The following is a 288,358-nucleotide window of genomic DNA, read 5'->3' as shown; positions in this document are numbered from 1 at the left end:
ATTGCACAGAGATGATGTTGAAAAAGCGAGCAGACCTTGGGCCATTAGAGCTCAATTCTTGGCAGAAAGTGATCTGCTTATCAATTAAAATTGGAAATGCAAATCCTCACTGCTTCTAATTGTCATGGTAACAAAGAAAAACGTACCCCAAAAGATAATAGTGTTGACCACCAAATTCATTCTTATGAAACCATACCTAATTCGATATTTATAAGATTAGTATTGTCTATTACAATAGAAACCTGCTGGTTGTAATGGCTAATAATTTATATGTATTTTCCTTTGCCACAAGCCATAAGTAAAATGTGATGTTCTTCTGTCTCTACCACATGTTTACACGAATCCATTTACTATTATTATCATTTGTGTAATGTAATAATGTCCTCCCTATGATGTTCTTTAAATTTTACAAATAAAATGGTATTTGGACCACTTTCAATGAAGGACAACCAGAAAATCCAAACTCGTTAGAGAAAAAGGAGAAGGGAGGAAAAAAGAAAAAGACTCTCATGATTAAGTTTTCACATCTTTTCTAAATTTCATTGCTATTTCCAGTTCACATCGACTCAGTTCCAATTATGTGCCTTACTCTGTGCTTAGACTTATAGTGGAATCAAAGAAACCAAAACAAGGGATTGGCAGGAAGAAAGAGATGTAAAAATGACTATAATAAAAGACCAACCAGGATGAGTAAGAACAAGGCACTTGCAGGATGTTGTCAGAATACAGAGGTAGAAGAGAATATTTTAGATTTACAATGGTGACCGCATTCCTGGAAAAAGAATTGGAGTCTGCTTATGGAATGAAATTTTGATATGCAGGAGAGAGGGGGCCAGAGTCTCCCCACCAAGGGAAGAGAATGCATGGAATTGCACTTGAATTCAGGCAATGAGTTGGAAGTTTCTAGTTTCTGGGACAGACAAAAAGGGGAGAGAAGTCTGAAGAGTTAGGTTTGGCATATTTTTGAGGCTCTTTTGTTGATGGGATAGGTGGTGAAAGTTGTCACAAACTCAGCTCTTTAGGCACATGTTTTTCACAATGGCTATCCTAATTTACATACCTGCTGAAGAATTCCCTTTCTCCACCTCCTCACCAGCAGTCATTTTCTGTATTTTTGATACTAGCCATTTTAACTGGAGGAAGATTATATCACACTGTGATTTGAATTTGCATTTCCCTGATGATTAATAATGCTGATAATGCTTTGTTTTTTTATATATTTATTGGTCATTTGTATATACACTTTTGAGAAATGTCTCCTTAGATCATTCACTCATTTTTAATCCATTTTTTCTTTTGTTTGTTTGTTTTTTGTTTGCTGTTTGTTTGAGTACCTTATGTATTCTGAAAGTTAATCCCTTGTCAGTTTGCAAACATTTCCTGCCATACTGAATAGCCTCTTTACTCTGCTGATTTTGTGTACTTTATTGTACAGAAAATTTTAGTTTGGTTTAATCCCATTTGTCAATTTTTGCTTTTGTTGCCTGTGCTTTTGAAGTTATAGTTTTTTTCTTTTTTATTTGCTCTAATTAGTTATACATGACAATAGAATGCATTTTGACATGTCCTACATAAATGGAGTATAACCTCTTATTCTTCTGGTTGTACATAGTGTAGAATTACTCTGGTCATTTAATCATAAATGCACAGATATGAAGTTATATATGCACATATTTTAAAGTTATATCTTTTAAAATATCTTTGCCCAGACCAAAGTTCTAAAGCATTTCCCCTATGTTTTCTTGTATGTTTCAGATCTTTTCATGTGAGTCTTTGATCCATTTTGAGTTACTTTTGCATATTGTGAGAGATCTGGATCTAGTTCCTTTCTTCCACATATGGATACCTGTGGTGAGCCGTTTCTGTGACTGTGGCCGCCATTACAAGATGGCGCTGATAAGCGCCATGGCCTGTGATAAACAACTCCTTATTTTGGGAGAGTTGGCACGTCGCTGTAAAACACCCTATGAGAAAGGTCCACGTGGCAGTTGTGCATTGGGGTTTGATGTGCTTTATCAAGGCTGGGGCGCTCGGGTGAGGAGGTAGTAGTAGTAGTAGTAGGAGGAGGAGGAGGAGAAGCTTCCAGAGACACATAAGTAAAGGCCTGAATAAACTGCTGAAAGAAGAATCCTGTGTCGTGTCCTCCTTGCTGGCGAGGGGTCGCGGCAGATACCCAGGTTTTCCAGCACCATTCTTTGAAGAGGCTCTCCTTTTACCAATGTTACTTGCTGCCTTTGGTGAAAATCAGTTGACTGTAAATACATGGATTTACTTCTGGGCTGTATGTTTTGTTCCATTGTCTACATGTCTATTTTCAGGCCAGTACCATGCTGTTTTGGTTACTGGGTTTTTTAAAATTTTTTAATTTTTTTGGTAGTTGGCAATGGATAGAATGCCTTTATTTTGTTTATTTTTATATGATGATAAGGATCAAACCCAGTGCCTCACATTTGCTAGGCAAGCACTCTGCCACTGAGCTGCAGCCCGAGCCCAGGTTACTGTATCTTTGTACTGTTGTGGAGCCAGGTATTGTGATGCCTACAGCTTTGTTCTTGCTCAAGATTGTTTGGGCTATTCAAGGTCTTTTGTGATTCTATATTAATTTTATGATTATTTTTCCAAGTTATATGAAACATGTCATAGGTATCTTGATGGGAATTGCATGCAGTCTCTAAATTTGTTTTGGGCAGTATAAGCATTTTCACAAAATTAATTCTACCAATCCATAAATATAGAATATATTTCCTTTGTGTGCATCCTCTTCAATTTCTTTCATCCATTATAATTTTCATTGTAAGATCATTAACTTTCTTGATTAAATTTTTTCCTAGGTATTTTATTTGTTGATATTATGAAGAAGACTGCTTCCTTGATTTCTTTCTCAGCAATTAGTGTATAAAAATGTTATTAAATTTTGTACATTGACTTTGTATTCTGCAATCTTATTAAATTTGCTTATCTGTTCCTACAATTTTTTGGTGGGGGGGGCTGTTGAATTTTATTGAATGCTTTTTCTACCTCTGTTGAGATAGTCATATGTTTTTTATTCTTCATTCTGTTGATATGAATTGAATATATTAAACCATGCTCTTATTCCTGCAATAAACTCCACTGAAGCTTGGTGCATAATTATTTGTATGTACTTTTGGATTCAGTTTTGCTAGCATGTTATTGAGAATTTTTGCATCTATGTTCATTGAGGACATTGGTCTGTAGTTTTTGCTGTTGTTGTCATTTTGTGTCTTTGTCTGATCTGGTCAGAGTATTGCTGGCCTTATAAAATGAGTTTGAAAGGGTTCTCTTTATTACTAGGAAATAGATTGAGAAGCTTTGACAGCTTTTTCTTTAAAAGTTTGGCAAAATTTAGCAGTGAAACCATTCTATACTGTGCTTACTTTGTTGAGAGATTTTTGTATTACTGATTGAAACTTGTTACTTGCTAGTGATCTGGTCAGCTTTTTTTTTAATGTCCTCATGACTCAGTTTTGCAGATTATATAAATGTGTCTATTTCCTCAAAGTTTTCAAATTTGTAGGCATACAGCTGTTCATGAAAGGACATGAGATTCTTTTCTATTTCTGTGGTTTCAGTTGTAGTGTCTCATTTTCATCTCTGATTTTGAGTCTTCCCATCTTCCTTCTTTTTAATTTTTCCCTCTGAGTTAGTCTAGTTAAATGTTCTTCAACTTTATCTTTAAAAAATTGTTTCATTATCTTTCATACTCGTTTACAGCTCTATCATATTTATTTCTGTTCTAATCTTTGTTATTTATTTATTAATTTTGTATTTACATTTTTCATGCTATTCTAATTGCTTGTGTTGTATCATTGTTTATTTAAAGTCCTTCTTTTTTTATTATTTGTTGTGGGTACTTACTGCTATAAACTTTCCTCTTAGAGCTGTTCTTGCTGTATCCTACATATTTTGGTAAGTTGTGTTTTCATTTTCATTAGTTTCCAAAAACGTTTCAAATTTTCTTTTGGTTTCTTCATTGCCCCATTGGTCAGTTCAAAAATCAAGTTGTTAAATCCACATATTTGTAAACTTTCTATGATCCTATTATTGTTGGTTTCTGGTTGTTTTCTGTTGTGGTCAGAGAAGATACTATAATATCATTTTTTTTTTAATTTGCTGAGACTTGTTTTTAGTCCAATATATGGTGTGTCCTAGAAAATGTTTCATAGTACTGATAAGAAGGATGTATATTCTCTAATTATTGGATGAAATGTTCTATAAATGTCTTCTAGGGCCATATGAACCCTAGAGTAGTTTGACTCCATTTTTTTGTTGTTGTTGTTGATATTTCATCTGAATTATCTGTCTATTGCTGAATGGGGAGTGCTAAACAAAATCCCCAACTATTATCATATTAGAGTTTGTCTCTCCTTTTTAGAACTATTGCTTGCTTCATGTAATTGAGTTCCCAGCTTTGTGTGCATATATATGTACAACTGTTATTTTTTCTTATTGAATTGATATTTTCATCATTACATAAAATATTTTGTCATTATTTTCTCTCTTTAAAAGTCTTTGAATTAAAATCCATTTTATTTGATATAAGTAGAGCTTCACCTGCTCACTTTGGGTTCCCATTTACACATTCTATCTTTTTCCATCCCTTTCATTCTATGTGCATCTTTAATGGTAAACTGAGTTTCCTTTGGGCATGATATTTTGGAGCTTTCTTTTTCTTTTTTTTTTTTGCTTGCTTTTTTATTTTCATTCATTCAACCAGTTTATATATTTTTTTAAAAGAGAGAGAGAGAGAAAGAGAGAGAGAGAGAGAGAGAGAGAGAGAGAGAGAGAGAGAGAGAGAGAGAGAGAGAGAGAGAGAAGAGAGAGAGAGAGAGAGAGAGAGAGAGAGAGAGAGAGAGAGAGAGAGAGAGAGAGAGAGAGGAGAATTTTAACATTTATTTTTTAGTTTTTTGGCAGACACAACATTTTTGATCGTGATGCTGAGGATCGAACCCAGGCCGCACACATGCCAAGTGAGAGCGCTACTGCTTGAGCCACATCCCCAGCCCAGTTTATATCTTTTAACTGGGGAATATAATCAATTTAAATTCAAAGTCATTATTGATAAGTGAAACACAAACCTGACATTCTTTTACATCGTATCTAGTTGTTTTGTTAATTCTTTGTTTCTTTCTTTCTTCCTCTATTGTTCTTCTTTGTGGTTTGGTGTCTTTCTGTGTAGATAGGAATTAATAGATGAAGTGTTATAGGGGACTTCAGAGAATGTTGCTTAAAAGAGCTGCTCAAATAGGAAAGATCATTTTCAGCAGTACTTCACAATTCTCTATGTAACTCAACAAGGAGGTGATGTTTGGAAATCTGAGATATCTAGATGATATTGATACCTATATTATATTGATATCCCTGTGACATTGATATCTAGATGATACTGATGAATGACAGCCAGATATTAGAATGGTGAGGCAGAAATATAGGTGCTTGATCTCTGAGAATTCAATAGTGTCATTATAGCAGCTCAAGGATGCCCACCTCCAGATAAAAACATAAATAAAAGACAACTTCTCTCCTGTTTTTGATGTTGTTATCTGTAGCTTAATTAATCTTAACCAATATACCTGGCTTAAAGAATATAGCAAACAGGTTAGTTAATGGAAAAGAATATTGGATTTATATTCACAAAACACAAGTTCCTGTTGCAGGTTTCCCTGACAACTATTATCACTTAGATCTGGGAAAGAAATTTAATCTTCTTGAGAAGCTGTTATCTTTCATTTTTAAATTTGAGAAAATAGTACATTCTTATAAAGCTGTGATAATTAGGTGTAAAACTGCCTATGAAAATGTGTTATAAACTTGGGTATTGGTAGCAATTATAAATTCTTAGAGGAGAAGTCTATGCATAAAATATGAAGTCTTTGATTCTGCTGGCCTCTTTAAACATTTATAGAAAGCAATCAATCAGTGTCTCAGCATACAATTGACAATTAGAGACCACCTACTATGTGCAATTTAGTATTGGATGCTCTGGTACAAATAAATAAACCATGATACCAGCCACAAATCACTTCTATATAAATGGAAGGGGAAATTTTTAAATAAATTATAACCCAGTCATAAATTACTTCTGTTTATCCTCAAAAATAAACTAAATAATGCAAGTGACAAAAAGTAATTGTTTTCTTTTCACCACAAATGTGTATCTGGTAGCCTTCCTTGCTCTTCACATTAATGAGAAGAGACTGAAAGTCTCCTGAATACTTTGAGAGTAGTTTTATGCAGAAAAGATTTCAAACCACATTTTAGAGTAAATTTGGCTAAATTTCAACCCCAGGCTCCTCTATAGCAAGGATAAAATATTTTGTTGATAATACTTAGAAAAAGGAAACTAGAGATTAACCCAAAGGAAGTAAGATGGATGGCAAAGCTATTTTTGCATTACTTTCTTACAAGAAATAAAATTAGAAGACAAGGGAGAAATAGTACCAAAACTTTAGACCTGCGCTTCTGCGTTTGTGGGGAATAAAAGGATAGGTTGAAAATTTTCTAACAGTGTGATAATCATTAGTAGTATTTATGATTAATTCTACATTTCCATCTTCTGCAATCTAGTATAATGTGCTTTGTAGAAGGGCAATGAGGTCTGAGAAGACTATGTGTGTCACTATTGAGCTGATTTCAATTATTGTTACCAGACCCCCCATAACACTTTCACTCAGCCACTATCATCACCAATGTTCAGAATGATGATTGTGTCATCAGACTAAATTCTGGAGAGTGGGGAAAAGCACAAAATTCCAGATGACCCATGATTTACATACAGAATAAGCAAGAAATACATTGTGATTTTTCTCCATCACTGAGATTTTTTTTTATTCCTTTCTTACTGCAACATAATCTAGCTTTTGATCTGTGTGATATTAGAAAGTTTGCCATACTGTGCCATGGAAAAGCCATAGTAAAACTAGGGCTTTAAACTATGTACTTAAGATGGAGTTATAAGAGACATACATAACTGGATGACCATAGAAATTTGTTCTACTACTTATGTAAAGTTAAAAGTTCAATAGAAAAAATATAGTAGGAGATAATAATGTGACACCTTTTGACTTCTCAGAGATATGGAGCATATGGAAGTTGTAGCCTATGCTGAGAAAATGGTGAGGCTACAATTTAATACTAAATTTCAGAATTGAAGGTAGAAGTGGTGAGAAATGCCAAAGCCAAGAAGGCTGGAAAAGTTGAGTGCTAGAAGCATGGGAAAATTATGTGATTTTTATATGGATTTAGTGTGGAACTGAGATGTCTAATTTGAAATTATATTAAGTAAGTTTGTAAAGCATGCAAATGCAACTCTCCCCTTTTTCCTACAAAATCCTCACTGCATCTTCCAAAGTAAATACTATTTCCATGAAACCTTAGAAACCACGATAGGTTTAGCTGAAACATTGGGTCTCACTTACAAATAGTTGTAGGGTAAAACTATTAGGTTACCAGAGAGTCAAGGAAGAATTGATGAACAAAACACCTTTTCTTCTATTTCAAGCATTCAAGTTAGTCTGTGTTCCAAGAATCAAAATGAAGCTGCAAAAATGAGTCAACAGACTTATAACTAAAAAGTGATCAAAGCTATGGGAGAATTTATTTATTTAACATTTTAACCTTTTTTATTTGTTATTTATAGATATATATGACAGTAGAGTGCATTTTGACATGTTATACATACATGGAGTATAACTTATTCTAATGAGGATCCCATTCTTGTGGTTGTACATTATGTGGAGTTACACTGGTTGTGAATTCATATATGAACGTAGAAAAGTTATGTCCAATTAATTCCACTGTTTTTCCTATTCTCATCCCCCTCCCTTCCCTTGTCTAATCCAATGCACTTCACTCCCAACCCACACATTATTGTATGTTAGTATCTCCATGTCAGCAAGAACATTTGGCCTTTGGGTTTTAGGGATTGAGTTTTTTCACTTAGCATGATAGCCTCCAGTTCCAGCAAATGCCATAATTTCACTCTTCTTTATGGCTAAGTAATATTTATGGGAGAATTTATGACAATTATTTTATACAGTTTTCAAATACATTTTTTTAAAAAATGGGTTGTTCTTTTGAAGTCAATAATATTTTTTAAAATACACAAGTTTGGGGCTGGGATTGTGGCTCAGCAGTAGAGCGCTCGCCTAGCACTGGCGGGACCCCGGTTCAATTCTCAGCACCACATAAAAAATAAAGGCATTGTGTTATGTCCATCTACAAAAAAAGATTCATATTCTCTCTCTCTCTCTCTCTCTCTCTCTCTCTCTCTCTCTCTCTCTCTCTTAAAAAAAGATTGTAGGTGTGGAAATTAGAATTCCTTATATAGATAGATAGATAGATAAAAATAGATTTAGAATTCCTATATATATATATATATATATATATATAAAATTAGGAAAATCATATGTATATATATATATATATATATACATATGATTCTCCTAATTAATTTTATTCTACAGCATGTTAAGGGAACATTATTCTCAGGAAGATATTTGGGATTAAAATAATTTTAAAAAAAACTGAAAAGTACACACATACATGTATCTCTTCTTTTCATTAAATATATATATATATATATTTTATATATGGCAAAAAATATATATACAAGAATGAACTTGCTCTTAATAAGAACTCTCACAAACAAAAGAGGGCCCCAAACCAGTGGCCAATAATGGTAAGGAGGGCAGCAAGATAGGAGAACACTTCACTTCTACCATCTCTCTCATTTAATTAGAGTGTCCCCACTTTTTATATTAAATATTAGAATTCTAGATAAATGTTCATAATTTTTAAGTAAAATATTTAAATTTTTAGTTCCTTTGGGAAAGCTTAAATACATCTCTAGGTAATCTCTTTATTTAAAAATCATAATCAACAATATCTAACCCAATTCCAAATTTAAAATACTTTCAGTCTTTTCTCTTCTGAATTATTTCCCTGGTTAGCTCCTTTCATACTGTTTTTTCCAATCAGTTCTACTTCTCACGAATCTCCCTTCATTGTACTCTAAAGCCAACTGCAGCTTTGCCACATTGACCCCTTGTGCTTAGAACATCTGGCATTTATTTTCACTTCTGTATCTTTCTCTCTTATATACTGATGGGGTTTCATTTCAAATTTTGTTTTTAGTTTGTTATTCTAAGCTTTGTATTCTCCACCATTGGTTAAAAACACCCTGACTCCTCCAACCTTGGGAGAGACCTATAAATTTGTCAAAATCAAGTACCATGACTTCAATTGCCCATCTTCAACTACAGAAACAAACAAATTAAATATTATCTTAAAAGTAAAAATTAACTACCAGTCAGTATTTGTGTGTATTGTGTTCCAAATCAGAGCTCCAAGAAGGTATTCTATTCTATTTCAAATACAAATAATTCAAATATAAACATTAAAATATAAACAATTCCCATTTTTATGATATCTCTGCCAAGGAGAAGTAGTAGTCTCTTTCCAGAAAGGATCACATATTACAAATCATCTAGGAGGGCAGGCCAACTTGTCTCCCAATTTTTATTTCCTCAGTCAAGCAGAAGCTACAGTGTGGGATGAGAACGAAGAGGACCATGTATCCTATGTAAGAGTGCTATACTGATCACTTGTTTATGCAAATTTCTTTTGCCTTTAGGAGGCTCATGCCCAGTCTTCTATACACCACTGTCATTGAGTAATGGATGGCTGCTGTATGTGCCCAAATATGGCCTCGCGGAATAGAGCACACTCAGTGTAAGATGAGTAGTTCTATTTCCTGGTCATTTGTCCTGTGTTGGAGTTTATTGATCATTAACCTGTACACATTTGTCTTCTTGGGTATTTTGCATATTATTCTCACCAGGTCCAATAAGTTGAATGTCTTTAGCAGACAAGTGGAATGTGCTGTGGAAACGTGACATGGTCAAAATCCCCATGGACTGACTTGGGTTAGAGAACTAGAAAGTGAACGTAAAGGTGAATAGATTGTGAAAAAAGATAATGTTGGCTCCTTCATGTGAAAGACAATTGATTTTATAATCTTGAAGTACTGAGATTTAAAAGAATCATTCTTCATTTCAAGTATTTGCTCTGAGTTGCTAAAGGTTTTGTTGATTTGCTTCAGTCCAGTGTCCGTATTTGATAAAGCTGGTCTGATGGAATCACTATCTGATCTGTGAGATATTCCAATGTCACTAAGAACTATCTAGTTTTTCAATAATGCAAAAGGGAATTGAATGAGCCGAAAGGAATAACAAAAGAAAGGAATAACACATTAGTTTCCAAGAAATGCTGTAACCAAGCACAACAAATTGGGCTAAAAGTAGAAATTTACCACATTACAGTTCTATAGACCTGAAGCTCAAACTCAAGAAGCCATTAGGGCCCTGGTTCTCCAAAGCCTAAGAAAACATCTTCCTTGCCTCTTCTCAAGCACCTAGTGGTGGTCTCTGTCCTTGACTTTTCTTAACTGGCAGTTGTGCCACACCAGTGGCTACTTGCATTGTCACAAGTTGTTCTTCGTCTGAGTTTCTGTGTCTGAACATGGTATTTTTTTCTCTCTGCATCTCTTTCTTCTCATAGCAACACTAGTTGTGTTAGGTTTGGGTTCCATCTTACACCAATCTGATTTTACCTTAAATTAGCTAATTGTATCTAAAATGACCCTATTTCCCAAATAAGGTCATTCTGAGATACTGGGACTTAAAACATCAACATATATTTTGGAGGGATGCAAGTTAAACAATAGCACCACCCTCACATCTTTTCAAGACTTTCACATTGATACTTATTCCTTCAATTCCTTCAAAGTTTCCATATTGGGTTTGAGAAAAAGGATAGTTTCAAAGACAGAATATACTCTTTTTTTTGTTTTTTTGGCGGGGGGCAGGGAGAGTACCAGGGATTGAACCCAGAGGTGCTTAAACACTAAGTCACATCCCCAGCTCTTTTAAAACATATTTTATTTAGAGACATGGTCTCACTAAGTTGGTTAGTCCTCACTAATTTGCTGAAGCTGGCTTTGAACTCACAATCCTCCTGCCTCAGTCTTCCAAGCCTCTGGGATTACAGATGGGTGCCACTGCACCCAGCCATACTTCCTTTTTATTTTAATAGCTTTGACTTTATTGATCAGGAAGCAGATAATTAGGATTCTGCTACTTACAGTTTATGTGTATACCAACTATGCATTCAGAGATAACAAAAATAACCTCAGTGTGCATTTGCAAACTCACAAAATCTGTTTTGATGTGGACTCAGCTTGAAGTTTCATTTAACTTCTGACTACACACCCTAAGTCCCATATCTGATTTATCTCATGTTGATACACTAGTTCCAGAGCCAATGCCTAAGCAATTGCTCTTTCCTAATGGACACTACTTGGTAAATTGCTGTAGGACTTTCTGGGGAAGGCCATAGTGAAACTGCGTATTACAAACTTATGGCAATTATCTTTTAATTAAAATGTGCACAGATAAGCTGATCTAGAATTGCAACAGGTCTGAGTAGTGGGTGAGAAGCAATAGTCATTAGAGTGATAGCAATCCGTATTAAGTATACACAGACCAGTTTTTGTTTTAATTTGTACACAAATTTGCAGGGCAGCAGTATTCTCTATCTTAAGCCATTGCCATTTATTCCTAATTATCAGAATATTTTTATTATCCCTCTGGACTTGATTTTTAAAAAAATATTTAGTTGATTTTATTTTTTAAATATATGACAGTGGAATGTGTTACAATTCTTATTAAACATAGAGCACAATTTTTTATATGTATGTATATAACATATGTTCACACCAAATCATGTCTTCATACATGTACTTTGGATAATGTCTATCACATTCCACCAACATTGCTAACCTCCTTCCCCCACCCTTTCCCTCCCATCCCTCTGCCCTATCTAGAGTTCGTCTATTTCTCACATTCTCCCCATCCCTACCCATGATATAAAGTGTCTAGACTTGATTTCTGTTACAGAAGTTATGTTTACATAACTCCAGGACTATCATTTGCCCTCTATCTACCAGGAACAGTAGAGGGTAGGGACTAAGAGAAAAGAGATGGGGATTCATACAAGAGATAGGGCAGGAATTTGAGAGAAATTGAAAGAGAGTGAGAGATCAAGATAGCAAGAAATTGACATCTATGATTGAAGGGCTGGTAAGTCTGAAATCTGTAGGGCAGGCTTGCAGATAGAAATTCTCAGGCAAGAGGCAACTCTGCATTCCTCAGTTGGGATTTCTCCTTCCCCCACAGATTCCTTAATTTTGCCTTTAAATTTTTCAACAGATTGGACAAGGCTTGCCCTGATTACCAAGGATAATCTTAATGAGCTATAGTTGTTAGTTCATCTGAAAAAAAAATACTTTCACATCCACACCAAGATTAGTGTTTAACTAGATAACTATTAGTCACATGACACTATTACAGTCTTCTTTCTTGGATCCATCAACTCTATATCAAATACGTCAGAACACTTAAATGACAGCACTTCCTATCTTGATGCTGGTCTATCAGGGATGACTTCTGCAGAACTCTATGGTAATGGGATTCTTCTCTTCTCCATGATTTTCTGGGGACTGTGCTCTCTGGGTCTTCTCATAGACATAGTTATGGGTTTTTTGAGTATTTTGCAGAAAATAAATCTGTTTCATTATTTCTGACTCCATAAATACTTGTATTGCTCTTTCTACAATGCAAATATTGGAAGGTTTACATCTTCCATAAAAGACAATCTTGAGTCAGAAGATTTTCATTTGCTAGAGCTGGCACACTAAACAACACATCTCTGGAGAAGGTACACACACACTGGTAAATTTTACCAAGTCCAATGGTTTGGTCCTTCTTCCCAAACTTAGGACTTCAGGACTCCATTCTCACATGTTATTTTTAGTTTTTTTTTTTAAAGAAGGAATAAAATATTAAAATTTTTTACTGTCAACTATCCCATCTCATATAAGATTTTGGTTTTATGTTCCCTGGGCACATTGAGATCTGGTTATAGATCAAGAAACAATGACCTAAATTTAGAGGCAGGATCACAAAGTTGGTTACTGATTGCAGGGTAACCACTTTACAGGAGGACTCACAGAATCTTCAAACAAAGAACAAACCAGCCTCAAGAGCCAGCTGGCTGCTTCTGCTAGCATGGGAGGATTAATGCTATTTAAAAAAATATTAATGCACACTTTTTATTATATTAAAATCAGGCAACTGTTTGACAATACAAAGTCTTGCCTTAGCTTTTTCACTACTGTGACTTAAAGATGTACCAGAACAATTTTAAAGGAGGAAAGGTTTATTTGGAGGCTCATGGTTTCAGAGCTCTAGCCCATAGGAGGACGGCTCCAGTCCTTGGGGCTCGAAGTGAGGCTGAACATTATCGCAGGAGAAGGTGGCAGAGGGAAGCAGCTCACAATATGGTGATCAGAAAGCAAGAGAGAGAGACTCCACTTGCCAGATACAAATATATACTCTAAGGCCACACCTCAATTCCCACCTCTTTCAGCTTCACCCTACCACTTTAATTACCACTCAGTTAATCCCTGTCAGGGGATTAAGTCTATGATTGTGTTAAGACTGTTACAACCCAATCATTTCTCCTCTAAACCTTCTTGCATTGTCTCACATATGAGCTTTTGGGGAATACCCCTCATCCAAACCACAACAAGGCTACTTAGGGAATACTGTTATACTTTACTTACAGGATGTTAAATCCTTAGAACTAAGGTTTTCCTGGAAAAAGATTAATGGGAACATGGATTGCTTTTCAGACTTAATAGTAGCTGCTTCAAAAGGTAGTTTTATACACAAATACTAAATAACCCTCAGAACATCGTGAATTGCCTTTGTCTCAGTACGCATCCACATTTCAGCATTTAGTGGTCCTGAACAGGAAGTGGGAAGATGCATCAGTGTGCCAGGAGGCTAGGCCCGTTTATTCTGGGATAGGCTGTGCACACCAGGCTCCTCCTCAGTCCTTACTGAGCATGTGGGAAGCAGTGGCACTAAAACCCAGAGTCTTTGCCAAGTCCAGGTTCCTCTGGTTTCAGTCGTTAGATTTCACACTAGACCCACACAGTTGGCAGAAGCAATCCAATGAAATTCCATTCATGCCTTTTCACTGTCTAAAAGCAAAGTTGTTACAAGAAGAGGAAATAATCCAGAGGGACCCTGTGTACTTACAAGTACTTACATGTGGCCTCTCTCCAGATCTAGCCAGCAGGGACTCTGAGTTCTGGCAGGTCTGTGTAACCCTGGTGACTGCCCTGTTCACCTTGTGAAAACCTGAGCCCAAGAGGCATCAGGGGAGGGTGACTGAGTGGCAGAGCCCAGGGCCTAATACTCATTTCCAAGTCTGGTGCAGAGTAAACATATGGGTTTCCAAAATTAACGGAAAGAGATCAGAGACTTTCCCAACCTTACCTGATGGCTTCTAGCCAAAGCAAGGAAGGGTGATATAAAATTGTAGGACAAGGGATTTGAGCAGGAGGGAAAACACCACACCCCTTGATAAAGGTGGGGGAGAAGAGAGATGGGAAAACCCTGAATTTCTCACTGAAGGCCATTTTCAGAGAAGGCAGAGGTTACCAATTTATACTTCAGCCAAGGATAGGAGTGGAAAAGAATAGGGCATGATGATGGCTTGGAAGGGGTATCATTTAGGACTTAACAGAGAAACCAGGCTGTAGGCAAAGCACTCCCCACACCCAGCAGTAGTCCCCACGTTGTGACATGAAACCTTTACTATAGCAAGTCTCCCACTGGAGGGCTGTCCCAGGGCTGGTGCAGGCAAGATAGTTGTAGGAGAAGACAGAATCCCCAGGCCAAGCAATCAGCAGCCAGGTGATTGTGTAATGTGTCTTTTCACAGATGAGTTAGATGTGCCCCAATGGTCATGATGGGAATCAACTTAAATAGACTTTCTTGATCACAGAAGTTTAACTACATGGACAATGGTTACACTTGGCAGGATGATTTGTAAAAGCACAACTTACATATTTCAAATGGACAAAAAAATTGGTATCATTTACAGTATCTTAAGATAAATTGCCTTTGAAAAGGAGTTTCCTTTCTAGTACTTTGAGATCTACAAGATGTATCTAGAAAATTTACTATGGTGGAAAATGAAGACTGTTTAAATGGAACGGGGATGAGGGCCTGTGGTTTTACTTTTTGATTAATTACTGTACCACTGTCCTTCCAGGAGTTTCATATTTTCTTCAGACATCATTAAGCACTGCAGCTCTTGCAGAACAACTTTGATGCTATGTGAATTCTGCCATTTTGCTAGTACTGATACGGATTCTGGGTCCACTGCTCCATTAGAATTATTAACTCTATTCATATTAATTTTTGTTATGAATCTTACAAAGAGAGGTATTTTAAGGCTGTATATTTTGTTTTCATAAATTTTTCTTGGAGGCCTAATTATTGTCCCTGTCCATCCTGTGTTACGTCTTTGTCATCTTCTATACCACAGCTAATGTGCCATCTCCTACTCCTTTCCGGCCTTCTTTGAATTCTTCCAACAGTCAGAAGTTGCCAGGGACCTTTATTCCCAAACCCGTGGTGGCTGCCATCTTGTATTGCTGTCCGATTAATGAGGTTTAGAAAACCAGAGAAATCAAAATCTTTTGAATCCACCTAAGTATGTTCACTTCAACTGTGAGAACCCATATCTTTGCACAATTATTACATAAGGGACCTAATAAGGATAAACATCATTTATATGATGTTTCACAAACTTACATGATCGGACTTTGCCTTTGAATTTTATCTGTATCATCTTAGTACAAAAACATTTTAGAGCAATCATAAAAACACCTGATCCTTTATAATACCTCAAGCTAAGAATTTAAAACTTTGATTTCATTGCTCTCTGTATCTCTCCCTCCTTTTTTATCCTCCTTTTCCTCAACTCCTCCTCTTCCTCTTCTCTCTCCCTCATCTCACCTACTTTCTCCCTCACTTCATTCTTCTTCCTTTCTTTCCTCTTTTTATTTCCTTCTTCCTTTCTCCCCTTTCCACTTATTCTCTCCCTCATCATCACCCATTTTCTTCTCTTTTATTTGTTCCCCTTCCTTCCTTTCCCCCTCCTCTTTCTTTTATATCAATTATAAATACAAGCTACCATTGTGAGTATTTCTCTCTGTCCTTGTAAAGACTGATTTTAGAAACTACCATTTTAACAATACCCAGCCTTTATTTCAGCTGAAAATGTATGCTAATTTAAGACTTTCTTTGGTCATTTTGTATCATTTACTTTGTGTATTCCATTTTCTTGTGGAACTAAATCACTACTGTCTTTAGTCCAAACCATGTCAGACAATTCCAGATGCTCAGTCTTAAAAAGTGTAAACTTCTTGCTCCAAATATTTTATGACTATTAGAAACAGAAACCATTACCTATATGCAGAAGAAAAAAATTAATCTAGATAATTAGATGGTAATAAAATCATAGAAAGTCCTTAAAGTACATGTTTTAGGTTTAGATTATAGAAATTATTTCTAGATATTTACAGGACGGACTTAGAAGACCCTTTTTCACTGGAGATCAGTACTAGAATTAAGTTCAAAAATACCCTGCAGCTTCAGCAGCCAGAAACAAGAAACCATTATGAAAACTGGCTCTTAACACTGTAAGGAAGAGATTGGAAGTTGGAATATCACTTTAGGAAAACTTTATTTTTCCACAAACTCTGGCTGTCTTAATGGATCTTAATTAAGATCTTCCAGATCTTAATGGAAGTCCATCTAATGAGTGAAATTACCATAAATAATTTGTTAAAAGGAGCTCTGGGAAGTAGAGATTTAAACTTTTAAATCTTACAGAAAGGCGATAGATTGGGGGTTGAGTGAATCATTCCACAATTTTTATCAAAAGTAAAATTTATGATGTGTAGACTTGCCTCATGAAGTTATTCTGCTAAGGACTTGTCTTGTTTGTTGTGATGCCTATGTGGGACTGTTGTGCAATTGATGTCCTACAATTTTTCATATAAGTTATGGGACGCCTGGCCTTCAGTCTGATAGTGTTCCAATTCGATCTGTGCTCAGCAAGTATAGGGCAGCAGATTGGAGAAAGGACTGCTGCTCTTCTTCAGAGCACTGAGGTCATCCTCAGAAGCTTTGCTGCTATATATAGCTCTGAGAAGTGATTAGCCAAGATAGGCTTCCATTTTGCATAAGTAGGAATATTGTCCTTAGATCTTGCACATTGACTACCTCAATATATAACAATCCTTGCAGGATATGAAGATAGTTTTCAGACTTTGAAGACCTCTGCATTAGTAGAGCGATAAAACAGCCTTCTGGAGGGAAAAGCATCTTAACTTACAGCATTTTGTTTTTGGAATTGAAATTCTCTCTGCCTGGCCAATTTTTAGGTATCAACAGGATACCACTGAAAATGGAAGTGGAATGCACAAGCAACTCTTGGGAATCATCAGGAGTATGCTGTTCACTAGTCCTCTGGGTCTCTAGTACAGTGGAGGATATGTTCATTTAACCACAGCTTTGCCTCACCCTGGTGGATGAGTTGTATAGGTATACCCCCTGAGAGTAGCCCTGAACAGAAAGGATTGGGAAGCTAGGAGGTGCTTTATCTAGTCTTTTGTCTTCTTATGAAAAGAAATAAAGGGTGTGTGTCAGTCGGGGATTCCTAAACTGGATAATTGGGCATATTTAGAAAGCTGGTAAGTATATAACTGATTATTAGTCTAGAACCATGATTCTTTCTCAGAACCTGTATCAGTTTGTTACTGATATTCATGAGCATGATTATCTGATTTATGTCTCTCCATGTTAGATTCATGAGTCTGAACCCTATATGCTTTTGCTCATTGTTGTATTCTTAAGACATGGTAATTTTATGCAGAATAACAGATAGTGGGAATTTTAAAATAAATATCGATCAATGAATGAACAAATAATATTGCATACCAATTTATTGATTCAACTCCATGCCCATACATTGCTCACAGATATTTCTGGGTTATATCATTGTGAAATAACTAAATTATCCTTCTTCTTTGTGATCAATATTTAAATGTAGATGCACATTCAACTTGCTTTCTTAAATAGGTAAATATATGCCATTTAAATCTTCCTTACAAGTCATATGCTTTTGTATCCCTCTACTTTGGGTATTGTACAATCAAATTCTAAATGCAAAGAAATATACCTTAGATCTCAATAAAATAATATTTCTGCCTTCTATTTATTATAAAGGCTTTCATATTATTCACATCTAAGAACAGTAAACCCTCCAAAATGGGACACATGAATCATACTGAGCTTATTATTATTAAAATGAATCAGAAGTTTTTGTGTAATTCTTCAGCTGTAGAAAGAAACAGAGATGCCTCCCAGTGAGATACTGAACTTGAGATGAAATCTTCTACTTTGATGACTTTATGTCCCATTCTTAATCAACCTGCTCATTTCATATCTACAACTAAGATCAATTGTTCATTCAAATACATAAAACCGCATTCTCTGAAGTCCTCCTTGCCTATCTAATATTGTTATAATATGTAGAGGTCTGTGAATTTCTTCAAGGGAGATGGAAAGGAAATATAACAAAATGATATCTGAAAATTAATTTCAAAAATATGTAGTAAAAAAAGTCAAAAGTCATAAAGAACAAAGAGCTGCTGCTGATTTTTTAAAAATTTCAACTTCATCATTTCATCATGATGTGAAGATTCTAGGTAAAATTCCTCCAAGTATTTTTGGAAAAAGAAATTAACCTTATAAACTAAATTCAAGCAATGATTCAGTTTGTTGACTCAACAATATTTCTTTTGGTAATGTCCCCTACCAAAGACAACAGCAATTGATTAAGAACTTTTAGATTGTAGAAAAATTTATGGTAAACAGGTAAATTTACAAAAGGGTTAGCCTCAGAGGAAGACTAAGTTAACTTAGTCTAGATCTATACTGGATGAGAGTAATAGTATTAGATGAGGGGCTAAATTATTTCATTTATAAATGTCTCTCCTATACTAAAATCTACACACACACACACACACACACACACACACACACACACACACACATACTATTTTAGTCAGTTTTTGCATGGCTGTGACAAAAATACACAGCAAGAAGAACTTAAAGGAAGAAAGGTTATTGGGGCCTACAGTTTCAAAAGTGTCAGTTAATAGAGGTCATCTCCATTTTTCTGGGTCCAGGTTGAGTTAGCATATAATGGGGAAGGGTCCAGAAGAGGAAAGATGCTTATCTCTGATAGGGTCACTAAGCAGACAGAAGAAGGAGAAAGAGGCTGCAGAGAAAATGAACACTTCTATGACATACCTTCAGTGGCTCACCTCTCCCAGCCATGCACCACCTGCCTATAGTTACCCCACAATCGGTCCATTGAAACTAAAATCGCATGAATAGATTAGAGCTCTCATCATCTAACAATTTCACCCCTGAACATCCTTGCATTAAAAAAACTTTTGGGGGACAGCTCATTTCCAAACCATAATAATATTCCCCTGGTCCCCAAAAGCTCACGTCTGCCTCACAAAGCAAATGTATTCAGTTCATATCCAGGAAAACCAAGAGTCTTAACAATTTTAGCATTGCCCAAGTTCAAAGTCTTCTCTAGGACCCAAGGCAAACTCTTGGCTGTGAGCCCCTATAAATACCAAAAAAACAAATTACATATGTCCAATATACAGTGTCACAGAATAAAGATTCTCATTTCAAAATTGAGGCATAGTGGCATAGAAAGAAGGAACAGGCCAAAGCACATTTAAAGCCCAGTCAGGCAAACAGTCCCATAACTCTACCTGTAACCCTGTGTATAGCATCTATGACACATGGTGAGATGTCATTTCCAAATGGATTGGATAATTCCACCTCTTTTGCCTTTTTTGTTGCAGTGCATAGGGCTCTCTTTTAACCTGGTTTTCTCCACAAGCAGCAGACAGTCCATGTTACTCTAAATTCCTGGGGTCTCCATTCCAGCTTTGGCATCACCTTCACAGCTTCATGTATTTCCTTCTCAGGTGCAGTCTGCAGGAACTTCAACCTGCTACACTTTGTCTGGCCTCCAGGCCTTCCTCTGAAATCTTGATGAAAGCCTCCATGACCCTTAATTCAAGCATCTTGCATTTCTATAGAGCCATCATCATGTGGATAACACCAAGATCTGCTACCATCTTGTGCAATAACTGAGACCCCCAGAATCACAACTGCAGCAGCCTCTGCATGCCTTCACAGCTTCCTTACAGCCCCTGTATCATGGCCTCTTTTCAAAGGAATTTTCTCTTCTGTACCCTGGAGCCTGTATTGGGTGTTGTTTTATAAATTCTGAGATGTCCTTGGGACATCTTTCCTATTGTATCTGTGCAAAGTAGTTAGTATCTCCTTAGGAGCTATAATCTCTTACAAACACACTTTCCTTGGCCCCAGTTTTATATGCATTTTCCTAATAAAACTTCAAGTTTTAAAAATTTTTTAGCTGTTTTCTACTCCCAATTCTTGCAAAAAACCTGGCTAAAGCTTCCAGCAATGTTCATGCCACTAGCTAATGATGTGCTGCCTTGAAATTTCTTCTGCCAGATTAATTAATTTATACCTTTTTAATTAGCCTTGAAGTCTCAGGACATTGGCAAAATATAGCCAAGTTCTTTACCATAATATAAATTGAGTTACCACTATTCTAATTCCCAACAGAGTCCTCATTTTCCTCTGAAACCTCATGAGATCTGTCTTTACTCTCCACAGTCCTTCCAGCATTCTGGTCTTCTGAGCTCCCACTAGAATCCTCCTTGAAACTCTACTTATAGCATTCTAAAGCTTTTCTAATTTGCATCTCTAAACTTTTCAAAATTCCTCCTGTAAACCACCTCCAAAATCTTTTGATCCACCTGGTCAGGTTAGTCACAGAAACAACCTCACTTCTTGTTATCAATTTCTGTTTGAGTCAGCTTTTACATTGCTGGGACAACAATACCCAAGAAGAGCAACTTAGAGGAGTACAAGTTTATTTAGGACTCGGTTTCAAGGTCTCATCCACAGGTGAACAACTCCATTTCCCTGGACCCCAAATGAGTCAGCACATCATGGGGGAACGCCCAGCAAAGGAAAGCTACTAAGCTCCCCATGGTGAAATCAGGAAGCAGACCAAAGAACGGGGAAGAAACCACAGGGAAAATGTGTCCTTTCAGGGCATACCTGCATTGACCTTCTTCCTTTAGCCATGCCTACAATGGCCTACAATGGCCACTCAATCAGTCCACTCAACCTGAATAGGTTACAACCCCCACAATCATTTTACCTCTGAATATTTCTGTACTAACAGGAACTTTTTGGGGGACACTTCATATCCAAAATGTAACATAGACATACACCCAGGCACATACATACAAATACAAAAATGATTGATGTTTCAGTCAATGGACTGTGTACTAATATGACTTCAATTATACCATAAAGTTACCTGATTATCTACAATACATGACGTCAATTTATAAGCTTCATAAAGTTTTTTGATGCCTAAGACTCCCATTTTACACATGAGGAAACTGCTAACTTCAGCCTCCTATCACCACATTGATGGCATCTCAGATTGATGACATGATTTGTTCAGGGCTGTAAAACAATATGTAGTTACAATAGTACAGCCACAGACTAGATCTCTTGCTTCTAACATTTTAGGTACAATTTTTCTGCTCTCCTCCGCTGAAAGTTACCCTATGATCCCTTGGGATATGCTTAACTTTCTATGCTTTCAGAAAATAAATACAGTTAAAATATGGTTTGTCTCTACTACTGCAGAAAAAACATTCTTGTTTTTCAATTGCATATTAGGAATTTAGAATGAGGCAAACATGTAATTTTTTACATTTCATTATACTAAAAAATTCTTTCACTGTACAGCAATTTGAAGGAGAGGAGACTAGCAAGAAAGTATAAAATACCAAGTAGAACTAAGTCCAGAGGTAAGAAATGTTTATATTGAAAAATTTCTATAGAACTTCCCTTTGTTTTGGAAACTTCTGAAAGAGCAATTTAGAGAGTTGATCACTAAGATAAAAGATGCTCTTTAAATACACTTTTAAAAATATAGTGCACTGAGAATTAAATCACCAGGCAGCTCCAAACTATAGGGCAAATGAAACTACAAATTACATTTATAGGACACATTTCATCTGGAAGAATCCCAGAGCACTTTATAAATGGATTAGAAAGTGTACATCTAGGAATCAGCTCACCCACAACTGAAATACCGCTGCCTCTGGGGCCTCTCTTGTCAGTGTTTTAGCAAAAAACAGCCATGTGGCCCTCAGACAGGTGCAAAGAGTGCCCAGCCCTAACCACCCACATGTCAGCCCGACTCAGTGACAAGGATTTGTGTATTATAGGCCCAGGTCTTGAAATGAGAATTTCTAGAAAATTACATTGGAACTAGCCATTCACAAAATTATGGTGTTTTTCTCTCATATCATAGTGAATAGAGTATGGACTTTGGATTTAGATGATACTTGGGGGGAAAAAAAAACAGTTTGGCCATTTATTAGTTATGTGACCTTGGGTGAGTTGTTTAACTTCACAAAGTTCATTTCCTTGTAAGTATTTATTTTTGTAGCAAATGAGATGATATAAAACCTTAGCCTGGTGCTTGGGAAATTGCCAAGTGTTAATAAATATTTGTTTTCCTCTTTTGCTACAAATTAGAAAAATTATTCTTTGTTTAATTTTTTATACCTTTATTCTATTTATTTATTTTTATGTGGTGCTGAGAATTGAACCCAGGGCTTCACACATGCTAGGCGAATGCTCTACCACTACCACTGAGCCACAAGCCCAGCCCCTATTCTTTGTTTTTAACTGTTAGTATGTATATATCTGAATTTGTTTCCCTCACCACCATTTTTGTACAGTCAGCTCTCCATATCATATGAGTCCCACATCCACAGATTCAACCTTAGATTGAAAATTGTTTTTAAAAAACTTTCAATTGTACTAAACCTTTAGAGGATGTTTTTCTAGTCATTAGTCCCTAAACAAAGCATTTATTTTGTATTAGTTATTACTAGTAGTCTAGTAATGATTTAAAAGTTAATGGTAGGTTGTACATTGTTTATATGCAAATCCTATGCTATTTTCTGTAAGGGAAATGAGCATACTTGTATTTTGGTATCTTCTGGAAATCCCAGAACCAATCCTCTATGGACACTGAGGAAAAACTGTCCCTAAATTTGCTTTCTTATTCGTATTTATGTTCCTTGCTGCCAATATATATATATATATATATATATATATATATATATATATATATATATTCTTCCTCTCTCTATATGTATGTATGTGTATGTTTATATATAAAACATCTGTATACCAATATATTATTTTACTACATATGATTATATATTTACATATATATGCATAAGTAAAGGGAGGGAAGGTTTCCATTTGTTCTCTTTTCCTACCCTGACCTTTGGTAGAGAAAGGCCTGAGCACAATGTAGGGAGTATGACATTACAAAGAGAAAGGAGAGTTCTTCTAGAGTGTCAGGTAGGGAGTCCGAGCCTAAGAATAGAGATGCTTATAGTAAATAGGTGCACATAAATGGGTAGATGCTCATAGGTTGGTACATGTGGCAGGGTAGTGGCAGTCTTAAGAGGGTTTTATCAATTGCTTCAATTTTCTCATTGAAATGGAAGCAAAATAATCAGCTAGGTGTGAAGGTGTGACTGGAGGTTTGGGAGGTTTGAGGAGAGAGAACAGTATGAATGACTCCTACAGGAAATAGACTAATGTTCTAGGGAGAAAAGGCAGGAATTCTTGCTGGTGTTAAAGGTCCTCTTGAGATTTGTGATTATTTTTTAAAAGTGAGACTATTTAGCATGTTTGCATTCTCTTTTTCTCACATTCAGTGATATGGCTGTACACATGAAGTAGCAGAAAATTTGAATTAGCCAGTGTTTAATTGTGTTTAGTAATGCCAAGAGTAGTGACAATGAGACAGGGGCAACAGAAAGTGGAGCATCCAATGAAGGAATCACAATGGTTGTCTTAAAATTGAAGCTGTGAAATGAGGGAAAAGAACATCAACATGGTGAGGAAGAATAACAAGGAGGTAGATCACTACATTGGAGGTTGTTTTAGTCAGCTTTTTCACCGCTGTGACTAAAAGATCTGACGAGAACAATTTTAGAGGAGGAAAAGTTTATTTGGGGGCTTAGTTTCAGAGGTTTCATTCCACATACAGCCAGCTCCATTCCTCAGGGCTTGAGGTAAGGCAGAAGATCATGGCAGTGAGGGTTGAGGAATCAGGAGTAATTCTCATACATTGCTTCACACATGAGCTTTTGGGGAACACCAAAATCTAAACAATAACAGAGGTACTGATAAGGTTGAGGAATCAGGAGTAAGAGTGTGGTAGAGAGAAACTCAGGACATCATGCCACAAAGGGGAGGGGGGAGAGAGAGAGAGAGAGAGAGAGAGAGAGAGAGAGAGAGAGAGAGAGAGAGAGAGAGAGAGAGAGACTCTCACCAAATACAAGTATAAACCCCCAAAGTCATACCCCCACCCTACCTATCACATCTACTTGCTTTCATTTACCACCTAATCCCTATTGGGGGGTTAATATACTGATTGTTTAAGACTCTCGTAAGCCAATAATTTCATGTCTAAATTTTCATGTGTTGCTTCACACGTGAGTTTTGGGGGACACCAAAATCTAAACCATAACAGAGGTACTGATAGGGTTGAGGAATCAGGAGTAAGGAATCTAGAGTAGATGACCTGAAGGATAAGAGATAATGGTTGGAGAACTCACTATGAGACAAGTGAAAGTTACAGTTGCTAGCAATGACAAGATCTCGGATGTGACTCTAGGAGAGGGTAATTGAAGTAGAACATAAAACAAGATGGAGTCAAGAGGATCAAAGTACTAAGGAGGCCATTATATTTTGTAAGAATCACATACTTATATATCAAATTCACTAAGATTTATAAAAATAATAGTGTGGGAGTTGATTTTATTAATTCTGGGCTTACCATATAAAGGAAATGAACCATGACAATAGAGGACAGTAGGGTATTCACCCAAGACATGAGATTCAGAGTTCGTGGGATCTACTTGATTTCTGTTGATAGACTTAAAGGAAACTAGGGAAAGAATTATGAATAGGATATTATGCCACCAACCAGAGATGAAAGTATTCTGGAATGCATTCTTGTCAACTTTTGAATAGTTATCCATATGAAAGAGAGAATATAGAATCAGTATTTATTCAATATCTGTGTGTCTGTATCCCTCTTCTGTGGGTCTGTTTCCCTCTTTACCTTGAAGAAATCAAAGCATCAAATGATGATCCTAGGAAAACAGGTGGAGTGATGAGCTGGACAAGGAGATGAGAAGAAATCTACTTTCTTCCTCAGGGGGTCAATCATGGAACCTCCAGAAAGTTTCAGTCACATCCAAACATACTATATCTCCACACCTAAGAAATATAATATGAAGTCAATTAGAGCCCATGTGTTGTGGGAATTTGGAAAGTGTCTCTCTGGTTATATGCATTGAAGGTATTTTTCCCAGTCTGCAATTGTTTATCCTGTTCTATGTAATCAAATTTATGAGTTTTATCTGTCGGAGAAAACTGCCATTTCTCCTGCCCAAATGACCCCCACAGAAGTAGAGACTGTCCAGGCCAGTGTACAGCACTGTGGAGAACAACTGGTCAAGAAACAAAGTCATTTTTCAATTCCACCAGTAATAAAATTGGTTCTTTGATCTCCAGTTTATAATAGCTCTGAAAGTGGGAAGGAAAACCAGAGGAGTTGTGTATGTGTTTATCTCTACCCTCCATACACATCCTTTATTCTTTATGTTTTCTGGCTTCAATGTCTTGTTCCAAAAGGTCATCTCTACAACAAAGTAATATATTTTCTTGCAATGTGTTATAGCAAGGTGTCATCCTCCTTGCTCAAGTTACTACTCTAGCTCTAATTTGGGATTGTATGAAATCACAACTTAAATTTACATTTTTCTTTTTTTTTTTAATATTTATTTTTAGTTCTCAGCGGACACAACATCTTTGTTGGTATGTGGTGCTGAGGATCGAACCCGGGCCGCGCGCATGCCAGGCGAGCACGCTACGCTACCGCTTGAGCCACATCCCCAGCCCCAAATTTACATTTTTCAACATGCTAAGTTTGTTATTCCAAAACCTTTTATTGAATAGTCTAGATTTTCTCTTCTAATTTAATATTATAATGTATATAGTCCAGATAAAAAGGTAAATTCATCCTGTTTTTGGAGCAACAAATTAAATTATTATGAATCAGAATTATAGAATTCTTACTTTCTAGACATTCTTATGGAAGTTTATATTCTACTAATTGTTTGGGGCCTAATTTGAATTATTGCAGATTTGTTTTTCTGAAAGAAGACTTGCCTGAATCATTTTTTACTTCTTTTAGAGGTGTATATATTGAAAGCATTTCTTTCATCACTTCAAAAATATTTTCTTTGTACATAATATTCCGTGTGTGTGTGTGTGTGTGTGTGTGTGTGTGTAAGTAGGGGATAAAGAGCAAGGTAGTTACCAGTAAAATTTTCTCTAGATATTATTGTTTATGTACTATGGTATAGTTTTCCTAATTTTTCTCTTAGAGTTTGTTGAAGCTCTTAGATCAGTGTCTGGAATTTTCATCAAATTTCCAAATGTTCAAGCAATATTTATTCAAATGTTTATTCTATGCCCTCTCACCTGTCCTCATGATCATGTCTATATTAATGTTAGAATACTTGATATTAAACTAAAGGGCAATGATTCTTATTTTTTTAAACTATCTGCTTCATTTGGATTTGTTATTGACATATCTTCAAATACCGTGTTTAATTTGCTGTAAGTCAATGCACCAAAAATTTCACTTTAGATGTTGTATTTCTTATCTCTAGAAGGTACATTTGGTTCTTTTATTTCTAATGGCTAACATTCCTCTACTTTTATTAATATTTTCTATTATTACAATACACACAGAGAGATTCTTATGATTGCTATTATAATATACTTTCATATTTATTCTATCATCTGAGGCATTTCTACGTCTGTTTCCCTTAACCGATTTTCCTCCTAGCTACGAATTTTGTTTTCTTGCTTCTTGGTATATCTGGCAATTTTGAAAGTATGTTGAATATTATGATGATTATTTTATTGATGGTCTGGATTTTATTGTCTAACTTTAAAGAGTTTCTTTGAACAGGAATTAAACTATTATACGGATTAATTCACTGATTGGTTTAAGACTTTTGCAACCCAATCATTTCTCATCCTTTCAACCCACAACCTTGCCAACATTTATTCTTGCTTGCATTCTTGATAATTGTCAAGATTATTATTATTATTATTATTATGGATTGAGATGAAATCTTAGTTTTGATTTGCATTTCTCTAATTGCTAGAGATGTTGAAAATATTTTTATATATTTGTTGATCAATTGTATTTCTTCTTCTGTGAATTATCTGTTCAGTTCCTTAGCCCATTTATTGATTGTTTTTTTTTCTTTTTGGTGTTAAATTTTTAAGTTCTTTATCCATTCAAATGTTTATACATTCTCCTTAATGCTTGCTATACTTATGTTCTTGTTGTGTTTGAATTTCATAAAGTTTATATATGCAATGAGGGGTTTTTTTTTCTGTAGAAAGGATGAATGGTCCAAATTGTGGAAATTAATATTTCCGACAGAATTTATAGGGGTATTACTGGTCATCAACCACTTTTGAAGAACTGATTGATTTAAAAGTTCTAGAACTCTAGGGTATTAGAATTTCAAGATCTAAACAAGCAGGATATTTATAACTAAGCTCGTCAGACTTTCATGGGATACTTGTTGTCTATCTAACATCCGGATAGGGATGTGTAAGCTTCCTTTTTAATTCCTGTATTTATCCACAGACTTTTTTCTAATGTGCCTTTTGCAGATATTGTAGCCCTTTGAGACCTAGTTTTATGCAAGAATTTGCTTTATCTCCTACTTCGCTTACATGAGCCCATGGCCTATTGATGCTCTTTGCATGAGCTTTATAAAACAAGCCTTTCCATGATTCAGAACAATAAAAGCCCCTTGGGCAGTCACAACATAAGTTCACATTTATTACTCTAGTTTCTAGTTCACTGTTTGTTTCTTGTATCTTGAGATTTTCATTTCTTTCCTGCAAGCTCTGTTATGAATTCAAATGAATTTTATTTTATTGTGACCACCATCTCTACTTACTTTAAAGAGAAAATATTTTGGTATCATAGGCAGATATATCATCTAACTAGAAATTCTGCATTATTTTCTAAAGAATCAAAAATGGACATTATTTCTCTCATGTATCACATATAAATGAGATTCACAATGATCAAAAAAATATTCCAACTCTTAATTATCCTATTATTACCAATTTAATTTAATATTTGGAGGAAAAATTTATTCTATTTTTTATTAATAAATATTTTATGAAGTGAAACACAGTTGATGTTGATTAAAATATCTTTTAAAGGAAGTGTTTTCTGCTCAGTTTTCGAATATCATTGTGCAAATTAAAGAGTGATAATTTAATTCCAAGGGTAAAAACAGAGTTTTGTAAACTCAGCTTTATATCAGAAATATTTTACTGTGATGAGAATAATTTGAAATTGTGACTCACTATAATCTAGGGTTTCCATGTGTGAGTGGAAATAAGCCTTAACCCTATTCTAATAACATCCTGAGACCCTCATGCTCTAAAAATTCCTATGTCTCACCAAGTGTACAATATTGCTGACCACCATTCAAGCAGTGGAATTTGGAAATGAAAACCAAAAAATACAAAACACACATAAGAAACATGGTATTTTTATTTAGAGTATGCAACTAGTACTTTTGGTATTGTCACTGCATGTATAAATTGCCAGTTGGCTCCACTTAGTTTTTTTTAAGAGAGAGAGAGGGAGAGTATTTTTTTTAATATTTATTTTTTAGTTAACAGACACAACATCTTTGTTGGTATGTGGTGCTGAGGATTGAAACCGGACCACATGCATGCCAGACGAGTGCACTACCGCTTGAGCCACATCCTCAGCCCAACACTTAGATTTAAAAGATGTAGAAATTTTGAATTTTTATCCTACTTAATTGGAATTAAATATCTGCTTACTGGTTGTATTCATTTTAGTTTATTTCAATTGAAGATGAGTTTAAGCTCATCTTCAAACATTCTGACTTCTACTTTAAAACTATTTCAGAAATCTTACTGCTATTTTTAACTGCTAAATAGTGTTTGAATTTTTATTTATAATTTCCAAAATAATCTTTTTTTCTCAAGTATATTATAAATGTATTGGGATCAAATACCCCCAAATAAATATCCTTATCAATTCTACCACCATGTCTAGTATAGCATCTAATACCTTGATACTCTCTACATGTTAACTGATTTTATGGTCTTTATTTGAGACCCATTTTCCACAATTACCAATTCCGTACTTGCTTCCCAGTTAATTTAGTCATCCATTCTTTCATCATACACTTTCTAAGAACCCTAGATATATGATTATCAAGAGGCTATTTCATGCATGTCTCACCTGAACACTTTCCTTGTGGTCATATCCATCTATAATATTCCCCAAATCACTAAAAATTCACCTGAGAATCATTATAATACCAGAAATCCACATTTATTGACACAATTTGACCAAGACAGTAAAATCTACTACTGTAAAATTTCAAATCTATTTTGGGGATAGGGCATACTGATATAGTAAAACTTTTAGACCAGGGGCTGGGGTTGTGGCTCAGCAGTAGAGTGCTTGCCTAACATATATGAGGCACCAGGTTTTATCTTTAGCACTATATATAAATAAGTAAAATAAAGGTATTGTGTCCACCTACAACTAAAAAAATTTTTTTAAAAAAAATTAGACCAGAGTACGTGTGTGTGTGTGTGTGTGTGTGTGTGTATGTATGTTTGATGACACTGGAGAGCAACTTAAAAACTGAGTAATCATACTTGAATAAAAGGTATCAGTTTAACTGGTTTGAGGACTCACACAGTAAGGCTGCCAGGGGAAAAAATTTCAGAGAGAAATGAGACATGAAGACAGAGGATGAAAATTCATTTATAATTTTTTCTCAAGTTATTGACTCTTAAATCACAAAAACAAGAAAGCTTTTATAAAACAAAGAAGATGCCAGCAATTACTGGTTAAAGAGCTGAGATTTAGGATTATGCGGGGAATAGATAGGCCCAGTAAATAATAGGCATATGTTTGAAGCCCTGAAAGACCATATTTGAAGACTAAGAGTAAAACCAATAGGCCAGACCTAACAAAGACTAAAGCTATCATTCAAAAGAATAAATGGTTCACCCATATCAATACACATTTTTAAAAAATATTTTAATGCTTCTTCTTTGAGAAAGGATATATTACCAAAAGCCTTCATAATTTATCTACAATGTCTGACATCCAATCAGAAATTATAAGGTAAGCAACACACACGCACAAGGTCAAGATGACAACAGGTTACAGGAAGACCCATATAGACTTTTCAGGTATTTATATTTTCAAAAGAGAATTTTAAAATGAATGCAGTTTATATGCTCAAGAAAGTAATGGCATATATTTTGCTTCAGGAAATACCTAGGATCTTTAAAAGCCATTCAAAGAGAAATTCAATTTTAAAACAGCAAAATTTAAGTCTTAATTACTCAAAAGTTATACAGAATGTGTATGTAATGTCTACATTATCATTGTAACTACCAAGAGAACAATGAATAAGTATGTTACTAAGTTTATAATGAAGGAAGAAATAGAATAATAAAAGGCTTATTTTATGCAAAGAAAGACAAGAAGAAGAAAGAAAACACAAACAAAAATAAATGAACACAAACTGCAAAACAGTGGACTTAAACATAAATATATGAGTGATTGACAATCACCTATACTAAATATTCTAAATAAAATACAAAGATCAGCATGCTGGCTAGTAAGGTAACTATTAAGTAAACATACTTTAAGTATGTGGAGAAAGAAGAATTGAAAAAAGTGTCAAAAAGGCATATCACAAATACATGACTCAAAGAACAGTAATTTGACTAATTTAAGAAAGATAAGTTTTTCTTTTGATCTTTCCATATTATTTATTGGTGCATTATAATTGTATATAATGATGAGATTTGTTGTTACATGTTTGTTCAATATAGCAATATAATCTGGTTAATATAACAATATAATCCATCACTTTTTTTTTTTTTTTTGGTTAGGCAGATTAGGCAGATATTGCCAGGAAGTTCTTAGACTGAGCACTTAGACAATTCTTGGACTGGACACTGTAAAGAAGAGCATTAAAAATACTTTTGTATAGAAGTGTGAATGAAGATTTATTCTATCCAAAATTTATGTTGAAATTGAATCCCCTTTGTGAGGCATTAAAAGGGTAGACACAATCTAGCTACAGTGTTTAGAGGTGGGATTTTGGAGAGTGATTAGGATTAGATAGAACTATCAGGGTAGACTACCCATTATTGATGTTGGTGACTTAATAAAAGAGAAAGAGACCAAAAGACAGATGCACATAACCCTCCTGTTTCTTGCATATAATTCCCAGCCCTACCATGGTACTCTGCTAGGAAGAAGGCTATCACTAGATGTAGCCCTTGACCTTGTCTCTTCAGAACTGTAAGCCAAAATTAACCATTCTGTTGTATTGTGTTAATCAGCAGCAGAAAATGGACTAAGACAGTCTGGGACACCAAATAGACACTCAAGGAATTAAAAATGGAAAGAAGCAACAGATTTTCCAAAATGACCTTGTCCTATTTTCTATGTTTTTCCTTGAAACTAGTCCTACTGTCATCTCAAACCCCCAATGATAGAAAATATTTTATAGACCCATATCTCACCTTCCAAGTTCTGTAAGTTTTATTTATTAATGCTAATCTAATATGTTAAATCTGCCAAATGTGCCTGTTGAAATTAAAATGTGATCAAGCAGTGACTATTTGGTGCTGCATTTTTTTTCTCCTTTAAATATCTTTATTCTCCTCCAGAGCTTTGTTTCATCTGTTTCTTGTATTCCCCTGCCCCCTTCCTCTCTGTGCAGTTGTCTCCCTGTCTTTTGCTTCCATTTCCTCTGATTTACACCCTTTTTGAGGAACTGTCACTGGCTCAGCATCTAGTGATTGATAATAATGTCCTGTTCTTGCACTGTAATTGCTGCGTCAAGACAGCAGGCGCAGCAGGCTGCCACAGTTTTAACACTGACTAAAGAGCAGATTTGCTGTGTGCTGATTAATTGGGGGAGGGGGTGCCTCAAATGAGGAAGCAACTATTTCTCTAAAAAAAATCTCCTTTCCTCACTTAGAGACAGAATCACCAGCCATACACCAAAAACATTCACTCACAGTGGTCAAAGCAATTTATCAGTCAATATATTATTAGTTTCTTTTGAATCATCTTCTTAGAACTTTTCAAGATAACTTTGATTTAGTTTTTGCCAAGTTCTTTATTAAATAAAGTAAGGACAGTTCTACTATTTTTCCTTATACATAAGAAAACAGAGGTCACAGTTCAATTATCTTACTTGCAGTCTCTGTAAGAAATTATTAATGAAAGAACTAGAATTGTGGAATGTTTTTCTATTAACCCAATTTCATGTTATGTATTCCTTACATATGACTGCATAGAGTTAAAGTCAATATTGATAAAGAGAGAAGAACATCATTCTAAATAATTTCTAATAGTAATAATATAAAAGCTTGTCAATAAAGAGTCTTGTGTGGATTTTGTTGGACTAATGGACACACTTTATCCTATGAGGCAATGAGTCTCTAAAGCAGATGTTTTAGCTGGAGCAATTGCCTTTGGCGGTCTCAACAGTAGATGTTGCACATGCAAAAATGAGGCAAGGCAATGTAACTGTCATCATCTTACGCTAAGTTTGAGCTAAAGTTTGAACACTCTCTGATACCATTTGAATAATAGGTGGTCAGATTAAGTATTTTAAATTAAGGGAAACTTAATTGTATATAAACGTACATTAAAACATTTGAACCTTTGGCTGGTCTTACAATATGTCAAGAATATATTCTTGATTTCAATTTACATAACTAAATAAAAATATTGTGAGTGTTTTGAACTCCCTTTATACTTGCAAAAGATGTTAGGAAATGACCAAGAAGACAAACAGCTCTTAGAAATCCAGGCCATCTTGGTATGGAATTCACATGGTGTGCATACCTCTGAAGATTAAGAGGACAAAGCAATGAGGTCAGGAGGAGGAACAGGATGACCTCTTCAGGACCTTTCCAGGTCTATCCAACTACAAAGAAATCTCATTGAGCAATGTCCCAAATAAGTTCACACTTGATGCCATGGACTTTAAAGGTTTCCTCAAGTGAGTAGGTTTTATAGTCTATCTTGTGAGTTCTTAAGAGAATGCTTTTAAAGCCCTCAGCAGTTGCTAATCTCCAGGTTTCCAGACTTTAGCACTGAGGGATTTATAGCAAATTCACTGCCTTGGTGGAAATAAAAGGTCACTCTTCTTGCTCAAAACTAAACCAGTAAGTGCTTAAAGTTAATCTACCTAATAACCTGCCAAAGTCAGCAATGTGGTGAGTTGAAAGTTGGATCAGAAGTCTCCAGAAATTCTGCCTTAAATTGTGTTGCTTTGACAATTTCTGCATTGCGTAAGCTCAATCAAAAGTATACTCTTCCATTTGTGTATGATGTATCAAAGTGCTTTCTACTGTCATGTATAACTAATTAGAACAAAAAAATGTATACTCTCATCTAAAAAGATTTGCTCATAGTGTTTCTGAATTATTACTTGTAGAGGTCCTGCAAATCAGATTTAGGTATGTGTGTCTTATTAGGTTAGCCCCACCAGTCTTTTAGTGGAAGGGAAATAGAAGGTTTTATTGTCTTCACAGTCATGAGCAACAGATTATTTATGGACAACATATTTACCATGTAGATATATTTTTAAAGCATCTACAGAAAAATGTTAGTTAAAATGTAGTATGTTGTATAAGGGCCTGTCTTGTGTGATTCAAAGGCAATTTTGGCAGCCACTAATCTGATTTTTCTGAGTGTATACTTTACCTGTGACTTCTTGTGATGGTGAACTTCATAGTAGAAGGATATTACAGACTAATGATTTCCAAGGTTATGGGTATAAAATGTTAGAGGCCAGAAACTTTCTGGAGACATTTCCCATGAGACAGATTTTAGAACATTCCTTCAGAACTTGCATAAGAGAATTATATATGGAAGGACTGTAATAAGGGAAATTGGGGGAGATGAATCTGAAAATAATGAGTTCTGGTTCTTGATCATTATTTTTAAAAAATGTAATGAATTTAAGAATACTTTATTTTCTAAAATTAAGACATAATAGTTGTACATTTTTATAGATACATTATAGTAGTTTAATACATCTTTATAATGTATGATAATCAAACCAGAGAAATAAGCATTTTTTTAAAACATGAGTCATGTTGATTTGTTGGGAGTTTTGTACTCTTCTAGTCATTTGGAAAAGTATCATAGGTTGTTTTTAACCTATGTTTACCTTAAAGGAATAAAGAAGAATTAGAGCTTATTTCCCCACTCTGTGCTTTGCTGCTCCCTGTTGAATCTCTTCCCATCCCACCTCCCTTCCTAGTCTCTAGTGACCACTACTTCATTCCTTTTTTCCTACAAGATTGACTCTACAAACGAGTGAGAACATTATATTTGTCTCTCGGTATCTGGATTATTTCACTTAACATAACAAGATCCAATTCCATCCATGTTGCTGTAAATGGCAAGGTTTTGTCTTTTTAAGGTTGAATAATATTTATTGTTCTCATATTACCACATTTTCTTTATCCATTCACCCACTGAAGGACTTCTGGGTTAATTTCATGTTTTATTTATTGTTAACAGTGCTGTGATAAATATGGGAATGTTTAGAATCATTTTGGTGTAGTGATTTTATTTCCTTTGGACCTACCCCTAGTAGTGGAATTGTTTGATCATATGGTAGTTCTCTTTGTATGTTTTTTTTTTTAGGAATATTCTTTCTTCCTTTCTGTTTTCCTTAATAATTATACCAATTTACATTCCCACTGTTAAAATATAGAAGATCACTTTTCTCCACATCCTTACCAGCATTTACTTTTGTCTTTCTGATGACAGCCTACATGGGTGATATGATATCTCATTATGGTTTTGAGTTGCATCTCCCTCATGATCAGTGAGATCAAGAATTTTTTCATGCATTTGTTGACAACCTGTATGTCTTCTGAGAAGTGTCCATTTTGTTATGCAGCCCACTTTAAAATTGCACTCTTTATTTTTTATGTATACATTCAGTGTTTTGAGTTGGATTTCAATCTCTTTTTGGATGAATAGTTTGCAAATATTTTCTCAAATTCTGTAGGTTGTCTCAATTCAGTTGATTATTTTGCAGTGTACAATCTTAATCTTCTTATTTTGATATAATCATTTGTCTATTTTTACTTGTTCGTCCATGCCTTTGGGGTCCTATCTAAAAATAATTGCCAACACCAATGTCTTGAAGTGTTTCTCTTTGTTTTCTTATAGTAAGTTCATAGTTTCAAGTTTAACATTTATGTCTATCATTCATTTTGAGCTGATTTTTTTTTGCATATTGGAATCTTCTGCATATGCATATCCAGTTTTAACAGTACGCTTTATTGAAGAGATTCTCTTTTCTCTACCATATTATCTTTGCTTTAGTCAAAAAACAGTTGGCTGTATGAACATGTATTTATTTTGGGGTTCTATTGGTCTATGTGCTATGTGTCTGAATATTTTTTCCTCTTTTTCTTTTGTTAGTACATGCTGTTTTAATATTATAGCTTTGTACTCTATATTGAATTCAGGTATTGTAAGGCCTCCAGCATTGTCTTTGTTGGTTTTAACTTTTGTGATTTTGTTTAAGATCACTTTGATAATTTTCATTCTTTTGTGGTTCCATATCAATTTCAGGATTCTTTTTTCTATTTATATGAAGAAAATTGTTGGTATTTGGATCAGAATTTCATTGAATCCATAGATTGCTTTGGGTATAATAGTCAATTTAATTGTTGATTCTTTTGATTCATGAGTATGGGATAATTTTCGCTTGTGTATGTGTATGTGTCTGCTATAATTCTTTTTATCAGCATTTTATAATTTTCATTATAGAGAAAGTCTCTTCTTTGGTAAAATTTATTCCTAAATATATTTTTGTAGCTATTGTTAATGAAAACACTTTCCTGATTTTTTCAGTATGTTAATTGTTATATAAAAATACTATAGTCTTTTGTTAATTGTGCATACTACAGCTTTACTGAATTCATTTATAGGTTCTAAGAGATTTGGTAGAGTCTTTAGGGTTTTCTACTGATATAATCAAATTATATGTAAACATGGTTAATTAAATTTATTCCTTTCCAATTTGGATGCTGTTTATTTCTTCCTCTTACTGATTCCTAATACTGTATTAAATAAGAGTGGTGAAAGTGGACATCCTTGCCTTGTTCCTGATCTTAGAAGAAATGCTTTCAGCTTTTGCCCTGTCAGCATGATAGTGTCTGTGGACTGTTCATGTAGCCTTTAATATTTTAAAGTATTTTCCTTCTGTACCAATTTGTTTGGATTTTTTTCATCATGAAGGGATACTGATTCTTATCAAATACCATTTCTGCATCTATTAAAATGGCCATATAGTCTTTATTTTTTGCTTTGTTGATGTGTTGTATTGTGCCCATTGATTTATGTATGTTGACCTTTCCTGCATCCTGGAATAGATTCCACTTGATCCTGGTGTATGATCTTCTTCATGTGCTATTCAATTTTGTATGTTGGTATGCAGAATTTTTGCATCCATGATCATAAGAGGCATGGGTCAGTAGTTGATTTTTTTGTTGTATTTTTGCTTAGTCTATAGGTTCAAGAATTTGTGGATTTCTTCTAGATATCCTACTTTTATAGCATCTAATTGTTCAGAATAGTTTCTTATAATCCTTTGTATTTCTGTGATTTCAGTTTTAATGTCTCCTTATTCATCTCTGATTTTATTTATTTGGGTCTTCTGTCTGCTGTTTAGTCTAACTAAATGTTTGTGAATTTTGTTTATTCTTTCAAAAACTAATTCTTTCTTTCATTGATCTTTTGTATTATTTAGTTTTATTTTTTTATTTTTGCTATGCTCTTCAGTCTTTGCTCCCTACAACTAATCTGGGGTTTGGTTCTTGCTTTTCTACGTCTTTGAGGTACATTATTATTTATTTGAGATCTTTCTGTTTTTATGATGTGTGCCTTTATTGCTATGAACTGCCCTCTCAGTGTGCTTTTGCTGTATCACACAGATTTTGGTATGGTGTGTTGTCTTTTTCATTGTTTCCTAGAAACATTTAAGTTTATCTTTTAATTTCCTCAACTAACCATTGGTCCCTGAGGACATGTTTAATTTTCATGTATTTATATACTTTTACTACTTCTTGTTGTTTATTTGTAGTTTTATTCATTGTGGTCTGAAAAGATATATAATATGATTTTCGTTTTTAAAAAATTTATTAAGATTTGATTTGTGTCCTAACATGATCTATCCTGGACAATGTTCCAGTTACTGATGAAAAGAATGTGTATCCTGCAGCTGTTGGATAAAATGTTCTTTAAATGTTATTAAGTCCATTTACTCTATAGCATGGTTCAACTCAGATGCTTTTTGTTGATTTTTCTGTCTGGATGATCTATCCATTGAGAAAAGTGAGGTATTGATGTTCCTTATTACAACTATTACTTCTACTACAACTTTATAGATTTATTTCTCCCTTTATATCTAAGAATATTTTCTTTATACTTTTGTAGGGTCCCATGATGAGTATAAATATAATTGTTACTTCTTCTTGCTGAGTTCTATCAATGTACAATAACATTTTAAAAATCTCTTTTTATAAACTTTTATTTTAAGCCTGCTTTATCTGATATAAATATAGCTACTCTTTCTCTATTTTGGTTTTGGTTTCCAAATATATCTTTTTCCAACCTGTCATTTTTTGTTAATGTGTGTCTTTACCATTCAAGTGAAAATCTTGTAGATGCAATGCATGTAAGTGGATTAATCTCCTCCTCCCCTTTTTTTTTTCCATTTAGCCAATCTATCTTTTTGATTGGTGAATACTTACATTCAGGATTGTTATTCATAGGTATAAACTTCTGTTTGTCATTTTATTACTTGGATTCTGCCTATATATATATATATATATATATATATATATATATATACACATATATATATTTATGTGTGTGTTTCTGTGTATGTGTATATATACACACACACAGAAACACACATATAGTTTTATTCTTTGTGGTCTGAAAAGATACACAGAATATATATATATGTGTGTATGTGTCTTATTTTTTATTTTTGCAATTTGGCAGTTTTCCATCATGCTAAAATTTGATTTTCTCCTCTTTTCTTTTGTGTATGTGTTCTTTGTGTGTAGATTCATGTACTTTCATGATGGTAGTTATTATCCTTTCATTTCTAGTGTAAGACTCCTGTATATATTTCTTGTAGGGATGGTCTGATGGTGATGAATCCCCTCAGTTTCTGCTTATCAGGAAAAGAGGGATTTCTTTAGGTTTGAAGGGTAATTTTGTTGGATATAGCATTAGTGTTTGGCAGTATTTTTTTTTCAGTATTTTGAATATACCACCCCAGATACTTGTGACCTGTAAGGTTTCTGCTAGGAAACTTACTGTAAGTCTTGTAGGCATTCCCATTTATATGATTTAACCTCTTTTCCTCTTTTCTTACAGTTCTTAGAGTTCTGTCTTATATTTTTGACGCTTGGGCTATAATATGTCTTGCTAAAATTTTGTTTTGGTTGAATCTTACGGGATCCTTTGAACTTTTTATATGTGGATGTCTATATTTTTTTTTTGAAGACTTCAGAAATTTTCACCTATTTCTTAATGAAATAGGTTTGCAATGACTTTCTCCCTTTCTTCACCTTCTGGAATTCCCATAAGGCAAAGCTGCTTGCTTAAGGGTGTCCTTTAAGTCCTATAGGTTTCTTCATTCTTTTAAGTTCTTTATTTTTTAAATTTTTATTGTTGGTTGTTCAAAACATTACATAGTTCTTAACATATCATATTTCACACATTTGATTCAAGTGGGTTATGAACTCCCATTTTTACCCCAAATACAGTTGCAGAATCACATCATTTACACTTCCATTGATTTACATATTGATATACTCATGTCTGTTGTATTCTGCTACCTTTCCTATCCTCTACTATCCCTCCTCCCCTCCCATCTTCTCTCTCTACCCCATCTACTGTAATTCATTTCTCCTTCTTGTTTTTTTTCCCTTTCCCCTCACTTCCTCTTGTATGTAATTTTGTAAAACAATGAAGGTCTCCTTCCATTTCCATGCAATTACCCTTCTCTCTCCCTTTCCTTTCCACCTCTCGTCCCTGTTTAATGTTAATGTTCTTCTCATGCTCTTCCTCCCTACTCTGTTCTTAGTTGCTCTCCTTATATCAAAGAAGACATTTGTCATTTGTTTTTTAGGGATTGGCTAGCTTCACTTAGCAATCTGCTCTAATGCCATCCATTTCCCTGCAAATTCCATAATTTTGTCATTTTTTAATGCAGAGTAATACTCCATTGTGTATAAATGCCACATTTTTTAATCCATTCATCTCTTGAAGGGCATCTGGGTTGGTTCCACAGTCTTGCTATTGTGAATTGTGCTGCTATGAACATTGATGTAGCAGTGTCCCTGTAGTATGCTCTTTTTAGGTCTTTAGGGAATAGACCGAGAAGGGGCATAGCTGGGTCAAATGGTGGTTCCATTCCCAGCTTTCCAAGAAATCTCCATACTGCTTTCCAAATTGGCTGCACCAATTTGCAGTCCCACCAGCAATGTGCAAGTGTACCCTTTTCCCCACATCCTCGCCAGCACTTCTTGTTGTTTGACTTCATAATGGCTGCCAATCTTACTGGAGTGAGATGGTATCTTAGGGTGGTTTTGATTTGCATTTCTCTAACTGCTAGAGATGGTGAGCATTTTTTCATGTACTTGTTGATTGATTGTCTGCCCTCCTCTGAGAAGTGTCTGTTCAGGTCCTTGGCTCATTTGTTGATTGGGTTATTTTGTTTTTTATTGTTTAATTTTTTGAGTTCTTAGTATACTCTGGATATTAGGGCTCTATCTGAAGTGTGAGGAGTAAAAATTTGTTCCCAGGATGTAGGCTCCCTATTTACCTCTCTTATTGTTTCTCTTGCTGAGAAAAAACTTTTTAGTTTGAGTAAGTCCCATTTGTTTATTCTTGTATTTAACTCTTGTGCTATGCGTGTCCTATTAAGGAATTTGGTGCCCGACCCCACAATATGTATATCAGAGCCAACTTTTTCTTCTATCAGACGCAGTATCTCTGATTTGATATCAAGCTCCTTGATCCATTTTGAGTTAAATTTTGTGCATGTCGAGAGAAAGGGATTTAGTTTCACTTTGTTGCATATGGATTTCCAGTTTTCCCCGCACCATTTGTTGAAGATGCTGTCCTTCCTCCATTGCATGCTTTTAGCCCCTTTATCAAATATAAGAAAGTTATAATTTTGTGGATTAGTCTCTGTGCCCTCTATTCTGTACCATTGGTTCACCCGCCTGTTTTGGTACCAGTACCATGCCGTTTTTGTTACTATTGCTCTGTAGTATAGTTTGAAATCTGGTATTGCTATACCGCCAGATTTACACTTCCTGCTTAGAATTGCTTTTGCTATTCTGGGTCTTTTGTTTTTCCATATGAATTTCATGATTGCTTTATCTATTTCTACAAGAAATGCTGTTTGAATTTTGATTGGCATTGCATTAAACCTGTAGAGAACTTTTGGTAATATCGCCATTTTGATGATGTTAGTTCTGCCTATCCATGAACAGGGTATATTTTTCCATCTTCTAAGATCTTCTTCTATTTCTCTCTTTAGGGTTCTATAGATTTCATTGTATAAGTCTTTTACCTCTTTTGTTAGGTTGATTCCCAAGTATTTTTTTTTTTTTGAGGATATGGTGAATGGAGTGGTTGTCCTCATTTCCATTTCAGAAGATTTATCGCTGATATACAGGAATGCCTTTGATTTATGCGTGTTGATTTTATATCCTGCCACTTTGCTGAATTCATTTATTAGCTCTAGTAGTTTCTTTATAGACCCTTTTGGGTCTGCTAGGTATAGAATCATGTCATCTGCAAATAGTGATAATTTAAGTTCTTCTTTTCCTATTTTTATGCCTTTAATTTCTTTTGTCTGTCTAATTGCTCTGGCCAGTGTTTCGAGAACTATGTTGAACAGAAGTGGTGAGATCGGGCATCCCTGTCTTGTTCCAGATTTTAGAGGGAATGCCTTCAATTTTTCTCTGTTCAGAATGATGCTAGCCTGAGGCTTAGCATAGATAGCTTTTACAATATTGAGGTATGTTCCTGTTATCCCTAGTTTTTCTAGAGTTTTGAACATAAAGGGATGATGTACTTTGTCGAATGCTTTTTCTGTATCTATTGAGATGATCATATGATTCTTATCTTTAAATCTATTGATGTGGTGAATAACATTTATTGATTTCCGTATATTGAACCAGCCTTACATCCCAGGGATGAATCCTACTTGATCATGATGCACGATCTTTTTGATATGTTTCTGTATCCGATTTGCCAGAATTTTATTGAGGATTTTTGCATCTAGGTTCATTAGAGATTTTGGTCTGTAGTTTTCTTTCTTTGAAGTGCCTTTGTCTGGTTGAGGAATCAGGGTGATGTTGTCCTTGTAGAATGAATTTGGAAATCCTCCCTCTTTTTCTATTTCCTGAAATAGCTTGAAAAGTATTGGTATTAGTTCTTCTTTAAAGGTTTTGTAAAACTCTGCTGTATACCCATCCAGTACTGGGCTTTTCTTAGTTGGTAGTCTTTTGATGGCTTCTTCTATTTCCTTAATTGATATTGGTCTTTTTAGGTTGTGTATATCCTCCTGACTCAATCTGGGAAGATCATATGACTTAAGAAATTTATCGATGCCTTCACTATTTTCTATTTTATTGGAGTATAAGGATTCAAAATAATTTCTAATTATTTTCTGTATTTCTAAAGTGTCTGTTGTGATATTGCCTTTTTCATCCCATATGCTAGTAATTTGAGTTCTCTCTCTTCTTCTCTTTGTTAGCATGGCTAAGGGTCTGTCAATCTTATTTTATTTTTCAAAAAACCACCTTTTAGTTTTGTCAATTTTTTCAATTTTTTTTTTGGTTTGGATTTCATTGATTTCAGCTCTGATTTTAATCATTTCTTGCCTTCTACTACTTTTGCTGTTGTTTTGCTCTTCTTTTTCTAGGATTTTGAGATGAAGTGTGAGATAATTTATTTGTTGGTTTTTTCTTTTTTTAAGGAATGAACTCCAAGCAATGAGTTTTCCTCTTAGAATTGCTTTCATTGTGTCTTATAGATTCCAATATGTGTTTTCACTTATCTCTAAGAATTTTTTAATTTCCTCCTTGATGTCTTCTATAACCCATTGATCATTCAGTAATCTATTGTTCATTCTCCAAGTGATGCATGATTTTTTCCTTCCTTCTTTTATCATTGATTTCCGGCTTCATTCCATTATGATCAGATAGGATGCATGGTATTATCTCTACTCCTTTATAATTTCTAAGAGTTGCCCTGTGACATAATATATGATCTATTTTTGAGAAGGATCCATGTGCTGCTGAGAAAACAGTGTAACTCCTTGATGTTGGGTGGTATATTCTATATATGTCAATTAAGTCTAGGTTATTAATTGTATTATTGAGTTCTATAGTTTCTTTATTCAACTTTTGTTTGGAAGATCTGTCCAGTGGTGAGAGAGGTGTGTTGAAGTCTCCTATAATTATTGTATGTTGGTCTATTAGATTCTTGAACTTGAGAACAGTTTGTTTGATGAACATAGCTGCACCATTGTTTGGGACATATATATTTATGATTGTTATGTCTTGTTGGTGTATGGTTCCCTTAAGCAGTATGTAGTGTCCCTCTTTATCCTTTTTGATTAACTTTGGCTTGAAATCTATTTTATTTGATATGAGTATAGACACTCCTACTTGTTTCCGAAGTCCATATGAGTGATATGATTTTTCCCAACCTATCACCTTTAGTCTATGTATGTCTTTTCCTATCAAATGCATCTCCTGTAGGCAGCATATTGTTGGACCTTTTTTTGTTTTTTTGATCCATTCGACTAGCCTGTGTCTCTTAATTGGTGAGTTTAAACCATTAACATTTAGGGTTATTATTGAGATATGGATTGTTCTTCCAGCCATATTTGTTTATTTATGTTACTTAACATGGTTTGTTTTTCATCTTTGATTATTTTTTCCCTTTACTACTTCCCGCTGTTGGTTTTCATTTTTATTTTCCATTTCCTCTTCCTGTAATGTTTTGCCGAGGATGTTTTGAAGGGATGGTTTTCTAGCTGCAAATTCTTTTAACTTTTGTTTATCGTGGAAGGTTTTAATTTCTTCTTCCATCCTGAAGCTTAATTTTGCCGGATACACAATTCTTGGTTGGAACCCATTTTCTTTCAGCATTTAAAATATGTTGTTCCAGGATCTTCTAGCTTTCAGAGTCTGTGTTGAACGACCAGCTGTTATCCTGATTGGTTTACCCCTAAATGTAATCTGCTTCCTTTCTCTTGCAGCTTTTAAAATTCTCCCCTTATTCTGTATGTTGGGCATCTTCATTATAATGTGTCTAGGTGTGGATCTCTTATGATTTTGCACATCATTCAGCGTCCTGTAGGCTTCTAGGATTTGGGATTCTGTCTCATTCTTCAAGTCTGGCAAGTTTTCTCATATTATTTCGTTGAATAGATAGCTCATTCCTTTGGTTTGGATCTCTATACCTTCCTGTATCCCAATGACTCTTAAGTTTGGTCTCTTTATGTTATCCCATATTTCTTGGATGTTCTGCTCATGGTTTCTTAACAGTCTTGCTGAGCTGTCTATATTCTTTTCAAGTTGAAATATTTTGTCTTCATTGTCTGATGTTCTATTTTCTAAGTGTTCTACTATGCTGGTAGTACTCTCATTTGAGTTTTTAATTTGGTTTATTGCTTCTTGCATTTATAGGATTTCTGTTTGTTTGTTTTTTATAACCTCTATCTCCCTGTATAGTTGATCTTTTGCTTCTTGGATTTGTTTATGTAATTCATTGTCGAAGTGATCTTTCATGTCTGATTTTGCTGTCTAATGTCTTCCTTGAGACTCCAGATCATCTGAAGCATCTATGTCCTGAATTCTTTATCTGACATTCCATCTGCTGCAGATATTACCTCTTCTAAAGTTGAGTTGACCTGCATTGCTTGTGGTCCTTTCTTTCCTTGTCTTTTCATACTGCTCATGTTTCTTTTTGCTTTGTGAAACTGTTGTGTTATTGAATTTTCCCTCTATATATTTATATTGCTCTTGTATAGTTGCAAAGTCTCCCTTTTGTAGAGAAAGACAATGTTAAAAGTTCTCAATATCAATAGTACACCATCTAAGCACACATTTTCCTTATTACTACATTTATAGCTAGACTCTATATCTACAAATGTTGGTTTCGATTATTGTTTACGAATATAGTCATTAGTTTCATGAAAGGCATACCATTTCTGGTAGCTTGAAGAAAACTGAATTTCAGGTGTAGGATGTTATGTTTATGGGGAAAAAAGTGAGGGTATGGGGTTAATCTAACTTAGTAACTTTGGAGAGCTCTAACCAATAGATGGGTAATTTATGGAAGAATGTATAAATTCAAATTCCTATCTGTATTTATAAGATTACCCTACTTATGAATAGTAAAATTTATGGGGTTGCTAGTGTGATAGAGGGAGTAAGAGGGAGGAAAACAAATAACAAAGAAAGGAAGAGAAAACTGATAGTGGGCAAAAGAAAATACGAGAAAAAAGAAAAGAAATAAAAAGGGGGAAGGGAGGTGGGGCATATGCAATTCTATAGTATATTATTCTGGTGATTCAGTTGTTAAAGACCTTTTTCGTGCACAATTTTTGGTTTCACATATGTTAAGGTTGCGAAGACCCGAGGGGAAAGGGTAGAGTTGACTGGGTGAATGGATGAAAAGAGAGAGAGAAGAGAGAGAAAAAAAAAAGAAAAAAAATGTCTCATAGAACTCTGTTTTCATTTCTTCCAGTTGGTGGCGTTGTCTATTCCTGGCTTGAGTCTCTGGGTTCAGGATGGTGGTGGTAGTCATTGTGAGAGGACTTGAGCTTCCACCTGTGGCCTCTCTACTCTTATTCTCTGAGATGTAAACCAGGTGCCTGATCCACTGCAGAACTGCACTGGTAGCCACGCCAGCCAACCGGTTGATGGGTTTTAAGGGTTGGTGGGATTTTCCAGGATGAGTTCCATCAGTTTTTCTCATAAGGTGTTTGATGAGGTGGGGTGTTGGGGAAATCTTATGTTTGTCAAGAGCTCGGTCAGGTGACCGCAGGGGCGGGCAGCAGGGCCCCTCCTCCAGTTGGAGTGGTCTGTCTACCACACTGGCAGGAGGCTGGGCTCCTCCAACTGGGGAGGTCTGTCTACTGCACAGGCGGGCTGCTGAGCCCCTTCTCCGGGTCACTGAGCCCCTTCTCCCTTTTAAGTTCTTTAAAAATTAAAATGATTTTGTATATAACTAGATTAATTCAAAAGAACTTGACTTGAAGTTCAGAAACCCTTTCTTCTGCTTGTTCTAATGTATTATGGAAATTCTCTACTGTATTTTTTTATTGCATTCATTGATGTTCCACGGTTTCATTTCTTTTGTGTAATTTTTTTTAGTAGTACATGTATTAGTTTTTTTATCGCTGTGCCCAAAATACCTGATGAGAACAACTTAAAGAAGGGAAAGTTTGTTCTGAGCTCATCATTTCAGGGATTCAGTTCATAGTTTGCTGACTTCATTACTCTGGGTCAAAGTAAGGCAGAACATCATGGCAGATGAGATGGTGGAGGGAAGGGCTCTGTTCATGGCAGCCTGGAAGCAAAGGCAGCGAAAGAAGAAGGGGTCAAAGGAAGATTTATCCTTCCCAGGTACACTGCAGCAACTCACCATCTTGCCCTCGCTGCCTATAGTTACCACCTGGTTAGTGCATTCAAACTAGGAGGGACTGATTATTTAACAACTCTCATAATTTAATCATTTTGCCTTTGAATATTCCTGTGTTAACACAAGAGCTTTTGGGGAACACCTTATATCTAGACAATAATAGTGCATGACAATCAAAATGTATTAGTTTTTGTTGCTGTAACCAAAATACTCAAAAAGAATAACTTGAGGATATAAAGTTTATTTTGACTCATTGTTCCAGAAGTTTAGTTCATGGTTAGCCAAGTCCATTGCTCTAGGCCCAAGGTAAGGCAGAACAACTTGACAGAAGGGTGTTGTGGAGAAGCACTGCACCATTCATGGCAGCCAATAAGCAGAGAGAATAAAAGGGGAAGGGACTACAGGGAAGATGAACCTTGCAGGGACCCTTGCCTCACCTGCCTATAGTGACCAACCAGTCAGTCTATTCAAACTGGGCTGGGCTGATTAAGCTATAGCTCTCACAATCTAATAATTTCACCTCTGAATAGTCCTTAAATAACATAGGAGCATTGGGCCCCTCACACAGCAACCACACACATAAATAATCATGAGATTTATTATGATATATTCATGATATATGAATATATCATGAATATATCATAATAAATGTGATATATTCACATTCATAATGCATAAATTTGTCTATTTCTTATTTTATGATTCTTTCACTTAGGCAAATTCCTCATTTTTTTCTGAATTCCTTTTATTATTTATTTGTATTCTTTATCTATATTTTCTTGCATCTCACTGATTTCCTTAGGACCATTATTTTAAATTATTTCCCCAGGCATTTCATAGGTGGGCTTCAAGTTGATAACTATTTGTGGAGATTTATTTTTCTCTTTTTTTTCTCCTTTTCAAGAATCATGTTTCCTTTCAATTTTTTTTTTTGTGTGTGTGTTCTTACACTGATGTCTGTACACCCAGTATAACATGCATTTCCTCTAACTTTCTGAAGTAGTTTTTATAGAAGTTTTGTTTTTTGTTTGCTTTTAGAAAGATATAGGATGTCATTTGGATAGGTGCTTTGAATTTGATTATAGGGAGCTCAGAAGTGTTGTCTCTTTGTGAGTTATTCATCTTGATTGATGTCAGCAGTGTCTATGGGTTCCTCAGTAGGGTAGACAACAACAGTACATGAAGGTAGTTGTATGACTTTGCAATAATCATAGGCTTCTAGAGGTACACATCTTTAAGTCCTCAACATGGAGCCTTTATGCACTGGGACTTAGAGCAGAAGCTACCACAGTCTTGGAGTTATAATGTGGAAAGGACTGTCCCCAGGACCGTCAGGGCAAGTTCAAGTGATATCAAGGGTTATGGTACAAACATCCATGGTCCCTGAGCCTTAGGACATAAAGGAGACCTTCCCCATATCTCTCAGGATAAACAATGAATGGAGAGATGCCTGGGATTATGACACCAAAACCCACACAGTTCTGGAGCCTTTTGTGGTTCTTTGTGATAAGCCCACATGGTACCAAGGCTTGTGATACCAGTAACCATGGTCTTGACGTTTAGGAACACAGAGATTGTGGTTATAGCCCTGTTAGCTGCTTTCATAGAGCTGTGGGACCTGGTGGTAGCATCTTTAGGTCCCAAGGGACAGGCTCGTTGGCTTTCATGATCTCTTTGCTAATTTCTAGAGTTCTCCTTCATTCACTATCATAAGTCCCCTTTGATACTGGAAGCTCTGGTACAAAATTCATAGTCTATGTAGGAGATGATACCTGACTCTTCCAGAGCTTGGGATAGTGGTATCCACACTCCTGCAGTTGTAAGATATTAGCAAGCTTTCCTAGCTTCTGCGTGTTGAGTAGTGGTGGGGCTTGTGGCTTTGGTATCTATCTGGGGTCCTAGAGCTGCAGGACATGCATGGTAATGTCTCTAGCTAGCACAGGGAAACCTGTGATAGAGACTAGTCTTGTGGAATTGGTTGTTATAGTTCGGGAGCTGAAGAACATGGATCATTTCTTTCCCTGCCTCTAGGAACATTCTTGAGTTTACTGCAGGAAACAGCTGCAGTCCCAAGGCTAAGTGCTAGGAAATAGATCTTCCCTATTCCCTGGTAGCCATGTGCTAGAAACTCCCAGAAGCAGTTACAACCTTTGCCAACTTTTGATGGATATGCACAGATGAAACCAGAACCTTTTAACAAAGGCTACCAGAGTCCCAAGGTTGTGGATTGGGGAAGAGACTTTTCCTAGTTCCTATGAGGCAAGTATAGGTGTTGGTAGGTGTTGAAGTCACTGGTAGCCAAATTTATGGAATTGCAGGGCTCAGAGCTTTCTCAATTCTAGATGTATAGCAGCTAATGAAGCTGGGAATATACAAAAGTGGCTATAGTCACAGAGTTGTAGGTTGGGAAGGAAACTTTCTCTCCTTCTCAGGGGCAAGCACAGGTGGGATTTGGGCTTGTGGTTCTGACAGCCACTGTTACTGAGGCTGCAGGATTCTGAAGGGGCTGTCTTCTGCCCACTGAGACAAGCACTGACCCAAGGCTTCTGGGAAGGTCAAGGGTCTGGCCCCCAAGCCATGGTGGCACGTTACAGTGATAGTTATGGTAGCTTTAGTTCCAGGACTTGGGGACGTACAAAATGAGTGCCTTCTTTGGAGCAGAGAAGTTGTTTTAGACCAGGGGGCTCTACAAACTGGATTTAAAGCCTGTAAGTACTGTGTAACTCTCCTGCAGTTAGGACTGCAGGTTTGTTGCCATGGTGGGGGATTTTGACACTCTCTTACAGGTTGAAGTTACAAATTGCTTTGCTCATTTCTCTAGGTTGCCTCTCTGACTCTCCAATGCTCGTTGGCTTTCATGATCTCTTTGCTAATTTCTAGAGTTCTCCTTCATTCACTGTCCTTGAAATATGTTTCTCCTTTGTAGCCCTGGCTCCTCTCTTGGGCAGAGTCACACACAGGGAACCTCTGTTCAGCCATCATGGCTCCCACATTAAAAATACATTCTTTAAAAATATACAGAGCATTGGTGAAGGAGTTTAATGTCTTTAAAACTCAATTGTGGATTTTTACAAGCTTTTGAGGCTTGTTATTAGTCCTTTCTAGGTAAAGTAATTTAAGCATCTGTCATGTCAAACCTGAGGATGCTAGAGTTTAATTTAGCAAAAGACATAAAATTAACAAAAGCCCTCAGTACTGCTAAATCTGTGCTGTAATTTGGCACTTTTTAATGTAGTGTTTTATCCAATGTCCTGACCATTCTCTTAAGGCAAATAAATAACTCTCTTTGATATCTGAACTGACTTTAATCAATAGTGGAGGGTTTGATTACTTTGAATTTTCCAGGTGGAATGAAATTGTGTGATCTTTAAGGGGAAATAAGTGCTCTTGATGCCATCTTCAACTCCAAACAAATTTAATTGAATGAGTTAATATCACAGAGGATTGGCAAGTCCTGGACTGAAGTGGTGGTGGTCCTTTGAGATGAGAGCAAGAATACTGGTCTCTTTAAGATGTGAAGTGATGATGAGAGGTCTAAGTGTCCTTACATGTCATTAATGTGAAAAGCAAAGTGTATTCAGGCAGATTTTGCTGTGTCCTTACCATGATAAGTTTATAGCCTCTTAGAGATTAATAGTGTGGCTGCCAGAAGTGCTCCTGTGCTTCTACCTCAAAGCTACACAAATGAAACAGATGTTTTTTGATTTAACCTGTGAGAATACTTATTTGTTCCCCATCTCTATTTATTAGCTTTTCACTGAATCAAGCAATTAGACCACTTTTATTTTGATGAGAAACGGTAAACTGTAATGTAAGGTTTTTATTTTTTTTCTTTCCCACTTTCTAATAAACACAGTAAATTAAAATTTGAAAGTAGGTATTTATACTCATTGAAAATGGCTAGCTGAAAAGACCGATAGTGCTAAGCCACTTTAGAATGCAAATTGTTGAAATCATCCACACTCTCAATTTGCTGATCACTTGGCACAATTTGCAGTGTGTAGAATCCCTCCATGATTCTGGTTTATTTTATGGGACACAGCTGATCAGTTGTAATGGTTTGGACTTGGAAAAAGGCCTCTAAAGGCCATGTTATGGAGGTGGAGCCTATTTGGAGGAAATAAGTTCCTGGGGGTCTGACCTAAGGTATATCTTTTCCTGGTCCCTTTCTCAAGATCCCTCTCCTTCTCTCTGCTTCCTGACCAGATGAGTAGTTCTATGCCACCACACACTCGCTACCATGATGATCTTTCATGCCAAAGGCCCAGAGAGATGGGGTCAGATGACCATGGACAGAAACCTCTGGACCTGAGCAAAGTGTGTCTTTCCTCCTTTAAGTTGATTTTTCTCCTGGATTCTGTTGTGGTAACCAAAAGCTAACTGATACAACAATCAACAAAGCATTCTTAGGAAAAAAAAAAAAACACTGGTTGATTTGTAAACATATATTTATTTTTCAAGTTCACATCTGCTTCAGTATGCAATAATGGTAACAGGTGGTCCCTCACTGTAAATTTTCCTTTTTGCCCACGAAAGGATACTAAGATCTTATGTGATTCTTTTTAGGTCAAATTTTCATATCTAATCCATGGGCTGAGACTAATTGATAGATTATAAATCTAGCTTTTGTCAATTTTTAGATGATCCAGGGAAAGATACTGATGTTCTCTGCTTTATAAATTTTCTCTGTGTGAAAGAGCAAATAGAAAATGTAATGTACTTACTTCACAGGAGTTTTGAGATATATAACTTTGAAAACAAAATATAAAACTTCCCTGAGCCCAAAGTGTTGTATAAATGTTTAATTATGTTAGCACTGATTAAAATGCCCAGTAGAGATACATTAGTCTTGCTCTCAAATTATTCTCCCTTCTTTTGCAGGAAATTCCAGATAAATAGACATTGCACATTTGCACTTGATTAAACATTTATACGAATAAATGCCTTGGTACTTCTGTTTTTGAATAGTCTAGGGCCTAGGAACCTGTGGTTAAGTTTAATTTTCTGCAAAAATCCTTGCATCTTACATTGGAATGGTTCTTTAGGGAAACTGGTTTCTTTTGAGAGTAATTTCAGGACAGTCATTGATGTTTAAGGTAGGTCGCTGCCAGCTGTTTTATTTCATGCCCCACATATTTACTTCACAAACAAGCTAACCAACAAGGTGTGAATAGTTTGCCAAGGGAGAAGAAATGTCTGTAGTGAAGGTAGAGTGGGGATGAGCTGGCCCCTGCACTCCTGGCTGACAGAAGACAGGGGCTCTGCTGGGGAGACAGTGATAGGAATTAGGCAGAATTTGCAGCTTGAGGGCTAAAAGAAATGAGCTTGCCAGGGAAGCACATTCCTGGGGAAATAAAACAGATCTGCCCAGGTCACGGCATCTTCCCAGAGAAGACCCTCCAGTCACTTTCTGACTTTGAGAAGCTAAGGAAACCACTAAAATCCATTTGAAATGAAATGTTCAGTTTTTAAAAAATAATCAGTGTATTGAACATTTGGGAACCAGTCGTGCCAACACAGAATATTGATGTTTGTCCTTTAACTGCTGCTTTAATCTGCGGATTTTTGGTCTGCTCTTTCAGCTTAGCCTGTCTGCTGTCCCCAGTATCTGGCAGGATTCAACCTCACAGGTGAAGAACAGAGGACAAACAGGACTCACCTTTGGATCCTCCTCACTCTGCTTCTTCAGGCTTAGGATGGGTCAAGAGGAGTTTAAGACAGGAGCACTAGTCTTTTGACTTCATAGGTGCTGGTGTGGTGTACCTTTTTTAAAAAAAATAACTTTATCTATCTATCATCTATTTATTTATTTATTTTTATGTGGTGCTGAGGATCCAACCCAGGGCTTTGCACATACGAGGCGAGCGCTCTGCCACTGAGTCATAACCCCGGTCCTCAACATTTTTTTTTAAATGATACTATTTGAATTTATTAGAGTGTTACAGTCATACCAAATTTTATGAAAGTTTCTTCGTTCATAAACATACATGAAAACTATATTTCTATTCATTGACTATATTCTGAAGTATCGTTTCCTTAAAAGATAGTTTTGATAAATTTTATTTTTATTTTTTATTTGTTCTGATTAGTTATACATGACAGCAGAAGCATTTTGGTTCACGGTACAGAAATGGAGCACAACTTTTCATTTCTCTGGTTGTACACGATGTAGCGTCACACCATATGTGCAGTCACATGTACCTAGGGTAATGGTGTCCATCTCATTCCACTATCTTTCCTACCCCATGCCCCTCCGCTTTGTCCAATCAAAGATCCTTCATTCTTTCCATGCTCCTCCCATTAAGAATGAGCACCCACTGGTCAGAGAGAACATTTGGCCTTTGGTTTTTAGGATTGGCGTATTTGCTTAGCATGATATTCTCCAATTCCATCCATTAATGCAAATGCCATAATTTTATTCTCTTCTAATGCTGAGTAATATTCCATTGTGTAGATATACCAGAGTTTCTTTATCCATTCATTTATTGAAGGACACCTAAGTTGTTTCCACAGTTTAGCTATTGTGAATTGAGCTGCTATGAACATTGATGTGGCTGCGTCAATATAACATGCTGATTTTAAGTCCTTTAGGTATAGACCAAGGAGTGGGATAGCTGGGTCAAATGGTGGTTCCATTCCAAGTTTCATAAGGCATCTTCATAACTGCTTTCCAGAGTGGTCACCAATTTGCAATCCCACCAGCAATGTGAGTGTACCTTTTTCCCCACATCTTCACCAACATTTATTGTTGCTTGTATTCTTGATAGCTGCCATTATGACTGGAGTGAGATGGTATCTTAAAGAGTAGTTTTGATTTGCATTTCTCTAATTGCTAGAGAAGTTGAACACTTTTTATATATTTGTTGACTGTGTATCTTCTCCTGAAAAGTGTCTGTTCAGTTGCTTAGTCCATTTATTGATTGGGTTATTTATTTTTTTGGTGTTAAATTCATTTGAGTTTTTTTTAATATCCTAGAGATTAATGCTTTATCTGATGTATGTGTAGTAAAGATGTTTTCCCACTCTGTTGGCTCTTTCTTCATGTGGTGCATCTTGATTTCCTATTCCACCTCTGTCAAGAGTGTGTCACTGAGCTCAGGCATGTCTTCTTTGGGAAGCCATTCACTGGGTCACTGTGGGACAGATCTCGTGTCCACTGGCTTGACTCCCTAGAGCCTGGTCCAGCAGTATGCACCCCAAAGGACATGGATTACTGTGCCTGCCAGGGGCTTCATTGGAACATATTGAGATGGCTCGGAGTTTGGCCACCTCCAGTGGCCTGCGTGTCCGTGGGAATGTGATGGGCTTGCTCTTCTAGGGGTGAGATGCCTCTCAGCTGACTTACTATACCTCCTCTCTTCATTTTTTTTTTCTGTGCAAAAATACTCACAGATCGACACTCAGTCCACTACCTGTATCTGTTCAGTGGAACTGTATGTTGTTGCCTCTCTTGGAGCTGTCACCATATGGACAGGGAGAGGTGGCTCAATCCACGACATTCTCATTCTTTACTCTCTCAGGCCCAGCCAGTGTCTCCTTCTCACCGGTGTGGCAGATGTGTGGAGACAGGGTCCTGAGGATGTGTGTTGGGGGTTCTCAGAATGAGGCAGCACTAAGCTCTCACATGCTGTCTTCAGCTTTGGGGTTTTCGCTTCCTTTCAGGAATGAAGGCAAAGTCCTCTTTAGCATCCTGCTGCATTTGGTATGAACTAGGTTTTAAACTCAAGAACAGCTCATTTGGAACCTACTGTTTTGGGGTCCCACCAGCTCTACATCTCTGATCTGCAGTTCCATTGTGTGTGTGTGGAGCCCTGAACAGGAGCTGAGCATGCCCCCTTATCCTTGAGTGTCGTGGCTGTGGAACTGGCATTGCAAGCAGTGCGAAGCAAGTGGGCCTTACCTTCCCTGGGCAAGGAAGTGCAGCTCTGGGCTTGGGCGTCACTCAGTGGGACTGTGCTGCACCCCGCTGTTTGTTGTAGCACCATCCCTTGCCTCATTTGGGTGAAATACTCTATCGAATGTCTTCCCCTAATAAATGCAGGGGTTCAGGGTGCACTCTCTCTCTTGTCTCCCTTGCCTCCCTTGCTCCACTTGCCCTCCAGCGTGAGAGCTGCTTCTGAGGTCTCAGAGCCATCTCTGACCCCCAAAAAAGCTATTTTGTGTTTGTGTGGTCTTTTCGAAGATAGCCCAATTCATGCAAAGTGACCCTGAATCTATCGCCCTTTCGGGATGTGGGTGATATTCTGTTGCATTGGGCTTTGAATAGCAAGCACAGGATGAGTATGTGGTGGTGATAAAGGCTCAGGACACACAGCTTATTACCTTTTTAGATTTCAGATATCCCCAGTTTAACCAGAATAATTACTTCCCACTGATGTCTTAAGGCTGCCAGGATGGACCCTTGCTGTGTGAACTAAGAAGACAAATCAGACCTGCTTCATTTTGTTGTCTATTCTGGGGCTTCTGAGAGATGGATAGTAACTTAAATTCCCTGAATGGGGCAAACAGTAATGACAGCTGTCATTTATTGTGCATTTCTTATGTACCAGTCACTGCTTTTAGTTTTTTTCAATCTGTAACTCATGCATCAAGTCCTTTTATCAAATCTTTACTAAAGATGTGGTTGCTATTCCAATTTTACAAATGAAGCACCCAAAGCACACAAGGGTATAACAGTTTTCTAAGGTCACAGAGCTTGAAAGAGATAGAGATTGATCATAGGCAGTCTGGCTCCAGAACCTACACTTTTAAATACTATTTTCCTGTCATGGGAATTTGTGAGTAGTAACCTTTTGATTAGATATGTTTTGTCATAACCTCCTTATGAAGAAACATTCTTTTATAGTCTCAAGTGACTAAAAACAGGTTGAACTCTATCAAAATAAGTTTTTAAATCTCCTAATTTTTATGTTGTAAATCTAATATTTTTCAGTTATTAAATAATTTTTGGTCCCCACCTAAAGAATAAAAACAAAGGCATCTAGGGTGATCACATTTAGCAAGTGCTTTTATACATCTTCTAGTCTATGTGTGAAGCAAGAGATCAAAGCAAAGATATTTTCCACAGAGGTAGCAAGCGGCTGAGCTGGGACTAGAACTCAGGACTGTTTCCACTATTGGCTGCTCAAATGTGCAACTGTTCGTATTTTTGAAGTATTTCATTGTGTTCCCTGCAGGGCTCTGTATGAGAGTGGGACATAGACATAACATCGGCATCCTTCCTCTCCTGAAGTTCAGGCTTGCTGAGGCCAAAGGTGGAGTAATTGGAAACCACATGGTTAGTGTCATAAGATTGGTGCCGTGTAAGACATAAAAGGTGGCAAACTCCACTGGGCTTGTAGGGTAAGAGAAAATGTTTCACTGATACAATACTTGAACTGGATTTTGAAGAATGAGTTAGCCAGTCTGGATGAAGGGACAGAGCTAATTTAGGACTATTACATGCAGACATGGGATACACTTTGGCAACTGTAAGCTAAGCAGAAGTAAAGAGGAACTGTGGAAGGAGAGGTGGCAGATGTGGAATCCCTACCAGAGAGCCACCAGGGATTTCACCTACAGGTGTGACCTTGGATTTGAACTTCAGAAGCTTCATTCTGTCATTCCCTAGAGCCACAGAAAGCAATCAGAGGGCATTTAAAATATAAGGGAGTTATCATTTACAGCCCAAAGAGGATAGGCAGTAGGGATGAAAACCCTGCAAAAATAGGTAAGAATAATTTTCCAGGTTTCCTTTGAAAATGAACAAAAGCACATAGAAGCATGGACGTTAGATTTCTTTTAGCCTTGCCATCAGATTGTCATTTGATGCAACAATTCCTGTTAGGCACATCCCAATTCTTCTGTGTTGAGAAGTCATTGTTATTTCCATGGTTGCTTGTCTCTGGCCTCCAACCAGGGACTCCTGCTCCTGTCTCTCGGGTCCTGAGTGGCCTGCCCAGTCTCACCTCCAAGCCCACAGCCCTTCTCTCCCATCCTCAGGCTCACTACCTCTGCCCTCTGCCCAAATAACAATGTTTTATCATGTGTGCTGTTCCTCATTGAGAAGCTTTACCTCGTCACCTTTTTTTTTTTTTAAACAACAAACTTTGCTCATTATTTAGGCTGATAAAATACTGAACAGTCAGTGACTTTATAGTCTCCATAGAGAATTTGTCATCCAGATTTTCCTCTCCGGGTTCTAAAAGAAGCATGATTGTTGACAGTATTGAATGCTTCAATAGCAAGCTCCTTCTTCACAGTAAGGGGCCAATAATTTATTCTTAAGCACTTAGCATAAACACGCAATTCCAGTACAATATGGTGACTTTCACACAGCATTCATTTTACTCGAATTATTCCTTGTGTATCTTCCATTTCAGTGTCTGTTTCAAGAGAATAATTACTATTAGTATGTCTGACTTTGCAAGTCCTATCTAATTGAAAAATATTCTATGGTTCTTGATATAAAATAAATTAGCATTTAAAAAATCTGTTCCCCCACCATCAGTATTTTTCCAATGATTAGAAATGTTAGGTTTTTAAAGAGAGGATATAACTGTTGATTGGGAATTGTCAATTATCTAGTATTTCATCTCAAAGAACTTCGGCCTTTCCCAAATATGGTTTTTATTACTGGGAACTTTAATATAACCTTCATTTGAGTTCTTGGTATGAGGGAAGTTTATCTATTAGATTTCCTTAAAGTTACATGGTCTTGGTATTTAATAACTAAACCATCTAGGATAGACACCTCACACCCCTTTGTCTAGCTAGCTATTAAATGTCTTTTTCTGAATATGAAGCATAATCACAATGTATAAATGCTCTGAAATACTTGCATTCATTTGAAAAATAAAATACCAACTCAACATTTTGTTAACGTTCATTTTATAAAATACCTTAAAAGAACAGAAAAAGTCCTCGATGGTACAAAATAACCAGAATTGAAAAAGAATGAATAAAATATAAATTAATCAAACACATAACTATTTTGCCACATTGGACAAGTTTTTTTTTAAAAGGCATTAAAAAACAACAATATGGTCATGGGGAAGAAAACACTTCACTCTCTTGCCATCTTCTTCTGGAAACTCTCATTAGAAACATAAAATTCCAGGTTATCAGGCAGTACTTGTGTTATTTAAAACAAACGGTAATTTGCTTCCAAGTGGATGAGTTTGAAATGTTTTTTTTGAAACCAGATTAGATAATTCAGTGCAAATTAAAGCTTCAAGTTGAAAATGTAAGAGGAAAAAATATGTCCAGGAAATGCTTCTGGAACTGAAAAATTTAAAAGTTCACACACCAAAAACAACTTGCAAAGGTGTCTTCATAATGTGAAATACCAAGTTAACAAATGAGCCCTTTGAGGTTACAATTGGGGCTCCATCATTAAGACTATTTGCAATGTAGGCAGAGAAACAGACGGGGCAGAGCTAAAGGTCTTGTCGCTGCATTCATGGAAGGAATTCTAAGTTGAGCATAAAATGCTTTGATTCAATTCTAGAAAATTTGGCTGTGATTATCAGATATCTAGGGGAACACAAACCCAAAACAGATTATGGAGATAAATGTACTGAAATATTATGATAAATTGTTCTACCCCAGAAATGTCAGGATTTTAAAGAAAGGATATTTGGTTGTGGGGGTTAATATTGGTCATGATTTTGTTGTAATCTCATGAATAATAAATATTGGCTTAAAGAATAATATTACCAAATCTTAAGAATTGGGAGAAAGGTTTAACTTACTGGATTACAGTGAAAGAAGGTTGGGAATGTTTCCTATTAACAGGATGTCACTATATATAATAAAAAATCTGGTTTAATTTTCTCCTCAAAAATTCTTTATGAGCATGACATCATAGGCAACATGTAGCTATGAGTTTTCACCATAGTGTGACAGTTTCCCTTATTCCATTTGATATAAATTTTTGATTTATTTTACTTAATGAAAAAACTAATGGCTGCTACTGAGTACAAGATGCATAGAGATTTTGATGGAGATTAGAAAACTATAAAAGTCCCCTTCCAAAAAAATTTTCAAGTCCAAATTTACTATATCATTCTTTTCTTTTTAATTTCTCACTGAAAATTTTCATTATTACTTGAAAACTGAATGAGAATGTACTGTTTCCTAATGTTCTTATTTTACTTCATTCTCTAAAACATTATCACAAAAAAAGTGGCAACTTTTGGCTTTTCGACTTAACCTATCATTGGTAAGTCATAAAAAGCCCAAAATATACAGTGCTATTCCAATGTGACATCAAAAACTGAAAAAACAAGTTAAAACTCATAACATGGAGTTCACAAAGCAAAAGAGAATTGTCAATGCTATTCTAAAAGTGTAAAAAAATGGTACTTATTTACTCAAAGGAACAGCATCTAAGGCAAATTTAAAAATCCCCCTTTAGGGACATAACCAGCTTAGTCCTATCTGAAGAAATTCATACAAGAGTACAAACTATGCATGGCCTGTGAGTCCTCAAGAAAGCCAGACTGTAAAGAAAGGGTGTGTGTCACTTTGCAAAGGAATTTGTGAGTTCCCCGCCCTGGGTCAACTTGCCTGTCTGCACAAGTCTTGTACAACATTAGTTTCATCAGACCTAGCTGATGTCCTATCATGTCCTGAGGAGAGTCTCACTCTCTGATGCATTTTTTTTTTTTTTTTACAACACAAAAGTGATGGGTGAAGTTAAGAATGGAGTGGTAGAAAAATGCAGAAACCCACAATTTGTCCATAGTTAGAAAACTTTCTGTGGGTTCAGGCATTTTATATAGGGAGAGTTTTGTCTGTCTCATTTCTTCCCTAACTTCTCATTAGGAATGGGGGAAAAAAAAAAAAAACTATTGGAAAATCCTGAGGCTATAATGGAAACCTTCCAGGTTTTGTCCATCAGAGACTTCTGCCATCAAAAATGCATATAAAAAACAACCCATTACATTGGAATCAGCCTGTGAGAGTTTGTGCTTAAAAACACAGTGCCTACAATCGGCACATTGTAGATGCTCAATAAATATTTATAGATCTATTAAAAGTAATAACATGGTTTCTGAAGAAACTTATTTTGCAAAAAAGGCAAAAATTAATTTCTTTTACCTGACTGATTGAAGCAATGTGGAACAATGATCGCATCTACAAATCAAATATGAACCCGAATTTGGAAAGAGAAATTTACTAAGAATTTTGCAAAAACATTGCCACAGTAGCATTGGAACTTAACAGTGCACCAAAGATTTAATAATCTCATTGCAGTGTGAAGTGGATCCCATGGCTGTTCGAAACCAGGGTCTGATCGCACAAATAGGAAATGAAATCTGTTCCACTTTGGAAAAGATATATCCATGATTTTATTTTTAGTTTAATATATTTTGGGGAGATGGCCTCCTGAAAGTAATGCAGGGCTAAGTATCAGGGGACCTCATTATATTACTTCAGTATGGCATTGTCTTGTGCAAGTGTATGTCTCTCACATCTGCAGTAGTTGCTTTCTCATGTTTTTTGATTTTTACAGCATTGTGGAACCCTGGGATGACAGAGACAGAACATGTGGAAAATTAAAGGTTACAAAACCTACCAAGAGAATCTCCTCTATATTACGTAAAAAACCCTTAGAAAAGGCAGTTAATTGACAAATATATGCTTTATACATTCAGGTTTTTTCCCATCTGTCAACAGTGATGGTTTCCAAAGAAAAGACTCAGTAGTGAAGACCATACACAGTTTGTTTTTCTTTTTTGCATTAGTTTGATATGTTGAAAATCAGAACCTTTAAAGCATCTTGTAAATGAGAGAAATGGAACTGGACCTAGGGGCTGGGCTTGGGGCATGGATGGCAGAGACCAAAATGAAGAGGTGCTTTAGCTGCTGACATGGACAGCAAGAGTTGATGGGAAATGTTACAGCAGACCTGACCACTCTACAAAGGGTCCGTCAAGAACACAGTACAGGTATCAAAAACAAACACAAACTTCAACTTCGTCAACTTGTAAACAAGGAAAAGCATTTCACAGATTCAAAGTTCATGGGAAGTAAACGTCTTTAAATTATTTTTGTCAGTTCAACCCTGATTTAAAAGTATGGCTAGCAAAAACAAGGAAGCCGCAGAATCAACATCCTGAGCAAGTAACAGACTTCTGTGAAGCTGCACTCTGGCCTCCCTCCCGAGATGCTTTCCCTCTTGAATTCCATCTCAATCCTCTTTCCATACTCCTGGAATATTTGTCAACTTCTTTCCGCTGTGGTATCTACAGTTCTGGCTGCTATAGATTTAGACGTGGGGAGACTGGAGGAGGAAAGGCAAATTCTCGGAGGATGCTACGGGCCACTTCAACATTATTCTGGGCTATCTCTAAGGCTCTCTTCACCTCTTCAAAGGCATAACCCTCTCCCATGAGTTTTGCAATTTTTGCATCGACATTTTCCAATGCTGCCTCAGGCCCATGGGGTTTTCTGTGGTGAATTTCTGGTGCAGTCTTGCGGGGTCGTGGTTTAGGGGGTCTGGCTGGTGCTTGTGAACCATCTGTGTAGATTTTAAAGAGAGAGACCATTGAAACAGATAAAAATGAAGATATTAAAACATAATGGTGTTATTTTAAGTAGAATAATATAATTTTCCACCATCTTTACAAACTTTTACCCTTCCATTTCATTGTGAGATAGGTAATATTATTCCCATTTTGAACATTAGAGAAGTTGTGGAAGAATATGTATTTGTAGTTCGAGAAATTTATGCATTCAATTTTAGATTTCACATTTTATTTTTCAAATCATATGAAATAAGAGGTACAGAAGGAAACTACTGTCCAAAAGAGGAAGGTTTTACTTTATTTAGCTGTACAATTTATCTTTCTGAACCCTGGCACAGGCTGTGGCTAATGGTCCCCAGAGGAAGAGTCTGGGGAGGTTTCTACCAAAAGAAACTCTCATACATACACATGAGGAACACCCCCCAAACGTCCTCTATCCCACCTGTGTCACAGCAGAGAAACTCAAGACACTTTTTGTATGGTCTCTTCCTGCCTCATTTTTCAGGTCTATAATTCTATGCTTTACTGAGGCTAGAGAAAAAAAATTAAAAGAACAGAGCAAAGGCTTTGACTGTATTAATCAACAGGTTGAACAGAATTAAGCATGACACTGTGCTCAACAATTTATCCAGATTCCCATGTAGCAGGATGTGTGTGAGAAAAAGAAAAGCTAGATTAAACATCAGGAGTGGAGAAATGGATTCTAGATCAGTTTCCCAATGATAGTAGTTTCTCAAAGTGAAATCAATGAGATTGGTGCCCATGAATGAACAGTGTCCTTAAGAGAAAATTAATTCCAGGCCTCCTCCCCATGCAGATCCCAGGGCACGGCCTAGCTAACTGGACAGGGTATGTTCATCCCTATAGCTATATTCTGTACAGTATTTAAAAAGCCTATGTTACCAAAATGCAAAAGGATTAAATAAGAAGTCAAATTTATGCCATCAAACAGCTATACATTTCTAGACAAGTTTGTAGACAAGACTTTATTTAACAGCTGGCATTTGCAGCTGTTAAATAAACAAATCCAAGGACAAGAAGCAAAAGTGAAGTGGCTCCAAGCCAAATGCCTCAGGCACAAAATGTCCCCTCTGGCTCCTGCTCTCTGCCTTGCTACCTATTCCAGTGGCTTCAGAAGGTACTGTACACTGACTGATATTTCCAATAATAATCAATTTAAGTCATAAAAATTGACTAGACACATTATTTCATATTTTCTTTTTAAATAAAGACATGGATGATATTTTTTTCCATGAAAAGGTAACCAAAAAACCAAAAATTATCCCATTCACAATTCTGGCAATATCAGCATTACCTACATAAAAATAGAAGCACCAGGATTAACATATTTGTTTCTACATGAAATTAGATAATAGCCTTATTTTTAATTTTTTGCTTCGAGGATAGTATCTAGTTTTAAAAAATATCAGAACTATAGGAAATGTATTTTAAAGTCTGCTTATATACAAGAACATGCAATTCCTTGATCTCACTAAAATCTATATGGTTTTGCCTCTGTAATTAAACATCTGAAATCATTATGGTCTGTTAAATTGCATTTTTAGTAGGTTTTGTGATTCCATTCATTTTTCTATTAAATATTTTCATTACCAGGCAGAGATGAACAACAAATTATACTTTGGTTTTAATCATGTTAAAAAATGCTTATAAATTCTAGTAAGTTTTCCTTTAATCAACCATCATGAAATTCATATGTTGAAATCATTTGTTCTGAGGTACTTTTGAGGAAAGAAAAGCATCTAGACTTAAACACAAGTCATAAATACCTTGTATCCTGCTGGTAATTTTCTAAGAGATCTCTAATACTACTATTTTGATTTTGTACAAATTACTGAGAGGCACACACATGTCATGCATGTTTAAAAGAAATAGTTAACATTCAACTGAAGTGAGAAAGATACTGTGGCAGCTAGAGACACAACTAATAGCATAATTGGCAACTGTTAAGAATTATGACTTTGTTTGATAAACATGTGTATCTCTGATCTTGGCAGATAACACTGAAAAAGAACTTATCAGCCAGACCAAGAAAAGCAAGAACCTGAGAGGAGGAGGTGGCCGACTAGAGGAGCCCAGCACTGGTATCCTCCACAAAGAACCAAAGTGATTCATGTATCGCTGCATTCTGAGGCAAGTGACTGTGGAAGAATGCTGGAAAGCAGCAAGAAAGAGGCTGGAATATTGTTATTCAGAGAGCTGGGGCAAAACCTTAGTAAGAAACACAAAATATGCTGGCATCTGCAGCCTCAGCTCCACGCCCATGGGAGGAGGAGTCTCCCATTTGTAGAGATAAGGGTAAAAGCAACAGTCCTAGCAATCCTGGCTACTGGAAAGGTTCACATTCCTCACAGGCCTGTAACTCACTTAGATAAGTAACCTAAAATCTGCAAGGTAGCTAGCTTTGCCTTCAAAAAAGTTCTTACATCATTTCCTGGTGACCCACTGGGTGCTGTAACCAAGAGACATTTGAGAAGGGAGCTATTTTCTGGGTTTGAACTGCTTAAGGAGTCAGAAACCTTGTGCAGTCCCATTTCCAGATTTTCCAAAGACATTTCACTGCAGTGGCTTGGAGAACAGCTGCCTTGCAAACCCAATTTAACTCTGAGTGACTGTGACCCATGCCTGCTTGGTGCCCTGCAGGGGATTGGTGTTGAGACAGAGGGAATGGAGTGCACCATGCTTGGGATTAGGGTGCTTGCCGCAACTCTTAGATCAAGAATGAGGCCACACATGTGTGAACTTAAGACAGTGCCAGGACTAAAGGCAGGTACAGTGTGTCCTTCCCCCTGTGCTGAGCGTTCTGTTGCCTGTTGATGATGGGGCAGGAAGCTAACACTGGGATTCCCTCTGCTGCTGCCCCCACAAAGGCATGCTGGGGGGGGCCTGAACAACTCTACTGCTTCAGCTTTTGCCCCACCCAGGGGTGCCAAGTGCAATTTTGCTCCTCTCTGGTTGAGGTTACACTCTTAGCCTGGGGTACTACCACAGCAAGAGCAGCGAAGAATACCACAGTTCGGCTGCCACCCTACCTATGCAGCCACCTTCTGTCTGTATACCATATCTGACCATGCATGGCTGTCAGGACTGCTTGTGAGCACCAGAGAGGGGATGTTGCAGTTGCCACCACCACTTCTCCCTGTGCAGCATCTAGGTCCCCACCACTGACTGGTAGAAGACAGTGTTAGAGGCTTCTCTTATTATAGGGACAGCCATTCAGTGATCAGCCCACACCCATTATTTTCTACACCATACGTGCCTGAGCTGCTAGAATGTCCCCACTTTTTTGTGGTCTGTGGTGACAATGAGTCTCTCCAACTCCAATATGGCACACCCTGCCCAAACTCACTAATCACTGCCAATGAAACCACAGGGAGATTAGATTAGGGTGTCAAACTAGAAACAAAGCCAACACTGCATATCAAACGAATCCCAAGACCCACCTTCATGAGAAAACCACTTACTAAGAAGATTCTGTAGAAGTGATAGAGGTGATAGTTGTACATCTGGTAGATCAGATATCTCTATCAATGCAGGAACACAAAAAATTTGAAAACACAGGTAATATGTCTCCAAAAGAACATAATAACTCTTTAGTAACAGATTCCAAATCTGTTATGAATGAAATGCCTGAGAAAAAAATTTTTAAAAATGATTGTAAAAATGCCGAAAGAGATCCAAGAGAATAGATAAATAATTAAGTAAGGAAGGTTGTGCAGAGATATGAATGAGGAACCGAGGAAAGAAATAGAGATTCTGTAAAAGAACCAAATAGAAATCTTGGAAATGAAGATTTCATTAGAAATCTTACTAGAGAATTTCAACAATAGACTAGATCAAGCAAAAGAAAGAATATCAAAACTTAAAGACTTTTTTTATTTTGAAGTATACCATTAAGATGATGTGGGTTATATATCCATTCAAAATCACTTTGGGACATTATTAAATAAACAAACATTAGCATTTTTCTGGAATACTCAAAGGTAATAAGAAAAATGTTAAGAGCCTAGAAAACTTATTCAATGAAATAACTGTAGAAAACTTCCCTAATGTTGGGAAAGATATTAATGTTCATATCCAGATGAACCCAAACAGACACGACTAGAAGAGATCTTTACCAGAGCATATTATAGTCCATCAAGTACAAGACAAAGAAATTAACATCTCCAAGAGCAAAATGTCAAATCACATTTAAAGGCATTCCATTAGACTAATAGCAAATTTCTTGACAGAAACCTCGCAGGCCAGGAGGGAATGGAGTGACATACTCCATGTTCTGAAAGAAAGTAATTAATAACCACAATTACTATACCCAGTAAGGTACCTTCAAAAATAGAGAAATAAAGATATACCAAGATAAGCAAAAACTGAGGGAAATCATGACCAGCAGACCAGCCTTACCAAAGACATTGAAGGGAGTTCTACACCCAGAAGTGGAAGAAAGATAACTACCATAATGAGAATATGTGACAGTATACATCCCTGTAGAAGATAGATCAGAGAAGAGAATCAAACATTATCAATACAATAAGTCATCAAACACAAAGAATATTCAAAATAACCAGAACATCAACAAAATGATTAGAATAAGTATCTACTTATCAATAACCTTGAATATAAACATGTTAAAATTTCCAATTAAAAGATACAGATTGTCCAAATAGATAAATTAGTCAACAGTATGTTGCCTAGAAGAAAATCACTTCACAATAAAGACATAGATACATAGACTGAAAATGAAAGGATGGAAAGAGTATTCTAAGCAAATGGAAATCTAAACTGAGCAAGAATGGCTATATTTACATATGACAAAATGACTTTTAAGACAAAAACTGCAAAAAGGTCACTATATAATGATCAAAGGATCAATTCAGCAAGAAAATTTAATAACTGTAAATCTATATGCACCCGATATTGAAGTAACCAACTTTATAAAACAAATACTATTTAATTTAAAGGGAAAGAAATGTTCCAAAACAATGGTAGGGGATTTAAACACCCCACATTCATCAACAGGAATATCACCAGAAAAATATCAACAAATAAGGAGTTATACTACAGATTAAATGGACTTAGACATTTACAGATTTATTGCATTCTATCCAATAGCTGAGAAACACATTCTTTTTAACAGCACATGGAACTTTAGATCTCAAAACAAGTTGAACAAATTAAAAAAAATGAAATCATATCCTGTATCTTTCCTGATCACAATGGAATAAAACTAGTAGTCAACAACAAAAGAAATTTTAGATAGTATAACAAATGAGTGGAGACTGAACAAAAGTCTTCTGAATGAATGCTGGGGTCATCAATGAAATCACAGGGAAATTTAAAAATTTCTCAAATGAAAATGGAAACATACTAAAACTTGTTTGATGCAGTAAAAGTGGTATTGTTAGGGAAGTGTATAGTAATGAGCACTTGCATCAAAAAATTTCAAATAAACAACTTAACATAATACACAACTTAATGTATCTCTTAAGGTTTTGAAAAAGCAAAACAAACCCAAACTCAAATTCAGAAGGAAACAATAAATATCAAAACCAATGTAAACAAAATAGAGACTAAACAAGCAATAATAAAGACAAATAAAACAATTGGTTCTTTGAAAACAAACAAAATCAACAAACTTTTAGCTGGAATAATCAAGAAAGATGAGAGAGGATCCAAATAAATCAAATTAGAGACAAAAACAAGACATTACATCAACCAAAACTACAGAAATGCAAAGACTCATCAGGGATTATTATGAAAAACTAAGCTTACAAACTGGAAAAATCTAGAAGAAATGGACAAATGTCTGGATATAGATGACCCACAAAAACTGACATGAAGACATAAAAATATGAATAGGTAATAACAAATAATGAGACTGAATAGGTAACAAAAAGTTCAACAAAGAAAAGCCCAGAGCCAAACTTTAAATGAGAAGTACTGATATCAATTTTCCCCAAACTATTGCAAAGAACTGAAATGGAGGGAACCCTTCCAAACTCATTCTTTAAAGCCATAAATCCATTACCTTAACCAAACAAGGACACAAGGAAGAACACAGACCAATATCTCAGAAGAACAAAGATGTAAAAATTGTTAACAAAGGCCTATCAAATTGAATTCAATAGCATGTCAGAACGTCATTCACCAAGAGTAAGCTGTTTTCATCCTAGGGATGCAAGAATGGTTCAACACATGCAAATCAACAAACAATATATCACATCAATAGAATAAAGGATTAAAATCATGATTATTACAACAGATGCAGAAAAAGCATCTGATAAAACTTGGCATCCTATCATGAGAAAAGCCCCAAACAAATTAGGGATGGAAAAACTGTTTATCAACAAAATAAAGGCTCTCTATGACAAACCTACAGCCAACCTCATCCTGAAAAGAGAAAAGCTGAAAACACTAATTTCCTCTAACATTAGGAGCAAGACATGTATATCCATTCTCACCACTCTTATTCAGTATAATACTAAAGGTTTTAGTCAGAGTAATTAGGCAAGACAAAGAAATAAAAGACATAAAAGAGGAACGGAAGAAGTAAAATTATCCTTTTTTGTGTGGGACACCATTACAGACACAGAAAAACCTAAAAAGACTATTAGAACTTATAAACAAATTCAGTAAAGTAATAGGATACAAATGTCAACATACAAAACCCTTTTTGTTTTTCTATATATCAACAATCAATTTGATGAAATCAAAATAGCTTTAAAAAAATACGTAGGGTATTTAAAAAAAATACCTAGGGGGTAAACTTAACCAAGTAAATAGAAGACCTCTACAATGAAAATTACAAAAAAATGAGCACACACACACAGGAAAAACCTCACATGTTCATAGACTTGAAGAATTAATATTGTTAAAATGTCCATACTATCCAAACCAATCTATAGTTTCAAAGCAATCCATACCAAAACATTAATGACATTCTTCATAGAACTAGAAAAAAACAATCCTAAAATTTATATGGAAATACAAAAATCCCTGAGCAGCCAAAGCAATCTTGAACAAAAAAGACAAAGCTGGAGGCATCACTCTTGACTTCAAGTCATACTGAGATCCACAGGAAGCAAAACAGCAAGATTTTGGCATAAAAAACACACACACAGACCCATGGAATAGAAAAGCAATCAAAGAAATAAACCTATGCCTCTAGAGCCAACGAACTGACACAAGCACAAAAACATATGTTAGAGAAAGGAGAGGCTCAACAAATGGAGAGGACTGAAACTTGACCCGTTTCTTATCATATACAAAAACCAACTCAAAAATTCTGAAACTACTGGGAAGAAAAAATATAGGGGAACAACTTCAAGACAGGGAATAATTTTCTGAATGGGACTCCAGTGCATAAGAAACCAATTCAAAAACTAACAAATGGGCTGACACCAAACTAAAAAGCTTTTGCATAGCAGAAGAAACAACAAAGTAGAGTCAACCTACAGGATGGGAATATCTGTCAACTAGTTATCCAATAAAGGATTAACATAAAAAGCATAAATATAAACATAAAAAAACTAATAATAAAAATGAACGAATGATCTGAGTGGCTACTTCTCAAAAGAAGAAATACAAATGGCCACCAAGTATATTAAAAATATTTGGTATTATTAGCCATCAGAGAAATCCAAATCAGAACTATGATGAGATATATGTCACTCCAGTTAGATGGAAAATTATCAAACAACAAACAAAAACAACAGGAGAGGAGATTGTAGAAAATGAACTTTTCAATACCACTGGTGAGAGGAGATTGTAGAAAATGAACTTTTCAATACCACTGGTGAGAATGCAAACTAGTACAGCCAGTATGGAGAATAGTATGGAGGTTCCTCAAAAAACTAAAAATAGAACTCTCATGATCAAGTTGTCCCACTCCTGGGTATATAGTCAAAGTAAATGGAATCAGCATACCAAAGAGACACCAACAGACCCATGTTTATGGCAGTACTATTCACAATAGCTAAGATATGGAATTAGCCTAGGTACCCAGCAACAGATGAATGGATAAAGAAACTATTACCCCCCCCACACACACACACAATTTGAGTATTATTCATCCATAAAGAAGAATGAAAATCTGTCATTTGCAGCAAAATGAATGGAACTGGAAGGTACTGTTAAATGAAATAAGTCAAACCGAAAGACAAGTACTTCACATTCATTCACATGTGAAAACAACAAAAAAGATCTTAAGTAAAATAGGGATAACTAGGATCAGGAAAGGGTGGGGATGAGGCGAAACAGGATGTTGAATTTGATCAGTACACTGCACATATGGAAATGTCACAATGAACCCCATTAATATATATAGAGAACCTGTCTATATGGCTGTTCATGATGATAGTATTTTTGAACTCCAATGAAAATGACAGCATATCAAAATAAGTTCGAGAAAAGTTAGGGCCAAAGGATACAAAGAGTACATCTTCCTGGAGTACTCAAAGATGTGAGGACATTAATATGCTTTAGTTACTGAAATGCAAATGTACCAAGGAGTGAAGTGTAGGGCTTGCATGAATTTTTGTAATAAAACAGACTTGGAAGCCATTTCTTGCAGGCAGCTGTCTACTTTTAGCTAACACTTGTATTGTTCACAGTTAACACTTGTTTGGGGGAAGAAAGGTTTGAAAAGCCCTGGTTTAAGAGTAAACCTTGGTTCAGTTTTCATTGTTTGAACATTTGGAAAAGCAAAGAGAAAAGCTTTGAATGATACAGGAAATAGACTAATGTAAAACATGGCTGGAATACTACCTAGAATGATTTTTCTAGGTCATGCATACTAGATAGGAGCAGCATGATCCTCAAAGAACTAAAAATTGGTTCTTGTAGGATGAACAAAAAACAATCACAGGTGATAAAATGGTGTGTGACCCTCCAAAGCATCCATAGCACATGGAGATCAAGCATGTCAGTGGCACTGAACTTTATTTGTTATGGGGGCAGGGAATAATCAGGAAAAACAAATTTCCACATATTCCTCTTACGCAGACTGTGGTGTAAAAAAAAAAAAAAGTCAGTCCCACTTGTGGGTATCTACATAATCTACAGATAGGAGTCAATGGAACTTCCACTTCAGTGGTGTTCTTATTTCTTCCTTCATTATCTAAACTTTGCCCTGTCCCCGTATTTTGAAAGATGTGTCTAAGAAGCAAATGCTACTATATTGACTAATTACATTTTTCATTTTCTACTTGTTATACTAAGTCCTGTTTAGTCATAACTATCAACCCAGTTTCTGTATTTCTAGACAAAAGCCAAGGTATTTAATGTCTTAAGCTTTCTTCCATAAAAAGTTAGGGTTTCTGTTAGACTTTTAAAATACTACAGTAGTGTTTGACAGCACATAAAAATGATAAACTATTATACAATAATTTAAATGACATTTATTAAAAAATTAATGATGTGGTAAGATATTTATGATACTATGTTAAATGTAATCGAGATAGAATTGCCATATTGAGTATGATCTTAACTATGTAAAAATGTGCATGAACAGAACATTAGAAAAGAGTGCTCCAAAATAGAAATAATGCTGCTTATTGATGATAGGGTTATAAGTGATTATTTTTTCCTACTGATTTTTTTATAATTCCATTTTATGTCCCAATGTACATGTACTACTTTCATTTCATTCATAAAATGACCACCAAAATGAAATAGACTCAGATCCCATCTCTGTTAGTTTTATAGATCTGAGCTGCTCACAGTGACAGATTTTGCTAATGTTAAAAGTACTGGAAGCACGTAGGCTTTTTTAAGGTCATGTGAAAATGACCAGAATCCAGGTTTTGAAATCACTGTATAGTTCTATCCCCTGTGTGAAGTGAAGCTATGATTTCCAGTTGAGATTTTTGCAAAGATGACTGCAAAATATTGTGGTAATATAAAATTTACATTACATCCTTCAGTTTTCTTTTAATCTAGTAAAGGAAATATAGTATTAAAATTAATTCCTTTTATAATGAGATCTTCTATGAGATATATTTGTCAATGAGATATTTCACTGGTTACAAACATAATTAATACATGTTGCATAAAATTCTAACATCATTTTCAAGTGAAACATTGAACTTCCTTGTAAATACTAATGCTATGAAAAATCGTCAAGGTTATTTGGTTCAGCACAAGAACTATAGATTTTTTAAAGAATTCAAACTCTAGCAAAATATAATTATAAGCAAAAGGCAAACTAAACATTTTGTAAAAAGTTCAACAGAGATATTATAGATATGGCTATATGTTACATGGATGAATAACATACCCATGTAAAAGTAGCAAAAAATTTGCCCCATATATATTATATGAGAATTTAATACTGGTTAGTTAAGTATATCATAAACATAATCAGAATAAGATTTATGTGATTAAATATAAATAGTTAACTTTAAAAATCTTGAAGAAAATTATAAAATATTTTCTCTGGGAAGAATAAAACATTTGGAAGGCTCTTTTGTACATGTAGACATGCATGTTTGTGCACACATTTAGATAAGACAGATATTTTTATATTAATGAAACTATATTTTGGAATTCTTTAGAAATATTCTTCACAGAAACATATCCATAAATAAGTTATTAAGAATTATTTAGCTACCTATAAAAGATAATCAAAATTGAATTTATAAAGTGCAATAATCACACCAGAATTCTCATTTTAAGAGACTTTGGTAAAAACAGATTAGTTACTACAAGGTAAGGCAACTGGAATCCTGAAAGCACATAGCATCCTCTCATCCAGTCTCAGGTTGTGAATGGAAAGACTTAATTCAGAGAGCCAGCACAAGCTCCGTGCTTGTGTGAAATGTATCAGTGGACAGCCAGATAGCCCAGTGAGCTGTATGTGTGTGCAAATACAAGTTGGAAATCAAGTTTTTAAATTTTCTTTTGTGTTTGTGAAGACAGTTTATAGAGCATATTGAAATATTTGTTGTTATAGCTATATGAGGCCCTCAGAGTAATCATCAGTACTATTTTTATTGCTTAGGCAAAAACTAGATCAGGCTTCTTCTAAATGGCTATGTGGGGATATTTCAGCAAGGTTTTTGTTACTCAAAAGTTCCTCCTGAAATTCTTTGTGTAATGCTAATTGGGTTTTGTATCTCTGGGAATCATACATGTGAGTGCTGTTTTTCTGGGCTCCACAACACTCATATAATATAAAGAAAATAGTAAAGTAACTATGAAAATAACACTGTGGCCACAATTCTTTCCATAACTTGAGTATGTTTTTTTTCAATCCAGAGTTGGTGGTGTTGAAAATCTCATTTTAAATCAGTCGTGATAATTTTCTCAAAATTGTATCTTAATGTTATTTCCTTAAAGGATTTGCTTTTTCTTTTTTATGATATCATCTCTCTTTGATTTTAATGACTTATTATCAAATCTATCATTTTGAATAGAACTATAGGCCTCGCATGGATATACCTGAAACCTGAGAAACTAAAATAAACTGGTAAGAGAACATGAAAGGTTAGTAACATTTTCTATGTTATCCTGAATTATATGCAAAAGTTAAAACATGGAAAACTATAGAGGGAATTCTGCATACCTCATGTATCATCATCTACCCACTCATATATGTACCCATCTATCCATCCATGCATCCATTCGTCCTTCAGTTATCTACCCATCACCTATCTATACACCCAAGAAACATGTGCTAGGCATGCTTTTGGATATCTGGGGCTACAGCAGTGCTATGGACTGAATGTTCATGTCCACTGAAGTCTTTATGGTGATTATGTAATAAAGGTAGAGCCTCCCTGCAAGGAATTAATGTCCCCTTAAGAGACCCCAGAGCATTCCTTTGCTGTTACAAGGACACAGGGAAAAATGATCACGTATATAAGAGGAAGAACGCCCTTTCCAGACCCCAAACACCAGTACCTTGATTTTGGACTTCCCAGTCTCCAGAAATGTGAGAAATGAGTTTGATTTTTAAGCTACCTTCATATACAGTATTCAGGTATAGTAGCTCCAGCTAAGGCAAGCAACAGACCAAATAACATGCCTATCTTCAAAATGTACTTTAGCAGAGAAGATAAATAGGCAAGCATGGTAAAGAATAATGCAACTTCAGGTAGTGACAGGTACTATGAAGCAAAAGGAGACATAGAGCAACTACAGAATATGGGGGTGCTACTGGGATACAATAGACAGGGAAGGCCTCCTAGGAGGCAAAGCAGCAGGGCTTTGTTACTGATGGTATGAGTATAATCTGTATTCTCCAAGATGGAATATACTGGAACTTCATGGTTAACAGTGGAACACTGCACAGGAGCTATAAAACAAACTATGAGAACTAACAGCTTATAGAATAATACTGCTTGGTGCTAGTATTAATTCTAAAGAGAATTCTGCCTTAATGGATAAATGAGAGAACATGGCATTTCAATGTACAAAGAGATTTTCCCCCACTTCCCTGATCTGATAAGGCAAAACAAAAGTTAAAGAATGAATGAATCTTGAATTGAAGAAAGTGGCTTTACTGAGTGATCAAAGACGATATTAAGTCTGATTTTTCTCTTTTCCCCCGAGGCTGTACTGTGAGCATTCCTTTCATAATGCAAGCTTTATAAGCAAAACGCAAGGTGATAAGAATAAAATACTTTTTTGGACAGGCAGTGCTCATTAAATTATATAAGTAAAAGAAAGGCACTCTGAAAAGCAAAAAGCACCATATAAACTTAAGGTATTGTTATTACGATTAGCCAACCCACCTGAAGATGAAGGAAGCTGATCATAGTCCTGTGATGTTCTGTTGGATTTGACAGTTTCTCCTGGTAATCTCCTTGCGGGAGGCAAAGGAACTTGGCCACTTGCTGGATCCAAAAAGGGATCTTAGAAGTAAAGATAATTTTGAAATTAGAAGGATGATCTCTATCAACTGGCTGAAGAAAAATAACCAAAAAATTTCTATAAAGACTACAGCTTATTAAAAAAAAAAAAACCAGAAAACTAATCCCATGACTAATAGTAACCATTTTCTACTCTGCCTGCACATTTTCTACTTTATATATCACTTGCTCAAATATGTCATCCCATTTGTTTCTGGATAATAAAGGATCAATTTTTTTTTTACACTTTGCAGATCTCTTAGTTAATTGTAAAATTGTTGATGCAAACTGCTTCTGATTTTTAATTTCTATCCCAATCTGTCCTTTACAATGAATGAAAGTTGTTCAAAAGAACAAGTAGAAGAAAATTGGGTTATAAAATTGCCTTTAACAATATTTTCAAATCACTTAATCTTTCTAAGCATTAGGTAGACAAAATCTATAAAAGTGACCGAAATTTGAAATCTGTGGGGATTAAATGAATTCACGTACGTAATTCTTCTGTACTTATACATATCAGGTGCTTTTATTAACAATGGTATATTGGACATCCTACGCTCAAAATCAGTATTGTTAGTTGGTTCACTGAACAGTAAGTCCAATTGTGAAAAAACAATATGCCATTGATAACATTTTTAAATATGGATTAAGATTTGCTTTTTTTTAATTAAAAAAACACACAATCAGAGACAGGGCATCTAAATTGTGAAAAATATAAATTGTAGATTCTGTAAAGATTATTATTATTCCTTCTGACTACATTTAGTAGTTGGAATGAAAGGGAGAAAGAGATTTTCAGTACTGTTATATTAAATCATTAAAATATAAATTTAGTTTTATATGAACTTTGATCCTTAGAACTGACTCCTATTTCCAGTAATCTTTGGCTCACTAATAATTTACCTGGCTACCACATACAACTCAGATTCCTCTTACATTATCTTTTTCTGTTGGCAGTATCACCAAAGGACCACAGGTTCCTCTGAGGGCAGGGATCCTGTCTTATGCATGCTGTTTAAATTATATCCCCTAACTCGGAGAACATCTACTTGGCAAATATTTGTCTTAATATTTTCTTTTAATTACAAAAAATAAATCCACACAGATTTGGAGTTTCATAAATCAAACAGTAAAACTTGAATTGCTAACATAAAACAAAATTATAAATATTAAGAGTAAATTCTATTTTGTTAACTTTGAGTTTGACATTAATAATATATAGAAATATGACTATTCAAAAAGGAAATACATGCTTAGATCAGCTCTCTGTATAGTAAGTTGTGACTAGACAATGTAAGTCAGGATTCAAAGCCATTAATTTATTAAAACCCTTTTTGGGATAAAAAATTATCACTGGCTTTGCTGGGAACATTTTGACTTTAAGAAGGTTACTTTGCTTGCTTTCATTGATTTCAAGATTAAAATAATTTCCAGATTTTGAGCTTTCAATATTGAGTCAGTGGTTGAGCCACACTAATTCTGCCAAAACATTTTAGGAAGGAATGAGAAGATGAACTGAAATCCATGTGATAAATGTTGATATTCTGGTTGTTATAGAAACCCAAACATGGGGTTTCTGAATAAATTTGGAAATATCCCAAATATTTAGATTTAAATAGTCAATAAAATGTACTTTAAGTTCTTGTACACTCTGAATGCTGCTGATAAAACATAAGTCAGGGGAAAGATTATATTTTACAGTACATACAACTGCTTATTTCCTTACGGGTAGTTTATAATTTTATCTGATACAATTTTATGTTACATATGATGGACTTATGTTATTTCTAGTTATCTGAGACTAGTAAGTAAAATCTGGATATAATTCAGCACCACAAATAGATGATTAAAACATAGCTACACTATGCTGCTCTATTAATTTTACTTAAAAAGGAACTAGATGCAAAAAAAGTTACCAAAAATAGCAAAAATACTTATGATTCAGTTCTGAATCACCACTCTGTTCTGTCTTGCTTCACACCAAGCTTGCTGTTGGTTAGGTACGGGGTAAATAGGGTTCCGGTTGGGAAGTTACAAAGCTGGAAGCGTTCAGGCTTCAAGTGGAAGGACACTATATACACCACAATCACTACACAGTCTAACAGCTACTAGCTGTGCTCTGATAAGGACATTGTGAAAAGCAATAAAGCTTTTCTAAAACAAATTCTTCAAAAAGTAACTAAAGTCATATCTAATATTTCAAATTTAGGATTAAAACATACAAATTAAAAGTCCCATAGCCAATGTATTGTTTATATGATAATGTGTTTGATTCTCATTGTACGTATTCATTTATCAATCTATTGTAAAAAGTAAAGTTCTTCTGTTTGTGATTTTTATAGCATGGTAATACAAATTGAAAACTTAATATTTGGAGATTATAAAAAATTAAAGAAAAAATGGGAGAAAAAGGTTTGGTAACTAAGGAAAGAGTGTGCATGAATCAAAATTATGTTGTGTAAGAATATTTAACAACATTAATGATGCTCATAACATTAAGAAGTTTATAAGTAGAATATACAATGAAATAAATTTGATATAAATATGAATTTACACATGCATGGGCCAAAAAAAAAATGGAAGAAAACCTATCAATGATTCTTTGAGAGAATACAAGATGAAACTTTTTTTTTTTTCCCTATCTGAAACACTTCCAAATATTTACTGAAGAGTAGAAAAAGAACCAAAAACTGAACAGTTAAAACAACAGAACATTCCCTTTGTGCCTGTCCATAATCTGGAAGATTTATCAGTTAACTCCCAAATTTTGAAAGAATATAACCAATGTAGAATCTAATTATTGGGAGGAACCTGATGAACCATTTAGTTAAAACAAAGTTCTTCCTCTTGCTGCCCTCACTCTTCATCTCATGTTCTCAAAATCTCCAAAATGTAGTGATCTGGCCACTGAAATCCTTTATTATTTGTGAAACCACAGCCCCTGAGCTATCATAATTCTGGATAATTTAGAAGACGACTTCTTATGATGAATGAAAATTTCATTGTCAACACTTCTTACTTGTGAGGTGAAATGAAAGAAATATAATCCTTCTTTAACAGATACTGTAATTGCAGACAATTCTAATATATACTCAAGGTCTGGGTTAAACAGTCTTAGTTCCTTCAAGGCACTATAGTTTCCAGGGGTGGTATGAATTTCTTTTGTGGTCCTGATGGCAGTTCTTTGGAAATTCTCTAGCACAGTGTTTCTAAAACATGAACCTGCACCAGAAAATGCCAAAGGGCTTGTGAAAACACATATCGCTGGGTATTACTCCTAGAGTTTCTGATTTAGTAAAAGTCCTAAATTTTCATTTTAAAGCAATTTCCCAGGAGATGCAGATGCTGCTGATCTGGAAACCATGGTCTTGAGATTTCGCCCTTCTATTCCTTTAACCTGTCAACATCTGAATGCAGTGGTCTCCACATAGGGTGAATGCCATGAAGATCTGCTCCTCTGACTTGAATTCTGTCAGTGCAATCCCCAAATGTCATGAGTTTCCCTGGGCAGCTACCTATAATAGTGCTTCATAAAAGTTATAATAGTTAACAATACCCCCAGATCCTTTCAGTAACTATTGCTAAGGATCCAATTGTTTTTTTTTTGTTTTTTTTTGTATTTTACCTATGTAACTACATTTAAGTCCAAATAGAAAAACAAAACCTTCAATAAAATCAACTTTGCTTGCTTTCAGAGTTAAATTGTGACTTAAAAAAGACTAAATGAAGGACTTCCAAAAAGATTCCAGAGGAGAAAGTAAAAGAGAGGGGTGTAAGGCCTTCTGAATATATTGTATACTTTACACACTGCACAAACACTGGGTAAAGGGTATGAGCAAGACTTAACAACTGGCCTTGTCTTACTCCTCAAGCACAGGGCTCTGGCATAAAGTGGCAGGAGGGGCACCTATTACAACCCACCAGCACAAAGGAATACTTTTCAACCATACAGAAGAAAGTACATACATTCTAGCAGGAGCCTGGGGTTTGGATACAGAACATTGTGAGGCTTTTGTTGAAGACTCTAGGCTTTGTTAAGGTATGACTGGCCTGTCCAGAATAGATGGCTCATGTACAGCAGGGGGGCATTACTACTTTGCCAAAAGAAATCTTGTATGTCTAAAATAGGAAACAGATAAAAGAAGAACCAGAGTCACTCCCCTGCGTGGCTTCCCCTCCCTGATCCTGAGGGAGTCATGAGGTGCCACTGGAGAAACAACTGGAATCAGAATTGCAAACTCTAGATAAGGCTGGAAAGCTGGACTCAAGTCCACTGTGCAGGGCATGCTGAACAAGGAAATGAGCTCAATTAGGAGTTTAATGTATCACAAGAAAACTCAACCTCTTTTTCTAAGGCATCCCATGCCTTTAATTAGGGAAAACTATTTTCTCAAGGAAATCAAATCTCAATAATTCTTAAAAACCATTTATCTTTATATTGAACCATGACTACATAAATTGAGCAGTGAAAACGACAGCAGTAACATTTACCTAGGGTTAAAGATTGGCAATAACACCTTTGTCGACCTTTTATGATTCTAAAACTACGGACTTGAGCTTTAGTTCCACAGAGTATTTTTTCACTATGCTCAATTCTTAGGTGTGGATCTGCTGTTAAGACTCTCCCACTATATTTTTTTGTTAGTACAATTCCTTAAATATTTTGAAAAACACTCAAATGTTTATTAGCCAAAAGAAACATTTATGTTCTGTGATTCTGTGTAAAATAACAAAAATCCCCTTGGAAAAGGAGAATTGATACATGTGGCTTTATATTGAATAAAAATAACCATCACCATGGAGTTCATGAAAGATATAGTACAGACTAAAAATCTGTCATGTTAATGATATAAAAGGTTGAAAAAGGAAAAGAAGTTTCAATATTTTTCTGAGAATTACGAATATCAGGATATGTTAGTATTCTTGGGAATAGATTCAGAATACTTCCATATAAGATGGGGACAAGAATATTGAAAGGCTCAAGTGATACCATCACCCTATCCCCATGTGAGCCTCACGCTGTGTTAGGCACAGCTGCTGCTGAGTTCTCAGGCAGCCGAGCAAATGCAAAACAGGCACATATACAAATGTTTTATGTAACTTTCATTTTATTAAATACAGGTGATATTTTCAATTTGAAGTATTTTGTGTATTTATTTATTTATTTTTAAATAATACTTTGGTACCAGGGATTGAATCCAGGGGCACTTAACCACTGAGCCACATCCCCAGTCCTTTTTATTTTGAGGCAGGGACTTGCTAAATTGCCTAGGGCCTCGCTAAGCTGCTAAAGCTGGCTTTGAACTTGTAATCTTCTTCCTTTAGCCTCCCAAGTTGCCACCATGCCTGGCTGAAGTACTAATTTATTTTAGTGATTAATCTTGAAACGTGGTTTATGAAGATTTTATATAAATGACAATGAACATTGTAATTAGAACAAAGAATTAAAATATTTAACAATTAATTCTTCTGATACAGGAAAAAGTACATTTTACCAAGTAATGTAAAATGTTCTTTTCTAGTTTCTGAAAAGCTTTACAGTAAAAGAAACCACATTGAACTTCATTCACTGGGGCTTAAGTCACATCCAGAAAAGGTGATTGGTATGTTGTAGGAACCTAGCCAGATTATGCAGAATTAACTTAGTTACATGAATGCTTAACTAAGATTTAGAATGACATTTTAAAAAATAATTATAAAGTTCATATATTAAAATAAAAATATTTGAATAAGTGTAAGTGAAAAAAAGCAGCAACATGTTTCAGTGTTTTACTTAACTACAGGAATAAATGACTAACCAGTCATCCATATTTTCTGCTTGGACCAGAGTGGTTAGAACACTTGCTTTTTAGGAGCATCCACTGAATCTATAAGCTCCACGAGGACAGGAGGCATCTATCACAGTGGATGACTCAATATTTACTAATGAAAAATGAAACAGAATTATTCTGGAAAAATAAACCACTTTCCCATTGAGGTATGCAAGAGTAACCAAAGAATAAACTGAGAACTTTTTAAAAACTTTCCATGATCTATCTAATTCTTATGTTTTGAATAAAATCATCACATTAAGGAATATCTTGTAAAATTTTAAAACTCCTAAGGGGGAAAAAGCATTATGCTGGGAATAGGCAGAACTTATTTTCAGCCCCTGAACATGAGCTGAATCACTAAGTCATTCTAATGTTTTTTTTTGTTTTTTGTTTTGTTTTTGTTTGGTACTGGGGATTGAACCCAAGGGGACTTTACTCCTGAATTATCTCCCCAGTTCTTTTTATTTTTTATTTTGAGACAGGGTCTCAAAAAGTTGCAGAGGCTGGTCTCAAACTTGCAATGCTCTTGCCTCAGCATTCCAAGTTGCTGGAAATACAGGCATATGCCACCATGCCATGTCTTTTGTAACCCCCAAATAAATAAAGGTATTATTTGTATTGGATGAACTCTATAGCACTATTTCTAAATTCTATGACACCTTGTTGTTCCTCCCATCTTTGTACTTTTTTTGGCATTGAATCAACTGATAAAACCATTCCATTGCTACTTTTACCACCAAGGAGTTTTTTTGCTTGGGTAGTAGACACTTAGGAATCAATAACACAATACGTATTTGATAGTATGATCTTAGAAATATTTTTGCTTTAAGTCAGAAGTTTCCTTTGGCTTTTTTCCCTCTTACCTGAAGGAAGAAGAAAAAGGTCCTGTCCTGAGGATGGCCGGCTACTGGAGCCAGGAGGTTTTGAATGCTCAATGAGACTATGCCTCGCAGGAGGTGGAGGAGGTGGGAGGGATGGAGGGAGGGCATCAAAAGCATCTTCACCTGCATTTGAAGAAAGGTCAATATCAACAGCAGAACTTCATTAATCAAAACACAGTGTCAAGCAAAAGCAAAGATTGATTTTCTCTTGCTGTTTATAAAGAACTTCACTTGCAAGGTTTATCCAGCAGTTCACCGACTTTGATAATGGGATCTAATTATTTTGTGGGAGTGTTTGGAAACAGATACACACATTCAAATACACCCATGCAAACTTTTCCAACCTCCCAGGTCTTTCTATTACAAGCAATACTGTAGGTTATAAAACAGCTCATGATTATTTTGTAAGCTTTGTAGTGTTAGGAAAGTGGAACTTGGAACTAAAAATTATTATCAATCACACCATCAAAACAATTCTATGCAACAAAAACAATTTACAACCTTTAATTAGAAAATCATACCATGCACATAAAATTTAATGCCACAGATTAGGTTATTTCATAAACTTTGTTCCAATGGATTTTAATTAATTTCAACTAATATTCCAAATATTTGATTAACTGCTGTAATATACAGAAAATGCAGCTAGAAGAGAGAATCGTAATATTTTTAATTTAACTGCTATCTCTAAAGAACAGTTAAATATGGATCTCCCTTTTAAGGTCTGAAGGATTACTTACATCTTTTTAAGTTGTCAGTTTTAAGAAGTATAGAATATTACAATGTGGTTTTATTTCTACTTATTTTTCCCTATCACACCTTACTACTCTACTTATATTCCCCTTATTTTCAATCTTCAAGAAAATTGAATTGTACTATACAGTGTTTCTAAAGCTACCTCAAATACTTTCTAAGATAGGGTACATATATATATATATATACAGCTTCCAATAATAAAATTCATAGGTATTTATGTTGAATGACTTAAAAATAAAGACATTTTTTTAAAAGTTTTACCATTCACTGAGTCTGCCTTGAAAAATTATTCAGAATATTTTCTTAGATCATCAAAAATGGGCACAGTGGCACATGCTAGCAACTTGGGAGGCTGAGGCAGAAGAATCACAAGTTCAAAGCCAGCCTCGGCAACTGAGTGAGGCCTTAAGCAAAATAAAGAAATAGAAAGGACTAGAAATGTGGCTTAGTGGTTAAGCGCATCTGGGTTCAATCCCTAGTACCAAATAAATAAATTTATTTAAAGGTATGGGAGAGACAGCATTGTTACTGCAGTCTTTAGCAGTGACACCGTCATATTCAAATTCTTTTTCAACTACTAAATACAACATACCATACTAGGCAAACTGAGTGATATGAAGATTAAAAGTATAAGCCTCTTGTCTCAAGGAGTTTAGATTCCACAAAAGGAGGTAAAAAATGTTCAAAATGGCATGATTCACAGGTAAAAATGGTTTGTCCGGTAAGAGAGATATATGTACTAGAAGGAGACAAAAATGCAGACTAGTGGCACTCAGTGAAGTGCTGAAGGACAGGAAACATGCAATATCAGAGGGCTCAAAAACATTTATTCATGAAATTCAAAGATGGGCTCTTCTAAGCAGAGTGAATAAGAGGAACAAAGAATGAAAAGCCCAAAAAAGCTAGAGGGAGGCTCAGGTCAAAAGACGGGTCGCAGCACCTGCGTTCTCTAATAAGGCAGCAATTGTCCTCATATGGCTATTTAATTTTAAATTAACAAAATTCAGTTACACAATCTCAAACATGCTCATATATAGACCCCTTAAATCTCCACAGAAAGTTCTACTGGACAGTGCTGATCTAGGTCATGAAGACTGGGGTCAAGTGTCAAAAACAGTGTATAGGAAGAAGTAGAAGGAAGAAAAAAAATATAGGTAAAAAAGTTAGGAGGCTCTAGTAATGACTATGGGTGAGAATGAAGCCCTGAACTACAGAGGGAACAGGAATAAAAGACAATGCCACTGTTTGAAAACACTGTTTAATGACATTCCAGAGAAAAGAGAAGGTTCCTTTCATATTTCTGGTGGCCTAACAGTCATTTCAGAGGATCTTATTATTGTTTATGTTATGGTGAAACTTGTTATTTTGAATCTGTAATGTCATCCTCTAAAATTAGGGTGAAAAACTTCCTCCCTCTAATTAAAGAAATTACTGCTAATTTCAACATACACACACACCTTGGTGCACCTCCACCTATATTCACACAGATACACTCTAGTGTGTTTCCTTATAATTTGACACAAAGAAATTAAAATTCCTTATGTTGTACTTGTAATAGTTAGAATAAAACAGATTTATTCTTAGTTTTCTACAAATACATAATTTCCCATAATTTTATTAGTGTAAGTGGGACTGATCATTTCATACTAAAATAAAGATAAGTACACTTGAAGAAAATATCAACATTTCAAATCATCACTTAAAAGTACTAGAACACAAGGACATAAAGGGCAAATAATGCTCTTTTGTTTTTAGCCTGTATTTAGGAGAAAGACCTAGAGATAAAACACTGTTCATGGCCAGCTCTTATATCATCTCTTTCCTTTTTTATTTTTTTTTTAAGTTTTAAAAGAACTACATAGTAGGATCTAGTTCTGAAAAAATCCAGACTTATTGCTTTGCTCTGATTACAAAAGCGATGCATTATTATAGAAAATTCACATACAAAAAATTTTAAATGTTATCACCTGGAATTTCACAATTTAACTTAAAACCATCTTCTATTCTATTACTTTACTCATCTGAATGAAGTAATGGTCACATGAACTTGGGAGCTACCATCACCTAGAGAACCCATTCAGGCTAATTTCAGGCTAGTTCACAACCCAATGAGTCTGCATTAGGTTGAACTCTGAATTCTAATAATGCAGACATGGGGAGAAAAGGTGGGAGGGGTCGTTTAAAATTTTTTTAAAGTTTCAACCTAATGGAGGGATGAGAAGATCATAATCAGAGGGCGTCCTGTTGAGTGAAGAACCATGCTTTGGATTGTCCCGAGTTGGAGGCCTGGCAGGTGGTAATGGCACTGGATCAGAGGCTGACTCAAAAACATCTCCTAGAGGATAACACAAAACCTTAATGTATTTTCAGTACAGTAAGGGAATGGAATTTTGCCTTTAAATTCTGACTATTAAGGTATAGATTGCAAAGTAGAATGTATTCTATACATACCCTTTAAATATATGCCTAAGTCAGGGATGTTTGATTTCTTCACCTCTGAAGATGTACCATGTGTTCCATTCAGGATACAATGGCCATTATCACAAGACCTAAAGCAGAGATAGGAGGACAAAATTATATAAGGATTTCAGAGTTCCTTTAAAAATCACTGGGGTCTGGTAGAGGGAACTAGTACTCCTGTTCATATAAAGTTTGAAACAAAATATATTGTCTTTTCTGGAAAAAGCATCAATGTTGGTATATACAGCCCACAAAAGATGGACAATTATTAAACTTGCAGTAATTCCATTAAAATTCCAAATGTATATTCAAAGACCTAAAGCCTAATACTACTTCACTACTGTTGTGAACACAGCTCTGGCTCTCTGTTGCTGTGGAAAAATGACTTAAGTGTTGAGTACACAGCAAGTAATTTTAATCTGAGTGTACGTAAAAGTTAATAATCACTACAAAAGATTGTCTGTGGTTGGTATTGATACTTTCGAAATCATACTAAGAACACAATGGGTAAAACTGAGCCATGGGAAGACAATAGTGAAAAGAGAAGGAGGGTCTTTTGTCTTCAGCATCTAGCTGTGTAACAATCTTCTAACAAAGAGCTACAGAAAGCAAAGTTTACATTTTACTTTCCATTGAATTACTCTGAATTCTTAGAGCAAAGTAAAAGTACATACATAATGGAGGAGATAGTGGGTATTTGAATAGATATTGCAAGAGTGCTTCATCTGAAATTCATTTCTATTCTCTCTGGTGGCCACTTCTCTTTAAGGAGCCAGATATGGTTCATTTAAAAATAGTTATCATGTATTGAATCTTCATAATAATGATGGATTTTTACTGAAACTGAACTGAATTATTCATTTACTATTTCACTTTTTCCACATATTGACAATTTTCTTCTCCTGATGTTCCAAAGTGGGGAAACACAGAGGGAGAGGAAGTGTTAAGTTTAAAGAGTGCTTTGGAGAGGACATAAGAAGAAGCTTCATCTATCAGCTTTCAAGAAGAAATTAGATAAAGAATTCACTCCAATTAAGTTTAGGAATTATCAGCATTTATTACTTCTCTATAACAAAAGAAAGATGGTAATGATGGTTATAATTCAAATTTATTTTCATGATTTGGGAGGCCTGCCACCAAAATATCATTCACTATGATGTGACAATTAAAATTTAACATCTTAAAATTATACTCCTCACTACTTCAGCCATGAAAAAAAATAAGACTCTCAAGAAGAACAAAAAAATTTATCCTATTTCAGTTTTTAAAAAATTACTGCTCATTTGTAAGAGCTAAAGGAACTGAAAATTGTGACAATTTATATGTGATGAGAAGGAATAACTTTTTTCTCTATCAGCAGACACTTGGTCCTTTTGATATAACAAATCGCCTCCCAGCTACTTCTTTGTCTTCTCAATGATTATTATTTTTTCAACAACTGTCTTAAACACCAGCAATTAGCAAGAAGTACACTGATTCTTGCTTTGAAAAATGAAGCCCTGGAATGCAGAGTGTTACTAAGCCTGGTTAATAATTCTGCAGAGTGCTGATAATTCTAACCAGCATCACTTAAGACAGAACTTTGGTTAATGAAGATTTGCTTCTCTTACCCTTTTATTTCATTATCTATTTCAGTAAGATATTTGAAGAAAGGCATTAAAACACTGCTAAGTCTTTCCATCTGAAAAGAAGGAAATACTCCACTCATACATGCTTTCAGAGGATTGGCTTGACCTCAAAGGAAATGACACACTAAGTGATGATGGCCCAGAGGGCTAGTGTCCAACTGCTCTCCCACCCTGTCAGTCAGGAGATACCAGCAGCATCTGAGCTCTATTCTGTGTGCCCAGCAGTTTCAGAAATGGTCCACATGGGAAATTGGAGCTTAGAGAGGTCATTTTGAAGATGAGATTGGATCACTGATTATCATTACATATAATATATAACCACATCTAATTAGTTTTTAGAGGGCAACAAAACAGTCCATTACATTTAGTTTTCTCCTTAAAAGCAATACAAAAAATACTATATAGAAAGAGGAAGCTTTGAGCAGGAAATCAGGAATTTTTAACCCCAAATATCTGATTCAACTATATAAAAACAAACCCCACAAATGATAATGCTTATGCAGAAGTTAGATGATGCAAAGTTTCCCATATGCTTACCGAATGGAAGGTTTTACATTATGACAATGAGATGGTTGTGAATTTGGGGGAACAGGATGAGATGAAGGAATCTTGTATTCATCATCATCTTCCTCTCCTAGTTCTCTTGTTTTCTCTGTAAGAGAATTTGCTAACGGACCAGTACACCTACCAAGGGGGAAAAAAATGAACCTAGTTTAAGCATAATACATGTTTGAAACAGAAAGCCTGATATGATATATCAAATCAAAGAAGCTACTAGGTCACTTACATTCATTTTTCAATTACAGGGTAACATCAGGGGAGTTGTTCATATACTAAATACAAATCGAAAGGTTTTCAACAGTTGGTTAAGACTTTCTTGACAAGATTATAAAATTCTCAGACTTAATAATTTTAAATGGCACAATGAGAAAAAAAACAATAATCTATCAAATAAAAGAAAAGATCTTGGAGTTAGAAGAGAAAACACACACAATATTCAAACCAAAGCTATTAAAATATCAACATTTTTTCCCAGTTTAACTTAAATGATTAAACTAAGATGACAAAAATATGCATGTCATATTTTTTTATATATTAATGTAGTCTCCACAGAAGAGTCAAACTTTTTGTCTCTTGCGAATATTACCTATAGTTGAAGAAAATCCTTTAGTTCAATGAAACTAAACTGCAAGGTGAAGTGATAATCCAAGTTATTAGTTTTATTTAAACTACCACCAACAACTAAGAACTGAAAATGAATGGAATAATTAGAACCAGATAAGAGAACTTGTTATGGCTCTGAAGCACATTATTAGCTTAATTTCCTGGGCTAAATAAAAGAGAATTAAAGTCATTAAAATAAGTACCTAATACTAAAAGAAAATTTCAAGCATTTTACTTATCCATTTGGGTAAACAAAATAAAACAAATGCAAAAAACAAAAAGTATTATTTTTCATAATTATTGCTAACGGAATTTAATTTAACCCATTTTGGTTCCACGGAAAAAAATACTTGAGGGAGAAAAGCACAAAACCAACCTTGCCAATTACAAGACAATGGAAATACATATGGATACAAAACTTTTTTGTTGATCATCATGGACATCATGATGAAATCTCTTCCAAGAAAGAGAGGAAGGAGAAGAAGGAGGGAAAGAAAGCTAAAGAAAGAATGAACCAAAATATTCCCAAACAAGAGACCGCAATTTTGCAGCACCTTCTGTAGAGGGAGCAAGAGGCCTTTGGTATACAAAACTATCAAGCCTAAGATGGATTTTTTCATTTTGATTTCTTCTTACCCCTAGGTTAACTATCCCTTGTCTGAAATGCCCAGAAACAGAAGTATTCTAAGAATTTTTTAAAAAAATTTTGAAATATTTGCAAAAACTTTGGCAGCTGAATATTCCTAACATATGCACAAAAAGTTGTGCACATTGGAGCATTTCAGATTTTCTCTTTAGTGGTAGTTAGAATAGAAAAACAATTTGGTGGGGAGTGGGTGGTTCTTTCTGCCCATTACAGGAAGATATTTTGAAAGACCTAAAGGTTTCAAGTTTCAACCATATAGTTAAATCTCTATGAAGTTCAAAGAAAAATCTTTCCTAAGATTTTTCAAAAGTTTATTTTTACCCCTTTGAAGAATTTTCAATATGATATTTGCATTTTCGTTTGTTAGAGCTATGTTAGAATTCAAATGACAGTAATTGGAGAGATGAAAGTACAGTGTTACAGTGTTGGAAGGTCTGCTGTCACAGCCCAGAGCACATACTAAGAACCTCAAGAATCAGCTAAGGGTTACACCGACTATGATTTACTTCCAAGGTTAAACCTTGAAGGTAGGTAGGTATGTGGGCTATAGAATAGTAATGGCATTAGAGCAGGGTTTTAAAACTTTACTTTTACGTAAGCACTTGTGCACATAGACATCAATTTAGCTGTCTCAGGTACCAGAATAGGTTCTATTACAAAATGAAATGAGTACTATCTAAATCTTTTCCATGTCCTCACATACTTTCATTCATAATGGATCATTTTTTCCCCTATGGTACAAAAGCATGCACTGCACAAAGGAAAAGGAAATATTTTGACCAACTATTCAACAACCACATCAATGTCAGTAATGTTCTAATATCTGTAGGTTACTTCCAAAGATTCAATAGCTTACAAAGAAGCATTTCATTTTGAGTCAATGGACAATTTTTAAAATAACATCTGTTTTGGCTAATGTTATATGTTATCTTTAATGACAAAGAATTCTGTGTATGTAAATTTCATCTACTCTTTTGTTGTGCTGCAAATCAATTGATTAAGCATTTCTGGAAAAAAAACTCATCTAATATTCTACTGAATAATAACAACTTACTAGTAAAATTTCCTAGTTATGGATTGATAACTTAAATATGGATTTTGGTGAATTATATTTAGAAATGTAAAAAACATGTCAAGTGGAACTTGTACCTAAATATGACAAAATGTTTTTTTCTCATTTATTACCATTTTAATAAAGTTTTAAAGTTTCAGATTTTGCTGTTCAATATAAAATCCTTCTACAATTATAATACTCTGCTTGAATCAAAAACGAGCTAATTAATTAGAATATCAATCCAGCACACTTTTTCATTACTTTAAATTTTTTAAAGAATGTTCTGGGACTGGGGTTGCGGTTCAGTGTTAGAGTGCTTGCCTAGCACATGGGAGAGGCACTGGGTTCAATCCTCAACACCACACAAAAAATAAAATAAAGGTATAAAATATATTTAAAAAATGTTCTGAAAGGGAAAAATGAAAGCAGTTTCTATTGCAAATGGAAATAGAAGACAAAGGTAAAAAGTGTAAAGAACTTTGTTTCTCTGAAATATCAAACATAAAGTCCATGTAAAAACTTTATTTGTGGGCTAGGATTGTGGCTCAGTGTTACAGTGCTTGCTTAATATGTGTGAGGCATTGGGTTAGATTCTCAGCACCAAATAAAAAAATGAAATTAAGAAAACTACCCTATTTGTAATTGCAGGTGGAACTTTTTCCCCATTCAATAACTCAAAAAAGTAGGCTCAATTTTTCTTGCAAATAAATAATTGGTAAAACAATTAGATTTATAATTATTCACTATTTCCTCATATATATATTTCTTTGGCAGGATAAAAGAATTCTAGCTTATGGAACATACGAAAATTTCAGTTTTTGATTTAGCTAATGAAAAATTTTAAGGACAAATCAAATTTGGCTGGTTCCAACTTAAAGGGACCAACTAAAGCATGCTGCCATTTACATCTGTTATTGCACTAATTTTATATTATCATCATACATTGCTCCTGTGTTCTGTTATGGTTGCTCTCATTCCTGAGTTAAGATTCTGCCACGCATAGGGACATACTCTCTAAAACATGCAAAACCATCTTCCCTGCAACCTGTACATTTATTGAATTCATCATTGCGTATTAGTTATTGAAGCCTTCTCCTAACATGTTCATTGTCTACATATGCACATTGGAATACACCGAGAAACATGAATGCTCAGGAGATATTTTATAATGTTGTACTTAATCAGAAACTTTTACATTTCAAAACTAAAGACTCACAAATGCATTCCTCCAGGGCATTTTATACTCATTTTCATATTCCAGGATTGAAGCATATAGTCTGAGGGGTCAACTTCTCTATCAGCTTTAATCCTTGTAATTTATATCCCTTACCAAGTAGTTTTCTTTCCTAAATTGAGTAATTTCTGACACTTCAATTACTCCTTAGCTTTCCCAAAAAAATAAATAAGCATAAACATCCATTTTATTATGTATATGTGAAACTCCTGTTACACTGACCCTTAAATTCAATGATTTCTTTAAACCTCAATTAATCTTTCCACAATGTGTATTTAATACATGACCATTCATTGATGCTGTGTTTTCTAAAGACTAAACTATGTTACTCTTATATTTCTGTCTTGAATTACAAAACATTTTAGGGCTTTTGGGTCCACTAAAGATTTGAATGGTATGCTTGTACCTGAGCAGTTACAAGCTTTTTAGACAAAAATAATGAATTGCTAATAGAGAAATGAGCAAGCCAGTAAGCAATAAAAGATCAATCATTTGTAGAAACATTTTGCAGTTCAGAAATTGTGATACTGTTTTGCTTGTTTTCTACACACATGAATCTCTTTTAATAATATTTAAAAGTAAAGTAATAAATTATTTTTTAATTAAAACAGAATCTTAAGGACTTGTCATAAACATTATTCTACATTTCTTGTGCTACAGTATTTCAAACCAAACAAGGAACATACCTAACTCAGGGAGATCATAACCCAGAGAAGAGGGAAAAAAAAGACAGCAATAACTGAAATGATTATTGCATGATTGCCACATATAAATCATTTCCCCAAAAATATTAAAATGAGTTAAATATATATGCTATGTTTGAAGGTTCTTTCATGACATTGAGAAAAGTCAGTGTGATATACTTTCAGATAAGCTTTAATTATAAGCAATTTAACTGACTAGAAACTAGAAAAACAGATCTGAAGTCACTTTGAACTTGTGTTCTGTCCTGTGTCAACACCTGTGTCAACACCTGACGTGAATACTCTGGCAGCTGGCTCCCTTGCTTTTTAGGTGTTTCTATTTAAATGTTACCTTTTCAGAAGGGTTTTTTCTTAGGACCTCACTGAGAGTAAGAACTCTCTGTCATTATTTACCTTTCTGGGCTGATTTTTCCTCCTAAGAGTCACTAGCTGACAAGATACAATATAGTTATTTGTTTACTTTCTGTTCTCCTTAATGAGACCATAAATTCCAAAGAGGATTTTATTTTATCTTGTTCTTGCTGAATCTCCAACTGCTTGCTGAACAGCAACGAGATGAAAATGGAATATTGACACAAAATGTGGATTCAGTATTCATGGATCCTAAAACATAGGTACCTTATCTGTTTATAAAAAAGCATAACAATAATCAATAATAACATCTCTTTTTTTAAAAAAAAATAAGCCAAATATAATACTGATTCATAGATATTTGAAAACCTATGATAATCATTCCAGAATATTAAAGGTCCACACTTCTAAATGACAAGATACAAGAAAAATAATTCTTATAAAGAAATTATATTCCTTAGCACTCTAGAACATTATCTTAACTAGAAGTAAAAACTCTACTTCAATCTGCCAATAAATAATGCCCAGAGTTTCATTTAGTTTAATTTAAATAATCAAATATTTCAACATAAATATAAATTAGTAAATACATAATATGAAAAGCAAAGTAAAAATAATTCATATAAGATTTTTATTCCTCCTCTAAAAAATAAATATTATCCATATTTAAAGTATTTACCTAAACTTCATATTTATAGCTCTGTCAATGATGTTAATTAAATAGAAACCATCATGAAAAACCATTATTTCAAAAAATTAAGAATACCTATAAAACAATTATAATTTCTGCCCACTTTTACAACTTCATATGTTTATTTAACAAATACACTTCAATAAATATAAAACAGGGTAGTATAGATTAAAAGCTAAATGCTAGCTTTGATATTCTGGAATTTAATCTTGAGATTGTCAACATGTGGGATAACTGTAAGATTTTGCTTTAGTCTGAGTTTGAAAAACACATTAACATAGCAATGGGTACTTGAATGTCCAACATCCCCATTTCCGTAAATGAGATTTTGCTAAGACTTTTTTTCTCTGTGACCCTCCAGAACCAAGGGTATATTATCATTGTACTCTGGCTGTAGACTCTAATGAAGCCAAAGCAGACAAATAATGATGATAATGATCATATCCAATGTTATAATAATATTAATAATAATATTATCAATAGTTATTAATACAATTTATACTGGCTTCAGGAAAGGGTTGTGATCAACCAAGTATAAATGAACATTCATGTTCTAAAATTTCTATATAATTAGTACCATAAATAAACTTTAAAAAATATATTGTGTAGAACCTAAGAGGTGGCCCCTTAAAAGGATTTGAGAGATTATTTAAGATAAACTGATCCTCTGATTAATCAGATGGAAAAAGTAAGGTCCAGAGAAGTTTACCTTCTTCACAGAAAGACAAATACTTTATACTACAGCAAAGTCCACAAACCAGTCTGATTTTATTCTACTATTCACTTCAGAATTCCATGCTGGTTTCATAATAAATAGTGCATAAACAATTAAGAAAAATGCTTATAATTATACTAATGTTTGTGGCAAAGAAGGGCATGAAATTATCTCTACAATACTATCTAACTGGTGTTAAAAATGTCTACATTTAAAATTGTCCAAATGATAACTTTGGACATTGATATATATGGTATACATATGTGCTGTTTCTTTCATATAATTTACATACTTCCTATAATGAACAACTGCCACCTATGGAATCAAAAACAAAAAGAAGATGAAAAAATAAGTGTGCCATTAAAATCTAACACACTTATTACTAATATGGCTAATTTGCAGCATGCAAAATAAAAAACTAATGTGCTGTTAAATATGCATTATTAAAATATTTCTCTAGGTAAAACAATTGAATTGTTTTTGAGGAAAACATCAAGAGTAAATGGGAAGAAAGCATAATGAGATGGCTGATCTGACAAACTAAAGTATTAGAAAAATATCAGTAAAATATAGTATACTCTGATTTTTCTACTTTTGATTTACTTACAGGAGAAGCAGGTACAATATTAAGTACTAATGAAGCAAACTACAACCTCTACCTGTTATCACACTTGGCAATATGAATTTAATAAGCAATGTGAAAGTCTAATTGAAGATTTCATTTCTCTCATTTTCTGAAGTTGTTTACATTAACAGAGAAAACTAAGTTTAGATGTTTTATTATATAAAATATACATAGATTTCATTTGGGATTAGAATACCATCACATGTATGCACCAGTTTTTCAGTTCCCTGCACATAACATGTGTAGTTGTTTCTGCTACCATGTCTGATGAATACGTGGCACCTCCAAGGAAAGTCTCCACTGAAAAATGATCCAATTAGTTGTGTCCCACTGTCCCCTGAATGCTCTCAAGTTTACACTCATGATTTCCCTCATATACTACCTTATCCAATTGTGTCATTCCTCATTACTCTGGACATGACTGTACCCTCTAGGAAACATCTTTGACTTACACAGCCTACAAGAGATTCTCCTTCAAAATCCCTGAAACTAACAAGTTGTATTACTTCATTTAGTGACGAATTTTCTCTAGTGATTTCATATACTTAATAAATTATTTTCTAAAGTAGAATGTAAATTTCTTCGGGGCTGAGATTTAGCTTATCCTTCTTTTCCTATATGTAGTGGGAGTTCAGTGACTACAGAGTAAGGAGCTAAGAAGCTAAGATTTTCAATTAGAAATGAGGGCTTCAGAAGACAAAATTAATATCAATCAATCAACAATTGAGAATTCTCCAGGGAAGAATTGGAGAATACAGACAAGGGTTTGGACTTCAAAACTTTATTATCTTTTTAAAATTAGAAAACAAAATAGTAGAACATACGATGAAATGTACAGAACTAAACAAAAGAGTACAAATCAGTCTTAATCATTAAACAGAAGTAGTCACAGAAGTTTTCATCAAGAAATAGAGCTTAAGACAAGGACATTAAGGATGAAGTTTCTAAAAAGATAGAGAATAAGAGGGAACAAATAGAAAACTCATGAAACCAGAAAAAAAATCATACAGACATAATTACAGGGCAAATGTTAGGAATTGCTGGAAAAGTTTTTAGTTGGATAAAATTCTGTTGCATCTTACATATCAGAAGAATATATGGATAGCTTGAGAGAAATGAGGGAGAAGCAGTGGTGGTTCTGAAGTGGGAAAGAGATCTGATGTAAGCATAATTAAATGACATTAGCTACAGTGAACAGAGCAGGAGAAAGAGAGCTAGATGCTTGACTTTAACCTGGGGTCATATCACTCAAATCACTCAAGTGTTAAGTGTACCTCTATATCTCCGTTTCAAATGAGACTCCCAGATTAACTCATTTTCTAGCTTTAAATCCACTGATGCTAATTCTGTGACCACATGAGATGATCAGATAGAAGGCTCTTTCAGAGTCCAGCCAGACAAAGGCAGGAATAGGAAGATTAGTTGAATACAAAAAAACTCCAAAAGAATAATCAGCAGGACTTAGGGAATGAATAGATTTGAGAAACAGGGAACTTGGAGGAAATGGAGACTATTTTCTGATGTCAAACTGTAGAATAGGGATAAAATGTGATGCCTCTGAGGAAGAGAGAGAAACTGAAAGACAGCTCCCTATACTGCCCTACCCTCTTCTTGAATACAGGATATACTTAGCTTTCTGGCCCCATTTTCCTATGCACAATCTCAAGAGATTAGATAAACCTTTAGAAGATGAGACTCAGTTGCCAGCTTAGAAATGGGAAGAATCTTGTTTTCTGGTACTTGAGTTTATAACTATAACTGGATTATTTTTCCATTATTGATTCCTATTTGTTGTGTCATTTCTGCATTGAGAACCTCAAAACCACAATTATCCTGTCTTTATATGCATGGACAAATGATCTCCAAATTAAATAAAACTCACTTTATGCTAGGGAGAAGGGTAGTAACTGGAGGAGGAGGAGAAAGCCGAGGTGGAACATCATATTCTTCACTTCCAAGGTGACCATTGGAAAAGACCTGAAAAAAAATCAGATGGTTTCAACTACTGAAGGAATTTAAAACAAGAGTATATCTTAGAATTTAGGAAGATTTATATCATGTCCAATATTTTTAAACTTATGAAATATAATAGTGTATTTAGATATACTAATAGTGTAATCAATAGCATCACAGTGATGTTTCACCACTACCCAAAGCAGTAGCAGGTTAGATTTAAAGAGAGAGAGAAAAAGAGAAAAAGCATAATTGAGAGGGACTATTATGTGATTTTCAGTTTGTGAGTACAAGCCACGATTGTTAACTTGCTCATGGCTTCCATGGAGAGCCAGGAAGTCATTACTCCAGTTAGAAAATTCTGATGTCCAGGTTTCTCCCGTACACATTACAGGAAGTGTCAGTACAACTGCTCTTTGTTACTCTGACAACTTGAAATCAGGGCAACTTTTAAGTTGCCTTTTACAGGAGAAAATAATTTGGCAAACACATTATCACAAGAAAAGATTAAATATATTTTAAGATTTGAAAGTAATAACTAGATTTTTATCATGTGTCTCTTTTGTAAACTCATATAAAAAAGGCAGACTAATGGTGGGGCAAAAAGGATATAATATAACTTGAACAGTTAAAGGTAATTCAATCGAGGATCACTTAACTTTTTCCTCTGTCATACTTCTAAAATAGTGTTGAAGCTTTAAAATTCAAAATTGAAAAATCCATACCCTTACTTATCAACTAAAAATAAGAAAGAAAACAAGTTAAATGAACACATTTTAAATTAATCAGTGTTTGCATTTCAAAAACTATAAAATCTAACGTTATAGCATTAAAGTTTTTCACTCTAAAAACCAGGCCCTAGTCTTTAGTTCCTATTTCTGTTTTTTGAAATCTCCCTCATTAGATATATCAGTATATACTATACTGATAGCAAAATATATCAATTTAAATAATGTGATTTTATCATGAAAGTTTTGACTATATGCCAAATAACAGAACATGGCAAAGTTTTCTGAAGTTTAATAGAAGAAATTTTCTAACAGATATTTATCATTACATAGTTCAATGAGATCCTTTACCATAAAAATGCCTTTTAACTGATAAATACATATATCAAATCACAAATACTCACTATAATAATGGGCTTTTGAAGTCATTCTTAATTGGAGCTCTTTGCAAGCTTCCAGAGTAAATATAATGCTAAGATTTCTACAATCAAATCTCTTTGCTTCTGTCACAAATACATTTAAAATGAATCCTGGAAAATGTGGATTGTACATGCAATAATCTGTACTTTCAGAGCAAAGTATCTAACATGTATACACATAATAAAATTTCAGTCACAATCAAATAAAAAGGACATAGAAAATGATAGTTTGTGATATTAGAGCTAATTTAACAATAAACCAATCATAATTTTATAATCAAAACACTGAGAACATACCTGAAACAAAATCTAATACATTCAATCATCTATTGATATTAAAAATGCTTTCATTGTGTGCATTATGTAAATGACAGAATAAATGTATTAATCAGAGCTTGCAAAATATTTTTATGTATTCCCATTAAATTTCATAAAGAGAACTCAAACAGGCAGTGAAATGTATCAATGATAGAACCACAAAGTACAGTTAATGAAGTAATTCTTTCTTTGTGAAGGCAATAAATTGAGGAAATTAATTTTGTGAAATAATCAGTTAATATACTTTAAAGTGTAAATAGCACATTCATTTAATTACTTTAAAGATACTGTTATTGATATACAGTGACTAAAAAATTTCTCTTGACTCTGAAATGTCACAGTGCCTTTTCTGAAACATTCATTTAGTGCTTGGCATCTAATGATATTTTGCTTATTCTTTATATATTTATGTTTTATGGCCAAGAATTCACACTATACTGAAAAAAGACTCTTAAATTTATTTTACAGCACATTTCTTTAGGTGCTTTACACAGAGTAGGGATTAAATGAACACTGACTAGATTGGCTTAACTGACCTTATTAATAGAAGAACTAACCAATGAAATGGCTTTCCTCTGGTGCAGCTAGAAGATCACTGAATTACTGAAACACTCTTGGAAAATCTATGTAATTTGTTTAATGGCTCAGCTTCCTATAAATTCCTTCTAAAATATGTACCAAATTCCTCCTAATCAATAAACCGAGATTACATAAAGGTCTGAATGTATAGTAGTAAAGTGAAGTTCATAATTCCATTCATCTAAAGTGATCACACACATTTTTTGATAGTGGTTGGAGAGCAAAATGTAGCACTACATCATTCTGAAATCCATGAACCTACCTCATTCATCTCATTAAATCAGGCATAGCTACCACTACCTGAGGGAGGTGTAGTACATCACAAGTTCCTGGAGTTAAACATAAATATTTTATGTTTTTTAGAATTCTGAAAAACTGTTTGCTAATAGTAAATAAACAAACAATCATTTATCAAATCTGCGCAGTAATGGTATCACAAGGAAACGTCATTGCCTCATCTAAGGAAATATCTTTTGTCTGTCTTCTTAGCGTACTGTCCCAAATATACCAAAATTCCACTGGAAATACTAATGACTTAAATGCTTGGCATTCATAATACTGATCCTATCATTCTTCTGCCAAAACAACTTTAAAAGCCCTTTCCTGCCTACAGAATTAAGTTGACTTCATGTAGAATTCAAGACCTCCACATGATTCAACCTACATAGCCATAGTTTTGTATCACCTGCCTCTTCTCTGTATGCCCTATGCTCCACATAAATCCACCTCATATCACTACACGTATTTTTCCACCTCTGTGTATTCCTTCCTGTCATGCCTACAAAAAAAAAAAAAAAAAAAGCTCCAGTCTTTAAATGTTCATAGCCAGTGACCCTCTTGAATGTAGCTTTCTTTATTTCTCTTTCTATGCTGCCTTTCTGAATTTCATGTTTCCTTTTATGGATACTTCCCATATGCCTTACCACTTCACTTAATCACATACCTGTTTTGTCCTCACTAGAATATGCTTCATTCATCTTTGTATTCCCCATAGTGTTTGGAACATCCTAAGTACCTAAATAGCTGAATCAAGTTGAAGGAATAAGAATACATTACTGAAAGTTTAGGTTTGTAGAAGAACTACAGTCTAGGTCAATAATATATTATAAATCTATATTATCCTACATTCATATTTTTCATGTTTCTAGGTATCATATAATCCTAATTTTGACATTCAAAATGTTTTTTTATGACTCAGATACTGTCCAAAACAGAAGGTTAAAACATTTGGGACCCTGAAGATAAGTGTAATCAGAGGACTTATATTTTGAAAGATGGCATTTGACATTTACAGATAAGTTAAAGGTCATTCATTAACACATGCCTCTTCATCAAAAGTACAAAAAGCCACAATCTCAAAAGGGAGTGATCATATGATGCACTTATCTGCGCAACATCTTCAAAAGATTATTATACATAAGGTTGGTCATCTTTAGAACAATGTCACTATAAGTAACATGACAAGATAAAGATGGTTTTTATCACATAAGATACAGCAGTATCCTTACTCTCTTAAGGGAACAAACAATGATAGCTGGGGACAATGTTAACATTTAGAAGTAATAGATAAATTTCAAGTTTTTATCATATTTTAAAATATTTTAGTTCCAATATTTTCACCTTAGGTTAAGTAAAAACAACAACAACAACAACACACAACATTTACCTAACAGGGAGTTTATTAAGAAACAGGTTTATAATGTGGCTAGGATCTGAAAATTGCAGAGAATGGAAATATTGCTACAGGAAAGGAACTCTTACCATAAAACAAGATAAATAAACCTAACAACTCTAAGCTTGTAGATTTGTGTTAAAATTAAAGTATTAACTTAGTTAGCTTTTCATAATGCTAGGTGAGAGAGGGAAGAGAAAAGAGAGTGAATGAACATTATGGAAAATTCTTACACTTCATTTGGAGTATGAATTAGAGGTTTCTTTTCTTTTTTTTTTTTTAAATCTTTTGTATTGTTTTCCTCAAAGCTCTCTATAATTAGCAAGTAATTAGAATTTAATTTATTCTAACTCTCCTTACCATTTATCTTGTGAAAGTGGATGCAAATTAAAAAGACCAGTAGCTCTAGTGGACAATGGGAGCCAGCACACAGACAGCAGATAATGATGTGTGTGTACCAGGGGGAGCTTGCCCAAACATAGGTTATAGTTTCAAAATCCCCCTGGTATGATTCCATATGTACATTTATCTTTTATTTACCCTTTTATGACCAATCTAAGATTTCTCATCTTTAAAATGGAAGGTGATATTTGAAGTATTATCCCTAAAGAAAACAACTAAGCCTCAAATAATAACAATGGTAATTTTACTATTTGTCCCCAAAAGTGTATTTGCTGACATTTAAAGCAATTAATGGGTTATGTGAAGATAATAATTCAGCCTTTAAATATCTAAATCTCTACACCTTTGTCCCTCTGATAAAATAAAACAAAATAAACAAAACCTCACAAACTGTGCACTAGGTATGAAGAGCCCTTTTCATTAAAATTAGTAGTCTCTTTAAAAACCCAAATTATCCTCATTTCTTTTCATCTGTCTACTTCTTTTCTTATTATCTGTGATCTGTCTGTTTAAAACTAATATTCTTATAAAGATAAATAGGCAACTATATTTTAAACTTTATTTGCCATCCTCTGAAGGCAGAGCAAGCAAGATACATTAAAAACCTGTTTGTGATCCTGTGTATTCTGAACATCTTCTTCCAATTCCCTCATCCTCTGTCCTTCAGCTATCCACCTCCTACTCTAGCAGATATCTAGGCTTCTGCCTCTATCATTAGCTTAAATACTGTAATAATGGTAACCAAATTTTTGAATCCTTCCCCAGTATGCATTCAAAACCATGCTAAAAAGAGGGGAAAACATACAATGATTTTGGAGGAGAAAGAGGAGGAGAAGGAGGAGAAGGAAGAGAAGGAGGAGAGGGAGGAGAGGGAGGAGAAGGAGGAGAAAGAGGAGAAAGAGGAGGAGAGGAGGAGGAGGAGGAGGAGGAAGAAGAAACCATTTTGAACGAAAATGTCAGCTGTTACAACTTATTCTGATATCCTACATCTGGCTGTTAGTTTCAGTTTTATTCCTGAATCCCCAGATATGAGGAAATAGGTATTTGGAGGCTAACCAGTCTCCAAGATACCACATGCTACTATTATTCCACTTTATAAAGCGATTAAAATAAATGAGGTTGGGGGCGGGTAAAGATGAAGTAAGTTGCTCATAACCTCAACGCCAGCAAATGTTAGAGCAGGAAGTGAAACACACATCTGATTTCAGAGCCTGGTAACAGATTCCAACCCAGGATCACAGAAACTGAGAGCCACAAGATGCTGGATTAACTCAGTCTTGGGTCAGTTGTTACTTAAAGTCAGCCTGTGTGTCTCCCAAAAAAGAAATAAGAAGAGGAATTCAGTCTTTTCTACTTTATGTAAATTGTGACATTCCCTATGGGCTAATAAAAGTGGAACCACTTTTCCCTCATAAAGATAATAAGAGAGGAGATATGTTCTGTTTTATAGCAATTAATGCATTAACTATATATATAAAAATCTTCTTAATAATCTACATTAGAAGTCAACCAACAAGGTCAAAATTAGGTATCTTAGAAGTCTAATTTGGTTGGAAACATCAATTTCAATGGTAACCTAAATTTAAGTTTCAGGATATAAACACTACAGTACTAATACATACAATATATGAGATTGCATCTTAAGAAATCTTAATGAGGGTAATTTAGATTAAACTAAAGATTAAAAATCCAGTTCTGAGTGAGAGAGAAATTTTGCATTTCACTCAATGTTCTCTGGTATAATATCTACATCAATGATCAGAAGATGAAAATTTAGAAAATCGCTGAAAGAAATCTTTATAAGTGAAATCACCATTTTGTCTTTTATACTTATAGTTAATAAAATAAATTTCATATTTGTAATCTGAGAAATTGCACTCCAATTTTTGAAACTATAACATCTCATGAAATATTAACAGCCAGTATTGTAGGGCTTACAAGGGCAGCTTTATATTAGCATTAAAACAATATAACATATTTTCTGAAAGAACCCTGAAACAAGAGGTCTTCAATGAATTGGCTATGATAATTATTATATTTTAAGTGTTTCTGAAGTCCACTCAGAAAATACATTATAACATGCTGCTGAAGTATGACCAGTTTATTCACATTAAAGCTTGTTCCAACTCTCTTCTCAAGACAAGTGTGATCATGTATGAATGAACCGAGGCTAAAGCAGAAAATTTTAAAAAAATAACAGCAAGTACCTCCAGCTAGGACTCTTAAGTGAAGAAATTTTTTTGAGTATAGGTTCTCTATATTCAAAGAGGGTTATCAAATTGCTTTTCTGAGTGCTTTCTTTTAACACTTGCATTACATTTATGTGACCTCCAGGAAACCTTTAGAAATGCTCATATTCTTAGTAGGGAATGCCAGTACCAAGCTGAGTCACTGGCAGAGGCACAGGAAACCACCACTACTCCATTCCTTTTGTTTAGAATGTGTACCTGAGAGTTTTGATTCTTCCTATCCTGGCTGCCCTAGAATACCACTGATATAGTGTTATAAGCAGTTTGCATTATCACTGTACCAATACACACACACAACCCCAAAGAACTGAACACATGTCATATCTCACACTTGTTCCCTGTTTCCTGAATATAAGATGAACTCACCAATGATGAATTCATCAACTTTAAAAAATTACTTTAAAGAAATAGATAACATACCCTAAAACAACCATTTTCAATTAAGGGAGATAGGGTCACTTTAATATTATACATTTCAAAAGAGGCAAATCTTCTTCCAGTGGACACAGATGGCAATGATCAGATCTTAGAGCCAAAATATAATGGAAGTAAATAAAAGTATTCATTACAGTTCAGGTTCACCAAGGGACTATGAAGAAATCTATACTCTTGACTTCTGTTGCTGCCTCTTCAGGTCTCTGAACAATTAAATTCTTTCCTGTACATGTAAATGATAGTGTAAAGATATCTTAAGATACTCAAGAGAAAACTCAACAAGTATGAGAAACTCTTTCAGTTTTATGGGGAAACAGCTTACTTTTGTAAGTGAACTGGGTTTCATAATTTTGTTATGTGAAAAGTTCATTTTACCCAGCTGCCTAAAGTGTAATGTTCTATATAACAACAAATGCTAATGGCTGATTTATAATGCATGTGTATAAAATTGTATATATTTTTTTAACTTTGAAAGAATAGGGAGAGTTTAAAAAAATACAATTGAGTGCTGAGTGTACCACCACCAAGTTATTAATGGGAGAAATTTTGGCAGATGAAATAAGGAAAGGTGAAAAAAATCTCTGGCAAATTGTCTAGCGTTTCCATACTAAAATTAAATCATTACTTAGAACCTTCTTACTGACTTCGTTTAAGTTATAATTTTAATGAGCTTCTAATTATTTATAACTTGGAGATAACTAAAGACTTGAAAGAAAGTCCACATTAGGAAGGAATAAAAAAAAACCTCCCACCTCCTGAAAAACACAACCTAAAGTTCTACTACCACCTGTTGGTAGATGCTTAGCTGCTACGTTGCATATTTCTTACCTTGGCTCCTTCTAAAGGCAAGTCATGGCGTCTGTGTTTCCGCATGAGCACAGGGTCAGAGCCCATTCTACTGTGCCTTCCATTTGTGTGTGAACTTGCTGTGATTCCAGGCTTTGGAGAGCCATCACCCAGGATCCGACATCCCACCAACTGGTTAGTCCCAAACATATCCCGAGGGCACCAGGCTTCAAGAGGCATTGGCTGGTCCCTGGAAGGCACACCTTCCACATGGTGGAAGTGTCGACTCAGTCTGTTGTCAGGTGGGATAGGGGGAGGCCTTTCAGGGGGAGGAGGAGGAGGATCTCTTAAGGGAGGAGGTGGTGCTGGGAGTGGTTTGTCTTGTTTTCTCACCATGCAAGGAGAAGACTAAAGAGACACAAGAGAAAAAGACAACTAAAAAATTGTGCCAGGCAATGAAATTAGACTTCCAGACTACTATTTTATTGTATTTGTTTTCTAAACTATAAGAAACAATATTAGATAGACATCTAAGTCGTTTCTTTTTGTCATCTGTTAATTTTAAATTTTAAAAATCGAAAACGTGGGGCTGGGTTTGTGGCTCAGCAGTAGAGTGCTCACCTAGCACATGCAAGGCCCTGGGTTTGATCATCAGCACCACATACAAATAAATAAACAAATAAAGGTATTTTGTCCAACTACAACTAAAAAATAAATTTTAAAAAAATGGAAAACTTACATAAATGCATTTCATTAGAAGTTTTTGAAGAAATGAGAATGTAAATGCAAATGTTATGTTATAGAAAATACAGAAAGATCAAAATTATCACTTTGATTGACATTACAATATCATATCAATAATTAATTTTTTGGACATTTCTAGGATTCAGCAGAGACACACAAAGAATCCACAAAATTCATTGAGATTATTTTACTTATTTTGAATTTTTGTTTTCATTATTACAATACAATAGAATTGACATGGCAAATATATTCTGGTTCTTTGCTTAATCAGTTATTATGGGAATAGAAAAATATCACAAATAATAGAGCAGCATTTTTATAGAAGTGCTTGAATTTTTCATGGACTTATGAAATGGAAAAATAAATCAATCTCATTTTAAATGGTATTACCTATAAACATATTCCGTGTCTTTCATAGTATCTGATTTTTATTTATGTGGTTCATCTAATAGTTTGTGCTTTAATATTAGGAGAGATCAGTAAAAAAATAATGTTATATGTTTACATAATCCTCAGTCACATCCTAAATAGGTCTTCATACAAGCTTTAGACCAAATTAACTGTAATTCAGGAAAAGCAAATACTGCTAAAATTATTGCACATTCTACTAATTTTGGATTATAAAGCATATTACTAAATGGAATTAGTTTTTAAATCTTACAATTAATAAAGAAAATATGTCCTTAGTATCAATTTAGAAAAAAAAGAATCCACATAAAACTAAAATAGACAGTAGGTTTAAATTTACAGAGTTAGAATTATGCCTTTAATATTAAACAGTAATGTAATTACTTTGCAAATATTGTAATTTGTTGTAATTAATTCCTCTGGGTATAAAATGTACATATAATTCTCTCTTCTGAGTCACCTTGAAACATGGGTGATAATTTATCACACCTTAAGCCCTTATGCAAATATACTCCCATCACATTTTTCTTGTCATGACATTATGAAAATGAGTGTAAAATATCATTTGATAACAGCATGCAAGTTATTTTAATGCCTAAAATGACCTTTTAAATCCATTTTACAGAATAAATATACTTACGGTGCTTTTTATTTTAGCAAATCAGGGGGCAACAGTCGTGTATTCTCTCTGAATAATTATGTAACTTTTATGGTAATAAAGCAAGGAATATAATTGGCTCACCATAAACAAAATGAGAAGCCCATCAAAGATGTCCATAAACAATTAAAAACACAAGAAATATGAGTAATGGATTTAAAAGAACCTAAGCAATTAATAATTGTCACATAGAATTGTTATCTCTGTTTCTAATGAAATAGGTTTACCTTTGGTGAACCAGTTGGACTACCACAGGGAGAACGCACTATGCCTTTCTGAATTAGGTCCAGGCGAGGAGGCACTGGTGGCAGGTTGAGATGTGGGATCTGGAGAGGGTCTGAGTGAGGCTTTCTTCTCTGTGCAAGGGGAGAGGATCCTGGTGATGTGACTGGTGAGTTCTGCCTGTCAGTGCACTAGAAAAGAAAATGAGAAAGATGATGCCATTTCTTCCACATGCAGAGTGTATGCTTTCTGGTTATTAAGGAGAAGTTCTCTTTGAATAAGGTGTCTGCTATTGAGTGTTTCTTAAAATAAACTTTGAATAATGGATGGGGGAGCTCCCATTATCCCTTAAGGTTAATATTGTGAAAGAATAGATTGATAGGTTTCTTCTATGCATTGCAAAGTACCTAGGAAGAAGAGCAGAAGTCTATTGCAATCAGGTTCAAAAATTCTTCAAAAAATTGATCTATTTATTGAGGAGATGAAAATATACAATGAACTAATGTATCATTCTTGGTTATCCAGATTATAAAATCTTCTTAAAACTTCGTACATTCTAAAAGTTAGGAATTGCTTTGTTGCATATGAAATGTGTCCAGTATAAAGTCTGTATTACTGCAAACCAGTTAAATTGGGTGGGGTTTAAAAATAACATTATGCTTAAAATAAATAAGTTTATGTCCAAATAATTTTTTTCTTAAACCTTCACATAGAAAAGAAATCTTCCAAGTTAATTTTTAAACAATTAATGAAATCTAAAAAAGTCTATATTTCTGCCAAAAGTTGGTAAGATTTTATGCTATTATAAGTTTTTCATTTGTCAGGTGAGAAAAACTGCTATAGCTCAGTGGCAGAGCACTTGCCTAGCACCTGTGAAACCCTGGGTTTGATCACTACCACATAAAAAATAAACAAATAAAATAAAGTCATTCTGTTGATCTACAGCTACAAATTTTTTGGTTTGTTTTAAATCCAGTAGCAAGGACTCTTTCTATTTTGGAAAAACTGGTTCATCTTTGTGTCTGCCTTAATTCATATCATCAGATTGCTATTTAACATAAAAACCATTATAGTTAATCAAATAACTATACTAGAATAAACAATATTCTGTTTTGATAAAATCAGGAGGTTTCCCTTTTAAGGCTATGTTACTGACTCTTCGAAGATGTAGGCTTAATTTTGTAATCTACTATATTAATCTTAATATGGTTTGATACTCATCTCCTTCTGAATGCTGTTCTTTATAGTCTTAAGCTTGCTCTTCAGCCATTTTCCTACTAACCTTTCTTACTTTTATAAAAGAAGTTAATGTCAATACCTAATCATTTAGTTTGAACTCCAGCAACACTGAGGAAGAGTTAGCTATTCTATCTTTACCTAACTGAGATGGAACAATAGAACTGTGTTTATATCCACATGAAGTTACATTGTGTAAAACTTTTGATTAATGAATTAAAATTTATAATTTATTCACATTTTTGTAGTTTTCACCCAAGGTCCTTTGTCTGCCCCAGCATCACAACTGGAGTTCTACATTAGTTTTAGTCATCATGCCCCTTAAATTTCCTCTTGGCTCTAACAGTTTATTGACACTCATTTGTCTTGATGAACGAGAGTTTTATGAAGTATTGGTCAGATATTTTATAATGCTCCCTTATTAGGATTTGTCAGATGTTTTAATGATTAGCCTGGGGTTAAAAATTTTTGGGAAGAAGACCACAGAAGGAAAGTGTCATCTTGACCATCTCATATCAAAGGGTCTATAATATGAACATGATCCATCACTGCTGATGTTGACCTTGATTACTTGCCTGATATATAGTTTATCAATAGCAAAACTCAACAGTTTGTCAAAGTGTCAAGTTTCTTTTTCTCTTCCTTCCTATAGTGCTTCCAAGGAAGTCAACAACCAGCTGAAATTTAATTAGTGAGGAGTTATGCCTCCCTTTGTATAGGCTTTTAAAAAATAAATGTGAGTGGCTATAAGCTATATATATATATCCAAAGAAAATGAAATCATTATCAGAGATACCTGCATGCCTATATTTATTGATGCATACTTCATAATAATCATGATACAGAATAAAACAATGTATCTATCAATGTAAGAACAGATAAAGAAAATGTGTACATACATAATGGAATATTATTCAACCATAATAAGGAATAAAATCACATCATTTGTGGCAACATGGATGGAACATTATGTAAATGAAATAAATCAGGCACAAAAAGGAAAACACTGTATATCTCACTTATAGGTAGAAGCTAAAATGTTCACCCCATATAAGGAGACGGTATAGCAGTGGTCACTAGAAGCTCTAGGAAGGGTGTGATAGGAGGAAGGATTGTGAGACTTTAGATAATGGGCAACAAAATACAGTTGACAGGAGGAATTAGTGTGCTATAGCATGGTAGGGCAATTATAGAGTACAATAATTTATTATGTATTTTTAAGTAAGTAGAAGAGTTCCGAGTTTTCAGAAATTATATAATTACAGAAATTATAAATGAGGATATGGAAATGATTTATTAATTATACATTAAAGTACATATATCAAATTACCATACTATACTCCATAAATATACCCAAATATTATGTCAATTAAAACATTTAAAAAGAAAAGTAAAATAAAATAAATCTGAGTGGCTAAGCAGAAGCTTCTTGACCATGCCTCAGATATGCCTGAAAATTGTCATGAAATTTGCTAAACTGAAAACTTTCTATCTTTCTCATTTGTGCAAAATAACTTAAACTAGTTCAATAAAATTAGACTTAATTTTATATGATATTTTTTTGTGTGTATATGGTGCTAAGGACTGAATCCAGGGATTTGCAGATGTAGGCAAGTGCTCTGCCTCTGAGCGACAACCCTAGCCCTTGCATGACAATTTTAAGAAAATTTTCTTGGTAATTTCACGATTCTTCTTCATCTACCTTTTGGCTCACTGGGGTAAGTATAATTTTTTTCCCATTATTACTAAATTGAAAAAGGAAAAAGCAGAATCTCCATAATCATAAACTGATTTTAAAGCAGCTAGAGATTCTCAATAAAAGGATAATTCTACCCAAAAAGTCAGAGGGCCTCACATGATTACAAATTCAGAACTTCTGGAACAAAATCAATTCTGAAATAATCATAAACAGAACAGAAAGCATTTATGACTTAAAACTATTTACATCACAGAACTGTAGCACTGCAGATCAAGACCCACTATTTTTATCATGTATTCTTAGAACTAGCAAAACTGCTCTCTGATTAAAAATACTTTGCTGATCTGGCTACTGTCCTTTAAAAAGAAGAATAAAAAGAAAAGCAATTCACACAGTTCCTAGCTCAAACAATATCTCACCCCACCACGCACACACAGAGGATGTGTATGATTTCATTCATTTAGTGATTTCCAAACATTTTTCAGTGCTAGTTGCACACACTGAAAAGATTGCCAAATGGGATCTATGCTCCTCTAGGCATTTTTTCCTCTGCAAATATTTCCCACTTCCCTCATTACCTAAAAAAGGACACATAATTCTGACAGAGTCAACAGCCCATCACCACCTTTAGAATCTGACTTTAGTCCCAGACTGGATTAATTACTAACTAATGTTTAAGCAGTTAACTATATTCTTAGCTTGTTTAAATAATCGGATAGACTTGATTTGAAATGTGTGAACAGCTTGTTAGATACTGAAAGGGAATAATGAAAATCCTCAGAACACATATCTGAACCAATGTGTGTGGCAAAGTAATAAACTTGAATTTTTGGATAAAGACAAGCGGATTCTCTGCAGCTTTGTAAATGCAATTAGAAGCAGAGCTTGCTTAGCACCATTTATATTGTGTTCTGTGGGTGATTATTTACTGTTCTCCTCAGTTGGTTTAGTTAGAAAGAGTTTATGAAAAAAAATATTATTATGTGAAGGAACAACAACTGTTTCATCTTTATTGATTATACAGACTAAATTCCCCGTAACATTAATTTTCCTGAGTTCTTCTAAATTATAGTAAAATTTCCATGTAAAAGTACATAATTTAACTATAACCTTTGGATGGTAATGCATTATTCTTTGCTGAACTGTTTGCTGTTTCTATGAACAATTCTACAATTAGGATAACCAAACTTTTGCAATGATTTATATTGTTGGTAAAATTCAAGTCATGCAAAAATCTGAAAACAGGTCAGGCACAGAAGTGCATATCTGTAATCCCAGTGACTCAGCTCAGGAGGCTGAGGCAGGAGGATCCTGAGTTCAAAGCTTGCCTCACCAATTTTGTGAGGCCGTAGCCAATTCAGTAAGACACTGTCTCAAAAATTTAAAAAAAAAAATAAATAAATAAAATAAAAAGGGCTGAAGATGAGGCTCAGTGATTAAGCAAGCACCCCATGTACAATCCCCAGAACCAAAAACAAAGCAAAATAAAACAAAACAAACAAACCCCAAACTGAAATAGTAGATGATTTTCATATGAAGGCTCACTTTAATGTACTTGAGTAGTCCGAAATTATATTTTTCTTTTTCCTGTTTGAAAGTCTTAGAAGAAAAGACACTGAGCACAAAGTCAAACAGCCCAGCCCATATCATTAAGTTTCACGAATATTAAATACTCATTACATCCAAATATATTTGCTTATTTAAAAGAATAAAAAGTCTGTCCTGTTTCTCTCAAGGAGAAACAAAATACACATTTTTCTCCCTTAAATTCCAACACTGTCTCTGTATTTGCATTTTCTTTTTTTCTTTTTGGCGTTTTAAAGGATTTCAGTTGTAGTGTAACAGAATTTCTCCAGCACCTGTAGTCATCAGGTAAAACAAATGACTCTAAAGCTGAGACCTGACAAAGGGATGTGGCCATCCCTTACTCTACCACTTTATTTTTATTTATTTATTTATTTTCTTAATTTCTTTTTTTTTCTTTTTTTTATTGTTGGTAGTTCAAAACATTACACAGTTCTTAATATATCATATTTCACAGTTTGATTCAAGTGGGTTATGAACTCCCATTTTTACCCCGTATACAGATTGCTGTATCACATCAGTTACACTTCCATTGATTTACATATTGCCATTCTAGTGTCTGATGTATTCAGCTGTCTATCCTACTCTCTATTATCCCCCCTCCCCTCCCCTCCCCTCCCCTCTTCTCTCTCTACCCTCTCTACTGTAAATCATTTCTTCCACTTGTATTATTCTTCTCTTATCCCTCCTTTCCTCTTATATGTAATTTTGTATAACCCTGAGGATCAACTTCCATTTTCATGCAATTTCCCTTCTCTCTCCCTTTCCCTCCCACCTCTCATCCCTGTTTAATGTTAATCTTCTTCTCTAGCTCTTTGTTCCTACCCTGTCCTTAGTTACTCCCCTTATATCAATGAAGTCAATATCATTCCCTAAAATGACTCCCTGGACACCTCCTCACGCCCCCAACCAATTCCTCTAATCTTATTCTTCCACAATTCTAATCTCCATTCTCAGATCACTAGAGCATTTATCATTCTCTGCTTCCCATAAGTGATAATGGAATTGTTTGGGGAAAATAATAATAGCCAACAAGCATGGAATCATCTCCTGGCAAGTATTAAATTCACAGGCTGTGAACCAGGCTAACTTAGTCTAGTATGCCTTTTAATCACTATCTCCCTTCTGTATAAAAATGCATACTTCATACATAAGCATAAAAAAACTTGGGTTGAATAATAGTATTTTTTTAAATTCTGATTAATCACAGCTAGGATTTTGTTGATATGGACTCTCTTGATTGGAAAATGAAAAATATTTTTCTATTTCGACAATATAGTTAGAAATACTATTTTGATGTAGAAGAAATGAAAATTCAGTCTCTTAAAATACTTCCAAAATTCTAGGCATAGCTTACTCATCTTCACTACTAAAAAATAATTCCGTCAGAGACATCTTTAAATAGTATGTCCCAACCTTGTTATTTTTATTTTGTCCCAATTATTCTTTCAGACCTAAATAAAGTAATACTAAGGAACCCAAACAACTAAAAAAAAGTCTTATAATGCATTCAAAAGCCATTCACAAGTGCCTTATCATTTGCTGTTACTAACAGTGACACTAGACAAAGTAACTTATAATTGACTTAAGTACAAATTTTTTCTTTTACTATTTTCTTTTTATAAGAGAGAGAGAGAGAGAGAGAGAGAGAGAGAGAGAGAGAGAGAGAGAGAGAATATTAATATTTATTTTTTAGCTTTCGGCAGACACAACATCCTTGTTTGTATGTGGTGCTGAGGATCAAACCTGGGCCGCACGCATGCCAGGCAAGCGCGCTACCACTTGAGCCACATCCCCAGCCCCACTTTTACTTTTTTCTTTGAGTGTTTTAAATATGAAAAGAGCAAATTACAGAAGGAACAGTAGTTTAGGAATAGGTTCCTAAATTTGGGGTCATATATCTTGGCAAACTGTTTGCTATTGTGGGTTAAAGTTGTTTTGAAACCCCCTTTGTGTCTTCAATTTCTTCTTATTTACCTTTTTCTTTATTCAATATAAAGAATATACTTTCATCATAGAAAATTTTAGAATTATAGAAAAATATAAAAATATTTTTAAAAAATCATAGCTATTGATGATTGTTACTAACCACCATTCACTCTACATTGGTTCACAGTCCACCAAAAGAATTTTAGCTGCCATTAAACATTCTTCCTGAACAGATTTTAAAGAGCACATCATATAGATGTACTGGCATTTACATAACCATTCTCCTGGTAAAAACATTTATATGTTCTCAATTTTCCACTTTCATAGAGTAGTTTTACAAAGAAATCTTTAAGCATATATATTTTACAGAAAGAATCATAGAACTTTTTGAATATAGAACAAGAAATATAAAAAAATGAAGTAATTAACTTATTAATAAAGCATAAAATAGGTTATGGACACTGAATTAATTACACAGTATGTACTGCACACTATTCAAAATCATTAAATTTTTCTTTTTTTCATGCATTTAGGGAAAACATTGAGTATAATTCCATTTCCTTATCTTTATTTTTAGATAATTCTATTTTTTTCCATAGTAGTACACATGCTTTTAGAACTTTAGAATAAATTATCCTTTTAGTTTCAATTTTTTTTTCAAAATCCAAAGGCTGGCCTGCCTTGATTTCTGTCCATAGCATCATCACACCAGCATATCTAACTAGTAATTCCTCTGAAGTTCTTCAGTACAGGTAGCTGCTGAATACACCTTTCACAAATTGGGATCTGGGTACTCTAGAAATTTAAAGGCTACACTGAATTGTTTTATATCTACATACCCACCAAATTTCCCCAGCTCTCTGCTGACAGAAGAAGTAAAAAAAATATTCTGTTATTTCTTTCCCTGACAAAATTTACAAAATCCTTTAGCATTTAGAATGTGATGCTAATGACTACTATAACAGATAAAGGCTCTGCATTTTCAATTTTAACATAAAATCCTGACAGAAAAGCCCAAGATGTAAAGTAGTCAAAAGCCCATCACAGTACCCTCAGCAATTATGAATAAAATTCCAGGATTCCTTCTAATTTAGTTACTCTTCATTTTACCCACACCTTTAAAGGATGATTTTTAAAAAAACTTTATTAAGATCCATTATTATGGAAATGGCAAAACATTTGGTAAGAAACTTCAAGCCCAGTCAGGCTATTATAAAAACAGGACAGAAAGAAACTTCTCCAATTACTAATAAGGTAAGAATTCTGACAATCCCGGAGATAATCAGTCAATTTTATAATAGTTCCAGCAAGATTTTTCCTTAATGAATTTTTGTATCTGAACAAGGTAGATACATGTTTATAATAAGGAGGGTGTGAAGGACTGAGGGAGTCAATGTTTTCCCTAAATGCATGAAAATTAATGAAAGGACATTGATAAAATTTTTATCACATGCAAGAAAATACTCTATTTTCTTTGCTGCTAACCATTATCTTGTTTCTTACTTTCTCATATTACTTATTTAAAATAACACACAGAGAATATTATTCAGAAACTACACACTGTGGGCTGGGTATGTGGCTCAAGCGGTAGCTGGCTCGCCTGGCATGCGTGCGTCCCGGGTTCGATCCTCAGCACCACATACAAACAAAGATGTTGTGTCTGCCGATAACTAAAAAAGAAATATTTAAAAAATTCTCTCTCTCTCTCTCTCTCTCTCTCTCTCTCTCTCTTTAAAAAAAAGAAACTACACACTGTTGCAACATTTGTGCATATGGTCACACACCATGTGTAGTTTATAGTTCAAGTATAAATGTCTCATGTAATCTATTGTGGAATACCTGTAACACTGGTCCCTTTTATGTAAACAAAAGGTTGTATGAGAAATGTGGTTTAAAAGCAGTACAATTATCCTGCTTATCCATAATTATCCTTCCAGTTTCAATCTATAAGAATTTAGGGAGAGAGAAACTTAGAATGAAACAGAGAAGTCCTAAATATGGGAAAATTCTGTTGCATTTCTTCCTACAGAAAGAAAATGAAGCCACTATGCTACCTAATTAAAGAATATGAATATCTGATCTGTGTGTAAAACAAAGATGAACTAATATCTGTGTTCCATTAGTAACTTCTGGAAATTTTCAAATACTACAAATTAGAAGTAATAAAGAAAAGGAAAACAGAAACTAACACATGAGAAAGGGAGAAATACTAGGAGTAAGATGTGAATACTTCTCTTTCTTTTTTTCTTTGAAACTGGGGATTGAATGTAGGGGCACTTTACATTACCACTGAGCTACATCCTCAGGCCTTTTATCTTTTATGTAGAGATAGGTCTCACTAAGTTGTCTTACTAAGTTGCTGAGCGTAGTTTCAAACTTGCAGTTCTCCTGCCTCAGCCTCCCAAATTGCTGGGATTACAGGAGTACGGCACCACACCCAGCTAAGAAGTGACTTCTCTTTGATGTTTGACAGGAAGGTAGTTACCAAAATTTCCAAGAGGTTCTACTTTCAAATAAAACATTCTCACCCATGGTAGTAACCCCAAGGGCACTACCCTATTAAAACAATAAACACTATAACTACACAAGGGCGACACTTCTTCTCTGAAGGACCTTGAAATATGTCTTTGGTGTTTGTAAAGGCTTCATATGCCCTTTGGTTCACTCAGCTGAATAAGCAAGTTTGAGAAGGCAGGGAAGGGTAACATATAATTCAGAAACATTTCCATAAAAATGGCTGAGAAATAAGAACATTCTGAATATTAAAGGTATAAATTTCAGTTACAGAAAAAAATGTTTTCATGTGAAATCATTGTTGCTCCCAATACACCAGGTAAAGCTGGTTTAAACAACAAAAATTACTATTTGGTTTGTGTAGTTCTTCTTCCTGTTTTAGAGAATATTTAATCATTTTATTCACTTATTAATATAGAAAATAAGGATACCATAAACTGATGGATTATTAAATACTGAAAATATCAGCTGACATAGAAGCAACTTTGCATTTTCTGACTCTCAAACATGAAACATGGCTTAGCAGTAAATTATTTTAATGTGGTCATGCAATTAAACTATGCATAGTAGTATATTAAAGAAAAGTAAACAACTGCTTGCTAAACAGCAATGTTTTGGTGTCTAATTATTCCTCAGTAAAAAGAAAGGTAGGAGTATCTAATATAAAAACCTCCATAGATGTCTCAAAATATACTTATATTGAATTCTGAATACCACAGTATTTTAGGAGCTCTATATGAATGACTGATTGATTAATACTGGGGACTGAACCTAAAGGTGCTACATCCACAGCCCTTTTCAGTTTTTATTTTGAGACAGGGTCTCACTTAAGTTGCTTAGTGCTTCACTAAGCTGCTACACTGGCCTCAAACTTACATCCCCCTGCTTCAGACCTCAAGTCACTAAGATGGATGGCATGCACTACTGCACTTGCCGTTTTAGGTGTTTTAAATTTATGAAATACAATGTGAATAATAACGAATACTTACTTACCATGGGCCAGCACTCTTCACCTGGCTTTATCTGTATTAACTCGTTTAATCTCAACTCTGAGAGACAGGCTTTCATAGTTAGGTACCCAATGTACAAGGGGAATTCCAAAATGCAAGGCACATAGATACTAAGTAGCAAAGGCAGACAAGAATTTATGTAGTAGGATTCTAGGATTCTAGCTCTACTGTAAAACAATACAGAACAGTGGGCACCACTGATTATTCAGCAGGAAAAAAAAAAAAAACCTTCTTAAGGGCCTACTGTTTGTTAGGCACTATGTGAGGCTCTATGAGTGAAAAGAAGCCCAAGGCACAAGAAATTCTTAAAAGAAACTGACAGTTGGGCTAGAGGAGGTAGATTCAGACTGAGTATGAGCTGAAGCACCTGCTTCCCCTAATATGCTACATATTCAAGTCATTTATGAAGGTATTCAAGCTCATGTAAAACATCACACAGCAGCTGGATGAGGTAGTAGTTTCTTTTGTTCATTAATATGGAAATACCACTATTTTGCACAGAGAACTTTTAGAAAAATCAGGAAACAGAATGTGATTAAATAACAAACCTCTTACTGCACTGAGGAGTGCGGCAAGGCACAGGTGAGGACCCCGGCACTGTAGTCAGAATTATTCTTGAATGGAACCAAGACAGTTAGCCCTGCCCACTCAGTACCAGTTCCAACACCCTTATATCATTATGGAAACCAAAAAAAAAAAAAAAATCTCTATATATTTCTGAATACCCTCGGGAGGTATAAATGTTCCTAGTTGAGGGAAACGTTCTACATTCTGTTTCTTTTTAATTCTGTATTTCTCTTTTGTTTAATTGCCCTTACTGTGCCAATATGGACTCTCACACCCTTTCTTCAGGATCAGGGATATTACAAAGCCTTTTTACACATATTATTATTACAAAAAGCAAAAATTAGTTGATATAGTTTTCATTAGCAACAGACATTTAAATTGATGAAGGAAACATCAGGAGAATCTAAAACAAATATATATAATAATAATAATTCCCTTAATCTCTGATCATATCTGCTTTTATTCTAATGTAGTCAGTCATTTATTAAATTTTAAATATTGTTTTAAGAAAATATAATGTTAAAGGCCATAGGAACTAGTCTAGGTGCATTCACTAGATCAGTTCACAGACACATTTTTATGCAAATTGTTTATTTTGCAATTAATTTTATATACTTGGTGACATATTTCATCAACATAATTGCTGATGTAAGACTTTCTTACACATTTAAGAAAATGAAGCAAATCTCTGTGTAGCAAGAAATACCTCTTCCTAGCTCTAATATTACTGAAGTTAGAAGACTGTGACTTTTTACCAACTACAACTGACCTTCTGCAGAGGTATTAGGTCCAATCCAATTATCCTGGAAATCTGACAGCTCAAAAATTCAAGCTATGATACAAATTCGAGCCAAATCTAAAACATCTTCTAGTAAAAATCATAAAATACCTTCTATTAGGAACACAGTTGATTTAATGTTTGATAGACTTACATGTTCTATTTGCTTCTGTAAAGATTGTCATTATTAAAATGTGTGGTATAAAACAAGTAATAAAAATACATGCTATATGCCCAGCATGCCACTATTTATAAACTTCAGCTGTAGGACATCACCATGGTAACAGCAATATACAATCAATTCAGTCTTCCATGCTATGATGGAAGCATGACTAATTTAAAGAGTGCAATGTGCTTACGCTGGGCAGAAACAATTTTACAATATAGTCATCAACTGGCTCACAGAAGAAGAGAAAAATGAACATATGAAATGGCAGGTAAAAAACTGAATCACTTTGCCAGCAATGAATAGTAGTCATTCTCTGAGCTGAAAAAATGAAATGATTTTGAGTAAATGAATGAGAAAATGAATGAATGAGACAATAGAATGATTATAAAAGAGATGGGAATAAAACCCATATAGAGGAGCTGTTGTGTCAAAGTAACCATGTGATGTTTGTCATACCTCTCCTATAATCCAGAACTGGATAAAATCTACTAGACTTGGCTGTTTGCATATGTGTATTTCATCTTCAGATTGGAGTAAAGATAAAAAAAAGTAGATCCCTGCCTTCCAGGAACACTGTGTATGCACATGTTCATATACTTGTTAATTCATTTAGTAAAATGTTTACTGAGTGTGGTTAAGTATCAAGGAACACAGGATAAACAAGGTATTGTCCATGGACTTGAGAATCAATTGTCTAGTGGAAAAATCATTAGACTAGAGAAACCCGTCCTCTAAATATAAAATTTAGTTTAAAGTGCATATGAAATACTACAGAAACATAATGTCATAACAATATTCCAATTATTTAGAAAGAATTCATGCTTGTTATGTATTCCAAAATGTAGGTTTTATTGAAAGTTAAGTGCATACATTGACAAAATACTCTAAAATTCAAAATCTGTTAACTGACTAGAGGCATACCGGTGGAATAATGACATTTAATTAATATATGATTCCTCAACCTAAAAACAAATAACTACTATAAGATCTTTAAATTTCTAAAATAAATAACTGCCATAGGAAAGTCTAAGGCTGACTGTAGTGAAAGCTCTGCTAGTTGACACAACCCACTGAAGTGTGAATTCTGGGACACGGAGAATTAATGTCAAAACCGTTTAGCTCCCCAGTGGAAAGCTTACCAGTATGCCAGAGAGAAGCAAGTATGCATGGTCTTGGGAGTAGGTGAAAACATCAAGGTCAACCACCACAGTCACCTTGGGACAAGCTACTTCTCATTGTAGGTTACTATGGTTTCCTGTTGCCTATCACTGCCATTACTGAAGGGAACCTCAAGTTTTCCTTAATTCAATGGAAAACAGGGTAAGACTGTAACTCTTCCCAAACTCCTAAAAGGAAGTATCCTTTTCTCAAGCAGTAAGGTATACAAATTCTTAAAAGAATTACTTTAAATTTTCAGCCCCCATCTCTATGTGGAATAATGAAAAAAGAAAACCCATTTAGTAAAGAATATTGAAATGCTTTTTTCCTGCTAGAAAGCATTACCACCCAGGTCCCTTGAACTACTTGCACTGTTGGATGTTTCTCAAATACTTTTCTGTCATTTCCCATCATCCATGTGTTCAATAAACATTCTTTAAATGTACATCGTGTCCTCAAACTGAGACTGCAAACTTCTGCATAAGGGGCCTGACAGCAGATATTTGAGGCTTTGCAGACCAAGTTGTAAAATCAATGCAATTATGCAGGTACCTATATAATCATTTAAATATATATTTCATGTAAAAGTTATTTTACTTCATTGAAAAAATGGCCACAAATCAATAAAACCAATATTAATAACATACACTATTTTATCGTCTCAACAACTTTGGGAGGTAGATGCTATTCCATCATTTTTCAGAATTGAGTTGAGGCTTAAAGTATTTGGGTGACCTGGCCATGTGAGTGAGTGGGATACCAGGATTCAGAGCTCTGTGTTCTACTTTACAGATAACAATATTTCCAATATCCTACATGGAGCTTTTTCACAGACAGGCAAAATAATTTCAACTAATTCAGATTATGGGATGTATCCTTGAATGTTTACCATACATTATTATTAATTTAATTAATATGTGTGATTAAGTAGTGAACATTCATAATTTCAGTGACATGACACTATCTTTTTAAATCCTAGATCTCATTTGATCATCACAGGACTCAATGGGAAGTCATTGTTCATATTCCTAAAGCAGGAAACTGAGGAAGAAAGAATTTTAAGTAATTTGCCTAAGATTCCAGTATTACTTTATAACACAGCTGGGGCTTTATTCTAGGTCTTCCTAAAGTCAGAACTAGAGCTGGTTTGAGACTCAAGTCTCAGTGCTGTTTCAATCTGAAATTTTTTTTTTTCCTTCTTCATCTTTTAGGACTGCTGTGGAATGACTTCCTCTCATCTGTATCTTGGGTCAATGGGATACTAAACTAAACTAAACACTAAATATAGTTATTGGCATCAAGGTTGAAATACATTATAGTTTCTGTGAGTTAGTTTGGGAAATTTACGAAAAGCTAATGATGTGAAGAAAAAAAGGCATCCCAGTGCAAAGCAAGATTTGAGAGTAGACGTGTTGTGATACCAACATATCTTTATATGGAAAAATATTTTTTGTAAAAAATGCTAAGATAAAATATTTGGTCTGCATAGAACACTGGAGCAGAAAATGCAAGAGTTTGCCATCGGGCAAAGTTTGATACAGCCTTGAGGTAATTAAGAAAAAAATCTTCTGTTTTCTGCAGCAGGTATTTTCCTACTATGGTGATAGAATTACACAAGGAACACAATCTGATGCCATACCACATTATCATCACTTCACCTGTATGGCAAACAGTCTTCATGTTACCTGCCAAATCATAATGAATCACAGTGAAAGGTTTTGTAGGCCAAGCCTAAACTCAGTGGGCAAGAGTGCTATGACTGATTAGCCGTGTCTGCATGAGTCAGCAGGAAGAGTGGCACCCTGTCTGTGGGCCCTTGCATAACACTTGCTCCCATTTCTAATTTTTGAAGCACAAAGCTTCTTAATGTAACCTGAATTTTAAGTTTATTTCTGTACAGAGAGTAGTCTGATATCCAAGAGTACAGTTCTCTTGACTACTACATTTCTGATTTATAATTACTCAACTGGCATTTTTGGTTCACTGAATCGTCTTTTGTGAGCTGGTTTACACAAACTCCAAAGGACAGTAGCGTCCATTCCCAGTGAACTGGCAATAATGATGAGCAAATCCCAGACTACAGCAAATTCACAAATCTTACATGACTTCTTAGAAACAAAATGACAGGATGTCCTTGCTAAGAAAATAATTCTATCAGAGGCTTCTTCTATACTGAACAAAGAATAGTTTCAGCAGAGTTCAGTTTTAAGAATGCCCTTTATTAAATTTTTGTTCACACATGTCTTAAGATAGTCCTAATGTCTCATTCCATACAAACACTCTCTCTAACTGTCATTGTGAAGATTAAAACCAGTGTGAGTACCTTAAGCAGACTAGTCCTCCACCAATGATTTTGTGAGCCTGTCAACACAACTTACATTTTCACCTTACTTTTGAATCCAGAATCCTTTTCCTCCCAAGCCTCAATACACTCATCCTTAATTTGTGGACATTCATGTCCTCACACCACCCTAACTAAAATCATTTTTCTAGTTTTACCTTTCGAACATTTGCCAACCGATTCATCATCAAAGATTCCTCTCGATCATGATCATCATCGTCGTCCAAGTCAAGCATTGGCATGCCAAAGGGGTCAATGATACTGCAGCACCTGGAGCCTTCATCTCTGGGGTCAAAGGGGTCCACGATTATGGGCTCAGTTCCTTTTATTTCACAGCGACAAAAGGGGCAGCCCTGGCCATCTGACTCCTAAACAAACAAAATGCACTGGTTAGTCTTTATTACAAACAAACAGTTCCAAGACATACCAATGTTCTACATCTGTAAAAAGTGGCACAAAAGAGATGTGTGGGTAGGAATTGGGGGAAGAAGAAGAAAGAAAGGAAGGAGTCTAATTCTTCTTCATTTTCCTCAATGTTCACTTAAAATTCTAACGTATCAAGGCTTTAAGCCTTAGAGAATACTGAAAATTTAATCATGTCCCTATGTATGAAAAGACAACAGTGCTCATTAAGTATTCTATGAAAAGCAGATTTGGGTAAAAATTCATAATAGATAAAACAGCATCAATAAAAACAATACATTTCAAAGACTATTTTGAAAAAGTTCCTGAGGATATAGCTATGGCTAAATATGTTAATTGCCTAGGTTTTTTAAAATCTTGATTTGTAAGGAATTAGTGAGGAAAAATACATTTTTATATAGAAGCTATCATGTATCCTAAAGGCCTTCCATCTTGAAGTAGCTCATTTGGATGATTAAACTGTGAGATATTAAGTTTTGCTCTTAATCTTGCTTTCAAAGTATATAGTGAAAAAAAAAAAAGATCTGTTCAAATGAATGCCACTTATTGGTAATGATTGAGATTTTGCTCAAAGTCTCCTGAATTCATTTCTCTAACTACATGAAGAACTCATAATTATTAGGGAATAAGAATAAGACTTTTTTTTTCATCCTTTCTTCTAGAGATAAATGGTACACAGTATTCACAATGCTATTTTTGTTTTGCATTATACTCTGACTTCAGTCATATGTTATTTTAAAAACAGTCAAAATCATTAACTTATTTTAAAGGAGAAGTGAAATAAAGTAGTATCATTTTATAAATTAAATAAAGATGCAAAATGAAATGTCCTGTGTCTAATTTTGGACTGTTCTGTCCATTTGTTTTATGGAAAAATGTTGATCTACCCGCCCTACAGCAATGCTCAGGTCAGCGGCAGAATAAATCTCCAGCTCTCTTCTCATTGGATAGTTACCACATATCATTCAGGGGCAAATCCTGTACTAGGTAGTTTCTTTAAAGTTCTTCTGGAATAACAAATTAAATGTCTCCTTTATCATGTGAACTGTCAAAAGAAAACACTCTTTGTATTGCTTAATAGAAAAAAAAACCCTGCAATATTTTCTTGTTCATCTTTTTTTCTTTAAGAAAAAACCCTGGATGTCCAAGTTGTTGAAGCAGGTGGTGTGAAGAGGCACTAATTCATCTATGTAAAATCCTTGGATGTCTATTGCCACATATATTCAGTTCTGGTGGGCTTCAAAGCAACTATGATCCATCATTTTGCAATATGATACAACTAAGACTTAATTCTACATTTAAAATAACCTCTTCATGTGGATTTAATTTTTTTTTTTGTAATTGTAGATGGACAGAATGCCTTTGTTTATTTTTATGTGGCGCTAAGGATCAAACCTAGTGCCTCACACATGCTAGGCAAACGCTGCCACTGAGCTACAGCCTCAGCCCTCATGTTGATATTTAATATAGGAATAAATATTTACAAAAATCCAAACTTTCAATCTTTTAAAAGTAAGAACATCAAATTTAAGAGCATATTCAATATGTGTTATCATCTACACAAAATCTCCTATCATAAGAGTCAAAAGGGCTCCATACTCTGTGGCTGGGGTAGACTTTTCTTATAGGCCTACAAAAAACAATCTCAAAAAGCTAGTTCTATTATATGTAAACAAGCTGTGAAAATCCGTGGGTTTTGTGTCTTTTGTGCAGAAAGAATGGAAAACAGTACTCTGAGACCTAAGTGCACATTTCCTACATAATATAAAAAAATTCAGACACACAAAAGTAAAAGATTTAACGAACCACCTCCTCCCCTATCCTCAACAATTTTCATTTCACACTCAACCTAGTTTCATCCATGTCTTCATTTGCTCCCTCCACTTTTGGGTTATTCTGTAACATATCCTACACATTACATAAATTTATCAATAAATATTTTAGTATGTGTAATTCAAAGCAGCAACTTTTAAAGAACTAACAACAATGTGATTTTAATAACTAAAACTTACTTTACTCAATCTGAATCATTTAAGTCAGATTATTTCTGAGTGCAGTGCTTAGAATGTGTAACCAACTATTTGGTTACCCAGTATCTTGTTGGAACTCCCAAGGTTGATTTACATGCTGCTGTGGATAAGGATGACTCCAGTTTACAGGGTCTACTTCCCCAGGAGGGTAACTGGAAAGATGCTAGTTTTGAAGGAGGAGAAAAAGAAAGACAACAAGTGTCTTCATAATACAAAGAAAAACACTAGGAACTGTTCATCTAAAACTGAATTTAGGTTTTTTTCTTTAACCTCCCTATCCAAAAGTTTAATTGTATACAAATTGTTGATGTGTGTTAAGAGTAGCTATTATGAGAGTAAATATCATAGAAGATATTTTCAGTTCATCTTTACCTGTTGTTGAGACTTTACCTCATGAATCAGCTAAACAGCTGCAGTGTACATTCATTTTGATTTGCAAAGGGATCACACTGACTGTGCCTCCTTAATGACACTTACTTAATGTCACAACACCCATCACTCTGTGTATAAACTGACTAGAGTCACATGCAAATAACTTTAACCATAAATTCCCAAATGCCACTTTGGTTACTCTGCCCTAGTTTCTGTCATGTGGTTGACTGAATACACATGAAGAATGTCTATAATGAATATATAACTCATCGGGATTGTGGCTCAATAATTAAAATAATGTTTCTGTCAACACAAACTTAATGCAAGGTCACAGAATATATGTTAATGAAGAAGAAAGAACAATAAATAACTTCTTTTCTAGTCCACAATGTATTAGCATTCTGTGAATGTTAAGCGGAAGTACTCAGGACTCCATTTATTCTAATTTAGTAAATTTCACTTCTTCAAATAAGAGATACTTCTAACTTGAAGAATACAGAAGTTACCAGTGAATACCACATATATCTAAAATTTACCTCTGTAATATAGTCATGATAAAATAATTCAGACCCTCATCCCGACCATCAATACTAAAAGTTAATGATATATTTTGGGCAACCTCAGAATAAATTAAAGAGTGACAGGAGCAGAAAGCAAAATTTAAACCTCATATTCAAATTCCCCTTTCCCCACCAAGACCCTATGCAAAAATTGAAATCAATATCATCAATACCATCTCATCATCCCTACTATAACTTATCAGTAACTTTCCATATTCTATTTAAAAGTTGTTCAGAGAGGCCCACTGTTATCTTATTTTCTCTTAAATATTTTTAAGGCAAACATTACATGTAGTCCAATGTATTTGCTTCCAAATGATTATTAAAGGCAAACTCTGACTTATGGTCAATCACTATGCCTTCTTCCCACATAAACAATACACATTAAGGGCCCTAGCAAATACATGCAACTTCATGAGTTTGACTACGGAGTTCATTTATATTTTTTTTTTTTTTTTTTGTGTGTGTGTGTGTGTGAAGTATCATTGTATGGTACTTCTCACAGATGCTCAGTAACTTCTTAATGAAAGAATGAAGGAAATAATAAATGAAAAAAGTCAATAGTAATCTTAGACTAGATGTCCCAGAGTACTTTTGGGTTTGATGCTTTTTATATGATAGATAACAGGAGCAGACTCTAGTGAATCTAGACTCTTTAACTGATTTGGGAGGCCCATAAAACATGCATGGTGAATCAGAAATAGTGTACAGACATTCTAAATAGGACATTGGGCTTAGACTTCTACCTCCACCAATTATGCTGTGTGACGTGGGGCAGGTCATTGCATCTTTCTTTTTTTATTAATTAATTAGTTAATTTTAAGTAGGTCTATATGACAGCAGATTGCATTATGATTCATTGTACACAATGAATGAAATTATAATAATATAACAACTTTTCATTTTTCTGGTTGTACATGATGTAGCATCACAAGGTCATGGAATCTTATTTGCAAGGTATAAGATAATGCACAACTGAAGGGGCATCTTGGAGTATATATTTTTATCTGGCAAGTGTAATGTGTCTGTCTGTCTGTGTGTCTGTCTCTCTCTCTCTCCTTCCTGGTCATCATGTGAGCTGCTTTACTCCATCGCACTCTTCCACCATGCTGTCCTGAGATAGATTAGTTTAAATCTCTAAAAAGTGTGATACAAATTCCAGTTGACATAATTAATATAAAATAGTCACAAAACAAAGAAACGTCACAAAACTAAGGACACATATCTTAGCATCTAAAATCAAACTCATATTTCCATGGGAATCCCATTCATAAATTAAATGAATATGATTTAAAAATCATAGAATTATAAGTATACATTATTTAACCATAATTCTAAATATATCTCCTAAATGATATGATCAGTTATCACATTTGGAAATACAATAAGTAAAATTATAAGCCCTGTTGAAAACATTACCTAAATATTAACTCATTTAACCCTATAATTTAGGCATAATTACTATTTCCTTTTTACCAATAATAAAATTAAGAGTTTACACAATTTGATGAAGGTCAAAGTTAAGCAGTACCAAGAAGGAAATCACAAGAAGGAGGTTTGTTTTGAGAGTTTATCATTAAATATCTAACCTCTCATAATGGAATATAGTAGTTCATCAGTGTCAGATTCATAGCCTAGATTAAAATAGTTTAAGTACAGCTGTCCTTAACTCATTATTTATTAGTAGAAAAAAATCAAACTATTTTGCTCAAATTGCGAATATTGAAATGAATGAAATTATAATGATCGATGAATATTCTGCTTACCCAGAAGTTTCAGGTCTTTAATAGGAAGATAGAAAACTTGTCTATGTATTGACAGCATTACTTAGGATATATTTTTACAGAATAATAGTTTTTATTATTTGTTGCTCAAATCCAACTGAAAATATTAATGTATGAAGTTTGTGAGTTTACACTGTGAAGACATTTGATTTAACACAATCAGCTTCAAAACACCTACAAAATATCTGTGTTAGAGTGAAAGAGTGTATCTGAAGTGTTAATGTTTGCTACTTCTTGGTGTATCATACCACAGTGAGGGCTGACCTATTTAGTCACTGGACCTAGAGTCAAGTGTCTACTACACAAGATTTCTTCTTCTTCTTCTTTTTCTTCTGGGGGTTACTAGGGATTAAACTCAGGGACACTTAACCACTGAGGCACCTCCCCAGGCCTTTTTATTTTTTACACCAAGACAGGGACTCAATATTGATTAGGGCCTCACTAAGTTGCAGAGGTTGGCATTGAACTTGGGATCCTCCTCCCTCAGCCTCCCAAGTGACAGAGATGTACACAACCACTCCTGGCTTTCCACAAGATTTCATTTCTTCAAATCTGTCTCCTCCTTTTCATCCCTACCACATTACTCTAGTTTGTGATGTCACTAACATTTTTGGACAACTTCTCCAGGCCCTTTATTGCTCTCAAATTGAAAGAGAAACTTTTACATTCTAGTTCATTGACTTTATGCAAAATGATACAACATGTAATCAAAGACAAAATTACCAATTTAAAACATTCTCAAAGGCTAATGTTATTTTCACATTTTTCGTATTATAGTTACAAAATTTCAATAAGGCAGCAAATTTGAAGGTTGGTTGCTTCTGAAGGAAGATAAATAAAGAACTATCTCTTACTAAGATATAATCATTTGACCTTGCTTCTCATCTCTTGGGCAACTACACATTTCCCCAACAGTGCTCTCTAGATACAGGACATCTATAAATCTCTTTATTCATATACAGCATTAAAATCAGAACTCACTGATTTTTATCTCCTGAATTTTTTCTTGAATTACTGTCTTGAACATGCAAATATCTTTCCTTTCAATTCTTCTAAATAAATATGAAGGAAGAAAAATTACTGGTTAAAAAAACAAAACAATTTTACTTTTAATTGAATTGACATTCTTGGCAGTAATTCAAAACACAGCCTCACTTAACAAAGATAGTCATTTTAGTTTTGGAAGGGAGACTTGAAGTACTTAGTTTCTGCCATTCAGGAGCGCAGAAGTCATTTTTTAGATCTCTTGAAAAAACACAACCAAACAATTCCTTAGATTATACCTCATGTGGTAACTCTGCAGCATCATGGCTAAATAAAACATCACTGCACAAAAGAAAATGTGGAGAAGCTCAAGGCTATAAAGATAAATGTTTTGTTAATATCCTATTAACATGTGGAAGTGAAAGGAAACTCAACCAAGCTTTGTTAACCAAGGGTAGAGCAGCAACGCCACACCCAGAGCAAAGCTGCTGCAAAGGATGCCTCTGGAAAGGTGATTACTCAACTTAGTATTCTGTGGCCAACTCTCACATGCTTATTCAATTTATTAAATAACACAGATGTTTCAGAAGGAGAAAAAAGCATCTGACACCTCTTCAGGGGCATGACTAATGGGCCATTATGACAGCAATTAAAGAGTAACCACTTGCAGCCTGTAACAACTGTCACTGCTACCCTGCATTTCTTAGGTTTTCTGTTAATTACATAAAATTTAAGTCTCTAATGAATTTCAATTAAACCAAAGTAGGGCATCAAATGGAAGAAAATGTTGGTGAAGAATGACTTGATAAAAATGCACACTGGATGAACACATTATGTTTTATGGTCAAGCTTTAATATTTTCTATTGGATTCTGACTGATTTATCATAAGCTTCTTGGCAGACATGCAGCCTTTAAAATCATTTTCATATCAGCATGCCCAACCAAAGTAGCAGAAAGCAACGAAAAATGCCTACCATCCAAAATTAAATTTGAAGGATAACAGGATACTCCTTTTACATAATTATTAATACTACCCCCTTTATAAAACTTTCAGGTTGAATTTTAACTTCTTGAAGGTAGGAACAGTCCCTGAGTGTTCCTTTTAGGTCACAGATTAGCACAGAAGGGGGACTCAGAGGCTGCCTCATGAATGTTACCTAAATAAATAAATAAATTTGAGATCTTAGATAATTAGGATTGAAACCATCTAGATTTGCTTCTATCAAACCAATTAGGGTAAGCAAAACAACAGATTATCCCTCTATACAATTTAACTTGAAAACTTAATCTTTTCTCTAATAGAAAATACAAACAATCACATAAATCAAATAACAAAACTGAATTTAACATCAGCAAACATAGTATTCCATTATTTTTGAATAAGAGAAAAGTTGAAAAAGAGCAATAGACCTTGTTACCTGCACCCACATTCAGAGCCCTTATCCCCAAAACATTTCCCCCCACATCTACAAGCATAGATACGATGTTTGATAATACAATGCAGAACCAAAGAAACATTCTATGATTTTGTTCTTTTCATTCACACATTCATCATCATTTAGGTTAACTCCAGTAAGCCCCAAAATGAAGCTTCAGATGAGGTTTTTAGAATATATAATGTTTTTAACTGAATTAATTCTATAAGACTTTTGATTAAATAGCAGGGACCTTTTTACAATAACATGCTTAAATGATCACAAACATTGCTGTTCATGCAGTGACATGAAAACTGCCAAAACAAATCTGCTGGTTGGCAGGAAGCACCAATGTGTGAAAACTTATGTAAATGTAGAATGGCTGGGTTATGCAAAAGTGAAATTATCAAAAGTTGAAACTTCCTTGAGGAGTAAGATCCCAATGAGATATAGAGACTATGAAATACCACTTTAGAATTCTCAAACCTTGCCTACAAAGAACAACTGTATTTAGGAATAAGGAAGAAGAAAAACTTGAATCTGAAATCACTGTAGATGTTTCTTGGTGTAAAAAAAAAAGTAAATAGAAACCTACCTCAGTGTTAGTGCCAGCAATATTGCAAACAATACAAATAAATAACAGGGTTCAAATATATATGTGGAAAAAATCAAAATGTGGGAAGCTGAAGGGAATCACACAATGGCTACTGCATGGAACAGATGGATCTGAGGATTACAATTTCTAAGACTCCTTCTCAGATCAAGAGCATGATAAAAGGCCTCTGAAAGATCATAGATACTTCTCAGCAAAGAACTGGACTTTTCTGAACAAAGACATTATAAGGCTTTTCACAACTGATCTACAAAATTATCTTTTTATTTAAAATATGAGACCTCTTTTTTTTTTACATCTAGCATACAATCCATGTGTATTGATTAACTACCACTATGTAAAATGATGATCAATATGATATAACATTACTCTATAGTAGCATAATTTATTTCAACCTTTTGAACACTTCTGAATTTATCATATTTTATGACTTCAGTTACTAAAGTACTATTTTGTTATTATTTTTTCATATAACTTCTGCTAAAATTTAACCTAGACACTGCTTTCAATGCTTACCAATTTATGTACTTCCCCAAATTCTAAAAGTAAAAATGAGAAGCACTTCAATGTAAAAAAAGGGAAATAGCAAATGTTAACTATTCATAAATATTATTGGACAAATCTTCATATAGGGTCACTAAGTCAATATGAAAAGGAACAATGTGAATCAAGAAATGTAAAGGGAGGAACATTAATAGTACAGCAATAACAACTGGGAAATAATCTTACCTTTTGTATGTAGCAGACCTTTTACAAATTGTTTATAAACTTGACAAATAAAATAAATAATAATGATCCCAGAAATTTAAAAGAAAGATTCATTTTCTTTCAGGAAGTATACATCATTAAAAACAATAATTTTATTGTTTTACTTTTACACTATACTTTTAAAATCAGCTATATTTTAAACTTACCCTGGGCCACTGGGTAAACAGATGTATTATACAATGTTTTAAACAACAAATTTTACTAATCCAAAATTTCTGCCAAGCTAATAGAAGTTTGATTCTTAACTCACTTAACCCCTGGATACTAAGCATAGCATTAAATTAAAGAATTCCTGCCACACGTTTAAACTGTATAACAGTAAGACTGGAGCCCGAAACAACTGGCTGAAATACACGAGCCTTACATGGAGGAAGACATAATCCCCACAAGTCTCAAATTCTGGTTTTCTTTAGAGAAAAATACAAAACGTTTAGCATCTCTGTAACTGTAAGAATCACACCACTACACCACAATGCAAAGGGATGACAAATGTAATCTGGCATCTGCCAGTTCAACACGCATCCTGACATACTGAGAGGGTATCTGGCACACCAGTCCTCAGTAGTCCCTTCCTGGTAGTCACACAGCCAACAACAACTCTGTAATATCATCTACCGAAATGCTTGGGACACACTAGCAAACTGATGATCTGTCTTCTTCCAGCATGCCTAAGTGTACTGGAAGTCAGTTTTAAAAAGATATCACAAGTTTACAGAACTATTGCTTTTAATATAAATAGCAGTCAAGTATATATAAGAATAATTTTTTTCTGATGCCACACTGAGCCTCCTACAACATTCTCCTATTGTAGGCAAAAGACATCAAAATAATGAAGGGACAATAAGAAATAAAGAGAAGAATATTGAGAAAAGCATAAGGTAAAATATAAACCAAAATAATATTGAAGGAGAGAAGTGTGGGACATTAAACAACTTTACTGAGCTAGCAAAGATGTCTGAATTCAGAAAGGTTTGAAAATGTCAACCAATTATAGTTTTCCTCCAAGTTCTTCTTTTTCCTGATCCATTTTTAAAAATCTCCCCCAACAACACCAACACCACCTAACGGAGGCCCTTTTTAAAGACTATGAAAACATGAAAATCATTATATATTATTACCAAGTATAAAGAGCTCAACAGGCACCAGTGTCTGAGGCTGCCCACTTCCTGTATGAACCTCACAGCCTAGCCTTCCTCATATAATGCAGATGTCCAGGGACGGAGAGAGATGATCAAGGACTAAGACGGCTCAATAGGGATGTCAATTGTACACTCACCAGCAAACTTTTTTTAAAGATTTAAAAATTGTATTTTTTAAACCCCATTTTTCTGATTTTAATATAACTATGCTAAACATCAGTTGCAAAAATTTGTTCAAAATATTTGATGAATTTTCCAAACAATCAAAACTGGGCAGGAAATTCTGTCCAAAGTTCTTTTTCTTTTTTTTTTTTTTTCACTGAGCCACACCTCCAGCCCTTTATAAAACTTCTTTTATTTTGAGACAGAATCTCACTAAGTTTGTGACCTTGAATTTACAATCCTCCTGCCTCAGTCTCCTAAATTGCTGGGATTACAGATGTGAGCCACTGCACCCAGCTTCAAAACTCCATTTTAAAGTCCCCAACTTTTATTACAGTTAAGGAAAGATAAAAAAGTCCTCAGTCAAACCAGTTATTTTCTAGGCCCTATTATAAAGCATCAAATAAATTTAATTTCAAAGCCTGTTGTGGTGGAAAATGTTTGGGAGATGTTTTTCTCTTACAGTCCTAGTTTAGCCCTAGAAGGAAATGGAAGACATGTAAGACAGTAACTTCTCCTCCGGATAAAAGAAATTTGGTTGAAAATATCAACATAAGATTTATCTACTATAGTTTATTTTGCTTCACAATCTGTGAGTAGAATCTGACCTACAGTAATAAAAATGGTTAGTTAATAATATCTATGTGTCATCCTGAAGTTAATGTATTGTATTGAAGAAATACTACTACTTAGGAACTAATAAAAAATTGCTATACATGCAAAAGAAACATGATTATAAAATAGCAAAAAATCAATCATATAAACTCAAACATGAGCCTTCTAAAACAATCATTTCAAACAAAGCACTTATAGTATTATTTCCTGAATCGTAAGAGGAAGAAACTAAAAGAAAAATATCATAGGGAATATAAACAAGACATATAGGTTGCTAAATGAACCTTGATTATACCTGCCATGCTGTAAGGCAAGAGGTGCACATCAAATGCCCACAAGGCTCAATCTTGACATCTTTGTCATTCTCTGCACAAATTTTACAGAGCTGAAATGTGGAGCCCATTTCACAATATAATTCATATTGTTCCTGGAATATGGGGGTGGAAAAGAGGCAGTGTTAATGCATTTCTAGTATGAACCATTAATATTAAATTTTCTCAAGTAAAATAACTTACAGTAAATATCTCACACTTGATCCTGTCAGAAATGTGACCATTTAAGACATGTTTTAAATTGATAATCAATATTTGGTCCACAAAATCAATTTTTAAAGCATCTGAGCTTTTATCAGAAATTTTATAAGTTTTTTTTAATATGTTGGATTATTTCAGGTTTCCTATTATTCCCATAAGAGGAGACTCATTTCAACAGCCATTGTGCTTCAAAAAGATAAAACACAGGGTTTTAAAGTGGCAACATAAATGACTTTATTTTCTTTGTAACTGCTACATGCTCATCTAATCTCACTATCAAATTGAAAAAAAAGCCATTCTGGATGACCATTAAATTTTATAACTTTTACATATCTTTAGAAATCTCAGAATCAAAAGACCATTGACATGCGCTCTTCCTGCACCCTACACATTGTGACTGTACTTACTCTTTCACATAATCTCCAATGTATAACATATGTTGAATTTAAGAAAAATACCTGAGTCTCAGTAAGCCTCAATTATATTTCTCAAATTTTATCTTACATGTCTGACTTGAAAGTTCATGCTTTTCCCTAACAATGTAAAAAAAAAAAAAGTCACTTAGTAATTGAAAACTGGTTTATTAATTACTAGGTTTTTAAATTTAGGACATTAATCGGAGCTATTTCTCAATGTTCAAATATTGAAAAGATCTATGTCACAAAGAAGATACAGATAGACTGGTAAATGCAAAGAAAGTATTTTACAAGTGGCTTATAAGAGACAAAACAAATCATGAAGTAAAAATCTGTATAAAGCAATGGTTCAGTTCAATAAGTGCCTACAATGAACTCTACTCTGAGAGAGATTAAATTCATGGCAGTATTTATTATTTAATCTACTAAAAGAGATTACATGATTAAATCATATTTACACACATATACACAGACATAATTATACATACACACACAAATATAAAAAATCATACCTACTATGATGTATGTATATGTGAGAATATACATAATTTGGAAAATTAAAGAAAAATATGACAGAATGGATAAAGATAGAAAAGAACTATTATCCAAAGGAATCCAGTATCAGTTATAAATTACTGACATTTCTGAAGTAATAGATATGTGTAGATAGTGATTATGACTATCCAAACAGGTTTATAACTATAAAATAATTATAATACGGTAATTCAGAGATGCATAATTCAATGTAACCTTAGGAGTAAGGATACTTATGAATAACTAAAGGGAAAGATATTACTCCTGAAGATTTATTTCTAAATAATGGTTTCATAAAGGGGAAATTTCTTTCTCTGTGATTGGTATCCTTTTACACATTAGAAAATACACTACAAAATCATTAAATAATTTTAAAATGGCAATAATATAATAAATATAAAAGCTATATGCAAGCTCAACACAAAACATATCAACAAGGTGATTCACTTAATAAAATCAAGACTAAAGGGACTGAAACCTGGAGAATTACAAATAAAGTAAATTATTATGAAAAAAAAAGATTTCTCTCTGATTTCATTTTTTTCATTGGTCTTTTTTATTATAGAAACAAATCTAAAATACAAAATATTTTATATTATACTGTCTACAAAATAAAATATTCACATCTGCCTTCAATCTCTCACTGATACCACAATTCTTTTCCTCTTTAGCTAAACACCATTACCAATTTGGTGGTTTTGGAATGCTTATTTGTATGTTTATATATAAGTTCTTATTTATTTATTTACAAAACTTGAACTTACATATTGTAGTTTTTAAAAAAATTGAGCTTTACATGATTGGATTTTTTATTTAATAAAACAAGATGCAGAAGATCTCTTACAAGTATGTATAGCTACACTGCCATCTGGATAACTTCACATAAATAAAACATCACATTCCCATAGTTATCTATTATCGAACACTTTGGTATGTTGTAACTTTTCACTTTTATGAAAAATCCTACTGTGAATATCCTGCTGTATGGAACTCTTGTGCATAAGTGGGAGGATATATTCATTATCTATGAGATTACCAACAATGCACTTAGGAAAACTTAATGAACTCCAATCGTCTTCAATTACTTATTTGACTCTAAAAACCATGGCATAAAACTCTTCAACAAACTTTTCTTTGTTGAGGTTATCTCCTGACATGTGTCTGCCTGCCTATGGATTTATCAATCTCTGTATAAATGTCAATCTTATATTATAAGCAAAAACATTAAAGCTGAAATTTTATGCAAAGTTATATAATTTCTTTTCACTCTTAGGATTCCATGTTGGTACACAGTTTTAGCCATATTATAAAAAGAGATTCTGATTTATTTCAAAGGTATTATAAATACTTATTAATTATATTTCCAGAAATCATTCTTACCTGTGTAACTTTTATATGATCATGGGGTGTAGGCTCACATAATCCAGTTAAATCAGGATTATAACTCCTCCCATCAGGATAAAGATAACTGGATTTAAAACAGAAACTTTATTACTTTAAATATACAAGTTTTCATTGTATTTAAGTGTATTTAATCTTCCATATTCAAACATATATTCATGCTTCCTTTTTTTATAGCCAATCAATAAAATCTTTCATTTTCATAATATTGCAAATCATTTTTAGGGGACTTAAAATCTAGAAATGACACCCATATAACAAATACATAATAAAGACTCAGCCACTAAAGCAATCATTTCAATTAAATACCTCTATTATGTGTTCTTTATAAAAATTAAAAATTTATTTTACTGATCAATTACATTCTATTCTAAAAGTATGAGTATACATTTATTTACAATTAATACATCCTTCATCTGAAACCAAGGGAATGTTAATTATATCATTTTATAGCATGTTTAATATCATATAAAGAGAAAAACAGAAATAATGTCATTACTTTCCTACAAGTCCTTAGACCACTTCTGTAGTATTTCTTTTCCTATAGTTTCCTAGTCTCACCTTCTATTTTCTGAATCACCTTCTATTTTCTCTAATAGAGCCACATGTGCACCTGCCCACACATATACATATTTTTAAAAATCATAAACTGTTTTACAGATCTATCTTTCACTGACTCCAATAAAGCCAGAAACACAGAATGCTGTATAGGCATAAGGTTTTATTGTCACAGAGAATGGAAATCTGAACTAAGTTACCCATAATGATACCTTCTTCCTGTGTTAATTCAAAAGTTTTTACTCATTATTCAGAAATTGATTGAAAGTCAAGGTTATTATGTTGGCAAATATTTCTGGCTAAAAAAATCTAGTAATTTTATTACTAGATATCATCAATTTATTATATTATGATTTATCCTGTTTAACAGCATAGTAATTTGAGGGTTTAAAGATTAAGAATAAAATAGTACAGGTATAAATATTTTAAAACTATACAAAATTATTCTGTGACATAATCAAAAATGCTTATCTTTAAATGAAAAATCTATAAAATATGTTGGCAACTAAGTATTAGAATTACCCTAAAAAAACAAGAAAGATGAACTTAATATACAGACAATTCTTATACAGTAAGTGACAGATCAGTGAGATAATTTTTTTATTTAATTAAGGAAAGGAGCTAATTACATTTGCATATGACCCAAATTTCAAGTGTTATAATGGGGATCAGTTTAAAAATTAATCAAATATTAAATGAGGAATAATAAGCAAAAGCTGATAAGCAATCTGATTTTCACATTCTAAAATGTCCATTTAAGGAATTATTGTGAAATATTTTATCACACTTCAAAAATACAGAAATTGTAGGAAAAAAATCAGAAATAAAAAATTGCAAAAATTAAAACAAGGATGCCAGAGGAAAGAATAAACAGTTCTATCTGCCCCATGGAGGCAACTCTAAGATTTCTGTCCTACCAGGAAACTGCTGATGAGCTAATGTCAATGGCAGTGAAGAAATCTTGGCTGATCATCAAAATAAACCTCTTGATCAAAATATATCACACTATGGTAGATTAACTAGAAAGAAAAATAGCTGACCTTGATGATAGTGGATCAGATGATATCCTGTTGTTTTACTGGTCCTCAGAAAACCTCTAACTAACATACAAAAATCTATTTTATCCTAGTCTACTTTTGAAGTTTGGATTCAATTAGCCAGTCCCTCTGAAGATTCCCAACTCTGTGTGTGTGTGTGGGGGGGGGTGTGTGTGAATATTAACTTGCATAAGAATCTAGGGACTTTGCTATACTGAATAAATATTACAATTTGTTACTTTTTAATTGACTTTGAAAAGTAGATGAAAAATAATAAAAATACAAACGAGAATATCAATATTATTCTATGTACAGATTGGCCCACTCTATTCTCTTTATGAATTAAAACTTTAAAGTGAATTTTCTAAAAAAGCAAGCAAGAATCATAGTGAATCAAAGGCTACATATATGAATCTTTAATGCACTGGAGGCAAGGTATAAATAGCATATTTATGAAACTAGAACAAAAAAAAAGAGAGAAAGAGATATTTGGTCCCACAACTTGCTGTGTGCAATTACTACATAACTAATGTCTTGAAAACTTGTAGCTTTAAAAAAAAATACATTTGTTTTCTTCACATAGACCCCTTGAGTTCTATTTTTTATTTTGTCTATTTTATTTTTATTTTTTTGATGTCTGTTTGTGTTTTTTAGTAATTACTTAGGAAAAGGGAAAACTCAAATCATTTGGTCCTCCTACCAGGTTTCCACCACAGTCCATCCCAATTGATGCTGCAAGTTGGACTACACACATTTCCAAGTTACTCAGCAAGGCAAGGGGTAAAATAGTGTGCTGAAGTGACACTGAGATACAAGCATAAAGAGGAGAGCACAGGACTAAAATTGTTAAGAACCAAGATATATTTTCAATAATGGGCCAAACAGATTGTCAAGAAGTTCTATGAGGGAGAAAAGTCATTAGTTGACAAAGGAGAAGAATTTGGTTTTATATTTTAGAAGAGAATAGCATGAAATTAACTGAATTTAGCTATTAACATATAATTTTGAACTATGAATTCATTATTAGTGTGAATAAAGGAAGGTATACAAAGAAGAAAAGGAAAGGAGGTAGAGGAGAAAAGGCTAAGAAGGAGAAAAGGAAAATCCAGCACCACCAGTTAAAAGAAATAGTATGACTAGAAATTTTAGCTTTACATGAGACAAAGGGAGTTAATTATTTGCAAGAATTTACTTTTAATATTCACTCATCCATTTGACAAGTCCTATTAGGTCTTAATTTTTCCTATGAAATATATAAACATGTAATTTGATACTAGAGTGTGTTTGCTATAGCATATGGTTAGACTAAAAAACTAGGCTGCCTTAACATGACTATTTAAAGAGAGAAACAAAAAGAACTAAGAAATATCCATTTCTAAGTCTTGAGATCAAAAAGCAAACAGATTGCCAGCCTCCTTCTCTGGTCCTTCATCACTAGGTGGTAACTACTTTTCACATCTGATGGACTTTAAACACCCTGACTCCCATTTCTTATACTTACAATCCTTCCCTGCTGCCATCAATCAGGGCTTGAAATAAAGGCTTGTTGTGAGGTATGGTCTGTAAGATATTGCCATCCCCAGTCACATAGCCAATGGCCCACTGTCCCAGTCGAGTGCAGCTTAACCGGAAAATGTAGCTACAAAACAAAGAGAAAATTATGTCCAAGTTCGGTCAAAAAGTGTTACAACAACTAAGGAATTTTTTTTTTAAGCAAAAGAATACACAGAATGATTTAGAATTCCTGCTAAAATTTTCTTTTAACATGTTTTAACACCATTATACTTCTCTGTATATTGATGTGTATGACACTGATACTCATTTCTTTTCATTTAAATATCTCAAGAGTTTCATGAGAAAAAATGAAGTTCTAAAACTACCAAGTGATTTATGACAATCACCATCAAGGATACTGTTTGTGAAAATGCTGCTGGTATAAAATGGCTGTGACATGAATTAATTTTGGAAAGTAACAATAAAATAAGTAAATTTAATTTGTTCAACTCAGAAACTGAACTAGTTTCTACTGTTGAATTCAACATATTACTTTGTTTTGTTTTTTTTTTGCAGTGAGTCAACATATTACTTTGTAATTTAAAAATCAAAATTATCCATTTTCATTGAAAAATAACTTGATTTAAAATAATACATTTTCTTTCACACATTTCAGTGATTCATCTTTAAATGAATCTCAAAAGTGTAGAACTATATTAATGAAAAAGCAATCTGGATAAGCTCAAATTTTCCATTTAACTCTACCAAGTTAAATATCTTTCAATAGAAAGTCAAAACACCTCAAAACCATAAATCAAATGAATGACAAATTCCTTAAAATTAATCTCCAAATGAAAGCAGACATTAGTTTTACTCTAAATTTATTTATTCATCATTTATTTATTCACTTAGCTGTCTATTTATTTCAGTTTGGATAATTTCTATTTATGTGCATTATACTCAACCTTGCCACCACGATTTCCATATCTGTTAGCTACATTTGAGTTACTATATAAATGTAAGAAATAAGAGAAATAAGACCTTAATTTCCTAATCAATGAATCATGTACTGTATAAAAAATTTTTACAAATGTAATTTAGCATTTGTAATGGTGATTCAGTTATGGGCTTTAATTAAGTTGTATGTTTAATGGTAAAATGTGATTTCTCTATCAAGGAAATTGAGTTTTTAAAGAAATAAATAAATTGTGATTTTTTTAACATTAGGAACGTCACAGGTGATAAAACCATCAGAAAGGACCTTTTTCAAAGAAGTCTAAAAAATACTTCCCTAGAGAGCCTGAACACAAGATAGTAACCTATCAACTATTGCCATCCTCAATCAGAATCAGATAAAATAATTCTGCCCAGAAAAATGGTTGTGATGTTATGAGAATAACCATAAAATCATAAAAAGTCACTATAAAATATAATTTGGGAGATAACTAAGAACTTGTTATATCAAGAATGTATATGATACAGCCCTTTTAATTACTCAGAGATAGTGACAATCTTATAGATTTGTACAGACCACAGATTTTTCCAGAATTTGTAGAGTAGAATACTACAATGAAAAAAATAATTACAAATCTCCATGGTTATATTTTAAAACATTTCATATTTATTAATATGCTAAGGATCTAGTAAATATAGAGAAGCACATCTGTGAAACTTCTCAGGATTTTACTCACATCACTTTCTGTTTCCTAAACACTGTGCTAGGATGGTGTTTCTAAAACTGATTATACAGAAGTTCAAGCAATTCATGTGGGCAGATGATAGCATTTGTAAAAACTGGTGAGAGCAACAATATAGCTTTTGGAATAATTTCTTCCTCTCTGAACTTTTTTGCTCTACAGTTTCACTTGCACAACTTTTAATATCACTTGCTGCTGATCTTTTTTGTTGGTAGCTACTTCTTTCCAGCTTCATGAAGTGAACTTTTGCTGTATTTCTAGCACATTGCTCTCCAACAGTGGCATGAATAACAATCAGATGAAATAGTTTCGTGTTTGCAGGGTAGTTCATGTCATTCTTTAACACTAAATGTTATCCAAGCGATGTATCCTGTGATTCTCAAACATACTTTTTTCTTCCTGCTGCTAGAGACTGAACCTAGGATCTTGTGCATGCTACACAAGTGCTCTACCACTGAGCTATACTCCCAGCCCTCAAACATATTTCATCAGGTAACTAATAGTTTGTTAGTTGGAACACAAATGTCCTTGGAATAGACTCAACTATTTTCCTTAGTACAAAACAAAGGAGAAAGACCAGTTAAACATATCCTGCAAAGCAAATATTTACCAAAGATATTTGATATGTTCATGAAGAGTTTCCCTAAACACATTTTAAATATTCGCATCACACTTTACTTATGACAATTGCGAGAGATTACCCATTTCATCTCTAGGTATACAAAAATATGGTCATGAGAGAAGTTTGAATAAAACTAAATCTAAGTCCTAGTTAACATACAAAATATCTGACCTGTTCTCAGAGTCACAATAATCAATTCTCTTCTATCTAATCAGAAGACATTAATGGAAGTCAATGTTTTCTGTACCACCAGCTGTTTTTCCTATGGCATAGCAATTTTTATAAAATGGAAATTTTCATTATGACATGATAATGATAGCAATTAAAACTAGCTTATACATAAGAAGAGTTTGTTACAAGACAAACACCCTATGCACTACAAATTAAATAAAAATGATCCTAGAATGAAGAGGTAGACTTAAAAAAATGAAACAACCAAACTCATTTTTAAAATAAACAATCTCTATTTGAAAATCAGTATATTAATGGACTTTAGAATGATATCTCCCACTATCCTGTGACAGTCCCGAATACAGGTCTCCAATGTCACTACTGCTGTACCCAGCACATTGCCTGGTGCAGCACAGATGCCTCAGTACCTACTATTTGCCTAACTCATTTTTAGATGGGACAGGGAAAAAAGTACTCAGCCTGGGAGAAAACAGATTTTCTGGACTTGTTACTAAATAATGTGTGCTTTTGTGGTCAAAGCCACAAAGTTTGACCAAACATGCAATCATTGTGTGTCTCACTCAATGTCATCATTTGAAAAATAAATTATAAATGCTTAGCTATAAAAACAGCATGGGCTATTAAAGAAAAAGCTTTCCAGGACATGAAATTGATTTAATTATAACAATGTGCTTATGTACTTACATGTATTTATCCTGAACCTGTGTGTATACTTACATGTATAACTACTGATTACATTCATACTTTTATGGACTTATCACAGAACCTAATTAAATGTCTTCAAAACACCTTTAAAATAATGAACATAAGGGACTGGGGCTGTAGCTTAGTGGTAAAGCACCTGCCTCACACATGTGAGGCACTGGGTTTGATCCTCAGGACCACATAAAAATAAATAAATAAAGATATCATGCCCATCTACTACTAAAAGAATATTTTTTTAAAAAAATAATAAACATAAATCTGCTCTATTTATTTTAACTTCAACACAATATTCAAGTATTCAAATTTATACATGTAATTTTTGTACACAAAGAAAATAATCACAAAACAATCAATACGTTAATATCTTATTCCAAATTGAAAAACCAAACCAGGAAGACTAATGAATCTTCATCAAATTACATAGAAGCCCATTCCCTATCACTTTATGAACATGAAGCTTTAGAACAAACACAATCTATCAATTTAAAAGACTCAATTAAGAAGTACATTTTGTTTTATTGGCTCTTCCATCCCATCCTTTACTTGGAAATAAATCATAGAGGATTTTTCTTTAAACTCATTACATATTATTGGTAAAAGGTCTTACCTTCCAGGTTTGGCACTGTACTTCTGTAGCCGTGCTTTAACTTCATCATATGTGAGAAATGCCATATAACCTGGATGTGTTACAGCTAAGAAATTCCAATTCCGTAAAATAGAGGCCCAAGGCTAAAAATACAAATAAATTGAAGGAGATTACCTAGAGAATATCAACTACTGATTACATACCAACCCATTTCTTCATATACTTAATGCAATTTCCCCAGATATTTCTGAAGTTAATATGAGCTTATGTGTTAGCCTTTCCTAGCTATTAGCAAACATAGAATAGTTTGTTCTTGTTTGCAGAAAAGAAATGGGATCAGAAGGAAAAGAAATTTCCTAAGACCAGAATACAGACAGCAAAAAGGAAATCCATGTAATCTCTAGTCTATTTTTAGTACAGCATTCTGATCATTTGGAAGCATAAACCTCATACTCTTTAGTTCAAAACCTTCTTAAATAAGAGTCACAGTCCTTGTGAATTGCCCATAAAGACTTAATGGACTGACCTAATAGGGTTTGATACCCAACTGTCTTTCTGTCTCCAACTGTTATTTTTTTTCTGCTATTTCTCCAGTCGTTCTGACCTTTCAGTTCTTGTCCTGAACACAAACCCCTTAGTCATCTCAGAGTCTTTGTTTTTGCTGATTCTTTTACTTAAACTTCCTTCCCCCAGATATCCATGTGCTTCCTCTTTCCAAATGTTACTCTCAGTGAGCGTCAAGGAATGTGTGTCTATCTATATGTATTTATATATACTTATATATATGCACTCTCATACAACCTAATTGAATGTGTTCAAAAATAACCAGAAACAATATGAAAACTTTTGACAAAAATAAACTAATCTATGTAAAGCCTATTTAACTTTGCAGGAAATATCATAACTTATAACCATTGATGTTGGTGATGAAGACAATAAATTTCTTTCTAAAAAATAATGTCTCTTTAAAACTGTTACATCTTGAGGGGGCAAGGGAAGAACAGAAGCTCACAAGTATAGACAAAGGGAAATGAAGGGAGGGACGATGGATGGTAATAGGAAAAACAATTGAATGAATCAGACAACAACACATACACAACTAATAAAACTCCACATCACATATAACACAAGAATGGGATACTAATTAGAGTAAGTTATATTCCATGTATGTATAATATGTCAAAACACACTCTATTATGTCTAAAATAATTTTTTAAAACAACTGTTACATCTTGTCATATTCCTAATCTGCCAGTCTGTCTGTTCTGGCTACTACTATGCACTCAGATGCCTCATTTTATACTTAGAAATCATATGATAGAATTTAAGTGTTTTGGAAAAGCTTACACATTTACCACAAGCTGGCTAAGGATAAGGAACATGCCTATCTCAGTCATTCACAGATACCAAAGCCATTAACAGTATCAGATACATACTAATCAGGCAGGGATGATTGCTTTTAAACAGATTCCCAAAATAGTGACTTGTACTAGTGTTCTTTCCATGGTAACAAGATACTGTTCTCACTCTTGGTTTACCTTTCACAGCTATAAAGTTAGCAAAGGTTTATAGTTTAAAAGTGAGTTATGTAAAAACTTTTCACATAAATATTTGGTTTCTATCAATGCATCAATCTCTCTCTAATCTGATTAGCTGTCCCTCTAGTTACCAATCAAGAGAAAAGACAGCCAGTGATAGACAACTTTGCTTGAGGGTGTAGATGAATCATCTGTGCAATATTTTTGAGGCTGAAGCCACATTTATTCCAAGAAATTGGCAGCACACTATATTTGATGTTCCAGATTCATAAATCTTCTACATAAAAGAAAAAAAAGGTATTTATGTTGCCAAATTTATGCTGTTGAAATAGTTATCCTAGACAAGATCATTGGTAGGAGTTCCTGCTTTTGTTTGTTTTGAGACTTGTTCTTCATTATTATAAACCAAATTTCCAATTTACAAGGCAGAATTCTTCAAGGATTATGTCTCTTGAGATGAGAATAACAAGGGAAAGAATGATTTAGTAATAAAAAGTATTTTAGCCTTTTTTTGACATAACAAGAAATATCTTTGGGGTATTTCCCCATCTCACTAAAACAACTAATTGGGTTAAAAGGGAGCTCTGGAGAATACTAACATGAAAGGTTGTGTCTCTGCACTTAAAAATAAAAAGCATGTTTTTAATTTCCTTCTTAAGGCATGACTGAAAATGCATAAAACAATACTTGGAAAAATATCAGCACATGTCAAAAGAAAAACAACTGAGAAATAACTATTATTCTAGGTATTTTTTGTTTTGCTCCCCCATTTACAAAGAACAATGGTAGAAAGAATATCAAATAAATACTGGAGTCACACTCATTAAAGTCTATATATGACAATGAAAGAATTGTTTTAAAAAATGCTCAACTTTATAGAGAAACAGTATATAGCTCAAAATTCAAGTGAAAAATAAAAAATTGGAGTTATGGCCAATTGCTACAGTATTTAACAACAAGTTCTTAGTACATAACCCAGAGGGTCAGCTTCTAATTGCAAAAATATTTATGTAATAAAATGAGTCTGTGCTGTTTTTCTTGTGAACATAACCCACTCAGAAGAATCAAAAGCACAAGCACGTGGTACTTGTGTGTGTGTGCATATTAAAGTATCTTTCAAACTAATGGCTTAAAGAAGGCAAACAAAGTGCTTTGAATAAGAATCCTGTAATTCATATTCTCCGTTAATGGAAGTCTTTTTCACACACATGAACACAAAGCTACATGAATTTTTTAAAACAACTATGGAAATTAATGCAGTGAATTAAAGACACTAGTCCCTGCATTTTCCTAAATGATGCTATTTCAAGAACCAATTACTGACTGATTACTTAAACTGATAGAGGGTCCTCAGCTAATGTACCCAGACATACCCTGTCATTCTTCACTACAACTAATGACTCGCTCCCTCTCTTATTTTTTTCCTCATTCTAGGATATTTCCCCAAATATTCCTTTCTTATCCCGAAACTCTACAAATTTAGTGCCCATTTCTCAATGACCAAGTCCTCTCTAATACTAGGAGAAAGGGAAGTGAAGTGCAGACCCAGAGAAAGGAAAGAGAGAAGCAAATCCTCACATTCTACTCTACGACTGTAGCACCTGCCTAGCCCAGTATCCCTCAATTACCTGGAGAGGAGAAAGAGAAGGTTAAAGGCAGACAAGAGAAGATCAAATGAGAACGATGACTACACAATCACAATGAGAAACTTCTAAGGACCCCACAGCATTCATTCAAGGTATACCTGGTAAGGAATGATGAGAGGCAAAAGAAAGAAAGATCTCTTACTTCTTTCATTCACTATGTAATCCTCATCTTCATCTCGACTTCTGCTGGCCCCTTCCTTCAAACCCTTAACACTGAATTCCTTCCTTCAAACCCCAGATCCTGAGTGTACCTTACTGCCTTTCAGATTCTATTTGATAAGTACCCCACCCCCAATCATTCAGAGCTGGAAGAGTTCACTAACCACCAGTATCACTCTACAGTAAAATGTTCACAGTTACCATATTAATAAAACATGTTTATATAGACTATGCAAACATAAACGCTAAATTAATATAATAAATTTAAGAAAATTAACCCTCAACGTTTAAAATAATGTAAAAATAGAAGATCAGGAAAAGTTAAATCTTGTAGAACAAATTTTATGTAGAACAAATGTTTTATAGTACTTGTATGTTTCTAGTCAAAGCATCTGAATAAATGAAAAATGCCAGAAGTTATCAGTAAATAGAACAAATGAAAGTTTTTCAGCTACTTCTGTAATTATGCTTTTTTTTTTTTTAAAAAAAGAGATGATGCATTTCGTGGCTCAGTTTTTTGGTTTTATTAGCTCAAACTTTTCACAGTAGTTGTACTGAAAAGGACCCCTTTCTTTTCCCAGCTCAGTAAACATACACAAGATATATAAACCTTAGGGTATCAAGGTTGTTCAAGCTGTTTTAACGTGAAACAGCTTATCAGAAAATAAGTACCTATATTAAGCAGTAGTTTGGGTAAGCATTTAACCAAAATTAAGTTGCTCTCATGCCTTTAATATATAACTCCAAGGCATTTTAGCATTTAATACTCACACTAAAAAGTTACCCAAGCTTCTCACAAAAAATAGATACTTCTTAAACTGAGCAATTAGGTTTAATGTGTGAATATGACTTTTGTTTTCTTCCTTCACATGGTGAAGAAGCAAAGCTCCTATTATATGCACAGTCTTGTATTATATTAAATAAAAGTATTTAATGTATTTATTCTGTAAAATTATCAGAAACTTCTAAAAAAAGGAGAGCTTCTATTATAAAATGATAAGCTGCCACCCTGTCCATAACAAGGCAATAATCATCAAACAACTATACGTTTTAAAATAAACAAAACACACTCTTTTTAGTATCTTCTCTAACTTTTTATTCTAAATGCAAGGCAGAATTCTGATTTTAAAAAATTAATAAAGTAATTATTACCGACAGGAGTTCATTTGTCTTATATTAATGAGTTATTTAATAAATTAAAAGTTAATCCTGTGCAATGTTGCTTCCTTGCATCAATCTGTCACCGAGTCTTTGCCAGCTCAGTCCAAGCAGTTGTAAATCAGAGGGAAAATTCATACAGTGTGAAAAAAAATGAAACTAATTCTATGTTCTAACATGTGTTGAAAGCATGTTTCAATAACAATACATCAAGGTTTAGGTTAAATTAATGAAAAATCGTATCAGAATATAACTCTGGCTTTTAATTAATTTATCTCACAATATAATTTATATTACTAGGATAACAAAAATTTTAAGCAGGACTCTCATTTTATGACTACCTGAATTGAATCCCATAAATAATATACATTTAGTGGCAAAGCCAAACTCAAAAAAGACAAATTTTAAGTCTTAATGTTAAAAATAATTACATGAAGTTATGCAAAGAACAAAAGGTAGCTTCCACATGATACTACTGCCCATATTATTCACTTCTTTACACACAGAAGGTGTAAACAATTATAGAGGATTGAGTAAAACAATGAATAGAATAAAAATGTCTATCTTAAAGCTGTTAATCCTAGGGAAATCACAGGGGTAAATATCTGAATTTTCAACAGGAGAGCTTTGTTACATAACAGTTTCTATGGAATAGTATACAGGAACTGAAAAATCCTATCAATGAAGTATATTATGTTGACATGGAAAAATGTTCATTTCATAAGGTTCAATGAATAAAACATTTTTTAAAACAATATAAAATCACAGAATCTTTCTTTATACAACAGTTTACTATTTCTAACTTTACTCTTTACCTTCTGACCTAATGAATGCCATAGGCAAAGAGAAATGCAAATTAAAACCAAACTGAGATTTCATCTCACTCCAACAGAAATGGCAATTATCAGGAACATAAGTAACAATAAATGTCAGAGGGGATGTGGGGGAAAAGGTGCACCCATACATTGCTGGTGGGACTGCAACCACTTTAGAAAGGAATATGAAGATTCTTCAAAAAATTAGGAATGGGCTGCGCATGATGGCCCACACCTATAATCCCAGCAGCTCAGGAGGCTGAAACAGGAGGATAGAGAATTCAAGCAAGCCTCAGAAAAAAGTGAGGCACTAAGCAACTCAGTAAGACCTTGTCTCTAAATAAAATACAAAATAGGGCCAGAGATGTAGCTCAGTGGTCAAGTGTCCCAAGTTCAATCCTTGGTACTCAAAAACAAACAAACAAAAACCAACTAGGAATAGAACCACCATTTGACCCAGTTATCCTGAGCCTTGGTATATATCCAACGGATTTAAAATCAGGTACTGACACAGCCACATCAATTTTTATAGCAGCACAATTCACAATAACTAAGCTATACAGCAACCTAGGTACCATTTAACAGATGAATGGATAAAGAAAATGTGGTGTATATATATACAATGGAGTATTACTTAGCCATAAAGATGAATTACTTTTTAACATTTGCTTGTAAATGGATGGATCTTGAAACCATCATACTAAGTGAAATAAGTCAGTCACCAAAAGCCAAAGGTCATATGTTTTCTCTGATATGTAGAAGCTAACTTAAAATAAGTCTGGAATGGTGATGGTAAGAAGAAAGATTGATGTAGTAGACAAAGAGGAATGAAGTGAAGGAAGGAAAGACAGTGTAATGAATCTGACATAAATATATGGATACACCTGAGTGTACATGTGTACATCCATAAGAAATTAACTTTTTTTTTTACAAAAGTAACTATTAGAAAAAAAAAATGGAAGAAAAAAGATAAATTTGGGTAAATGGCAGAGAAATTAGTAGAATAGAGGGAAGAAAGGAAAGGTTGAGGACAGGGGAGAAGAAAGGAAGGAAATGGAGATTGGATTAGAAAAAGATGTATTCCGTGCATTTATAATTATATCAAAATAGACTCTATTGGCATGTACAACTAAAACAAACCAATGAGAGAGAGAGAAAGAGAGAGAGAGAGAGAGAGAGAGAGAGAGAGAGAGAGAAAGAGAGAGAAAGTAAGTTAGTTGAGATACAACTCTAGCAAATGGCCATCGGCAGCGGTGCATTCAATCAGAACTGGGCTGAAAGGAGAACAAAATAAAGTGAGAAACTATACAGGGAGTTTCAAACAAAGCTCCTTTACATGAGTCTTTTCAAAACTGACAGGGCTTACTGGACCTGAAACTCCATATTTACTCCAAAATGCCTCATCTAAACTTACAGAAATGATCAAACACTTATGTGAATAAAATTATAGACAGCTAAAAATAAGACTTTTCCATAAATTTGGGTATATGTGTAAGAGAGACAAAGACAGGTACAAAAACACACACATCCATGTATACACGTAGGAGGGAGAAGGGAAGAAACGAAAGGACAGATAGATTAAGCAGGTCTACAGCTTACCTGAAATAGCCTGGTAAAAATATCAAATTCAAAAACTGAAATGTAATCATTGCAAGTTAAATCAATTGTTGATTTTAGAGCCATTGCTTCCAGGCCAGAGCTAATTTGATGAACCTCATGAAGGCACTGTCTGAATACTTTCCATGGTACAATGGTTCTGCAAAAGGAAAAAACAAAACATGTAATTGATTAAAGGGTCATTAAAGATATACCTTCCATTGAAACAGCACAAATAAATAAAAATAATATATTTGTAATAAAATAAACAGTTGAGAATACTGTCATAATTCAGGTCACATGTAATTGGTTTTCCTAAATTGATTATTTTTATTTTCTAAGAATATGACAAAAAATTAATTTTTATCTTAAATAGCCTTTAGCTATCAAGATATCTCTACAAACACACAAAAGCATGTATTTGGGTCAAAGTTATATGTATCATGATTTCTTGATTTATTTATACAAGGTTATTTAACTCTGAATCAATATTAAATTCTCCCTTTCTGTTTTTTTAAAAATATTTATAAGATTATGGGTATGCATAATAGTAGAAATCTTTTATTCATTACACAAGAATAATGTGTATTCACCATCTCAAAAGATTAAATTGGAAAATTATCAAGACATATCTAATCCTTCCCTGATGTTTTCTGCAGAGACAAAAATCTCATGTTATTTATTTTCCCATATGAATGCAATGATAAACCTAGCTTTTAAAAATAGTAATTATAATGGCTATCTCTTGGAAATATACATCTACTTATTAATTCATTTTCATTAATCAAAAAAATTTAATATGTAACATAGTATGTGTTTCAATAATTAAGGAAAGCACAGGATAGTAGTAGACAAAGGTCTCCCTCCCAACATACCCTCATATGAACATTTTCCAACACTTCCTACCCTCATCCCTCCAATGAAAATCAGTAAAGCCTGGTATGCTCTCCTTAGTAAGCTTACTTCTTTAGAATGGCAAATGCCTATTCCTGAATATATGAAATGAAGAAACAATTATATTTTAAAACATTTAAACTGTAGTTTACAAAATATGATTGTATAAGACCTAAGTGCACCCTCTTAAAATGTAGCCAACAATCAAACTACAGGTTTTTCCTTACCATTGTCTCCTGAGAAATAAAAGCCCTAAGCACAAGTGTTAATCCTGCCTGGCCCCACCATAGACCAAACCTCCCAAAGAAGTACACCACTAAATTACCACTTTTATATTAATGAATAACTATCTATAGCAGTGTTTGTGGAACTTCAGTGCACTTTCAAATTATTTGAAGGGCTTGTAAACAAAGTTTGCTGATCTCCCATCCAAATATTCTTCCCGCCTGGGTAGGGCTTGAAGATTTACAGTTTCAACAAGTTCCCAGGTAATGTTCACACTGCTGGATTGGGTAGCAACACTTTGAGGGACACCTATCTGCTGTATCTACTACTGTAGAAATACAAGATGCCAGCTCTATTCTTAAAAAGTATACACTTTGGGAGTAGAAATAAGATTTGTAGTCCTAAAAAATAGAGAGGGAGAATATATAAGAAGTGCTGGAATATGGATACACTAAGGGCTGGAGAAATTCCAGGAGTCTGTAGGAAATAGCATAAATAAAAGATGAGACAGGCTTATAATACTATGCTGTATTTGTAAGAAAGTTTAGGTTTGATGTACTGTTATATAAAAGAAAAAATATGAGTCTTAATACCTCAAAAGGCTCTTCTATATGTATGAAAAAAAAAAAAACAGGAAACCACAGAGAACTGAAGAGAGACACCACATCAGACGCCATTTAGAAGAAACACACGTCAGACTCTGATTAAGGTTAACAAAATGCTGCTGTTTTAAAAGAACAAGTAAGACTTTTAATAATACTAGAAAGCCACTGGTTTATAGTGAAGTGTAAATATGCAATTATGTCCAGCTTCATTACAGTGACCATGAAAGTACTGCCTAAGAGGCACGTTTTTCTTTTCCAAATTAAAGTTTCCAATACTCAACACACACAAAAGATATAACCATAGAGGGAAAAGAGTTGATCAAAGAACTACTTGGCTTCAGCAGAGCAAAGATAACTATCTCTTTTGTATGGAAAATAATTATTCTGTTTTGTGTTTAAAGTATAAAAAATAAATATACTGGAAAAATAAAAACCCTTGGTATTCGTTTTATGTATAAAATATAAAAGTGAAAAAAATGATTGAACAGACATCTTTGATGTGCTTCATAAAAATTATTATCATCTAATATTTTAGACATAAGTAAATCATAATACCAGGGGAACACCAAAGCACATTATATAAAATGTACAAACTTACATAATTTCTGTCACCATACCACCTTAGAACAATTAACAAAAAGGAAAGCTACTTGGGTAAATGAAACTTTATTACAGTTCCTTGTGATAAACCTAAGGCCCAAACAGGCATTATTTCAATGGAACCTTAATTAAGGGTGGTAACAAGGATTAAGAAGCTAGGCATTATGTAGCTAATTTATCAGACAAAAAGGTTTGTTCAAGAGATTCTCCTCCTTTGATCAGCCCAGTAAAACAGCCCTATGTAGGAGGTGAGGGGATTAAAGTGGGAGGCATTTTAAAGAATAAAAATAGAATACAAAGAGGTCTTTAAAAACAAACAAACAATAGATTGTTCTACAGCTACTGCATGCAAGACCTATACTTCCGAAATAGGATTTGAGGTGGCTACAACATTTTTCCAGAGTTGTACAGGGTGGGTGGGGCTGGGAGAGAATAAATTTTTTGCCCTTTTAAACACAATCGCAGCAACAAGCCTGTGGTGTTTCCTACTACCTCATCCTAGGAGATGAAGCTAGTGAGAGAAAAAGTTAATAGTAAATTGTTTTAAAAACATGTAGAAACTAAAGTAGTGGCAAAGTCCTAGGAAGAGAAACAAAGGGGAAGAGAAAGAAAAAGAATTGAAAAAAGTTAACAGGCCAATTAACTCTCACCAATTCAGACAACTTTAATCTGTTCTTGCCACTTACAATTACAAACCACATTAACTTCAAGCTGAATGAGTTTAAAGATACACTGAAAAGGATGAGTAACTGTCAGTCTGCAAGAAAAAGAACACAAATCAATGAGCAGCCAGCCACTTGTTCTAACAGTGTGATTTCAGGATTTTTAAATTTCCAATAAGTGAACAGGGGCTGGGACCTCCAGTTACTACATGGAAATCCTTTAATAACATTTGACATTATGTGAGTTAAAATGTCATCAGAGACAAAAATTTTATATATAAGGCTCTACTATAATTCTATTAGAAAATTACTCCTAATCTATCTGCCAAAAACCCAGAATAATTATCTTTAAAGGTCTTAAAACACATGGTAGGTAACCTTTCAGAGAAAATAAAAAAATAAGATCAATCAGATGCAGGAAAACAAAACTGAAAATGTGTCAGTGGGTCAACAGTAGACACACACTCAATCTTCCAGGACTGTCTCCTGCTGGGTAAAAGTGTAGAAAAGTCTGTCAAATAGTCTAGTTTGAAAATCCTGCAATTTTAAGATGTAAGTAAAAGGAATAAAAGAGTGTTAGGAAAATGATAACAAACAAAAAGATAAGACAGTTTTGTAAAACTTCTAATTTATAAAAAGCTATTGATTTTATTTGTAATGAAAGAGAGAGAGAGAAAGAGGTTAGGTATACTTTTGTTGTGAATAAGAATTTACACAGTACTTCTAGAAGGCAACAAGTTTGGAAACAAGTTTCAAAAATATACTCAGAAAGACTACTTCTACAGGGGTTTGCCTTCAGATATTCATGTCCAAAAAATATATAGCAGTACAAAACCTTACCCAAGAGCCTCTTCCATGAAAGAATATTTATAACAGCAAAAACTTAAAAAGAAGTAAGTTCATGAACAATAACAGAATATCACAGTGATAGAATATTTTACAATTGAAATTGTACTGAAAAATATTTTTCATGTAAAAGTTGTTCATGGCATATTATTAAATGAAATAGAATTTTCAAAATTATTCCTATATGTCCTATATGACTTAATATTCAAAGCTATTTCTGTGTCTAAAGAGATCTTCAAAAGTTAAAAGAATGCCAGTGGACAATGTAAGGAGTGCAAGTGACTTCTTTAACATTTTATCTCTCTGATTTGTTCATGGTTTTTAACATTTTGTTTTTCTACATGCTCTAATGAATCAAAAAACTACGCAAAGTATATTAAAATTTTAAAATGTATATTATGTAGCCATAGAAAGAATTACTGAAATATGTTAATATTTTCCTATCATATAGTTTTATATGTAAAAAATTTTTTAAAATTATAAACTACAAGAAATCACAAAATAATTGCTGCATATAAGACCAAAATTAAAAAAAAAATCTGCTTCTATGTAAGTCCAATATGTAACTAGAAAATAAATTTTTAAAAATTTTGGTTTTTACAATGTCATATTAAATGGGAATAAAGCTAACAGAAGAAGACCAAAGCTAAAACACAAACTCACACATGCACACATACATGCACAGAAATATAAGAGACATAAATAAAAAGATATTATGCTTTAGTAGATCGACAGGCTCAGTATTATAAATATGTCAATGCTGTTCAAGATGATTTATGGATTTAATATAACTTCAATCAAAAATCTCAGGATGTACTGTTATAGTAAGAATATACTAATTCTAAACTTTATAGTTAATGCTAAGAGCCAAGATTTAAAAAGACAAGCTTCAGTAATAATAATACCAACAAGCTTACCAACCCAAACTCTAAATTAATGAATATTGTGGCACTGACACCTGGATAGAAAGACAGATGAAACAAAACTGAAATTTTAGAACCAAATGCACCAATAACTAGAAACAATATGCCAATATCAATTACATATGAGCAGCAATGATGAAAAAATGTTGTTTTCAAAAAATTTTGCTGGGTCAAATGGATAAACCCTTCAAAGAAATTAATTCTTGACAACTACTTCCCACCATATTAAAGAAAAATTAATTTTCAACACATCTCACACCTAAATGCAAAAGGCAAAGCAATAAAGTTTTTTAGATGAAACATAAAAAAAAATCTGCATTTCTTTGGAGCAGGAAAAAAATTAAACAGGATCCCAAATATTCAAAGCATAAAGGAAAACATAAATTTAAAACCTCTATTAATGAGGTTATCATAAGCAAAATGAAAAACAAAGTCATATATTAAAATAAACTATTAACATACCTATAATCAATAAAAGATTCATATCTATAATGTATAAAAACTTCTAAAAACAAATAAGCAGAAACAAAATGAGTAATTTTCACACATATGCAATCAAAGGAAATCAAAATGTTCAATAAGCATACAAAGATGTGTTCCACTTCATAAGTTATTTCCCTGATGCAATGCATTGTCACTCTACTAAAATAAAATGACTTGTTTGAAAAAGGTGGATGACACTGTAAAGTGTTGAGAAAGATATGGAGCAACGGGAACCTTTAGGCAAATGAACAGGTATCAACAACAGCCCTGGAAAACAACTAAAGCTAAAACCATATTTATACTAGGAATCAGGACTTGTACTCATACATACACCCATCAGAAATTCACTAAATGCACTTAAAATGCACAAGAAATGTTTACTATTAATAATAATGCAAAAAGAGGAATAAGTCAGTGTCTGTCAATGATAGGATGAATAGCAATGGAACAAAGAGAATGAATAAAGTATTGTTACATGCTAACAGAGAGGAATTCCACAAACATAATAATCAAGGAAGCCAAATTTATCCTTAAGGTACATTTGTATAAATCTGTATAATTGGGGTATGGTTTCAACTATGCATGATTCCATTCTGCTCCAGTGAGAACACAGTGGGCAGCCGATGACTACACAGGACTTGCTAAGGGAAGATGAGGGCTTTTAAGCTGCAGGTGATATATTACCATCTTAATTAGGGAGAGTTTACATTGGCATGTTCGTTTTATGAAAATTTCTCACCTTGCATTTATTGTTTGTGGACTTTTCTCTATATGTTAAAATTTGAAAAATGTTACATTAAAAATCCAAGATTATAAAGGAAGAAATTTGGAGATGGACAAGTAAAAATAAAATCAAGACTATCAACACATTTTCTGATTGCTGATTTGTGCCTCTGTTAGTGGTGATGGTGGTGGGAGTTTAAAATCCGTTTTAGCTCAGGAACATATGCCATCTTGACTTAAAACATATCTATTAACCCATCTCACATTTTTAATTTTATGTTGAAATTTTCAGAAAATTCACCTTGATCAATAAAAACATATTCAGTGTCATCTTTAAATTGAGTATTATTTTGTTTAGAAGACAGAATATTCATAAGATATTTGATAAACTCTTGAGTTTTTCTTATGGATGTAAAACATTAGAACTGTGATTCCTAAATGTGCTGACATTTCATATATAGTTCTTACTTAAATTTATTTTTTATATGATGAATCTATTTCTTAAAGAATATGAAAATAGGTTCTTACCAAGCTATCACTGCCCTCGTCATTCATGCGAGAGATAAAGGTCATAATTTTATCATTAGAGACATTAGAAAAAAGGGAATACCATGGTTTCCCAGAAGTCTACAGAAAGCATACCAAAACCACTTTGATCAAATCATTGCCTTTTGAAAATTCATCATTGATAGAAAAGTACCATAGTTACCTACGATATTAATAATTAGATCTGACAATTCTTCCTCAGAAATGAAAATTACTGACTTTCATAGAGAAAAACACAGACATTGAGTATTTGTTATAGATTTCTTTGCCTTGCCAAAAAGTTCACAGCACTCTATGGTACAGACAGGCATTATTTTCTCTACACAGTGCAAAACTATCATTCTCATTTTCAATCTGAAACCTAAACTCAGAATCATAATTTTTATGAGACTACCAAAATAAGAAAAGCCTCATTTGCATTATTCTTTATATACTCAATAACTTCATTCGTATGATAATCTGCTTTCTAACTTCTGTTCTCACATACTAACCTTTAATCATAAAAATAAATTAACTATAGCCATAAAATTACTTTAGACCTAATTATATCTATTTTTGGACACTGGAAATATAGCTTATTTGCAGAAAAAAATAGGGAGAGAATTTGCAAACATAAAATTCATAAAAATGGGTTAAATTTACAGTTTTAATTTTATTACTTAGTAGATATTACTATAGAACAAGAGTAAGATTCTGGTCTTAGAACAAGAGATGTCTGTTCTTTTCTTTATGAAGCACAACTAGTCTTGATTGTATTATCTCTGAAAGTTTAGTAATGCTTGGTAAGTTCATGAGATACAATAGCTAATGGGTCATGCAAGATGTCTTTGATCCACTGCAGTCTGATTAAATGATATCACAAAATTTTGTACACTAAAATTAATAAGCTTTGGACAAGAGAGTATAAGAAAGGCTTTAAAATTTTCTCCCTTCTAACAATAAGAGCTCAGCTTTACAAACAAATAAAAAAGTTAATAATGAAACAAAATTCTTCATAAATCTCTCAATATAAGTTAACAAGCAATCAATGAATCAAGACTGCTAGAAGTATGAAGTAAATTGAGGCAAAAGAAAAAGAACTTCCAATAAGGCTTCCAAAGCTCTGACAGGAGAAACCAGGTACATGCCATGCATAATTAGATCCACCAAAAGCTTCTTTCAATAAGAGAAACTATTGATAATATTTTGAATAACTACTTTGTTATTAAAGAATATTAGTGCTATTCTTCAATAACAACATAAAAATAAAACTATAGAGGAAAAATAAGTCTATTTACTGTTTTACTCATTACTATTAAGTAACAAACAGTTTGTCTACCAGCAGGAAACCATTCTAAACCCTGCTTGCAAACTGACCACTGAGCCGATCACAGCTTAATGTATAATGGCAGAAGACACCAGGTCTCCCAGCAGAGCTAAAGGACTTTTTTATAGCAAGTGGTAGTCAGAATATCAGTTGTATCTTGAACTTTTTCCCTGAGCCTCATTCCTCCAAGATGGTGCCCAGAGCTGCTAAATTCTGCAAACACTGGGTTTTGTTACTGGAGTAGGACCTAGAAGTAAAGAAGCCCAAGTCTTTTCTGATGGGCAATAAGCAGATGTGCTCTCTCTCTGACCCAGAGAGAAATACTTCTACTAACACATAAGCAAATAAGCTCTGTGCTCCAAAGAGGGAAACTTTTTCTTGACCCTCCAAGATAGAAACACTTAGCAGAGAAGGCAGCAAGCATTCAGAGGGATTAAGAACCAGGACCTCTTTGAGTCCAGGGAACATCATTAAATATTTTGTAAGTAAATCAGTCTTTCTCTGAATATTTTCATATGGAGTCTCCTTAAAAAATATAATGTAATTTTACTGTAAACTAGCCTGAAATAAAACAACATTATAATGAAGTCATGAATCACTACAAAAAAAAAACATTTTAAAATTTTAGTAGGATTAAATGTTCAAAAAGTAAAAATGTAAAATAACATCTGAGAATAATCATATAAGTAGCTTAAAAACCTATCTTAATGAATTAATACAAAACTAATCAGCTGGCTAAAATTAAAATATATCAGCTGACTAGAATTAAAATATGAGAATATATGAAGTTTGGGTTTTGGTTTGACTTAAATATAGGCCTGCACAGGAATTTCTACTTTATACGTCAAAAACACATTTTAGGAACACAATTTTGGCAGTATTAGTGATTAGATTAATAATGGTCAGCATAATTATTTTTAACTCAGCAGAGCAACCCTCCTCCCCAAAAAGAAAAAAACCTGAAAAGAAAAAAGTCTCTATCTCTGTTTTCTCTATCTCTGTTTTCTTCCATAATCTTAAGGCCGTATACCCAATCTACTAATCAATATCACACACACTTATTTAGAAATACCTACTGTGCTAAAATAACTAAATGTTTTTTTAAGATGAAAAGGTAAAATAAGTAGATACACATAGTTAGATGTTAGAGAAAAGGTCTTTTTTTTTTTTTTATCATTAGAGACTTTAGAAACTTCAGAATAAGAAAAGATATCCTCAGATTCTACCCTTTGGTGAGTGACTGCTTGTCACTCACTGAAAGTCTGGGTAGGTGGACAAACAAAATAATCAACCTGCTCACTGAACAGCAAATCCAAAGCACTTATTCAGTGCGTATCAAAATCTCAGTAAGCCTACTCAGTACATACCAAGTCCCAATATACCTACTGTGCACACAGAAAAATCCAAAAGCAATATACACCCCAAATCAATACACCTAGTCAATGTTCAACAACAACCTAAACACTTACTCATGGAAACACAAATCCTACTAAAATGTTGTGTCATAAAAGAGTTTAGAATTTTAAAAAGAGAAGACAAATCAGATTATTAATGCCTCCTTACTACAGTTAGGTAAACTTTCATTTTTTTAAAACTAGTTTGATCCTTCACTACTATTAACTGATTGATCTCTCTCTTTAAATCGTATCTTCCTTTGGGTTCTTATAATGCCATATTCCCAAGATTTCTGTTCATACTTATCCAATGACTACTCCAAAATTCCTTAAATTCCTTTGGTACATATTTCATTCATCAGAATTCTTTAAGTGACTTTTCTTTTTATTCTCTCTATACCTTCTTTCCGATCTATATTAATTAGTCCAGTGATTTTAAGGGTCTTTCAGAGAGTATAAAATCACTTATCTGAGGGCAGGCAGATAATGGAAATGTGTGGCGATGCATGTAAGAAATGTAACAATGGAGAAGACACCTAGAGAGGACAGCTGGTACCACATGTAGCCAATCATTGCTCAATCTCAATTCTTACCTGCTGTTGCACACACAATTCTTACCTTTCACATTTCTTCCATAAAATTTAAAATAATGTTTTTGTAAAACCAACAATGTTTAAAAGTTTGCAAATCACTTTAAAAAATATTTAATATTGCATGAAGGAAAAGAAATCATTACACAGGTTATCAATCTATCAACATAAATGTACTGATAAATCTAAAGTCTCTCTCTGTTTTTTTCTATAACCTCAAGGCCGTATAGCCAATCTACTAATCAATATCTCCACGCACACTTATTTAGATATATAGAAGTGACCACAGGTCAAACGACCTGTTGCCAAATTGCTTCTTCCTGTTTTTCCTATCTCAATAAGTACTATCCAGCCTTTAAAATCACAGACTGAGGCTTCACACTGGACTCCAGGAACATCTTTTTAATAACCAAGTCCTATTAATTTTATCTTCATATCATTCTCAAATCCATGAACTTTAATTTAGCCACTATAATCTATGCCAGTCTCCTACTTTATTTCTCTTCTTAAGTATTAGTTTCTAAAGTATGTGACAGCCATAGACCCCAGGGGGTATACAGATGATCCTTTCCAGGACTAGAAGAAGAACTGAAATTCTATTTGCATGTTATATAATTTTTAAATTTTATTTTTTTTTATTTTTTTTATTTTTTTTGGATCTTTTTTTTTTTATTGGTTGTTCACAACATTACAAAGCTCTTGACATATCATATTTCATACGTTAGATTGAAGTGGGTTATGAACTCCCAATTTTACCCCAAATGCAGATTGCAGAATCACGTCGGTTATACATAATTTTTAAATTTTATATCATAGTATTTCCTTTATTTGTATTATGAACATTATTCTATATATTTTTACAGAGTAATAGATAGATATAAATATACATATGTACATATGCATACTGTGTGATTGAGAAGTCATAATTAGGAATTAATTAGGAACAGTCATAAATTAGGAATAAAGAGTATGATCAGGATTTGGTGACTACTACTCAAATTTATTATTCATAATACAGCAAGAGCAATCTATCTAATGTGCAAGTTTGACCACTTTCCTACTTAAAACCTAGCAATGGGTTTCAATTGTTCTTAGGGCTCCAAAGAACAGCGTTTTAAAATATAACTTAGCTTATGAAAAACAAAAGACAAAATGGCAAGAAAAGGAGAGGTTTTAAAGCATAGTAAAGGAGAAAGAGCCAGCAGTTTCACCTATGCTGATTCTTGAGATAGGGGAGACCCTATTACAGACTATAAACCACCACCCCTTATTTGAATTCTGTGCTTACCAAGAAATGTTCTGAGTATAATATTGTTCCATGTAAAATTTATCTACAGTGATGCAGGCATTCTCCTGTGCCTGACAGTGAAATAAATCTTTGTAAATGAATAAAATAAAATACAGATTGGTTTGCTGATTTAGTTAATTCATGTTCATTCTCTAAACATGCTCTTGGTTCTAGTAAAACCAAGTTTCAAAGATGAGAACCAGAAACTATATTTTAGTGAAGTAAATGTCACTTAAGCTATTCAGGGTAAAGAGGAGAAGAAAAAAGAAAAAAAGATAAAGAAGATTATCAAAGAGGAGAAGGAGGAGGAAGGGGATTCATTAATATAAACTTGAAGTTGCTGTATACCCTTGTTTTGAACTACAGCAGACACCATAATGATCCAGTTCCACTCAGGGCACTCCCCACTGGACACAATGAGAGGCTCCTTATTAATATATATAACCTACACAAAATTCTGACTTCTTCATAGAGGTCCAGAACTCCTCTGATAACCATAGTAAACAATTACTAGGAAATTAACTTACTCCCTGTGATATCTCTGAAATACTTTTTAATGGTAAAGAAGAGATTTTAAGTATTTATAATCTCTGTATACCCTGTCCTACCCAAACTAAATACAGACTGCTCATAATCATAAAATTATGGTTTGACATCTTCTTTCAATAAGCCTACAATAAGTTTGTAACTTTTGTTTAACTATTGACATAAAGATAATTTGACTTTTTTTTAAAATCAGTCAATAATGGGAGCCAGCTAAATAGCAGATATATTAACTAGAAAGGCTTTGAGTTTTATTTCAGTTATTTTTTCTTTCTTTCTGAAAAACCTGCTACATAGTTTCACTGTAAAAGTCCTTAAAGTCAATTGTAACTTTTCTTTTAATTAAAAATAAATATGTTGCCTTTTATTTAACCAGAGGGAAAACTCTTGTAGTTAATATGTGAGAAGAACAGATATCTTACTCATAGGAAAGAAAAAGAAATCATTTTCCCTTGTTTCTTATTAAAAGAGAAAGGAAAATACAGGAAACCCCAAGAAGGACCATACATACCACTTCCCCAGGAAATCAAAGGCAGAGGCAATACACTGAAGTATAAATAGATCACCCCCATAAGCAATATCATTTTTATCTTCAATTAACTTTTATACAGAAATATACATAATACCATAGTGCCTTTATTTTTTAACTTTTCATGCTTTTTGATTGCGTGGGAGTATGGAACTTCCATCATACTAAGTCAAATACTAATTATATTAAATTTATAATTAATAATAAATATATTCACAGCACTTATGGTAAGATCAAGATTTGAATTGGTTAATTACTGCATAAATAGACTGCTTTTTATGTGTCAAATAGTTTTATGGGCCTTATAAGTAGATTTCAGCCTTCTTAACCTCCATGGCAACCCTACATGGTAGGTATTGTCAGTATCCTGGTAGGTATTATAAATGGGGAAACAGATACAAGGAGAAACCACACAGCTTCCCTAAGTGACAAAGCTAGGAAGTGCTGCATTCAAAACCTGCATAAGGGTGCTCTGGCTCTAGAGCCTGCATGTACAAGCCGAACCATGCTGCCTCTCAGTGAGGCAAAGGAGCTGTCTTCTCATCTCTTGTCTCACACATACACAAGGCTCATGCACATCCTTCTACTTCTCAACTCAATTAAATGTACACTCATTCCTGAAAGTGTACATATGATACACTGCCATGAGACTTGAGAAACACAAATGTGAATAAATAAAGGTGAATTTTTGAAGCTTATGATATAATGCAAAATAAGATAACTGGACAAATAGCTTTAATAAAGTAAAAGAAGAGCTTACAGGAGTTTAAGAATGAGAAACTTTAATAATAATAGAGAGGGTCATGAGCAGGATGAACTTTGAGGGATTAGTAAAAGTTTTATTTGAGAGGTTATAAAATATTTACGTAGAAGAAACAATATGAGAAAAGACATAGAGACCAGTACCAAGAAGATATGGATGTACCAAGAAGAGTCAAATAAGCCAAATCAAGTGAATACTGGAACATAAGTAAAGGAAGAGAGAGCTCATAGCAAAAAAATACAGAATGTACTCATACATTCAATCAACAAGTACTAAGTGTCTGTAACAAATACAGCATCCAAAGGATTCATTCAATAACCATTTAAACAATATTAAAGATTATATTGAAAATAGAACTAGCATTTGTAAAAGCCTCAAGCACATAATTTGACATGTAATAACTTTAATAAATATCTGTTTTTACTAAATTTTGGACAAGAAGTCATTTAAGAGCCTCACCATGAAGAAAAAAAAATCCATGTAAGGAAACACAATAATATAAATGTATCTAAAATACAATAAGAATACAAAGAATGCAGTAACATTTAATATGTGCAAGGGTGTGGCTCAGTGAGAAAAAAAAGGCCTTTGACACTGAATTTGAAGAATTGTGTCAAAATTCTGGGATGGAAGGAAAGAAAGAAGAGGAAGAGGCATCTAAGGTATAGAACTACAAGAATTGCTGATAAATAGAACATGCAGTCTAGTCATTACATACTAAGAAAAGACATCATTCACCTATTCATCTAATTATTCTTGCAGTCTGTTAGCAATTATTAGTGACCACATTTTAGGAAATGTGACGGGACTAAAAAAATAGATATAATTAAGAGAGTCTCTACCTTCAAAGAAGCTTTTTCTAATTTGCTGGAAATTTCTCAATTGGGAAATGAAAGCATGTCAACAGTTCATTGTGATATAGCATGAGAGAGATGAGTCCAGGTACCTGGCAGCACAGTGTAGAGGTAACCACTTCAGATGAGGGCAGTCAGAGAAAACTTTAGATGTGGCAATACTGGGTAGGGCATGAGTGACCCAAGCAAGTGGGAAGAAAACAATGATACTGAGGTGTGTAAAAAGGGAAATATGCAAGAGGAAACAGGAGTGTTGAATAGTTTGCTTCTTTGCAGATAAGCTGAGTTCAAAGAGATGATGCCAGAAGAAAATATTCCTAAAGTTTATTATTTTAATAAGATTTTAGACTTTTTTTTCCAGAACCAATATTCATAGGAGCACTTTTAGCAAAAGACTGGACTGATTACCTCTTTTTCAATATAGTTCACTGATCTTAGAAGATCAACTGGATAGGCTGTACTGAAAATAGGAATACCAATCAGAAGGCTGTTGCAGTAATCCACAAGAGCCTGAAAACAAGAACTTTAAACTAAGTATATGGAGGAGAGGATACCTAAGAGAATACTGGAATTATAATTAATTCTTAATGAATTACAATTTTTATGACTAAATCTCTAATTGCTACCTATCTTGCTTAGAAAAATAATTGCCATCCAGAGTCCTACCTATTTATTTCCCTCCTTCCTTCCTCCCTTCCTTCCTTCTTTCCTTTCCTTCCTTCCTTCCTTCCTTCCACATCTTGTAATACACTTCATGAGCTGCATGCTTAAAAGTTTATGGATTATAAACTACCATTCCAAAATATAAAGATTCAGTTTGGTACTATCTTATTTTGTACAATTTAGTTACACACATTTATTTCATAATACCATTTTTCTTTTCCAATGTATTTCTATCATTTCCTCTTCAACAGACTAAAAAACCAAAATCAGAACAAAACTATTAAAATATTAAATAAAAATCCAGGCATGCCCAGTCAGTTTGCCATGACATTTATTTTATTTTTTTTTTAATTGATCTCTTTGGGGCTTCAAAGCAGGCAGAATCTCTTGGCTAATGGACTTGGGCCCTAAGCAGAGAGCTAAGCCTGCCATAATGTTAACAATTTTGGGAAGCACAGAAATAAAGCATTAGGCATATGGTTGTTTTTCTATTGCCTATTTTAATAAAGTATGAATCCTGAAATTCTCTTTATGAGTTCTATTAATATGATCAATAGTGTATTCTCAATTTTAATTCAATTTTAATGTTTCATTATTGACCCAGTTCCTTTTGGAAAATAAGGAACAATAAGAATCCTTAAGATAAAAGGTATTTTTTTAAAAGTCATAATATGTTTGGCTGTTTTTAGAACCAGCCTCTCAATGGTTCTGTTTTGAACACCATGCTGTTGTCCAGTTTAAAGGCAATGTCTAGGTTAAATGAAAGTGGCTCCCACAGCATCAACCACGTGCAGTGAGATCAATGTCAGGAATGCTTCTGCAGGAGAATCAGGTTAAGCGAAAACACAAACTGGTATTAAAGAATATAAAAGAATTCAGCCCTTGAAAGATTACACTATTCATTCATTTGCTCATTAATTCAATAAACTACTCTAAGACTACAAGGTGAAAATCTCTGGAGAATACAAAGAAAGTTTCTCCAATAATCTCATACAGTTATCATTGATTTGAATGACTATAGAAATATGTGTAAGTCTGGAAATGACTTGAAATTTGGCTCTCATCCTAAAAATAATGTTAAGGACAAATCATGTAGCTTTCTGGAGCCAGTGGGTTATGGAGACAAATGTAAGGATCTGGGATATAGGGGAGCATTTAACTGGTATTTCAAGAATCTCCCATTTGATGTAGTAGTGATTTCACTGATGTAGTATTTGAACAGAAATTTTAGTCCCTTGACATCTGTGGTTATAAATAAATGGAAATAAAGATGTCTCAAATGCATAATTCTCTGCAGGTTCCAGTGCCAACAAAGCAAACTCCTCTCTTGAAACATTTTAACAATCTTTCCATTTTTTACTGACCTTATGACAAGGAAACAATTTTATAACTCACCAAAAATTTCAGTTTTCAAAAAGAAATACCATGAACAGTTTGTCCTGTGTTTTTTCTTAAAATTTTAAGAGGAAGTTTACTTTGAAGGTTACCAACTGTTTGCATGAAGTTTACAGCACTGCAAAACCTTCATGTTCTTCCTCCACAACTCCCCAAGCCCAAGCTTTATATCAGTTGCAAACATTTAATTAGCATACTCCTGGCAATTTAATTCAGATGAAGCAATGAAGATGAGCCTTATCCTTTCTAATTCCTCATTGTGAATATATATAAGAACATTACAAATAGCTAGGTTTGTAGAACACACAGTATATGTGTGAATGGCAATAATGGCATTTCCCCCTTTACAGTCTAAAAATAGTTCAGAATACACTTTAATAAGAAGTAAAAAACAGACTTTAATAAGAAGTAAAAGACAGACAGAAATAGGCTGATAAGGCCTCTTCACACTTTAGCTTCAGATTTTAACCAATATTTTGAAGCCAATAAACTATGTATCTATTAAAATGCATATCAGCCAAGTACATTCTAGTCATGGTGCTAGCTAAGATAAGCATGACACATTGTAACAGGGGGGAAAAAAGAAAATCAGTGCTACAGTACATCAGTTTCAAAGCACTGAAACCATCCAATTTCACCAGTTACGGAATAAATCTAGACTCTTAAACAAAAGATAAAAACAATAATCTACATATAAGCCATAACTCTTCCCCTTTACTGTTCAGCCAAGCTTCAAGGATATTCTAAGGGTCCTCTATAGTTTAAGTGGACCTCTAAAAGTTTCCTATGGAAAATGTTTGCTTCCTGGTGCTTACTTCCTCATTATCTTACTAAGAAATTTCAGACAAAAATGTTCTAATCTTCATGTAAATTATTCTGACTTCAGATCTCCAATTTCTATTATTTACCAAACTCATCAGATTTTGAGTCTGAGAGTAACCATCTATTGGAAAAAATCTTTACCCAGCTACTTTGTGGTGTAATACAGCTTTGTGATAACACTACTTATTGATACATAATACTCTTTGTACAAAACTACAAAGACAGACTGAAATAGGCTGTTAAGGCCTCTTCACACTTTAGCTTCAGATCTTAACCAACTTCACCATCTCAAATCCTTCAGGAAGCAGTCCTTGATTTCTGCAATCACAGAGCAGCTGTTTCCTCCTGAATTGTCAGCACAATTTATTTATGTCATTTTTTAAAGCATATACTCTTCAACCTTCTATTTTGTATATGTGTCTTAGGTGTGTAATAAGTTATAAAAAGTTAAAAATTTCTCGTATGTAGAAACTGTCTTATACACCTCTTCTTCACAGAGTAAAAAGTAATTCAACAAATTCCCATAAAATACATAATGCTATCTGATATTTACTTTGAAATAATAAAAAATCATACAGAACCGTAGGAAAGGCTAGGTCACCCTTGAAAGATGGATCCAAATACTAAAAATGATTTCTACTTACTTGTCTCCGAAAAACTTTCTCCAGAATTCAGCAGCATCTGCTTTTGTGATACGAAAGTTATCTCCCTGAAACTGACCATTGGGAAAGATTGCTTTGATTTCTGCCAGCATGTGACTGAAGATAAGGGACAGTTTTGTAAGATTTCGTCTGTGGACATAAAAGGAAAAAAGGAAAAGAAAAATAAATACATATGCACATAAGTTTTAATGGGAATTTACTAAGTAAAATGATATATGTAGATATTTCTAGGTTTTGATGTTAGATCATAAATTTCAACTTACTATCATCCCTAAAAACAATGATCATAGAAAACACTGTACATGTAAATTCCTAACAGGATTTCACTTTATTATTTACCCATCTATTAACTTAACATCAACATAAACGATAATGGATTACATGATTTCCTGAGCACACAGTTAAATGGTAGAGATAAACACTTGAAATGAAGTCAAACACAAAATGCCAAACACAAAAGACAGAGTGACTATTTCTATCTGGGAAAGCAAGGGGGGAAACTGCCATTAAAAGAAAATCTAGGAAGACAGTAGTTGTGTGAAAGACGAAGAACTGGAGTGGAGAGAAAGGAATGTAAGTGAGGGAAGGAAAAGGTATTGTAGGCATTAGAAAAGCATATAAGAAGTACACAGTTAGGAAACAGAACTAAGCATTTTTATAACATCTATGTTTGCATGGCTAGAACAGAGAGTAACAGGAAGAATCTGATTTACACATGACATAAGGAGAAATCCAGATCAATGAGCAAAATTTTTATCAAATACACTTGACACTCCTACCCCCAAATCAGATTTTCTGATGATGGGCTTCACATTGTGCATATCTTTGAAGTTCCCAGTGCAGTACATTGACACATTAAATAATTCTACTATAAGAAATGGGGAGCCAAAATGGATGATGAAGTCTCTGTGTTAAATGGAAAAAGTTGTGATGATATGAAAAAAGAAATGATTTAGAAAAGAGGAAAATTTAAGGGTTGGAGATATAGCTCAGTTGGTAAAGTGCTTGCCTTGCATGCACAAGGCCCTGGGTTCAATCCCTAGCACCACCAAAAAAAAAAAAAAAAAAAAAAAAATCAAATAGAAAGGAGGGAGATTCAGAACAGTCACCTCTGTTCTAATTTCCATGTTTCTGGGGATTCTAATGATTTACATGCCTCCTGTTGAAAAATAATATTATTATCTGCAATGGTTCTTACTATTAAGTTTACAACATTAATTATATTGATCAACCCCAAACTGCTAGTGCTGGATAAAAGAGCAGCAAATGAAACACACACAAAAAAAACTAAAATTAAACCTTGGTTTTCTATATTTTTGTTTGTGCAGAATCACGAAAATCCAATAGGCACACATATATAAAACAAATTTCCATTGTGAAGTTTTAACTATTTTGTGACTATAGAAGGGCTGAGGTAGAAGCAAATGCTTTAGGACTGGAAAATTAACACAGAGATAGACATCCACATAAAGCATCTGCAGCAAGTGCTTCCACATGCCTTTGTCATTAAAATTTCTGGTTCTTTGTCCCATTTTTACTTAAGCACCCAAGTTTAATGACTTAATTAACTAATCAACAAACTCCAACAAAGTAAGAAGGTCCTCTAAAATGCACCTACCAAAGAAGTCAATGGATGTCACTCTAAAACATATCAAAAAACCCATATAGCTTCCTACATAAAATGAATACAGAATAAATTAGAAGCTCATTATAAAAAGTGGGGAAAGGAAAAATAAAGAGAAATCAATAGTGAAACTGTTATCTGAATAAACTGTATGGTTTCACTGTAGAAACAAAAATGTCTGCTACTTTTCATAGCATTTATCATTTACGAGAAATCTTTTATAAAAAATGAGAGTCAGAAGTTGGGCTTTATTTTAGTGCTTGACTTGCAATAACAATCTCAGAATTCATTACAGTTATACATAAATGCTCCATCCATCATTTTCTTAGATCCAGTCACATTTCTGCACACCTCAACCTAATCCAAGTGCAAATCTTCCATTACTCAGTTGAATTTTTTGTTTGGTTTTTTTTTTTTTTTTTTTTTTGGTACCAGGGATTGAACCCAGGAGCACTTAACCACTGGGACCCAGTCCCCACCCTCTTTATTCTTTATTTTGAGACAGGGTTCTCTCTAAATTGCTTAGGGCTTTGCTGATTTGCTGAGGTTAGCCTCAAACTTGTGATTCTCCTGCCTCAGCCTTTCCAGCCACTGGGATTACATGTAGCATAACCCCTCGTTTATATCAATACATCCTCATATAGATGATGATAAATATAGATTTTCAGTTTTTGAAAATGAAAAGGAAAAACTGTTATACTATATCAAAGGAATGAATTGTGGCCAATACAAACTGCAAATGACTTTTAAGATTTAACTTTAAGGAAAGCACAGTTACCTTAGAAAATCTGCAATGAATTTATTCTGGTAATTAGGCTAAAGGGTTAACTTTCCACTAAACTTCCAATTGATACATAAAAAGAAAAATGAAAAATCAAGATGGTTATAATTAGGTAAACCAAGTGTTCCTTATTTTCTGAATTGGTTGCTCTCCATGTCCTTCCTTCTTTGTTCTTTAATCATATCCAAATGCTCTTCATTTGTACTTACTCAATATAAAGTCTGAAGCACAAAGCCAATGATAACCCGTTTTGGATAGGTAAGTCCACTGGTTATGTAGGTTTTTAACTTTTAAACAGAACTAATAAAATTTCATAATTAATAAGCTAGAAGTTCTAATAATCACTACTAGTATCTATATAACCACTGGATATTTGTAAAATATACATATAGTCCCATTTTCTAGTTCCTGCATGTATGTCAACACATATTTATTTAACTTTCTGATTAAACTAAGCCAATGAAAAACTATATTCTGCCTTTAGTCTTTAAACTCAAACTCATGTTGGTAAAAAGTATTTGAACATATTAGTTTTGTATTACCTTATTTTTCATATATACTAGAATATATTTACATTTATGACTTTCTATATTTTTACTCACATGTGTGTACACACACACAGAACATATATGTAAATGGTCATTATGGAAATTTATTACTGAAGAGATTGATTTATAAGGATTACAGTCCACACTAAGGTAATAAAAGAACTCACAGTTTTAAATCTGCTTTTTCATGACATTTAAATTCATTTTCACAGCAAGTAGATTTTCTTTTTTATTTGATTGTGTGATTTTTTTAACTCTATTTTGCTATGCAGTATGTGCTTTCTTTAATTTCCTAACCCACTCTGCACCCTAGATACTGACTTTTTTAATAACCTCCAATTTCGAAAATAAAATACAAGAATACAATTATCTCTAACCATTTAGACACAGAGAAAGGCAACAGTTATGCAAGTTCTTTGTAATTAAATGCTTTATCCTATTCTGCAATTATTCTATACTTAGCCAATTTTCCCTAAATCCACATGATTTCCATCCTACAACCAGAAATGCTGACTGCTTAACAAGGGATTTGATACTTACTAATAGAGAATGTTTCTGTCACTGAAACTCTCCTACCCCCAAACAATGAGGAAAAAAATGAAAATCTGTCCACAAAGACAAGACTCAATAATCTTATACTGTTAATTAATTTTAGATGAAATTTTGCAATACAGGTTCTTTCATTTATAAGACAAGGTACATATTTACTATTACATATCTTCATTAACTATAAGGTGAGCCCTTTTTAATTGGTTTTGTGTGGAATTTTTTTTTCTAAAAAACGATTTCAGAATAAAATTATTTTAAAAAAAACCATGTAATCAAAAAGTAGATGTCAATATTTGGTAAACTATTCAAGAGGTTAATATTAGAGGAAACTGAAGAAGAGAGAGGAGGTCTAAAAATTAAACAAAACATAACAAAAAATGGAGGAGAAGCAAAGTTAGCTACAGTTAAAAAAAAAAAGTATATGAAATGCATTAGCAATGCCAAGGACATCAGCTAAGTTATAAGGTACTTGTTTTGTCCTGAATTCAGCCATCTATAGTGTATTTCCTTGTAATGGCATGGACCAATTTCTCTAGAAAATCAAGTTACTATATGGAGTCCACATTAAACTTTGGAGTTGAACCAGAATGAATTCACATAATAAGACTCTAATGGAATGACGGAACTTCACTGTTTCTGAACAAGTCTTACAAGTTTGTGGTAACCACCACCAACAGTGTAAGGATACCAGAGGTATTTAAGGTCCAATGTAGAATGATGCACTCTAACCCTTAATATGGCACACACAATAAATGAAGGGATCATCACAATACAATGTGGTAGGGGTAGTACACCCCTAATGGCTTGATGAATTAAATTTCAAAAAATGAATTAAAAATATATTAATTTGATTTGCAACCACTAAATATGAAACACACAAGAATGTTATCTAATTAGATTGCATGTCGTCCCTGCACTTGCTCCTTTTGAGAAACAGCTGTGCTTACATATTGATGAGGAAATAAAATGGTTTAAATGCTTAATTAATAAAAAAAATTAAATGACACTTTATTTCAGTGAGGTACAAAGTTTGTGAGAATGTACTGCTTTTGGTAGAAGAAATGGAGGACCAGTTTTTGTCCAAAAACTATTAATAATTCAATTCTCACATTTAAAAGCTAGAACATGCTCCTCTTAATCTTTACAAGGTGAAACAAATTCAACATAAAAAGAAAGGCAGGACATAAAGAATATAAACAGCAGCACTTAAAATGAGACTCATGTCTAGTTAAAGAGCAATTTACACTGTATTTGTGACATAGTGCCCTCCAAGATGGGTTTAGAGAGTTACTTCACACCGTTTTTTGACCTTGGGAACATTCTGATTCCTAAGTAGTGAGGAGGCTAGGCTGATGTAAACCTTGCCTTTCATTTCTCCCCCATGAGAACACAGTGCATTATAAAGATGGGCTCTGGAGGTCTTACATAAAACTGGATTGTTATTCATTGCCTCTGCCCAAATACTTTAAAGTTTTCAATACCTCTAAGGGGAGTGAAAAGAAGATGTTAAAAGTTCAAATACTGAACTGAGAGTGTAGCTCTGTGTTGAAACAAATACCTAACATGGGTTCAATCCCCAGCACTTTGAATAAATAAATACAAAAACAAAAAAATAAACAAGAGTCCAAACGATTGAAGACTCACAGTCTACCCAAAGCCATGAATCAAGTCAACCATCTAACCTGAAAAACAAGCAGTAAGCAATCTTCAACCTACCCCATTTTACTTCTTGTAAAATGAACTACAAAATAAAAAGGAATTTAATACATGGAAGTCAATTCAAAACATTGCAAAACCAAAACAAGGTCCTACATCTCCCTTGGCTAGGACCTACCTCAGCATGGCTAGTAAGGCCAATTCAGAATTTTAGGCTGGGAGAGTAGGCAGTCTTTGATCTCTACTTACCAATCTGTTAAATGTGTTATCTGTGAAGGCTTAATTATTAAAAGCAAAGGGCTGTCCATCAAAATAAGGATTCTGCTCCTAGAGCAAATGTTTCTTTTTTAAAACAAATAACTAAAAATGGTCAATTTTAAATAACTCAATGTCCTATTTAAATAACTCAAATATGAAATGATATGCTGATTATTTGGAAATGTAATATCCTTAGAAATGTACAAAAGATACTTAAAGTATATTCTGCATAATTTTTCAAATATCCTATATTAAAGAGTTTGACCCTGAAGTTTGAGAGTACTGGATTCCTAACCTGACTCTGCATGTAAGTCTTGAAACAAGTTATTTAACCTCTCTGAATCAGTTTCTTCACCTCAAAATTTTTTAAATAAAATAAGTGCCTCACAGAGCTCTTGTAAGGAACAAATAAGGCATGCAGGGAAGTGCCTCACACTGCTAAGTAAAATAAAAAACACATTAAATAAATAAATTTATTAATTCCATTAATTAATAATAAATAGTTATAGTAAAATAAGTAGTATTTTTTCCATATAGCATTATCATCCATTAAACTAATGGGGATCTGGAGAACCTTCTCACTTTAAGGTTTTCAAGCCTGAGGGTAGTCTTTCATAATTCCATAAACAGCAAATAATGGGCTAGTACTTGATATCCATTCAGTCATTTATTCCAGACTTTTAAAGAATACCTATTATATACCAGACTTCATCTAGACACTGAAGATACAAAGATAAAGATGACAGAATATTACTCTTAATGAATTCAAGGGTCTCAAAGATCTCTAAAGGTAATGAACAATACAATGAAAATAAAGCTGAGACAGAACCAGTACAAGGTGGCAATCAGTGTCAGAAAGAAAAGTTTATGATTCCTGGGAAATGATATTTGAAAGCTACCATGGAGGAGAGGTGGATTAAGTTAGGAAATAGAAAGCTCCAGAATTGAACAGGGCCTCTCATATGGATTTGTAAAAGTACAAGGATTATAACTGCAGTATGCATAAAGACAAGGACTATAATAAATCTTACCTTGATGCCTTTCATAAAGCTTCCCAAATGATTTTTTTAGTGCCAGTTATTTTTTAAACTTTGTGGCAATGCCAAAGTAGGATTAACAACTCTTTCATGATTTCAACAAATGATTTTATCTAGAAAATTTACTATGAAAATCTACTAAAATACGATATGATCACTCATACTTGGTTTAAAAGCCTAATAAATACCTACTTCAATAAAACTCTTTTGCCTTTAGTAATGACCTTGTTTTTACTAAAACTAATCTGTAACAAGTATCCTTCTGGAAAATAAATTTTTAAAATGTAGACCAATCTATTGAGACAGAAACAGAAAAACCGTACTTCCTCTCCTTTAAGATAAAATGTGATTGAATATTCTACCAACTAAAAAGAGTATTTTTAGTTGGTAGAATACTGTAAAAAGTTGTGATTGCTATGAGATTCAAATAGAAACAACTAGAACACAGAAGAACTTTGTTTTCTTTGGTTCTTTTTCACAAGAAAAAGAAACATTAAAAATTATGACTATACTTTCATGACCTGGGGTAATGTGATAAAGGAGAGTCTTATCAAAACAATAATAACAACAACAACAAACTTGACCTTAGAAGAACAACAGCAACAATAATTTTTAAAAAGAAATCTGGATTCATGTTTTTTTGCCATTTAGTCTCCCATAAAAAATAAATATAAAACTACAGTAAAGCAGCAATCCGAATAATCCTAATTAGTCTGTATTTATTGTTTCTATACTCTGTCTTAATTATAAATATATAAATAAAAAAGATATCATCAGTTTTTTTCAAAGCTCTCCTTAACCTGGCAAGAAATTGTTTTCTTTTATCTGCAACATTCCCTACTCTACCATTTTTATTTTAAAAGGCTTTAATTTTGTTTCTACTCAATGGAATATAGCTAAAAATTCTCCTAAAATAGTATTTTCTTTCAGAATTTCTACTGTCCATGGGACCACACCACCTTCTCACAATTTCTCACATTAATTCTCTGAGTTCTCTCCAAATTATTGAAAAAAATCTCCTGTGTTCCCTGATTCACATTGTGGCTAAAGCCATTCCTTCCTTCTCCTCTGACACAATCTCCATGGCATAGCCTGTTGAACTCTTTTTTTAAAAAATATTTTTTTAGTTATTTATGGACTTTTATTTTATTCATTTATTTATATGTGGTGCTGAGAATCGAACCCAGTTTTGCCTCAAGCATACTAGGCAAGTGCTCTACCTCTGAGCCACAACTCCAGCCCCAGCCTGTTGAACTCTTAGCTGCACCAGTTTCAGATCAAAATACTCCCAGGATACCCTCCTCTTTCCCCCTCCCATATGTAATCGATCAGGCTATTAAAGGCTACAGCATAACTGTCACAACCTGGTTTTCCCTGAAGGGCATTCCAGGTTATTTCATATACATAGTGCATTTCTCTTCTATCATATCAAAAATCTTTGCTGGAGAAATTCTTATACCCGCAAAAGCTTTTACATGCAGTAGACACCTAAAAGAATGTTCTTGGTAATTTCAGAGACCATAAAAATATTTGAAAACCTATAAATAAGAAAGGATATCCGACCCCCAAGGAATGCTAATGAACAAAGAGATAGAAATAGTATAAAAAGTACTTCATAGAAACATTGTATATTAATGCATCTATTTTCCAAATCTGGGTGAAAAAGATTTTTTTTTTTTAACTAAAAGCAGATTTAATAAAATTAAGTCTGGGGTTTGACCCTTCAGAAAAGAAAATTTTTGCTCTGTGAACTCTGAGACCTTTTCTTTTCTCTCCTTATCATTTTCCCCCTTCTTCACAAATGGGAAAGAGAGTATCACAAAGATAAAAGGAAACTAATGCTATATTCCTCATGTGTAATTTGCAGAAATTCAGTATGTGGAACACATTTGCCATACTTTCTGAGGAAGTAAAAAAGCAGAGCATAGTTTCCCATCACACTAACTGTTCCCTGGCAGTTTCTTCCTCCTTTTGGCTCTGGAAATTTTCCTTACTGTGATACCTTTTGTCTCACTTCAAACTTGCTCTCTTAGAATGGAGCAAGTGGAAAGAAGAAGGAACCACATGAGGAGGAAAGAGATGGCTCATCTCCCTGGCACTCATGTTGTGCCTGTACTGACAAAAGAAAACTACAACTTTGAGATTTATTCTGTGTCCTCCTCTGGGACAAAAATTACCTTTTCCAAATGGTTGGCCCAAATATAACAACAACAACAAAAAGTACAAACTACGAAGCAATTACCATTCGTTTTAGGTATGATTTGATAAGGATATCACATTACACCATCATAAAGGGAGGCAGAGGGGATGAAATGCAAAGTGTGAAATAAAAAGCAGGATAATAAATAGTGTGCCCAGTACAACCCTCTTCATAACTGGCTCTTTTAAAAACTGATTGTGCCAGGCATGGTGGCACACTTATAATCCCAGTGGCTTGGGAGGCTAAGGCAGGAGGATCACAAGTTCAAAACCATCCTCAGCAACTTGGCAAGGTTTTAATAAACATCTTAGTGGAACCCTGTTTCAAAAAGAAAATGAAAAATCACAAAAGGGCTGAGATGTGGCTCAATGAGCACCCCTGGTTCAATCTCTGGCACCAAGGAGGGGGGAAGCTAATGTCATACTGTAATTTATAAGTAGAAAAAGAAGAAAAAACTATAAAACATTCAAAAAATGACATTAACTATAATAATCCCTGAGTAGTAGAATTCTTATAAATGGCTTTTTTTCCTTAATTCTTTAATTCTTATTGAAAATAGGACAAGAACCAAAAATGCCATGGAAAAGCAATTATACTGTTTTTCTCAGGAAAATCTGAAATGTGCCTACAGAAGAGTGAATGGGCTTCCAGACTGATTGCAATGCCCCATCCTCTGAATGGCCCCCTGGCAACTGTGCTGCTGTGACTGTCCAACAGGTATCTCCAGTGCACTCACCACAAGCCATTTACAGGATCACTGATTCCCAATTTTCTAAAAAGTATAGCATTAGTCTTCTCCTCATAGAACATTCACAAAAGGCACACCAGTATTTTTCCCAATCCTCCTAAAGAAGTCCTTTTAATTATAAATTAATTTCATATTTTTGAACTAAGCAGACAATGTAAATGATTAAACACTTAGGTTCATAGTATTAAGAACTGCTCAGAAAGAATGAGTCTGGATCCTAAAACTAGATGCTGACTTCATTTCCTACCTTTAATAACAATCTCCTAAAAAAGAATACAACTCAAATTATTTTATGCTTAAGGAAAAGAAAACCCCAAACAGTTTGATCAATTAGCACATTATATGTAATTTTGCCATAAAAGAAAAGTTTAGCTACACATGACTAGAAGATTTCACTGACCACATTTTCCTTCCATTTACCAGATGTATGGGTATGATATGTACATATGATAACAATTCTAGAGAAAGGGGTACTTTAAACATCAGTTGCCTCATTGAGAAATACTATCTTTTCAAAGCAGTGAGAATATGCTGGACAGATATTGTCTTTCAAAATGGAAAATTAAAAGGCAATGAAATCATAGAAAAATATGGCTGTGATAACCTACCAGTTATAAACAATACAATTTCTCTGAATCACTATAAAAGTCTTAAATATTCTAAATACAAGAATAGACATATTTTTTAAAAGTCTAAGACTTTTTTAAGCTGGAAAAAGTTATAATAGATACAACTTATTCCATAGATGAGTAGTGGTGCTAGGACCTTCCTGGATAAGTGGATACTATACTCCTAATAATAGTGTAATACTAGTATATTATAGAGGAAGCATTGTGCTGATAGCCTTGGGTTCTATAAACAGGTCTGCCATGAACCTTCTCTTGCCTACAGATCTTCCTCTATAAAATGAAGAGGGTGTGGGATACAAATTCTAAGACCCTGTAACAGTCTCTGGGATGATCACCACTTATATTCTTATCAGCAACATGTGACTAGATAGCTCTGGCACTGAAAAGGCCATGTGCTACAGGAAAAACCTGTGATTCCATTTCAAAATTCACAGTTAATGTCAAAATACAACAAGCTGAATTGTGTTTTCAACTTACAAACTTTCCTCAGTGTGTCTCGTACACTGCTGAAATTCTAACATCAGATTACCAAATATCTAACAGAAAATTCAAATTTTAGTAAGTACAATAACTTTCATTAGTAAATTTGGAAGCCTTGATTTTTGCTTTGTTCCTTACAGCATAGGCGCCTCTGCCTTTTTAAATTTTTTTCAACAAAGAAAAACCCACAAATAAAACTAGTTCTCAAAACAAAAGAAAACCACAAAGCAGCAGAAACAACCAAAAAAGGGAAATTCAAAATCTCCATGTTTCATGTTAATGAATAGTAAACATGAAAATATTGAAACCATATGAAAAATGTGGACTGCAGTAAAACAGATTATGCCCACTGGGAACATTTGGGTTTAAAAAACGGATTTTATTTATTTGTTCTTGGCAGGGGGGAATGTGCTAATATATGTAGTAGGCACAAAACAACATCAGATCTAAGACTTTCACCTTTCATCTTACTCAGTGATTTAGAAATATCCAAATTTGTAGAGACTGGCAACTTCTACCACATCATGGCTACTCAACAATATAATCCAAATACACTGATAATCTCAGCAACTACAAATAGAATCATTCCTAGCATCAATAAAACTATCCTCAGATAATTGGCTTTGGAGTACAGCACCACTGAAGGCAGTATATTACAACGGGTAAAAGCCCCAGCTTGAGGATCAAAACTGCACCTATTTCAAGCAACACTTAGTTACTGTATATCCTTGGGCACCAACTTAGCCTAAGAGTTAGTTTTCTCACTTTAAAAGTATAAATTATAACAGTAGTTAACTCAGAATTTGTGGAGATTAAAGATACCCGAAAATTCATGTTACTCTTCTTACAGAGAGAATTCTCATTATGGCATAATCAGTGACTTGCTTTGATCCACAGAATGCAGGAGAAATATTAACTGTGTAATTGTGGGAAGAGTAGAAATGATAAGGTGAAGCTCAGTCTTATGATATTTGCAATTCTGCCTCTGCTCTTTGAAAGTGTTCTTGGAATCGGGTACCATGATGTGAGGAAGTCCAGGCAAGCTTGTGGAAAGGTCTACATGAACCCCCTGCTACAAGGCAGAACGAAACGCTATGTATGTGAGGCTGCTAAACCCCCCAACAGAACTAGAAGCCCAACCAGCATTACATGAAAAAGAAGCCTCCAACCAATACACAAAGCCATGCAAATAACAACTGTTGTTCATCACACCACTCAGTTTGGAGTGGTTTGCTATATACAGCAGTAAATAACTGAGTTAGGAAACTGATACATAGTAAGCCTTTGATAGTACACTATCTCTTATTCAAAATGCTTGAGACCAGAAATGTTTCAGATTTGGGGCTTTTTTCAGATTTGGGAATATTTGCATACACAGGACTTATCTTGGAGATGGGCCCCAAATCTACACATGTTCTTCATTTATGTTTCCTATATACTTTAAAAACATAGCCTAAAAATAATTTATATAATATTTTTTAATAATTTTATACATGCAGACTTTCATAGTGTGAAATTCTCTAGCTATGGAATAATGCCAGGGCTCAAAAAATTTCATATTCTGAATTTTTAGATTATGGAAATTCAACTTATACTTCCATTAGTGCTCTCAATTTACCATTATTGCAGTAGTCTTTCATGATCTGCAGGGGGATATATTCTAAGATTCCCCAGTGGATACCTGAAAACACAGAAAGTACTGAACCCTATCTATGTATACTAGTTTTTCCTACCCTGGGAATTTTCACCTTTTCACTTAAGGAAAGCACTACACAGTTTTTCTTTTCATATTAAATTTGTCAGAATCAGTACTCTTGTACTTTGCAAACATTACTAAGGAAAATAACGGTTACAAAGACTGTAGTACCATGACAGTTGATCCAACAACAGAGGCAGATTCTAAGTGAATAATGGGAAGGTAGCTGTTACTACACACACGTTAGACAAAAAGATGATTCTGGGCAAGATAGAGCATGATGATGCAAGATTTTTATCATGTTGTGCAAAATGGGAATTTAAAGCTTATAAATTACTTATTTGGAGAATGCTCCAGTTAGTATTTTTGGACTGCAGTTTACTATGAATAACTGAAATTGCAGAAACTGAACTCAAGGATAAGGGGGGAAACTACCATATTACCTGTTATGGTTTAGATATGAGGTGTCCCCCAGTGTTCATGTATAAGACAATGCAAGAATGTTCAGATATTAAATGATTAGGTTATGAGAGTTGTAACCTAATCAGTGGATTGATTCACTGGGTGGTAGCTGTACGAAGGTCGGGTGTGGCTGGAAGCAGTAATTCACTGAGGGCATGAACTTGGGTTTTATGTTTTACTCTGCTGAGTGAAGCTCAACCTCTCTGCTTCCTGGTTAACAAGTCCTACCTAGGATGATTTCCTCTGTCATGTCCTTCCACCAGGATGTTCAGTCTCACCTACCAAAGCTATGGGGTCAGCAAGCCATAGACTGAACCTCTGAAACTGTGGGCCAAATAAAGTTTTCCTCTAATAGGTAGTTCTTACCAGGTCTTTTGGTCATACCAACACAAAAATGACTAAAACATTACCATAATTAAGATTAACAGTAAAAAGAATTGGACCCTTTACTTGATAGATATGAATGAGCAAATTACCTGTGAACAAAATATCAAATATTATTTTAACATTTTATTTCTATCAAATAAAGTATTATTTCTTATTTTATTTTATTTTTCTTTATTTGGTTGAGCTGTATCCCCAGCCCTCATTTTAAAAATTGTATATTTTACACTTTCTGTATTTTCTAATTTGGATTATTCTAATTAGAAAGCAGCCTACTAAGATTTGACTGAGAAGGAATGACTGCAATTAATTTCCAAAACATATTTATTTAGCTATCCATATAATGAACTGACCTAGGAAAATATTATTAATCTAATCTACTGACTTATACCAACAAAATACTTAAATTTATAAGACTTAGGTGCTCAAAGGCAGAGAACCTCCTGTCATTTTATTTTATATAGATAGATAAATAGAGATAAAATATAAGCAAAGAGATGGAAATATTTATAAACTTTATAGAAGAGTCTTTAATTAAGCTGCCATTTGGTGCTCAAAGGCAGAAAACCTCCTGTCATTTTATATGGATGGATGGATGGATAGATAGATGATAGATAGATAGATAGATAGATAGATAGATAGATAGATAGATAGATATAGATATAGATAAAATATAAGCAAAGAGATGGAAATATTTATAGACTTTATAACAGAGTCTTTAATTGAGCTGCCATTTAAATCACATGCTTTCTGAAGAGAATTCAACATAATTTAAATGTGTCTAATGTCTAGAAATCAACCTGGATATTGACTTGTCTAGTGCTATTCACTGGGGTCTCTACTTAAAAGTCAAGTAGTACTAAATAATCTTATTTAAAATACACACACTTTTAAAAAACACAATTATTTTGCTTCTCAACAGTACCTGAACCATCACTGCAATAATTTTCAGAAGATATTTTAAAATACATATAAACAGAAGAACACTGTTTATGTGTGCCCATGTTAAGGCTTCAAGTGAAATGATCATATAGTAGATGCACTGCTATACCCAAGACTTGCTGGATTTAATTTATACTCTAAGCTCAAAGTCAAGCATTATTTCTCTACTGGAGAAATCAGTCATTTAAAATTTAAAAGATATTTAAAAGTCAGAATATTTCAAAAGAAAATAATAATTGTTAATGTTTCAGGTAAACATTACAATGATGGGAAGATTACATACTTACTGATTAATAAAAATTTTACTCTTAGTTATTTCCTGCCTAATTATGTCTTAGGGGATTAAATATTAAAAGGAGGGGAAGCTACAAATAATCCACAAAGATTATTAGTTAATCATCAGTAGTTCATCTCTTCATTTTCTTGTGTACCTTACTTGTAACACAGTTTTGTATAAAAGCCTAGCTTTCTCAGTGGTTTTATAAGCATGGAAATTGTGACCTACATACATGGAATCTCACTGGCTTAAAGTTTATTCACTCTAACAATATTTTTTGAGGACCTGCTGTAATCTGCCACTATAATATGAAATGGAAACAGAAGTTGAAGACCAGCCCACACTCCCTGAATTTTTAGTATAGTAACTGTTGAGATTAAATACTAAAAAACAATTACAATTGTAATTGTACAATTGGTGTACATTCATGGAGCTTGTGAAGCAAAGAAGTTAAAAGGAGAAAATGTTCCACTGCTTAGCTTTCTAAAAAGGGTTAAGAGAAGCAGAACAAGACAGAAAAACATGATAAAAAGCAGCAAGCTTAGGACTAGTACAGTAAAGCATACAGGTGTAGATCATTCTGACAACATGACACAATACAGGGTCAGAGTGATGGGCTTTCAGGAAAGAGGCCTATCCATGAACCAGCACAGGCCCACCCTCTACTTGTGCTGCTCAAGGATGCAGAGATCTACACATGCAACCATGATCCATCAGGGAAAACTGCATGAGCAAAAAAGGGAGGAGTGGAGGGACTGAAAGAGAAAACACATTAGATTAAATGTATCACAAATACAATTTAATAGTTAGGAATCCTTAAATCTTTATTCAAATTGAAAAGCTTCGCTGGAGAAGCTTTTGCTGCTGTTAGATAATAAATGAATTGTGAGTTTTTCTTCCCTATGTCCTTGAAAGAATATAATCTAGAGTTAACAAACTGAGAAAACAAGCAAGAAACAAAAGGAAAGAAAAGAAACCATAGTGCACAGAGAGGAATGCACCAGAAGCCTAGGTCTTCGAAGCAGATGTTCTGTTTTGGCAGACTCTCAATCCCTGGAGTATTACCATTTGAAACAGGCTCAGAGATCACATTGCTGATGTACTTCTGAAAAGATGTGTCTCCATTTCAAAATACCACAGTAATTCCCTCACTTCCAGAGATGAGTCATCAGATAAATATTTAGAGTAGTAAAGAAATGTATCTTTTTCATGATCAAAAATAGAATACTAACCTGAGTACAACCAAACTCAAACACACATTATCAACAGCCAGGCAATTACCATGCCAACATTTGCCATCCTCATAGGTAATTCCCTGGATAGGGAGACCCCTCAAAGTTCTCAGAAGTAAACCCTGCTTGATTCTATGTGATACACTACAATTTGCTCTTTAGAAATGAACTGCAGCTGAGCCTTAAATTTTTCCATTAGGCTTTATGGAGGCTGGATATACTCCCTGTGTCAAAATCTGTCACAAAAATCTGTTTTCCAGACAGCTGTTTAGTGTCACACACGTTGAGTGTAGTGCCACATGGAGATGTCTACAAATAGCAATGTGTAGTCCACATTGCTTTCTGACTGGAATGTGTTTTCAAAATGTTGGCTATTGGATTCAATTTGGATTCTATTAAAATCTATATTTACCACCATTCTTCCCATGATATAGCTATATGATATTTACCACAGGGAATAATAATATATATCTTCTTTATTGTGAATAGCATTTTTCTACTTCAGTATAAAAAAAAAAAGCTAAACATACAGAAGTATGAGGGACACTACTTATTCAAATAAACATGTAACAGTGATAGTAAAACTCTGAGCCTCAGACCAAAATGACATCACTTCAGAACTCTAAAAATGCACAATCTCAGGCCCCATCCCAGAACTGCCTTATCAGCACATGCATTTTAATAAGATCTCCAAGTGGATCATGGGCAAGCTTACTGTCTGAACACCTTCCCTGGCTTCACAGGAACTACCAAAGTCTCTTTATTTTTGCTCTTCCTCTAAGTAAAACTGCATCTAAAGAAGTATCAGGATCTAAACACCTATTTAAAGATTTGTGAAAGGGAATTGACTCTTGTCGTCATGAGCCACATACCTATCAGTCCCTCTGGTGACACTACCAACCTGTAAGGAGCCTGCTAAAGTCACCAGAGGTAGGCACATCATTGTTTTAGAGTGATTTACCTTCTCTTTTAGGTCAGATCTCAAGAACAACATTGGTGGGACTTTCATTTGTCATCCTTCTTGCTCAATAACCCTAAAGGACTCAGCCTTAGTCTTTGAAGGCCCAGTCCTAGGACAGTCTGTACTTTTCACTGTTGTAAATATCAACATTAGATGGATAATACCCTCATCACCACACCCCAGTTTATCCCCACGTTTCTCTCCTGGGAGAAAAAAAAAATATTCTTCTGATGTTCTAACAGATTGCCAGAGGTCAGAGAGAGAGCTGCTGTTTCCATGCTTCTTCCTTCTACAGGAAATACAAGATGACAACACACATCCCTGGTTCATTGTCCATGTGACTGACCTATGTCAACTCTCCAAGGAAGAAGCAAGTTAGTCTGGCCCTTTAAAATCTCCATCAATCTCCATTAATTTTTGAGATCCATAAATGCAAGCCATCTGTCTGTTATGCCTGGTTCTATCCTTCAGATTATCAAGAAAACAAAAGGTTAGACCTGCCAGCAGGGAAATAAAAATTTTCTTCTGCAAATGCACCAATAAGGTACTCCCCCTCCCACTCTATATCTGATTCCTCCCACCACTGTATATTGTCTTCTAACTCCATAATAAAAAAGTAATGGCCTACTCACCAGCATAAATATACTTGGCAAATGTCAATTTATCTCTGCTATCTTATTTTGTCATGAGAACCACTAATCAGAGAGAGACAGACCATGGTGCACCCTGTGGTGGGGTAATGAACACAACACCGCTAAGTGGAAGGAAGCCAGGCAGTGGCCAAGTTTGTGAGATCAGCTGTAGCCACTACATTCTGGCACCTGAGAGAATAAAACTAAAATGCAGGAAGACACTCTTTAAGCAGAATTGGCTTGGAGAAACAAATCAATGGTCAAATTAACTAAGACTCTGAAAATCTGCCATGCAGAGAAGCAAGTCTTTCAATATAAAATAACTGATGGAGGAAGGTGTTCTATAAACCACTGATTTTCAGATGGTTTTTTATTTAAAAGGCCCTGAAATGTTTAACGTCAAAAATAGGGAAAATTGACATAGGACTCCTATTTATTTCACCAATAAAAGCATTAACACAAAACCTATAACATACTTGTCACTGAATAACACTTTCATACCACAAGGCCAAAAATCTTAGGGGAAAAAAGTATTCCTTTAATGAGATAAATTTAACTTCATTAAAATGCCTGCTATTACTTCCAGTTCCTGACCACAGAAGGGCACAGAGGAACTCCTGTCAGGAGTATCATGCATGGTCAGGATTCCACCTTGCAGGAGCTCCACACACCTCTAATCACAATTGAAGAGTCCAGTGAGGTACACACCAAAAGTTTTGAAAAAGAAACAATATAAAAAGTGATGATGAAGAAGCTTCTCATAAAACTGAACTAAACATAACCTGCTAACAATTAGTTATTACTTACCCATGAAATATTAGCTCATTTTTTCCAACTCTGAAACCGATCTGTTGTGAACCAGAAAAGGTCACAAGGAAAAAGAATGGACTACTATAATAACCTAACAATACTAAAAATAAGACAGGAGACAATAGTTCTCAGTGAGCCCAACTGAAAGTTTAATATGAAATACAAAGGTTTTTTGGGACACAAAATTCCAAGTTATCCAATTACTTGAAAAGTAAAATTCTATTTCTAGAAGATAATTTTGAACATTTTCAAACTTCCTTATAATTATAGCCAAAAGAAGAAAAAATCATTTTAAAATATGAGTCTTAAATGTATTAGCCCATTACTATCACTTGCTTACTAAAGAACCCAGAGGCATCTCTGCATATCCATACACTACTTAATTATTGTAAAAATATTACAATCTGACATCAACCTTACTAGGTACTCTTGTTCCACCAGAATTAGCAGATATTTACCAAAGAATACTTCTGTAAGATGTTTTTGAGAATCACAGAACTGTAGAGATAGAAGAAATCAATTGTTTTGATCTCCATTTTAATTGAAGTTTTGTTACAAACTCAGAGGCCCTATAACAGTCCAATGCCAATGACCAATGAGGGGATAGAATCCAGTCTTTGAATTGCTACTTTATACTGAAATTATACATATGTTATTACTGCCCCTAATACAAATAGGAAATACTTTCCTGTGGGCTAACCACATTTTAGTGGACTATTCTCCTTAAAGAAAGTATATGCACACCCCACAATGCAGCCACCTTATTCTTAGCTATTTATCCATCACAAATGAATATATATGTTCACCAAAAGACATGTATAAGAACTTTCATAGCAACATTACTCAGGACAAGTTTTCATCAACAGAACAGGAAAATTATGAAACATTTACAAAATAACACTACCCAATATTGAAAATGAACAAACTGCTACAATATGCAACAATAAGGAGAAATATCATAATGTTGAGCAAAAGGAACCAGACACAAATGTGCATAACATAATATGTAACATATGAGGATAGATACCTGTTGAGTGTATTTAAAACATATTTATTTTCCCTCTTCTCTGGGGAAACAAAGAGGAAGAAATTCTGGTTCTATTTTAACATTAACTCCTTAAACCCAGCTTATTACCTCAGGAAGGGGACTTCCCTGCAGCTGCTATTCTATCAAAGCCCGCCTCTAAAGCTAAATATGAAATCACCACAGTTTCACTTTAACCTAAGTCCATGAATTGAAGCTAAAATCAGAAACAAGACTGGTTCACAGTTGTTGTATTTTGTTTGTTATCGTTTCAACTTACATGTAAATACCATAATAGTATGAGTTTGGGGGTTCTTTTTAATGCATTTTCCGTCTTCCTTCCATTGAAAAGTTCAACCACTGGTTCACATAATAAAATCTGATTTAAATAAAAATTGAGTTTGTATATACAGTGCTTTCATATCCATGATATATGCATGTAAAACATGTAGGTAAAATTAGACCTGATTTAAGTTGGTAATTTACTTCAAGCTTATAACTTGATTCAGATATCAGGACAACTTGATTTTCACAGGTGAAATGAATCTCTCTTCAATAGGCATCACAGAGTTCTGCACACTTAAATAGAAACAATAATGGAAAATGGACACTCCATCCTTTTTATTAATCTATCCAGATTCAAGAGTGGTACAGTTTCCTTTGGCTTATACCCACTGCAATGGAGAACTGTAAAGGCTAATTACCAAGCTGCATCCAGTGCCACGTGGAGAACAGGCCCAGATCCAGTCCTTCTATACATTAATTGGACATGCATTATCAGAAGCAGGGTCATATTTACTTTCTATAGGCGATGGGATAATGTCCAAGATAACCTCAGCAAATTAAAATATTTTTTTTCAAAAATGCTACTTCAAAATTGTTATATTGAATGGAGATATAAAAGCTTGCTTTAATATTTTTTAAATGTACTATTTTAAAAGCACAGGTATCTCACAGTAGTGTCTGAATTCTATTCATGTGAATTTATTATTTATTCAAAAGTCAAAATAATCAAATGCAAATCAGATTAATTAACTGTTTCTGATTTTTGTTTTGTCTCAAAAACAAAAGAGAAACACAAGGGATTCAACAATAATTTATGTCCTTCAAGGTTTCATTAAAGAATTATTAAATCTAACCCCATCTAGAGATTCGAAATGTTGGCATGTAACACTATAAATACTCAGAGAACTATAAAGTATTAGGCATAGCTTTCTGATCTCCTGTCACAAATCACTAACAAAAACATCTGACCCTACAGACTACAATAAAAATAGAAATATTACCAGAGATCAAACTGTTTGAGGTAAGAGCAGGCTGAAGGGGGATTTAACTCTTTTATTTATTTATTTTTTATCCCATCTGTAGTCAGAACCAGATGTTAAAGATTGAAATTAGGGGTGGGGGAAGGAGACTTCTTCTTTTAAAACCCAAGAACTACCCTTATCTTCCCCCTTACCTTATTTTGAGTGACAAGAGTTTATGCAGACACTAAAGATTTCAAATGACAAGCTGCAATCTAGATGTTAAAATCTCCTAACTGCCTGCTGGTGTATGTGTGTGTAAGAAGGGGTCAGATGTTTATGGAGGCATTTATTTTGTTTTAGATGGCAGAACATCACAGAGAATGCCAACAGTTAATTAGAACAGTAAAAGGGTCTCATTTCTCTTAAAGGAAGTATCAATAGTGGTAAAAGACAACATGAGATCTCAGGGGTGATAACTAGTTATTGATCTTTCAGGATATAACATGTCTACATGGAAAAATGAAATATACAGAAGTGACCAGAATACTGAAGATGGAAACAGAAAAGAACAGTAATGGGAGAAAAGATCAATGATAAATAATGTGAAAAAAATAAACAAAAAAAGAAGATCCTGCAATTGAGAAAAAAATGAAGAAAAAAAGGTCGACAAAGAAGGTAGTAACAAAAAATAAATGAAATAAAGCAGGAGAAAACAAAGATATTTTATGTACATGTTGCATAAGAGAACATTTAAGCATGGAAAAGCTATTTCTTGGCTTACTGTGTGTCAGTGGGTTGTACTACGGATTGAATCCAGGGGTGCTCTACCACTGAACTAAATCCCTCACCCTTTTTATTGTTTTATGCTAATACTGCATCTCACTAAGTTGCCCAGGCTGGCCTCAAACACATGATCCTCCTGCCCTAGCCTCCCAACTTGCTGGAATTACATGGTGGCCCTACTACAACTACCTTGGCTAGCTTACATTTCTGTGAACTATGATTAGAAGGCAGGAGGTACAGCTCAGTCATAGAACACACACATGTTCCTGGGTACAATGACTGGGAGCAAAAATAAAAATAAGGGTTCAGTGACAACGTGCTTGCTAGAATGTGCAAGGCCCTGAATTTAATTCTGAGCATCACTAAATAATAAAAACAGAAAATAAAAAAAAAATAAGACTATAAATAGGTATAGTTAATAAATATTTATTAAACAGATGAGGCAACAATTGTTATAAAGTTTCTTTGAATCTCTTTCACACATAGTCCTATTCACAATTAAAAGGTTAGCATAAAGTCAGGCACAATGGCACACCCTTGCAATCCTAGGGACTCAAGAGCCTAAGGCAGGAGGCTCACAAGTTCAAGGCCAGCTTGAGCCACTTAGTAAAGTCCTCAGCAACTTAGGGAGATCCTTTCTCAAAAACAAACAAACAAACAAACAAAAAACACCACTGGGGATGTGGCTCTATGGTCAAATATTACTGAGTTCAATCCTGGTACCAAATAAATAATACAAAAAAAATTGTTTAAGGTTAGTAAAACAAGTAATAAAAATGCATTTCAGAAAAAAAAATATTTTAAACATTCAGTTTTGAAGTGTGAGGTGATCAAAGCATCAAAGAATATTCTCTTGGCTATTGGGATTTTACCATATATTTTCAATAATCTACACCAAACACCACCATCCCACTCACTGACCCAACCACATGCAACCCAACTTAGCATAGACTGATAAACGTACTCCAAAGATGATCCCCATGGTGACTCCAAAATACACAAAAATATAATCATATTTTTAAAAGAAGCATGCTACCTAGAAGCATCTCAAAATGTAAATCTGTCACTTATTGAACCCATTTGTTAGAGATACACAGTTTAAAAAAAAAAAAAAGAATGTTTCCAAGGATCTTATTTCCACATAAGGTGAGAATAGAACAATTCCCCAAATTAAAAACGAGAAGATGTGTAGCATATTTAGAAAAGTAATTCTCATAAAAAGTGTCCCCTCCTTTTTTCCCCAAAGTGATAACTATCTTATACCTTAAAGCCATTAATATCCTTTAAAGAAGAAACAAATGGTAATCCATGCAGAAATGTTTATGAAATACATTACAAAGTAACTACAGTTTCCTCCTGTGCCTGTATGCATGTACCTTTGCTTCTCTCTTGAGGATCTAGAGACTCATTCTACCCATGAAACCAAATTTGTTCACATGAGTTCTTAGGCAAAGGAGCCATTACAAACACAACAGAAGCAGAGGTTGTGAAGGTCCTGATGTTCTCAAAATTATGTTCCTAAAGCACTACACTAGTTTCTACCTTTGCTATCATTAATACCATTTATTGATAAAGTATACTTTGTCATGTATACTGCAGTCCTAACTCCAACCACAGGATGAAAGAAACTTCTACAGAATGACTCATATCATAACACAAACATTTATAATTCCTGCTGAAGAAATAATAACATAAGTTTAATCTAGTTTAAGACAATCTCAGTTGGGTTATTTTTTGCCTGATTTGCTTCCAGAGAATGTGGGCAAGTTAAAAGATATGTGAATGTTTCTAATTTTTAGCTCCTAATTTCTGAAATGTCATAAATGAGGCTATGAATGAATCTTAGCTATTAAGTTTCATATTTCTAGACAAAAATAGAGAAAAATGTGTAACTTTCTGGACTAAATAGAGAATGACCATAATTTTATGAGTATTTCTAATATATTAAAATCCAAACTTTTATGAAACTATGTGATGTCCTGGTAAAAACACTTGACAACAAGTCAGAATATCAGAATTCTAGTTCTGTTTTTTTAACAATATTCTAGGAAGAGCCTTAAAACATATGTCTTAAATATTTGACTGATAAACTTTCAAGGGGAAAAAAAAAACAACTTTTTAGATCACTCTTGACTTCAGCCAGTTGAAAGCCAAATTTTCAAAAGAATCTACTTCTCTTTGGGGCTCAAACATTGGCTTATTAATGAAAATAACCTTTAGAGCACTGAGGAAAATAGCACAAGAAACAGCAGCAGATAAATGGTCTATAACTTTAATAGCTGGCAAAATGCAGGTATAGAAGGCCAACATGACACTTAATCACTGTGTTAAATACCATGCTTATGAAAGTGGTTAAAGATACAATTTTTAATGAGAAAGCATATCATATTTTAATATTTTAATGCATTAGAGATTATGTAAAATGTGTTTAGCTACTTAGAGTATAATGAATTCAAAGGTTAAAATGAGTAATCTGCTAATAAATGGCTAGTCAAATTAGTCATCAAGCATTTTAAGTGAGCATTAAGCATTAAGACAGGTCTGAACAATTTTAATTTTCATTTTTCAAAGAGCTCTGATGTGCTAAACCACATCACTGCATTCATTTACGTGAACTAGTCTACTTCCCTGCCTGAGTGGTACAAGGAACAGCTAAGGGGTTTTCTACAAGTGGCTGGGCCTCAACCACTCCCCATTTTGAAGAGTCCTTTGCTGTTGTTGCTGTTTTGGATTGGCCAAATACGGCTATAAGTTAATCAACTGCTAACAACAGCAGCAGCAGCAAGGCCTGTTAAAATTCCTGGGGATAAGATTAAAGATAGAGATGTTTACTAAAAATCATCCAGAAATGGTACCAGGCTCAGAACTCCACCTCTGTCAGCTTGACCTCTGGGCTGTAACCTAGGAGAAACTCTGAAAAGTCCAAAAGATGTGAGGGGAAGAAGAGGAAGTTGCTTGGATTCTAAGAGATGCTGGGAACAGCCTTTCCAAACATATAAATTAAAGAACACATATATTAAAACCAGAAATAATAAGGAATATCAATCTGTCAAAACTAACTAGCTGAATTACCTTAATTATTTTTAAGATATTTTTGTAAACAAATCGCTAACGTGACATAAATCTGAACTACCTCAAGAAGAACTTCACAAACGCACCTAAGGCCAACCATAGAGGATGTGGATCTCCTGTGGTTCTTCATTACCTGGCTTGGCCTCCAGCCTAATTCCTTACTGCAACTTTCTTGCTTAGAATCTGCAGTTAAGTTAGCAGGTGGTGTTTATCAGGCACCAGTTTCACCTTCCATGTCCAGTCCTCTCCAAGTGCACTAGTTCCCCATTTGCTTCTAAAATTCATTAATTCCTCCTTAACCTGATGTAAAATTGTCCATGTGCTTATGATGCTTTTCTAGCAGAAAGAATCCAGAGATCTCTACTAGATTCTTAAAGGTATCTGAGACAAAAGTAGTTACGAACGAATATTCTCCAAAGTTGCCAACTAGAGATTTAAGTGAAAGTGCATGGGCACCAGAGACCAAATTAAAATCACAGACATCAATGTTCACCACAATGTAGGTCCCATAGCGTGGCCAAAGGACTCATAGAGAAGACTAAATATGACAAAAATGTTCAAATCATAAAGTCATATACCTATAAAAATCATTTATATGTCTCTATATTTTGAAATGTTTAGAGAGAATCAGGAAGATGTATAATCAGCTCCATCAGATACACCCTCAATCAGTGCTTCAGGAAACAGCTACTGAAGAAGTAGCTCAAGACAATTTATAGTCATCAATGGATTGTACTATTAAATTAGTTGCTCCCTAAAATATTTAGAAGATTTCAATCTTCATTTAATAATTGTAAAAATTAATTATTGTTAGCAAGAAAGATTAATATATGAATGAAGAAGCTAATATATACATACATGTATATACAGTATTCCAGTTTGCCAGTATAATTATAATCATAATTCTTGATTCTAAGAACAGGGGAATTCTTCAACACTGAGGCAAGTAATATTTAAACCTGATATGTAGATGAAAATTAAATTAGAGGAATCAGCAAATTCTTCCCACAAACCAAGGCTAACGAGCTCTCCATTATAAATAGCTCTCATGCATAGTCATTTTATGTACAAATTTTGGTTGCTGAAAGATACTCACTGAGCAAGCAATTCCAGGTAATTTGCTAGTTGTGATTATTGTAATGTGTAATTTTTAGTTGTGATAATTACCCAAGAGATTTAGAATACACAATTTGTAGAATAATTATGAAACCTTTATTTATTTCTTTAGGCTCAGGATTGGAGAAGAGAGGCTGTGAATTTATGAGGCCTGGGATATATTTTTCAAACCCCTGTTGATTTATCTTTGTATGGCAGTTTGTATGTTTCAGACTGTCTACCATAACTGCCATTTGCTGTTAAACACAGCTCCTTTCAAAGTGTCAAGGGTACCATAAAGATGGTCAGAATTTATTTTCCTGGAATGGACCACCTCCCCCAGATCCCCAAATCTCAGTGAGAAGGAGCCCTGCTCAAAGCACTCTTTTCGTGTCATCTATCTTCCTCAAGCTGAAAATCGGGGGATTATAGGGACTCTGGCTCATTTGTGCCTTCCTCTGTGTTCTTTGCAGTGATTCTTTTAATTGTTCTATTATTCCAACTGGAAGTGATGGATGGGAAGTCAGTCCACACTCAGTGGAGAATCAGATTAAAATAATATGAAGGTTGATTAATATAACAAAATTAATAAAGTTGATTATATACTTTAAAATAATGAATGAACATAAGTTTGTTATGTTATACCTCTTGAAGGGATTATATTTTCACTACAACTTTTTTGTTATTGTTAATTTTCACTGCAACTTTTAAGTTACATTTTCCCTCAAAACTGTGTGCCAACTTAAAAATATTTTAAAGTAGGAACAGTTAATGAAAATAGCAAACATTCACTCAGGAGTATTTTTTAGGATAATGTTGAGAGTAACTTTCTTGTATTCACTCAAGAGCCTATGTGCTTTCCTTTTAAGCTACATTTTAATTACATGGAATTGGCAGTTTTCACATATAACTCTGCACATAAAACTGCCTAACTGCAGCATTATGTAGATATAGATATACAGATAGAGATGACTTAAAGCAATGGCTTCCTAAACATGAACTGCCCAAACAGTGGTTGTCAAGCACATGTGCAATTCAGCACTTTAGACTTGATTAGCATAAACAGAGATATGTCTTAAATGCAAACATACACTAGACAATATGAAAAAAAAAGAACAATATACTTAGTTAAGAAGTTATTTTTATAAGGTATTTTAGACATTTTATGTTACATGAGATAAATAAATGCCCCAAGATTTTTTAAAATAAATGCCCCAAGATTTTTAATTCTTGATTTAATGTTGCATTACATTATTATTTAAAATAATCTCATACTTTTTTACTTGTCTAAGATAGCTATTAGATAACTTTAAGTGGAATGTGCTTGCATTATATTTCGATTGTTGACCTTTAAGCTCATCAGTTTCCAACGTCTCTTATATCTATTGCTTTCTTTCTTTTTCTCTTTAGTTCTTAATCTCCTCTTTCAGGACCTTTGAATCCACTTGTATATGCTCCAATACAAGAATTGTTTTCCCTTTCTTCTCATTGTGTAGTGAAAAAGCGCCTCAGCCCTAGGACCCTTCCATACCAACCATCTCAAAAAGGAAGCAACATTACAGCCATCAGCTCCTCATCCTCACTTCAGATTTACTTCCATAACCACCACTTCCATAACTGCTGTTTCAGAGCTCGGCCCCCCACCATGTCCAGACCAAACAACTGTGGCAACCTATTCATTCCTCTCCTCTAGTCTATTCCCTCACACACTAGCCATCAATGTCTGGGTAGTTCATGTTTAGAAATGATCTAGTCCCATGATCTGCACACAGCAGGAACTGTGTGATAAATGTTTGAGATACATATATAAAAGATGAGTAAGATCTGACCTGGGTTTAAAAACTGAGAAGTTGGGAGAGATTTTTAATTATTTTTTTAGTTGTCAATGGACTTTTATTTTATTTTTATGTGGTGCTTTATTTTATTTTTATAAAGATCAAACCCAGTTCCTCACACATGCTAGGCAAGTGCTCTACCACTGAGCCACAACCCCAACCCCAAGATTTTTAATTCTTGATTAAATGTTGCATTACATGTAGCTGTGTGTTGAATTAAGGAATTAAGAAATAAATTTCTGTATTCACTGAGGCAAACATACTGTATCTAGACTGGTCCCAACAAACTTAACAAGGGTTGAAGGTATAGCTGAGTGGTGCTACTTAACTAGCATGCATAACACTCTCGGTTTAAACCCTAGCATTGCGAGAACAAAAACAACCAACAACTATATTCAGAACACAAGTGAAATTTCAAGGCAATGAACACAGTTCTCAAAAGAAATCTGCCAATATTCTCAAATACTCACCAAACTCCACTATAAAAGTAGAATTTGTAATTTTATTTATATGATTTAATAAACTGACTTAGTAAGAATTCTCAAAAAATAGATGGTATGAGATCACTATCTGTTATCAGCAAGCGGATATTCCTTTTAAAGGTCACTAAAGATATGATGAACCTCATCCCCTACTAAGTTCTGCCAGCCAGCTAGCTAGCTGAAAAGCAACTCGAAGAAAAGAGTTGCAGCACAGGAAGCAGCACACGTTATACCAAGTTATTTTCATTTTTAACTTCCAAATCAATGGGTAGAAAAGAGGATACAGCAAAAAAATCCAAAAGCTATTTAAAATACTGACCAATAACAGTATGGGTTGCTTGGAAAACTAAGTCTAATTTACCAGAGTTAAAGAAACTTAAATGAGGCTAATTTGTGTAAAATATTTTCCATTGCTTCAAAACTCTTAAAAAAAAAAATTAACACAATCACTTTGGTTACAAACCTAAAAACAGAACCATATGCATTTCTAGGCTACTGTTATTTAGCTGCTCAAGGACATGAATAAAATTCTTTTAGGCTTACTCACTATCTAATTATAGCCATGAGTTACTTTTGACTAACACCAAACTAAATATTTAGGTCAATTAGAACTTAGAGTAGTTCATAAGATATACATCCAGTAAAATACCATTCATTATACAAAGGAAAACTTTAACTTTTCAAGTGAATTTCTACAGATATAAGCAGCTATCACTGAAATAAATTTTGCCAGATAAAATTCTGCAGGAAGATCGATCACTAATTTTCCTAAAGATTCAACTTTTCCTCCAGAAAAACAACAACAAAAATCATGATAAGTATTTTTTTATTATGACCAATTCAATTATCACCCAAACTAGAAATATCATCTTTAAAAGAATCCTGAAACTTCAGTGAGTCTAGTAAACATTTTTATTAGTTCAACACATAGTTTTATGTTCAGAAAAACACTTACAATTAAGAGTAAAACAAATTTCATTACAGAGGAGGATAGACAGATAGATAGGGACAGTTGGTTTACCTGACTCCTATGATCTATGATCTGCATATAACAGGGATTGATAGAATAAATGTTTACTAAATAAAGAACACCGTGAATGAAGTTTGCCTTGGGTTTAAATTTAAAAGTAAAATTTTCACTTTAATGTAACTTCACAAACACACACACACACCCACACACACACACTTTTGACATATATTTAAAGCTTAACAAGTACATACAACCAAACACCACCTTATTTGCTTTAAAGAAAAATATAAATAAAACTGTGATCCTTCTCAAGATTATCTTATTAGTTAGGCCCAAAGATTATTCAGATTATAGTTTTTGAAGTTGAATATAATATATCAATGGAGACCTGGAAAGGACCTTAGAGATGATGTTGGGTAACTCCTAGAATTACTGGCTAAGCAAAGAGGTCCAGGGGACCTGCCTGCTATCATACAAATAGAAGTAGGCCCTCGACTAGAACTGAACTCTCCAGATGCCTCAATCAGTACTGTCATTATACCATGCCTTAGAAGTAATGAATGTATCACTGTTCCATGTAATCAGAAAACAAGTCTCCAAAAAGGAACATATGTTTACAGAACTTTTCCTAAAAGATACTGCTGATGCTTTAGCTGTTTGGCCAGCTTGGCTATTTAAGCCTCCATACTAACATCTTTCTTCAACAGACCCTTCTAAAGCAATATGAAAAGTATCTTCCATACAAATTTTAAAAGAAAAATATTAAGATAATTCCCTACCTTCTTCAAAATTATTTTGTTTTCATTTAAAATGATGTAAAATGGTAGGTTTCTTAAAAAAAATTAACATTGAAAGTATATATATTTTATGAACTTGCCAGGCATGCATGAGGCCATAGGTTCAAGTCCCAGCACCTCTCTCTCTCTCTCTCTCTCCCCCTCTCACACACACATACACACACAATCTGTGACTTAAATCTATTTTGAGTTACTAAAAATAAGATACTTTATACATTCAAATCAAAGTACATGTCCATGAGAACTGCATTAGATATTATTCTTTGCAGGTATTTTTAAAAAATAAATATTTTTGTTTGTTTATCTGGTTATTTGCTTATAGAAACTTAGTGATTATTGATCCAAATGCTTTCCTGTGATGATTTTCAGAAATCATTTAAGATAAATGCAAAAATAAAAAAAAACTAGGAACACTGCAAATAAATTAAGAAAAATTCTAATACAGAGTAATGTGTTAGCTGACTAAATTGTAGCTTTTGGATTATAAGACCAGAATCCAATTATAAGACCAATTCATTGTGTTTAAAATGAAAGCACAAAACAGGCCACCACTTGGACAGATTTGTTCTTTCATTCAATTTTGAAATATTTTCAGTTATCTGCCATGTAGCGTTCTGGGCAACGCAGACACGAACACCAAATGTACAGAAAGAAACATGGATAAACAAATGAATGGAGAGATGGAAACACAAATACACACACAAATCAAAATTTGAAAAATTACCTTTGGTTTTATTACACTAAAAGCTTATTGTAATAAAATCAAATGTAGTTTAATAGACAAATTAAAGACAAAAACAACATATATTTCATCTAAGAGGATCTCAGGAATCAAATGGACCCAAAGTTTGGTTTAATCTTAGGAGGTTATTGATGCAGTACAATCAAATCAAAGGGACAGAACATCACTGTTGAAAACTGTATTGATAGTCACATGATGTCTCTCAAAGCTTAAAAGCCTGGAGGGTTAGCAAAAGCCCTTACAACCAGCTCAGCACAGTGCTCCTGTCACATAGCTGCTTGGGAGCCTATGAATAGCTTTTTCCTTATTTTTTAAGAATGTGTATAGTCTTTTAAGAATAACAACCAAAAGAATAACCTCACCACCATTGGGATTTCTTTTTAATCCCAATGTATCTAATAAAAGGTCTGCTTTATGTTCATTATGTTGAGGTCATTAGAGTCATAAACCCAATAAGTGGGAGATAGGAATGTGTACAAATCCCAAGCTAGCCAGCAAACTGCCAAACACTGTTCTTATTGTCTTCCTTTGCAAATTCTCCTTGCTTAACTACTTTCTCAAAGAGACCAGAGCTGAAGTGGGGCAAAGGTCACATACACAATTTAACAGTATATAGCAAAAAAAATAAAGTAACGGTAAACTACACATCTGGTTTTCATGCCCTAGCATCTTGCTTCTATGAAGATGGGACATTTAGAAACAGAGAACCAGTTCTCCCTAATAACTAAGAATTCTACAAATTAAGTTAAACTGGTTCTGCTATGGATTTATGTCAGTTTAAAATCAATCAGTGTGGAAATAGTGTCAATTCAAAGAGATTTTATACTGAAGAATATTTTTCCTCGTTTTATCCAATAAATGTAATTATATTTCTCGTAATATTCATGGTAGCATGCTCTATTACTAAAATAAAGTTTCTGAAGTCCAAATCTTTAAGAAATGTTTTCCTTGTAAAATATAAGAACATAATTAAAATGCCTTGAATTTTCCTTCTGTGAATCAGATTTATTTGAAGTAGATTAATTTTTTTTTAATTCGAAATTCCTAAGAATTACACATTTAAAAACACAAGCTATACCATCACACACCAGCTAACCTATTTAGAGAAATAACAAAAACGAAGTAGAAGCTAGGAATACATATAACTTGAATCACTTAGGGGAGAAATAGTCAATTCTCACTTTATTTCTAAATCTCAAAATTAAAGGTAAGAGGAAACTTTAAAACTGTACTGTTAATGTCAAATGCTAGAGAACTTAGGAAGCGAGTCAGAGATATTCCAAAGTTTGGGAAAATAATTTATAGTTATAAATCATTGTCCTATAGTCAATTTATTTGCAACATGGGAAGAAATTTGATTTTTTTAAACTCAAATACCAACACAAAGGCAAACTCTCTATTAATTTCTCTGTACTGCTTCTTAGGTGTGAGGGTCTGCTACTTCCAGGAAATACTAAGTAACGCTGCCTGTTGATCAATTTCAGGCACTTAAGGCCTGCATAGGTATAAGTTTAAAACACTACTTAATGTACTAAGTATACATATTCTATAACATATGTAGTTCAGAAGCCACATGTTTAAAACCTATTAAGTCTCTACTTTTATTACTACTTTTTATTATCAAAGCAATTAGATACCAGAAGAAAAGCATTAGCAGATATGTATGTGATTAAAACATTTCTTTTTTATTCTAATCCAAGTGATTAAAAGGCAGTTTCAGGAAACCTTAATTAGGCCTTTCCCTGAATAGTGGAGGACTCCTGCTGGGCAAAATCAAAAGTAGGACTTTCATTCCAATTTCTGACACAGATCCAAGTTGATAAAACTAATTTTTTTGACTCAGTATAAACACAGTTAGCTAAGAGGCATAGTTAATAAAAGGAAGATTCGTCAAATTCTGGCACTAATGCTAATGAACAATCCTGATACTTGTAGAATGCTGGAACAGAATTTCATGGCTGGTGGGCAACAGCAACATGGAGTTTAAAAATCATTTTTTTTTCACCTCATGGCTTAATGACCTTGAACAAGTCACTGAAGCAAATCTATAAACTTCTATTTTCCCATCCTAAAAATGGCTGACTTACACACATATGCAACATACTCTCTCAAATAAACGTATATGTAACTGGAGAAATCTGAAAGAGCTCTGTGGATACCAATGTCAGTTTCCTGCATGGATACTGAGCTATAGATTTTAACATTGTGCTACAGATGTTGAGCTTTTTAAAATAAAATCTTGACGAGAGAGATTTTCCTAAAAAAAAACCAACATTCCATCCAGCTCTGAAACTCTGTGACCCTTTGAAAAATCACTTGTTAAGTCTTGATCTCCCTCCATTTCTTCCATCGTCTTTTCAAATTTGTTTGCTTTTTTAACCTGACCTCTCATGACATAAGCCTCCAATAATAGTCATGTTCCTGCTTTGCTGCTAGAGGTACACAGTAAAATAAGACAGATTGGTAAAGCAGAAACTGACCAATATGACAGGTTTGTCATGAATGTTAAAATCCTATGTTACAAATTTCAGCAAGGACAGAAACTATCTTACACCCATACATTCATCTAACAAATATTTACTGAGCACCTGTTATGTCTCAATAGTTGTGCTAGTCATTGTGAACACAACAATGAGTAAAAACAGAACTAGACACATCACAAACAACACAGGATCACAGGTCAGAGGGAAAGGCAGGAACAGAACTAGCAAGCAAACAAAATACCCAAACGGTGCCAATTGTGGAACCCCTTTCCTGAGGTAGATGTCATCTGAAGAACAAGCTTGAGTTACACCAAGAGGAAGAAATGACAGCTCCAGACAGAAATAAGAAAAAGCAAAAGCTGTTTCAAAAGAGCAGAGCAATTTATAAAGTGCTAAAAATGATCAGCATCAAAATGACAAAGGAACCAGGGAAACCTCGTGTGTGGTAAAGGGAGAGAAGTCAAAAGGCCAACATCAGGAGGATCTCACAGGCCATGTTTATATGTGAGCCCTGACAAAGCCCAGGGATGCTTATACAAACTTTACATAGAATAATTCCTAAGCTTCTCCTAGACTACTTTTTTAAATAAAATCAGTAACTTAATGTAAGAGTCCTAATTTTTTATTTCACCTTAGTTATCTTAGGCAGGTCATTTAAACTGACAGTCTATGAATTTCTTTTCTAGAAAATGTAAATAAAATTATTTATGTCTCAGAGTTATTAAAAGAATTGGATGGAAAAGTACATTTTAAGGGATAAAACAAAGAATAAAGTTGCATATATTAATTCAAAAGCATTATTTCAAATGCTATTGAAGCTAACCTGCCAAAATAATACTTTTTAGATGGATAAAATCCAGCTATGTCAGCAAAACACAATACAGACATAATGACAGGCCATTTTCCCTGGAAAGAAAAAACGTGATAAAATGATTAAGAAAAAACTGGAGAAAATATTTCACTTCATAATAATACTTCCTTCCTAAATATCAAATACAAACATAAAGCACAAGGATATCAAATCAATTAAATCAAACAAAGCTTCCAATGAGGGGCTTATTTCTGTTGCATTGTTTCATAGAAAGTATTTTAAAGACTGCAAATGACAAATATGGAAATAAAAGAAAATTCACTCTTCAGAAAAATATGTTTAATTATTCTAAATCCCTTCACATTAAAGTATGTGGCTCCTTAATTACTATATTTACAACATATAGTTGTAATATGCACAATATTTATGCAGATATTTTTGAGTAATGTTTTAACAAACAATCATTTCTCCTCCTTCTAAATATCATTTGGAAGAATAAAAGGCCAATAAAAGCTGAAGCAATTCTAAAGGCCAAAAAAAGCAATGTTGGAGGCATCACAATACCTGACTTCAAATTATATTACAGAGAGAGAGTAACAAAAACTGCATGGTACTGGCATAAAAACAGACACATAGACCAATGGTACAGAACAGAAGACGCAGAGACAAATCCACACATCTACAGTCATCTGATACTTGACAAAGGTGTCAAAAACATACACTGGAGAAAAGACAGCAGTTTTAACAAATAGTGTGGGACAACTGGTTATCCATCCATATGTGGAAGAATCAGTCTATATCCTTATCTTTCATCCTGCACAAAAATCAACTAAAACTGGAACAAAGACCTAGGAATTAGACCAGAAACTATGCAACTCCTTAGAAGAAAAGAGAGTCAATACTCCACCATCATGTTAAGTGATATAAGTCAAACACAGAGTTTAGGAATTGTATGTTTTCTCTCATATTCGGAAACTAGAGAGTAAAAAGGAAAACAAAGGTCATGGTGGTGGTCTCCTAAAAATCAAAGGGACATTCTCAGAGGAAAGTGCTGGGGAGTGATATTGGTCAAATCATGTTTTTATAGTGTGTAATGTGTGTTGTATGTGTGAATATGTAACAACAAACCCATCAATATGTACAATGACAATGCACCAATAAAAAAATGAGAAAATAAATATCAGCATTTTTTTACTATAAAATAAGTTCAAATTACAATTACAAATTATTTTCAACTGTTCATTATTCCTCAATAAAGCTAGAAAAAAAAATAAGCCTTTCAACAAGGTTATGTTCTCTAGGGCTAAAAAACAATACAATATTTATAATTTCTCACAGAAAGATTAAAGAATATACAACTCTGTGGAGAAAGACACATGAGACACAAGCTACTATACATATGGAAGCAATATTACAAGATTAAGGGTACGCCTACACCAAAAAACTCCAATAACAAAAACACCAAGTATAGTATTACTCAACTACTCTTAGAAAACCATGACTGTTTCCTATTCTTCCAGACTTCTGGGAAGTCTGCTTTTCGTCTCCATCAAATCAGGCAGCATTTCAATGAAGAATGTCTATCTAATACAACTGCCTGCAAGGCCTATTATACTCTCCCATGCAGAAAGATCTTAAGACAGGAAAAGTTGATTGACGGTATTGAAACCACATCTGTAGTCTGGCTTCAAATGCAGTTCAACTAAACAACTTTGATTGTATGTTGTTTCTTTCTTTCTTTCTTTAATTCTCTATAATGAAAATGAAAAGAAACATCATCTGGATTTTATGTCCAAATAATCATACCCCATGACTTGAGAAATCAATGAATGAAACCTAAAATCTGAATAGATTCTAGACAAATTTAAATTCTCCAATCCAAAGCTTTTATGTGCTTTCTGTTTATATGTTCATAAAGATAATTGGAAATACAATGTGATAAAAAATAAAATTTACAAAGTAGAATCTAGATATGAGGACTTGTTGATATGCCTAAATCAAATGATCAGCATTCCTGAGGCTAATTGTTACTTTCATTTTGTTTTGTTCTATATAATGCTAGATGTAACACTATTTAAATTCTGGAACAAATCTTATTTGTCGTGACAGAAAACACCTTTTGATTCTAAAACTAAAATAATTCAATCAATTAAGAACTTCCCACCAAAGAATATATTAGAAGGGCATAGAATACATGTGTAACAGATGCTGAAAGAATGACTAAATAGATTAATGGAGTGACATTAATGATATGAAGTTTTGCTGATTGTTCGTTCTAAAGTCACTCTTGTGCCCATTCCTTTTTTTCCTATTCCCACTGCTATTCTCTTAAGGCATCAATTTTTTCTTACTTATAGTACCTCAACAGCTTCATAGGAACACACCAACTAACAATTTCACAGAGCCCCAATTTACCCTGGACAGTAGGATCAAATCTTCATAAACATATCTTTGATCATTTCACTGCTCTTCAATTATTCCTCATTTCCTAATGAAGTGACAAAATTCCATGGTCTAGGACTGAAATACCTCCAAGATCTACTATCACCTACATCCAGAAACAAATTTTCTCTCTAACCCACATATCTTGTACACTCAGTCCCTCTATCTCTTATCCTCAGCCCACCAATAACCAATCTGTTTCTGAAGATGGATTCAAATGCTGTTTTTTCCACAAAACTCTCAGTAATCAGGCCAGTCCAGTGTAAGAAATCTCTTTGTGCTCAAGAGTTCCTTATTTATACTTCTCTTTTTTAAATTAATTTTGTATTTATATGACAGAGGAATGCATTACAACTCATATTACACATACAGAGCACAAATTTTTCATATCTCTGGCTGTATAGAAAGTGTATTCATACTTTGTATTTATACTTTTCTGAAAGCAATTTCCACCAGTTCATTTCTATGCAAAAATCATACTCTAGTATACGTATATTGTTTTCTTAATTTGGAAATTCCTTTAGAGCAATCTGAGCTTTAAATACACAAAGAATTCCTTACATATCTATAGGTACATACATCTTTATTGAATAAGAAAAAAATTTTATTCCCATAAATTTGGTAAATATAAATAAAAATACCCATTATTTTCAAAGGATGATAAGCAAAAACCACAATAACAACCATTTAAATGGTTTTATAATACAATGTACTATCAATGATAACTTTTATCAGATTCATTGAAATTAACAAAGATTGCATAAGTGTCAAGTGATTTAATATTGTTTTGCACTTTGTAAAACCATGAAATTAATACAGTGACTGCCACTATTAATTTTTTCATTAATAAGTCTATTGCCCCCAAAGTCACTTGAAAAAAACCTGTCAATTATTTTTTTATAAACCATTTAGACTTCTTCACATTTAGCAGATAACCTTCTCTTTCTTCAAAAGCTTGATTTTGCTGTGCTAAGCAACTGGGCATAATTAAGGTTATGGATGCCTTAACGGAATTCTCACAATTTTTTTTTTGTTGTTATTCCCTATGTTAAACAAAACAGTCCTAAATTTACATGGACGAAAAACAGACCCAGAAGAACCAAAGCAATCCTGAGCAACAAAAGCAAGGCTAGAGGCATCACAACACCTGACCTCAAATTATACTTCAGTTACAGTCACAAAACTACACGGTACTGTCATAAACAGACATGAAGACCAATGAAAAAATATATAAGACACACAGTCAGATCCACATTGATAGAGTCATCTGATGATCCTTGATAAAAATGCCAAAAACATATGTTGGACAAAAGATAGCCTTTTTAACAAATGATGCTGGAATTCCACATGTAAAAGAACAAAACTAAAACTCTATATGGCACCCTGCATGAAAATCAACTCAAAGTGATTCAACCTAGGAATCAGACCAGAAACAGTGACACTGCTAGAAGAAAAGATAGGACAACACTCTAACACATAGAGACAGGTAATGACTTCCTTAATAAGGCTCCTAAAACCCAAGAAATAAAACCAAGAATCAATAAATGGGATAGAATTCAATTAAAAAAGAAAAAAAAAGTTTTTTCATAGGAAAGGAAACAAGAATATGAAGAGAGAATCCACAGAAAAGGAGAAAGTCTTTGTCAGCTACTCTTCTAACCAGGGATTAATAAGAGAAAGTATAAAGAATTCAAAAATCTTAACACCAAAAAAAAAAAAACTGATAACATACTGAGTGAATGGGCAAAAATTTATCCAAAGATTCCTCAAAAAAGAAAATCAAATGGCCAACAAATATGAAAAAATACTCAACATCCTTACCAATAAGGGAGATGAAATCAAAACTACATTGAGATTTCCTATTAGAAAAAACTAAGTAAACTAAGTAATATAGGCATAGTGATATTTATAGCAGCATAATCCACAATAGCCAAATTATAAAACCAGACCTTGGTGCCATTGATAGATGAATAGATAAAGAAAATATGGTAGAGCCAGGCACAGTGGCACACACCTGTAATTCTAGAGGCTTAGGAGGCAGAGGTAGGAAGATTGCAATTTCAAAGCCAACTAGAGCAACACAGCAAGGCCCCAAGCAACTTATTAGCAAGCCCCTGTCTCAATATAAAATATGAAATGGGCTGGGGATGTGGCTAAGTGGTTAAGTATCTCTGGGTTCAATCCCTGGGACCCCTCACCACCACCAAAAAAGTGTGGTACATATACACAGTGGAGTTGTACTTGGGCATAAGAAGAATGAAATTGTGTCATTTGCTGATAAATGGATGGAATAAGAGAACACCATGCTGAATGAGCCACACTCATAAAATCAAGGGTTGAACATTTTCTCTTATATATGAGAAGCTTGAGAGAAAAACAAAATAAAAAGGAGAGATCTTAAAAAAAAAAAAAAAAAAACAGAAGGGATATCAATAGAATAGACAAGGGAGACCAAAGGAGAGGGAGGAAGAAAAGGAAAGGGGGAAAACTAGATAATGAATTTGACAGAATCATGCTATGTGTGTGTATGAATAGATCACGATTTATTCCAATTTTATATAGGACTACCAGTTACATAAACAGAAGGAAGATCAATATGGCAGAAGAAATATATCAGGGAGAGGGAGGAGGGAGGAAAAGAAGACATCCTGGAGATTGAAACAGAGAAAACTATGTCATATACATTTATGAATGTGTACAAATGAACCCCATTATTATGCATAACCATAATCCACTAAAAAATAAAAATAAAAATTTACGATGAATTAAAAATGAATAAATACGTATATAAATTAAATCAGTAGGTAAATTAAAAATCCCCAGAAAATAGTCTATAAAAAGGAGCACTGTATCTTTCAGAATTAATTACAGGGGTGAATTTTACATAAATTAAATTAGACTTTATGCTTTCACATACAAAGATCAAAGATATATACTTTTAAGAAAGATTTTCTGGTTTAAAGCTGACATATTATCTCCTTAATCAATTCAATCACCCATCAAGTTTACTTAGCAATAAAATCTGGGCATAGCACTGCTGCAGTGGATACCAAATAATATATGGTCTTTGTGAAAGGAATTTACATTTCCACTAGATGGAAAGTCTACTAAAATTCAAGTACAGTAGATCCCCCACCCTACATTTGTCCATGAGGATAAGTTCCAAGAACACCAGTAATTGCCTAAGACCACAGATGGTACCACGTTGTACATACATGTTCATTTTAACATTAGATCTCAGCAGTCTCAGTGTAATTTTTTCTTTCTTCCTTCCCTTATTGAGTTGAGGACTTTCAACTTTGGTTGGATTCTCTATGAAATGTAGGAATTGCTAGTGTCATTACTATGAAATTTGGAAGTTTTTATTATGTAAAATAAGGGTTACAAGAAAACAAACACTGCGATAATGTAGTAGTTGACATGATAACTAAGATAGCTACTAAAAAAGTAACTAACAGGCAGGTAGTATATACAGCATAGATATAATAGACAAAAAGATGATCCATATCCTAGAGGGGATGAAGCAGGATGGCACAAGATTTCATGATGCTACTCAGAATGGCACACAACGTAAAACATAAGAATTTTTTATGTCTGAAATTTTCCACTTAATGTTTTTAGGCTGAAGTTGATCAAGATATCTGGAACTGTGGATAAAGGGAACTACTGTAATACAAAACAAAGCATGCTTTGGCATACTCTGATATCCATGCTCTCAAAATCCAATACAGTGCCAAAAAGGAGAAATCAGCCAGGTGTAGGCAACATGGAAAAGTCAGTTTAGGAATGGGTGGGTAGGAATGAACAGATTCTGATGAGTGAGAAAGAAATATGCTAAAGACACAGAGACAAGAACTGCCATGGCTTGTTTTTAGGATTACAAAGGAATGGAAAAAAAAAAAAAGGAGACAAGTCTGAAATAGTAAGAAATTAGATGGAATATGTAAATACACCAGATTACAAAAAAGATATCAAATGCTCACATGGGATTCAAGTGTTAAGGAAGCCTTTTCTAGCTGGAACATCATGGAGGAACAGAATACTGGAGAGCAGACATGAGTAATCAGAGCTCTAGAAGGAGCATCAGTAACTAAGGAAGCCATGATAAGGAAGAGGAGATTCAACAGAACCCAGTACTAAATGAAGAGGAAAGATTTTTAAAAGGAAGGGTGGGGTGAGGTGGGGATGCATTGACACTGGTAATGACCTGAAGGCTGGTGACACTAACAAAAGTTTTAGAGAATACTGGCAGGTAGGAGGAAGAGAACCCAACAAGAAAAATGGAGTAGATGGAGTAGATTAGAAGCAGCAATAGGAAAAAGCAAGATAACATCACTGAAAACCAGCAGTGAATATTTTTAAAAAGCAATGGGAAGTAAAGGAGAGGCCAGAACACTGAGTTGAAAAACAAGGTCAAAAGAAACCTTAGTAGAGCAGGATCTGAAAACCACAGCATTTCAAAATTTAAGGAATTATTATTAGTTTGGAACACTTTAAGAGTTTTGTACACCCCTAGTCTGGCAATAAAGGCAGACATAAAAGTGACTATTTCTATAGGAAATGTGCTTGCACTTAATAAACAGGTCAAGTATCTCGGGTATTGTAAACACAGAAATAAAGCAAGGGACAGTGTCATAACCAGTAAAACAATTTACCTTATTGTATTTTATGTCTATCAATTTAGCCTTTTAATTCCCTATGCCAAAACTTGTTTCCTAGAATTTAAAAAAAAAAAAAACTGCAAAAATAAACAACTTTATTCTAAAACTTTATTATATTATCTTGTTTAAAATTAAAATTTCTAAAAATCCATATCCTTTCCTTTAACTATGTCACAATAATATTAAGTGGCTCTTCAAAAACACTACCAATTTTATCAGAATTAATACAAAGTTATCATAAAGAAACTTCCGGGGCTGCGGCTCTAACTCAGTGGTAGAGCGCTTGCCTAGCAAGTAGCAAGTGTAAAGCACTGAGTTCGATCCTCAGCACCACATAAAAATAAATAAGTAATCATGTGCATGCCTGTAATCCCAGTGACTCAAAAGGCAGAGGCAGGAGGATCACAGGTTCTAGGCCAGCCTCAGCAATCTATCAAATCCCTTAGCAACTCACTGAGACTCTGTATCTAAATAAAATATAAAAAAGGGCTGGGGATGTGGCTCAATAGTTAAGCACCTCTGGGTTCAATCCCCAGTACCATAAATAAATAAGTAAATAAATAAATAAAGGTACTGTGTCCATCTACAACTTAAAAAAAAAAAGAAAAAAAGAAAATGTCTGACAATTATTCCAAAGAATGGAAAGTAATAAAATATATGTAAAGACCTAATGTTATAAAATCAGATTCTAGAGAAAAAACAAAGATATTCCATCCCATAATAATTCCATTTAGTAAATGAGTCATTTAATAGTTTAGTAAATGAGTCATTTTAATATTTTATCATCATCAAAAATCAATATTTATTGAGATTATACTTCTACATTGAAACAAAGAAGTCTTGAGGTATAAAATCTCCAGATATTCACAATGCAGTTAGGGCAAGTGGAAAGATATTTAAAAAATAGCAAAGTGAGTTCATGTTAGTAGTAATGTCTACTGAAAGTATTAGAGCAATTTAAAACTAAAGTACAAGGACAATAAAACTTTTTCAGGTTAATAATGCTGGGAAATTACATTGACAGTTTTGGGGATTAGACAGCAAATGAAACTTCAAAATAAATACACCAGCAAAAATATCTAGATAATGTTAATTAACTCTTGATGATAAATATATAACAAATGCAATTTTTATATTACCACTGAATTTAATGTAAATACTTTGTTTAATTCTGAATACAGCAGAAACTGCAAGGATACTTCAATCAATAAACATATGAAAAGCCTACAGAGGTTTAGAAAAATGAATATGCACAGGTTATAATTATAAACAGGGTCTGCAACTATTTTAATTTAATTGGTCATTTCAAACCGCTTTGAAAACTTTTTTTAAAAATAGCACTTTTTTGTTGTTTTGTTTAGTATTTGTTTAGCAGTTTATCAAATATACAGTATAGAATCTAGAGAGTTAAATTTAGAAAGGTGAGGCCATTTCCCCTGTGCTGTTAATTTGTTTAAAAAAATATTCAGTGAAAATTAGCAAAACCAGAGTGAAAAAGAAAAAGTTGATTTCAACTCAACTCTTTGATTTCATTTCACAACTGCACTTACCAATCTACAAAACAGAAATCCTTCTACTCACAAGTAGTTACACGGTCACTTCCCTGTGCTACATATTAAAATGCTAGATATAGACTAAGTCTGGCTTCATATCTTAACAGAACATGGTGAATCAACGTAAAAACCAATTTAAAAGAAATAGAAATAGAAATATATGAGTTAGAGCATCAAGTTTCCCTGAAAATCTGATTAGTATATTCATCAAAAACATAACAGTATGAAAGTAGGATACACAAAAACAGTACAGATTCTGGTCAAAAATAATCAAAAATATTGGTTTTCTGTTGTTCTGTTTCTTTTGCATTTATTTATTTGTTCACATGCTCCTGAAAACTTTAAACTCTCATTTATAGAAATACAGTATCCTCAGAAGTTTGCACTAATTGATGTAGAGCAAATTACTTTAAGTGGATGCCACTTTCAGGTTTAGTTGATGTACAGAGTGTCAAACAATTACAAAGTTCCACTGGTACACCACTTTCCTATTAGAAAATATTAGAAATATATTAGAAAATATATCCCTGAAATAAAAATGTTATATTTGTAGCAAAATCTCACTTATGTAAGTGTGTTATAGTTGGGAAAGAAGCTACCAGAAAGAATTTAAATAGCAGAAGCAAAATTTAATTTGAATTTAGGGAGAAAATTATAATACAAGTAAATAGAAGACCAAGGTGTCAAATTCCAACCACTCATCCCATTCTTTGTTTTATGGTGACTAAGAAATATAACTGTTGCAGCTCAGAGAGAGAGAACACAGGTATTTTGTTTTAAGCCTCTTCTATAATTAAGTTGTATGAATTCCACAAACAAAAATGTACAGAACAAAATTGTTTGGGACAATGTTTTAAGGATTTCATACTCTAGAAATCAAGAACAGGAAAACTAGATTCTGCCCCAGTAAAAGGAAATGACTAGAAGTGATGGTGTGAATATTCACTTTGCCTCTAAAGTCCTGGAAAGTTATTTTCTGTCTTTGCTACCTCTTGCTCCATTTTGATCTTTACTAAGGAAAGTGAAATTTTAATTTTATAAAATTAAAGCTCCTACATTTTTATGGGAAGTGCATGAGATCTGTTCTTAAAAAAGAGTAGTTTACCTAAATTCCTGAGGGAGGATAATAAAGGAGGATCATGAGGTACACAGGATACCATAATCCCCAACACTTGGTTACCATGAAAATGCCTAAGAAAAATACTGTTTCTCTCTTCCTAATTTTATAGAATAAAGAAACCTGATCTAGGGCTGGAGTTGTAGCTCAGTGCTACAGTGCTTGCCTAGCATGTGTGAGGCACTGGGTTCAATTCTCAGCACCACATATACCTAAATAAAATAAGGTCCATCAACGAAGGAGGAGGAGGAGGAGGGGGAGGAGGAGGAAGGAGGAGGAGAAAGGAGGAGGAGGAAGGAGGAGGAGGAGGAGGAAGAGGAAGGAGGAAGAAGGAGGAGGAAGGAGGAAGGAGGAAGAAGGAAGGAGGAGGAGGAAGAAGGAGGAGGAAAGAGGAGGAAGAAGGAAGAAGGAGGAGGAAGGAGGAGGAAGAAAAAGGAGGAAGAAGAAGGAGGAAGAAGAAGGAGAAAGAAGAAGGAGGAAGAAGGAAGAAGAAGAAGGAAGAAGGAAGAAGGAAGAAGGAAGAAGGAAGAAGAAGAAGAAGAAGAAGAAGAAGAAGAAGAAGAAGAAGAAGAAGAAGAAGAAGAAGAAGAAAAAGAAACCTGATCCAGGTACTCGTTCTGTTTCTTTTTTACAGTTATTTGTTCTTTTTAGATATTTATGACAGTAGAGTGTATTTTGACATATTTTTTACACATATGGCATATAACATTCTTGTTAGAATCTCATTCTTGTGGTTATACATGATGTGGAGTTTCACTGTTAGTATATTCATATATGAACACAGGAAAGCTATGTCCAATACATTGTTCTGTTTCTTATATCCAAACACAAAAATATATCTATATACAAAACAATTGAGCGCCTAGCTAAAATTATTCAGTAATTTTAGTTACCTTAAAGATCAGATATATGGAATCTCCCATTCAAATGTGACACCTGAGCCCAAGAGATCCATAAATCTCTCAATGTCAAATAAACAATCCAAAGGTTTATTCATTCATTTAAGAGTCAAACACCAAAGCAAATGGTTTAACTCCTAAGTCCTTTCTAGTCCTAAAACACTATCCCATCACAGAAAGTACCCTATAGACAGAATGTTAAAATTACACAATAAGAGTACAAATTCACATAAATGTTACTGGGAAAGAAAGAATGAAGAAGAAAGCAATCTTTGCAGCACAGACAGAAAGGGAACCTGATTACCAATGTCAGGGTACCACAGAAATACCAATGCCAAGTGTGCATTTGGACTCTCTTCCCTGAACACACAGGTTAAGTAAGTACTACAATCCTCCAACTGGTAACCTAGCTTTCTCAAGATTCCCCAGGAATTTAAATGTATACCAGTGAACTAAAACAGGATTTGCCATCATTGAATTGTCTCTCCCTTTTCCTCAACTGACTTTTTATCTGTTTAGTGTTTCTCCATCTTTGCCCAATTTCTTTCCTCCAGACTCAGAAGAAGCAGAGATTCTCACTTCCAAGGTGGTAATTTCATTCCTTCTCACTTCTCCCCTCAGTTCAAATATTAAAACAGAGATGAACACCTATGTCTATGTAAATCCCTGTTCACCTCACTAAATACACTTTTCTGCATCTTGTATTATTTTCTTTTTGCTTGCTTAATACCTTCAAGACAATTCCATACCAGCAAAGATAGATATAGTTTATTATATGTATAAAAGAAAATGCCTCATTGTATGGAGAAGTCATTTATTTGTCATTTATAATTGTAAATTATAATTCATATCTTTCTGTGTTTTATTCATCTGCATTTATATATTAATATATATGGCATGCAGATATACACTGACAGTGTTTAACCTATTTAAAAAAAATTACACTTTTGAAGGGAGACAACAGGTAAAAGGATCTCTAATGCAAGAGGCACTGGAAAACTACTAAATAAAAGCTGGCTGAATGATAAATAAAATGCCCTACATGTTCTCAGGCCAGCTAGTGCTCTAACACCTGTAAGAGTTTGGATCCTCTTCTCAGGCTGAGCATTCTAGCTGGTAAAAATTCTAGTGTTTGCATGGCTGGTCAATTCTGATCACACTTGTATCCTCTGCATTGGGTACAGTGTGTTGGATCTCCTTTCTTTGAACGTCAACTAAAATAAAGTTCACACTTAGTTACATTTGCTGGGAAGTTAGTAGTGCTCATGCATACTCAGGGCCAAACTAAACAAACAAATGAAATCTAAAAGAGGGAAATGGATAACACTAGAACCCTTTACATATGGATGAGGAAAAAGGGGTCTACTATGAAAATTTTCTTCAGTCTCCTCTGCTATTCTTTGTACCCCAAAAAATCCTATGCAGTTTGTTGTGCTTTTCCATCTTATGGTTTCTTTAAAATGCAATATTTGTTTAACCAACAAGCAATACTACTCATATTTTATCCAGTAACTTTATCTATCAAACTAAACTGAATAATTGCCTTTAGGTTCATCAGTATTTTCTGTTCTTTATAACTTCACGGCTCCCCCCAACTTTGGTACTGGTTGTTGAACCCAGGGGTGCTTTATCACTGAGCTACATCTCCAGTCCTTTTCATTTTGACACAGGGTCTCACTAAGTTGCTGAGGTCTCACAAAGTTGCCAAGGCTGGCCTTGAACTTGTAATCCTCCTGACTCAGTCTCCAGAGTTACCAGGATTCCAGGCAAGTGCCATGATGCCTGGCTACTTCACTGCTTCTTAAACCAAAGGACAGAATTGCTTCCCAAAGCAGAGCAGAGAAGTTCTTGAGCCTTGCCCCTTTCCTCACCCGTGCCTTGCTGACATGCTATCTTTGTGCTGCCTGTGTTCCTGTTTATGGCTGAGAAAAGCACTTGTTTATAGAATCTGTTCAATGCACTATTCATCCCCAGAAGTTAAGTGTGTTGAAATTAAAAGGCTGTGCTTGAATTCGATAAGTGAAATGACAGAGGGCAGAAGGTCTAAACAGCTTTATCTTAGACCCTTACGAAAGGCCCTAAAACTCAAACATCGCCTCTGACATGCTTCCTGCTCCTACCAAAAATAGACAGCAAGTCTGAACTCCACTGAAACAGCTGTTTCTGGCTATGATCAGTGCCAGTGACACAACTACACAGATGCGGGGAGGGGACAGCCTGAAACAGAAGGCTCCCTGGCCTGGTATCACCTCTGCCTCTGTTGGAGGCCTTCCATCCATACAGCTTAGGGAAAGGGCAAAGGAGAGCTTTTCCTGACTGAACTAGTGGGATTTGCATTTTCCCCATGTGCCACAGCTCTTGAACTCTGACACTCCTCAGACCTACAAACCATTTGTATAACATTATAGGAAAATCTTGAGTTCAAAGAAACAGTTTAAAGAACATTTAGGAGATTTCATACTACTTGATTAGCTTAGTCTACTTTCAAATCAATCTATTCCAAACCAGTTCAGTCTTCTGCACCCTTGGGTTTACAAAGGAACTGCCTTCCAACTGGCTTGCTCTTCCTACTACCAAAGGAGGATTGAGCCATGCATCTCAGCAATCCTGACTTTGAAAAGGAGGATGCTTATCTATCTGGGCCACAATTACCCTCTTAATTTCAAGTTGTAACTAATCTCTTATGCTGAGCTATAACTGGCCAGGGTACCCTGAACTCTACACCCAGAAATTCTCTTCAATCCCAAGTAAAAAAAAACCTAAAGAGCTCATTTGAGCTCTCATTCTTACAATTTCTCCATTATTCCCTTCCCTCAGTGCCACCCTTCACTCAACCTAGTCCTACTATTAATTCTGAAGAACTGACTTGAATCACCCCACTATGTCCCTTTTTCTTCCTTTAAAAAAAAAATCCAAATAAGATCCTTTACATTTCTCCAATATTGTCACTATTCCTACTTCACCTTTTGTATTCATAGGTCCCCTAGAACTCCTGCTTCTCCCCACCATCAGTCCTCCTGAGAAGCAGGCAGTTAAATGAGAATCACAACCTTAAGCTTAGTGGCATTTTCTTACTGTGACCTCAGTAGTCCCCAAACTCCAGATTTACAAGCTCCCAAATCCACCAGAGTTCTCTCGGTAGGCCAGTTCACTCTTGCAGGATCCATGTGGAGTAATACAGGAAGGGCAGGTTATGGCAGTCTTCTTCCTTTGCAATGCAATTTTACGTATGAAGGGCCTTATGAGGTGCTTTATTTGTGGAGACTGTTACCAGTGACTAAATTCAAGTGTTAAACAGCTCCTCTGCTCTGCATGCAAACTGGACTATAGCTAGTGCTCTGCCATCCAATCAAGTTCACAAACACATACCTGGAAACTAAATCAAATGCCATATATGTCTGTCACACAGCAGATAAAATACCACAAACATAGCCTTCGCTCAGGAAAACTGTGAAGTATAGTCAGCCTGCCTTTGTGAATCCAGCCTCCCCTCTCTGGGCCTCTTTCTTCTTTGTGCCTTTCCCTGGTGCCCATCTTGTGATCTACACCTATTCACAACTGACTTCTGGTAATAACATCTTAAAATAGGATGGTGATGCCAACTGTGGAACAGCAGACAGAACGAGGAGGAGGAAGCTGACCACACAGAGCGATGCAATAACCCTGAAAAGGCAGCAAGGGCAGTGAGGGTGGGGTGTCTCCTCCATTCTTCCATCTCTCTCCAGGCACTGAGAGGGAAAGGTCACCATTCGACCTTCCCTCTCTTAGATGTAGATCTTAAAGAAGCAGTAAGTTCCCATTCATTACAAAAGTTTTAGGATGACCAAAACAGCAGCTACAGCATTACTATCAAGTATCCTCTCTGCAGCTATCCTCTTACTCTACAACATTCTTCCTCAAATAGACATATTGCTAAAAACTTACTAGTAGCGTTTTGTATTTACTGACTTCATTGTGGTATTCTACCTCCTCTTCTTTCAGCATCACTGAAGGAAATGATGAATAAATAAATGAATTAATACAAATTTGGAGCAAAGTAAATTAACAACTGCAGAATTTGCTGCCATGTATCTCCTGCCTCGGTGACTAGAATAAAATCAGCTTCTCATTACATTAGTTTCAAGGTACAAAGTGCTTTGCCATTAGTTGGTATTTTGACTGACTCTTCCTCAGGAAAAGATGTAAAGGCATTAATATAAAAAGAGTTGATGTCACCATCATAAGCTGATGTTAAACTTTCACTTTCCAGAATGATAAACAATGTACCATATCAACAGGTAGATCCCCAAATTTTCCACTCATATTTCATTTCAAATCTGAACAGTATCTTTAAGACTATTATGATAACATAAAAATTTCTAGAAATTCAACACAAATCAATTTATTAAGATTTAAATTCTTAAGAATATCATTTTTATTCATTACCTAAACACAAATCCAAATGGTCTTAAAGCTTCAAGTCAAGCACACTGGGTTTTAAATGGCTCCAGTATCCCATGTCCCCAGTGCTGTTCACTGTATAATTCCCATAGAGCAATAAGATAATAGACAATTCAAAAAATCCATTATCTCCTTGACCAGAGAAATGAACACACTCCCATTTACTACATACATAAAATGCTCTCTATTAAGTCATTCATAAAGAAGTAATAAAACCATGTAACAATGCAGTATAAAACATGGTCTCCATTAAAAGGAGATAAAGTATTAAGTAAGACATGCTAACCTGGAAAACACCCTAACTGCTCAATATAAAATCCAACAAATTTCCTACTCCATTCACCAATCTTTACCACTATCACATAAACTGTACTGAAATAAGCTTTTATGTGCATTTTACATGGTACCACTTCACTGCTTAAGAACCTACAATGGTTCTTCACAGATTTTTAAGCTCAACTCTGTGCTCCTTAATCTTCCGCCAAGTTTGCCACCAACTTCCTCCAATCTTCTTCTATCATTCTCTCAAATAATCTCATATGAAAGATAAAAGCAGTGATTAATAATTTAGCTATTATTAATAACTACTAAGTGCTTGGAATCAGACAGTCAACTATATTAAGCAGTTGGCCTATCAACCACTTCACCAGGTGGATGTTACAGTACCCTACTTAGAAGCAGGACACTGTGACTCAGAGAATTTAGTAGATTATGCCAATTGAACAATTAGTAACTTGGAAAGCCAGGGCTTCGATTCAGATCTATCTGGCTCCTAACTCATGGAATCCAAACTAAGTATGGATATGAGAGAAGCCTGAAGAAAATAAAGGCACCAAAAGATTGAGTGGATAGAAATAAGAGGGAACACCAAATGTATGGTTTAGATATGAGCTGTCCCCTAAAAGCTCATGTGTGAGACAATGCAAAGTTTAGAGGTGAAATGACTGAGTTAGGAGAGCCTTAACCTAATTAGTGCATTAATCCTCTGGTAGGGATTACCTGGGTCACAGCTATAGGCAAGTAGCATGTGCTTAGAAGAGGTGGGTCCCTAGAGGAGTGCCTTTAAGGTATATATTTTGTCCTTGTTGAGTGGAGCTCTCTCTGCTTCCTGGTGCCATGTTCTGAGTCGCTTTCCTCTGCCACACTCTTCTGCCATAATGTTCTACCTCACCTCAGGCCTCAAAGAATGGAGTCAACAGTCTATGGACTAAGACCTCTGAAACCAATGGGCCCCCAAACAAATTTTTCCTCCTTAAAATTGCTCTCATAAGGTCCTTTGGTCAAAGCATTAAAAAAAAAAAAAAAAAGTGACTAAAACACCAAAGAAGCTAAAGAGCAGGTTTAATGAGTACAACAAAATAAAAGAAATAGAAGGCTGGAGGGTGTCTACAGAAGAGCATTCTGGGATAAAAGATTCCAGATGGTACCATGATGTGGCCAGAGATACACATGGTTGAATGGAACAATGGTAACAGTTCCTGTTAGTGACGCCATCCATGTGTGTATCAGAGTTGGTTAAAATGTCAATAATAGTACAAAAAGACTGTGGGGAAAAGTTCCCTTCAAATGCTACAGTATGCTATGAAGATTGATAGTGGCATCTACAAGAATGGGTCTTGCTAATGAAATCAGAAGACTGTGGAAGACTTGACAGAAAGATTTCTGAAAATGAAGAGAGAGCAACAGTATACACATGACTCCGGTGTACCAAATGAATTTTAATACTGCTTCCAGGATCAGAAGATGAAAAACTAACTATTTTGTTAAAGGCTTTTCTATATTAACATGGAAGGAAATATGCCCTCTCCTTTCCCATTCACATATAAAATGAATTTTAAAATGTGAATAAATCACAGGCAAGGAAAACTACATATGTTCAGTTTCAGGTTTTTTGTTCTGTTTTGTTTAAAGTGCAAGATGCCTGTCATTTGTATGCATTGAGCTACATGTACAGACTATGATGCAATATGGCACAGGCACAAATATAAAGTCTGGGGAAAATATCATTAGAAAGATATGCCTTGTTCCTATACTATAACATGGTCCTTTCAAATTTTCCCCACATACAGCTTCAAGCATAGTTTACAATGATTTTGCCAAGTATAGAGTATTTTGATATAATGAAATGTAACTAAACAACTTTGGACCAAACCCTTGTCATTCAGTGAAGCTATATCCCATATCCAGCATGATGATGTAAGCTGCCTTTTGGACTGAAAACAACAAACCAAATAATGCTTTCTGAAAATCTCTCATTCATCATTATGAAACTTTTTTTTTTTCCTAGTACTCATCTCCCACACGGAAGTCGGTTCCCATAACATTCACGATTTCTTGTAAGTGGTATTACTCAGTTTAAAAGGCTGCAAAGTACAAGGCCTTTTTCCATCCATTATAATGAGTCCACAAATTCCCCAAGTAAATGACTGAATTTCACCAGTGTGTGTGTTCAGGAATAACACCAGGCACCTGGTTTCTATTAGGGTCCATGAGCTTGGGTGAACGAGTCATGCAGAACACAAGCCTCACCCAGACACCAACAAGATGCATAGGGGAAGGGAAATACATGGGGGATGGGGAGAAGAAAAAGAAAGGAAGATATGGCATGGAAGACACAAAGACTAAAAACAGGAAACCTGGACTATCAATAGATAACATCCTGTTTAAGCCTCATTGGGTCATAAAATCCAGCAGAGTTAGAGACTGTCACAAAACAGCTTAACATCAAACAACTGTGCAGAATAAATCACGATGATATAACATTGAAGAGCTTTGTTAGTATGAATCAGGTGCTTTCCTTCAGCTAAGCAGGGTACACTTAATAAAACTCCATTTCATGTGACAATGCCTTCACATTTCATTATACAAAATTTAAACCTCATAAAAACAGAAAAAAATGCAGCAAAAAAGTGGATACCGTCCATAATGGTGACAGGTTTCAGCATGTAGATTTTGCTGTGTCTGACAAAGACACAGAGCAATACTCGCTGACATTGATATCTATTTCCTTCTTGCACTGAGTCTAGCAGACAGTCTATGAGGTAATCAAGGACCTAGGCTCCTTCTCCCTTGAAGTTCTGCTATCCCTACAGCATCATCCTCCTTTACCTGGCCAGATAATGATGATTCTTGCCCATCTCACATTCTAGCTAGCAGGAAGCAGAAAGACAGGAAGAGTGCACACAGCCTCCCTTAAGGGCGTAATATAGAAGCTGCACAGCTCAAGTCTACTCAATCCAATTGTCAAAACGTACTCCCAGGGCACATCAGCTCCATGTGGGCCCCGGAAATACTATCTTTATTATGGATAGATAAAAAGGAGGGTGATGTTATGACAGGAAAGGTATAAAATGAATTCTGGAGGCAATCTTTGATACAGATGAGAATGAAAACCACAAAATTATTTTCATTAGATAGTGAATGATGTTTCACTGAATGAAGCAAGTCAAAAATTTTTTTTAAGTTTTTAGTTTTCATCTTTCTTTTTTTTTTTTTTCTTTCTTTAAAGGAGAAAATAATTAGATGCCAAGATACCTTAAGGGTAGAATTATATGAAATACTAAGCAATTTTTGAATTAACAACAAAATATTTCTCTCCATTTTATTCCTATACTATTTAGGATTGAACAGAAAATATATGAACTTGCAGCAATAAGTTTAAATAGTATTACCTCTGACCCTGGGGCAAAAAACTGTTCATTTTCCTTTGAGACATACATTTATGAGATGATTACATCTAAAATAAAAAGTGAAGCTTTTTAAAAAATAAACTTTCTGTCCTGAACACAATCTACTTTATTTTAAAGAGAATCAGCAGGTGTAAGGTAGCTTGGCTGTGAATACAGAAAGGTCAAATGAAGTTTTACACACCTTTCTCTAGTGACATTTCAAGGTATCACCTACATTAGCAGTAATGAAGCAGGTCATGGAAGTGAGAAGACATTTCAACCACAGCAGAACACAGGCTTCCAGGGAACTTCTATGCCACTTAACATGTACAACTTGCTGCAATTCTCCTTAAGTTACTTTCTTCCAGAACATTAAAAAAAAATTTAGTAAAAATCAACTTTGTTTGACTTTCTATTCCTCTATGTAGTAACTACAAAAGAGACACTGTGATATTCTCTAATGTAATGAAAAATTTTATTAAAAAATATTATTTTTATGTGGCTCATGAAATATGCCTACTTAATGGGAGTTCATAACCCACTTGAATCAAAATGTGAAATATGATATATCAAGAACTATGTAATGTTTTGAACAACCAACAATAAAAAAAAAAGAAATATGCCTACTTTAGGAAATGCAGGTTAGTTTTCTAATCTGCTTTGAAGTAGCTTATAACAAAGTAAACACTTCAGTATTGAACATACCACACAGGTGAGATAAATGTAATGAATGCCACTGTCTTAAAGACATTGTCACAGTGAAGGCAGAAGATCAACTCCCACACACAAAACTGCAGCTATGTTTATCATAGGAAAAAGATATACTGCTAAAATCAATTTTCCCCATTCTTTCCTTTTCTAACTAAGAAAAAAACTCTATATCAATAATTCCTAGCTCTATGTCCTTTCACAAACCTTTCAGTTATAGTTAGGATGGCCAAAAAAAAATTTTTAGCTGTAGTTGGACACAAAGGTATCGTACCTTTATTTTTTTATTTGTTTTTTTGTGGTGCTGAGGATCCAACCCAGGACTTCACACATGCTAGGCCAGTGCTCTCCCACTGAGCCACAAGCTCAACCCCAAGGATGGCTCAAATTTTAAATAAGAAAATCCTTTCAAACTTAATTAGCATTCATTTTAATTTTACAATGTCACATCACTTACTCTAGAATATCACAGGTTTTTTTAATATTTATTTTTTAGGTGTAAATGAACACAACACAATGCCTTTTATTTTTATGTGGTGCTAAGGATCGAACCTGGGTCTCGCCCCTGCTAGGTGAGTGCTCTACCACTGAGCCACAATCCCAGCCCATCACAGGTTTTTAAAATAAGATGATACATTATTATAATTTTCACATTTCTTCGTATTTTTATTATTCCAAGAGCAATAACAACTGTTGAAAGCCATTTTAAGCAGAACAAATCATTTAAAATTGCTGAAAATCTAATCAAAACAGCCCTACTAACATTTCTAAAACTGACTTTTAATTTAAAGGGAAATCTCACTTTATAGCAATTAGTCAAGGTACCTATAAACTCAATAACCCCAACTATCAGGTACATTTAGCTTACCTCTCATCACTAAACTTATAACTTGCCTCTCTTATCACTTATTGGGGGATTCAAATGCTTCAGATGTTTAAAAACAAATAAGAGAGCAAAACAGAATAATGTGCAATTATAGTTATACTTTCTATCCTTCCCTGAAATAATGCATTGCTATCAACATCAAAAACAACTTGTAAGACCTTCTATACTATCATTGCCTTATAAATCTTCATGAATCATGAGAAAAAAAAAACTTTCTAATTAAAGTCATTGAGTAGGTGTACAAAATTGCCTAATAAGGTGATAAATTGTTTATTCAACACTTAGATCATTGTATTTAATTTCCTATCGGAAGCAATATTTCCTATCAGACTTTTCCTCCACCATACGTAATACTTTCCCCTGACTCAGCACTACAAGGGTCTGAATGTTTTTCTTCTGTTACAGGAAATGCTAGTAACTGTGATACAAAATCAATCTTATGAAGCATATATAATGAGAAAAATCTATCAGATTTGTTTGTAAAGACAGATGAAAACTAGATTTATTTTCTCTTATAAAAGACCTCTTCTGTCTCTGAAAGTGTTTTTCCCATAAATAAATAAAATACCTGCTAGGATTAAGTTTTGAAGTTAAATATGTAAAACAGTAAAGTACCTGACATTTGAGAGTCAAAGCTATGGTTGAATATCAAAGAAAAGCACACACCTGTGTGTGTAACTGAAAGAGCCTGAAGTGAAGTAAAAGACCTACTACAACTTTAATTAGAACATACAATGTTATGGAATGAGTGTCCCTCAAAGGTGATTAAAGGCTTGGTCCCAGGATGGTGGAATTAGGAGGGGCCGGAACCTTTGGGAGGTGGAACCTTGGTCTTTAGATAACTAGAGCTTCAGGTTAAAGTTCAGCTGTGACCCCTGAGTTCTCATGAGAGGACTATTATAAAAGCAGGATGCCTGGCCCTGACCCTCTCTGTCTGCTCCTGTGTGAGATTGGCACTCACTCGGGCACATGTTCCCACCATTGCCATTCACCATGTGATCATCACCAGAACAAGGCCAATAAACTTTCATGCCCTCAAATCTCCAAATCTGTGTGCCAAATAAAATTTTCCTCTTTATCAAGTTGGTTACCTCAGGCATTTCACTTCAATTATGATTAAGAGAAGATAAAAAGAAGAAACATCACTAAATTTAAAAGTCAGACTCTGATACCCAAAATTAATTCAATTGAGTATTCACTGTTACCCACTGTACCTATAACATGCCATGTAGTATAAAATTAAATCATGCAAAACACAAAATTAAGAATCACCAGCTCAAACTTCAAAATGAGTAGAAGTGATGAGAGACAGCTAACTCATCAGATCATCAAAATGCAAACCTTTGTCATTTAATGTCTGTTGTGTACTCTCGGAGTGACGTACTTTCTTGTTTTTTCTAACATACGTTCTCCAATATTATAAAAATAACCACACTCATGGTTGAAAATCAGAAGAGCAAAATAAAAAAAAAATAAAGTATAAAGAAAGAAATCAAAATCCCCCGGTCTTACACCACTGAAACATCCAACACCATGAAGCCCAATACAACATGCTTTTGCATACTTCTGTGGTGGGAGTGTACTTCATGCCTGCTTAAAACATCTTCCATGATGTGTTTGCCTGTTTATACCTAACTCCTACCCAAGAACTATTTGATCATTAGTCCAATGTGCTTCCCCACAAAAGCTTCCCAGATCCTGCCTCATCCATGAATCTTGAGGATCCTGAATGTCCCTCAACCAGACAAAGGCATCAAAGGATCAAGACAGAACTCGGTTCCTATGCCACAAACTATAATATTTTGATAGATATTAAAAGATCAAGAAAGCACAAGTTATAGCACTTGACTATTCAGAAAATGCTTCTCGAATAAGAACATCAGTTATAACAGGAGTAGGAAGAAAGTATCAGGAAACATTTAGAGCACTAACTGTAACAACCTATTTGAAAGAGTCAAAGAACCATCTAAAGAGGTAATATTTACTTCAGATTTTATTCCTCCTCCCTCCCCCAATACAGAAAGTTAAGGGAAAAACTTCAGGAAGAAGAAGAAATTTAGAGGACATAAAGTAGAAAATATCTTGGCACAACCCAGAAACAGGTTAGACAACTAAGGACAAAGTAAGCAAGAAAGTAAAGTGATTTTGTTTTAATTATTTCAAATTAAGAAAACCAAATAAAGTTACAAGATAGGATACTGCAGTAGGAGATATCAAGCAATGGGATACTGAAGAAAATGGGTAAGAAAAGTAGATTAAAGCCAAAAACTACTCAAAGGGGCTTTACAGTGGTACATTTTGAAATAAGAAACCATTATAAAATTGTTGTAAGATAGCATGGTATAATTTTTAAAGCTCTGAATACAATTATTTCAAGAAGGTACAAGGTAATGTCTAAATACTTGTGAAATACTATTCATCTGTTTCATGACAGAAGAAGTGCACAAAGATTTCTATATATAATGTATACATTATACATGCAATCATATAGTCACAGTATGTTCAGACTTAATAGTTACAACCAAAAATCTACTCAATTGCAGTTTTGATAGATGAATTTTGAAATTTTACTTTAATTTGCATTAATAAGAAATATAACAGGTACATTGGTTCCAATTTTATAATTTTCAGTAAAACCTTTAAATATGCTAATTATCAAACTAATATACAACAAATAATTAAATATGTGGAAAGTGGTTTCACTTGTGATTCGGATGTTTTGGTTCTACACAAACACAGATTCTACACAAACACTGGTTCTAATTATGGATCAGCAAGCAAAAGAGTTATGCATGTGGCTGCATGGCCTTTATTATCCTTTCTAAAATGTTACATGAAAATATAATCCCCAGCTGATTAAAAGAAATACCTCTGGACCATACCAGATTAACAAGCCAAATTTAATTAAATTTCTCTGGCTTATACACTATTAAATTTCTCCTTCCACCCTCAGAAAAAAAAATATAAAATTGAGCAAAACAAAAACAAACCAACACTATCTCCTGCTGTGGTTTGACTATGGTTTGTCCCCATCAAAACTCCTACTGAGGCTTAATTAATTCTTCAGTGCAGCAGAGCTGGGAAATGGGGTCTGGATGGTGGGCTCTCTTTCATGAATGGATTAATGCCATGAGTTCTCCTGCCTCTAGGGCTGCATTAGTTTCTTGAAGAGTTATTTATAATAAAGAAAGTTGGTTTCTTCAGCTTTCCTTTGCTTCCTCTCTCACCTTGTGACCTTTTCTGCGCATGCCTTTTTGCCTTTCCTCTTTTCCTCCATACTTACAGAATATTTAGGCATTCCACCAAAGACAATCAGATGCAGCCATCCAACCTTGGGCTTCCGGCATCCAGAACTGTAAGTTAATTAATCCTCTCTTGTTCATAAATTAGCTAGTCTTAGGTGTCCAATAATAGCAATGAGGAAATAAACTAATATATAGGCTTAATATAAAGGTTTAATAATGCTTAAAGGTTTAAAAATGTCTACATATAATTTAATAATGCCTTCCATGTTTTATAATCCTCCTTAAATAGAATATAGCTTCAGATGAATGTATACCCATCCCTCATTCCTTCAGTACATATTAACTAAGTAGCTGATGTACAGGAACTGGGGTAGGTTCTGGGGTAAGAGGGATGAAAAAAGAAGTAAAATTGTGACCAGTTCTAGAAGGAAGATAAGATGGTACCATGAAAGAAAATAAGGTGTGGAAAATCTTAGAATGATTGGTAAAAGAAGGCCTTTCTGAGAACTTGACATTTAAGTTAAAATCTAAAGAATTAGCAAGAGTTAGGTAGTTGGAAAAAAAAAAATCCAGCCAATAGAAGTACTAAAGGACTGAAAATCTGACAAATGATGAGTAACTGGAGCATGAAGACTCGAGAATAACATCTCGAGATGGGCTACAAAAGCAGATTAGGGTGAGATATTAATAATAAACCCTTCATATAAATGCAATTTTTTTGTCTTATTTCTCCAGGTTGTAGACACCATGGTTTCTACTGATTTCAGTCTCATGATCTTAAATAATGAAAATGGATTTAGAAGCTAGCAAATAATAGAATTCTTTCTGTAGCATGTAGCTACAATTCATTAGTTATGATGGTTCTAGAAAACATTCCAGAATCCTGACCTTGCCTCTAGCAGAATAATGAAAGAAGACCAGCTATCTTCCTTTGAGACAGTCTTATTAATTTCCTCATCCAGCAAAAGACAATAATTAAAAATTTGAATGTAAGATAAAATGTATACTTTTCACTTTTTCACAATTCATTTGGCTCTTAAAGTAATATTCAGAAACATATTTTACTTTTCTGCTTAAGAGTTTCTTTTTGTTTTTAAAGAAATGTTGTTAATGATTTATTTTTAAGATCCAGTGGAATTATTAGTAAAAATGTTCAAGTTTACTCATGATATGAAGGGAAATAAGACTCATTCCTAGGTATTATTGTTATAATTCAAATAATTTTATTATTCATGGAAATTTCAAAAATTTAATATGCTCCTCTTTGAAGTCACTTAACATCAATAATGAATAACAGGCATTTTCTTTTTAAAATCTTGGAGCAGCATAAATTTTAACATGAAAATTCTCAATTTTATATAAAGCTGCTTTTGAGACATTTAAACAATCACTAAAGATTTGTATCCCAAAATAATTAGAACTTCAAGATTAAGTAAAACCTTCATTTTTTTTAGTAAAACCAAAAGTAACTATTTTTCTAGATCTTAAGGTTGCCATGTCCAGAATTAATCTGACTTCTCCAATTATTCACTAAATAACTTCTCTCCATTTTACTTTTTGTTAGCTGCAAAAGAGATTTAACCAATGTCATTAAAGAATATATCAATAAAAATTTCACCAGGAGAGTGGGGGGGTATGGATGAAAGGAGGCAGATGGGGAGATGTAATTCAAAGGACAGAATATTTTACTCAGACCAGAGTGACACCAGCTTCAAGGAACTCACTGTGCAATATGATGACTGTGGTCAATACTAATGTATTCTGTACTTGAAAATCACTGTCTGCAAAGTTCATGTGTTCTCAACACACACACACACACACACACACAGAAGTAAGTATGTGAGGTAATGGCTATGTTAATTAGCTTGACTTAGCCATTCTTCCAGGTGTGTGTGTGTGTGTGTTTGTGTGTGTGTGTGTGTGTGTATCAGAGTATCACGTTGTATGTCATACACAATTTTTTTATCTGTCAACTTAAAAATAAATACAACAGGCCAGGAAGTTGAAAAGCAAAAACTTCTTCATTGTACATAAAAATGAGTTCAACATTCAAAAACAAAACACAAAAGAACTGAGTTAAACTCTAATGATAAAAGGTTACATAGGGAAGATCCAGCCTAAATAGGAATATCAGATTCTACACCTCTTTTTCACTACTGACTTCATGAGCAGAAAGAATTCTTAAACTCATAATACAGTAGATTTCTACCCAGAATCCAAGAAACTATTTCTTATATACTTGTACACAAGAGATGGTATCCTTCCTATCAAACAATGCTAACTGCTACTTAAACCAATGAAAGAGCTAAAGGAACTACAAATATACTTCTAGAATTGAAGAGAAACCAAAAGAATAATATATAGCTAATATATTGAATAAGGTCATTTAGGTCAATCACAGATCATACAGATCACTATGGTCCCGTAGATTATGAAGAACTGAAAATGCCCTGTCATCTAGTGACATGAGAACAATGCATTACTCATGTGCTTGTGGTAATTGTTAGTTTGTAAAAAAGTCAAGATGGCGCCTGGCAAAATGCCAGAGGGAGTGGTTTGTGAAGTAACGCCAGGGAGCCATTAAGTGTGGAGATTCCTTATTGGTTAACTGCTGTATCGAGTTTATGTTAATTAAGATAAGCTATGTGGAATGTATAAATACCTCTGTTGTCCTACAATACACGGCTTCCACTCCTGCTGTATCAATCTACACAAGTTGTTCTTCAACCCTCAGTTAGTTTGCTGCAGCCGGACTGCGGCAGTAATGCTGGTGTAAAGGAATCTACTATGCTTGTGAGCCACATACAAGTGTAGCACATACAACTATATCTAGGACATAACCCTTGTATACGTAATAAACAACTGTAACTGGTTCATGTGTTTACTGTACTTTTATCACGATTTTAGAGTGTACTCCTTCTGCTTATCAAAAAAAAAAGTTTATAACAAAATAATATGCCATGTCTAACCATCATCAGCTCACCCATCTAGTGTTTTTCAGGTCTCAATATATCAAGAGGCTACATCAAGTGATTGACCTATACCATCTAGATTGTGTAAGCACACTCTATGATGTTTGCACAGCGACTGTAGTCCTCAGAACTTATCTTTGTCATTAAGAGCCATGTGTCATTAAGAGACATATGATAAATAACTTTGCAATGCTGTTATCTTCATTACTGGACTAAATATCAAACTGAAAAACAAAAAGCAAAAAGACTCGTTTGTGTTTAAAAACACATACACATGATTGGTTTACACAGGTCTTTCTCAAAATTCTAATATGTTATTTTCTCTAAGGTTATATACACCAATTAAAGAAAGTTCAACTATTAAGTTTACTAATGCTATATCACAAGATATTCTTTTTCAGAAATACTTCAGTCTTAAAGAAAAGTCATGAATAGGACCTTTCATTGGAAGCCTTTCTTGTTTGCCAATTGAACTATCAACATAAGCCATTCCAGAGCTGATGAGGTGCGCAAACTATGCAACATTTCACAACCCAAGGACAGGCTGCCTTTTCACATATTACTTGTTAACCTTCATAAACTACCAGCACCAGCCATTTTTCAAGGCTGTTTATTTTTAATGTTGAGAAGCAACTGCTTTTCTAACATCTTCACAATTATTTGTGCAAAGGAAAGGTGCTTTTACAAAGAATAAGCTGAGAAATTTTGCATATATGAATTTTTTTCCTATACAATGTATAATTCTAAAAGCTAGCTTCAACTCGGAAAAACCCATTTGGTGCTGATTTCAGAGAAATCCTTTTGTGAAGTGAATTTTAAAGTTTGTAACAACTACTATCTCAATGAAAACGAAAGCAAGGAAAAAAAAAACAGTGAAGCTGTGGGAAATCAAAAATAATGACCATAAGGACAAATTAAAATGAGTTAATGGTAAGATTTCAGGAGGAATTTCTAAATCTTTTAATTCCACAGACTTGATTCAATATTCCTACTAGAAATTTAAAATAGTATTGGTTGAAATTAAGTAGAAATTTTTTCACTCTAAGGCAGATGGAGACTTAGTGAAATATTTACACTCTTAAAAATATAACCCACTAGTCCCAGATCAATTAGGTGCCGTGTGGATTGCAAATAGAGTAAAATACTTGATGCACACTCCCCAATTCTATCTAAGCTTCAATGACATGCAGTGAATTGGAAACATTTTACAATAATATCTGATTAAAATTCTTTACAGTAGTTTGAGATTGCAGTACAGCAAATAAAGTCCTGCTCTTGCCCTGTTTACTTGACATCTGTCTCAAATATCAAGTAACAAAAATACTGAAAACATTCTAGCTATTTAAGCTTCTCAGTTGTAAGTCCACCTATAAGACAGTTTACAATAAATTGCATACAAAGAAGAATTCAACTTGCTGCTGGAAAGATGCCACACAAATAGTAGAGGAAGGAAATAAAGAATAGTTACATAATATAAAGTTATCTGGGACACCAGACATCCACACTGACCTTTAAATATAACAGTAGCCTTGGATAATTAGAGGTAAACTGTTTGCCTTTTGTATCTCATCTATAAAGCTTTACTTCCCAAGCTCAACATCTTGAGAAAGATGTGGGAAGACCACAGTGTTGCACAACTCCCAGTGGTGCCACTTTTCTTAGGAAACAGTGGAAAGGTCAAGACAGATCTGCCCAGAACACCTCTTCACCCCTTCCTCTCCTTTCAACAAAGCAACCATGGACCTGCTCACATCTGATCAAAATAATCCAGTGGGAGCAGGGCATGATGATACATGCCTGTAATCCCAGTGGTAAGAGGCTGAAGCAACAAGATCCCAAGTTCAAAGCCAGCCTCAGCAGTTTAGGGAGACTTTTAGCAAGTTAGTGAGACCCTGTCTCAAAATTAAAAAATAAAGAACTGGGGATGTGGCTCAATGGTTAAGTGCCCCAGGTTCAATCTCTAGTATCATAAATAAATAAATAAATAAACAAATAAATAAGTAAATAAATAAATCCAGAGTGTTATCTGTGTCTAAAACTACTTCCCAGGAAAGAAAATGTGGATTTGGAAGTGTTCCTAATCTTACCATAATAAATAAAAATTAATTCCTATTATAGAAAAACTATCAAAATAAATTGAAAAGGACAACTCAAATGGGTTCCCTAAGAAGTTTGGGGAAATACCAGAACACGTCATAGAGGCAATGTGAAATAAGAAAAGGCCAGGTTTTGACCTTTGTGATTGTAAGAAGAGAAAAAACAATTTGGAAATATTTTAAGGGCAAAGTTTCAGTATCAAAATCTGGCCTGAGAAATAGGGTAAATGTGACTGTTTCTTTACATGGAGGGATCATAGCCAACACAAATGGTAAAGCTGAGATAACTGACATCCTACACTAGTTAACTTACAAAAACACACAAAACCACCCCCACCTTGATACAGCGAGTCAAAACAAACTGCTGACAAATCCTAACAGCTATGTGAGGGGGCGCAACAATAGCAGACAGGGAGAACACACATGCCTCTGTTTTCCTTTCAAGTCTGTTTCTGAGTCTATGTGGCTGATGTAAGAAAAGAGCAATTCCTTTCTACAAAAGCCCTGCCTACGTATCCAAAATGTCTCAGATGTATCTCAGAACTAATATGCTCACTCAAATATGAAAAAGGAAGAAGAAGCAGGGCAGCATATGTGGCAAGGATACCAAATCCAACCACCCTAACTTGCCTTTTAAAAGGGAAGAAAAGAACATAGCAGCCTGGGGACCTACCATAGTGGCAGGGCACTTGCCCTAGCATGCACAAGGCCCTGAGTCCAATCCCCAGCATCACAAAGACATAATAAAAAATTTAAAAAGGAGATGGCAGTTAAGTAAATACAAAATCATCTTTGCTGAAAGTTGAAAAGCAGTTTTCAAGCTTGAAAATCCTTATCTGAATCAAGGAACACCATCAACAAGAAAACAAAACAATTCCCAGGTCAAGGTGTTTTGTATTATTTGTGCACGTTATTTATGCACTCCCTCAGGAGTTGTGAACGACATAACAATCATCTGCTGCAGAGCAAGCTGAGAAGAGGATGGAGTACTTCTCTCAGTAACACAGACCAAACGAAACTGCACCATTCATGTTGAAAGCATAGATTTTGGGAGGATTCCCCAGTTGCTGAAAAGTCTTGTGTCTTCTGAGTCGTGAATACAACATAACACAGAAACAAAAATTGTCTTTGAAGAAATGTTAAAATAAGAATAGGAGGAAGTGAAAACTCTCATATGCATTCACATAGAGAACTACTGAGTCAATTAGGTGAGCTGTATAAGCTCATGGTATAGTCTCAAGGGCAGGCAGAACAGTAAAGCTGGGAACTTCTCTTAAGGATTTATCCTACAGGTACTAAAGAAGCTGCCAGGGTACTCTATTAAACAAGTGCTTCAAAACTGTAGTAATTTCATGAACTTTGTCCAAGAATAGTACTGCATTAAAGATATTTATACATATGCAGAATTAAAATTGTTTTAAAATATAATTATTCTATAATAAATAATAACAGTATTAGCCAAACTCACTGGTACTCATTGCCAAATCTGAAGATGATATTCACAGTTTACTTACAAATTCTAAAAGGCAGACTAATTTAGAGTCTTTAACAATTTCCGATGTAAAATTTTCTCTTTACCTCCTCTCTCTAGGCCCTGGAAACTCATAATCTAGGAATAAATGAGGATTTTCAAATAATCCCACAGTAACCCGGAGAAATAATCATTATTACTCTAAGTGTTTGCCAAGTATGATGCACAATTCTGAATGCTGTGGGAGAGACATAGAAGTGATTTTCCCCTTTAAAATTTTATGAGACACTCAGTGCATGTCTTGTCACCATTTAACAAAGATAGCAAAAGCTGACAATACATAATTAACTGCCACAGGAAAGACCCTGATAAATGCTATAGTCAAAGGACAGAGAGACATTCTGGCTGGAGCGATCAGAAAAAGCTGAACAGAGGAAGATAGGAATGGGGCAGGGCAGGAACCTCATAGAAAAGAGGATCTCCACAACCAAGGGAAAACAGAGAAGTGAGAGGGCAAAAGCAGAATAAAAGACAGGCACACAAATGTGAATTCTAGGGTTAGTGAGTAGGTTAAGCTGAAAAGAACATTAAACGAGTTTTAACCATCTTTTCCAACAAAACCTGCCTAAAAGTCTAACAGAAAAATATCTTTCCTGGGTATTCTTTAAGTGACTTATAGGTGGGAGTGGACTCCTATGGCAGTGATAAAGAAAGTTTAATAAGGTGAAATGATTCTACACACTCAGGATTCTATTCCCACCAGTACCACTTCAATGCTCCTTGGTATCCTTATATATAAAATGAGTTGATTTGACTCACAGGGTTTGCAGAGCAGACAGAGTATCAGAAACGGCAAGGATACTTTTCAAAATGATGAGTGCTCAGATCCCACACTGATAAACTCAGTAGTTGGCAAATTTTTTCAACAAAGGCCCAGATACTAAATATTTTCATCTTTACAGTCCATATAGTATGTGGCAACTATTTAACCTCTGCCACTGTAACCACAGACATTAAGGAAATGAACAGGCATGTCTGTGTGCCACTGAAAATGTACTTTAAAAAGGAGCACAGGGGGCTAGGATTGTGGCTTAGCAGTATAGTGTTCGCTTAGCAGTATAGTGTTCGCCTAGCATGGGTGGGACCCAGGTTCGATCCTCAGCACCACATAAAAATAAAGGCATTGTATTGTGTCCATCTACACCTAAAAAATAAATTATCATTTTTTTACCTTTTTTTTGTTTATTTATTTTTATGTGGTGGTGAGGATCAAACCCAGGTCTCACACATGTGAGGTGAGCTCTCTACCACTGAACCAGAATCACAGCCCTATAAATAAATATTAAAAAAAAAAGAGAGAGAGAGCACAGGATAGATCTGGCCTACAGGCTATAGTTTACCAACTACTGATAAAGTAAAAAAAAAAAAATACATTATGATAAATTACATACTTCAATACTTCGCTTGCCTTGTAAAAACATAATTTTACACTTGCATTTGTCAGGAGAATAAACTAAAATTAGAATTAATAGGAAAAATTACATATTTTGTAAGTATTTGCTCTGTGTTAGAATCCAAGCAAAGCTATTTTAATCAGATAAATGAGAACCAGCTGACCAATATCAAAATCTTTTTGTCTAGTTATGGTTTTCTAATATTTCTGGAATAAGAACAAGCTGAACAGCAAAATCAAATGCCCCATAGAAAACCTTTAGAACAAAAACAGAAGTGATTTCAGCATCTATAAAATGATTTGAAATTTTACTTTCATTAATATATTTTGGGAAAAAATATTTAGGTATAAAAAAGAAACAAAAAGAAAAGGAAACAAAGAAGGAAGAAACTGCAGACTAGACACTGTAAAAGATTTTTTAAGAAAAAATGTAGATTTTTTTAAGAAAGTGTGCTTAAGCAACAAAGTTTTAAATATTCCTTTTGGATTTAACTAATAAATACAAACTGTCTTATTTAAAAGGGGAAAAAAAAGTTTCATTGACCAGCTGGCACACAATATTAATGCAGGTTTAATGAAGAAGAGAAAATAGTCATTTTCATAACCATAAAATGTGCTGCTTGTTTAAATGAGTCCCCCTGAAACAAAACTGAGAAAGCATTACAATGCTAATACCCTTCACGTGGCAACAGCTGCAGGCCAGACATGCCAACTGGTAATGAGATAGCACTTAAAAATACATAATATGAACACACATGTACACCTGTCAAGTTGTGTAACTTCCACACCAATGTCACTTCTCCAGAGAATGCAATTAGACAACTTGCCACTTATCTTTGAGGTCTGGACATCATCGCTGATAACCAAAGTAAATAATTTTCTTATAACACATAATTTCAATCTTCCTTATTTAGTGAAACCAATTTGGAATATAAGCTTATGTATACAAAGTTTAAAAGAGAATGAAGTATCCTCAAAGAAAAGGTAAAGAACAGAATTGTCTTCTCTTTTAGAGTGTAAAAAGGCTTGAGATGAATCCATCACTATATTTGTTTCTTCTTTAATTTTAATTTTTTTTTTAAGTTTTTACTGACTGGGTGTAGGACTCAGACATAGAGCATTTGCCTTGTGTGAGTAAGGCCCTGAATTCCCATTCCCAGGAAAGTTAAAAAAAAAAAAAAAAAAAAAGAAAACCATTCGTCTGGACAACATGCTATATCACATATATGACACTAGATATGTCATATACATAGATAATTTATTAGAATGGCAGTACTCAAGATTATGGTCTTACTAACAACAGAAGAGTATCATTACATCCTCAGTATTAAGCAGCATTTTAAAGGCAGAACTTAAGAATCAATTATGGTTTCTAAGAAAGAACTGAATATAAATATTCGAGGAGAAAATTATAGGTCACACATATCTGGTCTCTGGTCATGTCATATGACCAGACACACTTGACTGCCTTTGTTTGGGACTATCCTTTGAGGAAATTCATACAGCAATAGCTGAGGATGATAATGATAGTGAATCCCTCTAGAACAAAGAGAAAGTTTATTGTCCAGGACATTAAAGAGAGTATTCCCTTCCAGGGCAAAGGTCATAATGGTTAGCTGTCTGTTGTGAATGACTGAAGTGTTGGGGTTCTTCAAAGATACAAGTCACTCACACACACACACACACACACACACACACACACACACACAAGTGTCCCTACTATCCTGTAGGAACTGGGGGTACAGGAGTATGGCACAAATGATGACCTCCCCAGCCTACTCCTGCCCCCATGATAGTCCTTTCTCCCTGACCAAAGATTTTCCTATTTTTGCCTGTATCTGGCAAATAAACTTCACACTCAAGTCTCTTCACAGTTCTTGACAATATATTTTTAAAGAAATAAGTCTTAAAGCTAAGTTATACCAAAGAAATAAATGGCGTCTATGGCTATCTGGTTTTTTCTATTTTGACACATACCATGGACTAACTAAACACCTTTTCTCAGTTCCTTTTCTTCCTTGCCTTCCTCTATTATAGAGACTGTATTTAAGTTTTTCAATACAGCCAATTCCAATTTTGTAACCAGAGATAAAGACCCAAGAGGAATTTAGTGGATGAAGCAAGTCGGGAAAGACTCCGGTACTTTCTTTGACTCAAGATAAAAGGAACAGACATGTGTCCTGCTCCCACCCCCTTGCTCTGTGGCATAGCCATAACAACTACACAGATGTAGCAGGAATTCTACAATCATGAGGGGAACAGAATGCAAGTAAAACCCAACCTGCTAAAGAAGCGGATTCCAAACCAGAAAGATCCTGGGACTCTGGCAGCACTATGCAAAGTATATATCCCTCTATGTACCTATAGGCATCACCCTGTTAGCCAAACACGTTTCTCATTGATGACACCTTTATATGCAGACTGTTGATAAAATACTTCTTATATTTTATTGTCCAAAAATTAGATTAGTATTTTAACATAAGAGCTGGTATACTGCAGCCCAAAGGCCAAAAGCAGTCTAGTGTGTTTGTAAATAAAGTTTAATCAGAATACAGTCATGCCAATTAATTTCCTTTCTACTACAAGGGCAGAGTTGACTAGTTGCCAGACATTATCATCTGGCAAAATCTAATATATTTATTATCTGGCTTTATATAGTTTGCTGACCCCAGATTTATGCCACTCAACATGCCACTTGTTTACTCTTATTTAAACTATAATCCTTAAATTGATTATCTAAAATTTGACTTGAAATCTCACTTACTATAAAACTTCACAATATTAAACACATAAATCTGTTGTAGGCTTCTCTATAAAATACCAGCATAATAAATACTTTCTATTTCATTTTGATCTGCAAAAGAGAAATAAACAGTATTGATGATTGTGATGTAAGTCATAATTACTTTAATTAATCATCCAGAGCTTAGCACAAATTAAAGAATGAATAAAACACGGACCCTTAATCAATGGATAAACAGGGTTAGAAATACTATAACTTTTAATTAAATATACATATCTGTATTATTTAAATGTTCTAAAGGGAAATGGCATTTAATATTTTAAAATCAGTATGAATATTATAGTTTGACAAAGTATTTATGTCAACATATGAAAATTTATTATTATTAAATGTTGAATTCAACATGGTTTTTAATGTATGCCAAAAAATAACCAGTAAATTAATTCATCATTCATTCTAGTATAAACCCCAGGCGGGGGTGGGGGGGGTGCTACAATAACTACTTGAACATATAAACCTTTCCAAAATCACTTTCAAGTAATTTTCTTTGGCATATTCTACCAAGCAGAGTTTTTTACATTTTTATGACGTATACTCTAAGGAGTTTCAACTTCTCCTATCTCCTAAGTATAGACTGTACCTGGCCATAATCAGTCACTATCATGAGTTGAACTATATGCTCTAAAAGGATGTTGAAATTCTAACCTCAACTTTACTTATGAACGTGACTTTATTTGGAAATATTGCCTTTGCAGACACAATGAGGTTAAGATGCAGTGATTAGTACAGACCCTGATTTAATAAAAGTGAAGTCCTGATAAGTAAGAAATCTGGCCACAGATATACAAAGAGGAGGACACCAGGTGACCCCCCACAGGCAAAGGCTGGAGTCTCTGGGCCACAAGCCAAGGAGTGCCTGGGGCCTTGGACAGCTGAGAGGCAAGCAAGCATCCTTCCCTACAGAGTTCTGAGAGCCTGTAGGCACCTCCATTTCAGACTTTCAGCCTCCACAACTATCATTTCTCTTGCTTAAATTACCCAGTTTGTTGTACTTTGTTATGACAGCCTGAAGAAATTAATACAATCACATATTTGTAATTTATTTGTGAAAGTAGTATATAGGTATACATGGACCCATTGTTTATAACAATACACTTCAATAATACATCTAAATTACCTTTCAGTTTAATCTGTTCCTCAGTGGCTATCCTGAACAGGATGGGCTTCAACTGCTATAATTTTAGTCTGTAAATAGTACTTTCTGGAAAGACCTCATAAATGTATGCTGGGATAATTAGCACATCTATAAACAACTAATGTACACTAAAACAAGAACTCATGTTCAATGAGTAGAAGGAGACAAAGATTAATATTAAAAATGGATTGAGAGAATGGAATACTTACAAGGTACTTTAAAATAGTCAGAATTAAGTACTATTTTACACCCTAGCCAATTAGCACTGAATGCTAATCTGTTTAGATTCCTGGAAACTCTGCTTCTTTGTAAAATCACTGAAAAACAAGACTCTTCTCAGGCTACATAACCAAGCACTCCTCAGGCTACAGGATTATCACTGCAGCTTGTCTGTTTTATAAACAGACTTTAATTTAGTTTTGTAAGAAACTGCCAAAGGAGCTTTCTCTAACTAAATAACAAATCTGCCACTTGAAAGACATCATTCACCAACCTTCTTTGTGGGAGTATTGTTATTATGAAAGTAAAAACAAGCATTCTTTCTTGAGTGCTTCTGGAATTTAATTATCAAATTTGAATGTCACCAGATATTTACTGAAAAGAAAACATCAATTTTAATAAGCTGCCTTAAGACTAAAAACATAAAAGGTATTCAACCATAAAGCCAAGTTCACTTGAGTCTTGTGAGTTTACTTATTGTCTTATCATGTAATGTTTATCTCAGGAATTTATAAAGATTCAATGAACTCTAATCTGCAGGAAAAATTCCCCCATTTAAAAATCTAAATATTATGTAAATATTATGTGTGTATAACATATAATCCAACTTTAAAAAAATTAAAATAAATGCCAAAAAAATTTTACTAAGAAACAGGAGTTAGGGGTTGACAGAATTAACATGGGGCTAAAAATAAATAGACAAATCATAAACATGACTGTATGTCAATAGTTCATAAAAAAAATTTTAACTCAAATTAATTTTAAATAACACATGAATAAATTTTGTCTTCTTTTGTACTTTGAAAAATGTAGCCCAAAGAAAAAATTGCTGGGGGTGGAGAAGAGGAACTGTTTCACTTTACTTCAACAAGAAAAAACTTTTTATCTAGTTAGCAAAGCAGCAGGGGGTGCAGTTAGCCAAATACAGAGGGCCATAAAGTCCTTAACAGTCAAAGAGTCTGCAAGCTCTCACCTGCCCACTCTTAACAGACTCCCTTTGTTTAACTTTAAAAACAGTTGTCTAAATAACTTACTGTGGCCTCTACTTTCATGGTGTGTTAAAGAAATGAGCCCCTTCATTTCCAAACTTGAGAAAAGTCTATTCACATCTCTCAGATGCTTGCAATATGCATGAAAATATTCTAATAAAGACTAAATAAACTCTTTATTCATTTATGGTAAAGCAATCTCAGGAATATGTTTAAGTTTTCTAAAGAAAATTCCATTTCCTACCTGGCAGACACACTTCAGACATAACAGGATTGGATTGGGTATTACTATTTTTCTTCTGAATCTTGTGTGTGTGTGTGTGTGTGTGTGTGTGTGTGTGTGTGTGAGAGAGAGAGAGAGAGAGTGTGTGTGTGTGAGAGAGAGAGAAATTATTTTGAAAAAGCAAAAATTATGTTTTATTTCTCTAGTTTCACATTTAAAGAAAAAAACGTCTAAAATATATATACAAAAAATTTAAATAACAACTGAATATTTTAAAACTTGTGCTCAAAAGATTTGCAGTCTGATTATTTAGAAATCAAATTTTCTACTTTTAGTCATCCCTTGTGCTCATGAAACTCAAAGTAATTGTAATTTTCAGTATGAACAAACAGAAAAAGAGATACAAAGAGTAGGTTAATTTTTTAAATTGTAAAATTATGTAAATGAACAAAAACCATTCTCTTTCATACATCATTACACAATAAATACTTCACAGAAGGCATTCAATACAGTGCCATTTATTTATGAAAGATAAAATCTCCCTATGATTCATTCTGCTACAAATAATTATTGTAGTAACAAATTTTTTTTTTTTTTTTTACTAAAAACTAGTACTGGATTCGGAAAAAAAATAAATAGAATTATGTACCAAGACCAGTACTTAGTCTGAAATAAGCACATCTTCATTTTATGATGTTAAAATATATGAGATGAAAATCTTGTGAATATCCAGAAAGTAAATTTAAAACTAAAAACTGTAGATTGGAGTCAGGAAACCAACTAAAGTTACTGAGAAAACTAGGAACAGAAATGGCCTCAGACCATGAGATTCCTTGGCCCAGCATTCCTATACAGTGTTAAACAGCCCTCTTTCTTCATTTTCTCTCCAACATGCAGAGCTGCCTCTGAGAAAACATGGTGCTAAATGTGGCACTTTAAGCAAAGTTATGATTCTGTGAGGTCCAATAATTATTAAAACTACTTGTTAAAGCCCAAATTGTAATATACAGGTCAATCTATTTAGGTGGTGAACTGAAAAGCCATGAGGAATTTCAAAATGACCTTGATGAGCATGTGATCAACAAGCATTTTTAATTAAACAAATTTAAGCATTTAAATTAATACCATATTGTTCTTGCCAAAAGCAATGATATTACACAGTGATATAAAGACAACAAGTAGGTTTGTTTATAGCTTTTTGTTTTATTATATAGCTGCAGGGTTTGAATACATATTTTTGTTTGTTTGTTTTATTCAACTTTTAACCTAATTATATATTTTAATACTTCAAGAATATTCTAAACATTCTTGGTACATAATCTCACAAATTACAATGCAAGTATAGTAGCTAGCAAGCATACACTTACAATACTCTAAGGGGAAAAGCAGATTATGCATTTTCTTTTGTTTAGCCAGGTCAAATGAGACAAAGATTTTCCTTGGTGCTTTTGAGAACTCTAAAATAATGTTTAACCTCTTCAAGGATTAATTTTTCTATGTTGAAATACTTTTCTATTAAATTTTAAGCAGTCTAGATGTTATCACGTGAAACAAGCAAACACTCCTCTCCACACATACATCCCATTCTATCTAGAAGTTGATTTGTCTTCTATAACACCAGTGTAAAAAGAATGAACCAGGGACATGAATGACATGAATGTTTTTAAAGATTTCATATTCTTCAGATTTGTTGAACACAGTACTATTTTTTTTCCTCTTCAGTTGACTTTTGGTTTTGTTTCACTGGTAAAGCCAAGTATTGGAGGGGAAATGGATTGTATCTCCCTAACCGACGAATGCAGTTCTAAAATAGGGAAGACTTGAATATCCTTAAACAATCATCTCTGGATGTTCTCAAAATCATGGTCCTCAGTACCAGGTCCTGCAGAGCAGCTGATGAATACATACTTTCTGATGAAAGAATAAATTTTACTATTTAAAAGGTCAATTGATAAAACTGCCAATAGATTTACACAAGGTACCTCCAGTCCATGGTACATTTGTCAGCAATAAAATTACCTTCACATCTCTTTTGACTTTTGTCACTAAAAATAGCAATCTGATAAAAAGTGTTTCCTCTTCTTTTACTCCAAACTACATGTTTCATAACTCCCTTCCTCAGATACATGTAAACATTGTGGGTGCCAGAAATCACTTTACTCTTTCCAGAAATGGAAGCCCAGAATGGTTTAGACACTGTAGAAGCACAAATTCAGTGTGAAGTTCAATTGTTTGTACAAAGAAAAAAATAATAGACAAAAAGTACACAGCACATGGGGGAAAGCGACACCAGAGAGGGAGGTTCACTGTAACCATGAAGAGAGGTACACTGCCTACTCATACCTCACCTCTAACGGAAATCACCATTCTGGCCATTCTCAAAGCAAGAGGTTTTCACTGTGCCTTAAATGTCTGTTTCAGTAACAAAGTTTTACTTAAATTATAATTTTTACCTCACTCCTCCTATAGGACCTGAGTATCTAGGAAATGCATTGACTGCCATTCATTTTTTAAATTTCATTTTATTTAAATATTTATAATATTCAATGTATATTAAGTTTATGTGAAATTATTTCAAAATTTCAAGCTACTCATTCTTTAGCAGTCATCAAAACAGAACCAGTTTTGGATTGATACCTTAATTTTTTTCTATTTACTTTATATTTAAAATCAATCCAGAAAGAAGTTTACTAGTGGCACAACAGAGATGCAAGAACATTAAGATAAACATTTTGATTCATGAACTCATTCCAATTTTATTCGATATAATGTAGAGTCACTTGAGGCGATACTGATTTAGTCAATGAATTTCAAATTGCTACTTCTAATATTAATGTCATTCAGTTTTAGCTTAATGATACTAATGTCCCTAGCAAGCTATTTGTACAAAGAGATTTTTCAAAGAATTTATGATATTCCTAATAATCATTTTGTCTTACATGTTGAGTAGAATCATTCCTCTAAATAGTACTGTTGTCTAACAGTATAAGAACATTCTCTGGAGTTTCTGTTATGTTCTACAGAGCAGAATACCCAGAGTTCCAGGTGTATTAGCACACCTCATTCCAGTTTGTATTCAGAATCCTAAGGGAACTTAGAAGTGATTGTGTACAACAACTATATTACTACAAGAACAATCAAATCAAAAGTCTACATCCTTTTCATGGTGTATCAAGTTTAGTACATTATTACAAATTATGATTAGACAATTATGTAATGTAAATTTTGCATTAAAAAAAACCTGGTTACAGAATATCATCAGAAAATGGAACATGGATGATAGTAAAATCCACTAGGGATATGCTATATCAGCACAGAAACTAATACATGTTGCCTGTGGTTGAATTTAGGAAGGAATGAGAAAAATGCACTTGGACAATTAAACATGAACACAAACAATTTTCAGAGTTGCCTCAACATGATCAACGGCACTAAGTGATCTAACTTTGTCTACAGATATCTGTACATAATCAAGCAAAATTTATAGACTTCCCCCATGAAATGTTAAAAAAGCCAAAACCATTAAAATTTATAATTGTAATGGTAAGTATAAAACATCTACTGAGTTAGAAAATGTTTCAAATTGCTATGGAAGATGTGAAAGTAGAATACAAGTTTACCACCTCATTATTACATCCAATCAAAATCCCATTTCCACTCAAGTTTCTAAATCCAGAAATCACACACCTTGTTAGTGTCCTAATATCCTACAACATAAAATTTAATGGATGACTTAACTGGATCACCAAGAACTCCAGGGATACTAAATTTGAATAAGAATTATACAAATTGACATTTGTAAAACAGTTTAGTTTCATTAGATCAATGGCAGGTCTACCAAGTGAAAAATATAGTTTTCAGTTGGACTTGGTGGTGTACACCTGTAATCCCAGGAGCTCAGGAGGCTGAGGGAGGAGAATTGCAAGTTTAAGGCCATTCTCAGCAACTAACCAACTTAGTGAGATGCTGTCTCAAAACAAAACATAAAAAGAGATGGGGATATGGCTCAGTGGTTAAGCACCCCTGGATTCAATCCCTGGTACCAAAAAAAAAAAAAAAAAAAAACCCACTACAGTTTTCACATAAACACCTGACTTCCCATAACTTAGACTATCTCAGAAAGCCTGTAAGAATAAATAATCACTGTGATACTTCTCTATCTTACTTCTAGAACTCTGTGGCAATTCAAATTCCCCTTGTTACATGCGGCTTTAAAGCTACAAAGACTCACAACTCTCAGATGTTGTCAGTTGTAGACCAAGAATATTAAGTGAGGAACCTGTAGTTACATAATTGGTTAGACTTACAAGTATATGGAGGATCCAACATTAATTCAAAGAAAAAAATTTAAATAGATAAAAAATTATGTCATTTTACCTTTGGCAGAGGGTTTTTCAGTTTGAATTTGATGACTATATGTACTGTGGGTATTTCTTTAACCAGTATTTACAGTCAACTTTAGAGTCCACAAACGTAGATAACTGAATTCTCCATTATACAACCCTAAACTAAATGAGGCTAGGTTTTTCCAACCTAAAAGCAACATTAAAGGTTTTTTAGAGGTTTTCCTAATGTAAGGTATACAAAAATTCAGAGAGGTAAGTATCTTAAACTAGATATAATCAATGTTAAGACACTGTATATTTTAATTAATATAGGTTTTCCAGCTAGAAATAGATTTTCATTATATTGGCAAATACTCTAGGTAAATTTAGAATAGCCCAGAAATGGAGAAAAAAATCTACCATATTCTTTATTAGGCTTAATATAGATCATGAAATTTAATAATGAAAAAGCCAAACTACCAACATTAATGAAGAGTTTCAATGTTAAGAACTGTAAAAGGAGGATTCAGCTATGTCCCTTCAGCCTTCACCACCACAGTTCAGGTTGCCATGCAATAATAACTATGGAGACTACACTACATATCTCTTATGTACGGCTACCACACCCAGAGATTCAATCCAACTGTGTCTTAAACAGCTTTGTCTCCAATTCCAAATGTGGGTGTGGAAATGAAGCACTGAGAATTCTCATTCATCCATGGTGGGGATATGAAATGATATAGCCACTTTAGAAGACAGTCTAGGAACTCACAAAGCCAAGCGTGGGCATATCACATAATCCAGCAACCATGTTCTTAGGCGTTTACTCAAATGAGTTGGAAGTTTACATCCCTACTAAACCCTGCATGCACAAATGTTTATAGTAGCTTTGCACATAACTGCCAAAAATTGGAAATAATCAAGATGTTCTCCAATATGTGAGCAGAAAAACAAACTGTGGCATAACCATACAATGGAGTATTATTTAATATTATAAAGAAATGAACTATCAAGCTACGAAAAGACATGGAGGATCCTTAAATGTGTATTAAGTGAAAGAAGCCAGTCAGAAAGTTACATACTGTATGAGTCCCACTATATGTCATCAGGTGAAGACAACTATGGAGATAGTCAAAAGATCATAGAGGGAGGGTGGGGAAAACAGGTGGAGCACAGGGCATTTTTAGAACCTTGAAACTATTTTTTATGCTACTATTCTGGTAGATAATGACACTATGCATTTATTAACCATAGAACCATGAAACAAACGGCAAACCTTAATGTAAACTCTAGATTTTAGTCAATGTATTAATATCAGTTCACCAACTATAACAAATGTACTTCACAAACAACAAATGTGAATTACACAAAGAGGGGGTGGAAACTGTACTTTCTCACAACTTTTCTATGAACCTCAAACTAATGTTTAAAATAAAGTCAATTAGAAAAATAAGAACATGCTCATGAACTAGCTATAATCATAAACAAATTTATGTAAAATTTTAAATAATGTGAAAAGCAAATACAAAAAGTGAATGACATTTTCTCCAAAACAAATACATGGTGATCAACTATAAGACAAAAAAAAAAGGGCAACATTAATGACAACTATTAAAAAAATTTAAAAATCTGAAATATTCTTACCTGTCCTGTGACTGTTCTTCATACATCCTCTCTTTGCCTTCTTTAAAAAGTCTTATTGCTCGTTTTGACTTCTTCATTAGACTATCAATGTAAATTTTAAAATACTCATTCTCACTCAGTTGGGCAAGTTTCTGGTTGTCATCATATTTGCTCAATATGAGTCGCAAATGCTGATATGTATCAGGTAAAATATCAAGTATATAAGGTGGACTATTTTTCAACTGAAGTTTGGGATTTTGGCACAGTCTTACCTAAAAACAAAGATAAAAATAAAATATTCTCAAATGAATCATGACTGTTTTTCTTCAAAGAAAAAGGAGAAATAAATAGAACTTTGCCATATTTCTTCATTTTCCATAATATTAATTATGATATTAAGTTATTAACTCCTGTTTACAAAGAACTAGCAAATTTTCACGTTAGTTTTAATACAATCCAATCCTATTCTCTTCTTTTTCAGTGCAGACTTTACTTATACCACATCCTTAAACTTTCAACCCCTAAAATTTAATTATCTTCTACAATATCTTAAGTACAGAGTTTAACAGAATTCCAGTGTACTGATCACTGTATACCACTGATTCCTTTCTTTTTTTTTTTAATGAAAACAAGGAAATAGACCTTATCAGCTAGCAAACCAGGTCCCACATTTAGACATTATTTTACTACACTGAACTCCCAGCTAAAGCTCTCTCATAGATTTTAATTAACGTTTTGATATAATGTTTCTCTACCCTGAGGAGAATAAAACAAAGAGGTGCAATCTTAACAACTGAGTTATTAAGTAGTTAAATGGGTGTCTGGTCAGAAGGAGTCTTTTCCGCCTCCCCCATCTTCTGGTAGGCCTATAAACATTAAGATATAACGGCCCAGTCACTGCAGCAGATGCCACCCAACCACTGGGGCATTCAAAGCTGCCTGCAGAACTGAAAATGCATCTGCCCTCAGAAAAGGGTGTATTCACTTCCACATGCTCATGTGATTTAGCCAACAGTAAATAAGCTCAGATCATTTTATCCTTCCAACTGGAATACCAAGAACTGTCCAATTCCAAACATTGCCTCTGATACGTGGATACTAACACACAATAAGGCAAGGGCTGGGTGGGTAGAAATTCACTGGATTATACAAAGGGGAATGAAGCAGAGGATGGGGGGTGGGAATAGGAAAGACAGAATGAATGGGACAGAACTTTCCTATGTTCATATATGAATACACCACGAGCGAAACTCCACATCATGTAAAACTGAAAGAATGGAATTCTAATTAGAATAAACTGTACTCCATGCATGTAAATTATGTCAAAATAATTTACATACATGGAGTACAATTTATGTAATTGTACTCCACTGTCGTGTGCATCTAAAAAGAACAACTAAATAAAAAATAAATGGTTATACAGGAAATACCTATCAAAAAAAATTAAAAAGAACCATTCAATTAAACATTCCTAAAAACAAAATCTTTGGGAAATGCACAAAAGTACACATAGTATAATAGTGCACTAATTCACAAAAGACAAAGAGTACACAAAAAGTCAGATTTACTGAGAAGATGGTGAAGTGTAAGCTTCTGTTCCCATGTATGCATGGCATTCTTCTAAGGTCCTCAAAATTTTTATTTATATATAAATATACATAAATAAAATATATAAATAATATATACTTTTTAAACTTTTTAATAGTAAAATGTTTTAAATATAATTGATTAAAATTTGTCTCCTTCCAGTATAACTTCCCTTATATCAAACTTTATCCCCCATTGGGTGGACTGGACTGACCAATGGCATTTCTGGAATCTTGCTGATGAGAAGCTGAGTTGGACCTTCACAGTTTGGGTTTAATGGAAGTTGTATATAAGATGTGCAGTCACTTCTATAAAGAAATTATTGTCAGCAGTCCAAAATAAGAAAGGCACAGAAAGAAACTGATTTCATTTATGTAAAGAATGTAAAACTTACACATATAAATAGAAACAGAGTAGCAAGGAGGAGGAAGAAAATGCAGAGAAGCAGGTAAAAGGGTACAAATGCTAATTAAGTAGAATGAACAAATCTAGAGATCTAATACACAGCATGAGGAGAGTAGTTAATATCACCTTGTATGTTGACAAGTTGCCAGGAGAATAGATTTTAGGTGTTTTCACCACAAAACCAAAGGTAACTAATTATAGAAGGTAATTGGACATGTTAATTTGTCTTACTGTGCATATAAAATATATTGTGTACCTAAAATGCAATTTTTCTCAAAATTTAAATTATATATATATATATATATATATATATAATATTCCTGGAACCATTCTTTATATATATATATATATATATATATATATATATATATAAAGAATGGTTCCAGGAATATTTCAAGTGCCTACAGTGCCTGCTATCTATGATAGCAGAAGAAAGGTCCAATTCACCAAGGATCGGAAGTTATGCGTGAGTAATAAAAGAGAACCAAAAACCATATCCAGGAGTAGTGGTATATAACTGTAATCCCAGCAACTTAGGAGGCAGGAGGAAAGCAAGTTCAAAGCCAGCCTCAGCAACTTAGGAAGGCCCTAAGCAAATTACTGACACCCTGTCTCAAAATAAAAAATAAAAAGGGCTAGGGATATGGCTCAATGTTTAAGCCTCTCTAGGTTCAATTCCTGGTTATCAAAAAAAAAAAAAGAGCCAAAAAAACTAGTTAGATTATGTTACTGGTATCTGTAGATTTATCAGCTTTAAATTTTTCACTATGTGTTGTGAAAAACTTCACAACTTTTATATGAGAGTTTCATCAAGCTGAAAAATTCAAGAAAGAAATTCACTTTCATATCCAATTTTGTATTTTACTTTTGTATCTGTTATCTTTAAAAGGTTCCTCCGAATGGTAAGGGTCTTAATTTTCAAAAAACATGAATCTGCCCCTGGATACTCACAACAAGTGCCTAGGACAAACAGAAAAAAAGTTGAACCATAATCATTTCAAGAACCACAAACACAATCAATTAAGGTAACAACAAATAAAAAAAGAATCTTTATGTTATCCCATTGCTTTCTTTAAGAAATTATAGCATTGGGAGGAGGAAGATCTGGATCAGACTACCAAGGGTCAGCCTTTAAATTAAGACAACTAATTCTCACATTAACCTAGGGCATTACCATATCATACCTTCCACTTTACATATAGTGTGTAAAATGGAATTCTTTAGCACATAGTATATAACTAATAAATGAATGATGGATGTACTGACCAGTTAAATTATTCTGGAGGAAATGTACAGACACATACACATATAATGTTTTTTATCTAATGTATCATATTTTATTTTCATAATCATATTCTATAAGTATTCAAATTAATAACCCAAAGATACAGGTTTATTTTAAATATAACAAAATTATTTTGATCTCCGAAAAGTTTCTCAAAAGGTAGGATGGCATCTCATTTATTAGATAACACAAAATCTTTATTAATGTATAAAGCTTTTCTATCACTTTTGTACTTCTGTGATACATTGATATAACTAGGAAAGCTCATTGTGCCCAAAAGACTGATATAAGGAGGCTGATTCATAGTGGGGGAGGGAGGGGGAACATGGGAGGAATAAACCAACTCTAGATAGGGCAGAAGGGTTGGAGGGGAAGGGAAGGGGATTTGGTTAGAAATGACGGTGGAATGTGATGTACATCATTATCCAAAGTATGTGTATAAAGACACAAATTGGTGTGAGTATACTTTGTATACAACCAGAGATATGAAAAACTGTGCTCTATATGTGTAATAAGAATTGTAATGCATTCCACTGTCATATATAAATTTTTAAAATAATAAATAAAGATACAAATATGTCTGTGATTTAACAAATCCTGCTTGAAACAGGATATGGTTTCTCCATTCTTTAAACCAAAAGATACTATCACAAGTACACAGAATTTGAAGAATACTACTACCAACTTCCTAAAGCAGACAGAGTTTAATTTCAGTAACATGTATTTGTACATGTCACATACTGACTAATCATTAACTTGTAGTTAGTGGACAAAGCAGCTTCAAATTCATTTCTTCCACTGGTCATTTTTTTTAAATGATTAATGAAAAGTTTCTGTCAGGTATTTTTTCAGACATTAAAAAACTGTTCTTTGAAATATATTTTTAAACTTTGGGGCTATTCATTTCATTATTATTTACCTGGTCTTTTTCTCATTTGCTTTATTTAAATTTTATTTCCAAGTTGGAATGTATTGTTTCATTGGGTAAAACTGTTTAAATAACTATTATATATCAGGTACTAAGCTTAGTGCCAAGAAATTATAGATGACTAGAATATACTTCCTGCCTTAAGGAGTCTGGCAGAAAAGACCTAGTTCTCTATAATTAACTTAGGAGTAATGTAATTCTTGCTCTAAGGGATCTTAGTAAAGATCCCATCCAATTCATTCACTTTCAGATAAGGAAACTAAGAACTACAAAGATTAAGGAACTATTAAAAAATCATTAATCCAACACAAAAGCCTGCATCTTCTGAATCTCAAGCTGATCTTTCTAACTATATTACAATTTAATTAGAATCAGGCATATAATTAATGGTCCCTTCTAAACTCATTTCCATTTTTATTTTATTCCATTTGTAAATTTACATGAACTTCAGAACCCATTTGTTAACTCAACAAAGGTTTATTTTATATATCAGGCACTGTTTTAGGCAATAGGAATACAGAGAGGAATAAATCACAAGACCTGCTCTCTAAGAATTTTCTAGTGAGAAAGCCTTGAGGCTTAAGAAAGAATTACAGGAGAATTTAGGACCATAATAAAGGAGAGTACAAAGTGCCACAGGAGAAAAGCAGCAACTTACACAAGTTCATAAGAGCATGAAGAAAAGCATACCTAAATTTGGAACAAAACATTAAAAAAATAAGAATATTCCAGAGAGAGCAGTGTGAAAGGCTTTAGAGGCATGAGAGAGCAAAACATATTGAGAGAGTAAAAGATAGAAGCATGGGAAGGCTGTAGGTAAGTGGCACAGGAGATCTGAAATAGGCTGGAGTTGGTTCTTCAAGCCTCTGTGTGCTACACTGTTTTCTAAATTTGCACTTGGAAAATACAATTTGCAATGCTGAACTTCTATATGCCACTTAGTGTGCAGTTCATCAGTGGGATTACTATTAAACCCTGTGACTTATGACAGCTCCTGCCGAAAATGAATAACCCTACACCAGGACTATGACTTCAAAGCAAGTCAAATTCAATTCAATTCAATAAATATTTATTGAGTGCCTGTTATGTTCAAGGAACTGAAAAAGCCAGGGAAAGAAAAAAATGGCTTTTCTAGAAAAAGTATATTAAGGAGAAAAATCAGGCTAACCACAAGATTCACGTTCAGATTCAAATGACTTAGCCCTTTTCTAGAAATAAATGAGTTGCTCCCTGGAATGAAAGTTGGTCCCAATACAGAAGAGATTTCACAAAGAAACAAATCCACAGTCACATTATAAAAAGGTAAATTTCTTAGGACACCAACTTGTGCCAAAAAGAATTGTTTTCTTTAGTAATATTACTCTTCTCTTGAGCTAAAAGTCAAAACATTTAGTATTGGAATTAGGCTGCAAACTCCATTGCAGTCAATGACTTCTTTTAATTTCTTTTTATTGGTGAACTATAATTACACATAGTAGTAGGATTGTGACATATTTTATATGCACATAACATAATGTGGTCAATTTCATTCTCTAGTATCTTCCATTTACTTCCTTCCTCTGTCCTGCCATTCCCCTTCATATACTCTACTGGTCTCCCTTCCATTTTCATAATATCACTCTTAATTTTTTCTTGTCTTCTCTCTAGCTTCCAGGTATGAGAGAAGACACATAACCTTTGACTTTCTAAGTCTCACTTATTTCGTTTAACGTAATGCTCTCAAGTTGCCATCTGTTTTCCTGGCAATGACATAATTTCTTTTCTTTATAGCTGAGTAAAAATGTGAATATATACCTTATTATCTTTATCCTTTCATCTGTTGACAGACACCTAGAATGGTTCTATAACTTAGCTATTGTGAATTGCACTGCTATAAACATGGGTATGCATGTATCACGACAGTATGCTGACTTTAATTTTTCAGGATAAATAGTAAGAAGTATTATAGCTGCATCATGTGATGGTTCTCTTGCTAGTCTTTTGAGGATTCCATAGTGATCAGACTAATTTACAATCCAACCAACAGTGTATAAATGTTTCCTTTCCCCAATATTCTCATGAGCATTTATTTTTGTTCATGATGATTGCCATTCTAACTGGAATAAGATAAAATCTCAATGTACTTTTGATTTGCATTTCCTTGATCATTAGCCATGTTGCATATTTTTTCACATATTCATTAGAATTTGTATTTCTCTTGAGAAATATTTATTTAATTCATTTGCCTATATGATGATTGGGTTAGCTGAATTTGGGTTGTTTTTTGAGTTCCTTATATATATGACTATCGACTCGAAGAATTTTGGAGTCCTAAAGAGGACTTTAGAATCACCAAGAAAAACTTCCTCATTTTGAAATGTCAATACTAAAATAGAAATGCAACTAGCTAAGGTTGCTGCTCAGAACCCTGATGTTTGGACTTAAGAATCAGGTACTCTCTCATTCAATTTTTTTGTCATTGTCCTTGTTTTAGTGCTTTAGGGAATAGAAACCAGGGCCTCATATATACTAGGCAAGTATATATCATACATACAATGCCCACTGAACTATATTCCTAGTCCTTATCAGTGCATAACTGACTTCTGTATTTAAATGTATTCAAAGATTTGTTAAGACAACTCTGTACATGTAGTCTGCACTGCTTCAAGTACGTAAAAATATATGTTTAAAAAGCTTGTACTGTATATGTATTTCAATAAAATGTGTATTCACATACATATATATTTCACCATATATATGCAAGGGCACAAATATAAAATCAGTATTTGTTACTGCTACAATAAATTCAAAGCCATTAATTATTCTGGGAATACTCTTGCATTTAAAGAGATGTCTAGCATCTCCTTAATTTAAATTTTCAGCCAAAAATGTAAGAAAGAGTTATTAGATCAGCTAAAATATTCCTTGCAAACAAGGTTCAAAGCAACTCCTGAAACATATGAATGAAATTTTATAAAACAAATGGAAATTTCAACAATAAGGTACAAAACTTTCATTCCAAAACACCTTATCTCACAGAGCATTCACTGGATCAAATTACATACTCCATGAAGACTTTTTTTTTTTTTTTTTTTTTTGCATGCTAGGTAAGTACTGGCCCAAAATATCTCATTTTCTAAAGCAAGTATGGAAATTCCTGTCCTCCTCCTGCAAATATTATCTAAGAGTTCTTTGGGTTCATCCCATATTAATTCAGCAGCTCACTAAATATATAAAAGTTTAAGGTATAAAATATGAAATGTATAAGATAATACAATGCTCTATAGATTTTAATTAGGCAAAACAAAAATGTAAAATTGGTCATGAGTCTAATTACAGTAAGATGTGGAGAAAACTACCAATTCCCTTAAGGTTTTCAATGATGATTTCTTTGGAAGGTTGACATAAGAAATAACACTAAGGAACCAACAAGCTTTACTTAAAATATCAATTGAGAATTCATCAATTCACTATCTTTCTTCCAAATGAGAGTGTAACTTCCTTAAACATGGGGGACTTATGTGTTTTCCTCACATGACTTTGCATAAAGTAGATGTACAATAAATATGGAGGGAAGGCATACAGGAGGAGAAGGGGACAAATGTAAGGAAAGATGTTTCATATTTCAGAAAATATAACATCATTTGTTCAATAATTACGAAGAAAATCCATGTCATTATTGAGTAAACCTCCCTAAAAATTAGTACAAAATTTGGAGAAGAATTTGATGATATGAAATATTTGGTGGAAATACCCTGTTGATTTACTTCCCAGGGTAAAAGGAATAATCATATTCCATATAGCAGTGTGCTTGACTCTTTTATTATGAATGTACAATACAGAATCAAGCAAACCTAGGATTAGGCCCTTCTCCTTACTAACTTTACAATCTTGGGCAGGCTTCTTCTTGGGGAAATATCTTACAGTATTACAATACTAAGGAGAGAGAATGCAAAGTGCTCTGCTTCATGCCCCATACAAAATCAGTACTCGTTTTTTTCTAGTATTTTTTTTCTGTCCATATTTTATATTCTCTGCAGATCTAGTCAAGGTTTGGGAATGAGATCAAAGGTACTATATACTTTGTTGAAAGTCATGATTTTTAAAAATTCTTTTGACTGATAAAGTTCTTCATGCTACCTGAAAACTTTAAAAAGTCTAGAATGTTCTATGCAGAAAGTATGTCTAAGCCTAGGTCATACCACATAGAATAATCTAGCATTTGGGGGATAAAGTACCCAATCTTTTAACGGTAGAACATTAATAATTACTTTTAAAATCTATTGTTATAAGAGTGACCTTAATAATTATTTAAATATTAATATGCTAAAAAGCTATAAAATATTGAATATTACCAAAATACATTTTCATTTCCAAGGAAAAAATTAACAATCTATAAAAACATTTTTAAGAAACAAAATTTAATAAACAGAGTACATAAAAATTGCATAGTAGTAATATTAAAGTCACACAGCATATAAGATGATCTTAATATAAAAGATGAAAACAGATTTTCATTTCAATGTTTTACTTATTTACCCAGTTAATACCTAAAAGACTGGCTAGAATATATAATGTTTATTCTATAATATACAATATTAAAATATGGCTTAAAATTACAAATCATATGCCTTCATTTACTTCCTAACAATCCAACATAAAACTTACAAATTCTTTCAAAACTTCTCTGTTTATTCCTTCACTTCCTTCTTGCCTAAGTGGAAGTTACATTTATCTGCTACTTGTTAACTCTGCTACTTATTCCTAGCTTTTTCCTCCCACATTAAAATCTAGGATACTGCTTCTTCTGTTATTTCTCTTTCCCTTACATCTTAGATCATTCTTTCCTTCCCATCAATCTATAACCTCTCCTATCATGAACCCTGTCACACACACTCCACAAGTTAGTTTCAACTCTCCTTAAATTCTTAGTCAAGGGCTGGGGATGTGGCTCAAGGCCCGGGTTCGATCCTCAGCACCACATACCAACAAAGATGTTGTGTCCACTGAGAACTAAAAAATAAAATATTAAAAATTCTCTCTCTCTCTCTCTCTCTCTCTCTCTCTCTCTCTCTCTCTCTCTCTCTCTCTCTCTCTCCTCTCTCACTCTCTCTTTTTAAAAAATAAATAAATAAATAAATAAATTCTCAGTCAAAACTTTCTTCCTATTTATCAGTTGTTACAACTCCAGAATAATTTTTAAATGATTTACTCATTAAATATAACCTCATCATATAAGTGAAGTTACTCTATAAAGATCAACAATGGCCTTGAGTTTTGAAATTCAATGAGTCCATACTTTTTGCTGTTTGGTTTTCCCTACCTGAACTTGAACTTACTGTTATCAGAACTTGAAACTACTTTCTTCTGAATGTTGTTTCTCCCCAAGAAATCAATATACCCCAATTATTTTTTCTACCTTTCTTATCCCTGTTCTCTGTAGGATTCTCTTTTCTTTACTACCATCTAATTATACTCCCTATGCTCCAAAATTTTGCTTCTCTGGTTTTGTGTCTGACTCTCTTCCCTGCATAAGAAATCCACCACTAAGATGCTAAACTACGGACACATCTACCAAATACAGGTCTCTAGTTCCAACTTCTTTTTGGAATTGCACACTCATTCTGACTTCAAAATGGATTTCACTGGGAGGTCAAATTCAGTCAGCATGGCCCCAAACAAACTTATAGGCCAACCCCCACGCTTCCTCTTTTCCTTCCTATGTTCCTTATCTCACTAAGGGCATCACCGCCTTCAAAGTCAACTAGGCTGAAAACCTCAAGAGTCACTTTCACTTCAGCTTTTCTTTCATATACTAACCCTGAAGGGTCACGTAGATTTTACCTCCAAAATGTCTTCCACTTCTGAACCAATACTTGCTATAACTACTGTCAATTCTCCAGGCCAGCCCTTGATGATTTCTTACCCACACTGCTTTAATTCTTCTCCATCATTTTTCCTGCCTTCAGTATCCAATCTTCATAATGTAAAGAGTAAGATATCAAGGGATAGTGCTAATTTTTCCTCTCCCTTTACGAAATACTTCAATGATTATCTTCCTATCAAATACATTAAATCCAAATTTTCAAAGCAGTCAAAACTTCACTCAACAATCGCTTATTACCCTTTCAGCCTAGGATGCCCACTATTTCATTATAATCCAAAAACACACCTAGACAGTACCAGATTCATGATTCCTTCTACATCAGCTTTTCACTCTCAGCAAGCAACATCACCTCTACCACATTCTGAGCCACAGCACTTATGACATTCTACTGTATGGCATAGTTATTTAGAAACATCTATCTTTTTACAGTTGGGATTTAATAAATGAAGGAAGAAGTCACAGCACATAAAGCAACATTTGAAAGAAAGGAAGTCAATTCAATTCTAGTGAAAATCTGCAGAGTTAAAAGATTACCAACGGATTGAAGCATTCATTCTATAGCAGGTCTTCTATCACAGGAATAAACCATGGTAACTCCTGGTAGGAGTCCTTTAAATCTTTTATTTCATCAATTGAAGGTTTTCCTAGAAATCACAAGTAGCAAACTTTGGGATCACTTCATTTATCTCAGCAACAATTCAAAATTTAACTGGATCTTAACAAAGTTGTCCAGACACTTAATGTGCAACTATCCCCTTTCCAAGTCTATCAGGGCCCAGGACTGCTAAGGCAGGACAACCTCAATGAGGAAAAGGAAATATTTGAAGAATAATAACTCAAATAAATGATATGCCATATCAAGTCTCTAGGAAGGTGAGAGGCTCAAAATCAACAAACACAAACAACTTTCATCTAAAAATCTCACTTTCACTCCATGAAAAATATTTTTTAGAAGTGTGAAAAAAAATCAACTTAAAAACAAACTTTTACACTTTAAAAATATTTGTATATAATCTAAGCATCTTTGATTTCAAACTTTGAAATATATCTGGTCACAGTGAAATTATAAGAGAGAATGAATTATATTTTAATTTTGACAAATGTACTAAATGTACGAGAAGTAAATGGCTGGAAAAGTCTATTTGGCATCATCACTTTTTTCAATACTTTTAAAACTCTTTCAGTAATGTAATTTCCAAATAAATGACAAGGACAGCAAGACAAAAACATAGATGGGTACTCAACTTGCTTTGCTCTTTAGCATTAATTAATTATTTTCTAATTTCCCGAGCATCCACATATGCTCCGTACATTTAGCATCTATTAGATAGAAAATTGTTTCTTCTGCTTTCCATCACCTGGCTAATACTCTTGTGAAAACCACACTCATGAACCTCATATTAATAAATTATGATTTCAACCATAATGATTAGCAATCATTTCCTTACCTTCACCTCAGCATTTCCAATAAAGGCACAACAATGCTGTTCCTAAAAGGCAATGGCTAGCAGAATATAGACATAAAACTATCTGAATAGTGGCCAGAAAAACAAGGTGGCTGTTCTCCACTCAGCTTCCACTATACTTCGCTTGGGTCTGCCTGTATTACAGTCCTTTACATACTATATGGCAATCATCCATTTACATGCCTGACTCTGGTGCTATTCTCTGAGTTTCTGGACAGGCCAAGGGCAAGGCTATGTTTTATCTAGCTTTGCATGCTCAGAAATAAGCACTTAGTAGAAACAAAGTAGGCCCTCAACAAATGCTTATTTAGTGTTTTTAAAAGTCTGTCTTTGCAATAACTTTGGAATCAACTCCACATTTCATTTTGAATATATCTGAACCTAGGTTTACATTCATGAGTAATAGTTCTGTCTCAGAATTAAAAAGGCAACACAAATGTGAGAGATCTTGGGTCAGCTATTGACCTAAACTGATACACACAGTTAAGGCCAGACAGTGTGTATAAATTTGATGCTTTGGGATATGCTACTATTCTTTTTCTCAGTACACATAGTATGCTAACTCTGTGCTATTGATGTTGTTACAAAACACTCTACATTTTACAAGAAACACAACTGAGCAATTACTCTCTTCTACTCTCAAGTGACCTTGGAGAAAAAGCCTGCACTCTGAAAACAGAACAATAAGTTGGAAATAAATTCTCTCAACTGATCATTTGAAATTCTACAGGCCAAGATATGATGAAACCATACACTGCCTAGATGTTTCCCTAATGGTTTAAGATTGCTTCATTATCCCCTGTAAAGTTATTGTACTTTGTAGTTATATTATACCTCAAAGATCTGTGCTAAAAAAAAATAAATAAAAATAAGGTGCTAACTACACACTTAATCTTGCCTTTTCCTTAACAACCAATTAGACCTGAAAGTCACTATTTTCTCTAATTGACAGGCTAAACTCATGCTAATACAGATATTTAAGAGAAAAATAAACAAACAACAACAAAACAAAACAAAAAAAACAAAAGGAATGTGCCAAGGGATTAATTTCTGGACTAATAAAAAAGTTCCTGATGCAATCATCAAGACAACACTGATACATGCACTACTTCCCTTACCTCTGACAAATAAGATAAACACATGAGGAGGATGCTTTCACCTTACCACTTCAATAAAATATACTGCTAATTAGTAAGTACCAGTGCCTTTCTATTATTATGTGATGGAGAAGAAATAAACATATTGAATGCTTTTATGACAATTTGTGATTTTTTTTCCACAAAGCCCACAGATGCATTCACCATTTTCATCTTTGACAAATAATGAAGATAAATAGGGAAAGCCACAATAAAGCACCTTTGCCAATACCCACACCCACATCCCACTAAGTAGAGACTCTGGATAATCAATATCTTTTTGAGTCAAGTTCCTCAACTACAAAAGCTAAACCTAAACCCACAAAAGGGTTAATAAAACAAACAATGGCAGATGTTGAACCATCAAATAACTATCCATTTTAACCATAACTTATGGTGAAATAATTAAAAGCAGACAAAGCTTATGTTAACAACCACATATAGACCAAAATTAATAATGACTTTACAGTAACTATAGCTCACCACTTCCTTATATAAATCTTTATTTGCTATTCTAACCTGCATCACAAATATTCAAATTTTGAACACTCAATGAAGGGGTGTGGACAGAGAATAGACTCCCCTATAAAATCTGATTTATTTGTTGACCATTTACATAACATATTAGAGAAAAAGCTTGAATTCCTTCTCTTACCCCAACTAAAGATTTAGGTAACTAGAATGACCTTCAAAGGCATACTCTTTATAAAAGCAAAGAGAGTACTGTGCCTGCCAAATAAATGCAATTTTCCTACTACATACTCTTCATTCTTAAGTATCCAATGTTAAAACCAAAACCTGACCCTAAGCAGCAAGTTGCAATGTTCTGACACTATGACATCATTCTGTCTGGAGCACTTTAATATAACAATTTGAATAAATTGGCAGAAGCTTAAATAGGTCACACTGAAGCCCCAAAGTAAGGATATTTATCTGGTGGAAATATTTTGGCTCTGCATTTAACACCATTGGTCGTAGGATGATAGGCCCATCATTCATCTATCTTATCTGTACTTTCCATAGGATAAAAGAAAATAAAGGAAATCTTGGCACTTGCCAGTGTTGCTAATACTACTGACAGTGGCTTTTTTGTAGCCAATATTTGCACAGAGTAACAAACCAAGCAAAGTTGAATGTTGCCATATAATTTCATGTAGGATTTAGTACATCCTTACAAAGAAAGATTTTTTTTTTTAAATCTCCATTTCTGCAGTCATAAAGGTATCAAAAGTCCTGGCTAAACTAAGTTACAATTAATCCCAAATATCTATGAAATAATATCATAAGTGCTACAAAAATGTAGGGAAAATGTTACTGCTTTAAAAAAAGAAACTCTTTAATTTATATAAAGCAGGAAGCTATATCTTAATCATATTTATTTCATAAACCTACTTAGTACTGATAGCTACAGTTTTACAGTATATCCCTATATGGTGGTCAGGTTGCCTCTTTAACTTGATTTCTCCAAGAACTGACATCCAGTTTGATTTCTTCTTGTGAAATTATAGAGTTCATCTGAAAGCAACAAGCAGAAACCACAGAAGTTTCTGACACACTCAGCCCCACCACCCCCAACGTAAATTTTCCTTTCACAATAAACAATGTGCAATGGAAAAGGTTTCCTGTTTCAAAATGGAATAGTAGATGAAAGAAACTGTAAGTATACCATAAAAAAAAAGTTTCTTAATAAAGACAAATTCTCAAAGATCAAAATGGAAACTCTCTCAAATACTGCCTCCTCACTTAAAGACTAATCTGGTTCTTTCCCCAGTAAACATTCTCAGTATCACACAAGTGGTGTCCTACATGCTCCATCAGAGACTTTTCTTATATTGTATGTACTATTTTGTTATCTAAGAGCAACACAACCTCACATAAGACTGAACAAACACTTCTAAACCATACTGTGGCCATACACCCATAAAATCAGCCAATGGTAAAAACTTTGCATATCTGAGTCATATAGAGGAACTCTGAACCTTGTAGAGTAGGACAAAAAGTAAAAAAAAAAAAAAAAAAAAAAAAAAAAAAAGTCTTTGCTCTGAATCCTGCTTTTCAAAACATACAGAATGAAGGAAGAAGAATGGTCCACACACAAAAAGATTACTGCCCTCATGATAATTATTATTAATTAACAGCATGTATAAATAAAGCTTGAGAAATCATATTCAGGGTGAACAGGGCCACGCCTGGGCACTATTCCACTTACCACTTTGTCCATGAGTTTCCAAGTTTTCTCCACAGTCCTACGATCAGCTGCAGCTTGCTTAGGGGGCCCAACTGCATCCTGGATAGCATCAATAAAACCCAAAATTCGCCCTTTTCGGGGATTTCCTCCTCGACCACCAGGGTTTCTGCCATTCATAGAATTTGCCATCTGGAATCAAAGTTCTTTGAAAGAAGAAGAAGGAGGAGAAGGAGAAGGAGAAGGAGAAGAAAAGTTAGTTGGGTATGACAATATTAACTCAAAGAAAGCTGAACAAGCTAACTTGTAACTACTACATTCTCCTCCATCAATGAGAGTAAAACCAAGGATCCCAGATTCAACTTTTCAATAATGGAGTGAAATTACATTCTCCATCTCAACGCAAAATAGATTTAGAGCAATAACCCTAGATTTGCTTTTAGAATACTAAGCGTTAAGGATGCATCCTCAAGTTTCAAATAGCTAAAGCTTAACTAACCCAACTCTTAACACCACCACCACAACTTAAATAGGTTTCCTTACTCTACATGGGAACACAATGTTCTCCCCTTCTGTCTTCATCCCAATTCAAAACACCAGAACAACTGTAACCCCTAGAATACATTTTGGAAGCCTCACTTAGAAACCTCACTTTCACTTTGCTAGATTTTGGCAAGTTATATAAACGTAAAGAGTGTTCTACACAAGCATAAGGGACACGTCTGTTATCAACAAAGGCGTAGGATTTGGATTTCCCCCGCTAAAACCACCTAGTACCGACATAGGAACACACGGTTCTCTAAACCAAAGCTGTGAATAGTTATTCCCAAGAGCCAAATAGATCGAAAAACAAATAGCTCATTTCTAAAAAGCGAGTGAGAAACTGACAGAGCGGTTAGGGAAAGCAGAGTTCACTTCTTTCCCTCCTTGCCTACAGTCTCACCCAAACGGGATGGGGTAGATCCGAAGCTTTGTTTCAGGACGTCTAAGCCCCCACCCTACTCAGGCCTCTTCTCTGCCACTCTCCAATCCCAGCTGGGGAGAAAGACGAACGGAAAGCGGACAAAGTATCCCGTAGCTCCTCCAGCGCCCCGCAGTCCCATCTGCCTCGGCGACCCGGAGGACGCACCTCCCAGGCTGTCTGCAATCCCAGCCTCCAGTCTCCAGTCTCCCTTTACTCCCTCTTTCTCCTCCCCCCGGCCTGCCCGGTTCCGGTCTTTAAATACACCACTTCAAACTGTGGACAGCAGAGGCAACAGCGACTAGAAGCCGGGGCTGTCCCCTCTTCCTCTATAGCAGACGCCTGGCTGCCCAGGGCCCTCGGGCCAGAAAAAAGCGTCGAGCCTCCCCAGCGCCCCCTTCCCTCCTCGCCTTTCGGCGCCGTGCAGTCCCGAGCCACGCGTGAGCGCGGGTCCCACTCTACGCGCACGCAGCCCAGGGTGCTTGGGTCGCCCAGACAGGGAATGTGTAATCGCCGTAACAGCACGCTCCCGGGGAAGGGGCAACCTAGAGCTCCGCCACCGAGACGTGGAAGCGCAACAATTACCGTCAAGACAAATCCACACCCGCTCTCCCCTCCCGCCCGACTCTCGAGGAGGCCGCAGCAGCACTAGCTGGAGGAGGAGACCACTCGCTGGACACCCCACCCCTGTAACATACACAGAGACTCAGGCGCGGGGCGGAGCTGAGGGAGGGGCCGCGCCCCAGTGAGCCAATCCCGCGAGCCGGCGCTCTGCCCGACAGCGGGATAAGCCAATAGATGTGAGGCGCCCGTCCCCCTCGCACTACCGCCCGGTCCACGTCCTCCACAGTACACAATGGCCCCAAAGGAAGGCCCGCTCATGGCAGGTCCCAAATGGAAAGAAACTCGGAGGAAAATAGGCCTGGACTTGCCTGGGAACCAAAGTGGAAAAGGGAAAGGAGATGGAAGAAGAGAGGCAATGCCCTACGTTGTTAACCAATGAGTGGTGGGAAGGTGGGCGTGAGCACAGGGAGCGGGAGCCAAAGCCGACGGGGGCTAAAAGGCGGGACTTCCTGCTTTGCTCACCTTCCTAGTCTTTTGTTTCATAGCAACAGAGTAGAGGCTGGAAGGGTGTTGCTTCTCTACTCTGGGCGGGTCCCAAGCTTAAGAAATCCATCTCCCTAGGGCTGCCAAACTCTTCTACCCAGGACAGCAGCCAAACAGGTCTAAAGCAGCAGTTCTTGTTGGCTATCTAAAAAGAGCAACATTCACCAAGCTTCTAAAATGAAGGATAACATCGAGTAGGCTAAGGATAAAACCTGATTGCCAACTAAAACTTCCTAAATGTATGAGTGTTTCCCTTTTACTATTAGTTCTAGAAGGATTCCAGATCAAACATCAGGCTGATGGAAAAGCAAGTAGTTAAGAGTCTGCTAATCATGGGGGCCCAGTGAAAATAGTAGACAATGGGAATGTTGCATCTTTTTATTCCTACAAGCAAATGTGTAAATGACTGAAGAGAACTCAGCTGTTGTATTTTCTGAGTCACTCTTACACTACATAGATGTCTTTCCATTTTAAAAACAACCTGTATCTGCCATTCTCTTCCAACATGTTTAATCTTTTTCTATGGCTCCATCCCTTGTGCCCATAAAAAGGCATACATCTGGCTAGTCTTAAAATGAAAAAACTACGGTACTGGGACCCATCTTTCAACAAGATCATAGATTAAACAAACGCCTTTCATTTCGTTCTATTTATTTCACTTGTACCACACATGCTACTAACAATTGCTCTGGATTTTCATGCTTTGAAACTTTTTTTCCACTACAGTTGATAGTGTTGGATATATATGCTACACCTTGGGCTTCTCCATGTGATCTTTTGCATTGCTTCTTTCTAATCTTTCTTTAACCAATTAGCCAGATTAAATGTTTCTCAGCCCTTCTAATCAGTTTCTAGCAAGTAAGCCTTTTAGTACTGTGATTATTACTGTAAAAGATCCTAAATTGTTATAAACATGCTTTACTCCACAGCTCCAAATTCAGATGGTTAAAATTTTCACTTGTTGAAAACAGAAGAATGTATTCTTTGCAATAAGTGATAAAATATGGTTCAGTAAGTAATTTTGTTTCTATTTCATTATTTCTATGTGAATAATTAAAAAATCGTTACTCATTTTTACATTTCATTGATATATAAAAGTGCTGACCTCTCCATATATTCTTCAATCATCCATGTCTTTTTTATTTTTAGTAACATTTCCTAAGGTGAGACTGCAAAAAACACAAAATCTTATTGAATCACCTTTAAAGTAAATCAAAAAAGAATTGAAACAATTTATAGAAGATTTTTCTGCACAAAGCCAAAAGTTGACTTAAGGGAGAACAATTTAGCTAAATAAATTACTCATATTCCTATCTATATAAGTGTAGAATAAGTCAAACACAGGTTATAGCACCTGTCATTCTTTTTGTAACTGAAAGAGATGAGAATGAGAAAATGGCTCTGTCTGTAATACGTAGTATCCATCATATCAAGTGGATAGAAATGACAAGTTTTATGGCATATTGTTATACATATAGATGTAGTATGTGAGATATACATTGTCTACTATTTTTACTGTGCTGGCATGATTTGCAGACTGTTTTGTGTATATACACACATATATGTGGTATATTTATATATAACAGTATATACATATGTATATATAGTATATAAATAGTTTATACACACACATATATATGTGTGTGTGTATATATATATATATATATATTGTAATCAAGGAATTACAACTTTATTCTCAAACAGATATTTATCAAAGCCAAGTTAAATTCTGGTATAGTAGGTGTCCCAGCTGAGCTTAAACTAAGATTCAGTTTTCCATTATATCTGGTGAACTGACAGGGCAGTAGCCCTCCTGGCCAATTGTTAGCAGGAGTTAATGTGCATGGGAAAATAAAGACCCACTGGGACAAAGCAAGTAGTTAAGAGTCTGCTAATCATGGGGGCCCAGTGAAAATAGTAGACAATGGGAATGTTGCATCTTTTTATTCCTACAAGCAAATGTGTAAATGACTGAAGAGAACTGAGTCAGTTTTGAGATAGAGTCTAACAAAAGACTGCATGTTGAGTGTTATGGTTTAAATGTGAAGTGTCCCTCAGAAGCTCATATATGAGACAATGCGAACAGGTTTAAAGGAGAAACGATTGGATTATTAGAGCCTTAATCTAATCAGTAAATTAATCCCATTATGGTATTAACTGAGTGAAAACTGAAAGGGTTTAGGGTGTGGCTGAAGGAAGTGGGTCATTATCAGCATGCCTTTAGTGTGTGTGTGTGTGTGTGTATGTATGGATATATATATATATATATATATATATATATATATATATATATATATATATATATATATATAGTATCTGGTGATTGTACTCTCTTTCTTCTTTCTGATCATCAGGTGAGCTGCTTCATTCCACACACTCTTCCGCCATGATGTTCTACCCCACCTAGAGCCCCAAGCAAGGAATGGAGCCTGCTTGTCTATGGGCTAAGACCTCTGAAACTGTGAGCCCTCAAAAAAACTTTTCCTTTTCTATAATTGTTCTTTTCAGGTCTTTTATTCACAGCAGCAAAAAAAGATAACTAAAACACTGGGGGAGTATAAATAAGAGCACAAAAAAATGTTATCTTAAGGAGACTTTGTGATCCTCAGAACATAAGCAGTAGTGTTCCAGGGTGAAAGAGTTTGCTAAACAATTGGATGGATCTGGAGACTACCTTGCTAAGTGAAGTTAGCCAGTCCCAAAAATCCAACAGTATACTGTTTTCTCTGATAGGTTGTAGCTAACCATCAATAAGGGGTTAGGGGGAGGTGAATGGGAGAATAGATGTGAAATATATTAGACAATGGGGAATGGAGGGAAGAGAGGTGGCATAAGCAACAGAAAGACAGTGGAATGAATGTGATACAGTTTTCCCATGTATATTTATAAAAACACAGTGAATCCCACCACCTTGTATATCCATAAAAATGAAATTCTAACCCACTCACTGTGGTGCAAGCCTGTAGTCCCAGCAGCTGGGGAGGCTGAGACAGAAAAATTGTGAATTCAAAGCTAGCCTCAGCAACAGCAAGGCACTAAGCAACTCCGTGATACTCTGCCCTAAATAAAATACAAGATAGGGCTGTGGATGTGACTCAGTGGTCCAGTGCCACTGAGTTTGATTCCAAATACCAAAATAATAATAAGAAGAAGAAGATATATTCCATGCTTGTATAATTATATTAAAATGGATTCTGCTCTCATATATAACTAAAAAGAACCAATTTTAATTTTTTAAAAAATGAAAAAAGAAAGACAGACAGACTATGCTTATTTTCAGAGAACAAATCAGTCAGTCTCCAGTATTGAAGTTTAAAGTGAATGGGACCTTACTGGTAGGCATGGGTATTTGAACCTACAGAGAGTATGCATAAGGTCTGCTTATGTAAGAGAAGTACTCTGGAAGATCCTGACATGAGGAGAATTGATGGGATTCCTGCCTAAAGGTCTTGCAAGCACGAGAGTAACCAGTAGATGAATAATATGTGAATAATATGAGCAAATTGGCTATAAGCACATGTGAAGCCTTGATTGAGAGACTCTGAGCAAGAGTACTTAAAACATTTTGTGGAGATAGCTATGAAAACTTTTTATCTAAACATTAACCTTCGGCATTAATATTATATGTGTCATAGGCTGGTGTCATCGGGGAAAATTCAGATTATGTGATTATGTACCTGTATTTAAACACAGGACATTTAAAAAAAAACTGTTCAGGGCAAAACATTTAGCCTTCTGTACAGTTTTTCTTTTCTTACTTTCTCCAAATTTACAAGCAATCATTTGTGACATTAGACATGAGTTGACTAAATTTGTAGATAATTTCTCTACAATATTCATGCATTTTGATTTACACCAAACTAACACAACATTGAATTTGTTATTGTTGTTGTTGTAATTAAAAAATACTAATTCAAAAGTAGCATTGAAGGGGAACTTGGTACTGATCCTATCACTCAGCTTGGAAAATCTGAAATTTGCAAGTTTATCCAGGGTGATTGTAACCTTAAAAATATAAATAGTAAACCCAAAGAGGTTAATTTATAATGTTAAAGGGAATGTAATTATGTGAGTAACTATTAGTCACACTAATATTAAAATGGGCCAGTTATCTATTCATTTTTCTACTCAAAAAGCCAAATAAAGCCCAAAAAGATCTTAAATGAATATGCCAATCAGAAGAAGCAAATTCCCTCCAAGAGTAACTCTAAAAACAACAATATGGATTTATTTGTCAGTGCTACAGAAAGTCCTCCATAAGTTCCCATTGTCAATGTGCAAAAACGTAATCGTTTTCTATTTTAAATCTCTTCTTGGTTGTTTTAAAAGACAAAATCTATCAGGCATCTTACATTTTATCAATTATAATTTTTAACTGTTCATTTATTCAATAAGCCTGTTTTGAACATCAAATATATGGCAAGAATTACTCTAGTCTCCACAAAATGCAAAGATGATTAAGCACCAGTCATTACTCCCAAATAGAAAGCAGGCACAAAAGAGGTTATAAACTCTAAGGGTAAAAGCAGTGAATTCTATAGGCAAAGATCATTATGAGAAACTAAGGAAAGGCAGCCAACCCTGGTTGGAAAAAGCAATTAGTAAACCAACACATAACTTTAATAGGATTAACCATTAATCATAAAAGCTTCATTCTAGATAGAAGACTACTTATAAGCATAAATATAAATGAAAGAAAAGATCTATTTATGAACGGAAAAATGAGCAGTTTTGTTTTATGGAAAGCAGCGAATGGTTAACAAACAGTAAAATGTGTCAAGTGATGAATGAATTAAAATAAATTCTCATGTATCTACTTAAAGAACTTGGACTTGATCCTTTTTGATGGGAAACTACTGAAAGTTTTCTTAGCCAGAATAGAATATGTAGGAACAGAAGAGACTGGGGAGAGGGGTTTTTAATCTCTGTATTTGAGAATGTTCCCTTGCTGTCCAGGCTGACATGGATTGGAGAAGAGAAAGACTGAAGGCAGGGTGGCCAATTAGGAACCCTGCATTAAGTGATGGTGTGGAAGGGAACAGTGGTAATAGAGATGAAATGTAAGTGACGTATTTGAAAGGTATTAAGAAAAGTAGATTCCAAACCCCTCTGTACATTATAATAACAGATCCCCAGACTCTACTTCCAAAGATTCTGTTTTAATTGATCTAAGATATTTTTAAAGCTCCCTAGGTGATCCTAGTTAGCAACTAAGGCTGAGAACCACTGATTAGTTAATTTAGTAGTCACTGATAAATACAGGAATATCAGATGTGTAGAAGATGGGAGACTCAAGGATGGCTGCCAATATTCTAACTTTAATGATGGGGTGAAAAGCCTCAGCAACCAGCAGCGAGTATATCAAATCACCAGGAAAAGGAAAATGAATTTGGTTTGGAAAATAAAAATCTTAAGGCATTTTTGAAATAAAGATATGTGTATTTTAAATATGCAATTGGTTATATATGATGTTTGGCAGCATTAACAAGTGAATAATACCTGAGAGTTATTAAAATATAAAAGGATATTACATAGCATAAGAGTAGTAATGAGAGTTGGACCCTGAAGATCAACATTCAGAGATAAGCAAAGGAAAAAAGGAGAAGATAACAAAGTACAAAGTAGTAAATACCAAAAAACAAAACAAACTAAGTGTGCCGCAGTGGACATTAAAGGAAGAAGTATTATCATGTAAAAAGCAACAGTTAATACAGGAACAGGGCCAAAGATTTTTAAAACTTCATAAACAACTGAGAGATCCTCTAAAGGGAATACCATCAACTCAAGAGTAGGTTGAAAAAAATTGGAGATGTAGAAATAGGTAGAGATTGGTCTTTTAAGAAATCTGTATAAGCATGAAGATAGAATTTAAATAGTACCTATATATAAACACAGGTTGGATGGGGGAGAGCAGAATTTGTTAATGAGACAAATTTAAGCATGAATGTACATGCTATGAGATGATTTTGAAAGAGATAAAATCACAATTCATCCTATGAGCATAAAAGAAAAGGAGACATCTGAGAATAAAATGGAGTTACATGAACATGCAGAGGGGAGAGGCATGTAGTCAGTTGTGTTCATTAGAATAATATCTGTGAAATATAGATTAAAGCCTTTATTACCAGGGAAATTGCATCTGAATGTGAAGAAAACTGAGTTTGAAAATAAAAGCAGCCTTTGGGAAGAGACAAGAGTGACGAAAACAATACCTTTCCAGAGGTGGTAGGAGGTTGAGAGTGATCGTACTTGGTGGCTTCCAACTCTGCCAGATGAAGCATTGACAAATTTGTCATTTTCAATCAAAGGGAACTTAGGGAGAGTGGCAAATGTTTTGAGGGAAAAGGACAAGTAAGAGAAAAGACTGAGAAACTCTTCTGTAGGAACAGTGGAATTTGGAGATCCAGTGGAACTGGATAGTAATGCCCACCTGAAAGGATTTGTGCATTTCTCTAGTAGGGTGAGGGATAGCAAAATTGTAGCTTCACACCAGGTTTATGTTTCAGTTTAGCAGGAGTTGCAGAGACAGAATGAAAGAAACCAAGGACTTTGATGAGTATTTCAGAAGAACAACTGTGGGGTTCAAATTGAATCAAGAAGGAAAAGAAGAGAAGATTGTTTTGTTAACAAGGAAACATGCATTGTTAGTAAAAAAAAAAAAAAAAAAAAAAACATCTAGTTCCAATATTAAAAGGCAAGATCAAGAAGCCTTCATGTTGCTATTTAATCTTTGGAATTAATGAATAAACAGATATACTTTAAAAATATAATCTCATGGCCAGTGGGCAAGGACAAGAGAAAGGATGAGGTCAGGAGATACATGCAATTTATATTTTGTATAGAATGGAAAGCAGTGTTCATTTGAATAGTATCTATGAAATATAGATTAAAGCCTTTATTACCAGGGAAATTGCATCTGAATGTGAAGAAAACTGAGTTTGAAAATAAAAGGAGCCTTTGGGAAGAGACAAGGGTGATGAAAACAACTGATTTCCAACTCCTCTTCCCCATGCCAGCTTTCTGAACAATCTCTTTCAATTTTCTGTCCTCTGGCAGGCCATAAGTAGAGTGCTGAGAAAGCAATCAAAATTGTGAACATTGGTTTTTTTTTTAATGTACATAAAAGGATAAATGAAGGATTATTTGAGTTGTATATAAATGGTTGGGGGGGCGGGTCTCACTAATACCTGCTAAAGTTAGTTTCCTAATGGAATATGGAGAAAAAAGATTTAAAAATTCTTGCGGAAAATGGTCACTTCAGTTCTTTACAATTGTTGATTGAATCTTTTGACAGCCTTTATTGTTGTTGTTGTTGTTGCTTGTTCCAAATAAGTCTGCCTTCTCCACTAAAAAGAAAGAAAATTTAAAAAGAAAAGCAAAATTGTTCAGTGCTGTACAGGTATTTCTTCTTTTTCTCATGTTATTCCCTACTTAATTTTTAAAGCATGAAAGAGTTCTGCTCTTTCATATATAAAGAATAGTCAGTCTTTTCTGTGGGTCAGGTGTGAGGTAATTCTTGCATGAAATTAGCTATTTCTTGGCACAGCTAAAAATAACAAACTGTTTGAGATGCTCCATGGCTCATTCTGCTTCCACTCAAAACTTCTTTTCTAAATTCCTTTGTAGATAGCTTGTTCCCTGCCTCTTCAGCTTTATAACACCTAGTGGAAGCATTTCTCCTACCTACAGATACCGAGAGATTTGCTACATTTTTTTTAGAGTGAAATATTGTAGAAAATATGTTATTGTAGAATTATGCTTTCATGTGTGCAATAAACAATATCATTGGTTTAAAAAATCAACAGGGCTATTTTACATAGCTGGAGTTTCTCTCAGATGCACAGTAAATTGAGTGCTACTTTATTTAACATGAATATACCACAAATATGCAATTATAGTGTCAATTATAGTGCCTATTATAAAAATAAGAAAGAATGTGTTTAAATTACTCAAGGGAATGCCCATTGGGAAAGTTAGCCACCTTCAGAGTATCCAAGAGAAGGAAATATACAGAGATGAGGGTTAAAGGTTGGGGAACAGGATGCATGCAGGAGGCACAATAAATAATCAAATTTGTATGTCCAAGGGAAAGAACATTGTCAGTTCTATGCCAGAAAATTCACAAGGAAAATGGCAAAATTTAATAGATATTACAAGTTAAATTAAGTTTTAATTCTTTGTTAGTTTGAACCAATTCTGAAGTCAAAACAAAATTTTACACGGAATTTTCTATAGTGGAAAGGGATAAGGTAAAATAAAATCAGTATTTGAGGGATGTATTATTAGTATAGTGGAATCTCTAAGAAAATATGAAAATGAACAGACCACTAGTGAGGGCTCTTGTTAGGAGGCTATTGACCTGTTTATGTTTGGGCAGTTTAGGTTCTGGAATTTTATGGTGGAACTAGCAGGGAAAAGCAGTTAAAGGGATGAACATTAACATGCTTCCTTAAAAAAAAAAAATCATGAATTTGACTCTAATTTGAAGTGGTTTAAAAAGAATGAGTCTTCCTTTCTCTCTCCCTCTCTTTTTTCCTATTCGTCTACATTTGATAAAAATAAGGAAGTCAAACAAGGGAATAAAAATGGGGTTATAGTGAGTTCATTTTTATACATCTAGGTTTAAGACCATATTATATCATAAAAAAGTCTTTTTTAATGGAGATTCACTGCTTTCTTCTATATTACAATATCTAATAATAATTGGTTAAACAATCATGATATATGGAGAAATACTTTAGCATAGAGTAAAACCTCTGAATTAGGAAGATCCAAAGCTTTAATTCCAAATACATCCCACTTTATGGGTGTAATAGCCTCTGCTTTACATATTGAGAGGATATTTCATTCCCACTTAGGCACTTGTGATGGTGAGAAAAAATATTCTTCCTTACAAACAGCTAATGTCTGTGTACTTGGAGACACTTCAGTGACCTCTGTTTTCCAAATTGTGGTCATAAGAAAAATGTAATATTTCTTTGGAAGAAAACTCTTCACAGTATATTAGTTTGACAGTGTATATTCCCCCGTCTATTTCTTAGATAAATAACTGTAGTTTCTTAAACTGATCTTCAAGTTATTTGCTTTTGGTTTTTCTTTTCAGGCCATACTCCAATTTGTTTGTATCTCCTAAACATGTGATGTTCAGAAATGAATATTATAATAGTCTGATTACAGAGCCTACTTTGACTTGATCACTTTTATACACTGTAAGCTTATTAAGACAGATTTATATACCACTAATGTGGTCTATCAGATCATTTATTTGTTTAAACTCAAGTGTATTGCATCTAAAAAAGTACTCAGATTTTTTTTACCCATTTTATGTTTTTTTTTTAAAAAAAGCTATTAATTACAACTTTCTCATGACCATTAGTTAGAATGTATGCAAAAAAAAAAAATATTCACAAACCTAAACCTACTGGTGGATGGGTTACCACAGTGACAGACCTAAAGCTAGGGAAGTTTTTCAAGTCTACCATAAGGATCTCTACTAGGATCAAGGATGAGGCTTCAATTCCATTTCATATCAGATGACCTTCAGTTAATGCCTGTAATGGGTAAACCTATTAACCTGTTGATAACCTACAGATAACCTATTGAGGTGTTTTAAGGTGAAGCTTTAGTAGAAATTTAAAAGAAGAAATTTTATAATAACTTTATAAGCAATACATAATTAAAGAGACATGATGAATCAGGATTTAAGAGAAATATTCTTATGCTTGTATATTTTAGTTTTATCCTTTGCAGACACATAGTAGTTTCTAATGTGTAATTCTCAACTACATAAGGAAGCTTATCACTGTGGAAACAAAAATGTTTACTTAAAGTCTGAAATCGACTGAACTGAGTAAAATTCATTTCAAAAAACCTTCAATGAGCCTTGTATGATAAAACCCACATTGAAAAGAGAAAAGGTGTTAAAATAGTCACTAAAACACTACATGTAAATCCAACACAGTGGCACACTCCTGTAATCTCAGTGATTCAGGAGGTTGAGGGAAGAGGATCAAGAGGTTAAAGCCAGCCTCAAGAGTTTTTTTTAACCCATCTTATGGATTGTTAAAAAAAAAAAAAAAAGCTAATAATGAGACCCTGCCTCAAAACAAAAAATAAAAAAGGTTCAAACCCCAACACACACACACACATACACACACACACACACACACACACACACACACATACACACACACGTAGGGACAATTTGGGAAGGGATGCTGAAAGTGAAAGAAATTACTTTTTATCAGTGTAAATTTGATTAACAACCTGACATGTAGAAAAAACAAAGTCGGGTCAGATTAGGCCAGAAAAAAAACATAAATGAAACTTGAAGTGATGATTTTTAATGAAGCAGAAAAGACACAGCAATAGAGGAAATGAACTTTGCAGTGACTAAAATTAACCGTGGAAGTTGGTGGTCAGGAATTTCAGTGAAGCCCACTCTGTTCATACCAACAAACCAGATTCATTATAGTTTCTGATACAAAGACATTCAAGCAAGGTGTAAAAACTGTGCTAGATGAATCAGAGTATTTATAGAACCTGGAGGTGGGCTCTGGCAAGTCAGATTGCTTACAGTGATGAAATGTCACTACCTTTGTCCTTCAGGTAGGATCAGAAAAGAGGGGATTACTTTCTCTCTGGCAGTAAAAAAGTCAATAGTGTTGGTAATTTCAGAAAGGAAGGAAAAATGGCACAAAGATGATGGCCATTTTCATTTACAGTTGGAAACATAAGTCAGATTTTTCATTCTGATTCCAATGAAATGAGGAACTCTTGAAAATGCTATTTCCTGTCCAGTACAAGGGAGGACTTGTACTTTTTGTCACCACCACTAAAAAAAAAAAAAAAAAAAAAAAAAAAGTTCATGCAGGCCTGAGGAAGCAGAATTTTTAGGAAGAGAATAATCATATGATTATAATAATAATAGCAATGCCTATCATATCATTTGCAATTTAGGGACACAAAAAGAAGTATAAACTGGGTGTGGTGGTGCATGCCTGTAATCCCAGCAACTCTGAGTCAGGAAGATCACAAGCTGGAGGCCAGCCTTGGAAGTTTAGCAAGAGCCTAAACAACTTGGGGAGGGACCCTGTCTCAAAGTAAAAAATTAAAAGGGCTGGGAATGTAGCTCAGTGGTAAAGTACCCCTGGGTTAAATCCCCAATAAAACCCTTCCAAAAAATTATAAGAAGCACTTAGGCTATAGACCAGCTTATCCAGTTCTACCTCAAGACTCACCAAGAATAAGAAAGAAGGTAAATAAAACACTTCAAAGACTATGGACATCTGCTGAAATATTTATTTGTTCATCACACCAAACTATGAAAGTAGAGAAAAGGGAAAAAGTAGAGAGGTCTTAAATTTTGAAAACAAATAGTTAAATTATCTACTTTTGAAATGTTGATGTTTTGAAAACCTCCACAATTTCAGTAGAAATTTGTTTTTTGGTTGCTTAGAAAACAATGTTTTTGATAGAAATTAAAGGAATTTTTTTTTCAAATCCTTAATTCTTCCATGTTGAATAAATAGGTTGCTTCATTTCAGGATATGTTATATCATTAAACACTTTGATTTTATTTAACTAATAGTTACTGAGCATCTTTTTTGTACAAATAGAGACATTCTGTTATATAAACAAAATAACGTGCTAGAAATTCTAGTGTTCAAATGGTAAAAAAGCCAACTAAAGCCAATTTAAGTAAATAATGGCAGGAGGTACAGCAAGTTGTGCACTTTGTACCAAGTGCCCAACCAAGTTTCCAGGAGCTCCAACATCTATCCTGGTGCCTCTGTACTGGCACCATGTGGTAGCAAGTTAGCCATTGGAAGTTATAGATTTTCATCTTCTTACTGCTGATTATCCCAGTGAAAAACATCTCTTCCCAACAATTTGAGGAAACTCCTGAACTCTGCTCATATAAACAGTTCTGGAGCCATAGATAGGGGATTGCATTATAGTTGCATGGAGGAAGAATGAATTGAGGGAATCATTCCTTAAACACTTGTTAACTAGACACAAACCAAGCATGTAATGTATCTCATACATCTCATAGTTATAAACTGTCTCTGTGTAAAATGAATAAGAAAATCTGAGTTTATTCCTCATGCTATTGAGCTACTGATTATTGAGTTGTCAACCAATCTTATTAACTCTCAAATTTCTTCTAAAATGAGAAGATAAATTATTGGTTTCACAAGATAATGGTCTGTTCATCAAATGACAATTCCCAGATACCACAAGTTCCTAGTTTTATTCTTCCTCATCAGGTACTCCTTCTTATTATCTTCTGCTGTACCTTCTTGAAGTTGATCTCTAAATGTGGAACTGACCAGTCCTCTGATCTGCTTTTCTCCATCTAATCTGTACCTGAGAACTCATCCACTCTTATGGGCTTAAATACCATCTTTAGAACCATTCTAAATACGTATCTCCAACTCTCACTTCTTCTCCCTACAACTCCAGAATTATATATCCAAATATCTGCATGAATAATTGATAGACCCAAAAGAGAACTTATGGCCTCAGGGGCTTTCACTTCCTCTCTGTGATTCATGTATCAGTAAACAGCATTGCAAACCATGCAAATACTTAAGACAAAGAATTAGGAATTATTCTTGTTCCTGTTTCTGTCTTTATACTTCACATCTACCTCATTGACAAGTCATGAAAATTCTACTTTGTAAACTTTCTCAAGTTCTCTGTCTCAATCTCTATTAACAGTCCAGCACAGGAAACCATTGTATTATGTCAACTGGCCTTCTAATTGATCTCCCTTGACTTCTTATATCCTATTGTCAGCAGAACAGCCAGCATGTTCCTGATCAAATGTAACTCATGTCACATCACACAAAACTCACAAATCTTGCTCAGCTTCCCATCTCACTTAGAGTAGAAGCCCTTCTGTCTAATATTATGTACAAAGCCCTACATGATCTGGCCAACATCATACTTTTTTAAAATATTTTTTTGGTTGTAGTTGGTATTATATCTTTATTTATTTTTATGTGCTGCTGGGGATCAAACCCAGTACCTCACATGTGCAAGGCAAATGCTCTACCACTGAGCTACAGCCCCAGCCCCCAACATTGTATTTCATATCTCATTTCTGACTATTCCTACCCTCACCCACACTAGTTTATTCTTGCTTGAGGGATTTTATGTTAACCTATCCATTTGCTTTTTACACCGATCATCTTCTCAGTTCAGTCCTGGCTCCTTCTGGTCAGCTATTAGTTAAAATGTCATCTGTGTGAAATGCTGTTGTCTAATTACTTAATCAAAAATGGCCACTCAATCTAACTTTATTACAGGCATCTGCGAACTTTTTCTGTAAAGGACCAGGTAGCAAATATTTTAGGCTTTGCAGACAGTAGGTTCTCTGTCAGAGCTAATAGATTTTGATGTTGCATCAGAAAAGCAGCATTGACAATATGGAAATAAGTGAATGTGGCTATGTTCTGGTAAAACATTATTTGCAAAAACAAGGCAATGTAGTTTGACAATTCCTGCCCAATAACATCAAACTCTGTTGATCCTCATCTTAATGTAATGTTATTTGTGCACTATGTTTTCCTTCATTAGAATTTAAACTCTGTTGGAACTGCAGCAACTTTGCTTGTGCCACTCATTATTTTGTTCCCAACACCTAATACCTAGAGCATAGAGAAAAACCTTTTTGCATCAATGAATAAATGAATGAATAAAACTTAAAATACAATGGAAAAATCAAAGCACCACCTCCAAAAGCTTACTTAATTTTTTAAAAATATTTTTGGTTGTAGATGGACACAATACCTTTTATTTCGTTTATTTATATGTGTTGCTGAAGATCAAACCCAGTGCTACACATGTGCTAGGCAAGTGCTCTCCCACTGAGCTAAGTAGCCAGCCCCAAGCTTACTTAATTTTTCATTAGGGTAACAAAGATTAGAAGAGTACTACTACTTGCAGATCATTTTACTATTTCAAAGTTTTCAATTATTCTTTAAGTATAATTAGACTACCTAATGACAGAAAGCACAAAAGGAGATTTAAATCATGATTACATAGTACATATTTTATAAATTGTATTCATTTTCACTTTTTATTAAGGCATCTTTCTTGCATTAATTGTTCTCAACTGGGGTTATTTTGCCCCTCAGGTGACAGTTGGCAAGGTCTTGAGAAATTTTTCATTATCACTACTTGCAGCTGTTGAGGGAGGGTATTACTGAGATCTAGAAGACAGAGGCCATGAGTGCTGCTAAGTATCTTACAATGCACAGGACAGGTCCCCCAACAGATAACTACCTTATCCAAAATGCCCAGTAGTGCGGAAGTTAAGAAACTCCACCTTAGGCTTATTGCTCACGAAGTAGATATTTTTTGTTGTTATTAGGGTGATTCTCATGAAATTCCAGGGCACTGCTTAAGTCCATAAACAGGTTTTGAAAATATGTAAGAAAGCAGACCATATTTTATAAAGGCTAAAACTTTTATATGAAACACAAAGCAATTCTGAAGGGTTCATTTCACTAAGGGGACAAAATACAAACCTCACTGTCATATTTGTATTCCAAGAACACTCAGCCAATCTGATAACCTCCTTAAAGGAGTCAGACTTCCGAATGCCTGCTTGTGGGCTCGCACAAGGTTAAATGCATACCACGTTTCAAGATACTCAGTGGCCAAATGACAACAATGACAGTAAATTTGAGCTGACATCCTATGGCAGCAACAAAACAGGAAAGGAAGGAAAAAGCATTCCAAGGGCAAGAACAATCCTGCAAATATGCTTTTATAGTTTTCATGTAAGGCAGTGACATTGTTGTTACATTGATGATACCATGCGTTGTTGAGTTAACTGGCCCCAGGCCACAAGAGCTCAACAAGTCAGGCTCAAACAATAGCTGTGGTTTCTTTAACTTCATATAAAAGATAAAAGTAAGTTCCACTAACTTCTGGATTTATTTTTTAGATCTCAATAGAATATAGCAAGACTATCAATAAAGAGTAATTTTTATAACCATTTACTAACACAACAGGAGAACACACACTCATGGGGCAGGGGGCAATGCAGAAGATAACCAAAGGTTATGCCTGCACATTTTGCTGCTGTTCATATTATTATATAAATCACAGATTACACATAAAGAAAATAAGTGATTAAGTCTTCATGAAACTCCAAGATGCTTCATTATCCAGATTTTACTTGTCTCTGATTTTTCCTTCCTTGACACCTTCCTAAGAATGTCTTCCTTCTGTTTTCACATGGCAAAGTTCTGTCTTTGGTTTCCTTCATCCCATTCTGTATTCTACTTTAAGATTTCATCTGCTCAATGGATTCAACTATCGCTGCCAATGACTTCAGAAACATTGTTTTTCCTTCATCTCCAATAGCTTCAGATATTTGAAAATCTTGATGCTTCAAATTGTACATGTTTAAGACTCAGCTCACTTCCTTCTCCTCTGATGTGGACTTTTTCTACTCAATCCCATCTTGTTTATTTGATTGGATAATACAAAAATGTAGAGGTTACCTTGGCCTTTCTGTTAGCCTAAGTAGTTTGCTAGAGATGAGCAGGAATGGGAGAAGGAAAAGGGTGGGAAAGGGAAATAAAAATATAAGAGCCCCTGATAGGAATTTTCCCAGAGGTACCAGCCTTCTTCCACATTCTAGAAAGAGGCCCAGCACTACTGCCAGTTGATTTATGGGCACAAATCATGTTCCCAAGGTAACTCATGCACATGCAAGCTGCTCCTCCAAGGTCAGATGACACTTATCTAACCTTCTGCCAATGGCACTAGACCAGGAAAGGCAAACAACCCAAGCATGCAGGTGTTTGCCCTCAATTTTGATGCAGCACAGCACAGGCATATGATTTTCCCCAAATGGGCAATGACTACAGAAAAGCATCAGGCCAAAAGGGGAATAATCAACATTTACCATCATTGTAACTTGCCACCCTATCCTAAACATAACCAAACCTCAGTTAGCTCAGAGCATTTCGGTTCCTAGGTGATCTGATTACCTATCTCACTTTAAGGGTGTATCTCATTTTCTTTTGCCTTTCCTATGCCCTGTAATAAACCTGTCTAACCACTATCTGTGCCTGATCACATACTGTGTCTACCCTGGGATCACTGCCTAATCTTAGAGAATTATACTCAAGGACCTAGAAGTAAATCATAACCCTCTACAGACTATTCTAATCTCAGGTAGCACCTCCTTCTCTCTAATGTGGAATGCTAAATCCATCATAAAATCATATTCATTTACCTCTAAAACATTCTGAAGCAAGTTCATTTCCCCCTACCTCACTCCACCATACCAGTCTATGTTACCATTTCTTCCTCCAAAGATACTTAATTTTTTTGCAGCATCATCCCAAAGCTTTTAAGATAAAGGACACTTGGACATAAACTGCAGGGACCTATGTGGTTTGGCTCTTTTCTGGTCCTCTTCCTGGGATGGCACCTTCCTTCCCACCCTCTTGCTCAGCACATGGCCATCTTTCACTTTTCACTCATCTTTCCTCTCTTCGCAATATGTTGTCATAGAGATGGTGCATATTTTACAGCACACACACAAACCTCTGATTTAGAAGAACTTTTGATGTCGTCTTCTTCTGTTTGACTGTCTCTTCTCATCCTTGAAATTCAGTTTGTGTCATTCTGGAGGGGAGGCACACCCCCCCAAAAAACACCCTTTATCAGAGCCTCAAGTGTAAGTATTTCTCTTTATGATGCTTATTATACTTTTAAGTTTGTACATATTTTCAAAAAATATTGCTGTCTTCTTCAATTGACAATAACCTATCTACCTATGCAGAGTTTAAATAGCATATTTATCAATAAATAGCAACAATATTTCCTTAAAATATGAATAAAAATTAAAATGATCATTTTGACACATTAATCCATTCTGAAATTCTTACATTTCTCAACTGATACTATTGCCATCATCTCCTCATCATTTCCTTGGCTTCTTTCTCCCTTACTTTCTACATCTACTTGTTTGCCATGTACCATGGTGATACATCACATTTCCCATGAGCCACCTCAGTGCCATTGCTGCTCTTTCTGGTGTAGATACTCCCCAATTCGTCACTGGGTTAGTGCACAATCATGTTCCACATCTAATCTCTTCTCCTGTCAATCATTATTCTATCTTCCAAAAACACAGGTCCTATTGCTTCTGTGATCAAAGTAATTTTATGTTCCCATCTATGTCATACAGTAGCCACCATTTACTTCTGTATCATCTTGACTCAATGAACATTTTCCCAATTATCTCTAAACATCCTCCTTTTCACATTTTATATTCCCGCCAAAATGAAATACTTTGTGTAACCAATGCAGTATACATTTACCTCTTGTAGGAGTTTCTTTGTAATTTCTTATAGTTTGTTGTCTTTCAAGCACAAAGTCTACTTCTTTTGTGGTCATTTCAGATTTTTCCAAACAGGTATATCTCCCCCATTTGAACGACTACAAAAATTTTACCTTCTAGCTGCCTAAATTTATGTCTTACTTCCTTTACTAGACTATGTCTTTGCAGACCAGGACTGTTTCTTATTTATCATTGTATAAACTACAGTGTTTAACACCAGTGCTTTGAACACAAATATGTTCAGCGCAAAGCTATATTTGCCTCATTTCTTTATTTTATTGTCTCTTGAGTCTATGAAAGTTATATATATTTTTATGTATTTTATATTTTATTTCAATTTTTTAATCTTTTCTTGAAAACGCAGTTAAATAAATAAAGTTTTATGAAATCTGTTTCGTTTGCCTTCTAAGAATACTTAATTATTTTTTCCCAAAACAAATGAAATGGTAATAGTACGATTTTTAAAATTATGATCTGAGACTGATGAAGATAAACATTTGCTTAAAATGTGAAACTTTTATGTCCTTAAAGAACAATTTATAAACTGATCAAAGACTAGAGAAAGATGAAATTTATCTAAATTAATGATAAACATGAAAAAAAAATAGCCGTGGAGCCGGGCAAAGTGGCGCACACCTGTGATCCCAGAGGCTCACACCTGTGATCCCAGAGGCTCAAGAGCCTGAGACAGGAGGATCTCAAGTTCAAAGCCAGCCTCAGCAAAAGTGAGATGCTAAGCAACTCAGTGAGACCCTGTCACTAAATAAAATACAAAATAGGCCTGGGGATGTGGCTTAGTGGTTGAGTACCTGGTACCCACCCCCCAAAATAATAATAAGAGCCCTGGAACACTTCAAGTAGACTTTTACTGAAATACTTACCTTTCATCTCAATTGCATTCTTGAGGATGGGTGTTCTCAACACTTCAAGCCAAGACAACTTACTTTAATATTCATTTCCATGGGAGTCATCCTATAGTTTTGAACTGCTAATACCATATTTTCCTTTTTTGAAGAAACAAAGCATCATAAAATGAAAAAAATAGCATTTTAATTTTGTTTTTAAACACACATAAGACATAACAATTGTTCATATTAATGAGGTACCCTGTGATTTTTCAATACATGTATACATTTTGTATGTTTAAATCAGAGTAAATGTACCTATCTCCTCAAACATTTATCATTTCTTTTTGTTGTAAATGTCCAAATCCTTTCTTAAAGCTTTTTGAAGTGCACAAACCATTATTGTTATCCATAGTCACCTTATTGTGCAATAACATACCAGAGCAGGGCCCAGAGTCACACACTGGTAATACCAGCAACACAAGTGGTAGAGGCAGGAGGATTACAAATTCGAGGCCAGTCTCAACAATTTAGTGAGATGCTTAGCAAGACCTTGTTGCATAATAAAACTAAAAAGAAATGGGATTGTAGCTCAGTGATAAAGTATTCCTGGGTTCAATCCCCAGAACCTCCCCACCAAAAACAGAAAAGAAAAATACACCCGAGCTTCTTGCTCCTGTCTAACTATGGCTTAGCACCTATTTTATAATTATACCTATACTGTACCAAGTGCTTGGACATATTTCCTGGTAAAACTCTTCCATATTTTAAAGCAGCTTTGATCTTTCATTTTAAATATTCTTTCTACACAAACTGTAGAAGTTTTAAGATTTTTTTATTAAGCAGATATCACTGTTTTTAACCTTAAATGTCTTTTATATAGACCATTGCTCTAAACCATATGTGTACACATATGCAAATTCACACACATTTCACAATTCACACAGTATAAAAGCTTTGTGAGTTAAAATGAGACTGTAGGTTAAAATAATATATATAAAGTTTAAATTCCATCTCTGAACAATCTACCATGTGAAAAACCCACAAAGCAACCAATGTTGCTTTATTTCTGTTTGATTTTCTTTGAAATTGCTTAAAAATAAAAAATAATCTAACAATTTATATTATATTGGAAAAATATTTTACATCCTTGATAGTCTCCTTCTTTATGTTTCTATGTCTAGAAATGTGAACTCAGTTTTCAGTCAGCATACATTTGTTCTGTACTTTGTAAATATTGTTGTGACATTCACAGATCAGTAAATCCTAGGTTGGAGGGATAGGAGTCAGAGATGAGCTAGTTAGGCCAGAAGGGATTGAGCTCAATGTCACAGTTCCTAGTCTAGACAAATAACCCAGAGCACAAAGCTTTCAGTTTTTCATTGTTTCAGTAACATGCAAAAACAACCCAAAGTCTTATAAAATTAAACATTTCCCCAGGTTTAGTTCTGCAGCAAAAGTAGACAATTGCTTCAGTATCAACCTAAGCTGCCTACTGAAAATCAGGGACTCTGGAGCAGCCTCTTTCCCCTTAGGGCTCCCTGGTATTATAGGATTTCTGGATTTCATGTATGTCTTAGAACTGGTCCTGGACTTCTGAGAATCAACAGATGCAATAACCTCTCTTTATATTTAACTTGTAGACTTGATTGAGATCCTTGTTATGCTACTTCCGTCTCTTCTTGTCCCACCCTGCCTCCAGAATCCACCGAATACTCCCAAAGTGCCTTCTTTAAGAAAAGCTATCTGCCCATACTGATGTACATCCACATTTGAAGAACACTTCATGTTGTGGACATTTCAATGACTTTGAATTCAGGCCACATGTAGACTTGGCTTGCCATGTGTGTTAGTTCTCAAGTAACACTACTATTTGTTTCCAGGTAGTCACTGTAGACTCCAAATACTGTTTCTTTCTTTATTTCTTCCTTTCTTTTTGAAAATACAGTCATGAAGTTCTATGAAGTACACTTCTTGCTTATTCTTAGTTCTTGGAGTAAAACATTAAAACAACAGACGAAAATACGTAAAATAAAAAGTGGAATTATAAAATAATGATATGCATATCTTTCTACTTTAATACTATGTTGTGAACATCTGGGCTCATAGTGAATGTCAGCAATCAGAACAAGGCAAATTCTTCAAAACACATAGCCTAAGAAATGCAACGTATTTTTAAGTGTATCAAAATGTTTATTTTGATACACTTAAAAATATCTTTCAAAGCAATGAAGCTTATTTCAAGACTGACATTAAAAACCTATTTGAAATCAAAATTGTTTTCATTGGGTCAGGTCTTTTAAGATGGAAATAATCCATATTATTTTACCTTTTTCAGGAAAGTTTAAAAGGTGGCAATGAAATTATTTCTACAAAACATATACTTTCTATTAGATGGATTTTGCAGTATGTTTGAAAGTATCTAAAAGATATCAAATGGAATAAGTTATTCTTGTTCAGAGTGGTTTGAGTGCATTATGGTTTGGATATGAGATTTCCCGGCAAATCTCCTGTGTTAATGCAGGAAAGTTCAGAGGAGCAATGATTAGATTATGGAAACTGTAACCTAATCATGTAATCCTAGGTGAAATGGACTAATTGGATGGTAACTGTAGGTAGTTAGGACGGGGCAGAAGGAGGTGGGTTACTGGGATTGTGCCCTGGAAGGGTTCATCTTTTCTACTGTCCTTACCCCTCGCTTCCAGGCCACCAAGTCTTGAGCAGCTTCCTCTGCCATGCCCTTCTACCATGATGCTCTCCCTCACATTGGGCCCAGAACAATGGAATTGGCCCACAATGGACTAAATCTCTGAAACTGTGAGCCAAAATAAACTTTCCCTCCTCTAGATTGTTCTGATCAGATATTTAGTCAGAGTGACGCAAAGCTGACTAACACAGGGCATGTGTTTTTGTCTTGATTTTAACAGTTTTTTTAAAAATTTAAAAAATTTTTAAAATAATTATTAAAATGTTAGATGTATTTCTTAAGAAATGAAACATACTGCTGATAGTTTGACTCCTTTTTGTCCTCAGAGAACTCTTTGATTTTTGTTTGAGGCTATAGTATATTGAGCTAACTATGTTACCCAATGGTTCACACTAAGATGTAGGAAGAATATACCGGGAAAGTATTGCTTGCTAAATGGCAAAAACTTGCTAAAACAAAGCACTTTTTCCATTTGCGTTTTCCACTGCTTTCTGCCTGGAACACAGATGTGATGGCCATAGGTAAAAGGTAAACGTTGCATCCATGAGGATGAAAGACCATATTTTTACAATGGATGGGCAGAAAGATAAAGAGTTGGGGAATGGATGACATCATGAAGCTGTGGTGCCGATCCGGACTGCTTGCCTCAGACAACTTTCATATGGGAAAAACAGGAAACTCATATGATGAGGCCCTAGTAGGCCTTATTCTCTGTTGAATGTAACCAAATGCAATCCTAGCTGATTTAATAATGTTTAAGTATTTGAATGATAACAATTATAGAATGAAAATTGACAATGGACAGAAAAGAGAAATACTTTGTTATTTTGAATATTTATGTGTTTTCTAAGGTGTTTTCCAAATTAATCTGTTATGAATTGTAACTTCAGCATGTTTGAAAGTTTTCAGTCATTCCACAATAATGTTTTTTAAAGGTCAAAATTACAATACTCATTCAATTAAATGAAAACCTCTATTCTAGTTAGCTCAAATAAAGCAAAGTGATGGAAATTGTGAGAATCTTACAGTAAAACAATTTAAATCAGAAGTATAAGCATATAGAGAAAACTGACTTTTCACTCAGTTAATTTCTTCAAATGGTAGAAATACAGATATTTACAAAGTATGCATCTCTGTGCTCTTTTCTTCCTATTTGCCAAATACATGCAGAGGAATTCCAAGACAAGAGGTGAAGAGATATAAAGTGAAAGAAGCCTGGGTCCTTGAATCACCTCATGAAGGGAAGTTACCTACACAGGACAATAAACGTCAGAATCGGGCTGTTATGAGAGCAGGCAACAAACTTCTATGGTCATAAAAATCTATAATTTGGAGGTTAATTTATTTATTAGTCAATTGTCAAATACTTTATAAAAGAGATTTAATGAAATTTGCATCATATTCATCACATAAATTAAAAGTAAATTCTGATATTTGTCTCCCGTGGGTTGATTATGATACAGTGATATTCATGCATTTTCTAATTCAATCTCAAAAATAAATTTTAATACTACATCATTTCATCTATACATTTTGAAACACTAATTTCTATGAAATTCCATGATAAAACTCAATTAATTTTTGTGGGTTTGAAACTTAATTATTGAAGCTAGAAAATGCATTACCAAAGCTATTATAATCCAAGGTTTTTTTGCAAATGAATGCTCATAATGGAAATTTAAAGATTAAAAACTAATTAAAAGGAAGGCTGTTCTTGTAATTGATGTTCTAGTAATTTTGCTACTGAGCAATATTCTGTTAATATAAGTTGGGCCATCTTTCAATTAACATTTATCTAAAATTATATTATCTGTGATTTTACTTAAGATATTATAACTAGAACTAATAGTTGTTTCTTTCATACAAATACTTTGAATTTGGTTTTAAAGCTTTTATAACTCTATTCTCCTTTTTTTTTTTTTTTAGCATTGCTAGGGATGCAAACCAGGGTTTTGCATCTACTAAGCAAATATACTAACATTGATCTAAACCCCTTGCCTGGCAACTGTATTTTTAAAAGTTAAATGTGCATAATATAAAACACCAAAGTTATGGGAGCAGAGAAAGTGCCCCTGCTATATTTTAGTAAAAGCAGAGAGATATATTTTATGATACAGATAGATCCTTGAATATATAAATGTGTCCCCAGCTCTACTTTACCCCCCACCTTTAGTTACCACTCAGTTAATCCCTGTCAGAGGATTAATTTACTGAGGTTAAGACTCTCAGAACCCAATCATTTTCCTCTGAACTTTCTTGCATTGTCTCAAACTTGAGCTTTCAGGGGATACCTCACATCCAAACCGTAATAGTATAGATGATATATATCCCTACAGATACATTGTTTGGTCTTCCATCTGACATATATTCAAAGTGTGGGTTTGGGTCTTGTATAGTAAATTTGCCCAACTAAACTGCATTTATATACTTCATCTTATTTCGGAACTAACTCTGACTCATATATGACTTGAGCAGTATGTGAGTTTGCATTATGATTTGTATTTACATATATGTGAGTGTACATTGATAGATGGAAAGAATAGATGAGGATTCTAATTCCATCTACTTTGGTACACCTTCTTCTTAGAGACACTAGTTATAGAGAAGTGAAAAAAATGCATGTCTCTGCCTTCAATTATCTTAAAGTAAAAATGTATAATAATAATTAACTTATCTCAAAGATATGACAATATGATTGGTTTTGGCATTAATGATTTTTTTTTGGTGGGGGGTGTACTGGGAATTAAACTCAGAAGCACTCAATAACTAAGCCACATCTCCAGCCCTATTGATTTTGTATTTTATTTAGAGACAGGGTCTCACTGAGTTTCTTAGCGCCCTGACATTGTTGAAACTGGTTTGAACTCGTGATCCTCTTGTCTCATCCTCCAGAGCCTCTGGGATTACAGGCCTGGGCCATGGCCCCTGGCCAACATTAACAATGCATTACCAAAACTATTACAATCCAAAGATTTTTTGCAAATGAATGCTCATAATAGAAATTTAAAAATTAAAAACCAGTTAAGAGGAAGGCTGTTCTTGTAATTGATGTTTTAGTAATTTTGAAGATTAATATTATTGTTCTGTTGTGTTGAAAGAGTCAATGGTTAAGGTTATACTTACTAAAAGAAACAGATTTATAACCTGTCCAGTTGCTGGGAAAACTACATTGTACATCATTAAATTAATCTATGGGAAGAAAAAACAAAGAAGTTTTGTAAATTATGAACATGGTATATTCTTATTAAATGAAATTTTAGGAAATACTAAAATGTATAAAATATGTCACCCATAATGCTTTCACCAAACATACTGCTGATATTTTGAGATGTTTTCCTTCTATATATTTCACTTCATCCACTTTAAAAAAAACCAATTTGTTTTGGTCATGATGTTGCCTCTTTTGTCCATTTTGTTTTCATCTTCATTTTGGAGTTAACATTATATCATACTCTTTTCATTAAAGCCATTAATCCAAAAAAACATGCATACACACACAAACGACACATAGGATTATATGCTCTTTAAATATATTTTGCCATCTTGCATGTTAATGCCTATGAAACAATCTGTGATGAAGTGTATTTATATTCCTTCTCCAACTGTTCTTTATAACACATTTGTGTGTGTGTGTGTGTGTGTGTGTGTGTGTATGTGTGAAAAATTATCCCATTCTCTTGTTCAGGATCTATCCCATTCCATTACCACTTACCTCGATGCCATAAATAGCCACATTTACTTATAGTTTACTCATGCATATATGTCAGATGAACTTCTGATACAAACTCAACTTTGGAGAAATTTTCTGTGGTGATTATGCTACATCTCTATTGCTTGCTGCTTATTCACATATCATTCTCTGTGATTGTTCTTTCTCTGTCAGCTCCAAGTTTCATTTACTCATTTGGCAAATATTTATGGAAAACTTACACTTCAGGCAATATGTCAGACACTGGATTATAATGGTGAATAGGACAGAATTTTTGACAGTCAATTAGTATATCAATGTGATAAGTGCTGAGTGTCTTAAACTAAATGTATTATGGCAGGAAGAATAGAAATGGTCACTCTACTTAAGGCATCAAGAATAATTTTCTTGCATACTGAACCACTCAGTTTTGTATTACTATAATAAAATACTTGAGGTAGCTAATATATAAAGAGAAAAGTTTTATTTAGTTATAGTTTTGAAGGTTGAAGAACTTGGCAGCTATATTGGTTCAGTTCCAGAGAAGACTCTCTTTCTCAATTGCATCTTATCCTAGCAGAGGCCCTATATGAGGAAGAGCATACTTCACCAAACAAAATCAGAGGGAGAGTCTGATGTTCCCTCCAAGTCATATCACCAGTGACCCAGGGGCTTCCAGATAGGATTTGCCTGTCAGCTTTCATCATCTCTCAATAAAGCCTGCAGAGGTACCACTCAATCACAAGAGACCCTTGGGTGACACTCAACCATACCCAAACAAACCATAACAATTTCATTGTTTATAACACTGTCAGCCCAAAAAATGACTACAAGCCCAGAAAAAAGATTTAGTTTTTATAAAAAAAATCCTCAAATATAATTTTGGTAATTCAGGTAGATTTAGGAATAAATCATTTACAACCAGGACAAGGTAACATGTTAAGAAAGGAAGAAAGAAGCTCTAGTCAATGTTCAGTGCTTAATGAGCATAGCAATCTCTCATGAACACAACGGGGTCATTGACATCAGGAGACGTAGTCAGGCAGGCCACTGCAGCAGAGAATTCTGGATGAAGTGACTGTCATACAAAGAACTTTTTTAAAAAAAAAATGTAGCATAACTGTGGACAGGGAGGGGGTACTATCCTGAGGGCAGAATCCTGACTTTAACAAGGCACAGCTCTTGTCTTTGAGTTCATAAGATCTCACTGTAAGATAGAAAGGTATTGAAGGTCAGTAGAATTAATATGCAATAAAATTTACTGGGAAAGAAGCCATGCAGAATTCTCGAGTTTGTGTCAACAGAATATCAAGAAGAATGTATTAATGGAAAGAGGACACATTTCAGGCACCAGACTCATTGATTTTTTGATCAAGTTAGAGATTTTCGGGGCAGGGGTGGTGGTGCTGGGATTGAACCCAGAACCTTGTGCATGCAAGGCAACACTACCACTGACCTTTCTCCCCAGCCTAGGTTAGGCTCATTCTTTTCTCCCCAAATAAAATATGCTTTCAGATACACTAAGCTATTCTTCTGTATCTGTAATCCTTCATAATAAAGTTCATAGTATAAGTTTTAGCAATATTTTCAATAAAATCTGTGGAATAATTAAATTTCCAAGTAAAGAAGAAACATTAAATTGAAAGCAATGTCTGAGAAACTCAAAGTAACAGACTCCCAGGCTTAATGAATTAGAGAAGTAGACCTTAATCAAAGCTGTCACTGAGGAACCCAGATCTTTGCAAGACAGCTTGTGGGTCTCCTGTGACATGTCTGGGGGAGGGCAGAACTCACACTCTGCTATTTACACTGGCATGTGAGCTCTGGTAGTAGGTGTTGACTTTGTGGATTCATGACATACATGCTTAGGAACTGAGTAAACTTTCAAGATCGATTCCATCCCTAGGTTCCATTATGTTAAGTAACTTCTGATGATTTCCAAATAAGAATCTGGGAAGGACTCAAGCAATTCCCACAGACTATTTATCTCAGGAATTCACTTCCTGACTCAAGAATCTTAGACTATTAAGCAACAGGCAAAGTCTATGGATAGTAACTATGACTCCAGTGACTGGTCAGATGCAGGAACTTCCCCTGAGCAAGAATTGTTTCTAGCTCTGCAATCCTCTTAAAAGGTTAATATTTTTTCATTAAATTATAAAGGTGAATTATTGATTCAGTACATTTTCAATGAAAACATTTTTACATTCATGTACAGAATGAATGTGAAAAGGGAGAAAATTTCTCCCTGATAGATTACTACTGGCTTTTTCAATGTTTTTGTTATATATACATATATATATACATAATATATATAATATATATATTTATAGAAAGTGTTTTTAAATCTGTACTCTGAAGGTTAAAAATAGCCCTGAGACATAACACAGTATCTAAGATCCCTGTACTTATGGGGAATGGCTTCATTTACAGATATCATTCTGCATATAATTGAATTGGAACTAAGCAAGTTGAATTTTCTATTCTTCAAAGGCCAGTATAGTTTCTAACCAAGCTTGTATAATATTTAGGGAAAAAGCAATTTCTAAAACAGTGGCTTATTTATATAATGCTAGTACTATGAAAAATAGAAAACTATATCTATATTCATTAAGATACAGTAATATCCAAAATATATTACATTTAAACAAAATCAAACTGCAAAAAAGGTATGTTAATATCTGTGTTGAGGAAAAGATAGATAGGTCAATGTGTTAGCCAGATTTCCATCACTAAGTCAAAAATCTAAAATAATCAATGTATTAAGAAGAAAGGTTTATTTTGCTCATGGTTTCAGAAGTTTCAACAGCAGTAGAAGAATAGGAAATAATTCACAGTGTATTTCACGAAGCTGGTATAACCTGGCCATGAAACCAAAGGAGACTGCCAGAATAAAACCATGAAGGAAACCTAACATGAACAGACTCAAGTTCATCATGAATGTGGATACAAATATCCCTATATAAAGCACTTTAGGAACAAGCCAGGAAAGACATATAATGATATGGGTTGATGTAGAATAATTATAAGACAAAAGTCAACATTCACTGATAAAAACTCTCAGGTAGAACTGGAACATGTTACGAATTAAAACATGTCCTCCAAAGACACATGTAGGTTCAATACTCCATACTAAAGTATATGGATTTTTTTTTCCAGAAGTGATATTATGATGATGTAATTACCCATGATGGAGTCATGAGGGGCTGAGCTCCTGGATCACCCTGTCTTGCGTCCTTATGAGGAGAGCAGGGTGAACACTTGATTCCGTCTGGTTAACTCTCTATGAGGAGAGCAGAGCAACTTTCGATTCAGTGTGACTTTTCTCCTGTTTAGTTGATGTTTGTGGTGAAACATTTTAATACTTATAGCTCTCACTGGGGTAGGTCCTGTAGATATTTCTTTGTGGTTCCTGAGGTGGGGTGGCCATGACACCCCTCAAGAATAACACGAGAAAGGAACACCACCTTGATACGAAACTGCAGCAGAGCAAACTCAGTAGTGTAGAGAAGACTGTTGAATTGCCTCTGCATCCCTACCCCCTCAGCTGCTGATGTCACAATATTACATGTGTAGGTACTGTGTGTTTAATACCATAGAATAGAGTTGGGGTTTTCTGTTACATGTATCTCTTGCATCTTGTGGAAAAGAGAAGTGGCACTAGCTTTTGTAATGGTCGTGAATTTGCTCTACCAGAGGTTTTTCTGCCTTCATGGAGATCTGAGTTCCTAACCCAGTGATGACCTGAAGGACTCCCTCACACAGGGTACATCTAGTAGGGACCAACTCACTGGGCTCTTGTCTATCAAGTGCTGTGGCTGGAATGTGTGTGTCTCTCCAAAGTTCCTGCCGATGCTTCAATCTCAACAGAATAACATTGAGAGGTGAACTTTCAGAGGGTGGTTAGGCCAGGGACTCCTACCTCATGGAAGGGATGTGTACCTGAAGGGTGCTTCTCCTACCTGCACAAGGACCAAGGACCTGGTTCTCTTCCCAGACCCCACACACACACACACACACACACACACACACACACACACACACAATTATTTCGCAAAACTAGGTGAAGAAGCATGTGGCAGTGGCTTTTGTTTTGTTTTGTTTTGTCTTTGGACCAAGAGATTGAACCCAGGGCTGCTTAAACACTGAGCCACATTCCCAGACCTTTTAAAATATTTCATTAGAGAGAGGGTCTCAGCAGAGTTGCTAAGTGCCTTCTAAAGTTGCTTAGGCTGGATGAGAACTCACACTTTTGCAGCCTCAGCCTCCAGAGCCTCTGGGATTCAGGCATATGCCACTGCATCCAGCTGTGTGACAGTGTTTAGTGAGCTTTTCCATCACCGTGGCCATGACACCCGCCAAGAATAACTTGGAGGAGGAAACATTTAGCTGGGAATCATGGATTCAGAGGTCTCAGACCATGGATGGCTAACACAATTGCTCCAGACCCAAGATGAGGCAGTCCATTATGGGGGAACGTCCCAGAAGAAGAAAGCTGCTCACCTGAAGGCAGCAAAGTGGCAGAGACACAAGCAGAGACAGAAAAAGAGTGTGGCAAGGATCAGAGGGATGAAGCACCCTTCCAGTGCCTGGCACCAGTGACCTACCTCCCCCAGACATGCCCCACCAGCTTTAAGTCATCAGAGAGTCAGTCCATTCAAAGTAGGATGCACTGATAAGGTTACATTTCTCCCAATCTCACTATTTCATTTCTGAATATTCCTGCCCCAGCACCAGAGCCTGTGTACGGGACACCTCACATCTGAACTATAATAGGCTATAATGCTCTCAACCTGTGGCACCCATGCAGGAGGCTCCCACACAGAAGCACAACCTGAGCAACATAGTGATATAATTTCTTACAAAAGACAAAACAGATAAGTTGGGGCCTAGGGAAGTAGTTGAATGACAGAGCACTTTCCTGACGTGCCAGAGGCCCTGGGTTCAATGGCCAGTATGTGCAAAGAACACAAAACACAAACCTAAACAAACAAAAGCAGGGCTTGAGAGAATGTGGTCAACACCTCTACTCCTTCCATCATCTGAGGATACAGGAACAAGGTGCTTTGACCTTGGAGATGCCAGTCTCCAGAAGGGTGGGAAGTGAATTTCTATTGTTCATAAGTTACCCAGTCTAAGGGGTTTTGGTAAGAGCTTCAGGAAGAGACCCAGGTGTGTGGGAACATCTCCAATTCTTCCCCCAATGGGAAGGACACTTTTGCTGGTTCTAAGATTGTAGGCTTCTGTATTTGATCCCTTATCACTTTGAGCATATCAATCCCCCACCTTTTGCATTCCAGAGTTGGTATCAAGAAATCTGATGACAACCTTGTGGGGAAGGGGTGATGAACCCTCCCTCACACTCAACCCCTGTGGTGTTAGTGCCTAGCTCTAGAACATCACAGGGAGCAGTGTGTTCTGTTATAGCATCCCCATATGAGAGCAGCATTACCATCCCTTGGACCCCTTCAATTGTGAATTGGAGGAAAGGGGAATTGAATGATTTGAGTGTAGATATGGGGAAGTCTTCAGAAGCTGAAAGTTACTATGGATTTTCAGACTCCAGATGATAACACCATTGAAGCATCTTACCGATTTTCATCTCTCAACATGTAAATATCAGTCTGCATGGCCCACGTTAACAAAAAGCTTCTGGGATCTTTTCTTCTTCATATCATGAAGGACAAAAAATCCTGGACACCCCCACATTGAGATGACCCCTGGGGCTATGGGCAGTCGTGACTGGTCATTTCTTGCTCTGACCTCACGAGGAGCCACTGTGAGGTAATCTCAAACACCGGCTATATAAGAGAGTGGCTGTGGGTGGGTTTTTGTCCATAAGTACAGGAAGCTCTTGGTGGTGACCTGTCGGACTTCCAGTTAGCACATTTGGTGGTTGGTGGTTGGTGTTTATGGTTGGTATTTGCTGTTGATTCTTTGATTTGGGATTTGTTTGTTTGTTTGTTTTGTGTGTTGCCTTTTGTTTGTTGGTTTTGTTGTTTTGTTTGGGTTTGTTATTTTTCTTTTCAGCTAGTGTCCTTAGTTGGTGTTCCAGCTTAAGATGCAGAGAGACAGTAGTGAGAGTAGTGCAGTGGCTCCGAGGCCCAGCTCCTGCTATGAGTCAGCCCTCACGGACCATTATCGTGTCCTGAGGACCATTGGGGAGGGGAGCTTTGGACAGGTGGTAGTAGCCCGCCATCTCCTGAGCGGGACAGAGGTGGCAGTGAAGGTGGTGCCCAAGACAATGGAGAACAAGCCTGTGCTGTGTGAAAGGGATTGGTTGATGGCCCTGGAACACCGAAACATGATCCAGCTCTTCCAGGTCATCGAGACCGTCCACCATCTGTACCTGGTCATGGAGCATGCAGGTGGGGGACAGCTACGGCGTCGCATCCCAAAGGCTGGTGGCATACCAGAGGAGAAGGCCTGCAGAGTGTTCAGGGAGATGGTGCGTGTTGTGCATTACTGCCACGAGAAGGGTGTGGTGCACCTGGACCTGAAGCCTGAGAACTTTGTGGTGGATGCCAGGGGCCACATAAAGCTCATCGACTTTGGCTTGAGCACCAGCTTCACACCTGGGCAGAAGCTGCATGACTTCAGGGGCACTCTGCCATACTGTGCCCCTGAAATCATCCAGGACAAGGGATTCGAGGGTCCCCCTGCCGATGTCTGGAGCCTGGGTGTCACTCTCTACTTCATGCTGACAGGGACGAGGCCATTCAGGGCGAGCAACACTAATGAGCTGCAGAAGCAGATTTTACAGGGAAGCTATGACCTTCCCCCACACGTGTCCAAGGGAGCATGCAGCCTCATCCAGCAAATCCTGAAGGTGGACCCTAAGCAGAGGCCCACCCTGGAGCAGGTAATGGGGCACCCATGGCTAAGGCAGGGCGAAGACTCGTCTCCCAGGCGACGTCCCAGCAAGCCACTCCCCAAGCGGCCCAACCCAGCCATCATGACCATCATGGTTGACATGGGTTATGACCCCTATACTACCTGGCT

The 288,358-nt window shown here is 34.5% G+C and overlaps 1 protein-coding gene and 1 pseudogene across 4 annotated transcripts; both read right to left on the bottom strand.

Moving 5' to 3' along the window:
- Window positions 1–15,177: 15,177 nt before the first annotated feature.
- LOC101966949 (ubiquitin-conjugating enzyme E2 variant 1-like) lies at window positions 15,178–15,580 on the bottom strand (annotated as a pseudogene).
- A 41,385-nt stretch (window positions 15,581–56,965) lies between these two features.
- Window positions 56,966–256,348, bottom strand: Cblb (Cbl proto-oncogene B). 4 transcript variants are annotated; one of them, XM_021735091.3, is made up of 19 exons: window positions 256,221–256,348; window positions 254,699–254,880; window positions 239,838–240,088; window positions 163,624–163,770; window positions 146,329–146,485; window positions 139,435–139,556; window positions 135,619–135,756; window positions 132,502–132,589; window positions 129,934–130,065; window positions 118,931–119,140; window positions 103,793–103,978; window positions 101,798–102,163; window positions 94,097–94,191; window positions 85,568–85,714; window positions 83,394–83,491; window positions 83,146–83,277; window positions 80,169–80,309; window positions 73,376–73,495; window positions 56,966–60,619 (listed from the first exon to the last, which is right to left on the bottom strand). In XM_021735091.3, exons 2-19 carry the CDS (start codon window positions 254,864–254,866, stop codon window positions 60,360–60,362), a joined length of 2,958 nt encoding a protein of 985 aa, XP_021590766.1. In that variant the 5' UTR covers window positions 254,867–254,880; window positions 256,221–256,348; the 3' UTR covers window positions 56,966–60,359. The 4 variants fall into 4 exon arrangements, with proteins under 4 accessions (XP_021590766.1, XP_040126377.1, XP_013219585.1 ...); XM_040270443.2 differs by lacking the exon at window positions 256,221–256,348 and adding an exon at window positions 255,804–255,952; XM_013364131.4 differs by lacking the exon at window positions 256,221–256,348 and adding an exon at window positions 255,618–255,797.
- Window positions 256,349–288,358: the final 32,010 nt, after the last annotated feature.

The sequence above is a fragment of the Ictidomys tridecemlineatus genome, chromosome 3, assembly GCF_052094955.1.
Source record: "Ictidomys tridecemlineatus isolate mIctTri1 chromosome 3, mIctTri1.hap1, whole genome shotgun sequence".
NCBI lineage: Eukaryota > Metazoa > Chordata > Mammalia > Rodentia > Sciuridae > Ictidomys > Ictidomys tridecemlineatus.
The sequence above is the reverse complement of the archived record's forward strand: the minus strand, read 5'-3'. Positions and strand labels throughout refer to the sequence as shown.

Bases quoted from the DNA above. Each gene is read 5' to 3' on its own strand.
- Cblb (XM_021735091.3), bottom strand. From the start codon at position 254,866: ATGGCAAATTCTATGAATGGCAGAAACCCTGGTGGTCGAGGAGGAAAT. The intron at 94,192-101,797 runs GTAAGAAATATG...ATTTTTTTTCAG, and splicing joins TGCCTTTAGAAGGAGCCAAG to GTCTTTTCCAATGGTCACCT. The intron at 80,310-83,145 runs GTTGAAACTTTA...CTTCAAATGCAG, and splicing joins TCTTCTCATCCCTCCATTAG to GTGAAGATGCTTTTGATGCC.